The sequence below is a fragment of the Rhinolophus sinicus genome, linkage group LG17, assembly GCF_036562045.2.
Source record: "Rhinolophus sinicus isolate RSC01 linkage group LG17, ASM3656204v1, whole genome shotgun sequence".
NCBI lineage: Eukaryota > Metazoa > Chordata > Mammalia > Chiroptera > Rhinolophidae > Rhinolophus > Rhinolophus sinicus.
In genome coordinates, this window is record NC_133766.1 from 14691173 (window position 1) to 14979530 (window position 288358).

Consider the following 288358-nt stretch of genomic DNA (forward strand, 5'->3'; position numbering starts at 1 on the left):
TAGGACTTTCCCCAAGGTATTTTTCCACTGTCTTCCCAAAGCTCAAATCTGATCATTGATTTTGCTACCAAATCTCACATTATACCACTGTCCCACACAGCAGTGAGTGGAATAGTTGTCTTGGAAGCAAAAACAAATGTCATCAATTAAAGATAGAGAATTGTTAGGAGGCGGCGTAGGGTGGTGGTAATAATTGTGAGCTCTAAAATCAGATGCCTAGGCCCAAGTCTAAGCTTCCTAAGTTTTTAGCTGTGGGACTTGAGGCAGGCTAATTTATCCACAAGCACAAATATAATAATTGTACCTACTTCAGAGTTTCAAACTTTGTTGGCAGGATTAGGTTAGGTAATGGATGAAAAGTATTTGGTTCAAATATATGGTGATGGAAGGAGAACTGACTCTGGGTGGGGAACACACAATGTGATATATAGATGATGTATTACAGAATTGTACACCTGAAATCTATGTAATTTTACTAACAGTTGTCACCCCAATAAATAAATTTAAAAAAGTATTTGGTACAGTGTATATGTACACAGTGCCGATTGGAGAGGCCATATGGGGCATTGGTACAGAGCTCAACTCTCAACCCGTGACACTAGGGTTCAAACCCCAGCTCTAACTTTTTCTGCCTGTGTGACCTTGGGCAAGTTACTCAAATTCTCTGTGCCTTAGTTTCCTCACATATTAAAAGTGGAGCCATGATCGTATCCATCTCATAGAATTATGCAGAATAAATGACCTAATGCCTGTAAAATGTGCAGTAAATTTCTTAAATGAATATTGTTTCCTGTTAGGGGAGACCCTTAAGAGTTTTTCCAGTATTGAATACTCAGTGTAGTTAAGCTTGAGTAATTTTGCTGTTGCTGTTTTCTTTGTAGTTGGCAAGTCGATACCTGTGTATTTAAATAAACTCCAGTGTTTCCAAATAAATTTATCATTTTTATTGTTGACATTTATTAAATTCCAATTAAAGGGGATTAAGCTTAGTCTAAGCAAAGAGAAGCAGCAGAAGGAAACCACCTAATGACTAAACTAGCGTTTCATATATAACTATTCACCCATTCACTCAAAAGTGAGTCTTTGTTTCTGGAGACTGATATTTCCCTATTCTTGAAATTAATATTTTGGTTGTTAGGGCATCAGATAGAAGTAAGTTGCTGCATCTCAGTTTCATTCAAACGGCTCCAAATCTGGTGCTTTTGTCCTTTTACACTCTCCTGCAATATGCCTGGTAAGTGTTCCCTTGAGGGATTCATTGTAGATAGATAGATAGATAGATAGATAGATAGATAGATAGATAGATTTCACCTCTGTTATCGAACTAAGCTATTTATGACAGGTAAATGCACTTCCCTTCCCCCGTTCCCAAATAGCATTTTTTTACATTAAAATATAAATCTAAAATTCCTAGTTGAGCCAATGTTACATTTATGGGGACTTCTAGAATACAGTAGTACATATTTATTTATGTACAACTGTTGCTTGGGGGAAGTGATTCTCCCAGAGAGTTAGGCCAATGTAAATTACATTTTCAGTTATAGAACTTACTTTTTTGTTTTGCTTTGTTTTGGTTTTTGAATAGATTTTATTTTTAGAGCAGTTTTAGTTTCACAACAAAATTGAGTAGAAGGTACCAAGCTATGCCCCCAGCCCCACACATGCATAACCTCTCCATTATTAATATCCCCCGCCAGGTGGTACATTTGTTACAATTGATGAACTTTCATTGACACATCATTAGCACCCAAAGTCCCTAGTTTACATGGGGTTTACTCTTGGTGTTGTACCTTGTACGGGTTTGGACAAATGTATGACATATATTCACCATTACAGTATAATACAGAATTGTTTCACTGCCCTAAAGACTCTCTGCGCTCTGCCTATTTAACTTTTGAAAAACAAAACAAAATTTCACCTCTGTTATTCTCTGTCCCTTCTTCCCTCCCTCTTTCCTCCCCTTTTTTTCTACTCCCCTCACTCTGGCCTCCTTTCTATCCCTGGAACACGTGACACCTACCCCTTAGATGTTTGTTTGGCTAACTCCCTGGCTTCTTCTAAACCTTCACTCAATCTTTATGATTAAGTTAACTGGAGATGATGCTGAGCCTGCTTTTATAAATTACAACCACCTCCCCCATGTCACACTCTAGATCACCTTTATTCCACTCAGTTTTAAACTTTTTTCATAGTACGAATTATCGTCTAACATGAATAATAAATTATGTCTATGGTTATTGTGTATCTTCCCTCCTCCCCAAATGAAAGCTCCATAAGAACATCAGTCTTTGTCTGTTTTGCTCACTGCTGTATCCCAAGCAACTAAAACAGTGCCTGGCACATAGTAACCACTCTAAATACTTGTAGGATAAATGGGTAGAATAAAACATGTAAAGAACAGGCAGTGTCTTGTTAGTCTAAGTTGATCAAATATATATTTATATGTATATATAAATTATAAATATATATTATATATAATTTATATGTATAATTTATATATAATATATATAATATATTATATATGTTATATATAAAATATATATTTATGTAATAAATATATATATATTTATATATTATATATAAATATATATATATATTTATATATATATATGAATTATGTGAAATTCCTGTGCTTTCTTGTAAAGCATTTAAGTAGAATATAGGTATTTATTTTTCTCTATTCTAAAATATTATCATTTCCTTTCAGATCAGGTGAAGCTAAAATCTATTAGGATACTGTTGCCTCTGTAAAAAATTTATGACATTCTTAGTTATACTAATAAAACAGTTACCTGCAAAAGTAAAAAAATATATATTTATAAACCAGGTGAAAACTTTGTGAGTTTTTTTTTTTTTTTAAAGAATACTAGAGATGGAATCTGGGCAAAGGTATTTCTTGTGCCACTTAATTTCTTGGTAACTTGCTCTAACTTCCTGTGCCTCAGTTATAATTTCTTTGTTTTTGGATTCCCAGGCTTCCACCCCACAGAGCTGAAGCCGTGTCAACCCTCAATTTCATCCTCTTTGTAGACTAGGGACTGTCTCAGACTCTGCAGCACGTCACCCTTTCTGCTGGCGTTACTGTCACCTGTCATTTCCCATTCTCTGTAACAAGCTGTACATACGGCCTGTGAGCTCACCCCACTCTACTTCCCAATTCTGACACCTTCCCAAGTATCGGAATTACTTTGTGGCCAAAAACCTCCTTTGGCCTTAACAGTTCTCTCTGGACCGGTGCCTTTCACCTGAACCTGATGAAATAAATGCAGTGCCATTTTGTCCCTCAATGAACTTCCAAGTTGCACCTCATCCTGTAGATATCCAGCTCTGCCAGATATTGGAACAGCAGCCTTTTCTCCCATAATTGGTGCTCTATTCTGTCCTCCTAATGCTTGCGTTTCAACTACCTCCTCTTTTCTCTTACCTTATATTTTAGTATTATTTTCTGCCTGTGTAGGTGGCCTTTCTACCTGCTGCCTGCCTCACGCTATGGTGTGGGTAGAACCACAGCTGGCAGCCATTCAAAGAATGCTGCATCTGCCACAGTTATCTGTACTATGCCTGGCTACATTTCAAGATGTGAGTTACACTATTATATATATATATATATATCATCAGAATAGAAGAGATAATTTGCAGTCTTTTTCTGTTCTATCAGTGTTTATTATATGAATTTGTAACAATTCATGTAAAAAAAAAATCAGCCAAGCATTTCATGAACTTCTTTACCAAATACAGTCCTTTAGTAGCAACTAGGCCAAGCTCAAGAATGAGCCAAAGATGTGACTGGCATTGGCATGATTTGAGTGATATGGGGATTAGAAACAGCTGCCATCCACAAGATTTCTTTTATTTGAAAACTCTTTATTGTATTGTCAATGTTTTTTTTTTAATTAAAATGTATTGATGTGACAATGGTTAGTAAAATTACATAGGTTTCAAGTGTACAATTCTGTAATACATCATTTATATATCACATTGTGTGTTTACCATCCAGAGTCAGTTTTCTTTCCATCACCATATATTTGATCCCCTTTACCCTCATCTCCCACCCCCCTCCCCCTTACCTTCTAGTAACCACTAAACTATTGTCTGTGTCTATGAGTTTTTGTTTTATTGTTTGTCTTCTTCCTTTGTCGCTTTCAGTTTTATATCCCACATATCAGTGAAGTCATGTGGTTCTCGACTTTTTCTGTCTGACTTATTTTGCTTGGTGTAATAATCTCAAGATCCATCCATGTTGTCACAAATAACACCATTTCATCTTTTCTTATGTCAGATAGTATTCCATTGTGTATATCTACCACATCTTCTTTGTCCAATCATTTATCAAAGGACACTTTGGTTGTTTCCATATCTTGGCCACCATAAATAAAGCTGCAATGAATGTCAGAACACATATATCTTTACAGATAAATGTTTTCAGATTTTTGGGTTATATACCCAGGAGAGGGATTGCTGGGTCATATGGCAATTCTATTATAATTTTTTTTATTGGGGAACAGTGTGTTTTTCCAGGACCCATCAGCTCCATGTCAAGTTGTTGTTTTCAGTGCGGTTGTGGGGGACGCAGCTCAGCTCCAAGTCAAGTCGTTGTTTTCAATCTCGTTGTGGAGGGCGCAGCTCACTGGCCCATGTGGAACTCGAATCTGTGACCTTGGTGTTATGAGCACCAGGCTCTAACCAATGAACCAACCGGTCGCCCTATTCTTAATTTTTTGAGGAACCTCCACACTGCCTTCGGTAACGGCTTCACCAATCTGCATTCCCACCAACAGTGTATGAGAGTTTCTTTTTCTCCACAGCCTCTCCAACACTTGTTATTATTTGTCTTGTTGATAGCCATTCTAACAGGTATGAGGTGATACCTCATTGTGATTTTTATTTGTATTTCTCTGATGATTAGTGCTGTTGTGCATCTTTTCATATGTCTATTTGCTACTTGTATGTCCTCTTTGGAAAAATGTCTATCCAGGTCCTCTGCCCATTTTTTAATTGGATTGTTTGTCTTTTTGGTGTTGAGTTGTATAAGTTCCTTATGTATTTTGGATTTTAGCCCCTTATTCGAGGCGTTGTTTGCAAATATCATCTCCCATTCAATTGGTTGCCTCTTTGTTTTGTTGATGGTTTCTTTTTGCTGTGCAGAAGCTTTTTAGTTTGATATAGTCCCATTCATTTATTTTAGCTTTTACTTCACTTGCTTTTAAGGTCAAAATCATAAAATCCTCTCTGAACCCAAGGTCCATAAGTTTAATACCTATGTTTTCTTCTATGCATTTGATTGTTTCAGGTCTTACGTTTAGGTCTTTGATCCATTTTGAGTTAATTTTGGTACATGGTGACACATAGCAGTCTACTTTCCTTCTTTTGCACGTGGCTTTCCAATTCTTCCAGCACTATTTATTGAAGAGGCTTTCTTTTCTCCATCGTATGTTTTTGGCTCCTTTGTCAGATATTATAGTATAAAACATAGCAGTTGAAAATTATTATTGGAATACATAGAAATTTGAAATAAAAATTTCTAGGAAAAACCAGGTACTTTGGGAAGCATCTTGGAAGGAGATGTTTCACCTTTGCAAAACCAAAGCAGTGACAATGTCTCTTTATTGGGAGTTGATTCTGCTCTCACAATGTCCTGTGCACTTTGGAAATTCTTTAGACCCACTGTCCACTGGGAGAAAGGAGGATGTCCTTACACCCCTTGGTCTTTTGTGTAATCCCTCCCTCCTTTCTCTGTGCTGCAGTGGCAGGTCCCTGCAAATAGTCACAGGCAGAGTTTCTGGGAGAAGTCTTCTTGCATTGCAAGTCATCCGGACGTACACTGAAGACCTCACTTGACCTATGAACTAGATGATACATTGTCATTTCCGGTTATAATGATCTCTGGTTCAATGTATGTATATATGCTCATCTTAAGTCCACAATATGTGCTTTCTTTAAAATTTCTTAATGTGTTTTAGAACACATCATTTGCTTTAATATATATTTTATAACTGCCTTGTGAATTTAAAAATCTGTTATTTACATTATAACCTCATAAGTGGGTTGCTAGAAAACACACAATGAAAAATAGGACTATGCAGTGAAAGTCCCTTTATACGAAAAAGGAAGTCTGTGTTAACAAACGCAATGCGTGACTTGGAGCGGCAGCCAGCAGCAGGTATTTCTTGCTGATGACTTCAGGCTGGTTGCAGCCAGAACTGTTACGTGACAGACCACATCTTGTCCTGTCTTGTCCGTGCGCTGTGGGTAAGGCCTCTTTATCCTGAGGAATCTAGGAACTACAGAAAGTGCTAGAAAACATGCTGAACCTTCAATGCAGCGAGAAGGTGCAGAGAGGTCCTATATTTGGAGCTAGAAAGGAATCTTAAAGCTCATTTAGCAAACGTGTCCCATTTTCCAGATAAGAAACTGAGATCCAGAGAAAGTAATGCATTGCCCAAAGCCACACAGCAGGAGTGTGGCAATTTGAGATTAGAGGCCTGCTTTCTGCACCGGAAGCTAGTACTTCTTTCACTTTCCATTTTTCTTCATCAGTTTTCTATGAAGATGCATCAGAAAACTCTTCCTGTTTTCTTGGCTGGCTTTGCAATTCCCGGAGACTGAGCTCTAGGATCAGCAATCATTGTTTTCTCCAATGGAAATTCAGATTTGTAGTGAGGCTGGCATAGTAGAAACTGCATGAATTCTAGAATAAAATCCCAGCGCCGCTACTTCTTACCCGGATGAGCTTTGGTCAATAACTTGATCACTTTAGGTTCAGCTTCATCGTATATAAAATACAAACATCAGAGTCACTGTATCGCACCCAGTACTGAATACTCAATATCTTTCCATTCTTTCCCTCCCCTTGTTTCTTTCCTTGGGGTTGCATGTCTTTTGTCACAGCTTCTTGAAACAAAGTAAAACAAGATCAGCTCAATATTATGAATACATGGTTTTAAATGGCTACCCTTGGGTGTAAATCTAAGGAGAGTTGTTTAGAATAATCATTTAATAATTAATGCCTATTTCCATTTTAGGCTGGGCTGAAAGAAAGCATCCATGCTTTATCTTTTACTAGTGATTACCATAGAAGTGACCCTGAGTCCAGTTATAAGATGGCAACTGGAATGGTGCAATGATTCAGATAAGAAAACAAAATATAACTAATAATTTTTTTTTTTTTTTTTTTTTTTTAAACAAGCTCCTGATTTGGAAAGATCCTATCCCTGTTCTTAGGAGAAAAGCAAAAGTTTAAACAAGTTGAAACTAGTCTTGCCTCCCTTTCACCTGCAAACATAGATTCCTGGGCTTCATATTTCTTGGTGTGTAAGGAACTCCCAAAATGCAGCCCTTACCTTTTTCTGCCCAGTGTCTGCTTCTTAGAAGACCAGCCTGCTGCCTATGCTCCTGAGCCCTTCCTCTCTCTTGCTCAAAGAACTGAGCTTTCTGTTTTCATCTTCTTTCTTCTCCTTTGTCTATAAATGTTAATGTTTCTCCCAATCTAAGCAATAAAATCAAACCCTGCTTTTCATTCCCACATCTCTCATACATCTGTTTCATGTCCTTCACAGCCAATTAAAAAAATATTTCTTTCTCCTACTCTGAAGTCCACTATAATCTAACCTCAGCCTCAAACTCTCTACTGAAACTATTCTTGGTAAAGACATTGGAGATATTACTGTTGCGAAAGTCAACAGGTCTCTTCAGTCCAAATTTAGCTTGTTTTCTCTTTATGCATTTGACATGACACTGTTTCCATTTTCTTGATGTTGTTTTTTAAATCTTTTTTTAAAAAAAACAAAAACAAAACTAGAATCTCATTTTAGAAAGTACAGAGAAGCAAAAAGAGAGAATAATCACCAACATTTTATTACTGAGAACAAACTACCCCAAACAGTTGGGAGTGTTGCTTTACCCTAATACGTATACTTACTATGAGCACTGATATTCGCACTCCCTCCACACACACATGAGAGGGTGTTATTTATTGTATTTAATATTCTGTTAGTTCATTAATGTATTGTGAACTTTGTTCTGTCAAAAAGCATAATTGTATTTTTGCCAATGTTCTGGAAGGTATTTTTAAATTAACAAAACAACTCTTAGATGTTGCTCTTACAAATCTCTAACCAATTAATTGTACATCATGCAAACAACAATCAAAATAAAGCACTTACAGCAATGTGAATATGACATCAGATAAAAATTGTAAGTGAAAACATCACTAGAGATTAAAGAAGTTCACTTTATAATGACTACAATGAATTTCCTGGTCTAATTCACCGGAAAAGCTTAACAATTTTTAATTGACGTGCAAATAAAATTATAACCTCAAAATAGATAAAGCAAACATGATCATTACTACCAGGAGTAACAGAAAAATCCACAATGATAGTGGGAGATTTTAATACACTTCTCTCAGTAATTTATAGAGCAAACAGGCACATATAAAAATAAATAAGGAAACAGAAGTTTTGAATAATAATGTTAAAAATCATCCAATGAAAAAATATGGAAAACTGCACACAATTGCAGAATAACAGATGCTTTTTAAGTGCACGTCAAACATTTATAAACTATTTACTATATTCTATGCCATAAAAAATCAATTTTTTGAATTGAATTATCAAAAAATTCAATTACTAAAATAAATCCTTTGACCTCATATTAAGATATCGATATAGTTAATGATAATGATTTTGTAATCCCCATATATTTGGACATTAACTACCAAATAAACCATGTATCAAAGGAGAAGTAATAATGGAAATTAGGGGAAATATTAAACTGAATTATAATAAAAATATAAATCAACACCTCTGGAATACAGCTAAAGTAATACTGTGAGGAAAATTTACATCTTTAAAGCAAATAGTAGGGAAAAAGACAATGATAAATATATTTTGTACGCATCTCAATAAGTAAAAAAAGCAAAACAAAATAAAGGAAATAATACAGATAAGATTTGGAATTAACAAAAGAAAATGTAAATATAAATAAAAAGGATCAAGGCAGCCAGAATTGGTTTTATGAAAGTACTAGTAAATTGACAAATTCTGGAAAATTGACCAAGAAAAAAGAGTTAAATAGCAAATATAAAAATGAGAAGATGCTGCAGATATTTTAAACAAATAAGATATTTTAAACAACTTAAAGATTTAGATGTAATAGAAACATTCCTAAAAAAACTATATTTTATCCAAGTTGACTCATGAAGAAATAGAAACCCAATAAAAAACAGAAACAGTAGTTAAAATCTTCTAAAAAGGAAATTTTAGATCCAGTTTGCTTCTCAGGAAATTTATATGAAGCGGTCAGGTTTTCATGTAGACATAAGTTTTCAACCCATTTTGGTAAATACCAAGGAGTGTGATTGCTGGATCATATTATTTTTAAGACCTGCCAAACTGTCTTCCAAAATGGCTGTACCATTTTGCATTCCCACCAGCAGTGAATGAGAGTTCCTATTGCTCCACGTCCTCGTCAGCATTTGGAATTGTCAGTGTTTTGGATTTTGACTATTTTAATAGGTGTCTAGCGCTATCTCATTGTGTTAATTTGCAATTTCCTAAGGATATTTGATGTTGAGCATCTTTTCATATACTTATTTTCCATCTGTATATCTTCTTTGGTCAGGTGTCTATTTAGATTTTTTTTACCCATTTTTAAATCAAGTTGTTCACTTTTTATTATTGAATTTTAAGAGCCTTTCTATATTTTGGACAACAATCTTTTATCAGATATGTCTTTTGCAAATATTTACTCCCAGTCTGTGGCTTGTCTTATTCTTTTGTTGGATGTCCACTTTCACAATTTTTATTCAAAATTGTGCTAAAAGTCCTGTATAGCATAATACAGCGAGGAAAAGAAATAAGAGACACAGATAAAAAGTGAACAATAAAGCTGTCTTTATTGCAGATGACATAATTGTATTTGTAGAAATTCCTATAATCTGTATAAAATGTACTAGAACATATAAGTGAATTTAGCAATGTTTTCGTATCAAAGTATACAGTATACAAAAATAAATTATATTTTTATATTCCCAAAATTTGAAAATAAGATTAAATACAGTATTTAAACCCCCAAAATAAAACACGTAGGAATAAACTTAACAGCATTTGTTTAAAAACTCTACATTAAAAAACCATTAAATATTGATGAGAGAAATTAAAAAATACCTTAAATATATTGAGAGACATAACATGTTCATGAATTGTAAGACTCAACATTATTAAATGTTCAGTTGTCCCCAGACTGGTCTATTGATTTTTTGCAATTACAGTCTTAGACTTTTCAAAAGTAGAAGTTAACAAGATAATTATAAAATTTGTATAGAAGTTCAAAGAACCTAAAGAAGCAAAACAATTATTTTAAGTAAAGCATTTCTTTTTTCCCAATAAATGATGCTGGAACTAGTGGACAACTAGTGGAAAAAAATAAAAGAAACTGTCCTCAACTTTAAGTCATATGCAAATATTAATCAGAGATGAATTCATAGGCCTTAATGCAAAAGCCAAAACTATAAACCACCTAGAAGAAAACATAGGAGAATATATCTACAAGTTTGTGCAGGGAAAGTATTTCTTAGAAATGACACAGAAATAACACAAAACTTAAAAGAAAAATATGATTGACTGAATGTTAAAATGTCTCATCAAGAGACATTACTAAGAAAATGAACACCCAAGCCATAGACAAGGAGAAAATTATTTGCAACACATACAGTTGAAGAAAGGATTGGTAATCAAAATATACAAAGAATTTCACACTTCAATATGCAATAACCAACCCAAGGTAAAAATGGATAAAAGACTTGAACAGGTATTTCACACTTCACAGATATAGTATATGCATAAGTCCTGCAAAGAAAGATATACGAATGGCCAATAACAAGCACATGAAAATGTGTTCAACATCCTTAATCATTAGAAAAATGCAAATTAAAACTACTATGTGAAATCACTGCATAGCCATGAGAAAGACTCAAATTAAAAGACTAATTATCAAATGTTGATGAAGGTATAATGCAAATAGAACTCTCATACATTGTTGGTAGGAGTGTAAAATGCTATGATCAGTTTGGAAAACTGTTCGATAGTTTTTGAAAGATTTAAACATACTTCTACCCTATGACCTATCAAGTCCATTTTAAGTTTAGTATTCAAGAGAAATAACAATATATATCTAAAAAAACTTGTACGAGAACATTCATTGTAGCTTTATTCATAATAGACCAAACCTAGAAACAGTCTAGATTTCTATTAACGGAATAATACTCAGCTATAAAAAGGAATAAATTATAGATGCATACAACAGTATTATACAGACTGAAGAAATCTGGACATACAGAAATACATATGGATATGAAGTCGTAAAATAGGAAAAATTACCTTTATGATTGTGATGGAATCAGAGCAAAGCTATTCCTGGGCAGGATTAAAGATTGACTAGAAAGAGGCATACGGGAATTTTCTGGGGCCATAAAAATGTCCTATATTTTGATAGGATGTAGGTTATGTGAGTTTATCCATTTATCAAAACTGATGATACTGTACCATCAAGGCCTATCTAATTCACTGCAGTAAAATGTACCTCAATAAAAAAATTTTAAACGTCACAAAGCAAATACTCATGGGAAATTAGTATTCACAATATAAGATACTTTAATTTTGTTTAGATATTCTGCTAGTCAGGTAGACTGTTGTAAAGTCCTTCTCTTGCTCCTCACCATCCCAAATCCTTCAAGATAATACGTTTTTCCCTCTTCATATCCAGTAGGAGATCAATGCAAAACAGAGAATGACTGACACCCAAGCTGGAGGTTAACACATAGCTTTCCCTAGTGAGTCAATGGGAATGTGGGGATCACCCACTTTGTGTAGACTGCCTTCCGTTTTTACTAGTGTATCATTAATAGACTAGCCTCAACTATCACTTAGTATGCTTCTATTGCATTACAATTGATTTCCCAATATTATCCAGGGATTCGTCACTGAATCCACTAAGACACATTTTTCCCTGATTTGTAGATTACTATTCTTTTGTGGTCACAGTGGTCTTTGATGTCACATTTCTTCTGGCAGAAATTTTAAAGTCGTAAGATTTATGTATAATTTGTGATGCAGGTTTTTGGTACAAGTCATTCTCGTCACTTTCTCTTTGATCTAGAGGTGCACAAGGAGAAATGATTGGTAGCTTTTAGTTTCCTAGGTTACAATAAACATTTTACTTCAGTATCCTATTGTGTTTTGCATTATGGTTTCCATGTTATTATTTACTCACTGTAAGAGATTGACGAACAGTACTAATAAGTAACCAGTAGTACCATAAAAACTGTGCCGTAGGTTAATGGTATATATGAACTCTGGGATGTACAGTCTAAAACATTTTCTGTTTTGTTTTACACAGACGTAGTCTATAGAGAGAAGCTAAGGAATTTGAAAAAAATTGCTATAAATTCTGAGTATATGCATTGATAAAAGAGACATTGTTTCTTACTGGGGAAGCTTGAATATGGTATCAAATTGCTGAGTATTACAACAGTTTCTAGGAGGCACTTCCTGTCTGGAGTTCACTGCTTAATATTATTTAGGTTTTGAGTGTGTGAGTAAACATTTGGAGACCTGAATTGTTTTGGTTACGCAGTTAACAAACAGATAAGTAAAGTGGGTTCTAATATCTACTCATTCAACATCCTGTGAGAATAAAACATTTGAGGGTTCTTGTCTCCTGGCAATTCTTGTCTTTATGAGTCTTTGAAGAGAAAAAAATACGTCATTGGATAAACTCAGGTGTAGCTGAACTGCAGTAATGACCTCTATTAGAGATCTGGCTGTGGAGATTGGATTTGCCTGAAGCTTAATCTCTGGGATTTGTATGCTTGAGAGAATGGAACATGTTTTCCGTTCAGAACTAAATACAATTGTTATTCTTTAATATTTATGTATCTGGGCAGCCAAAGCCTGATGGAACTGACTCCCAATGTGTTGGCGGGTAAGGTTGGGTGAAAGATAAGTAATTCACAGATTTAACATTATCTCTCCCACAAATTCTCCTCTGTCTCACTATGTGCCCCAGTTTATACTACCCCTATATTTTGTACATATTATTAGATTTGCCCTTATTAACATACTGTATTTATTTTTATAGTAGTTTTCTGAGATATAATTCACATACCATAAAATGTATCCCTTTAAAGCATACACATCTGTGGTTTTTAATACTGTCCCAGAGATGGGCAACAAGTACTGTGGTCTGATTTTAGAACATTTTAAGCACTTCTGAACGAAACCCCGTATCCATTAGTAGTAACTCTTCACTTTCTTCCTCTACCCAGCCTCTGGAACCACTAATCTAATTTTCTCCAGTATACCTTTTGGCCATTTCATATAAGTGGAATCATACTACAGGGGTGTTTTGTGACCAGCTTCTTTCATGAATGTAATATTTTCACAACTCATCTAAGTTGTATGTAGCACGTAATCCTTCATGCCCTTTTATTGACAAATAATATTCCATTGGATCCATATACAACATTTTGTTTACCCATTTATCAGTTGATGGGTATTTGGGTCATCTTCCCTTTTTGCTATAACGAATACAACTGCTAAGATTGTATTTATGTACCAGTCGTTTTGTGAACATGCTTTTTTATTTCTCTTGGATAGGCACCTATGATTGAAGTTGCTGGGGAATATGATAACACTATGTTTAATGTTTTGAGGAACTGCCAGACTGTCTTCCAAACTGATGGCACCACTTTACATTTCTACCAGCAGTGTATATGAGAGGACCAGTTTCTCCGCATACTTGCAACTCATTATTGCCTGTCATTTTGATTAGAGCCATCCTAGTGTGTGTGAAGTGGCCTCTGGTTGTCATTGTGTCTTGTGTTTCCCTAACGACCAATGATTTTGAGCATTTTTCATGAATTTATTGATCATTTGTATATCTTCTCTACATAAAGGTCTATTCAAATCCTTTGCCCATTTTTAAATTGAGTTAATTGGCTTTTTATTATTGAATTGTATGAGTTCTTAAATTATATTTTGGATGAAAGTCCCTTATCAGATATTGGATTTATAAACAAACAAATCTCATTTAAAATATGTCTCCATTCACAATTATGGCCTCCTGCAAGATAAGAGTGACTTCTTGTTTCTCCACATTCTCCATATTTATGCACTGAACAACTGCTAGGAAATACGTATAATTAATTAAAAAGGGAGTTGCTGTAGACACAATTGAAAAGTTGAAGTAAATTATGTACATTTTCACTTTATCTTCCACTGAGCTTATATCTTTCTGCTTTTCAAAACATTACTATTTCCTGAATAACAACTTCAATACCTCTCCGGCAATGGTTATAGTTCCTTCCCTATCACTCTTTTACCGTGCTCTTATCTCTAGACGGCAGATATCTTCAGGTATTTGTCTCCCTTTAAAAACTATCAATCAAGAATAGGAATCATGTTTTGTTCATCTTCATAGCCTCAACAACGAATGTTTGTTAAATGCCTTCAAATTCTTTCCCAGACTTCCAGAGCATCCTGGAGCATTGCCCCTTCCTGTCAACATCAGAGTTCTTGCTTTCAAGAAACAGAAACAGATTCTGGTTAAATTAAGCAAGGAAAAAATTATTTTAAAAATAGACAACACTCCCAGAATCAATCAGAGATGGACAATCAGCCTCCCAGCTATATATTTCCACAAAACCACACACAGTGGAGGAAAGATAAATTCCCCAAGTAAGAGGATACTTTTAGGAAAAAGTTGAATAAATTCTGAATAACAAAGGTAACTGTAAATATTCTCTGCATTATTCATTTTCTATTCTTCTCTATACCATTAGGAACAGTTAAAACTCTACAACAGATTGCTTTAATGACTAGGAATTTGACGTCTGAAGACAGTGATCTTTCAACCATCCATCCATCCATCCATCCATCCATCCATCCATCCATCTATCCCACAATACACATGAAAACCCAGCACTTGCTAATCACTGGGTTGAGCGCTCAAAAAAGGGCCAGCAAAACTAGACATGGTCCCTGCCTGAAACTTATTGTGTGGAAGGTAGACAGTGAATATAAAAGTATACAAATTAAAAATAGTGATAAGTGCCATGAAAGATGTAAGGATTCAATCCAGTCTGTTAATTCAAAGTAAGAATTCCTAAGGAAGAGATATTTGGATAATTAGGAGGAAAAGGAAAAGGGCATGTTAGAGATGTTCTAGACAGAGGGAACAGTACATGGAATGGTCCTATTGTGTAAGAATGATGGCATATTCAGAATGGGAGAGAAGCCAGTAAGCTTGAATAAAGACTGTTGAGGAAGAAAGTAGCCAGCAAGGAGGCTGGGGCTGAGGTGACCTGGAGTTAGGTCCATCAGAGTTTCATGACATGTTAAGGAGTCTCTTCTTTATCTTAGAGAAATGTGTTACCTTTGCAATGTTTTAAGAAAAGAGATAACATGATGAGATTTGTATTTTAGTCAGCTCACACAGATTTCTGTGTGGGAGAATCTATTATAAGGAGCAGGGGTTATGCAGGAAGACCAGATCAGAGGCTACTGTAGGAGACCCTATTGTTTATATTAGGGGTGGTGAAAATGTGCAGGAAAAGGGAGAAGGTGTGTAGATTTAAAGGATATTTAAAAGGCATTATCAATGGACCTGAGGATGGAGGTGTCAAGGGATAAGATTTCAAGGATGACAATCAGATGTATGTGTCATTCACTGAGATAGGGGTCATGAGGAGAGGATCAGGAATGAGGTAAAAGTTATGGTTTTAAGTGTTGGTCACATTGAATTTGAGGTACCTTTAAGACGTAGAAGTGGAAATGTCAAGTAAAGAGTTAGATACATAGGTCTGGAGGTTGGTGTTTTAGATAACTTGGAAAGTTAATGAGTAGAAAGAATTTTAGCCCACTAAATCTTATAAAAAGAAGAAAAAAAACCTGCTTATTACAATGAATAGTTTATTAAAGTTCAATACAATATTAACCTATATTCATTTACAAAGTTGTAGTACATTTCCTGGACTTTCCTGGGAGGATGTAAGAATGAAATAAGGACATCCCAAATTAATAGCCCACTCTTTCATAAAGCCTGATCCGACTTGTCCCTCTTTGCTCTGTCCTACAGAAGACAATTCCTTCAGCTTCTGTTCCCAACCTGCCAATTCTTTCCTTTTCTAATCTTCAAGCATTTTTATGATGCATTCCAGAGCTTTGGCCATTTATGAGTCTGTGCTTGGGTCAAGTGTGTTTCTATGTACCTGTGTTTTTATATACTTTTTCCTTATATTATAAACTTTTTATGGAGTAGAAAAGGTTGTTGTTATTTACTAAAGAACTTATATAATTATGAAGAGGCAGTAGACCCCTGAGTGAAAAATTAGAACCCCTCGAATAAAGTAAAACAAACAGAAAATCCGATAGGCCATGCATCTCAAAAACCTTGATAGTCATAGTACTGTTATGCTCGTGCTAAGTCTGCCCACTCACTGGCTTCAGTTTCCTTTCTGGTTTCTAAAACATCAGTCAGTATTTACTTATGTTATTCACTTTTGCTAGGTTCGAAATCTCTTAGAAAGAGGAACAGTCCCTTTCAAATAATTCTTTAACGGCCCAGAGACTCTGTGGGAGTTTGAACAGGAAATCATAACTCGTTTTAAAGGACAACGTTTGGATTTGAAAATGGAGCCCTTGACTGTGTCCGACAGTAGGAGATTTTACAGGGTCAGTCTCAGAAGCCAACATTTTAATTCAGGCAAGAGGCGCTAGTATAGTGTTCTGTTAAACTTTGAAGGGGTTTGGAGCAGGCCTCTCCAAGATGGGCCACTTTGGTATGTGAATTATCTTGAGCTAAAGGCAATCAAGACCCTGTGGTCTCAGGAGACACTTTCACCACTTCCTTAAAAAAATTTAAATTGGGAGCCTTGTTCATAATAAATTTAATCTCCAGAAATAACTTTTTATAACTTATCTCTAGGGCAGAGCAAACACTTAATTACTGAATGTCTGTTCTTCTCATTGTCCTGCAACTGACCTTCCTCCCTTCTGAAGTCCTAGGGTGTCTTACCTCATCCTCGGCTCAGAATGTCCTATATGCCTCATTTACCCTTTCTATCTCTGAACCTCTCATGTATATGGGGGGGGGGGGTCCCATATGTACATATGTAACTAAATGTGGCTATTTTCTCTCATTAATCTAATCTGTCTCCTGTAGATTCAAGTATTAGACCAGCTGGAAGAACCTAGAAGGGTAAAGGAAAGTTTTTTTCTCCCCCACAGCTTTAATATTTGCTATTGTGGAATGATCCTGTTACACTGTATACACTAGATTTTTTTTTTAACAGCTAAAAGACCCCAAAGGTACTATGGGATTGAAGTAGTGAATAATTTGGCCTGAATCATATAAATGGGGTGAAACAGAACTAGAAGTATACACCACTCTTCACATTTAACCCAAAGCTCTTTCATAATATCATACACCTAGTTTTTTGATATTAGGAAGACTGTGATATAAAGAATAGGGGCTATGAATACATATGTTAATAGTCATCTTTATGCAATGCACCAAGAGCTACTACTTAGGATTTTTTCTGTGCTGCCACGGCTTTACCAGTACCCAAACCCTTTCACCTAAATACCACTTGAAATGTCCCCATCAGGATTTCATTTCTTTATATTAAAGTTTATATTTTTTTGATTCAAATACTTCTAGGAATGGTAATTAATATAACCTAATCTTTCAAATATATTTTAGTGTGATTATATGAGTCAGATAATTTCCTAGTAAGGGTGTTTGACCACTACGTGGTAAAAAAGGAAACTACTTGGTTATTGAGGAAGCCAGCTCAGAGAAGTCACCAAGAATGAGGAAAAGTAAGAAAAGGCTCAGGTGATAGACACAAGCTTTCCCATTAATTTTTCCTAAAGCCAGGAATATACCTTTTTTTATAGAACACTACTTTCAAGTCTTTCAATTGTTTTTTTTTTTTTAATTTATTTACAGACTTCAGTATTCTAGGAGCTCCAGTTTAAGATCAGTCTCACCAGTAACTCAATTGATAAAACAAAGGCAGTTACACTCTGTATAAATATCTCTCAAGTATGACTTTGTAGATAATTTGGGATGAAATATGTGTCCCATTTAAAAAATATGGGACATTATGAGAAAATTGTTTATTGTGAGGGAAAATCACAGTCAGAGAATCAAAGTTCTTCCGCTTTTATTCTGTTTTCAAAACTGATTTGATAAGGGTGGAGATGTATTTTAAGTTAATGAAATTTCGTATACTTTGGCTGTGATTTACCTCTGCATCAGTGACATGAGAAACATTTTCAACTGTCAGAAGAAGGATGAAATGCAATAGAACATGGAGTAAATTAAAAATATTAATCTGGAATCATCAATTTTATTACAATTACATAATTAAAATAATGTCAATTCATACCAGTAATTACTGAGCTGAAAGATTCAGAATTTGCCTAACCCCTTTTCAACTCTCAAAGCTATTACTTTAGCCATTGAGTAAATAATACATTTTAAGTTATTCATATTATTATAAGGTTAATAATACTATAATGTATCATGTTATAAAGTTACTGCCCTGTTTTAAAAGAGATCCTTGTTGGTTGTTTCTGGATTGTCTTATTCCTCTTTTCTTTACTCCTCTTCCCTTTCCTACCCTTCCTTTTCCATTTTTTTTTGCTCCTCTCTCCTTCCTTTCCTCCCTTCCTGAATGATTTATAATCACAATATGAGTTATTTGTTTACTCATAGACTCTCATTCACTTTCTGCCTATATTTCCCCTTCTCATACTTAGAAAATATCTTATGTGAAAGATAGTAAAATAAAGATAGCACTTTTTATTTATGTTCCAGCTTTTCCCTTTGTAAAAAAATCATGACTATTCTTATCTCTTCATGTTATAGTGCAAGCAAGGATGTTATCACCTAATGAGTGTGTAACACTTTAGCATAATCCACTCATGTGTAGCTTTTCTATAAATGGTATGTGATTGATGAAGAATATTATTTTTAATTACAGGACAATTGTGATTGCAATGTTATGTATATTGCATAGTATTCAAAGCATAGCAAAGTATATCATCACGCTAGACTTTGATTAACATACCTGCAAATCTTTGTCATGTAGCAAAGCATGACAAAAGCTGATTTACTGCAGTTGTGCCATTGTTACCAAGTTATTGCTTTGAGGACAATTAGACTGAAGGAGATGGGTAGAGATTTATTGTGCATGTAAGATGCCATCGTGTGTTCCCCTAATCCTCATTCATATTCTCCAGCACTCTTCCACATTGGTTTTAGGATTACAGACGTCAACATTACTGGATTCACATCATTGGCTCCAAGCTGACCAGTCTGAAAATGTTATCGCACTTACCATGTGCAATTAGAAAAATACTTTAAAAACAATATCTCTCATGTTTTTCTTGCTCCTGCCGGAGAAGATTTTATCTACTCAGTGACTTTTAACTAGCACTTGTTTGACTTGTGGTATTTTGATTGGAGATATCTAGGTTCACAGCTTTGATGTGGTGACTTTCCACAAGATGTTATATCTTATCTTCCTCTACCTTACAAACCCCTTTCATCCTTAACTCTGGACTAAAACAGACATTATCTGGTTTCTAGGTAAGATTAGAAACAGCAAAAATTGAACTTCTAAGAGTGCTATTGCATTGACTTTGGTCTTTTAGAGATATGGATAGGTATTTGATTCTTGAAGTACTTTCCTGAACATTCAAGACCTTGAAGATTATCAAATTAATTTTATTAGTGTTTTTAAATTTATTACTTTTATAAGATGTAATATAATTTTTATTACTCTACAAATACATAAGTATGTATGTATTACTGTGTATAAAGACATAAAAACATGTATATTATACGTATATATTAGATAATTGCATTTGAGATAACCAAAGCAAATTTGGGGGTAAAAAATCCCAAATGTTATAGCTTAATATAAAAATTACTACACTATAAAATATTAAAATTATTACAACTTGTTGATTGGTTGCCTTTCTGGAGTCTGATGAGCCCATTATTGAACAATGATATAAAATAAAAAGGAATATAAATAAATGAGAAAACATTATGAAACATGGCTGTTGCAACAAAAGAAAAAAATTTAAATCTCCAAAGTTAAAGTTAATTAAAAACATATCAGTGACCAATGAGCTTGGATCTACATAGTCAATCAATTTGTTTTCTTCCTTTTATTGTGCTGCTAGTATAATTTAAAAAATGGTTGGAGAGGAAGTTACAACAGCCCAAAATAGAGAACATACACAAGAAATATCTAAATAAAATACCTACATGAACTTGATTGCAAAATGCCAGAAGATGCCAATGGTGGATTTTCTTTTGATTCTTTATTTGGCCGAGTAGACCAAAAGAAAACTTGTGATACATTCTAAATCTGTGTTTTAATAGACTATTTGGCTAAAGGTTAGGAAGGCCTCCCTTCTCTTTATTGAACTCAAAGGGAACTTATTTGCTTTTTTTTTAAAGATAACAAAATATTAATACGTCTAAGAAAAGGGTATCAAACAAAAATATTTTTCACCATTGTCTCTTTTATATTTTACCCAAGATAAAATGAAGAACAGTCATCAAACATCAACCCCCTGGTTCCTTAGCTCTCTGTTGTGAGGTTGCTTTCTTTGTTGGAAAGGATCTTTCTTTTCCAACCAGGTATAACTTTTCTTTCTTATTTGGGGTTCTGAGAGGCAGGCTTCTTTTCTTCTTTAATAGAAATATTAGAGCAGTGGCAATTTGAAATGCTCTTCTTCCATGTGAAAGAACTGTCATGTAGCAAATGGCTGAGACCATTCATATTGACCTACTAGATAGAATTGTTTCAGGGTCTTTAGGAATATCTCCCAATTTGGAAATATCTCCCAATTCAGATATATCTCCCAATTCAGAAATCTCCCAATCTGTAATGCTGGGGAATGTCTCTTTTCTGAGGTTTCAGCTTCTGGTCACATTGGCTTGGGCTGCCCTCACTGAGGGAAGTCTTGAAAGTCAATTTCTATCCCTCTGTACTAAATCCCTTCACCCTTACAGAGAAGCTGCTACTTTGAGTGCCTCACATGTACTGGTTGGAAGGGGGACAACATTTTTCCAGTTTATGGGATTAAACTGTTAAAGGCAGGTACCGTGTTTTGGCTATTTGTGTATTTCTATTGCTACCACCAGGTCCAGCTCCTAACTACTTTTCACATGAAATACTGTGATATTCTGTAAATCAGACAATATGATATTTCAAGGATGCATAGATCAGGAATGGGAGTGTTTGGAAATGAGAGTAGATTTTGGATTCTTGGAGTCTGAAGTCCTTGGGGCCGATGGAATAGCAGGGGCAGATGGAATAGAGGAAGCCATTCACCGAGACGAAGCTTTTGTGCAATCTTTGACTTTTTTCCTCATTTCCCTGCATTCTGCTTGTTATTGCCTACAATTAATTTTCAAAGAAGGGGCCACCTATATATTAAATTGGTTATTCATAGAGGTTAAGAGGTTGATATAAATGACTGTGTAGGGGTTCAGAACAGGTCACCGGAAGATATGCCTCTGTGGTATGCAGATTATTTTGAGCTAAAAGCAAGTGAGACCCTGCAGGATCAAGAGAATCTTCTACCCTCTTCCATTAACTATATAGAGGAACTTGAATTAGAGGCCTCGCCCAATATAAGACATTATCAGAGATAACCATTTTTGGGGGGGTGTATCTATATATATCAAGACAAACTGCTACTTACTGAACATCTGCTCTTCTTAGCATCCTGTGGATGACCTTCCTCCCCTCTGAAGACCCAAGGCACCTTACCTCATCCCTAGCTCAGAATGTCATATATACCTCATTTCCCCTTTCTGTCTCTGAACCTCTCATGTATGTGGGGTCTCTGACTCTCTCATGTCTGTGATGTTCCAACATGCACAAAATTAAATTTGGTTTTCTCTTGTCAATCTGTCTCATGTCAATTTGATTATTGACAAGAACAAGAGGAGGGAAGAAGGAGTTTTTCCCTTTCCCCTCAAGTCCTTATTCTTATTTAGTTATTTTCAGATCTATTCATTCCTCTTTTTTTATTGAGAGATGGGATTAGAAAGTGTGGTCCCCATGGGCACCAGAGGGAAGAATGGATGCTACTGAAGGAAAGAGGATAATAATAAAGGGGACATTGGAGAGCCTCAAAACAAACACCTGAGCTTCAAATTTGACAATTTTTGTTGTTGTTGCTGTTTGTTATTATTTCCTGGAGAAAAAGAAAAGTTTGTGTCTTGGTTCTTCTGAGACCATATTGCTTAAACCATGGTATGAACTATCAATATCAAAACTCACTGATATCTTAGTGAATTATAAAATGTACTGGAATCTAATGTGGGGAAGGAACAAACTTTCCTCTATGCTCAAGGTTCTTCTGGCTGGTCTAATAATCAGACATGAGACAGATTAGTAAAAGAAAGTAACCAAATTTAATACACACATATGTATGGGAACCCCACATACATGAGCAAGTCAGAGACCCCATATGCATGAGAGGTTCAGAGATAGAAAGAGGACATGCGTATATAAGACATCCTGAGCTAGGGATGAGGTAAGGTACCTTGGACAATCCAAGCAGGATGATAGTAAGAGCAGATGCTTAGCAAATAGAAGTTTGTTCTGCCCTACAGGCAGGTCAAAACAAGTTACCTCTGATAATCTCCCATTATGGGCAAGTCCCCTATCCGAGTTCTTCCAGGGGCAGAAGTTTCTCTTGAGCCTGTGGCTGGAATTACCCTTAGCTCAAAACAATCCTCATACCACAGAAACACATCTTGGGGTGATTCTCTCTGAACCCCACACTAACAAGCCACAGTTTTGCAAAAGAGTCTGTAATTTGAAGTACTTATGAAAGCATACCAGAGACCCCATTTGAGACAACGAAGCCTCATGCACCACAATTACGTATTCTGAGTGAGCAAGGTTGTATTATTCAGTATGTGTGTCAGAGGCCTGGATCCCCACAACAGGATATTACAATTTGATAATTCCCTTGGGGAAAGGGAAATGAGGGGAAATATTGTTACTCTTTAACCATGGACAAACTTTGAAATGACCAAGTAGCGTATTCATAAACCTAATGAACTATGCTATTGCAAGGCAGGACACCATTATTACGTAGTCCTTTTCTGAAGGACACACAAGGTTATTCACAGCTCTGCCTCTTCATTACCTACTCCCCTCAACACCCAGTTGTGTTTTTATTAACCACTGTTCACACTGAAGACACATAACAGTGGAGATTTTTAGTGCAATATAAATGTTTTGAAATAACTATGTTGCAGCAATATGAACATAAATTTCTCACTATGTTAGCCTTTGACAATGCATAATGAATCAACTTGTCATTGAAACATTAACAAGCACCTAATATTTGTACTTCCACAGTCTTTCAGGTCTTGTCATCTATGTTGAATAGATAGAAAAATATATAATACTGATGTTGGCTGTGTTTATGTTGGTGAATTATTGGATGTAAAGTTAGGTTGAAAAGAAAAACAAAACTTTATTCCATATTTATAGATTCCTTTCGTTTGGAGAACTTAACCTTTCTGCAAAAGATCATGAATTGTCCTAATCTGTCTCTTGTGAACTTCCCTGTACCCTCCTAAATTCTTTCAGCTGGTCTAAGAATTAAATCAACATGAGACAAATTAACAAGAGAAAAATAACCAAATTTAATTACATACATATTCATGGGAACTCCACATCCATGAGAAAGTCCTAGACCCCACATATGCGAGAGGTTCAGAGACAGAAAGGGGAAATGAGGTATATATAATATTCTGAGCTAAGGATGAGGTAAGGCACCTTAGGGCGTCAAGGGTCATTGCAGGATGATAAGAAGAGCAGATGTGCAGCAATTAGTAGTTTGTCCTGCCATATAGATAGGTCAAAAGGTTATCTCTGATCATCTCTTATTATGGGCAAGGTCCCTAATTCAAAATCTCCTAGGCAGTTAAGTGAGGGGAAGAAGTTTCTCTGGAGCTCACCGTGTGTTGGTTGTCTTTAGGACTAAATAATCTGCACACCACAGAGGCACATTTTGGGGTGTCTCATTCTGAACCCTTTTCCCTGGGCACATTTGAGGAGTAAAATAACCAAGCTGACAAAAGTTGTTTCCATAGTCAAAAATAAGTCACGAATGGGTCAGAGCTATTATATGTTTACCTATTAATGCAAAAGACATTATGCAATTCACTTGCTTTCTCCATTCTCTTAAACACAAGAGTTGCTAAATTCCACTGAGTTGCTATCATCGGGCATCATAGATAGTAGGTGAGAACTTGTGTCCGGATCCTGAGTGTGACAACACAGAATGAGTAAGCCCAGCTCCCTAGTTCCCACTGGTATACAAAAAGTCTGGGATGAGTATAAGCTTTCTCCCCACTATTGTCTCTCAAATAGTACTTTTTTTCTTTGCTAATTATTTTAGGTTAAAAATAATTGTAATTTGTTTCCTCTTATATCTGTCTCCAGCTAAGCATTTTAAATTGGTTCTTAATGTGTCTTTTTTTTTTTTTTTAACAATTAAAATGGAAAAATCTACAGCTTTGATCCTCACTCCTTACCTCACTATCACTGCTGTTGGTCCCAGTGCACCTGGAGGATCATGGTATACTTTCCCCGATTGTATGAGCCTTTACCATCTTTCCATATGTCATGCAAAAATGCAACTGTATAATATAAACTATATCTCTTAATACTTGATTTAAATTTTATAGAGGAAAATCTTGCCTATTTGTTGGTAACATACCCACTTTTCTTAAAGTTCCTATATCACTTCACTCTGTGTATGAGAACTTCTGTAGTTTTTCTGAGCTGACTTTTTTGTTTCTTTTGAATAGATGAGAAACTTGATTCAATCATAGTTTTAAATGAGTTAACTTTTGTGACAGTGATAAATAAATAAAGACATGTTTGTAAAATATATACTAAGAATTTTAAATAATTTATTGCAATATTGTGATTTATTATATCTAGATAGATAGATAGATAGATAGATAGATAGATAGATAGATAGATAGATAGATAGATAGATGAGATGATATACAGATATATGGATGGGTAGATAGATAACGGATGGACAGATAGATGAGAGAGAGATGTTCCACGGTTCCTGGCTTGGAGCTTCCAAATCCTTGCAATTTTCTGAGTAATAGAGTCATTGGAGCTTCTTTTTTTATAATATTTTGTCTCTTGTCCTTAGTTCCTGAAAACTTTCAGAGTCATAAAGGTGCAATGGGTGTCTTGCTACTCATCACAAGCCCTTTCCACTACAACTGGGCTTCTATTAATGTAATTTTTGCAAAGCACCTAAGGATGTGGGCTGGTTGGCTCGGGAACCAACCATGAATAGCAGGTTAAAATCTTCAGTCTTATTCCCGGATTTCCAGGAAGGGGAGAAGAGTTAGATGTCGGCTCACTCACCACTAGCCAATGAGTTAATCAGTCATGCCTGTGTGATGAAGCCTCCATAAAAACCTGAAAGGAGGGGTTTGGGAGAAGAGGGGCTTCCAGGTTAGGGAACACTTCCAGGTTCCACTGTGCCGGACCCCAAACTCCACAAGACTCCTTTGTTTGGGACCTTTCCCTATGTATTTCTTCATCTGGCTGTTGGTTGGTCTCTTTTAAATCCTTTCTAATGAATCAGTAATCTAGTGAGTAAATGGGGTTCTTGCGTTCTGTGAGCCACTCTAGCAAATTATTTGAATCCAAGGAGGGGGGCCGTGGGAACTTTCAGTTTGTAGCCCGTTGGTCAGAAGCGCAGGTGTCTGAAGTAGAGGGCAGTCTTGTGGGACTGAGCTCTTTACTAGTGGAATCTAATTCTGTCTCAAGGGAGATAGTGTCAGAATTGAGCTGAATTTTCCCACACCCTCCTAGTTCCAAGAACTGCCTGTGGGTGTGGGGAAGCCTACAAACACACACGCGCGCACACACACACACGCACGCACACACACACACATATTGGAATTGGGTCCAGGAACCTAACTTATTTATGTGGCAATATATTCATTTTCTACAGATGTCTAGGGAGGTAGTTCTAAAACTCACAACAAAACATTGAATGAATGGAAGGAAATGAAGTAAAAAGAGTCACAGCTGTCATTTAAAAATCTCTTGTGTAACTCTAACTTATTGAATGGCATGGAGAAGACTGGTGATGTGACACCCCCTGCTGACCTGTGAGAGAATGCTATGTCATTACCCCACAGATTTACTCTGATTGGCCTTTTTCCATCAGTCATCGTGAGGACTGATGACATATTTTGTTTCATCTTCTCAGAGTACAACGAATATTGGTAATTGCAGACAAGCTTAGAAGTTGCTTCGAGATCCTTGCACATTCTTCCCCTTTACTCTTAGACTCTATGACACAAAAATGACCTGAAATTCAACCAGTTCTAGCCAAGAAGGTGCTGTCTTCGAATCATATTATATTGCCGAATCTGGATATTCCTAAATTATTTAGGTCAATTTTATTAGACCAATTTTACAGATACAGAAACTAAATTGAGTAAACAAGATAGATAAGATAATAAAGGGCTAAGTCTACAGAAACTAGTTTTCCATTTGTTGATTTTTTTGTTTATAGGTAAGACCGTCTAGATTAGTGTGATTTGTACACGCTGATGTCTCCACAGGATCTAAAAGTCTTCTCTATTTTCAATGCTCAAAAGTACCAAAGGCTCACTTGCTAGCTACTTCTATAGGGGAACTTCTGACCCAACAGCTCTTCTGAAAAACTCTTGGGTTAGAATTTGAGCCAGCTCTGGGTTTTCTTTTAATGGACACAGACCTGAGATCATTTTATGCACTTTAAAATTCTTCCCTTAATGCTCTAAAGCCCCCCAAAGTTAGTGATTTGCATTATGCAATACTTAAAGAAAATAGTGAAACTGGAATTTGATTCTATGCTTATATAAACATCTTGAAAATAGGAAATGGATCTTTCTAAAATTGCTATACCACCAAATAGGTATAATTTTTCTCTAAACTCTTTGGTTAATTCCTTTGCCGATGGGAGGAATTAGTGTTAAGAACTGGGGAAATTTCATTCTTATCACAGTCCCACAAAAACATTGACTTTATTATAGTTTACCAGTGCATATCATTTAAAAATGTATAGGTTAGATCTCAAGCTACTGAGAGAGAGCATTTACTCAGTGTATTCTGTTGAAAAGTATTTTCACGACATTATAATCTATGCTCTCCTTCAACTTTGACACATTTACGTTTGTCATTGAGGTAGAAAAGATGTTAAATTCAGATTTAAATTCAGTGTGTAGAGTGAGACCCAGCACACAGGAGGAGCCCATAAATATTAGCCGTTATCATAGTGGTCTGGAGCCACAGTACTTAGAATGCGACACATGGATACCTGCGTGTCCCCAAAATCCTATCAGGAGGTCACCAGCACGAAAGATTTTCATAACACTTACGTATTATTTGCCTATTATTTATTTATCAATCACTAGAAGTCATTGAACTCTTCACTGTTAGCAGTGATGCTAATATTACAGTTGCTGAGTCCTTTACCACCACGCAATCTCAGTTTTAAAAAAGGCAATGACACTTAAGAATACCCTTTATGAAGTAGTAAAAATTAGTAATTTTATTAAATCTCAACGCTCGAATATATCTTTTTAATATTCTGTGAGATGCAAATAGAACATAAAACACTTCTGATACACCCTACAGTATGATGGTGTCACGCATACAATTGCACGAGCTGTGAACGAAACTACATATGTTTTTCATGAAATACCATTTTTAATTGAAAGATCAACTGACAGGTAAATTTTTGTTATTTAGACTTTGATACTTGTCATTCATTTTCTCAAAAATGAATGGAGTGAGACTGTCACTTCAAGGAAAGTGTTGGCTGCCAATAATAATAATTAAGGTTTTAAATGCAAATTAGAATTGTAGAAAACATATACACCACTCTGTCAGCTGGTCATCTTTCAAATACTTAAAGACTTCTCTGATGAGATTGGTAGTAATATTAATAAATGTGATATTTCATTTCTGTAATAATATGTGTGAACATTTTAAAGAGCGGCATAGCTCAATGAACAAATATTTCCCAAATGACAAACATATTCTATAAAATCATGCATAGATAAAAGATCTATTCAAGTGTAAGACAGACAAGTGGATTCAAAAATAAAAGAGTACAAAAAGTTTGTTGATATTTGGTTTCATATCCACATTTCAACTCATACTTAAGGAACTACCACTTGTTAAGTTTTGTTTGGTATAAAAGGCAATTTTTTAAAAGGCTATTAAAATATTCCTTTTTTCCAATGGTATGTCTGTATGAGGTTGGATTTTCTTCATATGCCTTAACTGAGATAGTCTATGTCAATAGACTGTAGAAGCAATATGAGAATGCAGCTAACTTTTCTTCAGACATTAAAGAAATTGGCAAATATTTCCAATAATGCCACTCTTCTCACTACATTTTTTTTTGGTTGGGAAATGTGATTTTCATTATAATATTTATTTATGTTAACATATAATGGATTTATTGTTATTTTAAAATAAATGTATAATTATTTTAAATATTCTGTTTTGATATCAAATCAATAGATAACAGTAGATATAAGCCATGTAATCAAAAGCTCACTTGGGTCCTCAATAATTTTACAGAGCATATAGGCTTCCTGAGACCAAAATATTTAAAACCACTGGTGTAGAATGAATGTCTATTGTGTCGCTCCTTCACACCACGTGATCTCTTTAGTCTAGGACTCTGAAAGACAAGAGGACTATAATTATGTGCATAAAATAAACTGGAATATAATAATAATACAGAAATCTGACAGGGTTCTAGACATTGCCTGCTTTGACATAAGGAGAAAGGGACAATTTCTTGCGACTCAAGTTATATACTGATTGATGGATAAAATATTTTTGAGAGGTTATTTATGATTTGGTTTCAACTAGAAAGTTGTCAAGCTTCTGTTTACTGTTCTTGTCAATATAAGGAAGTCACAATATTAAAAAAAGTGACCAAATATGATATAATTACCTTTTAAGTTGGGGAGATAATAGATCTCAGTGAGTTCCAAAAAAAAAAAAATTGTTTTCATGTGCCGAAGACCATACCCATTACCGCTAGCATCATAATAGCCATTTCTTAAATTTGCTTCTCTACAAACCAGAGTAGCTTCACTACAGTCTTTCTTTGTTCTAATTAGTGCCTTTATCCAGGTTTGAAACCTCAGTGTGGTCTTTGACTCTTTTTGTCTACTTTATTTCTAGTCAGCTGCCAAATTGCACTCTCTCTTCTTTTTAAACTTGTTTCACATTTGCTCCTTTCTTCTTCATCCCCATGGCCCTGCTCTAGTCCAGGTGGTCACCTGCTGCTTGGATTTCTATACCAGCTTCATACGTAGCTGATCTCTCTGCTTCTAAGCACATTAAAAATCTGACTACAACAGTGACTTGATCTTCCACTTCTGAGCATAAAACCCTCCAGAGGCTCATGGTTACCTAAAATAAAGTTCCTCAGCCCAGCATTTTCAGGACCATTCAACACTGTTATTTGTCCCCAGGCTATGTATTCAGAACACCTTTCTCTCCAGTTCATCATGAGCCCTGTACTTTAGCTAAGGAAGAATTCCCACTGGCCTGCATAAGACAGGACTTATTGAAACTGGAGCTAACTTTGTTACCCTACACACAGGACTGTCTCCACCCTCTTCCAGTTATAGGTTCCCATTCTCATTCCTTGTCGAAAGTTTGAGTCCCAAGTTTTCTTTGAAATATACTTCTCCCTTTCTTATAGCATTGAGAAATAAAAATATTAGTAAGTTTTATAGTCAGACTGACTCTTCTGTGCCTCAAATTTTAATGCTAGGTAATGTGGTAACTTGGGGCAGAGAATAATGTACTATTCTTTTTCTTGAGAGGCAATATGGTAAGCATTGGGCTTTGGAATTAGGAGATTGATTCCAAACTCCAGTTATGGTTAAAGGAATTTGGACAAGTCAGTTCAACTTTTTGTTTGGTTTTCTCATGTGTTAAATGGAAATGATCATGACATCCTACTCACAGGATCATTATAGTATCAATAAGAGAATATCCCTTGAAAATGGTAAAGTTTCATAAGAATGTATATTATTATTACTATTATAATTATTGTTATTGTCATTATTATTGCTTTTGTTTCATGTGTGTATGTATTTTTATACCACCAATTAAGGTACAAATTTGGTGTCATTCTTTACTTTTGAATTTCTCCTTTGCAACTAGTATAATAAAGATTTGAATAAGGCTTATTAACAGTATAAATATTTACAAAAAGAGAAATTAGGGAGGCTGTGGTAACCTACAAATAAGTTTTGTTTTTTTAATAAATTTTATTGGGGAATATTGGGGAACAGTGTGTTTCTCCCAGGCCCACCAGTTCTAAGTCGTTGTCCTTCATTTTGGTTGTGGAGGGCGCAGCTCAACTCCAAGTCCAGTCGCCATTTTCAATCTTAGTTGCAGGGGGCACAGCCCACCATCCTATGTGGGAATTGAACTGGCAACCCTGTTGTTAAGAGCTCGTACTCTAACCAACTGAGCCATCTGGCCGCCCCTCCAGAAACTCAGCAGCAGCTCGTTGACTTCAATCTAGTTGGGGAGGGCGCAGCTCGCTGGCCCATGTGGGAATCGTACTGGCAACTCTGTTGTTCAGAGCTCGCATTCTAACCAACTGACCCATCCAGCCGCCCCAAATAAGTTTTTATTTTGTTAAGAAAAAAATACAGTGTGGGAAGTTGGCAGTGTGAAGATTAAACACAATTGTATAATTGCTGCTTTCGTTGAAGAATTGTTTTGTAGTGACAAAAAATAGTCTTACTACTAAAATCTTTTGAACCACAAGAATTTTAAAAAGGTTCCAAGATAAATAATTTATAGCTCATCAAAATTCTGCAGGGAAAGAATGAACCAGAAAATAGCAGACAAGTATGAATCAACATGAAAAATTGAACTATAATAGAAAATACGTTTAGCTAAATTCTGGAAGACAGCTTACCTCTTACACAAAATAACTTACTGCAGAGATTAAAGCTGAAGTCATCTACATACTTAAGCTCCTAATACTCAGTCAACTGAAGGATTGACAGCTTATATGAATGATTGTGGTACTATCAGAAAACCAGCATAAGATTAATACATTTTTAATGCTTCCAGAATTATAAGAAATGCTACAAAATTTTTAATAGCAAAGTACTGTCCTGAGTTATTATATACTATAACTAAAATTAAATTTGATCCAACGAGAACGTTCAAAGTTATGAATAGACTGGTAAGAAAAGGAATAGAGTACCATGCATGTGCACGTTAAGCGGGAAGAGAGAAATAGCGCGAATGAGCCTCAGAAACAGAGGAAGCAAATGCATATGAAGGAAGCAGAGGGTGCACCTACGAGGCTAATATCCTACCTGTTTCCTTTTTCACTGCCTTTCTCCAACCTTTATATCTGGACTGACTTGGCCCCCATGTGCTGTGCTCAGCTCTGCTTCAGACTCTGGAACCAAATCAAGAAAAACATACTGAGCCCTAAGTCAAGTTTGCTGACTGAGTCTCAAGTGAAAGATGCTATTCATCCCTCTCTGACTTTGAGTCTGATCTCATTCTCATCTTCTGCTTCTCATATGATCGAAGTGGGTCCCTCCTGTGTTTCCTTATTCCTTTGTCTCTAAGCCTTAACTGATCTGGCAACCTGTCCAGTAACATATTACTTTTCACTACTTCTCTTAGCCACAAACTGATTCTTCTAAGTCTGGGCTCCGTTTTGCCTTGCAACCCAACATAGGGAAAAAAATGACAAAGTTATCACCCAGATCCATTTAAAAAGCGTCCCGAATATTATACATTTAATTTCTTTTCCCACTGAGGAAAGAATGGACACTCCGTAATAACAAGTGATAGGAAGTTTACGAGGAATGGTGGACCCCTTTTATATTTTGGCACTGAAGCACTGGGCCCCCAGCACAGCCACCGCAGCCAACCCACTGAGCGAGTGCAGCAGAACTTCGTGACACCTTGACGGAAGCCAATGCTGTAGAACCAGCACCTCAGGGTTACATTCTAAGCTGCTGGTATAGTAAAAGGTCTGAACGTGCTCCATCACACCTTTGCATAGTCAGCTCATTTGCTTTGGTCTTCAATGAGGTTTTCTTGAACACTTGCTATGTGCCAAGCAATGTGCCAGCTATTAGGGATTCACAGGTGAATGAGACTGGGTTTGGGTCCTCAAGGAGCTTACTGTCTTGGTGGGTGAGGAAGGAAGAGGAGTTGCGGGGGTGATACATGAAGAAATGATTGAGGTGAAGAGATTTGGGATTTAGTGAAATTCAGCCACTCTGAATAATCATAACAACAAACACAATTGTATAATGTCAGTAATAACTGGGACACAGTTTATTTGAAAGTTTTTACTTTTTATCTCCTGAGGAGAAATCATCAAACTGTGATAAATATAAAGATAAAAAAGGAGACATGTGATATGTGATAATAACTAGCTTCAAACACTTGCATTGTAGCAAGGGAAAATACATACATATATTCAATGATATAAACAATTAAAATGAACATTACAAATTGCAATATGATGCAGCTTGAATAAACTAAGAGAAGACATGATTACAGAAGACTCTCATCTGAAAGTGAGTGGAGAAGACTGAGAGTAGTTTCACCAGAACTTTAAGGTGATGATGAAAATGAATTCCTTTCCTATAGCTAAGTCTAGGTAACGACTTATGTTAAGGCACAAGGAAAACCATTAGTCATTTTGATTGAAAGATGACAATTGAATGTTGTTGGCTAAAGCAGAGAAGTCCCATTGCTAATTAATAAAATACGAGTTAAGGGTTGAAATGGGGAAAATAATGGATGACCTTGAATTATAGGCTCATGTGGATCTAAGGATCTGTGTGGCAACCAGTGGGACAGATTATAAGACTTCAGAACTAGGAGTCTGCTGAAAATGGAGGAATCTAGTGGCTCTGAGTCTGGGAAGCAGGAATTTATGGTCAGGGGCCAGCTGGCAGAGTAGAGATATTCATTCATTTATTTACTCATTCATCAATCTAATGTTTACTGATAATTTACTGTGCTCCAAGAAATGTTCTAAGCATTGTGGATGAGATAGGGAATAAAACAGCTGAGGCCTCAAAATTATGGAACTTATATCCTAGTGGAAGGTGTCAGAAACACACAGACTGTCATGCAGGGTGTCATTTGGGGTCTCTGGTCCCACTCCCCACATAAGAACGCAGGACATGGTGAGGCCAAAAAGGAACACCTATGGAGCCATAGATAGGGGAGTCCTACCACTATATTCTCGCTGGCGGCTGGGTGAGACACTCAAAGTAGGATCCACACGATCCGCAGACTGCCATTCACTTTTCTGCTTGCCAACCAACCAACCAATCAACTGCAGTCCCGGCAGTTACGTCAGTAGCCAATTGGCTAACAGGTTAGAGCTGACAGCCAACCAGTCACAGTTGATGGTCATTCACTACCTGTGCCAGCACCTCCCCACGCCAGGCGGAGAGCCTGGAAACTGCTCTCTGGAGCTCTGTCCCCACACAGATGAACAAACAAATGAGAACTTTAGCAATGTTTTATGGTATAGGTATTTATAATAATAATAACCACAATTACTGTTATGGTATCTACCCATCTACCTGTGACAGCCTTCTGTTTCTTTGCGTTCATGACTGTTACTCATCTTTGACTGCTGGTTGAAATCAGGTGTCCCACCTTCCTTGATCCAACTCCCAAATCTTGGTAGAATTTAGGCATCCTTACTCAGGGACCCCCTAATCCAGTGTACTGTTATTCTCACATAGTCGCATTGCTTTATATTTGCATTTTTATATTTTGTTCCACTGTGAGGTTTCTTCAGGGTGAGGGGTTATGTCTTCATCTTCTTTATAACCCGAGTAACTAATACAGTGTTTGGCACTAGGAAGTATTCAGTATATGATTTTTTTTTACCGAATCAATGAAGGGAGGACTGACTAGATGATGGCTCACTCAAATCCTTTGTGAAATCAGGTAGGACAAATACATAAAATAATAGCAGAGTATGTCTAATACATGCCAGGTGCTTTACTTTCAGTATGTCTGTGAAGTCTCACAGCAAGTCAATGTGTTGGAGAGTAAAAGCATTTATTTTTTAGACAGGAAGAAACTGCAGCTCAGAATCGATAAAGAGCAGCAACAAGGTCACATGCCTAAGGACAGGCGAGCTGAGGAGGCCAGGCTGGATTCTTCCCGCCCCTGCACATATCCCACCCAGTTTCCCCAGGGCACAGCATGGACGGTATAGAACTCACCAATATGTGTGGAACAAGGAAAACTCCCTGCCAGGGAGTCGACTGTTCCTGAATGCCCTGAACGTTGTTGATTTATTAGGCAATGAGGCACCATTGAAGTTTTTGAGCGATAAGGTAAAATGTAATACGCTATGATGGAAATGAACTGTGGGATAATTATTCTCTGGCTACTCTGTACAGGCTGAATTACAAAGAGAGCAGTTAGGAGTTTATCAGAGCTGCCCAGCTGTGGAGTTACGAAGAATTAGACTTGTGGCCCTAGCACTAGATAAGAAAGAAAAGATAGGTTAGGAGATATTGAGTAGGAAAAAAAATGACAGAACTTAAAGTCTCATTAGATGTGAGGTAACAAGGAGAGAGTTCATTGAAGTACAACTCTAGGGTTTTGAGAGCATTTGGGAGTTTGGGGTGGCACCTAATTTGAGAAATGTGCTAAATTCTGCTTTAAATTCATCACATTGTTTCGATATCCTAATGGTCACTAATAAAAATCATAAAATGGGTGAATGCAAATCAGTGCATAATTCATGTCTCAGTTCCTCAACTTTAAAATGGGTAAGAGCTTTCATAAGTGATTTTGAGGGTCATTGTCCTCTCAACATATATGATTCTTGTGAATCGGAGGAGTCTCCTACCCTCACATGCCCCTGCCTTTCCTTCCCTCTTTTTAATGAAAAATGAAAGTCATCATTATCTGGATGAACAAATACGTTTAAAAACAAGTTTATGATTAGAAATCTTTCCCAGGTTTTGTACACACAACCACCTGTTTCTCTCTCTCTCTCTCTCTCTCTCTCTCTCCTTGGGATGGGGCTGCTTGTATTGTGGTGTCCTCCACAGTAATCATTTGCTAAAACTCTTCTCTTTGCCCTGCTGCCAATCAATTCGGGGTAGCACACCCTCAGAAATGGCTCCGAGACCCTGCTGTTACCCATTATCTGGCTGAGATATGTGACAGTCTCTAAGGTTCATTATGGGAAACCTCAATGTGGGAAAGAGCAGCATACCAGTTTGTGTTAATTATGCCCCAGAATTCATTGTGTCTCATCTTAGAAAGTTCAATCAGGATTTGGGAAGTATGATTTGGTAGCACGAAGGAAAAACATTATAGGAAAACACATTATTATCAAGTTTTACGTACAGCGCGTGGAGCCTTGGGATTTGAGATACTGATTCGTAATGTTGTCTTTTGAGTCAATGAAGAGGAGTTGTTGAAACCAATAGGCAGAATAAAAAAAGAAAGTTACAAGAGAAAAGGGCTTAAAGCCTAAGCAGAGGGGATTCATTCGTTTGAAAATATTTGTTGAATTACTAACATTTGTAGGCATCGTGTTAGACACTAGTTATATAGCAGGACAAAAAATAGGCAGTCCCTGATCTCTCAGAACTTACAGTCTAGAGTTACAGCAAATGTAGGCATTCCATAAATTATTAGAAGTTTCAAAACTGGAGAATTGCAGGTGAAAGGGAAGGAAAAGGAGAGAAGCCAGACTTTGGGCAGAGGAAGGGGGATGTTGGTTTGCTAAGATGTTTTAGGAGAAAGTAATCTTTAATTGAAAATTGAAGGTTAAGTAGGTGTTAAGGAGGTGTTGGGAAGGGAGTGGGATATGTGTGAAGGTGCTTAGTCAAGAGTATGAGATATTGTTGGAATGGAAAGAAGCTCATTTAGCTTTGGAATAAAGAGAAACAGAGGAGACTTACTTGAATCAAGATATTGTGAGACCATGTCAAACAGAATGGGTAGCATCCAAAGGAAGTGGGGAACCATTGGAAGGGAAGTGAGAAAAGATTTGTGTAGTGAGCTGATCACCATCATGCTGGCCGATGTTGGAAGGGACATGAGTGAAAGTGGGAAACGTGTATCTGTATATGTATACGTGCCTCATGGAAAATGGGTCTACTTGCTCTAAATCTGGTGGTAAGAAAATGCTATTAAGTCGATTATGTTAACTGAAGAAAGAGCAAGGGGATGTTTAGGATAATGATTTATCACATTATTATGCAGCCTGGTGAAGACTTCCTTCTTGACAAAAACACTCGCTGTGAGACTGCAAACATTTGTACTGCTGGAAAGGTTTGGGAACTTAACCTTCCTGAAAAGTGTTCTAAACCATGGTTCCCAGACTTGGATATCAGAGATCAGGAAATCACTTTCCTCTCTCCTACTCATCCCTACCTCCCACAAAAAAAATTTGAAATGCCATTTTAACACCATAACTTAAGAAGGATATAATCTCAGAATAAATAGTAACCCTTCTAATTCCTTTGAAAGGACAGTTAATAACATTTTTGTGCATATGATTTTCCTCATTTTTCTAGCTTGTCTACAAAGCTATAACGTCTTGTCACATCCACAATGGCCCAGAGACAGAATTTTGGAAACCTTGTCTCAAAGAATAGTACTGCCTTTACTTGTGAACCAAATATATCCAAGGTCATTTAAGAGTTGAAATACAACATGATTCCACAGCTGTGCCTTTTAGGATAGACTAGAAGGAGACTTAATGTCTCTTCCTGAGAAAGTAGGTTTTGTTGCTTATTCATTGGAGAACGGCAAATGTTTCTGAGACTATTCCTTTGCTTGATGGCAACTAAATTTGTAAATATACCCCTAGAAGTAACAACACAATTCTGATGAGTCATCACGTTTTCACATAAGGATGTTGAAAAGTAACCTCAGAATAAGAACAGAAACTGAAAATCTATTTTAAGACTTCCCTGATTCGTGGTATTTTTCTAAGGAACATACACACAAAATAAAATAGCTGCATGTATATTAATTCAGATTGCAGATATTTAGAAAAGATCTAGTGAGCATCTCTGAAAATGTTTGTTTCATATAGTAAAAATTACACTTTTGTTTTTTGCAAATAAGAGGGTGAAGAGAAGTAATAAGCAATGAGAAAATTTTGATAATGACTTCTTTTTCACTTTATTCATAATTATAACATTTTATCTGATAGAAGAGAGCTTTGATAACAGGAAGATGTGATTTCCATCCTTATATAAAGTAGGCTTTTGGGTTTAGTCTTAACGTGGAGAGGAATAACACTCGCTCACCTCCCACTAGCATACCAAGAAGAGTTTTTCTAAAATGAAAAAAATGGGACTATATCAAACTGAAAAAACTTATGCACAGCAAAACAAATGATCAACAAAAATGAAAGGACAACCTATGGAATGGGGAGAATATTTGCAAGTCATATATCTCATAAGGGGTTAACATCCAAAGTGTATAAAGAACTCATATAACTCAACAGCCAACATAATAATACTAATACTGCTAGTACTACTACTACTACTAATAATAATCCAATTAAAAATAGGCGAAGGACCTGAGTAGACATTTTTCCAAACAAGATACACTAATGGCCAACAGATACATGAAAATCTCCTCAGCATCACTACTTATTAGGGAAATGCTGGTTTTGGTATATTCTGGTTACTGGTGATAAGCCCATGCCTGAGCCACGTCATGCCTTGAAATTTAAGAGCTGTTCTCCTGCCTCTGTGCCAAGCTGGAGTCCAAAGAACTCCTGAAGATACGGTCCAAGGTCACCAGGGGCACCATGCGTTTTGTCAAAACAAATCTCTTCAATCTTCCTCAAATTGCTTTTCGTATTTTCACATAGCAAAACTATGTCCCACTAAGAAAAAACTGGCTTTCTTGTTCAGGTATTAATTCATGAAGTAAGTGTAGTAATTTGAAGATTAAATCTTAATAAATATTATCATATGCTTAATATGTATCACTATGTATTACTATGTAATAATATATGTTGCTTCCTATGTATAAGGTACAAAGGTCCTTAATTTTAAACGGAGTCTCTGAATCATCAATCTCACAGAAATTATCTTCTCCTACCATGTGGCCAGCTCGCCATTCCTCAGAAGTCTTGCTACCTGCTTTTATCTGAGGGATGGGGGTTATCAATACTTAGTAAATACACAAATCACCTGTCCTTTCTACCTTGTCTCCCTGTTTGCTTTCTCTCATACTTCTCTATAAGTATTTGGGCTTTGCAAACACAATTGGGAGTAAGGATGATGGGAAGTGGGGAGTCAAAGGCAATGCTCTTCTCCATGCTTTGAACTGCTTTAGTAGTCACACAACTTAAAAGATTCTTTGTCAGTGGAACACAAAGTCATGCTTTGGAATAGAAATGAAAAAAAAAAAACCCATGGCCAGGAGAACTAACCTCAAAAGGATGGCACATACATTTTCAAAATGTTTAAGAATAAGCTTGTTAAAAAAAAAAAAAAAAAAAAAAAAAGAATAAGCTTGTTACCTATGTAATATAAATTAAAAAAAAAAACCAATAAGTTACCAGGGAATAAAACAAAGCATGTGTATATAAAAACTCTAAATTTCCCATTTTCTATTTCCTGGGGAACTTTTTCTTTGACTTCTAAGGCTCAATTCAGTTATCTGTGAATGCTCAATGGGAAATGATTACGGAACGAGATAACGTGTTTCCTAGAAAATAAGACCTAACCGTACAATCAGCTCTAATGTGTCTTTTGGAGCAAAAATTAATACAAGACCCGGTCTTATTTTACTATAAAGCCCGGTCTTATATAATTAATATAATATAATATAATATAATATAATATAATATAATATAATATAATATAATATAATATAATATAAAAGACTGGGTCTTACACTAAATTTTGCTCCAAAAGACACATTAGAGCTGATTGTCTGGCTAGGTGTTATTTTCGGAGAAACATGGTACATAATTTGAGGTGAAAGGTTTGGTTTAAATCTGACTCTGATGTTCAAACTGGGGTAAATCACCTGCTCTCTGAGTGTCTGGTTTCCTATCCTTCCAGTGAGATGACAACAGTGTAGGCGGGGGCAATGCTGTCAGGACCCCCAGTTCATCCCAGAGGTCACACGCAGCTCCAGTGTATGACTCCCATGCACTGGGAAGACTTTCTTCCCTAAGCACTCATGTCTTCCTCTCAGAGAACATACTTTTGTAATCCCAAATCTCCTCTTTTTTTCCTAAGTTGTTTGCACAGCTTTCAGGTGGCAAAAGTGATTCCAACTAAGAATAAACTGACTTGCTTCTTCAGATGTAAATTCACGAAGTAAGCAGCAATTTGAAGGTTAAATTTTGAATCTTAATGAAACATTATTAAATACATACTTCGTATAAGACATGAAGTCCCTAATTCTAAACTGAATCTCTGAATCATCTGTCTTATCCAGATTATCTTCTCCTGCTGTGTGGTGTGGTCGATTCCTGTATTGACTTTTGTCAAGTTGTTTCAACCTTCTGTTTCCCTCTTTTCTATCTCGGTAGACCTCCCCCTGTTCAGGAAGTTCATCATCTTCTTGACACAGGAATCAATTTGGTTTTCTCCCTCCACAGGTCACTATCTCCATTCTTCAACCTATCCTGCTGTTTTCCTGAACACCAGTTTAATAATGTCATTCCCCTGCTAAGATCCAAGAAACCAACACCCATCTCCAACAATCAACCATCAAAATAAAAACAAAACAGTACAACTAACTATGACCATCCTTGATGCCTGGGAAATTTCTTATTTACTACAGGAAAGTGTTTAAATTCCTTGGCCTATTCCTTAAGAATTTTAAAGTCTCACACCCATTTCTAAACTTACCTCCTACTGCTTTCGCCATACACTCTCCTTTTCTCCCAAAATTGCTTTGCACTTCCTCCCAGCCTTTAATTCCTGCCTTTGTCTTTGCTGCTTACATTACGGTAGCTACCCACCAAATTTCTTTTCTTTTTTTTTTTTTATTAAATTTATTGAGGTGACAATTGTTAGTAAAATTACATAGATTTCAGGTGTACAATTCTGTATTACATCATCTATAAATCCCATTGTGTGTTCTTCACCCAGAGTCAGTTCTCCTTCCATCACCATATATTCGATCCCCCTTACCCTCATCTCCCGCCCCCCACCCCCCACCCCCCTTACCCTCTGGCAACCACCAAACCATTGTCTGTGTTTATGAGTTTCTGTTTCTCATTTGTCTGTCTTGTTCTTTTGTTGCTTTTGGTTTATATACCACATATCAGTGAAATCACATGGTTCTCTGCTTTTTCTGTCTCACTTATTTCGCTCAGCATTACACTCTCAAGATCCATCCATGTCATATATTGGGACATAAAATCAGTCTCAACAAATTTAAAAAGATTGAAATCATACCATGCATATTCTCTGATCACAAGGCTTTGAAATTGGATATCAACTGTAAAAAGAAAGCGGGAAAAAACACAAATACATGGAGACTAAACAACATACTTTTAAAGAAGGACTGGGTCAAAGAAGAAATTAGAGGAGAGATCAAAAGATACATAGAAACAAATGACAATGAAAATACATCCTACCAAAATTTTTGGGATGCAGCGAAAGCAGTTTTAAGAGGGAAATTTATCTCATTACAGGCCTATCTCAAGAAACAAGAAAACTCCCAAATAAATAACCTCATGTTACACCTTAAAGAACTAGAAAAAGAAGAACAAGTAAAACCCAAGGTCAGCAGAAGAAAGGAAATAACAAAAATCAGAGCAGAACTAAACCAAATTTCAATCCTAGTTTCATGGCCCAATTAAGGTTTCAGATTTAAATCAGTGCTCCCTTATCTCTCTTTCCTCCCTCTAGCAGTTCCTATTCAGGACACTTACACTGGCTTTCAGTCATACGCATTTTTCACAAGTTTCTGTGCTGGTACTTGCTGGTTCTTCTGTTTGCCACATTCCTCTCACACTCAGTTTCATAAGTGGTTGGCTTATTCTCATCTTTCAAGTCTGAATGGAAACATGTTCTCGAGAGGCCTTTCCTGGGCATGTTTTTTAAATTCATTATCTTGTTCCTTGTCTCCCCTGTCCACTAAGATATAAGTCCATCAAAACACGACCTTGTTTATTCAGTTTGTTCTCTTTCCAGTGTCTAATAATATGCTAGGCACATGATAATTAGACAAGATTTGGAAATGGCTACATGGAGATCTTGTTAAATTGGATTATGTTTTGAGGCATTTCCAAGAACCAATCTTGGCACAGACACTGCAGAAAATTGAAGGGATGAAGCGACTTGGCACGTAGACCTACTGGTAGTTATGTGTGCTTACTGACTTTAATTTTTGCCTCCCCAAGTAAATTACAAATTTTTAGGAGGATTCCTAGCACAGGCATTTAAAAAAATTCATTGTGTATGAGTGATCAAATGAATGAATCATATTTATTAGATGATTGGATGTAATTATTAAGTACATATTATATCCAAAGAGAATGATGTTTAAGGGTTGGTGGAACATTTCAAAACAAGTAACCATATATAACTTGAACCATGCGTTTATTATACATATCAGAATGGGTGTTAAGGAAAATAGAAATATCAAGAGAACCAAATGAAAGGGAGATTGTTTTTCTAGAAGTATTCAAGATAGCAAAATAGTCATACCATCTTTTTACTTTTTATTTTAGTGATAAATCAAAATATTGTCTGATATTGCAGTGCTGTCTCTAACTGTAGCAAATTCTGAGCAAGAATGGACATACCACTCTTTCGGATATTAATCTTTTATTTTTAATTCAGTTCTTGGACCAGTCTGCTATTTTCAGGAAAGTAAAAATATCTCAGTAGAGTATTAACTAAAAAATACTATATAAATATGTTGTGTCAGCATGTTTTCCTTAATGGTCCTATCTGTATGAGTGAAACAGTTGGATCATTTTGCTAATTTGGAATGAATTTGACAAGGGTGAATGCTTTTGTTTTCTTTTTGTCGTAGCAGTTTTTGGAATTTTGGTGTAGTTATAAATTATCTCAAATTTTCCTTCACCCTAAAAAATAAAATTAAGATTCAAAGCTAGATCATAAATGTAATGAAATTAAGTTCTAGTATGTCACTGTTTTTGTTATTTGGGTGAAGATTAAGAGTTAGTTGTTTTTCTTTGTTGTGCTTCCAATCATATATATATATATATATATATATATATATATATATGATACATATATCATACACGTAGCATATATGATACACATATACATACACACACATATATATATATGATGAAGGATATATATATGTGTGTATATATATATATAATATATATATATGATGAAGGAAGAGAGGTTTTCCGGAAAGAAATTGTTGGGCTTGACAACATATTGAAAAATCAAATAGCAAAGTACTTCTGTAAATGCTTAGTCATTGATTTTATAACCACAAGTATGCAAATACTAGTATTACTTTAGTCCCCGTATGAAAACCTTCTACTGACATCTACCAGAGCTGTTACTTGAAGAACTGTGGACACTCACTCAGCAGTATTTCTCCCTACTCAGAATTACCTTAGAAGCAAAGGATATGGGCCCAGCCTCTCTCATGCTCATTAGTACGTTTAAATTCCAGAGCACAAGTATTTTAAAAGCCTATAAAATGCCTGCGAGTTAGTTTCTGAGCTGTGTAATTGGGCTTGTGCCCATTCTGACATAATTGCTGAAATTAGACAGGCACTGGCTTTACCAAATTTAGAGGGATTTTGAAAAGCAGAAAACAACTTGCTAAATTATTGCCATAAGTAGGTGAAATGAGTGAGGATAACTTGGCTTTGTCAAAAAGTCCTGAACATGGTTTGTCTGTAGGCAACATTTTCTACTGTGTATGAAGACATATTAATTGTTGACTACATGACACTTTCCAGTTGTACAATATAAATTTGTAATTTGGGTTAACATCTCCAGGGATCCTGAAGGAATTTTCACCTTTACTATTTGCAAAAGAAAAAGAACTATGCTTTAAGGTATAGTAGTAGAAGTTAGTAGGCAGTAGAGAAAACATCATGATATTGAGTATTACAGTGGAAGCATCTGACTTGTAGGAAAGTTTATTTGGTACTGAAGCCTAGGATGATTTTAAGAGGGGAAAAGAGGATACTGGAGTGAAGGCCCTATGATGGTATATGTAAGTAATAGTAACATATGAGTATAAGTTAATGTTTTCACAGGAAATTGTAAAGGCAAATATAGATGTAAACAAATTTGAAAATAGAAACCCAAAGATGAATGAAGGAATTAGGGTGGTTCGAAGGGGCAGGACAATGACCATTGCTGATGAGAAAGAGAACAGTGGAAGCTTCCCCGCCCGGATGTTGAGGGGAGTTTATTTCCTACCAGTGGCACCACTACCATTGATGTATAACAATCAGGGGTTTGGCTGACTTGGGACAAAGCTGAAATGATCAAATAAAACTTGCTATAAGAGATGGCGTGATATACTGGAAAAATTGTGGGTTTTGGAGTCAGACTTGGATTGAAATCCTGGCTTCACCGCTCTTTTGTGCACTCGTGTAACATTGGGATTCTAAATAAAGATGATAATGCCTAGTTTCATGAATACAGTGGTTAATGATACTGCAAATGTAGTGATAATAAAATACTTGGCTCTATAGAAGGAGGAAGAATGATCTTACTAGTACTTCCTTTGTTACAGTTCTCTTAATGTATTTAAAAAAAAAAAAAACAATGAAAAGGGAAAAGTTTAATTAAGTAGTAATAATCTGCCCAAGAAATTCAATTTAAAAAGAAGAATTAAGAGAAAATTATTGTTTCTATTTATCAGGTCAAAATATTAACGCAACTGTATAAATATAGTAATGTGCTTGGAAAGTACAAGTGATAACTACTAGTAGATATTTAACTATTAAAATATAGTTCTTATTGTTTGTAGATGCTCTCTCCCTAGTTCTGTGCTTTCATCATGACATCTAATATTTAAATTCATTGTAAATATGTTTTAATTAGGGTCCATTTCACCCTTCTCTCTGATTAGCTTCATATTTCCAGGAGTTTTACTAGTGTGTTTGTGGGAGGTATGAAAAAATAAACTTTCTCTTCTTTAGTTATGATGAAAATGGCAGTGTCAAGTAGAATGCTGGTTGGGTGTCAAGTTTAAGATATCTTTGAACCCATGATATGTATGACAAATTCAACAAACATCCCTTGAGCTCCTAATGTGTTATGGACTTGGGGTGATTGGTGGGGAGGTTTTACTAAAAAAAAGGTTTGTCTCCTGCCATCATGGAACATAAAATACTTTTTTCTCATATAGCCAAGTATAACACAAATTGAACAGTGCTCTAATAAGTGTACTTGCTCAAGTGGAAAGATAAATTATGCTGGAAAGGGGAATGGGTGCAGAAATTTCCCATACAAGGTAGTAACTGAATTAAGCCTTACAGAATGAGTAGGATTATTTCAGTGGAATTTAAGGGAAAGGTGTACAAGGAGAGTAGTCTCTGTGTTGAAAGAAAGCAGAGGCTCAATTAGCTGGATGCCAAAAATATTCATAGGTGAGAATTCAACTTTCTTTGATTCTGGTGTCTTAAAAAACTTGATCTTGCTAATACATAAAGAGAGGAATGACTCATATTAATGATATTCACAGACAAATAGTAAGAACTTACTATTTTACCTCAAATATACTTACATTATGGACCAGAATACTCAAGTAGAGCAGTGGACAAGAAGGACATATTATTATAAGCAAATTGGTTAATTGGTGGCCATTGAGAATCTTCTCTGTTTGTGTCCACAATCTGTATTAGATTTCCCTTTTCAACTATCTCTTAGCACTCTAAGAGAATGCTGATTAGCATGCTGGCTAATCATTCTCATTGGATGTATGGATTGAACTATCAAATTGTATCTCATTCCTCACGTCCAAGTTCATGGGAGACAAATCACTTTCGTGTAGTTAGAGTACAGGATAGGTGCAGTGGAAGATGTGAAAAAGAGAATAGAAAGCAACTGCATATAAAGGAAGAAAAAAAATCAGTCATGAAAACGTCACGTTCTTCTTTTCTGCTTTTTGAGCCCTGGGTTTTGACATGTAATAGTACTTCCTTGTTAGTTAGTTCAGCCAGTTTTGAGGCTGTTCCTTGTGCTTACTTGTCCAATGCTAAAGTTAGCTTTTTATTCTCAGTGTAAAATTTAAGATGGTGATAATTAACAACAAACAATATGACCCTCATTGTCTGGCAAAAATGCAAAAGGTGGAATTGAATTGAAAGAAGCTTCTAGAATATTGCTCAGTTTCAGCTGGGTTCCACGTGTAGTCCTTCTCCTAGCTGGTCTTCACTGATGGACAGGCTCAGGGAAGGGGGCTCTTCAGACCTGACTGATCCCACCGCCTAAGGTAGGCTGTGAGGGCAAGGCTCTCTTACCAATAAAGTGGAGGCAGAAGTCTAATGCTGGAAATATTTGGGGGAAAGTGAACTTGTGCCATCCATCTAGGGGTCTACGCGAACAACGAGATCACAGGCAGGGAACCAAAATGGTTGTAGGGATAAAGGACACAGAACCACAGAATGGGGAAATGGGAGATGGTCCACATCAGCAACAAAGAGGGAGACATACTTGCAGAAGCTTTTATTCACTTCAGGCAAGGAACTAAGTCAGCTTGACTAAGTGAAGTTGGAAAGCGGAAGATATCTCCCCATGTGTTTTAACCTTAGCCATTTTAGAAATGTTCTTGAAAAGCATTTAATCAAAATTTTTCCTTATCTTTAACACATGACACACTACTGGATATCCTCTTCAAATAGCGAGAGCTACAACCTTTGATTATCAAACTGATGGAAACATGTGAAGCTGTTTTTCAAGGAAGTCTTTCTTTGTCAGAATCTTAGGCTGAACGTGCCCTGAAAAACTTGTTCTTTCACCAATTGTACCTGAAAGAAAAGGTGAAAAAGAACCATGTACTCTCTGCTTCTCTATTTACCAGACAACACCTTTTAAAAAATCAGGGGTCTTCTTTGGAAAGAGAAAGACCTTGATCCCTGTGAGACATCACTGGCCTTTATTAAGAAAGAGAGATTTATAATATATCAGGTTGAATATATGGGAGAATAGAAACAAAAAAGATTTGAATTTGGTTATCTGAATTATCTGCTACAGAAAGCAGATAATCCAGAAGATTTAATGGGGTCTGCAGAAATTACAGTCCTTGAAAATGTTATAAGAAAACTAGGAAAGTGTGCTCAGCATTTGATTAAAAGCCAAAATAGAAGATGCTGTGCTTGAAAACAAGATATGCTAAGTGAATCATTCTTGTGAAATTTGGATAAATTTAAACTGTATACCTTTATTAAAGTGATATCAGGTATTTGAAATTACATTGCAAATTTGTAATTCAACCTAATTTGATTTTTTCCCCCCTAAATCTCAACATATGTATTACAGTATTTGGTATGCCTTTAATCTTAAGTTTACAAACAAACGATTATCAACTCAGGTGTTTTCAGTTTGTGGGAGTAATATTTGAACAGAATTGATTTTTAAAGTGGTCTTACATGGTTCATCTTCACCATGTGCTCATTTTATATTTTTCAAGAATGAAAAAATGCTCTAGGTTAGTCATCTTTTCTATTTAGTTCTTGTTTGGGAAAAAAAGAGGAAGCATAACTACTTAAGGACAAGAAGTACACACACACACACAGACACACACATACACACCCCAACATCCATGTAATATAGGACCGGTTAAATCCCATATTATTCAAGCATGTTTTCTGACTCCAAACTTTTGGTTCTCATAAGTGAACATTTACATTTAGCGTATTAGCCTCTGCAAGAACAATTGCTTTCCCTCTCTTCCTCTTTAATTCCACCTTAAAACATCTGCGAAGACTAAAGGAAACCAGCCCACATTTTAGCTCCTCCTACCAAGGATAACACTTGAACTCCGTTGTGGTCCCCGCTGAAAAAGGATCCTGACGGAAAACTAGAGGCAAAAAGCAGCTGGAAGAAGCTCATGTAACTCTGGGAACTGTAAGCAATGTATTTACTCCCCCCCCCCCCTCCCTGCTCCACTTCTCTCTCCCACCCTCCTTAGGTTAAAGTTTGTATTTTACTTGGAAGGAAGAAAGGACAGAAGGAAATCTAGTACGTATTCCCTGCTTTAAAAAGTCTGCACGTCCTCTGCCTTTTGGAATGAGACACAGATCAGGGCACTTAATATTCTTCTAAGAAATGCCAGCCTGATTTCTGGAGTCTAAATGCACCGTGGAGTCAGAGTGAGAAGGTGTTTCCTTCACTTACAGCCGCGAGAGAAAGCCAACATTCAAACAGCAGTGAGGTGGCGCTTTATTAGAGCTCCACGTGATGCCAGCAGGGTTACAGAGCCCCGTACTGGAGCAGCGTGCGTTTGACAGCTTTAATGATGTTTAGCGACGGGATTTGTGGGCTCATTTAAGTTTTAATTTAAAACTAGTCTTTTCGGTTATTATGCAAAGCATCCCTGGGTATTTAATGTGTTACAGTGTTATGCGCAAAGGAAGACAATATTGGAAAATTAATTATAAAACAACTGGTATTCTGATTCGCCCTTCCCCTGAGTTCTTGAACATGCCAGCACAGAGTTCAAAAGTAGATGCTGGAAAAGATTTGATCAAATAATAAAGTTAAGTTTTGAGTGTGAATGCTATTTTAGTTATTCTGTTTTCGAAGAAGCAGCAAAAAAGGCATTGGCTATGAAATAATAGTGGCTTAACATATCTAAATAATTTGTCTTAATGACTAAATCTTAGAATCATGTTAGTCTTAAAAATAAGGATTTTCACCTCAAAAAATAGAACACGAATGCTCTTAATACTGGTTGATGATGTAAGCATTCATTCAGCTAATGCAGATGGAGAGTACGTTTGGATGGGTGATAATTCTGAATTATGATATTTGCATATTTAGCCCTTTCAAGGAGAATTTGTGTTGTGCTTTGTTTCTGTTTGTTGTGTAAATGTGAAATTGTAGCCCAAGAGATATTTACAGGGAGTAGTGGTGAAACAAACCTCTTTAAGAATTTTAAATTATATTCCAGAAGTTCCTAGAACTTGCCAATCAAGTTTGATGTTGGCATTAGAAATAGTTATTTGCTTCTTTCATTGAGCGGGGGAAGAGATAAATTTTTAAATTAAGCAATAATTGTGAAATGCATAGAGAAGTGTTTAATCTGCATTGCTCACAGCAACTTTACAAACTTCCTGTAAGGGAAAGCACATTTTATGGGACAAGAAACTGAAAAATCGATTCAAAAATTTTCCTTTTCCTAACTAAACATAAATGCAAAATATTTCAAAATAACTTCTTTTTATTCATTTATATGTTTAACATTGTGAGTCACTTTTGAAGTACTTTGCATTTATGTTTAATTAAGAAAAGGAAAATTATTGAATCGATTTCTTAGTATCTGATGAAGTTCACAACAGAGAGATAATTTGGCCTGTGTTTTTAACCCATCAGTATCATTCCTAGTGTCACTGCTTAGAAAGCAAAGTCATGAAACCGAATCATTTGCACATTAAAAATATGTTCCAGCAATCAAAAAGAGGAAGACAGAATTAGCTGTGGTGCCTTTGCCTCTCATATGCCTTTTATTTACCATCAGTTTTTTCCTCCTCTTGCTTGCAGATTTTAGAGCTTTCATTACTCTCAACCTTTTTTTTTTTTTTAATCACAGACCCTTGTACAAGTCTTATGAAAACTGTAGGCTCTTCTCTATAATAATGTACACATGCTCCTGCAATTTACACAACTTCGGAAACAGCTTTAGGAAATTCATAAATCCCCCCAAAACAATCCATCTCACACGAAAATGCAGTGTTTCTTAGAAGTTTGGAGTTTTCTGGTAATATCAAATAATTAGCAAATCATTTTACTTACAAGTAAAGAACGGTCTAACAGTGACTATTGCAATGCCCATATTGTCATTTATTTATTAGTGTTCTGGAACGCTAAGAAATTTGGTGTGATGGAAAAATCTACTTGCCTAGAAACCAAGTGACCTAGATTTTAGATTCAACCCTAATAATAGCTAGATGTACAATATTTAGCTTGCCATTTTTCTATAATATATGATATTTTTTTTACCGCTGAATGCAACAAGTGAAACATAATAGGAAAATAAGATGCAAGTTTTTTTTTTTCAACTGTATTGTGAGATGTCAGTATTTGCTGCCTTTACTCCAAAATTCCTATCAATATTTCCCAGCATTATTGTTTTATTATATTCTTACTTATTACAAAGATAATTCATGCTCACTGTTTAAATTTTATTAAATACAGAAAATTCCAAAGAAGGAAAGGAGAAAAATTACCCATAATCCCTCTAAGGGGTACTACTTTTAAAACATCATTTAGTCAACAAATATTTATTGAGTAACTAGAGTGCATCAGCACGGAGACAAAGAGACAGGAATTCATGTATATACATCTGTTTATACTTCTATACATTTTTCTATAATTGCATTTACATATAGATGTTATAAAATGGTGATCATACTTGTTAAAAGATAAACTGAGGCATTTATTTGTACAAAAATCTATTGCAATGAGGCAGTGCCAAACTGGAAGTGGTTAGGAGCTTCACGAACAGGATCTCAGGGATAGACTTTTATAGAGAAAAAGTGGAAGCAAAGTAAGGAAATTATTAATTGGCTGTAGCTTAAGCTTTCGTTGGCTGTAATTGGTTGTCCTTAGGTTTCAATTTTGTAACTTTGAGGCATTTACAGGTTTAGATTTTGGTTTACTTATGTAGGCTGCCATGGCATTGGAGTTACCTCAGTCTAATGGCTTCTTTGTTAAATTAATTTAATACACTGTTCATGCTGTTTTATAACATGCTTCCTCCTCAATCATGGAGTTTTCTGTAAATATGATTTTTTTGGACTCATGCATTATTTATATCTTAACTCATATTCATTTATATCTTAAACAAATATTATTGAGTCCCTTATATGTGTCAGGCACTGCAAGCAATGACAATCTATCCATGAACAAGAGATTATGGTTCTCACCGTGATGTAATTTTTAGTCTGTGGAAATGTTGGCGAATCATAAATTTTTGGATATTTAGGTGGATTATAGTTTTCACTATTATAAACAATGTTTTAGCTAGGACCTCTTATATAAATGTTTATACACATCTTTGTTTACTTTCTTTGGATAGATTCTTATAATGTATGTTCCAGGCTCTAACAAAAGTTCTGCTGCTTACAGGTTGTGAGATCATAAGCCAATAATTGCTTTACCAAAATGTACTTTTCTCAACTGTAAAATAGGAATAATAATAATAATAATAATAATAATAATTGAGTATTTGGACGATTCTTAAAAATATTTAGCAATATGTCATGGAATGCTAGATATTATTTTTGCCATTTTATTCTTAAGAAAGATTGTATCCATTTATAAGCAGTAGAAGAGAGTAGAATTTCCCTAAGCCAACATTGTGTTATCAAATACAAACAACAAACCCAAAAACTTAGACAATTGTTATATGAAAATAGTATCTTGTTTGCATTTGAATTTCTTCCAGAAACAAGGTTGAACAATTTTCAGTGTCCTCTTAGATGTCTGTGTTTATGAATTGCCTCTTTCAATGTGATTTTAAAATCTCTTTTTAGTTTAAATTTTTAATTTGATAAATATCAATGGATATAATTCCCATAATCAAAGGCCCTTTGGAGTCCTCAATTTTGAAGAGTGTAAGGGGTCTTAACCTTAAAGGCCAAATTTTGAACTGGAAACAAATGCTGGACTGGAAACAGAAATTCTGGAAACATGGCTTTTCTCAGTTTTGGAGGATTAATCTTATTGTTTCCTCAAACCCTTTTTAAAAAAAATGGGTGAGATGCATAGAACAAGGAAAGCAAGTCATTTGCATTCTCATAGACTATCATATTCTACAAAATTAGGGAAATTGAAGAAGGCTCTGAGAAGAGGGCCAAAACATTGTAGAATCTCCCACAGCTCCTGGAACATCCAGACTTCAAAATCTAGAGGAGATGGAATAGAACTAAGGGTTGCATGATGATTCCTTATAAAGGTTTTGTAAGAAAAATAGTGCCCATGTTGGTCAAGAATCAACTTAGAAAAAAATGAATTTAAATTTTTGTCAATGCTTCATCTTCTACTCCTTGACCATTTGGGCAGTGACAGTTAGGGGAACCAAAAGCTTGGTTCTTGAGTTCTTTTCAAAGAAGATCGTAGATAGCAGACAGTGGTCTGGTCTTTTGACACCATCACCTGCCTGAGAAAAGAGAGATGCACCACATTTTTGCTATGCTTGCTGTGTGATTCTGTTCTTTGAGTCTCTCTGATTCTTATAACATTCTTTGAAAATACAGTTTTTCTCCCCTTTGTACAAATAGGAAATAAGCTTAAATAATTCAGTGCTTACTGTAAGCAGATTTTTCATGTAACACTACCAGCCTAATCACTTATTTAATGAATTCAAAGGACTTTAGAGAAACTCAGCAAACACTTGTAAAGTGATTCTTATCCGAGTTTAACAATCTCTGAGTTAGAGATAATAGGCTGACAGGCCCTTTTAAGCACATGCAGTTGTAAATCACCTGCTCCCTTTTCCTTAATCTTTTTCTCCTCATTCCCTTGACTTCTGGGGTCCTTTGGGAAATTTAGGTGTTTTTAGGTAACGATATGTTTTGAATTAGAAAACAGATGTCCATAATATGTGTAATTTCAGTGTTCTATAGTACAGAAAGTCATGTATTTATAATACTCAGCTTATACTTGCTTGGGTTTTCATTTTATTATTAATTTACAATTTATTTTCTGATTATCTAGTTTCAAGCAATACCAGTATACCTTACATTTGCATAGCATTTTGTGATTTATGTAGAAGACTGCTTCAGAATTTCATTCCCACAATAACCTTGTAAGTTAGGAGAGCAGGTAGTCACATTCTACAGATGTGAAAAGAGAAACGTTGAAACGTCAAATTGCTTTTTTAATGTCCAAATCTTAAGATTTCCATTTTGATGCATTTTCTATGTTTCAACTGCATAATTGATTCGTTGATCAGTTTTGATCCATGCTATTTAAGGCTCTTAACCTCTTCCTATGTATGTTAACATCAGAAAAATTATAAGGGGAGATCCAGAAAGTACACATCCCAATGCATGTTTCCATATTAACTGAATTGTTCTGCTCCTTTAACTGGATTACTGATTGACCTGATAGAGGAAGTAGCACGAACATCTAGGAATGATTGAAAAAGTAGTGTATGATTTAGAATTTCATATTTTGGAACTATTTAGCATTTTATATAGATATATGCCACTTTAAGATGATGAAGTATAGGAAATTTTATCTAAAAATACAAAGTAGACATATTATGAGTTATACAAGAAGTGCTAATATTACCAAAGTTTTTACTTCCGTTTGGTAATCGAGCATTCTCTTAGAATAGTCTATGTATAACCCGTGGAGCTTATGGCTCTTTTTGCCTTTTTTAACCCTGGCAGTTGGCATAAAGTATTTGTATCAAAATGGCTACTCTGACCTTGGATTAACCATTTATAGAAAAAAAAAATATCATTTTACCTTTCCAAATAATCCAGTAGTTTATGGTAAACGAGACACTCTTTTTCAGGGGTGAAAACTTACATTAGTTGTAAAATGGTTTATTATACATATGTTAACATCATAATAAATAATACATAGTAGGTCAAGTTTGACTGCTGGATGCAACTGTGCCGCTAGAAATATTAGGTCAGCAATTGGGTTCTGAATTTCAGTCAGTAAATTGACACACTTCCTATTTGCCTCATACTTTGATGCCCACAGTTTTAACAAGATAAGCAAGTTAAACGCAGTTCACAGGCGATCGGCTGGGGTGTTAGGCCCCTTAATGGAAGGAGGTATTCTTGCCAAGTTCTTGGATCTGTAGTTGTAGAAGATTCAATGTCCGCTCAGGATAGTCTGGGGGCAGATAAATGGTGTCTTTAAGTTTTCTTCAGGCTCTAATTTTTTTATTTATGGAAACAAAAGGGAAGTCTATTTTGTGGGCTTTTTACATGTAGTATTTTCTGTCATGTTCTGAAAGTATTGAGAAAAGTAATTTCGAGCACTTAGGTAAGAATTTATAGAAAAGCAATCAGGAGAAAAGTGCCTAGAGATGCACGCAGTTATGGGGACATACTGTATAGACCCCTGCGTCTATGATTAAGGTTTTGTAATAGCCATCAATCCCTTGTGAGATCTACCACAAACCTCAAACAGGTATTGACTTTTTTTTCCATTCAACTGTCATGAAGAAGAGGCAAGTTAATTTTTTTTTTTTAAAGATTTTATTGGGGAAGGGGAACAGGACTTTATTGGGAAACAGTGTTTACTTCCAGGCCTTTTTTCCAAGTCAAGTTGTTGTCCTTTCAATCTTAGTTGTGGAGGGTGCCGTTCAGCTTCAAGTTGTTGTCCTTTCAGTCTTAGTTGTGGAGGGCGCAGCTCAGCTCCAGGTCCAGTTCCCATTTCTAGTTGTAGGGGGCACAGTCCACCATCCCTGCGGGACTCGAACCGGCAACCTTATGGTTGAGAGGATGCGCTCCAACCAATTGAGCCATCTGGGAGGCAGCTCAGCTCAAGGTGCTGTGTTCAATCTTAGTTGCAGGGGATGGAGCCCACCATCCCTTGCAGGACTCGAGGAGTTGAACCGGCAATCTTGTGGTTGAGAGCCCGCTGGCCCATGTGGGAATCGAACCGGCAGCCTTGGGAGTTAGGAGCATGGAGCTCTAAACCCCTGAGCCACTGGGCCGGCCCTGCAAATTAATTTAAAATTGGTTGAGATCATGAACTTAGATCTCAAAGAGATATACACTAGGGCATTTCCACAGTTCATGGCAGAGTCTTTTTTTTTTTTTTTTTTTTTTTTTTTAGTTTCAGGTGTACAAAACAATGTAAATAGTTGGACATTTACACCTAGTGATACTACCTCTCTGACATCGTATATACCTATTATAATTCCATTGACTCTATTCCCTATGTGACATTCAATGTTACTCAGCTTCAGCTTCAGGTGTACAGTGCAGTGGTCAGGCATCTACACTGTCCATTGCACAGTCTTTTAAATCACTACTTATAATGTTTAATGAGAATTCACATTCAGATAATAACTTCAAAGTATTGTTATATCCTAGATTATTAGAAGGTGCTACTAACATATTTAAGGAGGATTTTTTTCATAGCAAAAATTCTAATTTAAAGAGGTTTCTTGGTTAATAAAAAGATTAATCGTAAACTATTAAGACGGTTACTTACAATCTGCTACTTGATCCTTATTTTTTGAGGTGGCAATAACCAGGGATTTATATTTAAACTATATAAAAGTTCACAATATTTACATGGAATTTTTTTTATCCTTATCACTAATGGTGCCTCTGTTGTCAATGAAAAGCAGTAAAAGAATTTTGTGAGACTCATTCAATGTTTACAGAAATCCCTACCATCTACTTAAATCATGTTGTAAATTGACAAATTGACTTGATTGATGAGCTATGTGCTAGTATCACAATGAAAAGAACGCTCTTGTATAAATTATATTTTCTGTGAGGAAAATAATTTCTAGGTACTATTTTATGAATGTGTATAGTATACCTAGGAAAATAATAGAAAAATGTGTCTTTTGGGTACTTTGATAAAGAATAGGTATCATAAAAAGAAATTTAGATATTCTGTTCTCTCATTTTCACTTAAGAATTTTACCAATTGGGTCAAAAAAAAAATGCAAATGCTAATATCAACCAGGAATTGTTGATCATTGGCCTGTGTGCATTTATTCCTTCACCAATTTGGTAAGTTTTAACTAATACTGACTACATCCCAGACACTGTGCTAATACCTGGGTGAATAAAGCAGGTACAGTTAATTCCCTCTTGGAGGAGAGAGACAATAATTAAGACAAGCAATAAACAGATAATAAAGAGAATAAATGGAGTTCCATAGTAGAGAATAACCCGGGAGGTGAAAGATAGAAAGATTTTGCTGAGAGGTGAAATTTAAGCCAAGATGTGAGCGATGAGAAGCCATGTCGGGGAGGTGAATGGAATGAGACTAGTGTGGCTCAAGATGGGGGCTCCAGGCAGAGAGCAGCAGTTGTAAATAAGCCTTCAAAGAAGCAACCAAGAAATTAGATGGAAAACCAGGGATGAGGGTGATGTCATGGGAACAAAGGAGGGAAAGTAGTTCCAAAGAAATGGAAGATAGACAAGTGATGACTACATTTGAAAACTTGGGGGTCCTTAATGATCTTGATAAAGAGCAGTTTCAATCGAGTGACAAAGAAGTGGAAATGAGATGGCAAGTGGATGGAAGTGAGGACTCTTAGAACCTGGATACAGTGAGAAAATGGCCCGTTAGAGAAATCTGCCCGTGATACACACATAAAAATGGGGACACGGAGGGAAAAGGAATATGTAGTAGAGGGAGACTGTAATAGGTTTGCCATCAGATTATGCAGTAGGAAGTACAGTTTGCTGATTCAGAAAAGAAAGTCATGGCGTTCAGAGTGAAGTACTTGAGGAGGAAAGTGTGGTTTTTACATCCAGAGAGACACATGTGGGGCCACGTCTGTAACAGGAGGAGGAAGTCTGCCTCCTTTGTGTACAGGCAGAAGAGTTTGTAGATTCGCTGGTGGGGAGATGAGAAACTTCCCTCTTTTGCTTCCGTTTTCTCAGTGATGAGACATGAGGTCGTCAGCTAACAGTGGGGTGACGGTGGGAGTGGGGTGAGAGACTTGATTGAGGAGAAGAAGCAAGTCATTTTCGAGGGTGAGAATGCAAGTTCACTAGAGAAACTTGGAAAGATGTTGTGCAGTGTTGAGAGCTCTTTGAGTTTCGAGAATGGGAACATAAAGTGAAACCAGTCTCCCAGGTTATATGGTTTTTTTCTCCAGCTGTGTTAAAATACTGGGAGCAAACCCAGAGAAGCTAGCATGGCTGAGTTCTTCTAGAGTAGGAGTTTGTAAAGAAAGAAAGAAAGACAATCTGGAAATCCTTAAAACAAAGGATCACTACACTAAGCAAAAACACAAAACAGAAACAAAAGACATAAATGCATAAAACAAAAATGCATAGACATTCATGAGCTTGTAGAATACAGGTCCTTTTATCTAAGGTAATTATTAACTAGTAGGAAGTAGTAACAAATTGGCTTGAGTTCCAGCATTTAGGAGGCAGGAATTGAGTCTTTGTTCCTTCCAAACTCTTGTTGGCATCCTTACCTAGCCAGTTGCTAAGGCCCAGTTTAGGTCTTCAGCAAATCTCAATGCCTTACCTGTTCCAGGAACCATCATGCTGGATTCCTTTTTCTTCTAGGCTGCCTTGCTAGATTTGTTGTTGTTGTCCTCGTTTTAAGCTCTGATTATTTCACAGTTACCATGCCTGCCTTTACTGGTTGCCTAGCTAAATTCTTGTGTCTGGTTTATATCACACCTCTCAGTTTGATTAGCTTTTGCCTCCTTCTCTAGGTTTCTGAAGGCATGTTAGTGCCTCCGCCATCAAGACAATGCTCTATATAATTAGAACAATTACAGCTTTACAGTGTAAAGATGGCTGAAACAATAATAATGATCATCCAAAAATAGGATCTTTCTTTTATAGCCCTGCTAACAGGATATACTTTCTACAACTTGACCTAAATCCTTCATTTTTAAACTAAAAGTCATTTCCTTTTCTTTTTCAAGCCTTAAAGCTTTAGAGAACAGCTGGTGTTGAAAAGCAAAATTCAACTGAGTAAATTTGGAGATCTAATTGGCTTTATTCAATGATTCATGAATTGGGCAGCATCCCACCTAACAGGTAGAAAGGAGTGCCAAAGAGCTGTACAAAATAAAGGTTTTCATAGGCAAAAATGGTTGGAAATGGAACTTTCTAATAAAGAGTGGGTTCTTTCAGGCAGTCACTTTCCTTTGGGGGAAAGGGTGAGGGTCTATCACAGATTACCTCACTAATGCTGACCAGGTAATTCCACATTGACTACTTAAAGGTCACATGCCTGTGAGATGTTGAAACTGCAATTCAGTCTTGGTTTGCTGATGTGGGGTTTAGCACAAGTAACTCCATTTTGGACCTGTCCTTTCTTTTTTTAACACTGGTTGCCATAATTAAAATGATAAGGTTTTAAGAGCCAAGATAATGATATGAAGTATTGACTCGTATTTCCTCAATAAAATAAAAAAAAACCCTCATTTTCTTTTTTTGCTAAATTCATTAGCCATTTTTCATAAATCCTCTTAACATTAAAATGCTTTAGTTTTACACTAATGATGGGTGAGTGCTTTCATGAATGAAAACCATGAGTCTGTGTGGATAAGCTGGCCACGTGGTGAGAAGGGGAAGCTCTTTGTGGTCAGATGCGCTGGAATTTGCTTCTGGCTCCATCGTTTCCTAGATGCACTGCCTGGCACTCACCAGATTCTTCTTTGTCTTCCTTTCCTCCTGTCTTGATGAGACATGTTGTAAATTAGAAAGTCCTTCTGTACTTTATTCCTGGCTCTACTATTTGTTAGGCTGTGGTTTGGATACAGTTATCTAACTGCTTCCTGTCCAAAATGAAGGGGGCATCTGCCAAATGAGAAGGAGAGTATAACATTGTTTTTATTAACTTCATATTTTTCACAAAACCCACTGAGGCATTATAGCTCACCAGCAGAAGCTCAACTGACACTTATAAGATTTTATTCATGTCCTTGGCAGTCTTCTCTAGCTTGCTGATCGGAGGTAGAGGAAATGCAAATTTCATATTTTGGAGCAAATGACAATGTTTCTAGTTCATTTCAACCTGTTTATTGTATGTAACACCGAAATATTTTTGATTACATGTTCATTACGGTGCTAGCAGATGTTAATGGTACAAAAAAGAACTTAGTTTTGTTTATTTGTTTGCTTCATCATTTTCCTCTTTATTGTGCTATAAGTTCTTCTGTCCTCAAAAATTTTACATTGAACTTTATATAGGTGTACTCTGCAGAGTGCCGCCAGGCTCTAAAGCATACGCAATTAACATTTAAGGAACCTCCTAGACTGCAAGTGCTCCATGCAATTTGATATAATTGGTTTCTTTTTGTTTTGTTTCCAGTGTTTTATTTCATGGATTTTATAGTGTCATCCTGTATCCAGGGGTCCCTGGGCTTCAACCAGACTACCAAAGTGGTCCATGGTACAAAAAAGATTAAGAACTCCTGAGGGTACTCCCCTGAAATGCATACTTTCTATTTACAGAGCTCTTGTCCTGCAAAACCTTGGCTTTCCTGGTCATTTCAGAAGTGAACTGTCACTCACAGTATCTGTTAGGTTGGTGTAAAAGTAATTGCGGTTTTTGTGATCATTTTTAACCTTCTAAACCGCAATTACTTTTGCACCAACCTAATAGAAGCACATTTCAAAATTTCTTACAACCTGACAAAGGAATGATGAACTTGAATACCTATTACATGTTTCCCAATCCAGGACTTGTAGAATGCTTGGCTAGGGTTTAGTGATGTGAGTGCACAATGGCACCTAAAATGGGGTGGTATATTTTCTGTCCATTTTTTTCCACTTCAAGGTCATAGTCAACATTCATACTTTAACTGCAAGATCAGCCTCACACTCATGAAACATTACAACTACTATGACGGTTTTCCTGGGGGTTTTCCCAGGACTGTTTACTTTAGAAAAATATGCATGGCTTTCTGTGCTGTGGCAATCTTGAGTAAGTCATATAATAAGGCAGCAATTAAGGAGGGAGTGGAACCCTCAACAAAACACAAATGCTCCCTAGGGGAGCGTATTTGCATACCATCTGCTCTGGAGAGAGCTGTAGCAGTAAATACACTTCTCAAACCATTCGCCTTTTCCTAGCATTTTGTGCTACATTCTTAGGTATACTTAAAAAGTGTTAACACTCAGTGCATCACCAGTCTCAATTTCTTTTCAGTAGAAAGTAAAATTTTATCCTACGTTTTCTGAAAATGAGCGTAACATAATTCTTACTTGTCAATGGAATATTATTCCATAATAGTGTGGGAAGAGGAATTTTTTAAACAATCCATTCACTATTTGTAAGTAAGCTTCTTGTGACTAAGTCTCCAACCTAGAAAAGTATAAAAGATGAAAATGACTAAGCTGTATTTGACCAATCATAGAGACAAATTCCATTATTTATTTCCCTCAAATTCGTATCTTGAGCCTACCAACAACCAATAAGTTGGCAACTTAAAATTTTGGTCAAACTAAAATTTACCTGTATGTCCTGTTTTATTTTGGCTATATTTCCTTTTTGACCTGAGCATGCAGGAAGGGTTGGGTTGCAGGGTGCTGGTAGAGTGTGAAGAAAGAGACCTGGTTGAGGGTGATGAGATGTGTTCAGCTGTTTGCCTAACTGGGTGAATTTGGATGAGTTTGTTTTCATCATTAGGCCTCAGCTTACACATTTGCACATTGAAGTTCTAGGCGGTGGTGATGAATGTTTCCTTCTAATTCCAAAATTGTGTGACCTAAGATATAGCCAGAATGAGTGCTTATTTTTGGCCACCAAGAGGTGAAATCATGGAAAAATAACAGGAAGCCAGATGATGAAAGAAAGAAAACCAGAAAACTGGCTTGGGGGTGAGAAGACATTCTTGCATTGTTCATAATGCCATGTGAGACTGGGCCAGCCCATGTCCTAGCCCTTAAGGTAGGCTCACCTTTATTAGTCTTTGGCAACTGTCAAGTGGTAAAAAAAAATTATGTACTGTGTTTCATTTCTATAGAACGAGTGTGTGTGTGTGTGTTTGCGCGCGCCTGCGCTTTTTAAATAACCAAATGAGGGAGGCTGGCCCATTTAAAGATGCTATGCTCTCTCCTGTTTTTTTAATACCTCCAAAATCCTAGTTTAGGTGCGTATCACATCACATCTGGGCCTCTCTGGCTGGTTGTATCCCCCGCTCCTCAAGTACAACATTTCTCCGTTAACAATTGTATGCTTCTTTGTTTAACTGCGATGTTTATATTATGGATGGTTATAGACTGAATGGTGCCCCATCCCCCAGTTCATACTTTGAAGCCTAACTCTCCCACTAGCAGTGACCGCATTTGGAGATAGAGCCTTAAAAGTGATGATAGAGTTAAAATGAAGTCCTTAGAATAGGCCCTAATGCAATCTGCTTGGTGTCCTTGAAGGAAGAGGACATTTGGATATACAAAGAGACAGCAGTGATGTGTTGGCACAGAGGAAAGACCATGTGAGGACACAGGGAGAAGGTGGCCATCTGCAAACCAATGAAAGAGGCCTCAGAGGAAACCAAACCTGCTGACACTTTGATCTTAGACTTCTAGCTCCTAGAACTGTGGGAAAATAAGTTTCTGTTGTTTAAGCCACCTAGTCTGTGGTATTTTATTATGATGGCCCTAGCAAACTAATACAAAGCATCACTTCCATTATGCCAGCTTTCTGGTAAGACTCTCTCGTAATGCTATTGCCTATAGTATAATGTCTCAGAATCCCTTAAGGATCTTTTGTCGAGGGGCAGAATGACATAGAAAGAATTGGGTATGAGGCAGTGTCAGGATTCCAGGGCCAGTTTAGCCCCTGGTAACTTAGATGACCTGGGAAAAGTTTCTTAGTCTTTCTGGGAAATAGTCTTCTTTTGTAGAGTGTGGTTAAAGGAGACTCTGCCTCAGTCTGAGTTGTCAATTAGACAAATCATTTAACCTTTCTAAAGGTTAAGTTTTTTGTGTTTTTTTTTTAAATCTCTAAAGTGGCTGTCGTAATCCCTCTCTTGTTATAAAGATGAAACGAGATGGTGTATATAAATCACTTGGCACAGTACCTGGCACCTGGGAAGTGCTCAGTAAATGTGAACTTTTAAAATTAAGCAAGGAAAGTAGCAATTGCTAAGATATCTTCTAGTTTGTCATTCTAGATTCTATAAATAGACGATACTTCCCCTGATTGTTTCTCAACACAAGACTGCATCTACGGCCTGGCCAGTTTCCCGCAATACACCAGACAAATTCCCAAATTTGTGTGTTCGTCCTTCAGTCAGCAGTAATTAAGTGATCATTTCAGGGCTGAGCAGGAACACAGGAAGATAGAGACAGATCTTCCTCACGTTGCTCACAGCGAGGGGAGACGTACACTCCATATAATGGTATATAGTATATAATGTGGTAAGAGACATCAGGGAGAAATACAAGGGTCCTAGCCTAGTAGATAGATTAAGAGATGGTTTATTAGGTTGGTGCAAAAGTAATAGTGGTTTAAAAGGTTAAAAATAATTGCAAACACCACAGTTACTTTTGCACCAACCTAATACTTCAGAGTGAGTTTACACAGAACCGTGATGAATGAGTATGGACTATCCTGTAGAGAAGGTGTGGGAGAGGGGGTGGCACCGGTGAGAGCCTGAGGTTGGATGGAGCCTCTCCAAGGTGGCTACCACTTCCTGTTCATGGCCTTTCCTAGAGGAAATGTTTCCATTCCCCCTTTCCAGACATCTAAGCCCATTCATGGTTTCAAATATCATCTTAGTTATTTACCTTTTCTATCAAACCTGTTCTATTTTAAACCACCTGAATCTTTTCCTTCTCTGAAACTCTGGTAGATATTCCATATTCACCTGTCTGTTTAAGTAATGAGCGCTCAGTAATATAAATCTGAGAGATAAAGAAGTACAGTCAGACACCCACTAATGAAAATAGAGTGGGAAGTTCCAGTCAATTCACGAGGAATAGCGTGAACACCAGGCGTCTGTGGGACATAGGAGGCAAGTTCCACACTGTTGGGTTCCTGGCTTAAGAAACAGAACTAATTAATTAATCGGTGCCTTTGTATCCAGCAATATGCTTTTAGAATTCATTGGGAAAATCTTAACAGATTTTCTGTACTAAATTCAGTGTGGCATGAGAGACGTTTCTAATATTAAGCGTCTCATTCACCTATCTTAATTCCTGTTGTTTCCTCATTTTTCTGTGCTTGTTGGTGATAGCAAACGCTTTACTTAGTCTAGGTTTTAAAAAAGCACAAGCAAAATAATTTAAGAATTTACAACTTTAGTAATGCCATAGTAACTGTTTATCTGTGGGGACAGAGTCCCAGAGAGCAGTTTCCAGGCTCTCGGCCTCACGTAGAAAGGTGTTGGCTCAGGTAGTAGATGGCTGTCAGATGTAGCTGGTTGGCCAGTTGGCTACTGGTGTGGCTGCAGGGCTGCATTGATTGGTTAGTTGGTTGGCAGGCAGAGAAGTAAATGGCAGACTGCGGATCGTGTGGCTACTACTGTGTGTGTCTCGCCCGGCAGCCAGAGAGAATATAGTGGTATGACTCCACTGTCTATGGCTCCGTGGGTGTTCCATTTTGGCCTAGCCACATCCTGTGTTCTTATGTGGGGAGTGGGACCAGAGGCCCCGCAGGCTGCCCTGCACGACAATATCTATATGTGATAATTGTAGAAACAGTAGTGCAATGCCCTTTTTGCTCTTACGATGTCTTTCTATATCCAGCACAATGAAGAGAGCTTTGAATTTCGAAGCAGACAAGTCAATGTCCTAATACTTTTAGTTAGAAAAAAAAAAAAAATTAACAAATCAGAAACAGCGGCATTTCTTAATCTCTATTAAAATTCATTGTTGTATATGAAAAAGTCCATAGTCTGTATAAAAGGTGTTTAGCAAATTTGCCTATTTGAATTTCTTAGAAATCTCCAGTGCCAAATAAGTCTCCGGAAATTGAGGCACTTTGGGGAAAAGCATCAGTTTCCTAAACAACAGTAATAATAACAAATGATAATTTTGTATATTTATGACCTGCTTAGGAACTGTCATTGATGATTGATATACATTTTCTCATTTTATCTTCCCACTGCCTCTGTGAGGGGAGTGTGTGTGTGTGTGCGTGTAGGTGTGTAGGGGAGGTGGGGTTCCTATCCCCATTTTACAGGTAAGGACACTGAGGATCAGGATCACTCAATCAGAGGAAGGAGGAGACAAGCTTGAATTTAGCTCAATCAGGCTCCAGTAGAGAAGCCTGCCACTACCTTCCATGTTTCCCCGAAAATAAGACCTCACTGGACCATCAGCTCTAATGCGTCTTTTGGAGCAAAAATTAATATAAGACCCGGTATTATATTATATTATATTATATTATATTATATTATATTATATTATATTATATTATATTATATTATATTATGACTGGTCTTATAGTAAAATAAGACCGGGTCTTATATTATTCAGAGATCTGTTTGAGACTCTTATTACCTCTTGCTCTGTTACACGGTGAAATGGAGGGAGAGAGAAAAGGATCCTTTGCATTCCCACCCTTCTTTCCTCCAGATACCACAAACCTAATAATAGCGCCTTCTTTTCCTGTTGTCATATCACTTTATGCAGGGAGAGAGAACTGACAAAGCACTGTAGTCTGTGTTTCTGGTTCTTGTTCACTTTTCCCAGAAAAGTCCATCTTGCCCTGACAATGGGATTAACTGGGTTTTGGAAAGACCACACACTTTTGAGCATTCATTGAAAGCCAATAGTTGCATCGCATAGACGAGTGTGTGCTGAAAAGTGTGTCTAAATGTCCCTCTCATTAGTGTTCAGGAAGTTTATAGATACAGGGCAGCCAATTAAAAAAGAAGAAGAAGAAGTAAAGAAAGAAAGAAAGGAAAGAAAGAAACCATGAGGTCCATAGATCTTTCTTCAGATTTCAAAGGCTGTGTACACTCACCGAGACTACTGGTTACTCAGCTTAGTTATAAAAAAAACAACAACAACCAACAACAACAACAAAACTGCTGTTTTATGAGCATTCATGACAGTCATTGTGCAACCTGGTTTCAATAAGGTTTCCAGGACAGAGTTCATTGTGGAGAGAAACACATTTTCCTGGTTAAATGTGGCTAGCTTGACAGAAATGCCGTAATTCCACAGAAACCTGAAATATCTATGTTTACTGTTAACAATTTAGGGCGGGAAAAGGATGAAAGGGTGCCTGTTTGTAACGAGAATTGAAAATGCCGTCACTGTCGGACAGTAATGACCAGTGATTATCCTGAAGACAGTGAACCTTATCCACTGATTTTCCCTTATGACTACTTTCTTACTTCTTTCAAACATAACTTTGGAAAGAAGATTGTACATATAAATTAGATCTATCCACATGTATTGGACTTTTTAAACAACTTATTTATTTTGAAATAATTTAAAATAAAAAATTACAAAAATATTATAGAGTGTTCCTATATAACTTTACCCAGACTTTCCCAATGTAATACCTTACATACCCATAGTATATTACTAAAACCAGGAAACTGACATTGGTATAATAAATGCTATTAACTAAACTACAGACCTTACTTGGATTTCATTAGTCTTTTGTATGTATAGATTTTATCTAGTCTAACAACCTCTTGTCTTTTGATTGGAGTATTGAATCTGATCACGTTTAAGGTTATTATAGTTATGGTTAGATTTCCATCTGCCATTTTACTTTCTTTTTTCTATATGTCTCATTTCTTTTTTGTTCCTCTTTTCCTTGTTTTAAGTAGATATTTTCTAGTGGACCATTTTCATTCCTTTGTTGTTTTAACTATATGTTTCAGTGATTTTCTTAGTGTTTGCTCTAAGAATTATTTCTAGATGAACCTTAATTTTTATAATTTACTTTATATCAATAAATATAGAAATGGTGCTCTAATACAGTTCCAGTCCATCCACATTCCTTTATGTTGTTGTCATATACGAGGTTGGACAATTAAGTTCACAAACTCATCCTAGAAAAAGTACCTCATTGCTGAATATCACTATGGTCAACTTTGAAGTACTCCCCTTGGGAAGCTATCTATGAACCGAAGCCAGTGCCTAATCCACCCTTCAAAGCAATTTTGGAACTCTTTTTCTGGAATGGACATCAGAGCTGTCATCCTATTACCCTTGATGTCCTGAATGTCATCAAATTGTCTTCCTTTCAATATTTCCTTTATCTTCGCATAAAGAAAGAAGTCACTGGGAGCCAGATCAGGTGAGTAGGGAGGATGTTCCAATACAGTTATTTGTTTACTGGCTAAAAACTTCCTCACAGACAATGCCTGTGAGCTGGTGCATTGTTGTGATGCAAGAGCCATGAATTGTTGGTAAAAAGTTCAGGTTGTCTAACTTTTTCACGCAGCCTTTTCAGAACTTCCTAATAGTAAACTTGGTTAACTGTTTGTCCAGATGGTGCAAATTCATAATAAATAATCCCTTTGATATCGAAAAAAGGTTAGCAACATCATTGCAACAAGTTGGCAAACTTAATTGTCACACCTTGTATATTGTCTATAGGGTATAAATCACAATACCGTATTGTAATTTATTGATTTATACATCTTTCTAAAAGAAGCTTAGAGAAGAAAAAGGAAAAACTGTATTTATAGATTCCTTTATTTTGATCTGCATATTCACTGTTTCTGGTACTGTTTATTTCTTTCTGTGGATTCAATTACCATCTGATGTTATTTCCTTATTTCATTTTAGCTCCATTCCCTCCCCCCTCTGTTGGACTATTATTTTCACATATTTTACATCTTTAAATAAGCCCATTGATACAATTTTATAATTATTATTTTACATTGTTGACTTTTAAATCAGTTAAGAGAAGAAAAGAGAAAAAATATATATTTATGCCATCTTTTAAAATTGTCTATTTACTTACTTTTTAAAGTACTATTTCCTTATGTGGATTTGAGTTACTGTCTTGGTATAACTTCCTTTCAGCCTGAACATTCTTCATTATTTCTTCTAATGCTTGTCACCTAGCAAAAAATTTTGTCAGTTTTTATTGATGTGAAAATATGTTTATTTTCCCTTGTTTTTTGAAGGATAGTTTTTTTGTTTTGTTTTGTTTTGTTTTGTTTTGTTTGGTATAGTATTCTCAGTTGGTAGTTTTGTTCTTTCAGCACTTTAAATATGTGATCCCACTGCCTTCAAGTCTCCATTTTTCTGATGAAAAATCATCCATTGATCTTATTTTGGTTACTTTTCACGTGATGAACCTTTTTTTTTTCTTGCTACTACCAGGATTTTGTTTTTTATTGGATCCTCAAGAAAATGTGTCTAGGCTTGAATCTCTTTGTATTTATCTCGCTTGGAATTGATTGAGCTTTCTGCAGGTTTTTAATCACATTTGGGAAAATTTTACCCACTATTTCTTCAAATATTTTTTCTTTCCTTTTTTCTCTCTCCTCTGAGATTCCCATTACATGTACATTAGTATAGTCAATTAGTCAATATTGTCCCCCAGTCTTTGAAGCTGTTCATGTTTTTTCATTATTTTTATTTTTATTTCTGTTCTTCAGGTAATCTCTATTGATGCAACTTTAAATTTACTGATGCTTCTGCCAGCTCAAATCTACCATTGATTCTCTCTCATGAATTTTTCGTTTCAATTATGTTTCAACTCCAGAATTCCCATTTGGTTATATTTTTCTAATGTCTATAATCTCTTCATTGCTATTCTCTATTTGATATGTTATTGTATCATGCTTTCCTTTCATTCTTTAAGCATCATTTCCTTTTGTTCTATGAACATATGTATAACAGATTTTTTGAAATATTTGTCTGCCAGATTTATAATCTGAAGTCCCTCCAAGATAGTCATTATTGACTGTTTTTTTTTCTTTCTTGTGTATGACTCACATTTTCCTGGTTTCTTTTTGTTGTTCTCATTGTTTTGGGTTTGCTTGTTTGTTTTTTTACTGCTGAAAATTGTAAACTTTAGATTATATATTGTAGCAACTCTGGATTCTGACCCTCCCCCTAGGGAGGTTACCATTGCTTTTTGTTTGTTTTAATGACTTTCCTCACCTCATTCAATGGAGTCTTTCCCTATAATGTTCAGCCTCTGATGTGCCATCTCAGTTTTCACTTTTCATTGTGGTTTTATTTTTAAGCCTGGTTAAATGGTTGCCCCTGGGTTAGCATAGCTTATCTGCCAGCCAGTGATTAGCCAAAGGTTTGCTTGAACACTTGAGCAAGTAAATCTTCAACCTTTGTTGATTAATCTGCATGTGGCCTGGAGAATGCTTTCAAAGTACAGGGGATTTACAAGTCCTCCCTGGCTTTCATTTTCTGCATTCACAAAGCCACATTTTGTGAGTATCTTGCTAAAGTCCTCTGAGCTTTCTTTTTATGGTACAGTCTTGCATATACACAAAGTCTTCCACACCACCAAGAATAAGTTGGTCTCAGCAAGGCTCTCCATGCTAGTCTCCTTCTCCAGATCTCCTTATTAAATTTCTGGCTGGTCTGCTGTTTTCTTGCTTGCCCCAACCAGCATGGATCCCATGCTAGCATTAAATTTTCCTAATAGTTGGCTACTACATCTCTATTGTTTTTGACAATACCCCTGGGCGTAGAATTGTCCATGCTTTCTTCCAAATACAGTTATCTGCCCTCCCCTCTGTCTCCCCCGCCTCCATGCTCACGTGCTTCTCAGGGCTACTCTCTGCCTTTCCAGATAGAACTTCCATGCTGTGGAACAGGGGTTGTGGTGTATAGGAGCAGCCCCTTGCTAAAATGTCACAGACTCCCACTGTTCTTATTGAGATTTAGCAGATTTAAAAAAAACATGCTTTTCATGTATTTCATGTCTTTTGGTCAGTTTCCAGAGTGGTTGTTTGTGATAACTCTAACCACTTTTGTCAGTGCTTTTTGGGGAGAGGATTTCCCAAGTTTCTCATTCTGTCATTTTGGAAGTTGATTTATGTATCTATTGAACTTTAAAGTGGAAGCCTTGGTCAAGATCCTAAGATATAAGACCTAAGATACCAAATACTAAAATGAGTTGTGATACAGCCTACTCCTTTACATTTTGAAGAAAGCAGGTGGATGAGAACATTATTTTACTCTAAAACCCTATCCATACTTCACAAGTATTAAATGATTGGAATAGTAGCAATGTGGGAAGGACTTTGAAAGTGGTTTTGTCGTTGTTGTTGTTTGTTTACTTGTTTTAGGGACACTGCTTGGGGTAGAAATTTTCTTCCCTCGGTGAAGAGATCTGGGAGGAATATACCTCTTAACAACCAATCAAGAGAGAGACCTTTACAGAGACCAATCAGAAAGTTTATCAGAGGGTTAAATATATGTGTCCTGCAGTAGGTTTGTGTCTAGCCATGGTTGAGAAATATACCAGGATACAGGTAGCAGAACAGAGTGTTTCATTTAGGAAGTAATTGCATTCTCAGAATTTGTTGGAAAAAAGGATACACTTATGAGTATTCTCCATGGACTAAAGAGAACCCTTTAGTCTTAAATCCTGTAGAAGGTGTTTGCTTGGTAGAGTGAAAAAAACCTCAGAATAAGACCCGTGGAAGTGGATTGCAGGATGCATTGCGGCTGTAAAAGAAAGCACAAGACCCCAGCTAAAAGAGAGATGTGTTGATACACTTCAGAGGATACAGGGACGAGATCTCAGAAGAATCCACAAAAGCATCCATGAGAGAAAGAATCAGCTTTAATATGTCCCAGGTCCAGAGATGACAAGGCCAGCTTATAATGGTACCATGAAGTAATAACTTTTCCCGCCTTTATCTCTCCCCCTTCAACCTTCTCCAACCATGTGGGATTAAGAATCAAGCTATAAAGTTTGGAAGGCGGCAGGGGAGGAGAGGAGATATCAATGACCTCACCCTTCCCTATAGGTTAAGCTTGGGGAGCAGAAAAACTTCAACTCTAAATCAAGTTCAATTTTGGGTGAACACATGGGCCCAGCATTTTAATTTCTGAATTCATTTAATATATATTCATATATTCTATTAATATTATATATACATACATATACATGTGTATATATATAATTGTTAACAGAAGAGTTCTGAGGCTGACTAGGTTTCATCAAGGTAGGAAATGAACCAGCCCTGAATGGATTTAAAAAACAAAAGAGAGTTCCAGTAGGATTCAATGCCATGAGCCATGTTTATTTTTAACCTAATGTAGTTTCTAACCTAATAGACCTGGGCAATTAGCTATCTTAAGTGTATTTCCTGCTTTGGGCTTTAATATTGGGGGAGCATCTATCCAGCTCTAGCTGCAAGATACAGTAATTACAATAGTTAGGTGGTGAAGACACTGGTTATGAATGGAGTTGCTGGAAATGAGAAGAGGAAATAAAGTTGCTGACACAAACTTTGGGTGCCAGCAACATATCTCCTCTAAATATTTTGAGTACTAGTCTCACTCTTTTTGGAATTTCACTTTTTCTGCTTTTTTATATTTTTAATTAGAGATCGGTATTTAATATGCGTTGACATTCAGAATAGTTAGGAATGAATAAGAGGGACATCACAATGCCATGCCAGTACTATTCCTTCATACATAAACCTGACATTGAATAATATTTATCCATCTATCCATCCATCCAACAAATATCTGTCCTGAAGCTACTATATTTTAGGCACTGTGCTAGGCACTAAGGATAACTCTATGAACAAGATAAATATGGTCTTGTTCATCCTTATGCATCCTTAGTTCTCTCAGGAGAGGAAGATAATGTATACGTGGAATGGAAGGCTTGAAGGAGAATTGCAAGGTTCACATGAAACCATTAACAGGCAGACCATGCATACTCTGAAGTCATGGAAGGATTCTCTGTGGAAGTGACATTGAAGCTGAGTCCTGAACCATGGATGAGCTTCATCTAGGTGAACAGTAGTTGCCTACAAGGCTCTATATGATCTGCCTCCACCTGTATTTCCAATGGCATCATAAGCCACTTTTGCTTTTGCTGACCATTTGCCAGTCACTCCTCTGCTCTCAATTCCTCAAAAGGCCTGTCTAGAACACTATATTCTAAGCCCACTCCCTCCCCACCCTCTATGGTTAGCTCCTTTCCAGACCTCCAGCCTCAGGTTATTCTCCTGTTCTGCTTTTTGCTTGTTTCCATCATTTTATACATCTTTATTTCTGATAGTTTCATTCATTGGTGGTTTCTTATAAAACTAAGCAGTCTTATCATATAATCTAATAGCAATTGTGCTTCTTGATATTTATCTAAAGGAGTTGAATACTATTTCCACACACAAAGTTGCACACAGGTGTCTATAGCAGCTTCATTCACAATTGCCAACATTTTGTAGCAACCAAGATGTCCTTTAGTAGGTGAAAGGATAAATAAACTGTGGTCCATCCAGACAATGGAATATATTACTCACTGATAAAAAGAAATGAGCTATCAAGCCATGACAGGACATAGAGATAACTTAAATGCATATTACTAAGGGAAAGGAGACAATCTGAAAAGGCCACATACATATAGTATGATTCCAACTATGACATTCTGGAAAAGACGAAACTACAGACACAGTAGAGGATAGGTGGCTGTCAGAAATGGGAGGGCAGAGAGGGATGAATAGGCAGAACACAGAGGATATTTAGGGCAGTGAAAATACTTTTATGCTGCTATAATTATGGATACATGCCATTATAAATTTGTCAAAACTCATAGAATGTACACCATCAAGTATGAACCCTAATGTAAACTATGGACTTCAAATGATTATGTGTACATATAGATTCATCAATTGTAACCAATGCACCACTCTGGTGGAGGTTTTGATAGTGGGGGAGGGTGTGCACGTGTGGGGGCAGGGGGTCTATGGGAAATCTCTGTACCTTCCTCTCAATTTTGCTGTGAACCTAAAACTGCTGTAAAAAATAAACTCTTTAAATATAATAAATAAATACTACTTTTTTTGCTTGAAAAATAATATGAAGGAAGTGAGTTTTAAAAACCAAGGGCATGAGATCCCATTTACGTAAAAAAATTCAAGTTCTCGCTTTTCCTTTACACTCTAAACGTATGGACATGCACTAAAATAGTCTGTAAGGATACACATCAAAATAAAAAATGTGATTACACTTTATTCTTCACCCACTTCAATAGTTCATGTTTGTGACAATGAGCATGTGATGTCTAAAAAGAAAGAACAGTTTAAAACTTAAAAGCAAATTTTATTTATTTTGAAATTAAAACGTGTCTTAGAATTTACATATTAAACGTAAATAATAAAGGTATTTGAAAAGATGTTCCTAATTAGTTGTGACTTATAGAATGCTAAAATATAAGTATGTGTTGTTTTATAAAGTTGCAAGGAAAAAGTCTATGATGGAAGAGGAAGGATGTTCACTGAATAGTTTTTTATTTGATATTAATAATTTAAAATAATTGTAGAAGAAAAAAGCAAAGTATAGAGAGTATTTTTCCATTAAAACATTTCTTATTTAACTGCATCTAAATTAAACTGGTACGTTAGAATGAACAAACATTTCTTTTAAAACGTCGGCACTAAAGTTGAAATGCAACGTGAATATCTTTTTAAAATTTTCAACAAATAACTACAGTGAAAAATATTCCTTTCTTGTGAATTTGTTTAATACTGACCCAACTGAGACAACAAACAGTGGCTTGTGGCTTTGTCATTATAAACGGTACAAAAATAATTTTAATTTTCCGTAATTTCAATGACTTTCTCATAAAACACTTGGCAAATGCAAAAATAATTTCTGGAGTTTCTTAATAATTATTCACAGAATAAATTTGAACAAATAAATATGGAAATTAAACAGTACTATCAAAATATGTTTATCATTTCTCTTCTTTCTATGTGGAAACCCACTCATATAAACAGTTAGGGAATTCAGTCTATTTGGTCTCCTTGGGTAAACTCTTACTTCCTAAGGTTCATACCCATCATCATTGAAATCTTGGAACTACATAAAGAGGAAGTTTAACAATAATGATTGTTTATTTTGTAGGTTTGAAAGAAGATCCAGTGCCAGAAAAGACCTTTGAAGTGTGAAGAGATTTCCTGTAATAGAAACCAAAATGTCATTTATAGATCCTTATCAGCACATTATAGTAAGTCATTTGCTGTTTATATATCTTTTCTGGGAGGGAAGCTGGTATGAGTATACTTCTGGGCCTGAATATTGCTGGTTTTGTTTGTAAAGTAAAACTTTATGACATACCCTGGATTTTTTCTGAAACTTGTGTGAACTTAATGTGGTATAAATAGACTACTATACATAATAAAATTGACTCATTTCTTCTTTCTATCACTGTAAGTTTCCAGAAAAAGAGGTACCTAGAAGGGGAGAAAAAAGTACCAAAACATCTATTAACAGCAATGAACTTTCAAGGAACAATAAAAAATGTAGTTATCACTTAGCAATTATCAGACTGCGTAAATTATACATTTCACATGAACTGGTAGAGAGAAGACAAAAGAACTGTTGAATTGAGGGTTATGTTTTGGTATGCATTTCCAGGATAATTAATTCTGTAAACTTTCCCTTAGTTAGATGCATTTAAACATACTTTTCTATGGGTGGTTAATTTTTACTAAAGAGTTGAGTAATTCAAATTTTAGTGTGTAATTTTCCAAACTCCACTGGAAATATACATTCTCTCTTCTGATCAAAACAAAACAAAAAGAAGAAATTTCTTTGCTGAATTTAACACTTGAGACTCAGTTAGGTTTATATGGACTAGAAATAGTTTTTATGGATATTAAGGAATAATCCACAATCTCATTTTTACTTAAAATGAAACAGTGTTCTTTAACCCCACAACCCTCTCTGGCTGCTTCCTCTTTCTTTCCCTGCCTCCATAGCAAGGATTAATGAGTTACAATTCTTTGTAGCGCCTTCTTTCCCTCCATTCACAACTTGAATCACTGAAAACTGGATTCCATTCTTCTACCTCATGGAAAAGTCTCATTAAGGGCTTCTTTGGTGTTGAACCCAGTGGACACTTTAGTTCCCCCACCCCACCTTTGCTGGTCATCCCTCTCTTGAAACTCCCCTCAATTTTCTCTGGTTCTGTTTCAGATTTCTCTGGTTTAATTTCTTGTTTTCTTGATGTTGATTCCTTCTCAGTTTTCTTTGAAAGCTTTTCTTTCTGTTTGACTTTTTAAAACTGAGGTATTACATATATAAAGTGAATAAATCTTAACTGGTGCAGCTTGATGGATTTTAACATATGTATTCCACACATGAAGCCATCATCCAGGTAAACATATACAACATTATAAGTACCCCAGAAGAGTTTCTCATGTCCCTTTCCATCAGTAAACTCCACAAAGGTAACCAATATTTGACTTCTATTACTATAGAGAAGTTTTGCCTGTTCTTGACCTTCACATTGATGTCTGCATTCAACTTTATATCTGTGAGGTTCATTCATGTCGTGAGTAGCAGAATTTCACACTTCTACATTGCCATGTAGTATTTCATTACCTGGATATACCACAAACTATCTGGTCCACCGATAGCCATCAGCTCCTCAGTGAATGGCAATGGTACCTTTGCTGTAAATGAGGTAGCCAAACATGTGTGGCTTGATTTCTATTCTGTTCTATTAGTCTATCAGTCTTTGTTTGCCCCGGTACCAATCTATCTTAATTTCTGTAACTTTGGAATGTGTCTTTACATATGGTAATATAAATCCTCCAACTTTTTCCTCTGTAAGATTGTCTTGGCTATTTTCAGTCTTCTACATTTCCATATAAATTTTGGAATCAATTTTTCAATTTGCATGTACACACACACAGACACACACACACACACACACAAAACTACTATGGATTAATTAGAAAAGAGATGGCATGATAATAATATTGAATCTTGCAATCCATTAGCAACCTATAAATCTAATCCACAAAAACTCTTATTTAGAATATCTTTTACTCTTTCAGTAGTGTATTGTTTTCAGTAAGAAATATTTTTTTTAGATGTATTTCTTGATAGTTGATGTTTTAGTGTCATTGTAAAGGTAATTATAAATTTCATTTTCCAATCAGTTATTGCATTTCATTGGAAAATATAATTGATTTTTTTGGAGATCCAATGAACTTATTAAATTTCTTTGTAATTCTAGTTTTTGTGGATTCTTTTGGATTTTCAACTTACACATTCCTGTTATCTACGAATAATTCCAGTTTTACTTTTTCCTTTTTAATCTTTAAATCTTCATTTATGTTTGTAAGCTTTACTGATCACTGACCACCTACTTTAGGTATAGGCCATAAGTTTAGAAATGTCATTTTTTCATAACTGTTCGATTAAACATATTTTCTAACTTATATGATGATTTAATCTTTCTTTGACACATGAGTTACTTAGATTTGTGTTTCTTAATTTTCTGACATTGGGTCATTTTTAAAGTTTTTTTTATTGATTTCTAATTTAATAACGCTATTCAGAGAACATACTCTGTGTGATATTTTTGTTGTTTGTAATATGTTTACACATGATTAGGGCCTACCACATTGTATATTCTGGGAAATGTTTGATAGACAACAATATATTCCATATTCAATTTTTTAACGAACTTTGAAGATATGTTATTAGTGCACATAATTTCTGAAATGTATACATTTATGTTGAATTGATGTTTTATTGTTATGATAGGTCCTTTTTTAAATCTGTAACAATGACTTTGCTTTACATTTTACCTTGTCTTTTATTAACATAACCCCTTCTAATTTCTTTGAATTCTGTATGTATGCTTTTATTTTCAATTTATATTTTCCTTTATATTTAAAGTGTTATTCTTATAAAAAGCATATAATCAGGGTTTAAAATAAGAAAAATTTGTTTTTTGAAATAATATCTTACTTTTCTTTCACATGTATGGTTTTCTTTAAATAAATTTAAATAATGGAGGTAGGTTCTTTTTCGTTGTTTATATATATATGTATATATGTGTGTGTATATATATATATATAAAGTTTCTATATCTTATGTGCAGATTAATTTTTCTCATCCTACTACCTCAAGAGACATATGCAACAACCACATATCTGTATCACATTTTTTTTTAACCTTCACCAGCATCAGAGTTGGATACTCAACTAGTGTTTCAATTTATAGCCCTGTTGAATGAAGAGGTCCTTAGAGCTTTATATGTTTGTTCATTCTTCTTGTTCTTGCTGTGTGTGTATGGAACTAAATGTGTAAATTGTTTTACTGACAAAATTCCCTGCTCTAGTTTTCATAAAAAAATATTTTTCAAAATATGTAAGTGAGCACACTCAATTTTAGCAAAAAGAAAAGGTGGGGAAATTAAGCCAGCTAATTAGTAATGAACAGTGCCAGACAGGCCAACACAGTTTCAGCTGCCTCGAGGCACAGAAAATTGGACTCATTCGCAAACCCGTGATGCAGTGACATGTTGGAGAATCCTGTGGGCTAATATAACATACAGCCAGCATGTTCTCTTGTTTCCAATGGTGCTGGCTTTTCAGAATGTGATAGAAAATGGAGTGACAAATATATGGCAGAATTCAGTTTCCATACATCTAGAGTTCTCTTGAGGTACCTTCCAACATGAAGGATGTTTGTGTTTCCAGAGTTTACTAAAGTTCTTTTGGACCAGGTAGACATGAATTTTACAAGGATAGATCAAGTATAAAATATTTATAAAAATTTCCATGTTTTACTCTGAAAATATGAATCACTTTCCTGGAGTTAAAAAAAATCCACACCTCTTCCTACCACCTATTAGCAACAGAAGGTCACTACCCCACTTCCACAGAAAGTAAAAGTGTCTTCACATTAGAGACAGTCAACCACGTAGATATGCCAGCATGTCTGCCTCCTTTGAAAAATGTCATTGTAGGGTGACTGGAAATTTTACCAAAACAGTAAAAAAGATATTATTATAGTAACATAGGAGGAACAAAAACACTCGGTAAGTAATCAAAGAACTAGTGTTCGCGTGGCAGTTCCCGTCTCCAGTTACATGCTCATGAGCACGTAAAAGCTGAGTTTTAACTGCTTTGTATGGAAAACAGGGTATGACTAGTCCCTGCTGTGTCTGCTTTGATGAATAATAAATGGCTTTGTGTATAAAAGTATGTTTTAGAAACATAGTAAGGTAAGGTATTTCCAGGGAGCTTCAGAAGATGAGACACTGCTACTAGGAAATCAAAAAGAGAAAGGTAACAAAACAACGATTACAAACACACAGCACTGTGCACAAACTCAGTTTTATGGCAAATAGTGAATCTTGATGTGAGCACTAACAGATTCCAGAAAAGGAGGAAGAGAATGGTGAAGGGATAAGATTCGAACCGTCCTCTGACTCTAGCTGTTCCCTGCAACAGCCTCGAACTTGAGGCAAAAGTACACACATTTAAAGTCATGTCCACATTTCTGCTTCTTGACCACAGAACCTAGATCAGGCATCCCTAGAAGGTGTCACCAAGCATACCTTTCAGTTCTTGAATTTCTGTTTGGTTTTTTTAAAAATCTTCTCCCCCACTCTTTAAAAATAGTTTCCAGTTCCATGTAGTCATACTTAGGTTTGACTTCATTTTCCTAGAATGTTGTAACCGTAGGGTGGCTGTTTCATGGGTAGATCTGTTTTTGTGCCTGTTGATTAATTGTGCTGCTTTGTAGTCTTGTCATACCTCCTCATGTTCCTTATTATCTTTGATCTTGTTTCGTTTTGCTGAACATGATCATGAAAAATTATCTGTAGAAATAATTCTTCAGAGTGAATTTTATTTGCTTCCACCAGGCTTCCAGGGAAGCTAGCATTCTGGGACAAATGTAATCCCAGCTTTAGATTAGTTGTTTTCTGGGACCCTTGGATGACACTAAAATGAGCTGCCAGTATATGGAAGGGCTGTTCCTACTTATTTCTATGGTGCAGTCTATGCAGTTTTCACCTTAAAACAAGGGGGTGGTTTACTAGAGTCCTTATCTTTAGAAGGCTTGTCCTTACTCTGCAAGGCAGCTCAGTTTGTCAGCCTCCACCTCTTTGAATTAGCCAATGGCCCTGTGGCAAAACTGACTCACCTCTATGGGTTTCAGTGTTCTCACTGATCTCCGATCTCTGACCTGGTAGTTAAGGCCTTCCTATCTTGTTAGCTCTTTGTTGCTGTGTTAGTCAGGGTTCTCCTGACAGAATCAATAAAAGATGATAGATAGATAGATAGATAGATAGATAGATAGATAGATAGATAGATAGATACATACATACATGCATACACACATACACGCATGCATGCATACATATATGCATGTCTTAATTCATTAGGGCTGCAGACTGAGTAGCTTATGAACAACAGAAATTTATTGCTCACAGTTCTGGAGGCTTGGAAGTCCAAGATCAAGGCCTTAGCATTTGGTAAGGGTCCTCATAGCATGGTTGCATTTGGTAAGGGCCCTTATCTTGGTTCATAGCCACTGCGTCCTCACGAGGTGGAAGGATCAAGACATCTCTCTGGATTCTCTTTAATAAAGCACTAATCCATTCATGAAGGTTCCTTCCACCTCCCAAAGTTCCCATCTCCTAATGCCATCATCTCTGAGGGGTTAAGATTTCAACATATGAATTTGGGTGGGGGTGGGACACAAACCTTTCAGACCATAGCAGATAGATAGATCTAGATATGGAGATTTGTTATGAATAATTGTCTCACACAGCTATGAATGCTGAGAAGTCTCACCATCTTCCATTTGCATACTGGAGACCCAGGAAAGATGGGTGTAATTCAGTCCAACTCTGAAGTTTCTAGAACCTGTGGAGCTAACGGTGGAAATAGCAGTACAAGGTCAAGAGAAGATGAAATAAGATGCCTCGACTCAAACAGTGAGACAGGGAAAAAGGGGCAAATTCCTACTTTGTTCTATTCAAGTACTCAACAGATAGAATGATGCCAACCCACATTGGAGAGGGCAACTTATTTTCCTGAGTTCACGAATTCAAATGCTCATCTCATCTGGTAACAGTCTCACAGACACACCCAGAAATAATGTTTAATCAGGGCACCACATGGCCAGTCAAATTGACAAATGAAATTTAAAAATCTCAGCTACTTTTAAGAAAATGCTGACTTATTTTGTAAAACCTTGTTTAGTTTTTATTTTGTGTGGGAAGTTTTAACCCAGATTACTTAATCTGTCATTACCACAAGTGGAATTTCCCAACTACTTTTTTTACTCTAAATCAGTAGTGCCTCTAGATAATCCCAAGAAGAGATAATCATCTCATCTTAAGTGATTTCCCCAGAAATTATCTTCAAAACTTGATATTCAGTATTGTCCTATGTGAAATTCTAATATTGGAGTCTGGGTATGTACCAGGGAACCCTTGCGAAATCCTATATAGTTGGCGATATTATAACTGCCATCTTACAAATGAGGAAACCAAGGCAGAAAACTGAGATTGAAAATATAAAGCACTTTATTGTCAATACCCTCTGACTTTGTCTGTCTTTTAGTTATGAATCTTTCACTTACCGCTTAAAGAAGTTTTTAAGAAGCCCCTTAAAACAAGGGTAAATTATCGAAAATGACATTTGTAATTATATCTATATTTCTAAGTATGTTGGATCTGCAAGACTTCACGTTCTCATCTGAACATCATCAGTGCAAAGACATCTTAGATTTGGATGAACATGCCATATCACGTAGGTCAGTATTCTAAACCAAATAAATATTTCTGACCCCGAAGGGTCTTTGAGAATGTGTGAGGAAAACTTTTTAAGTATACGGGCTACTTCATGTGTCCTCATAAGCCCCTCCAGGAGGGTGAAGGTGTACCTTACATGTCATACATAGTCTTTAACTCAGCTGTAATTAGTCCTAGGAGAGTGTAGATTTCTTCAGTGGTATTGAGGTAGGAAAAATGCTGATATTCAAGTTTTTTGTGTGTGGTACTATGGCTACTTAATTACTGTTGGACTAGAATCTGTATCAGTTAAAATCTAGGTGCTAAAATTTTGCGTTATTTTTTTATTTTAGGTATATTAAAGATAAACTGATGGTGAACATGTCATGAAATGAGTAATTTAGACCCACACTGTCATCATCACATATTGTTATATTGGTTTCACTGCTAGAGTGAATCCTGATTAAAATAGGACTTAAAATCTTCTAACTTCATGAAAATTATCTTTAATTTTTAAGATACAGATATATCTATTGTAATATAATATGTCATTACCATATTTGATATAAATGCTTATTATGTAAGTGGAAAGTGTTTTGTTCATGAAGGAGAAGAAACTCAAATCATAGTTCTGGTTACTATTTCTTTTAGTGATGTCTGCTAGAGCTAACAAGTTCTGTTGCCAAAGTAGGTATTTCAGACATTAGGATTATTTGCATATAGCCAATTCATGACTGAAAATTCTTAAAGCAGGTTAGATAGCGTTGTAAATTGTAAATATACTATAAACTGATCACTTAAAAAAATGTGGGAGAATAGTAATACAATGCTGGTGCCTCTTATATGTATTAATATTAGAATGAAACTCCACACCAGGAACTGAAACCAAAAATAAGTATCTTATTTTAAAAAGTATCATGACTCTTGGATATCAATGCAGCAATTCTTTTTAAAACATTTCAGAGATCTGTTTGAAGTTTCCTGTTGCTGACTGATGATTACAATCTCTGGATTCAGTACTGAGATTCTGCTTTCTTCATCATACTAATAATCTTAAATTTTAATCTGAGTTCAAATTAGGTAATGGAAGTTCAATAGAGGAAAAAAAAACATATTTGTGGGTAGAATCTACCTTTTCCTCCATCAAATTTGTTCTGTGATTGTTACTTTGGTTCTTTGTAACAGTAGAATTTTTAACAGATTAGGACAATCATCAAATTCATTTTGTACAAATTGACTGGTAATTTTTTTCCAGCATCCAATCATTTTAGTTACAGATGTCAATAGAATTCTCCAGAATGAATTTAGTATATGTGCTGCCTAAGCGAGCACTAGAATGAATTTAATATAGTAGTTTTCATAATTACTGGGTTATTGTAATTGTGAAAAAGAAAAAAGGTTATGATTTTTCACTATGGAAAAGATTATAGATGAAGAAAGACACTCAAAGTAAGGTAATCCAAGACCTGAAGGCAAGGCTTAATCTTGGTGACTAAGTCAGTATATTGAGCTTATATTTGACATCTAATTGAAATATGGCATCTCTTTTTGCCAAAGACCAAGTAATAGCATTGTGCTGAGTCATTCGTTTCCACGGGGAACACGGTTGTGGATTCAATAATATCATTTCCTTTGACAACACCCCGAGACATAACCAAAATTCTCCTATTTAAGTTGGAAGCTAGCCCTGTCTATACTAGTTTGCAATTTTATATGATATTGGCCCAGTAACATGGCACGGGATTATTAAAAAAAACTTTGGATAATCATTGATTGAAACTGAGCACATTTCTCCAAGAATTTGTACTTACTTTATAGATACTATCTTATTAATCTTTACAGCTCTTAGATCAAGTAATTTATAGGTGATCTGAAGATTTATGACGTTTCCAAAATTAACTTGTAAAAACCAAGAAAGTGGTTGATTTGCTCCTTATTTCCTGTATGCAAGTATTTCAATCACTATAGTTAAGGACACAGAATTGAGGCTGATGGGAATAAAAGCAGATTAAAATAGAGAGCTGAATGATGGAGGAAATAACCCAATTCATAGACGGAGTATAGATCAATTATAGATATAATAGACTAGATTGTAACTTTCTATACAACTTGAATAAATGGAAACAGCCTTTTTCTAATATTAAAGGTATTATTACTCTCTGTGCAAGTAAAGGAATGTACAAAGAGTACAGACATTGGAGACAGCCAGACTGTATTCCAATTTAAGTTTAACTTTTACTATTTATGAGATACTGGGAAATTAACCTCTTAGAATCTCACTTTAATTATGTAAAAATATAAATAGTTACACCTACATTATAAGGTTTTGGGGAAAATTAAATAAGAATTTGTATCTAGTAGAATGTCCAACATGTGGTTAACACTCAATAAATTCTTATAACAATATCTCTCTGTGTACATTATTAATAAACATTTGACATATGAATATGTTTGCAGCAATTTCAAAACTATATTAAGTCATAGATAAGAATATTGCTAATAATTTTTATGTTACAAGGGAGTTTTTTGGTTTTTTGGGGGAATATTGGGGAACAGTGTATTTTTCCAGGATCCATCAGCTCCATGTCAAGTCGTTGTTCTCAATCAAGTTTTGGGGGGTGCAGCTCAGCTTCAAGTCAAGCCGCTGTTTTCAGTCTAGTTGTGGAGGACGCAGCTCACTGGCCCATGTGGGAATTGAACCGGGGACCTTGGTGTTGTGAACACTGTGCTCTAACCACTGAGCAAACTGGCCGCTGCAAGGGAGTTTTTTGATACTTGAAAACCCATGTGGTATTAGAAGTTCTAGGCTATGGAAAACCCCATAAATGATTTGGGATGGTGTGCTATTATATATAATAATTATTATTGAGTTCTCTTTAGTGGAGAACACTAATCCCTAACGTGGGTTTCAAGAGCATCAACTGTCTTTTTTTTTTCTTTCATGTGAATGTTTAGCTGTTCCAGCACCATCTGTTGAGAAGACTATCTTTTCTCCAATGTATTGCCTTTGCTCCTTTGTCAATAATAAGTTGATTATATTTGTGCCAGTCTATTTCAGGCTCTATTGCATTCAATTGATCTATTTGTCTATTCTTTAGTTTTGGCAGATTGTGTCTTTCAACAAATTGGTCCATTTAATCTACGTTATCAAATTGTGAGCTTAGAGTTGTTCATAATATTCCTTTATTATCCTTTTAAATGTCCATAGGATCTGTAGTGAACTTCCCTCATTCATTTATAATATTTATAATTTGTATTCTCTCTCTTTTTTTCTTATTTAGCCTGTCTAGAGGATTACCGATTTTATTGATCTGTTCAAAGAACCAACTTTTGATTTTATTGATTTTTCTCTATTGATTTCTCATTTTCAATTTTATTCATTTCAGCTCTAATTTTTACTATCATTCTTCTGCTTACTTTGGGCTTAATTTGTCTTTTTTCTAATTTCCTGAAGTAGACACTTAGATGATTGATTTCAGGTCTTTCTTCTTTTCATTATTTGTGTTATATGCTATAAATTTTCCTTTAAGCATTACATGCATTCACTGCATCCACCAAATTTTGATAAGTTGTTTCATTTTTATTTGGATCCACATATTTTAAAATTTCTCCTGAGATTTCTTTTTTGACATGTGTGTTATTTACAAGTATATTATTTAATCTGTAAGTACTTTGTGATTTTCCAGCTATCATTCTGTTACTGATGTCTTGTTTATTTCAGTCCTAGAGTAGACATTGTATGCTTGTTCCACGTGAGCTTGAGAAGAATGTGTATTCTGCCATTGTTGGACAAAGTAGTGTATAGATGGCAATTACATTTAGTTGATTGATAGTGTTGTTGAATTCATCTATATCCTTACTGATCTTCTGCCTGCTGGATCTGTCCATTTCTGATCGAGGGGTGTTGAAGTCTCCAACTATGATACTAGATTCACTTTATTTTTTGGTGGGGGGAGTACATATGATTTTCAGCTTTAGTATAAAGCCACACACATTTTTTTTTTAAGCATTCATGTTGTCTTCATGATTGATAATTTCATTTATGTAGAATAAAACTTTGGCTACTTATAGCTCTTTTAAATATAGATGGCAATTCTTTTTGACAATGAACTTGAATAAGATGTTATCTTGAAAGATTTTACATGCTTCTCTGCTTTTTTAAGTAATGTATGCTTGTCATTCGTGACTTCACCTCTTCTTGATGGCGTATTATGAATCCGGACATTAATTACGCTGTTAATAGAATGATAGCTTCAGAAAGTATCGAAGGCTGTGTAACTTTTGACCCCACTAATGCTGGTCTCTATAAATCTATGTTTTTACATTTTTTTCTGCCTCTTTGCTTTTAGACTGTCTTACTCACTTCTCAGCATTTTCAATATCTTAGTTTCTTTTTAATCAAGTGTGGAGTTTTTAACCAGTTAAGTAAGTCTATTAAATTAAAGTTAAGAAAGGTAGTCAAGTAAGTCTATTAAAGTTAAGAGAGGTAGGAGTACCTTATAAACGTGGGCCTCTTCTAAGATTAAACAAAAATGTTTGAGCTTTAGATAAAGACTTGTAATCTTTTCAGTTGCTCAGAGAGCTATGTGAGTTCCTGGTTCCCCATTCTATTTTTTTGTTTGCTTTTTTTTTTAATTTTTTAATATTGCAATTACATTTGACATTCAGTAGTATATTAGTTTCAGCTATACAGCATTGTGGTTAGACATTTATTTAATTTATGAAGTGATTTCCCCCCCATAAGTCATAACCTGGCACCATGCATAGTTATAACAGTATTTTTGACTACTCATTTATGTTTTTGTCATTATTTTTTACTTCTTTTGTGTGTGTGTATACTTTAATTTACTGTTGTAATTACACATGATTTTCCTACTTTTGCCTTTTAACCTTTTTACTAGCTTCAGTGTTGGTTGATCTGCTATTTTTATTATCATGTGTTTGCCTTTGTCAGTGAAAATATTTTTTCTTCGTAATACTCTCTTATTTATATTATTTCTGTTCTTAAAGAAGTCCCTTTGACATTTCTCGTAATACTGATGAATCTCTTTAGCTTTTTCTGGTCTGGGATTCCCCATTCTGTTTTGTTGGATAGAGTTATTTGGAAACTAATTTCTAATTAGGTGAAGTGTTTAATAAAGTCTGTTAACATATATGATGGGCATGAAGCTGTTAGGCTAATTGAAACTTTTAACACTATTGCATATGGTTTATAACAAATGCATTAAAATTAATGTAAGTAGTTTACCTCTTATTGCCTTGGGTCCAAAGGTTTTTGAAAATTGCTCTGGAAATGTCATGCCAAAAAAGACTTTCATTGAACAGTAACAATAAAACAAACAAACCTAAATAATTCAAACATCTTGCTCTGACCTCGCTTTTCTGTCAGGGCTTCTTAGTCATCCAGTACAAAGACTGATTGTGTTCCTAGGACTGCAGTCCTGATTTACATTATTTCCCCAGCGCGTGGTAAACCTGACAGCAAAGAAGTCCTAATAGTCAAGCTGTAGTAACATTTTAAAGCATGATCTAAACTTCTCAATAATTCTGTGATGGGAGAGAGGAGAGCAGCAAGGAAGGAACAGCCTTAGGATCAAAGGATGTTTCTGGTATGCACGTTACTTCCTTACAACTAGAATATTTTTAGTCTCAAGGAAACAATGAGAACAATTTACTTGGATTTTATATTGGAAGTTTATTTTTATTTTCATTTTCTTTCCAGGTGGAGCACCAGTATTCCCACAAGTTCACGGTAGTGGTGTTACGTGCAACCAAAGTGACAAAGGGGGCCTTCGGTGACATGCGTAAGTGCCCTTATTGCTTTTCTGTTGCTAATGTGTAATTATGGTTCACCCTTCAGTTGCTTGAGCTCCTTGATAAGCCAGGGGCAGTCTCTTCTTCAAAAGTGGTTATCTTTGTTTAAATCTCTGAATGATAACGTTTTGAACAATTCTCTGATGCTCTTTATCTGTGGAAATAGCATTTTACCTTGACTTTCCGTTAACTGAGAGTACTTGAATTCAGACAAAATGACTGACTGTCTTATGACATACGGATCTTTGGAATTCAAAGGAATTCTATTTAACACTGTTTTGAAAAAAGTGCTGAGTTGACTTCAAACAAGCCGCTCCTGTGAGGTATTGGGACTATAAGATTAAAAAAAAATGCAGTTCTCTAGTTTTTTATTCCTTTGAATGTGTTTATTATATGTGGAAATAACTACTGTAATTGGTTTTAGGGCAGTTTGAAATGATGTGAACCAGTATCTGAGAATAATGTTGAATTAACTTATTTGTATCCTTTTCCATGCTTTGAAAAACAGTTTTCCTGGTTAATCTTAACAAGTGGCTGGGGGTCATGGAGGTGGGAAGACAGAGAAAGATTGATCAGTGTAATGATAACGAATTTGGTAAAGTTGTAGGTGATTACTAAAATATCGGAGTGGCAATTTACTTCTCAGAACAGGTTTTGGAGAAAGCACAGAGGTTGCAGTTTATCCATCTGAGAAACAGAGAAGGCTCTCCTATCGAAATGACCTTCAAACTGGTACTGGAAAGATGAGCTTGTTGATGGTGAGAGCAGGGAGAAGTCCTAGGCAGTGAAAATAGCACGCGTCCAAGACGAGAGACAAACTGAGTGCTTCTAAGGAACTAGAACAGGGTGTTGTTAGAGAACAGACAGTAAGGAGAAGGAACATGTGGACTAATATGACTAAGATTGAGATTTTATCAGAAATGCTCTGGGAAGTATCTGATGGCTTTTGAGTCAGGAGTCACGTGATTGGGTCTTTATTTAAAAGAATGTTTGTTCTAGCCATGGTATGTTCAATGTACTGGAGGTAAACGTGGAACATAACTTTTTATTTTTAAAAATAAGAGGAACTTGAACTGGTTGAAATCACGAAGAACGTGGGCCAATAGAAAGAAGTTAAATAGTAAAAAAAAAAGAAGAATGCGAGCTCTGTGCTCAAGATGTCAGTGAATGAAGAAGGGTAGAGAAAGTTGGTAAACATCAGAAATAAAGAGGGGAACAGGAGGTAGGATCCAATGGCAAGAGTTTGGGATGCACCGTGATTTTCATGAGAGGCAAGGACAGTTTTTTCAAATGTAGTCTGAACGAAGGGTTTATATTCTAAATTTTATCTCACACTTCAGTCTAACCCATTTAATCACTCCACTGCCAATGCTTCTCTTAAGTTATTCTTATTTTGCTTTTTTTAATCCTTTGCATTTTCATCATTAAAGTGAGAGCTCACTGGAAGAAAGGCTTCTGTGAAAGAGAAGCCATGTCAGAAGCCATATTTAAAAACTGGTATCTTTCATGACCTTGAGAAAGGCACAAGTCTTACAACTCAAGAGGTCATACTGTTAGTTAGAAAGCCATTCTTCCCCCTGCCCCCTTTCTTTCTGGGGCTGCCGGTTAGCTCAGTTGATTAGAGCGTGATGCTGGTAGCACCAACGTTGCCAGTTCAATCCCCGCTGGGGCCACTTTGAGTTGTGCCCTCCTTAAAAAAAAAACATAGAAAGCCATTCTTAATTCAACTAAAGACTGTGCCAATAACTTGCCAGGCATATAAGTTACTTGACCTAATTTGACTTAAAAAATATGTAGTTATCTCTTGTAAAAAGTAGCAGCAACCCTTTTCTATCAGTACAAAGCTCTGTCATATAGAGACAGTGGCTGTTGCTTGAGAACAGTTACTATTCTCAAGATGAGTCCAACAGCAGTTCAAGTTCTATACTCTGAGTCTCCTTCAACTGGTGTGCATCTGATTTTTTAACTACTTTCCCCATAGGCTCCAGACACCATGGCCCTGTTACTTATAATTAGGAGAGGGAGGAGAATCATGCTGCAAGTGTCATTTTAAACCTATTTGAGATGACATTGAAAATAATACTTCAAAGCGAGCATGAGATATTAATTCATCTCATCAAACAGGGAACCTTTTGGATCTCCACAGTGTCCACAACACAGGTTTGACCCTTGATTTCTAGAAGCTTCCTTTTTAAAGTGAGGGACCCGTGGAAGGAATAGCCACTGGAGATGAATTGCTATAGGAGAAAGGAGAGTGCTTTGACATTCCATTAAAACTTCAGCATTTGTAGTTTGATTTTATTTTGTTTGAGTTACAACTTTTTTTTTTTCTTTTGGCGAGGGGCAGGAACTGTTGGTAACACTTTACATTCACATTAATGAGTTTGTAGGAAGTTAGGGAGAGATAAGAATAAAGAACACAGTCTAAGAGAAATGAATTCAATAAGATTAGTACGAAAAAGTGAGGGGACAATATACAGTGCAAAGACTTTGTTTTGAGAAGTTGTAGGAGGTTATAATGAGAAAAGGTGTGGGCATCAGCTGACACTTTTCTAGGAGGAAGTATGATGATATTGCTGGGTGAGCTTGATCTACACAAATTACCAAGTAAGCTGGATATGGGATGTTTATGTATAGAAGTTCTTTAAAGACAGACAAGGATAGAACTGTAAAAAATGTTCTAAGATCTGCCAAGACCAAGATAACAGAAAACTACAGTCTCTTCTGTTGTTAATAGTGTCTGCATTTATTTAAAAAGGTGAATTTCCATCAGGCTTCACATGTTGGTAGAGAAGAATGGCAAATTACTATTTGGTTTTCCAGCGTTGCCTGTGGGGGCTTTCTCACGGGCACTCCACAGATCAAATTGTTGATTCCTGGTAAAATACCTGGGTTTGCTTATTTTTGAGATAATACTAAGATTAAATCTATTTTTCGTTTTGTCCCTTGATAAATCATCCTAACTGGCTTCATTGAGAAATACCATATTGCATTGCTAAAGCATCATAATGAAATCTGCAGGATCCATGAACTCTTTTCATGGGTCAGAACTGACATTTTAATCAAAACATTTCCCTCATTTCCCTGAGGGTACTGGGTCAGCCAAGCACAAGAGAGCATCTTCACAGACATAGCAGCTACTCTCAAATGTGTCATTTATTCCCAGTGCCTCAGTGCCAACCCTTCCCTTCATTCTTATGCTCATGTCTCATGAAAATGTAGTTTGAAGTTCAAATTTGCACCTGACTCACTGATAGTCTTGTTTTTAAAACAGGTGGTTTGCATTAATTTGGCTGTATTAACATAACTCACTTCTAAAGCTACAGGAAGTTGTAGTAGATATAGCATGTAACTGACAGCTCGTGCCCATGGCTAAGTGTTGGGTGGATGCTTATTAAACTCTGTATTCTATATTGTTGCTTTCCTCTTCTAATAGAAGATGTATGTTTGCAGAATGACCCCAGTGGCAGTAACACTTCAGTTGATACTAAAATTTTCTGAGAGCCTGTATGAAATGAAATGCACGTCCCTGGCTACAAACCTCATTTTATAACCAAATGAAATGGCTGGCACAGGTGTGGTAGCTTCCTCACTGAATTTCTGCTCCTGTTAAAAAGTGTTGGGGAAAATACAGATCATGGAATGATGATGGAAGCCAGTCTCAGAATTCATAACTAGGCAGAGTCATGTTTTATTCCCTAAGATGAAATCAGATCATGGATACCGTAGCAATTTTGAAATGATAAAATACCATACCAATGTTAGATATGGTCAATATCCTAATTATGCCTATTTGCTGAGGATTCTGGTCTGGTCTCGCTGGACACTGACCTCTTTCTCTTTACAGAATGAACATGGTAAATGTTAGGGCTTCCAAGGACAGTTGTAGGATTGCTAATGGATCTACTTCCCTTAAGTATTCAGGAGACAGCTGAGCTGAATGCCAACATTTAAACTTTAAGAAAGAATAAATACACTTGGGAGAACTATGAATTCATTGTATTTAAACTAGATTGTATACGATTACATTGCTTAATATCCCAAGGTATAGTTTTAAGCTTTTCTTGAGAATCTCAAGCTTCTGTTTTTTCATAATGTCTGTGTCTCTGGGGAAATGATTTTCTTTTTCAGACAAACTCATAGCAAGCTCTGTATCAAGTCCCTACTTTTCAAATGCTGTGCCTTTTGCAGGTCTGCTTCTCAAACCTCAGTGTCCATAGAAATTATCAGGGTATCTTATTTAAAATGCAGATTGTGACTCAGTGTGTCTGGGGAATGGATGTTGCATTTCTAACATACAAGGGATGCAGACACTGCCGATTCATTTTGGGAGACATTGTCTAGGTGATTTCTTCTGTTTTATATTTTCTTAGCCTGACTCTAAAGAGCTTCTGAGCAGAAAAGACTTGAAATATTCCAAAATGGAACCAAGATCCTAAGGTTTTTGTTCTTTGCTGATTTTACTGTTTTTAAAATGAAATAACCACAAACACCTTAATACGTTTTTTATTTTTTAAATTCCTATAGAGGATTATTTACCTTATGTGATACATTATCACTGAGAAGAATGCTAGAAATAAACACAAATGCCTTAAAGCTATACCACAATTACATTATGACATTTTAAAATTCTTTTATATTATAATCATGACTACATCAGGTTGCAAGCAATAAAAAAGTAGAGCATATCTTTTTATTGTCTGGAAGGTCACAGTACATACTTCAAGTTAAATGATCAAATGTATGGAATGTACTATGAATGCACACACGTTCACCAATATGTTCTTTCCCTCACAAACATAAAAACATCCTCTATAAATATTTTAATATGGCTTAATGCTCCTTCAACGTACTAATTTGTGATTTTGTGATATTTGGGGCATAACTAAGAAGCCAGGCAGGGTCATTCCAGGCAAAAGCATTCTGCTTTTAATCTAACTGCAACATTGTGAAATATGATTTTCCTCTCTGCACAGAGTTTTGGTTGAGATGTGGCACACCTGCCCTGTCATGGGTGTGTTAACTTTCTAAAGTTTAGATAAATGCTCATTGTTATGAAAAACAGGGCTAGTCTCCAAAAAGGAAGTTTTAAATTGTCACCTTTCACGTATTGTCAGAGAACATAAGTATGAAAACAGGGTGATTCCAACAGAATGGAAGACTTTTTAAATGTGCTAGGCTACCTGACTTCTTGCGGGGATTCACGAAGGACCTTGACTTGGTACCACCTTGGGGTCTCCAGGAAAGAAGCAACACCCTGTGGCTTCACTTCTCCTTCGGTGGAGCAGTGTTGTCTAGCGTGATACAGGAACAGTACTGACCTGGGACTTGCGATGCAAGGGATGCATATGGAGTGTCTGTAAGATGCTCTGAAAAAACCTGAACGTTCCTTTGCAAATTGATGCATGCTACATATTCATATTCAAACCACGTATCAAGGACGAAATACAGAGGATGCCAAAAAAAATACATACACATGTTAAGAAAGGAAAAATCTGTATTAAAATTGTAATACAATGAATGATGCCCGCATTCATTTGATTAACGCCGTCTTTTGAGCGAACGCCATACTACACATTGCTACCATAATTCAATGCAACTCCAAAAAGTAATACACAGTAATACATCTCTTAAATACATACTAATACATCTCTTAAAATGTGTACATTTTTTTGGCACCCCGGGATTTGCAAGTATTCAGTTTCTTTTATCCCACGGTATTACTTTTTATGTCTTTGCGGTCCTGTGGACCATGTACTCTAAGTTAACATATCAGAATATAGTGAGGTGGATAGTCTTCTCATTGCTCAGGTCAATGAAATCTCACCTGACATGATTTTCCTAAGTCTCATTAATTTTGAGTCTGAGCCCCACTCGCTAGAATAGGTAGAAGAGCATGGATTATCTCTCCCTTTTCAAGGTCCTATAGGTATTCTAGGCACATAGAGGTGCCTGTACATTAGGAGTAGGGCGTGTCATAAGCGTTGGTGGTTGTCATCATTGACATCTGACCTTCTGCTAAATGTTGTCATGGATCCTGGCTTCCACTTTTGGCAGGCACTGAAATGCCTCTTAGAATAGTCTTCTCAGGGACCACATGTCACACCAGAGAGACCCCACTGTCCTCAAAGTGACAGAGCTTAGAGTCTAGATCCATGGCCGTCCTGTTGTTACCATGCCACGCACAAGGAGCATGGCTTTCTAACACTGATAGAAACTTAAGAAAATCTAAACCCATATGAGTTTTAGGAAAGGTGGCCCTCTTTCCTCTAGTCTTGTCCGTCCAATGCAGCAATCTCAATCCCCTCACCTCAAGGACCTCCCAGAGGATTAAGCCCCTTCAAAGGACGTGGCTCTCAACACCAAATGTGAATAATTCCTTGGAAAGAAGCTTAGAACTCAAACTTCCTAGTATTTCTACATGTTGGATGAGAGGTAGGGTGTTGGATATGTGTGTAGAAAAACAGTATCTATTTAATCTCTTGAGAATCTTCATCAGCAGCAAGAACAATGTAGAAATTAGCATGAAAATGTTACCCTCCCCAGTAGCCATTCTTGAATTCCACGGGGATCAGAATCTCCAGGGAGGAGGCAGAGTATATTTATAAAAAATCATGGTCTCCACTACTCACTAGTCTTGTGTTCTTGGGCAAGTTTCCTCTCTCTGCCTTCTTTTTCTCATCTAAGACAGGTTGTGAAAATTGAATGAGTTGACATACGTGAAGCACTGATATGCCTGATGCATAGTACGCACTCAATAAATATTACCTCTTGTTATTAAAATATTTCAGATGTCAACATAAGACATTTATTTCTTAAACACAGTCTTTATATGAGCCAAAATATTCTTTTTGGGTGGTCTGTGCATGGAGGTAATTTTCAACTTTTCATGTTGGAGACAAGAAATTTCCACCCTGAATTTCCATGTTGAGCAAATTAGTGGATCCGTCTTTTTTCAGCTGGAGAGAAACAAATAGTAGGATGGTACTTCCATTGTCTTTTCTGATGCTCTTGGTCACAGTTCACTCCTGTGCTGCCCTGACAGCTGTCCAGGCTTCTGTTTAACTCTTGTCACATGGAGTCGAATCATATCCTTGTGAGACTGGGACCTGTGTCTTACTCACTTTTTAGAAAATAGGTGCTTCACCTGGAATCTGGCATAGTAGTGAGATCTCAGAGAATTTTGGATGAACAAAAGGACTACATAAATATGTATAATTATCTTTCTTCTTCAATATTACTTCCTTTTTTGCCTCAATAAAGAATTTGAAAAAATGATTTTATGCTCCCTTTCTTGTATATAATAAATATCTCTGGTTATTTTTATCCATAACTATCTAGAATTTTCCTTGATTTCATCGCATAGAAACTTTCTAACACTTTTGGATCAATCTAATTAATCCCTTGTTTTGATCAGTTATGGAGTATCAAATATTATTTTTTATACTGGTACTGCTGTTGGCCTATAGCCACCTGCTACCCTTAAATATATCTTTTCTGAATCAAATATTCCCCTAGCATCAGCCCTTAGGTTATGACTGAACCTGAGTTTCGGTTTGCTATTAGTTTTGGAATGTTTTTGAGTATCCACCCAAGATTTTTAAAGTTCTAAGTATAATGAAATAATTTCCCAATGGGCTTTTTATAAGAGATAATTTTAAAATGAGGAGCACACATCTATGTCTCAGCTCTTATCTTGTATTTTCTATGTAATAGGGGAATATGTTAGGAAGACACTATAGTTCCTCATCAATTAAAAGGTCATGTAATTTATATGAAGTTGCCAAGTGGCTTCACGAGTACAGTTAATCCTTTTCCTCTCTCTTTACATTTAACCAGATTTCTATTTTTTTGGTTTATATGTATGTATTTGTGTATTTCAGGTCTGATGAACACAGTGAATAACGCTGACCTGTGATATTTTGATAACATCAATTGATCATTGGTTGGTTTTCACCACATTTATTCAATAAGATGAACAGAGCTAGATTCTAGTAGTAGATTTGTGCACAATGTTTTCACGAGATAATAAAAGCAAGTTCCTGTCAAAATGAAGAGTACATCACCAGTACTAACACAGAAACAATCTGTATGTTCTCTTTTTTTTAAAGACCTGTTAGTGATGGATCCTACTCATTTAGTTCTTTACATATATGTCTTATACTTGAGCTTCTTTATCTTAAAATACTTTTTCACATATACGCTTTAACACATTAATGGTCTACCAAGTGAAGGAAAATCTTCATTTCAAAAACTTTTAAAAATCTGAGTGATATGCAGCCTTCTTTTCATATGCTAAGTAAATTCTCTTTGCCCAAAATCATATACCACTTTTATATTGAAAAGGTATGATTAATATCTAATGAAATTAAATTTAAAAACAGGTTAAATTCTTAAAGAAAAGTACACTCTTTAAGTTTTTATGTCAAAGAGAATATCTCTGCTACTCTAAAAGTTTAAGCATTTATGTGAAAACATTTATAATATGTTATTTTAACATATTTTCATATTTTAAAATGTTCTTAAAAAGAAAAATTATGTGACATAGGGATTGAAATGACTAGTTACTTAGCTGAGGTATAGTATGAAGGTTTTTGTAAATTTTCCTGAGTCTTTAGAAGCACTCTTCCATTCTCACCTCTCCCTTGACATATCAGTATAATTTTTAATGAAATATTTTGGATAAAATTCTAGACAAAATGATTTGAAGTTATGTACAAGGGTAATCCAAATCTCCAGATGCAAAATGAAATAACAATTTTGAAATTTTAACTTTGGAAAAGAAATGTTAAAGAAATATAATCCAGTGCTTATGACAGCCAGGCTGTATTATTCACATCCTCATCAATAAACACTGAGCATCTCCTATGTACTTGGTACTCACTCAGTGCCTTGCAGAAGTACAAAAGAAATACCCATAATGCCTATGGTAGATAACTTCACTGAGTGCCTGCTTCCTATGAAGGGGAAAGTGTTGTTTAGTGGTTAGAGCAAGGACTTCGGAGCTGGTTTGCTTGTGTTCAAATCTCCCTTCCACTACTTATTAACCATGTGACTTTAGGAAAATTACGTATCTTTCCTATGTCTCGATTTCTTCAGCAGTTAAATGGGGGTAATAATTATACCTTCTTCATGGGTTATTTTTTTTTTAATGAAGATTAAATGAGATCATGAAGTGCTTAGAAAAGTGCTTGATATACAATGTACACAATATTAAGTGTTCAATAAAAATGCTAAGGAGAGTTCTAAGGACTTTATATTTCATTTATTCACTTCAGTAACACTATGAGATATGTGCCATTTTAATTTTAATTTTACAGATGTAGAAATTTATTTGAAGACGTCAAGTAAATAATCCAAAATCACATAGCTGTTATGTTTTAGGGCTAGAACTCGAATGTACCTCACTCTCCTGTCTACTTATACAGCAGCTTTGAGCTAGTTATGGTCTAGCTGGAAAGATGAAATGGGTCTAAACAGCTCTTTGGAAAACCAACCCAAGAGAGTATATACTCAGTAATTGTGTGTTTAGACTATACAGTGCTTTTGAAAAATGTTGGCAATAAGCCTCCAAGAAGACTTTACAGCTTGACTAGAGATGAGATGGGTTTTATAACTTAAGTAGACTTTTAATATGTAGAGTGGATATGGGATATTTCGATTTGGGGGAAAAAATCATAAGAAAAGGCTTTAAAAATGGGATTGACATAGTATGTCTAATACATATTACTTAGGGAACTTGGCTATTTTTTAATGGCTTATCCTGGTGAATAAATGTCAGGTAGCAAGGAAAATGCCTTACTTTCATGCAATGGTTCTAAACTGTGGGTCAGTTTTTCCCCTGGACATGTTTGGCAATATCTGGAGACATTTCCAGTTGTCATAATTGGGGAATCCTAGTGGATGGCGGCCAAGGACAGTGCCCTGGAGCAAAGAATTATTCTGTCCAAATGTCAGTAATGTCAAGGCTGAGAACTCCTGTTTTAATGAGAAAGTAGAGTTATTCTTGCAGAGAGTGGAATGCAATCCATCTACGTAGTTAAGTCCACATAGGTAAAATTAATAATAGAAGAAGTATGTTTTATAATACTACATAAGAACTTCTGGAAAATTACTCTTCCTCTCCAACCTAAACAGATTCCAAGCAACATCCCTAGATTATAGACCTTTAAAATATTCCAAGCATAGATACTGATAACCAAAGGTATTTTTGTTTTCTTCTGAAAAAGTATCATAGAGATTTGAGGAAAACGGCAATGCAGGCAACAACAAAAAATTCAGTTCTGTTTCAGATCTCCATTTAGCTTTCTTTGTTTTGTTTTGCATGTGACTTTGTCTGTTTTCTCATGAGTATCAACGTTTTGTACAATAAGTCATTTTTACTCTACGCTGGATGGTAGCCCACCTCATTAATATACTAAGTCAATTGTTAGTCCAAAATGTACTCAGTCAATTGCGAGTAGATGATATTGGGCTTTCTTCCTGATGTCCATTTGGCTGATGGTACATTCTGATAGTTTCATGTCCCTTTGCAAAAGGAAACATGTGACCCGAGAAAGCCCTACTACAGATCTGAGACTGTGAGAAAATGGAAAACGAAACATAGAGTTCAAATTGGAGACTCTGCCTGATAAAGGGATTTCAAAATAGTGTTAATAAAATTGCTTTGTTATTTCAAATGAGAAAGGTATGCTATGATTATTTGAGTTCCAAGACAACGCTGCTAGTGTTGGAAGGGCTTTGCTCGTCTCTCTTCAGTGTACACAGAATCACTGCCAAAGTCTGCTTTATTAAACCACACTGAATTCTTCAGTAACTTTTCCAGCTTCTGTATTTACAGCAATTTTCAGGGACTGTCCTTCAGCATCTGTAGCCAAAACAATTCCAATTTTTGAGCCTGTTCTGGAAGGAGCAGGGGCTGCTACTTATAAACAAGTGCCCTGGTACTCTACCCACTTCCTTAGACTTATTAAGGGAGGAAGCTGGGATTAGATGATTTATTTACTTATTTATTCATTCATCCATTCATTTATTTTGCATTTATTATTTGGAAATAAAGATTAAATACAAATGCACTTGGAAGAAATGACTGACATTGATTTATATTAAAATATAAATAAATAGGGTGGGACAAAGCCCCAGGAAGGTTGAAACGTACTACCTAAGAGTAAAAAGGAGTTAGGGAGGGGAGATTGTTGTGTCTATAATACTTCTACAGTACTGTCCAGGGCTAGTCTATCTATTATTTCAGTAATATTTATTATGTTCCTATAATGTTTCAGACTTAGTGCTGGACTCTTGGACACAGTAGTGAATAAGAAAGATGTGTCTCCTGCCATCATAGAGTTTGCAGTGTAATAGAGGCAAAAATAAGTAAGAGTTATTAGTGTTGGTACCGTGTTTCCCCAAAAATAAGACCGGGTCATATGTTAATTTTTGCCCCAAAAGACACATTAGGGCTTATGTTCAGGGGATGTCATCCTGAAAAATCATGCTAGGGCTTGTTTTCCAGTTAGGTCTTATTTTCAGGGAAACACGGTATATATGAAAGAGCAAGGAATTTGGCTTCAGAAAGACTAGGTGAAAACCCTATCTCTAAATGATCTTATTCAACTTGTTAAATACCTCTGAGTCTCAGTTTCTACATCTATGTGATGGGAATAATAATTCCTATATCAGCAAGTTAAAGCTTTAAGTAGAATTAATTTTACTTCTTACAGATGTAGATAGATGAGCTCTCTAGCGAACTTGATTTATAGTGGCCAACTTTACCCGCTAGGAAAACAGAACAACTAGTTGACTAGGGAAGTATAAACTAGATAAAGAAAACAGAGATAACATCTCATTCCATTCATCCTTTAATTGTACAGCTGTTGGACCCTTATCTTGGATATTCTTAGAACAAGGACGAGGACTTGAAGAACACTTAGTTATCAGCTGAACCGTCAAAAGAAAACAGAACAATGTGCACAAGTAAAGGGAAGCAATGTTCTCTGAGAACAAATGCTTCTGCCTTGAGTGTAACTTTGTGGAATGTTTGAAATGTGTGGATTTCCGAGATGCTTCATGGCCTAAATGTTGAGTGAGAGTGATGTTCTAGTGCATCATGGGGGAGGATCACTGACCGGAAGAAAACCCAGGGTCCAGTGGTGGGAGCTCCTGTAGGCCTTTCTCACCATGTTTAGGCGTGCTCTTCAAAGGCACTGAAGGCCAAAAATGTGTTTGACAAAGACTATTGTGCTGGCACAATGGAAAGTGGCTTGACTGTAAGAAAAGAAGCAACTATGAGATCAGGTTAATAGTCCAGGTGAGAGGTGATACTTAGTTGAACTTGGACAATGGTAATTTGAAAGGAATTGAGGAGCCAGATGTGAGAGGCATGTGAGAGGTAAAATAGGCAAAACTTGGAGACAGATTGACTATTGGAGCTATGAGGAAAAGAGAATGACTCTCATGTTTCTAGCTCTGACAGCCAGAAATGATGGTCCCACTAAATAAAACAGGAACTTTCCTGTCAAGAAAAATATCTGAGTTTTTACTTTAGGTTTTTGGTTTGTTTTGCTTCCCTTTTCTATTGTTGTGCATTTAGGGAGAGGAAGATGGAAAGAAAATAAATTTGTACATATTGAGAGTGAGGTATTTTCAAGGTATTTACGAGGTACATAAATGAGACATTTTTTAAGTCATTCAAGAGAAGATTGAAGATCTCAGAGTAGAGTTCAGAGAAGAGCATATGGATTAATACTTTTTCTTCTAGGATGTGAGGGAAGAAGTTAAGTATGAATAAATAAATGTTTAAATTATAAATATATTTTTCAAGTTGTAAGGTATATGGAAAGGAAATTGAAAGAGTACATCCAATTCTCTCCTTCCGTTCTCCCAGTGAAGTGGGGGTGAGTTGTGTCCTCAGATGAGGAATAGCGATTAAGATGGGGGACTTGAGAAAAGCAGAAAATGTTAGAGCAGCCATGTGAAGAATGAAATAAAAAAGAATAGGGACTAATATGTATTTGAACAAGTTAATAACTAAATGGTCATTGGACTATGCTGAAGTAACTAATCGCAGAGTATTCATTTCCCCGAGGAGTGATTTAGAAAACACATATTAAATTAATTTTTAGAAATGTCTGAAGGATTGAAAAGCTACTAAGTCAACTGGGATTTGAGGGAGCAAGATCTCAGGGAGGAGAGATGCCATTCAAGTAAGCCCAATATTTTGCAGGCCAGTCCCCGCTCTATGCGCTGGCGAGTTTAGGTAGGTTTGGGAGGTGAGAGGAATGTGGGAAGTAGCCAAGCAGTGGAAAGGCAGAACATTTTTGCAACCTCAGAGGAGCTGGGGACATAAAAACTGGGTTTCAGGACCAAGTCAGTTAGAATTTGAGGGGCAAGCTCCCTAAGAGTAAGGGAAGCTTGGAGAAGCCTGAAGGTAAGTGCCTTCACCATGTAAAGCCAAAGTTTTAATCTGTGCAGAGCAATAGGCTAAGAAGCAAACACAAAACACCTGAGAAACAAAGCAGAGATATTGGCAGTCTCATACTACAAAGACAAAAAGTAAAAAATAAAAAATTTAAAAAGTGGATATCAGAACCGCCAAATGAAACAGTCCTATTAAGCACCCTGAGATCTCAATTGAGATGCTTCGAACAGGAGTGAATGAGAGATAGACTGAAACTTACAAAGACTTTAGTGAGTTAAATTTCTGATTCAATTGAGGCGATCCATCCTTCTCTCAACTGCCTGCCAGAAAATAAGACAGGTCTTCTATTGAGTAGATGTAGCTTTCCCACAGGTTTTCATAAAAAAAAGTCTGGCATTCCATCCAGAATTGCCAAGTATACCAAAAACCAAGATCTGAAAAAAGAAATAGATCCACAGCTGTTGATGGACTTTGAAATAACTAAGATCGATATGTTCAAGAACTAGATGGCAAGATGGAGGATTTTACCAGGGAACCAGATGTATAGAAAAGAATCAAACAAAAAATTTAGAACTAAAAACACAGTAAATGAAATTTAAAACTCAGCAGATGGCTTTACTGTAGTTTGAACACAGGTATAAAGAGGGAATTAGTGAACTGAATAGAACAGTAGAAAATACCCAGACTGAATCACAGAGAACCAAATGAAAATAAAGTGTAGAATAAAAGCATAAGGAATATCCAGGGTATGATGGAAGGAAGGAAGGAAGGAAGGAAAGAAAACATTGGGGGAAAAAAAGAAAAATAATATTTGAAGATATAAAGGCTGAGAATTTTTTGTAACTGATAAAATATATTCAACTATATACATAGATGTGCTATGAACCCAAGGAAAAACATAAAGAATACTTACCTTATACACGTTGTGGTACAACTGCTGAAAACTAAAGACAAAAAACATCCTAAAAGCATCGGGGGGTGGGCAGGGAGGGGGGGGACCACATTTAGAAAAGCAAAAAATTGAGAGTTGGATTCCTTAACAAAACTCGTCTTTGAAGTGCTAAAATAAATAACTGCTAAAATAATCCTGCAGCAGGTGAACAAAGTTAGAGGACTTACACTACCTGGTATCAAGATTTATCATAAAACTATGATAATTAAAACAGTGTGGTATTGGTGCAAGCTTAATTAATAGACTAATGGACTAGTAGACTAAATGGAAGGTCCAGAAATAACTTGCATTTATATGACCACTTGATTAATGCAAAGTTTATATTTCAATGCCAGGGTTAAAAGCAGTATTTCCAGTAATGCTGGAGTCTATTGGTTATACATATGGAAAAAAAAAGAAGTTTAACACCAACCTCATACTATATACACAGAACTTAATTCAATATGGGATTTAGATCTAAAGGGAAAAGGTAAAGCAAATGAGATTTTTGAAGATATCAATAAAAACTATCTGATAAGCTAAAATTTTCTTAAACAAATGACAAAAAGCATGGATCATAAGGAAGCAAATGGATACATTGGACTATATTAAAGTTAGGCCTTTCTTTTTATCAAAAGACATCATTAAAGTAGTAAAAAGATAAATCCCAGATTGGGAAAATATATTTGCAATATAAGTGTGTCTGTCAAAGGACTCATATCCAGGATATGTAAAGTACTCTATACATCAATATAAAAAAGATAACCAATAGGGAAAAAAAGGACAAAAGACTTGAATATGGCTTTCACTCAAGGGAATGTCCAACTGACCATTAAAAATACATGAAGTACTGAACCTTATATAGCCATCAGGATGTGTGAATTAAATTACACAGTGATCAGATGTTTAAAATTACAAGACTGACAATATTACATGTTGGGAAAGATGTGCTGCCCTGTGACTATTAACCTCAGGGTGTACGATGGCATAACAATCCCATGTCCAAGTAATCCCATTCTTAGGAATTTCACAACAGAGACATACATATGTGTGCACCAAAAGCCACGTGTAAGAAGGTTCATAGCAGCACCATTGATAATGGCCCAAACTGGAAACAATCCAAATGTTTATTAGTCGTGGAATGGACAAACATTGTATGGAATATACACACATGGAGCAGTTTACATCAATAATAGTGAATATTTTATTCTACACATGGTAATGTGGATGAATCTCACAAATTTAATTATGAGCAAAAGAAGCCAGACCCAGGAGTATGTATTGATTCTATTTATATAAAGATAAGAAACAGATAAAAATAGTCTATGGTGATGGAAGGGTAGTGGTCACCCTTCTGGAGGCAGGTGACAGAGGCTTCTGAGTTGCTGGTAATATTCTGTATCTTGACCTGGGTGGTGGTATCCTGGGTGAGTTCAGTTTATGAACATTTTTAAAAAACTGGAGTTACAGTCTTCCAACTTCTCTGCATGTATCTTACCTTTCAAGAAAAATTTTACAAAAAAGAAAGAACTAAACTATTCTTGAAAGCCATACATTTATAGTAGGGCTAACCATCACTTTCCTAGGATGTATACCAACAATTCAGCCAGCATCGTACAGGAATGGTGCAAAGATTGGCAATCATAAAAACTCTTACGTTTAAAAGCTTTAAGTTCTCCATGTAATTACCATTATCACTAAATCATAAATATTTCAAAGCAGTGACCACATTTGAGAATAGTATTCAGAGGCATTTCTCTCAAAAAATGATTCTTTAAGTTTTGGTCTTACTGTGGCTTTCCTGCTTTGACGGTAACTAAAGCAGAACGCTTGAATATCAGCCCATCTCCTTAAACAGACTGCCAACTAACACACCCACATGAACTTTATTTTTGGACTTGTTTTCATGTGGCTACTTGAAAATGTACCTAATGGTTAGAGAGAAGCAGAAATGAATTACTGGATTGTGCTTAGTAAAAATCGACGAGCAGAATAACTCCATGACAGAAGACCAGTAAGCATGTTGACTTTTCAATATCAAAATGGTTCTGTTTTTCTGTGGGTGTTATTATACCATTGTTCTTTCATCAAATCTAATTCTATACTTTAAATCCCATTTTTCACACTTGTGTGCGTGAGAATCACCTGATCGAGTTGTTAAAAATGCATTTCCAAACCCATGCTGAAGCCTCTGACTGAAGCTGCAAGGTGTCTACATTTTTAACACCTCAGCTAATTCTGTGAAGATATTTTAGTGAACTACATTTTGAAAAGCACTGCCTTAAGTTCACCATCAGTCGATCATAGCTATTCAGAATCTGATATTTTGACTGTGAATTTGGGGGGATTTTTACTTTTGGGATTTTTTTGCTGCTTGTCGCAAGACTTGTAACAGGTTGCGGGTCATCTTTATTTGAAGAAAAGGGTTTAAGTTGCTACAGAGTGAAGTGGATATGAGAAAGCAACTGGTGAATATGTAAAATAGAAGCTGGAGTTTAGAAGCTACCCTCAGGTCCTAATCATATAACATATTGCTCAAAGTCAAAATGACAGATGGACCTGTTATCAATTTAGGCAGACACTCCTTAAACTACCGAAGTTGATGAGCCAGTTTACAATCCTGGCATTCTGAAGCTATTTCTGGTGCGTGTAGCTTCATGTCATCTTTATGGGAGCAACAAAAATCTGTATCCCACACCCCCGACATTTTTTGTTTTGTTAAGATTTAGGTAAAAGGATGAGATGTAAGAAAGTCTTTGCTCATACATTTCATCTTTGCTTTACCACCTTTGGCTCAAGCTAATCAACACCCAATTACCAAGAGGCATTAATTCACAAAGCCATAAGTACACAGGAGGAAAACCAAATCATTTATTTTCCTACATTTGACTTTTTTTTCTCTCACTTGATTTCTAGGGACTTCTCTAAAGCATTGGGCTAAATTTTGCTGTCCAAATGGACTGCTTTCCCTTTTCAAAGCTTTCATGTGTTACCATGCCAATGAAGATTACAGATTATGTAAAGAAAGTGAGCTGAGATGTGCAATGATCATAATGCAATTTTAAACTAGCCTCTTAAACTTCTTTTCATCCCGCACTGTCTGTCACAACTACAGATGTTTCTTAGAGTTCAAAGATTAGCAATGATGCAGAATTGCAATATCAAAGTTTGCCACTGTCAGTGGTTTTCCACTGCCCAACATCCTTTGACATCTTGACGTTGAATTCTCTTGCTAATGAAGCAAGAGGAGAAAACTAGAAAAACTATCACTCTTGACAAAAATTTTAGAATATTGACTTTATTTCAAAGTAAAAGTGATAAGAATCCAGAGTGACAGCTTTGAAATGGATTTCAATTAAAAAAAAAAAAAAAAGGTTGTTGATGTTCTGACCTAGAAATGTTGTGTTGGCATCTCATTGTATGGTCTTTTCTGGATCATTTTGTCAGAGTTATAATTTGTTAAAGCATGTGACCTAATGAGAGTCCAAGTTGGCTGAGAAGGTAGTTATATCCCTGGTTGACTTGTGCCACTTCAGTTTGTGCTTTCTTTTCTTTTCTGGTTCCTCCAATGGAACTTCACTTTTTGCTTTCTGTTTCTTGTTTGGCCCAAGAAAATCTCTCCACTTCTTGCATGATTCAAATGAAGATAAAGCATCTAAAGGCGATCCCCCCACCTACAGTTTGACTGTATTTGTGTTTAATAATCTGGGTGACTGAGTCACTGGCTTAGTGTGTGTATCTGCGTGTCTCTCATTTACCCCTTGTCTCTAAAATTAGGCTATTAGCATTTGACTCATCCATAACTCAAATCTACAGTTTTGTGTTTGGCTCCGTCTCAAAGCCAAACTGCTTCTTGATGGGCAGTGCCTAGTGTATAACAGGCACTCAAATATTTGTTGAATGAATGAATGATGTTTACCATCTTTATGCTGCCCCTTCCCACACACTTTCTGTTTTCTAATTTTTTTTCTTGGTTTTGTTTTCTCTAACATTTTGGGGAAAACATATGGAGCATTAACCCCATGAGAAAGAATCATGGGCTACATTTTTTATACATTTAAGGTGAAGTGCCAATTGAATATTCTTAAAATTACATACTGATTTCTACTCAAAAAGAGGAAAAATATTTTTCTTTATAATCTTCTACAACCTGCTATTCTAAACATGTAGTTTTAGTTTTGGTTTGCGACCCTGAACATTGGCAGCATGACAGAAACATGGTTAAGGAGAAGGAACAATCATCTCTTTTGGTTGAGGAAGTGGGTAGAGTCCTCTTATTGCATTTTCGTCTCTTCTTTGGTTGATTACCCTTGCCGTCCTTCCCACCCAGTCTTTTTGTTTCCTAATTTCTTTCATTGTCCTGTTGAGAGATCCAGGAGTCCTCCTTTGTCTAAGGGAGATATGTTCCAAGACCCCCAGTGGATGCCTGAAACCATGGATTGTACTCAACCCTATATATACTGTTTTTTCCTATTCATACACAGCTTTTTATTTAAAGGAAGCACTTTAGGGCGTCTCTTGGCATATCCGAATTGCCACCATCACTACTCTTGCACATTGGGGCCATTATTAAGTAAAATTAGGGTTCCTTGAACTCAAGCACGGCAATACCATTACAATCAATCTGATAACCAAGATGGCTGCTATGTGACTCATGGGCAGGCAGCATCTACGTTGTGGAGACGCTGGACAAAAAAGTGATTTACATCCTGCGCGTGATGGAGTGGGACACTGTGAGATTTCATTACGCTACTCAGAATGGTGCGCGATTTAAAACTTATGAGTTGTTTATTTCTGGAATTTTCCATCTACAATTTTTGGACCACAGTTGACCACAGGTAACTGAAATTGTAGAAAGTAAAACTCCAGGTAAGGGATACTACTATCTAATCACTAAATTTGAAATTGCAATATATAAATATATACAACCAACGCATTGCATACCTTACACTTCCACAATTTTATATGTCAATTATATCTCAATAAAAATACATACAATTGCAAAACTATTTCCTTTCTTCCAAATAGGATATCAAAAGTGTGAACAGAAGATGGCCTAAATCAATGTCAGCTAGAATATTTGTTTTAAAAGGCAGAGTCCTAGGCACACTACAGATCTACTGATTTTGGGGTCTTAGGGGATGAGAGTCAGAGGTCTGTGCTAACCATCACCTAGGCATTTACATTACACTCGCACTTTTGATACTCAGCTTTCCTTGACCACTGATGCATAAGCTCCAAGGGAGAAAATTAAATACATCCCCAAATGCGTATACCTCATTTTTAGATCTTCCCATTTAACAGTGAACAAGCACACTTAAAAAAAAAAAAATCTGATGAACACATATAAGAACTAAGCAGTGTTTAAAAATTATGTGAAGGGCATTGATTGATTACATTATTTGATAACCATAACTATAGTTAAAGGACAACATATATTTATTTTAAACTTTTGGGAAAAGAATCATTTCAGAATTATTATTTTTGCTTTTCTTTTGTTTTCCATATTTGTATCTTTTTGTGTGGACCTCTGCCCCACTTTCTCTCTCTCTCTCATCCTCTCTCCCTACTCCTGTCCCCTCTCTCCCTTTCTCTTCTTCTCCAAAACTCTAAGTCCAGATCCCCTTTCCATAGCAATCCATACCTCATGATCTCATCTTTAGCACTTTGGAGCATGATGTCATTAAAAGAATGATTATTGCAGTCAGATCTTGCTCTGATACTTACTAGTTATGTGATATTCGACAGATTGCTTAACATCTCTCAGTTTCTGTTGCCTCAACACCTGTAGTGCTCTAGTGAGATTTAAATGAGACTAATTTGTGTAAAGTGCTTAACAGAGGTCCTAGCAGTCATTATTCAATTATTGGGTTTTGTGGTTATGAATTATAATGGCCACCTGGGAAAGGATGTATTAAAGGGAAAAGTTGAGTCCTTAAGTTAGGAGACCTTAAATATTGTGATACTTTCTAGGTTATGAAGATATAAAGATAAGCAAGACTTGGTACCCTGCCCTCAATTGTTGACAGTCTTGTGGGAAGAGACAAATCGATTATAATTTTATCCATAAAATACACTGTGCACTATGATATAAGATGATGAAGGATTCTGTGGAACCATGAAAGAGAGAGTGATAAATATTTCGCTGTTTAGGGTCAGTTGCCTTCTTGTTAAGTGTATATATAGAGGGAGGAAATTTAAGTAGTTCCTTTATTTGCAGTTGTTTCTTTTTATTCAAAATGGCATACATATCATACCCTGACTCAAGTAGACCTTTCTAGAAAAGCTGTCACTTCCTTGAGACACCCACTTCCATTTGATTGAATACCACCATAATAAATGCAGAAATAGATGTTGACTACTAATGTAAATGCAACCTCTTAGAGTTGTTCAGTGCACAACCTGTACTACCACACAAGGCAGCAAACAATATTTATAACTGCAAACAATGTGTATCTCACACCAACTTTCATTATTTTCTTTCTTGCAAATAAAGTAATTAGATCATTTTTGTAATGTGAACAAGCATCATGGTTCTGAACCCATAATATTGTCACCATCATAGACCTGGGGTGAGGGTTATGCTGCAATTAGCTGGGTGAAATTGCTATCATTGTTTAGTAATTGGACTGAGGTGTTCACTTCAGTGAACATGGTGGACAGAGGATTCTGAATAAATCACCTACTAAATGATTCCCTCTCATATTAAGACTCGTATTAAGATCAGGGACATAATATATAAAAAGTATATAACCTACCATGGTCTTCTATTATACGTATATCATCTTGTCTCAGATATTTTGAATACGTTACTGCAGATTCATGGAAAATAATCCGACAACACATGCTAATAAAAACAAATTGGAACTATGAATCACATTTGCCTCCTTCCCACTTGTGTTTAATGTCTATAGTTGACACTCCAGACCCCTACGTGGAGCTCTTCATCTCCTCAACCCCTGACAGCAGGAAGAGAACAAGACACTTCAATAATGACATCAACCCAGTGTGGAATGAGACCTTTGAATTTATTTTGGATCCCAATCAGGAAAATGTTTTGGAGGTAAGTGAATCATCTGGGGACTGTTGGATGGTCATCATTTGAGGTTGATGCTTCAGTTTGTCCCCGTACCTCCTTCCTTCTCCTCAGTAGTGGACTCAGCCGGGCAGCAGAGTAGACCAGCTTTTAGATGGTGCACATCAAATTATGTGGGTGTCCAGTGGTCAATGCAGGACTTAGGTAGGGCTGGGAAGACTCTTTTATCCTCTCCATAGGCTTTGGAGAAAACATATTTTCTGTTATAAAAAGGAGGATTCAAGTACAACAGAATAAAAATGTTTTCAATTGTCTTTAAAATAGGTTAAAGTTAATCTTTGCCAAAAGAGTTGCATGGATGTTCTATATTAACTTCTTTCACATATTCCAAAATAGCATTTCCCTTGAGAGGGGCTAAACTTCCATATATTATTATTTTTTTATTAAATTCATTGGGGGTGATATTGGTTAGTAAAATTATACAGGTTTCAAGTATACAATTCTCTAATACATCATCTACATATTGCATTGTGTGTTCAAATGTCCGTTTTTGAACACATAATAATGAGTAGGTCAATTAGGAAAATGAAAAAATTAACTATTATTTTAGTTGGAAATATAGCATTCAGAAAGAAAAAACAAAGTATTTTGATTGATTGAATATTGAGGGTCTCAAATGACCGTCACATATCATTTGAGAACTTGAATTTTGAAAATGTGGTGGAGATTTTAGATATAATTTACAAAGACCCAAGGGAAAATTTATACTTTCTGTAGATCACATTGATGGATGCCAATTACGTTATGGATGAAACTCTGGGGACAGCAACATTTCCCATATCTTCTATGAAAGTGGGAGAGAAGAAAGAGGTTCCTTTTATCTTCAACCAAGTAAGTAATACAACAGATTTTTTTTCAACTTTATATTATGCAAAATCTATTTATTCTGGAAAATTGAATTTGACACTTGGAAATTTTATTTTTTTATGTATTTATGCTTTTATTTATGAGAATTTTGTTCTTTAAAGAGAAAATTTTGTTTTCCCTTTTACTTCTTGCCCTAATCTTTTATTATTCTGATGTCTACAAACTATGGTTGAGGTATTACACCAAATACAGCAGAGGCATTAATCTGAGAAAAATGGTACAGGGAGAGAGAATATGTGAATGAACTCAAACTGTTAGGATATCCAAACTATTCCAAAATTACATGTTTAGTAATAAATTAAGCCTGTGGGAAGGAGGCTGAAACCATTTACCCATTTCTCACGCAGTTTTCTATGCACATCATTTCTTAAACACTCTCGTAAGCCCTTATCATATTCAGAATTTGCCATAGTGTTCCACAGGTACCAACTCAGCTCACACAATTCCATCAAGGTCAAAAAACACAATTAACATCACCTTTCCGTTGGCTAGCACTTGGCAGCAGCATTCACTGTATGTTTTGTTCACACCTTGTAGTGTGTAATATCTACAAATATATTTAAAGAATACATATTTAGTTATAATTTCATACAATTTATTACATAAAATGTAGATTATATGTTACTTAGTTATATATTTATTAAGTATGCCATTTATTTTATATTAAATACCCAGTGATAATGATTATAGAAATATATATGACTATTGTATACACATAGATGTATGCATACATATGTGCAGTGCTTACAACAGTTCCTGGTAGATATTAAACACTGTATAAATGTTGTTTTTGTTGTTGCCGTTATTATACCTTGAGAAAAGAGTAGAACTTCAGCAGGCAGAGAAGCAGTTATGAGCATTCTAGGCAGAAGACACTGCAACAGCATGGAGCCTTGAAAGAAAAAAGCAAGTTGGGGCGTGCTGAGTTGCAGGGCTTGGCAGGTACATGTCCTGAGTAGTGGGATAGTTTAGAGGTGGTCAAAGCCTACCATTCACAGATCTTATTTATGACGTGTTGCTAGGATCAGTTTTCAATAAACATTTGTTGAGGGCTTAATAAACAGGGATTAGCCTTTCCAAAGAATAATGTTTTTTGCTGCCCTTCAGTCTATGAGACAAAGACCGATTGTAAGAGAAGAGATTGTAAGAAAACATGAATTTCCTCTCCTGTCATTTCCTATGGTTAGGTGTGTAACCCCAGGCTTTCTACATTGCTGAATTTAAAGTAGCTTACGTAATTATTTTCCTTAGTGTGCCTGAGAAAACAGTAAGCCAGCTTTTTTTTCCCATTCCTCTTCAGCTCTCAAGAGCCCTTTGCAGTTTTCATCTGAATGGCAGTTCTTTGAGGTCATGTCCTGTGATGGTAGTGGGGAGAAAGCTGAATGTGTGATGGCTGGTTGGAAAGCCCCATCCTTCCCCAGATCATGTGTTGTGCCCTATGCAAGCCATCCAGCCTCTCCTCATCTCTGAATCGCCATCTTTCAGAGGAGGATGGCTTCTTTCTACAATGGTCACAGAGGATGGAAGAGAGAACAGGTTGTGAGGGTATCGTGGGGGAGAAGGGGAGAAGAGATTTTTAAACAGTTGTTGATGGTTATGACAATCTGGGCTAGTAAAAAGCACTTGGATTTGGCAAAGGGAGAACACATGCTTCAAACCAAGACATTATTAGCAAAAATTCCTTCAAAATTTTGTCATCCACATGTTACTACTGGGTCAGCGCAGAGTGATTTCTGTGGCAGGAACCAGTTCCTAGAAGAATAAGAGCCTCCAAATGGAGATTCCCAGATGCCCAAGGGCCTGCTCTGCCCATTCGGGGTAGGAACTGGACACTAGGAGACCAAGACTCTCATTTTGTCTCTGTCATTAGCTTCCCTCTGGGATGTCTGAGTTATTCTTTCTCTCTGAGTCTTATTTTTCACAATTCTACAATGAATTTGTAGAATTCTTCCCTTGACATGTTTGTAAGATCCTTTCTCATTTATACAATTCTGTGACCTAGGAAGACTACCTTACTTTTCATTTAAACATTTTCACTCCAAAGTGTTCAATTCTTCCCATTTTATAGACATGGAAACAAATTCATCATGATGCAGGAATAAAAATATTATATAATTTTAAAATACTGACCTGTCAATGGATTATTTTTTAATATGAGAATTTGAGCTTTTGTTGTGCGACTAAAACTTGGCTAAATATTATGGAAGCTAGAAAAAGTTTCATTTTCAAGGAATTAATTATCTGTTTGGTAAGGAGTAGACATATATAAACAGATAGTTAATACAGAAGTTGCCAAAACAATGTATACACATTTTAAGAAAGGGAAAAAAATATTAAAATTGTAATACTTAGTATATACTGATAACAAAAGATGAATACAAGTCATGCATATGTATATTTTTTGGCACCCCCAGTATAATGAGCAGTATCATGGGACATCTATTCGTTGATTTACTTACTTAGGAATTAGCATTAAACACTTGTAATTTTCCCAAACAGTTTTCTAGGTGATGGGCAAGTAGCTGGGGACATGATAGATATCTTCATTCTCTGGGAGCTTACTTTTTAATGGAGAAGACAAATAGGCAACAGAAAGCAAAAGGATAACCAACACATCAGCCAGTGATAAATACTGTGGAGAAAATGAAATAGAGGGATGCAATAGAGAACAGTTGGTGGACAACTAAAGTTTATATAGTCAGGAAAGGGAGTCTAAAACATTTATATTTCCACCAAATTTAATTATAACGATGTTTGAGCATATACTATGCTGAAAAATGTGTGCATTGAATATCCATATAACTGCTACCTAGATTCTACAGTTAACATTGTACCATATTTGCTTTGCCACATATTTCTCTATCTATCCATCCATCCATCAAACCATCTTACTTTTGGGATGCATTTAAAAACAAATTGCAGACAACAGTATGCTTCACCCCTAAACACTTCAGCCTATTAACTAGAGTTCAGTATTTACACATTATAATTTTAAATGCCAAATAAACAGTGTAAATAATATGTGCAATGAGAGTTATAAAGAGGAATTATGCATTCATTTATTCATTCATTCATCTCATAAATAACTATTGAGTACCTACTGTGTAGCAGACAGTCTGTAGGCACTGCCTATTGAGCTATGGACAAACAAACCAGAATTCCTGCCTTCATGGAACTTTTGTTCTGCTTAGTAAGATAGACAAGAAGCAAGATAAATAAGTAAAAAATACTTGTGTTAGATAGTAATAGCGATACGTGCTAAATAAACCAGGGAAGGAAGAGAGGAGGGTATATATACGAGTATGTGTGTGTGAAGGGGGCTGCAAGTTCAGTTTAAAAGCTATGGCTAAGAAGACCATTTCTAATGATGTCTGAGGGCAGAAGGTTAGACAGGTCCTGAAGGAAAAGTGTGCCTGGCATGTTCAGTAGCAGTGAAGAGTAGTGTATGGGCGGAACATAAAGAATTGTAAGGAGAATGGTAAGAGATGAGGGCAGAGAGGCCAAAGAGGATGCGGGCAGAGGACCATTGTGGGTTACAATGAATAGCAATGGCTTAGGCTCAGCCTTAAAGGAAGGCTGTGGTTGGATCACTAACGGGGTTGGAAGGCCATTCGGGTGAAGAGAACAGCCTGGGCCTTTGCTTACAGTCATGGGACTAGACAGGGTAGTGTGTTCAGGAAACAGTGTCTAGACCAGTGCGACAGGAGCAGAGCATTCATGCCTGAAGGAAGAACAGGTACATTGCGATCAGACCATAGCAGAGCTCAAATTCAACATGTTGGAATTTGGATGTTATCTTACTGACAACCATGATTCATGAAAGGTTTTGGTCCAAGTAATGGGGAATTTAGAGTAAACAGCATTGGGCTTTTTCCTCAGACATGTTAGTAAGCAAAAAGTTAGTGGGTAAAACAATACAGGGAATGTTTCATATTGAAAACAAAAAAGTTGACGCAGCTTTAGCAGACTATTTCTGTGGAAAGCGGTGAGTCTGAGGAGTGAGTAATGGGTGACTTGAGAAAATAAGTGTAGCAACAGTGCTAATATGTCACTAAGAGTGAATGGAACGATTTTCTTAGTGGCAGTAGGGATCAGCTGAAGTTGGAAAGCAGAAACTTACAGTGGATCCAGCTCTTCCTGAGACTATGATTTATTACTCAACCCAATTTTATACCGTTTTTTTTTTTTTTTTTTTGAGGAGAATAGCAATTTTAGGGCTGGCTTCACCGTTTTTACTTTCCAGCTAGCATGTATAAAATCGAGTTAGGTTGTATTTGTTGGAGTCATAAGTTTAGAAAGCATTTTATATATATATATATAATATATATATATATTATATATATACATATATATGTATATGTATATATAAATAATATATATATATATTATATATATAAATATATAATATATATATTTTTATATATATATATAACCTTTGTGGTTATGGCCACATGAGTTACTACATGGAAAGTTTAAGAACAGTGCCCAGTAAGCACTAAATAAATATTAGATAGATAATCTCATAATTGTAACTGGCCATATTTAACTACTTGTCATGTGCTTCAGGAAACCGACAAATGACTATTAAACTTACTTATTTACTTGAACTCACTCACCAAAATCAACTTACATATAGGCAGGGCCTATAAATTTAGTAATCATTTGTTTCAAAACAGTTCAAAAATGCTTTAGTCACCCATTACTGAATATATCAAATGTGGCTTTGGGTTACAGTATCCTCTTTTAAAATAGAAAGCTATAGTATTTTCAGAATTTAGTTTGTTTCGTGTAGACAAAGTAGTCTACTTCAAGAGAACCATGAAAATGTTAAGGTTTTGAAGTAGGACAGAGACATATTATACTTCTTTATTTTCTGGATGAAATTTGTTTTGGACAATACTTGGAGGAAGGTAACCGTAGGTTTCCACTACAGTGTTTTAATTTGCCATCTTTACTTAGAAGTTAGTGGTATTGTTTAAAAATAGCCAACTCTTATGGCTTCTGTGGTATCTAATTTTGGCTGGTTGCTTTCTTTGATTATTACTTGTTCATGATTGCCACTTGAAAATGAATGAGGTAGTTCCAGAGAAGACACAGTGGCAAAGCTTAAAAAAATGTGAATTCAGGATGTTATGATAGTGTTAGGATAATTTCATTGGAAAACTAGTATGTGTGAAGACAAAAACTACAATTTACCTCAGTGAATGAGACAAAGCAGGGTTTGGAGGGAAAACAAGAGAATGGTGTAATTTTGTGAGAAATTTAGGAGATCTTTGGCTAAGATGTGAATGCCATCAGACGAATGCAGAGCAGAATTCAAACACAGGTCAAACAATTCCTGGCTTAAAGAGAGACTGCATTTTTATTTGGAGATACTAGCAATGGAAACTTAAGTGGGTCTTTTCTGACACTTGTGCAACTTGTGAGTTTTAAATTATAGGGCATTTTAGAATGCACTCGTGCCTTTAGGGTCCTCTACTTGAGCTAAATTCCTTCAGGGAGTAGAACACCTTCAGTTTGTTTACCGTTGCATACGCACCTGACACACACCCAGGCACTTGAGTCATTTTTGAATGAATAGATAATGCACTTTTGGGAAATACAGAAAACCTGAGAAGTGCTCAGACAGGTGTAATAAAAGTAAATGAAGCTTAAAAAGGAGAAGAAGTAGAGAGTCTGAGAGATTCCCTTTGGAGTACAAGAGCATTTTGGTTTGGTGGTAGTGCTCTAGGAAATCTGATTACACAGCTCTTTCAGAATTTCTAATGTCCACCTAAGGAAAAGGGACCTTAAATTAAGGAAAGAGAGATCATCATTAAGTGTAAGGAGGAGAACTCTGAGATACAATGGACATGACTGTAGGGGAAATCTTTTTAATCTTTCATATCTTTTAATACTGTCTCGGATATTTTGGGGGGCACAATTATTCTGAATTCTTGGTTGATGGATTAGATGATTCCTGGTAGTAAATGCTAGTTTTATTTTATTAAAGAATCATCTATGTTAACTAGACTTAACTATGGTGATCATTTTGCAATATATGCAAATATCAAATCATTATGTTATATACCTGCAATTAATATAACATTATATGTCAATAATATCTCAATAATAGATACTAAATAAATGTTAGTTTTTACTGTTATCAAAAAGGAGAAAAGCATATATTTAACAAATGATTTTAGCAGTGTCTCATTCAATTTTAAACGTGCGAAATGTATTTCAGTGTGACGTAGCTTGCATTGATGGGGTCGTCATTTCTGTCTGTACTTGAATTGCCTCCTTGTTAGATCCACATCTGGTTCCATTTTCATAAGATGGAGTTATAGTGTGCGGAAATGGGATTCTTAGTAAAAATGACCCTTTTTTTAAATATAATTTTAGTTTTTATCTTGCACAGGTCAGGTAAATACAGATAAAGCAGAAACTATTATATAATTCTCTTGAAAGATGTAAGTGATTATTGAGTCAACAGGATGATTAGTTGCTCTTTATTTCTACCAAAAAAATAAAAAATAAAAATACTAAATGGACTTAGGAGGGATCAGAATTCAAAGTGATGTTGTATTGAATGTAAAGGTTGTAAATACCGGAGTATATTAGTAAGAGAAAGCATGGGATATTTGAAGAGCTCTTTAATAATAGTATAGATTCTCAAGTTTTAAAATTGCTTGACTGCGTGCATCTTTTTTTAATTAAAATTTATTTTGTAATAATAATTTTAAAGGACCTCCTTAATACCAGGCATTATGCTTGTTGCTTTATCTCTATTATTTCAAAATGACCCTAGAAAGTTTGCAAACGAATTAGTAGGTTAGATACTTTTTAAGTTATTTTAAAGTCTGAAATGGCTCTTTTTTTATATATATATATATAGTTTCTCTCCTCTACTTCTCCCTGTCCCCCAAATAAACACCTCCCATTGTAAGCATCTAAAATTGCTTTCCACTGTGCAATTCAACGAAGAGACTGTTGTTTCCCAAAAGAATATACAATGAGTACAGCCTGATTTCTACATTTATAATTCCCAGAAGAGGTGTAATTCTCTTCATTCGCTCTGGTTTCTAACTAAGTATTATGGGTTAGGGAGCTCCCCCGTGATTTAATCACCTTTTCTTCTTACTGCCTTGATAACGCAACCAGGAAGACTTCCTGCAGAAGATGCTTTTTACAGTGTGTGGGTCGGAGTTTACAATAATTGTTTAATGTCTCACAGGAAGTACATATTTTTGTGGCTATTTTATCTGAATGACATGTTCCAGGTAAAAGGTGCGGAGAGATTGTGAATATGACTCGTCATAGCATGTATGAACACGTGTCTGAATCTACACACATCACATGCGCGAGTTTACAATTTCCTCTTGATTGTGGACGATCCACTTGGGCAACGGGTAGACGTGCAGATACCAACCCACGTGACCAGAACCTTGGCCACACATTCTGCAATGCTCCAAATGGCAGAAAAAAATCCCGTGTCTTCTCTTTTCTCACCCTGCCTTCATTTAGAGTCTTATCAGTCTGTCTAGGACTATGAATAGTCCACAAATGTTGTGGATGGATGTAGAAGGGATATTCTTATGGAAAAGACAAATATGACTGGAAACGTAGCACGGCTGATTTTGCTTTTATTTATTAAGTTGTCAGGATAAGTAGATATTAGACATATTCAGGCATTGAAGAATTTAATACATAAATGCCTTAGGGACCTGCCAGTTGGGAAGTAAGCTTTCTCCTGAACACTGGTGTGAAGTGGCACACTAGAATAGGAAGCCCATTCCAGCTTTGAATCTTTCCACTTATTAGAAAAATCCACATTGGGTTGTAATATTGGTTTTTTTTCTTTTTCTTTTTTTTTTCTTTTTATTTATTTCCATTTTGCCATGGTGCTTCTGCTATCTGGAGATAAAAATAGTAAATTTAGTCTTATTTTAATATCAGCTTTCCTGTGTTTTTTTGAAAAACAAACATAAAAAAGGACTATGTTTTACCCATGTCTTGTTTTTCTTACTAAATATCCAAAGTAATCTCATTCAATATAAAATTTTTTCCCAAGCCCTCTTTGGGAAAGACTCCATTTGAAATTTGGAAATGGGGATTAGACATAACGTACTCTGGGATGTGGGCTATCTAGAATAGATAGCAATTACATTAATTGCTCAGAAGCCAATCACTTTTTTGACTTATAACTGAAATATGATTCATCTGGGCATATTAAAAAATAAATAAATACCATTTGTACTGTGACTCTTGATTATTTATTAAGTTCAAAGTAATATTTATATGCTGTTTTGATGAATGAAGGGTCATAGAATTCCATACATGAGAAATTCTGTCTGGGTTGGACTAGCCCATGATTTTATCTCAAGTAGAAATGAGATGTTCTTGATAAGGAAAGATTGCCTGATGTGCTCCCTCTCACATACACGTACACATTTGCTTAACAAATATTTATTGATGATACGTTTTATGCTAGATACTATGCAATGAACTACCGTGTTTCCCCCAAAATAAGACCTAGCCGGACAATCAGCTCTAATGCGTCTTTTGGAGCAAAAATTAATATAAGACCCGGTCTTATTTTACTATAAGACCGGGTCTTATGTAAGACCAGGTATAATATAATATAATAACATAATATAATATAATATAATATAATATAATATAATATAATATAATATAATAATACTGGGTCTTATATTAATTTTTGCTCCAAAAGATGCATTAGAGCTGATTGTCCAGCTAGGTCTTATTTTCTGGAAAACACGGTAGCAATAGACACCTATTTAAGAGAGAGTTTAGAGTTTAATGGGAGAGGCAAATTTTTGTACAGATGATTTCAATACCTTTTTCTTACTCGTAAAATTCAGTGCTGAGAATTATCCATGAACTTATTTTAACCTTTTGAAAAGCTCCTTCTGGTTTGTTTTTTTCCATTTCCTGAAACCAAAAAGAAAACAAAACCAATTATCTATAGCATTTTATGTTGGTTCTAAAAATATCCTCTCCAGGTTTTAAGAGGCATTTCCTAGTTCTGTTCTATAATATTTGAAGGTATTTTGAACAGGTTCACTGTAACTATATTCTTATAGTAACTGATATAATAAAAACAATAGCACCATCTTACAATTGTGCAGTGACCTTCAAAACATTTTCTCGTTTGGTTCTCATTAACAACCTACAGTTACGTTATTCATTATTAATGACAGGGAGAGTATTGAGAAGTTCTTCCTTCCTTTTCTTTTTTTTTCTCTTTAAATTAAAGTTTATTGGGGCGATAATTGCTAGTAAAGTTACACAGATTTCAGGTGCACAATTCTATAATACATTATCTATGTCTCACATTGTGTGTTCACCACCCAGAGTCAGTTCTCTTTCCGTCACCATATATTAGAGAAGTTCTTTCTATACAGCAGAGTCATGTCTTGGAAAGACACCTTTTAATATCCCTTCTGCTTTGTGAATATTAGTCACTCTCTTTTCTATTAACCCAGAATTGGCCCGTTGGCAGAATGAGGTCCTCTCATAAGTTTGGTTGGCTCAGATAGTGTGGAAACAATAAAAACCTGAGCCCCACATCACATTTGCAGATGTTTCTTGAGTTGATCACAGTTGACTGGTCCCTGGGTCCCACTGCCCACCTTGGATAGGTGTTCTGTCTCCAATTACTACAGCCCACACACGTCACAGATGCACACGTTTGAATTTTCACCCAGGCTTTCTTTAACCTCCCAGACAGTTTAGCCTCTGATAGTGAGGCCCAGGGACAGCTACTGAATAATAGACACACATCTTTATAGGTTTTAGATCTCAGGCAATTTTTGTTTTGTGACTAATAATTGTGGAACTGAACTACTTCATTTCAGGGAAAGGAGAAGACAACCATGCGGACACAATTCTAATATGTGCTAAAGTGATGTATTAAGTAATCATATCATAATAAATAGCAAAAAAATTATGGAAATACACCTGTAATTTAAGGTCTTCATGGACCTATGTTACTTTTATTTTTAGGGTTTTTTTTTAGGTTGACTATAATCTGGAACTCAAAACTTATTTTGATTTTGTTTGCATTATATACAACACGCATTCCTTTCTGACCTAATCTGTCTAATCTGTCTGTTTTAGGTCACTGAAATGATTCTGGAAATGTCCCTGGAGGTTTGGTAAGTGCATTTATTTCAGTGTATGGAAAATATTGTGAGTGTTCCACTGACTTATTTTAATTGTTAAAGATTATACTTTTAATATATGAAATAATTCTATCAGCTTTGAATATAAAAATGTATTAAATGCATTTTGTTTTTCTTTAGCTCTCTCCTAACTATAACATTAAAAAATAAATCTAATATTCTATGCTTAATTTTCCTGTAGTTTGCTGGTTAAATAATAGATGTCAGCATAAGGCCTTTTAGAAAGCCCTCCCACCCCCGTTTTGTATTTATTCCCATAGATACAAACCATAAATGACTAGGGTTATTTAAGCCTATTTTCTACTGCTATTTTAGATAAATATTTGAAAACATGAAAGTGAACTTAGACAGGAAACTATAAAGCCGAAAAACTGAAAATTTAGACTGATTTTGTTCATAGTGGATAGCAGGACTACAAATGGTACAGTTCCATGAAGGCTCTTGTTCTTTCAAAGTGGCCTCCAGAAATGAAAGGTGGAAAATCATTGATTTATTTTCAAATGGTGAATTTTAGGGGAGTCAGGCCTGATCACTGATCTAATGCAGAGTTCAGTAGATCCCACCTCCCTCAACCTCTGTGTCTCTGAATTTCCCTGTTGAAGTGGGTTTTACCAAAATTACTAGCTCATATTTTATTTACACAAATGCCACATAAATTAGTGTCACATTCTCTTATCTTGTGATTTGACATTGGGTTTTGACATTTCTTTCTCTTATGTTGATCTCTAGGGCATGTTGATTCAACTTAGTAAATTATTGGCATAAATAACCACAGTCCCTCAATATATGTCAGGAAGAATCAAAGGACAGTCCAAATTACTATGTTGCATTATTTTGCATTATGTTGTCTCTTCCTGAAAGTGGTTTACTTTGGCATGAAGTTAGAAATATTTTTGTTATTTAACTATGAAAATAATGTTATTTGTTTTCATGGGAAATGGTCTTCACTGATGTAATTAGGACCATATTGTGTAAAAGAAATGGTCTTTAACAACAGTAAAAAAAAAAAAGTTATCAAAAACTGTAGAAAAAAAAGTCACTAAATGTCGTATAGCCCCAAAAATAAGACCTAACCAGAAAATAAGCCCTAGTATGATTTTTCAGCATGACATCCCCTGAAAAATGCGTCTTTTTGAGCAACAATTAATATAAAACCCGGTCTTATTTTAGGGAAAACACGGTAATACACAAATGTCCAGAAGCAATTTACTATATATTTATAATGACCCTTAATCAAACTCTATTTTTATATGCTAACTTATATCTTTACTCTATAATGAGAATGTTTTATTTAAAAGCAAAATCCAATTTTCCATGGAATGTCTTCCATTATACCCAAAATAAGTGAAAAAAAAAGAAAATTAGCTGGTCAAAGATAATACATGAGAAATAAATGAAACACACTTCTGTTACCATATTGATGAAATTATTCAGCATTTAAAATTTTTCTTCCAGATATTTTTGTATTGCGATCTTTTAAAGATCTATGTTCATTGCTGTTTGTAGATTCTGTAAAAATCATGCTTCTTGTGGTTAATGTAAGATAATGATCAGGATAGTAATTATGGGAAATGGGAGTCCCAGAATGAGAAGTTCTGAATTTAAATCTATTATTTGCTAATTATGTTAATGATTGAATGATCTCTAATCACTTTGTTACTCATTTGTAAAATAAGAAAAGAATATTTTACAAGCATATCTATTGTGATAATTTATGAGACGTTCTTTCTAAAGAGCATGTATTAAAGGAAACTCTTCTACATACATACTGTGCTTATGGTGGTATTCTTTGTAATAGTTGAAAATAAGCTGGAAGCAACCTCAGTGTTCATGGATAAACAAATTATGCTGTGTTCATATATTGAAAATACTCCACAATAGTAAAAATGTCTGAATCAGTTTGATTTATATAAACAGAGATGCATCTCAAAAACAAAATGGTCAATGGAAAAAACAATTGCAGGATACATGTAGTTGATAGCATTTATACAGAAATTGTAAACCTGCAAAATGACCCTATATGTTTGTAGGGGCATAAATATATGCTGTAAAATTATAAAAAAAAAAATAAATTGAAATAATAAAGAGCAAATGTAAGGTAGTAGTCATCTCTGAGGAGCAGAAAAGAAAATAAATTGAAGGGGACACACAGAGACAACTGTGCAGGTGAGGTTTTTATTTCTTAAACTGGTTAGAAGATACGCAACTTAATGTATTATTATAAATAATAATAATGAAAGAGTTTACCCAAAGACTTGACTTTAAAAATGCTAATTCACTCTTATTCTTTCTCCCTTTCTTACATAATCTTCTTAATAATCAAATTTAATAACTGTGTAATCCAATGATTTGATATACTATAATTTAATGACCATTTCCTTATTGTATGATGGTACAGTTAAATGATCTTTTCAAAATTTACAGTTACTTCCCTTAAGGTAGATAACCAGAAATAGAATTACTAGAGCAATGGAAATGCACATTTAAATTACTTTTGGTGCTCATTTTCAAAAGTGTTTTGCAAATTTATATTTCCAAAATGCATGTATGAATGTTATTTTCCCTGTTCCAGCACTCTAAATAGATATTTAAAATATATTTTAACATGATTAATTTGCTAATAACTGTATTTTAAAAATTTGCTGGTGAAATTAATTATTTATCCTATTTTATTAACTATTCTTCTATAAATTGTTAATCATTGATCTGTGTGAGTTATCTGTATTTGTCCTTTGGGAAGTAGTAATTAAAATATTGCTTGTAATGATCAACTATCACTACTGTTTGTTTGCTTGTTTGTTTTTCCTAAAACATCTCATATTCCTTGTTTTCTGAAAACATGGCTTGGAACATGCAGCTTTAAGACAGCTATCATGTTATACTCTTGTTTCAGGTTCCCTCCTAGGGAATGGCTTGAAGGAAGCAGTGAGCATATATCAGGGTAGCTAGTGGGGACTTGCAGGGACTGGATGATGTATAACAAGGCTACTGGGGACCTTGGCTTATGACTGTCTGTTTTATGTATACAGTTCATCCCCAGACCTTCGATTTAGTATGGCTCTGTGTGATGAGGAGAAAATTTTCAGACACCGGAGAAAAGAAAACATAAAGGAAAACATGAAGAAACTCCTGGGTCCAAAGAACAGTGAAGGCTTGTGTTCTACACGTGATGTGAGTTGGAAATTTTTCAAATGTTATTGCAATTTAATAATAATTTTGTTTGTACTTTCTCCCCAAAATATGAAAACATTGAGATTGAGCATTATGTCTTCGTCTTGTTAAGATAATGTAAGGTCAGTGTTTCATAAGTGGAAATTCTTTGAGGGACGTCATCACAAATGCTGCCCATATTTGGAAATATTTATCAGCTATAGTTTTTAAAAGAGGTATAGACTTCTTATGCACAGACAAGACCTTCATTTCATTAGTAGGAAAAATTTAGTGTCAGATACAAAAGGATCATTGAATTCATTTTAACATAGACTAAGATTAAACTACTGTGGAATTATCATTACTGAACAAGAAGAAAATGTTAAATCTTATTAATGATAACATAATTAACCAAAATAGGTAGATGTGAATAGGGGAGATAAAAGGAAATATTCCCAATTCTTAATATTTAATAGCAGGAAGTTAAAAGGTATCATCTGAAACTGACCAAGTAGCTAAAAATAATGACCTCCACATTTTAATGTTTTTTAGAATACTAATTATCAAGAGATCTTAAAATTAAAATATTTTTGTGAACAAATATTGAAAATACAATCCTTAAATTGTACTTTAAGTTCTTTTTCTTTCCTTAAATTCCAGTAAAATAAATAGCATTTATTATTCAATAAATACAATTGAATTATATAATCCAGTTTTGAGCTATTACACAAATATAATCCAGTTTTATATAATCCAGTTTTGGGCTGTTTATTCATTCACTATCCCTTCACTGATCTATCTGTCATCTGTCTATCTATCTATCAATCATCCATTCATCCATCTATCTTTCTATCTGAAATCTACAAAAAATTGTTTCTATAGTTAATAATATTTATTGCATATTTGAAAATTTCCAATAGAGTAGATCTTAAAAGTCCTTATCACAAGAAAAATATTTTTATAACTGTGTATGGAGATGAATGTTAACTAGATTTGTTGTTGTGATCAATTCACAATATATACAAATATTGAATCATTATGCTATATACCTGAAATTAATATTGTGTTTCCCCGAAAATAAGACCTAGATGGTCAATCAGCTCTAATGCATCTTTTGGAGCAAAAATTAATATAAGACCTGGTCTTATTTTACTATAAGACCGAGTCTTATATAATATAATATAATATAACATAACATAACATAACATAAGGCTGGGTAATATAATATAATATAATAACAGGTCTTATATTAATTTTTGCTCCAAAAGACACATTAGAGCTGATTGTCTGGGTAGGTCTTATTTTCAGGGAAACACTGTATAATTTCATATTTCATATAATGTTATATGTCAATTATACTTTAATTAAATTTTTTAAATTACTGCAATGATACTCATCAAATCATAATGATGAAATTCCTTCTTAGTGGCATATCAAGTAGTTTTTTTTTAAGATTTTTTTTATTGGGGAGGGGAACAAGACTTTTTCTGGGGGGGAGCCGTGTGTACTTCCAGGACTTTTTTTTTTTTTCCCCAAGTCAAGTTGTTGTCCTTTCAATCTTAGTTGTGGAGGGTGCAGCTCAGCTCCAAATCCAGTTGCCGTTGCTAGTTGCAGGGTGCACAGTCCACCATCCCTTGTGGGAGTCGAACCAGACAACCTTGTGGTTGAGAGGATGCACTACAACCAACTGAGCCATCCAGGAGGCAGCTCAGCTCAAGGTGCCGTGTTCAATCTTAGTTGCAGGGGGCGGAGCCCACCATCCCTTGCGGGACTCGAGGAATTGAACTGGCAACCTTGTGGTTGAGAGCCCACTGGCCCATGTGGGAATTGAACCGGCAGCCTTCAGAGTTAGGAGCATAGAGCTCTAACTGCCTGAGCCACCAGGCCGGCCCTCAAGTAATTTTTAAATTATTTCTTTGAGCTTTTCTGTTAGTTGAATATTCTAAATGAACATAATATAATTTTAGAAAGATAATATTTTTATTAAATGCATAAGTGAAAAGTACATACACACACACACACACACTCACTCACACACACTCCCATATATACCCACAGACTCAGGATTCAAGATTATTATAAATTAAGTGCAAAATACAATGGGAAATGAGGCATAAATTCTGAGTAAGGTAGCCAGATGGACACCCCGTCCCATATGTGATTGCAGGTATCCAAATGTGTTTTCAGGTGGGCATAGGGGTGGAAAGGCGATCTCTGGGGCTGGAATGGCTGTTGTTAGGGGAGCAGACTCTAAGATCAGATGTTGCTTTTGGAGAATTTTTGCTAATAGGAAGCTAGGAGGAGAAGCAAAACTTCCATTTAAGTTTCTATTTAAAAAAAAAGACAGACTTCTCTTCAATCCTGTGTCTTGCTGTCACCACATAGGTCCCTAGCAGCACTTGTGGTTGATTATGTTCACAGATTAATTAGCCCTTGAGAACACTTCCTTCTCTGCATATTACTCAGAAGTTTCTAGCTCCCTGGGAAATTTTTTTGTTTTTGTTTTTTAGCTATATTAAAATTTTCAGCAGCAATGCTACAGCCTGCTTTTGTCCCCAGCCTTGTTTGGTATTGTTATACCCTTGGAACGGAAAAATGATGTTTCAAGTTTGTTTTTTGCTTTTTCTTTTCTTTTTTTCATTTCTGCCATTTGTCATTTGTTGAGACTCTGCACTAGGAACTGGAGATGAATAAAACTGAGGTGGTTAATACTGAACACTCACTTTCCTTGGTGAGGTTAAAGCTTAATTGGGGAGAAAGACTTTTAAGCAGATAAAACAGTGATGTGTTACATTCTTTTAAGTGGAGGTGCGAATGGAAGGGTGTAAGAGCTTGCAACAGGGTGACCCACTCTTTCTCTCTGTAGCAGAGGTGACGGTGATAGCATGACAGTGTCCAGGACACACCAAACCAAGATATGTCACCTTGGCATACTAAATATATTATTTTTAATTTTAAATTACATTTATTGGGGTGATAATGGTTAATAAAATCATATAGGTTTCAAGTGTACGATTCTGTAATATTGACTACTTTCATTGAAAGGTGCTTGAGGAAGCAGCAGAAGCAGAAAGGTCTCTCTGACCTTTCCCCACCTGTCTCCCCTGACACAGGTCATGAGACCTGTCCCAGGTGCCCTCTCTATACCCAGAAGAAAGGAGAATTCTTATTTCCAAAGACAAAGGGATACCCTAATGAATACGAACCAACACGCCTTGCTAAATTTCCTCCAGTTTCCTATGCTTACCTCATGCTTTCTGACCTGTATTTTTACACGACTGCTCACTCCTCATCAAACCTAGCATACTCGTGCAAATACTCAGGTCTACCTGTCTCTTCAGGTCTTCATTTCCTTACGAGGGCTCCCGTGTTGTGTGAAACGTAATATTACATCCATTTGTAGGCTGTTCTCCTGTTTCTCTCTCTTTGTCAGTTTATTTTTCAGACCCAGCCAGGGGCCTTAAGAGGGTTGATAAAAACTTTCTCCCCTTGAAAAGACTGTCTTCCCAGAGTGGAAGCGTGGCCACGCCTTGAGGAATGAGTTTGCCGGAGGGAACAGTAGGAAACAGACACCTCTGTTCCTTCCTGGTCATCGTCTTCATTTGGGAGACCTTGTTTTATAATCTCAGTGTTTCCCTGCCTAGTTGCGTTCTGGTTATTTGCAGCAATTATTTCCTTCACTCCCCGCTGCTCATCCACTCTCCACTCCCCTCACAACTGATAGACTTTGTTCCTAACTAAAGAGAAATGGAAAGTCATCAGTTGACAAATCCTTCCGGTCTTGTCAATGGGATTGACATACTCCGTATCTGATGCTTATCCTTTGCCACTTCCCTCTCAGTGCAGGGGAGGAAAGAGCCCCTTTTATTTCAAGTGCGGATCCACGTCAGATATGGGTTGCAAACCCCAGTTGGGACCCTCAGTGTATCAGTTGTCCGGTCCTCCCAGGGCCACTGACACCTATATTGCCTGCCTCTAACTCTGTACGATTTTTCCCTATAAACATATGAACTCGTTTTAAACTCCCATAGAAAGAGAAAACAAGGAGCCACAACAGCAATAAAATGTCCGGATTGCACATTCCCTTCTCCTTTCTGTTCTACTTCTCCCCTTACTTTCACAGACTAACTTCTTCAAAAGTTTCTACATAATCTCATTCGACTTCCTTACTTTGCTCAGGCTCCTGCTCTTGTTTCTCTACTGCTGCGGATCCGCTGGTCACCAGTACTGAGAAATGCACAGGGTCTTTTTCTGGCCCTGTCTTACCCAACCCTGCAGCTGCAAATGACACACTTCTCCCTGCTTTTGGAAACGTTCTCCACCCTTCACTCACTACCTATTTTTTGTTTTCATTATGCCTCGTTGGGTCCCTTTACCAGATCATTTTCCTCTGCAAGTTATGTAAATATAACAGTTCTTCAAGACTCAGTCCTAGGTTCCCTTTCTCCTCATTCTGCGTGCTTCTTAAGAATTTTCAATCCCTCCATGATGTCACTCAACGTCTGTGTGCTGAGGAGTTTCACAGGTTTATCAACAACTTAGAACCTCTCTTCTGAGCTTCAGACCAGGATATCTATACACCTCCTTGGTTTTGTCACTTGTATTCCTCACGTCTCAAACTCAGCTTGTCTAAACCTGAACATAAAACCCTCTCTCTTCTCTGTAGTTTTACTATGCCTGTCCTCTCCCCACTTTCTGTTCATACTGAATTCAGAGTAGCCTTTTAAAAACACAAATCTGATTCTGTCAAACCCAAGCTTAAAATCCTTCCACTGCTCTTAGGATTGACCTCACAGCATCTCTCCAGCTTCATTTTTTCCCATCTCATCCCTAATTCACTCCCCCCCCCCCCATTAGTTCCATGTCTCCACGGAACCCTTTCCCAATGGACGCTCTTGCGTACATTGTTTCTTCTCACTGCAGAATGCTTCCCCTGGGCCACCCCTCTCTCTACCCCACCTGCTTTTCGGATAACTAACACCCTTCCATCCAGTAATCAGTGCATAAATCACTCCTTCTGAGAATCTCTCCCTCATCAACTCCTCCCAAGTCCAAGTTAGTTCTTTCAGTTATATTCTCTTACGGCATAAATATGCACTTTATCTTCTCAGCACTTAGCACAGTTATATTTAAAATACTTGTATAAATTATTCATTTCAAGTCTGTTTTCTCCATTAGAATATAAGTGTGACGAGGACTGGGATATGTCTATATTATTCAGCTTTATATTCCCAGCACCTGGCGTAGGTACCACTCCATGGTTGATGTTTTGTTGGATGAGTCAGGACACAGATTTAGGCAGTGGCTTGGCACTGCGTTGCAGGGGATAAATTACCTAAAAGAGAGATTAGGGGCTCAAAGCTGAGGAACATCAGTGTCAGGTGTTAGGAGGAAGTACGGGTTGAGGAGAAGGTTTGGAAGAAAAGATTCCAGTTTGAACTGTTCGATTAGAAATGTGTGTGGGACGCACTGGTGCAGAAGTCCAGCTGGCCTTTGTCCTTAGCTATTCCTTTTCAAAAGGAAAGTTGCTGTCACAACCCCTCGTGACTCCATGTTTTGTGGAAAGGAGTCTTCCTGGGAAGATACAATTTGGCCTAATATTTATAGAAATTGGCTCTTTTGCAACAGATGGTGAATGAGGTAATTATGCTTTTCTCTGGCATGTTCTTCAAACGTATTAAATTCATGTTTTTGGAAGTCATTCCTAGAATTAAAACTTTCGTTGTTATTGTTTTGGTTTGGGTCTAGACTGTTTTCTCTTGGTAGAAAAAAAACAGTTTAGATATATTCAGCACCACCCATTCCCATAACACATTCCTTGGCCAGGAGTGTGTTAAGCTCCTAGTCCCCTTGCTCCCTGCCAAGACCTTCACTTTCTATTCAGTACTGGCTGAACAGCCTCTTTAAGGTAGAGTGGGCAGTTGTGGTAGCTTGTCAAGCAAAGAACAGCACTATTCAATTTTCACTGTAGGCACCGTGACTGTCTTCTTCCCAGTGTTCAATAGACAGCATCCAATTTAGGACCTGAAGCTTTCTCAGACCTAGAATTTAGAATCCTGAAATTTATATGGAACCACAAAAGACACCGAATAGCCAAGGCAATCTTGAGAAAGAAAAAGTTGGAGGTATCACACTCCCTAATGTCACATTATACTGTGAAGCTATGGTAATCAAAACAGTATGGTACTAGCACAAAAACAGACACAAAGATCAATGGAACAGAATAGAGAACTCAGAAATAAATCCATGGCTATATGGTCAATTAATATGTGACAAAGGAGGCAAGAATATGCAGTGGAGTAAAGGCAGTCTGTTCAATAAATTGTGTTGGGAAAACTGGAAAGATACATGCAAAAAAAAAAAAAAAAACTGGACCATGTTCTTACCCTATATACAGAAATGAACTCTAAATGTATTAAAGGCTTAAATGTAAGACCTGAAACCATAAAATTCCAGAAGAAAAAAAAGGGAAGTATACTCTTTGACAGGTCTTAACAATATTTTTTGGATATGTCTCCTTGGTCAAGGGCAACAAAAACAAAAATAAATGACTGGAACTACTTCAAACTAATGAGTTTTTCCATAGTGAAGTAAATCATCAAAACAAACAGGTAGTTTATTAAATGGAAGAAGACATTTGAAATTATATATCAGAGATGAGATTAATATCAACAACAAAAAAAACTCATACAACTCAACCTCAAAAAGACAAATAATCCAATAAAAAAAAATGAGCAGAGGACATGAATACACATGTCTCCAAAGAAGACATACAAATGGCCAATAGACACACGAAGAGATGCTCAACATCACTAATCATTAGGGAAACGGAAATCAAAACCACAATAAGATATCACCTCATATATGTCAGAATGGCTATTATCAAAAAGACAAAAAAATAACAAGTGTTGGCAGGATGTGAAGAAAAGGGAATCCTCATGCACTGTTGGTACTACTGTAAATTGGTTCAACCACTTCGGAAAATAGTATGGCAGTCCCTCAAACAATTAAAACTCAAACTACCATACAATTTAGCAATTCTACTTCTGGGTATTTAGCTGAAGAAAATGAAAACACTGATGTGAAAAAGATATATGCACCCCTATGTTCATTGCAGCATTATTTACAATCGCCAAGACATGTGTCCATTGATAGATGAATGAATAAAGAAGATATTATATATAAAGAAGATATTATATGTATATATATATACATATATTGCATATATATAATATTGCATTATATGTATAATATTATATATATATATATATATATATATATATATATATATATATATATATATAAAATGCAATATTACTTAACCATAAAAAAGAATCAAATCTTGCCATTTGTGACAACACAGATGGACCTAGAAGGTATTATGCTTAGTGAAATAAGTCAGAGAAAGACAAATACCATATGATTTCACTTATATGTGGAATCTAAAACAAACAAACAAAACAAAACAGAAACAGACTCATAGATACAGAGAACAAACTGACGCTTGCCAGAGAGGAGGGGTTGACGAGAGGGGGCAAAAATGTTGAAGGAGATTAAGAGGTACAAACTTCCAGTTATAAAACAAAGTCATGGGATGTAATAATGCACAAGATAGGAAATATAGTGAGTGATATTGCAATAACTTTGTATGGTGAAAGATGGTTATTAGACTTGTGGTGATCACTTTGTAAGGTATTGGTGAGACTGTGAAGATGCACTGGCAAAATATTAGACTCAATAATTTCCATCTTTGTTTTTATTCTCTAATCAAAATAATATGTAAAGTCCTAAGATGTACAAACAAGCAGTCTAAATCCTAAACAGTTTTAATGCAATCACTATGATATTTAATAGTTAAAAAAATCAATGCTACTTTTTTTATGCTCTTTTACATTTAGAGAATTTAATTTTCAACTCAGCATCTCCAACCCCTTTTATAAGTGGGTGAAATGTGGTTAGTTGAGGGTTGCCAATCTAGGTCTTGGCCATCTCCTTGCAGATACGTTCAGATGTTCTAGCTCTGTGCTTTGGAATGTGGCAGTAGTTGGCACTTCGGAAAACTGACTCTCAGCAGAAACATAGGAAGAAATGGTTCTAGTTTTACATTTGTACCAGGTTTTTCTCCAAACTGGCAGGGATATGTTGATGATTTGGAGCAAATTAGAAAGAGGACATAGAAGTATATTCCAATAATGTGGGCTTCGTGATATCGTCATTCTTTATTTGCCTGATCTTATCAATGAGAAGAGATAAAAGAATAATTTATTAGTGATAATTCCTAAAAGCAACAACAAAAGCCAAACACATAACAATTCAAATGATTATAACCACCTACCTATGATACTAATGAGGAACTGGCATAGAAAATGTTAATGCTTCTCAACTTGTTTGACTCACTGTCCCCTTTCGTGCTAATCAATAAAATGACAAACTCTCTTAGAAATTTAAAACATCATTTGATCAACTTGACTAGGTATATTAGAAAGTATTGTAAGTAAATATTTTAGGTCAATATTTTACTGAATACTTCATTTTGAAATGAATTTTTATATAATATCATTAGTGTTATATATTGAGAATCTCCTTTTTCCCACTTATCAAGTGAAAAGTTTTTGTTAAATGAATAATTTACCAGGCAAAAATTTGCTCTGTATTTTTCATAATTTTTGAGCATCGTTTTAAGACTTGTTAGTGGTAGCATAGACGTGGTTGTATAGTTTTCTCTTGCCTCTTTAAAACATGAAATGGGGCACTTATGGCTAATTTTATGTGTCAATTTGGAGAGTGATTTTAGATGTGATTAACATTCAAATCCTTGAATTTGGAATAAACAGATTGCCTTCCGTAACATGGGTGGGCCCTATCTAATCAGTTGAAGGCCTGAATAGGACAAAAAGGTCAGCTTCCCTGAGCGAGGGAATTCTCAGCAGAATTAGACTTTGTCTGTACCATCATTTCTCCTGGGTCTCTGTCTGCTGGCCTTCAGGTTAGACCTGCATTATTAACTCTCCTGGGTCTGGAGACTGCTACCCTGTACTGCAGATTTGGATGTGTTGGTCTCCATAATCCTGTGAGCCAATGTCTGATAATATATATATATAATTTGTAAAAAAGAGAGAGATAAAGAGAGACATGACCCCTCAATTCCCAGACTTGAGCCAGATTACAGATGCAGAACCCCTGGAATGAAGAGGAGGTTGGGTCCCCTTGAGGAAGGACCCGGTATACTGCCAAAAATTTATGCTGGTAATCTTTCTCCCAGCTTTTCTAAAAGGTACTTACAGCATTTGACCAGGATAACTGTACACTGGGGAAAAGGAAATCATGAGACCTTTTGGGAACTACTGGACACTGGCTCTGAACCAATATCCATTTAGGAGATCTAAAATGACTCTGTGGGCCACATGTCAGAGAAGGGGCTCCTGAAGGTCAGGTGATAAATGGGGTTTCAGCCCCGTCCCTGCCACAGTAGGCCTAATGAGTCTCTGGACCCATCCTTTGTTATTTTCCCAATTCCAGAATGCATAATTGAGATAGATATATTCAGCAGCTGGCAGATTCCCCACATTGGTTCCATGAGCTATGGAATGAGGGCTAATAAGGTGGGAAAAGCCAAGCGGAAGCCACTAGCTCTACCTCTATGTAGGAAAATAACAAACTGAAACCCTCCCAGCCTCCCAGGAGAGGTTATAGAAATGTGTGGCACCATTAAGGACTTGAAAGATGCCAGAATGGTAATTCCACTCACATCCCTATCCAACCTGCCTAGTTGGCCTGTGCAGAAGACAAATGGATCTTGTAGAATGACAGTGGGTCATCATAAATTTAATCAGGCAGTGACTCCCATTGCAGCTGCTGTGTCAGACGTAGTTCGTTGCTTGAGCAAATTACCACATTCCCATGGTTCCTGGTATACAGCTATTGATCTGGCAAATGCTTTTGTCTTCATCCCTGTTAATAAAGACCACCAGAAGTAATTTGCTTTCAGTTTCACTCCCTACCTCAGGAATATATAAACTCTCCAGCCCATGTCATAATTCAGTTTGTAGGGATCTTGATTGATTTTTCCGTTCACAAGATATCACACTACCCCATTATGTGAATAACATTCTGCTGATTGGATCTAGCCAGCGAGAAGTAGGTAGACTTATTGGTAAGACATTTGCATGTCAGACAGTGGACAATAAATCCAGCAAAACTCAGTGAAATGTCTAGGGATCTAGTGGTGTGGGGTATGTCAAGATATCACTACTGGAAGAAAGGAAATGTTGTTGCATCTGTACTCTCCTACAAACCAAAAAAACAAGAGGCACAGTGCCTGGTGTGCTGCTCTGTTCCATTTCCCAAGTGACCCCAAAATCTGCCAGTTTTAAATGGGGCCCAGAACAAGAGAAGGCTCTGCAGCAGGTGCCACTTACTATGCAGGGGGCTCTGCCACTTGGGCCTTATGACCACTCAGCTCCATCGGTGCGTGGAGTGCCAGCGGCAGACAGGGAAGCTGTCTGCAGTCTGTGGTAGGCTCTCACAGGTGAACTGCAGCAAAGGCTCTTAGGACTGTGATGCAAGGTCCTGCCATCCTCTGTGGATAACTACGGCCCTTTTGTAAAACAGCTTCTGGTCTGCTACTGGGCCTTGGTAGAGACTGAAGACTTAACCATTGGAGACCTGTCATCATGTGACTTGAGCTGATCCTCATGAACTGGGTCTTGTTTGGCCTGCCAAGCCATAAGTTGGGTGTGCACGGATGCAGGCCATCCTCAAATGGAAGTGGTGTACTATGTGAGATTGGTCCGAACAGGTCCTGAGGACTCAAGTGAGTTCTGTGAGGAAGTGGCCCACGGTGCCCACTGCTGTTACGCTACCTTCTTTCTGCCAGCCTGACTTATAGCCTCATGGGAGAGACCCCGGGGGTCAGTTGACAGTGGAGAGAAAACTTGGGCCTTGGTTACAGATGGTTCTACACAATATTCAGGCACCATCTGCAAATGGACAGCTGCAGGACTGCAGCCCTATCTGGGACATCCTTGAAGGACAGTGGTGAAGACAAATCTTACCAGGGGGCAAAAGTTCAAGGAGTTTATCCTGGTTCTTCATGTCGCTGGAATGGAGAAATGGTCAGATGTATAATTACATACAGAGTCATGGTCTGTGGCCAATGGTTTGGCCGTATGGTTAGGGACCTTGAAGAAATGCGATTAGAAAATTGTCCTCTCTGAATGGAGGACAAATGTGAATATATTTGTGTCCTATGTCAATGTCCACCAGAGGGTGGCCTCAGCAGAGAAGGATTATAATAATCAAGTGGACAGGATGACCCATTTTGTGGATACCCATGAGTTTCTTTCACCAGCTCACCATCATTGCCGAATAGGGTCATAGAAAAAGTGACCACCATGGCAGGGCTGGAAGTTATGTTTAGGTTCAGCAACACGGACTTCCACTCACCAAGGCTGACGTGGCTACAGCCGCTGCTGAGCGCCCAGTTTGCCAGCAGCAAATGCCAACACTGATTCCCCAATAGGTCACTATTCCCTGGGGCATTCAGCCAGCTTACCTGGTGGCAGACTGAATGTTTTTTGTTTGTTTGTTTTACCTGAATGGCTAGTTATTCTGGATACAGTTTGCTTTCCCTGCACTCAAAGCTTCTGCCAAACTATTATCTGTGGACTTATAAAATGCCTTATAGTCTGTCACAATATTCCACACAGCATTGCTTCTAATCAAGCAACTAACCTCACAGCAAGTGAATTATAGCGATGGGCCCATGTGATAGAATTCACCAGTCTTGCCATGTTCTCTTGATAGAACCGTGGAATAGTCTTTTGAAGACTCAGTTATAGTGCTAGCTAGGTAGCAGTACCTTCCAAGGTTGGGGCAAGGTTCTCCAGGAGGCTGCATATGCTCTGAGTCAGCACCCTAGGATTTATGGGTCCAGGATCAAGGAGTGGAAGTGGCAGTGGCACCACTTACTATTACCCCTAGTGACCCACTAGCAAAGCGGTTGTTCCCTGTCTGCAGGACTGTATACTCTGCTGGCTTAGAGGTTGTAGTTCCAAAGGGAGGATGCTCCCACCTGCAATGGAACAGTGATTCTATTGAACTGGCAGTTAAGGCTGCTACCTGGCCACTTTGGGCTCCTCATGCCTCCGAATCAAGGCAAAGAAGGGGGCTGCCTTGCTGGCTGGGGTGACTGATCTTGACTACCAAAGAAAAGTTGGACTATTACTCCGTGATGGAGGTAAGGAGGAGAATGTCTGAAATACAAGAGATCCCCTATGGTGTCTCTTAGTATTATCAGGCCCTCTGAGCAAAGTCAGTTGGAAACTACGAGAGCCCAGTCCAGGAAGGACTACCCTTTGGTGGACATTGACATAGGACGCAAATATATTCACATTTGTCCTCCATTCAGAGAGACATCTTTCTCACTAATTTTCTAATCATGTTCCATAAAGGTCCCTAACCATTTGGCCAAACCATTGGCCACAGACCACGTGTCTCTGTGTAATTACACATCTGGCCTTTTCTCCATTCCAGACCTTTCAGAAATGAAGGTTAGGTTACCCACTAGGCAAATGACCATGACCAGCTGAGGTGCTTTTTGAAGGCACAGGGAACACAGAATGAATAGTGGAAGAAGGTAGTTATACATACCAGCTACGACCAGGTGACCATGTACTGAAATGAGAACTATGGTTGTCATGAGTATGTCTTCCCTAGTTCGTTATGAATATGTTTATGTGTGTGTACGTGCATGTATATGTGTGTGTACCCACTCAGAAACACAAAAATAGAGTCATATTTAAAGTATGAGATATTGAGGAGAATAAAATCATTCAAGGAATTTGCATCCTCCTCTGGGGACAGGATTAGTGTATTTCCAGTTATACACAAACTAGTTGTATCATGTAGACTGGAAATATGAATTTGTTACTGTCTTTATTTGGAGATTATGGATTAAAGAGATATACATGGGTGCCAAATTAAGAAGGGGTAGACTTGTAATGATTAATTTTATATATCAACTTGGAAGATGTTTTTTGATGAGTAAACAGTGACATTTGAGTAAGCAGATTGCCATCACTAATGTGCATGGGCCCCATCCACAGTGAAGGCCTAAATGGAACAAAATGGCCAATCTTCCAAGCAAGAGGGAAATCTGCAACAGGCTGCGTTTGGATCTCATCTGCACCATTGGCTCTCCTGGGCCTCTGCCTGCTAGCCTTTGAACTAGAACTGCCTGATGGACTCTCCTGGGTCTAGAGCCTACTGGCCCATATGCAGGTTTGGACTTGCCAACAATAATCACACGAGCCAATTTCTTATAATAAATCAATCTCTCTCTCTCTCTCTCTCTCCCCCCACCCCCATTGGTTCTGTTTCTCTGGAAAACTTTGACTAATATATAAGCCAAGGAGACAAAAGTTTGTATCTATGAAAATCTTATGAAATCTTACAAAAGCTTATAAAATCTATGAAAATGTAAAAAAAAATTTTAGCATTTCAGAATTTTCTTTTGCAAGGGGAGGAGGTGGGAATTAATAATCTCCGTAAGTCCATGTTCCAAAATAATCAAAGCTAGAAGGGTTATTCGTAAATGCAAATTCATTTCCTGTGATCATGTGAGAGAAGTATGAGAAACAGTCACTAATATCATCTATACACAAATACTGGTGCTATTAAGTCTAAATATAACCTAAAATTTCTCAATGTTTATTTGTTTGATTCTTTTAGGTTTAGAGCCAGGATGAACAGCTGCACCTTATAACTCCCCACTTACATTTTTGATAGGTATATCAGAATGACCAAGACTATTAAGACATTCAGATTTAGCCTTCCTTTATTGTGTAATGCTGTACTGATATCATCTGAAGTGATACATGAATCTGAAACAAAATTTAGCAAAATACCAAGTATTTCTCTCAATAAAGATTACTGCTTTTGTTCTGAAAAAAAAGAAAGGAAAGCACAAATTATGGTGTCAGCGACACGTCACTTCACATTTGGTTCTGCTACTTATTAGTTATCTCTATGTGGGCAAGTATTATGTGTGTGCTGAATACTTTCTCATCTGAAAAATGGAAATAATAATGATCTCCTTTTGAGGGCTGTGAAGATGAACAAATTGAGTGAAAGAGCCTACGCTAGTGCCAGGCACACAGCATTTTCTAGATCAGTCTAATTCCCCTTTCCTTTTTTTATAGTTAATAAAAATTTGCAATTCTGTAGTTTTATAACTCACATTCTGTATGAGTTTTAGAATTTAGAATGTTATTAGTAGCAAACAAACTTCTAGTTCATTAATTCTACCCAATATTTTACATGTAAGTAAACTGAGTCCAGAGAGGATTTTCTCTGCCTCAAGTCACAAAGTTAGTTGTAAGGAAAGCTTTCAGAGACAGAGTGGAGCATAGTGAATTAAAAGCTTTGGAGACTTACATCTTCTTTATCCAGTTTGAATCCACTGAATACCACTTTCTAGCTTTGCAACAATGGAAAAAGGGTCTTCTTTGTGTTTAATTACTTTTTCCTTAAAATGGAGGTAATAATATTTATCTCATACAGTTGTGAAAATTAAATGATATGGTACATACAGATTACTTTGTGTGCAATAAATGAAGGTGGTAATTATTTGATTATTCAATTTTTAATGTACAAATGCATGACATTTTCTTTTACCTGCGAGCAACCCAAAATATCGGACTTAAAAATCTTACCTGAAAGCCCTAAGAATTACTGCAAAGCAATAATGAAAGCAATGGGATATATGTAACACATGAATTCCAGTTTTACTAGTAAGTGGCTATTTTCAGAAAATTCCTAACACATTAAATGATCATCCATAAGTACATGTTGGTGGGGCCGGCCCGGTGGCTCAGGTGGTTGGAGCTCCGTGCTCCTAAATCTGAATGCTGCCGGTTCAATTCCCACATGGGCCAGTGGGCTCTCAACCACAAGGTTGCCAGTTCAACTCCTCGAGTCCCGCAAGGGATGGTGGGCTCCGCCCCATGCAACTAAGATTGAACACGGCACCTGGAGCTGAGCTGCCTCCTGGATGGCTCAGTTGGTTGGAGAGCGTCCTCTCAACAAGGTTGCCAGTTTGACTCCCACAAGGGATGGTGGGCTGCGCCCCCTGCAACTGGCAATGGCAAGTGGACCTGGAGCTGACCTGCACCTTCCACAACTAAGACTGAAAGGACAGTAACTTGACTTGGAAAAAAGTCCTGGAAGTACAAACTGTTCCCCAATAAAAATCCTATTTCCCTTCCCCAATAAAATCTTAAAAAAAAATAAAATAAGTATATGTTGGGCTACTGGCATATAGAAAGGACATCTGGGAATTGTTTTCTCAGATTTAGAAAAGGTCTCATATTAAATTTTCCAACTTCTCTTATTAATCTTCCTTTGAACAACAATGCAGGTTATACATTGTGTGTTGAAACGGACAGTGTAATCTGTTACTAAGAATTTTTTCACTCTGTCTGATTTATGTTGGGTTTAATGTTATTTTCAATAATGTAATGTTGCAAATAACCAAATCAACAGACTCAAATGCCACTAATTGATTTTTTAGTATAAACAATGTTCTTCCTACAATATCAACCCTGATATTTTTTTCCTCTTAAAAGCCCTTCATACTTTTATTTTTCCCAACTCCCAAGTATACTCCTGCTACAATAAGAAGCCTGGTTGTTTGCTCCCCAAATCACATACCCTTTCCTGCTTATGCCTGTGCTGGCCTGACTGGAGGCCCAATGCTTGGCACATAGCAACGATAAATGGTTATTATTATTACTATTACTCTTGTTGTTGTTACATTGCCTATAAATTTAACTCTTCTTTCAAGGCCTAATTCAAATCCCTCCTTTTTCTAATTTATTTGGCTTCCATGCAACTATTCTTGCAATTAATACTAAACTGTCCTCCATTCACTTTATAACCCAACTTTAGCTTCCTATCTTTTTCTGCCCCTTCTAGACAAGTTTGTAGGAGCTTATATATTTTATTTTATTTACAATTTTAAACCTGTTTTAGAGCTTTCTGTCCATATATATATTTATATATATTCAAAGCCATTTAAATTATTCCATTGCACAGAACTGGTAGAGTGTGTTTTCATGAGTAAGGTCTCCAATTCACATCGAATTTGATGGCGAGTGTCCTTTAATTTGAGGGCACTTCATGTTAGAGAAGAGCCCTGGTTTAGCAAATTAGTTCTAGGTGTCCTGCCATTCACTGTCTTACTTCCAATAAGACCTCACCTCTACAGATTCCCTTTCCGTGTATTAAGAGCTCTATACGCATTTTGGTTCTTCGAGTTCTAAAGTAATGATTTCATAAATAGAGGTATTTATCACATTGGTGAGTGGACACCCAGGGTCAAGGGGCAAGTGCTTAGAACACGGTGCATTCGTGTTGTGTATTCTGCATTTCTGACCCTGAGTGCAGCCTTTCCCCCTCAGCCTGGTTTCGTGCTGTAGGATCCTTCTCCTGGGTAATGATGACATCATCTGCTATGAGCAAAGCTAGAAACCCCAACAGTCTGACCACACTCTTTCCTCTTTTACTCCTAGCATCTGATTGGTCACCACATGTTAGCGATTCTCCCTGTAAATGTACCTTGATTCTATGTACCTTGATCTCTTTCTAAGCTGTACTGGGTTTATTAGAGCTAGAATAGAACTGTCAAAAGTATTTTAACTCATCTACGCACGTGCACTCTGCGGTTTGCATGTGTGTTCTGAAAATTCGATTTGTTTTTCACTAGTATAGAAAATAAAATCTGATAACGATATGACTATTTTGATATAACTCAAAGCTGATACTCCAGTCACAGCATCCCCTCAGTTCAGCTGCTGCTCTTCCAACCATGTGGATTTCTTTGTTTGCTTCATCTGCTATAAAGTTTTGAATGGCTTCATGATCTAATCTCTTTTGCTCCATAAATTGTTCAGTCTTCCCTGTATAATTTCTTCCTTGAGAATTGTTACTATTGGAAAACAATGTCAAACAAATCATACCCTACTCCCCAGCAATATGACATACAATATGTCTGTCCAGTAAATATTCCCATCCACCTGCTCCCTCTTTCCTATTCCCGTCCTTATCTCCCCACTGCTTTGTCCTCAACAGGCTCAGGATTTTCCTGACAGATGTTCAATTGCACTCACCATGTCTCTGATATACTAGGGCAGTGGTCACCAAATGTTTTGCTCTCAGAAATCCTTTACACGCTTAAAAAATATCAAACACTTCTAAGAAATTATGCTTATATGGGTTATATCTATAAATATTTACTGCATTAAAAACTAAAATGGAGAAAATATATTAAAATATATATTTGTTTTAAATAAGTTGATTTCAGATTAATATAAATAATATTTTATGAAAATAACTATTTTCCAAAGCAAAGATAAGGTGAGAAGAGCAGTAATGCTTTACATTTTTACAAGTATATGAAGTGTGTGACTTAGTGTTATTATGAAAATAGTTTTGACTTTGGGGACCCCTTGAAAGCTATGCACACTTTCAGAACTGCTGCCCTAGAATAGAGAATAGCAACCAGGTCTCTTCAACAATAATGGTTCAGGGCCACAAAGAAACTGGCAATCTCTCCCTCTCCAAACACTCTTGTGTTTTAGTTATGTTGCAGTAGCTTATGCTTCTCCATTTTGCTGTGAAAACCTTACGGCCGTGCTGCTACCGTTTCCAAAACAGCCTCCTTCCCTGCCCTCATCCCTTCCTATTGAAACACTGTGCATCTTTAAAAGTAAGCTCAGGTTTCTTCTTTGTCTGTGAAGCTTTCTCTACCACTCTAATTCCTCTAATTGGAATTGACGACACCTCTGCAGCCCAGGTACTCCTAGCCTGTAGCACTTTATTTCAGTAAGGCATACAAGCTTGAGCCTGGACACAGGAGCCTGGAGTTTGACTTCCGACTCTTCTACTTATTAGTTGCATCACCCTGAACAAGTTCCCAAGGTCTTGGTTCCAAGTGCTTTGGTTTCCTCATCCGTAAAATGGAAAACTCATAGGGATTTTGTGAAGATTAAATGAGACAGTTTTGGTAACATACTAAGAACAGTTCCTATCAGGTAGTAAGAGCTCAACAAATATCCATCCCTATTTTTATTGTTGTTGTAATTATTATATTTCTGCCTCACTTAAATAAACTAGATTGTCCAGATCCACCCATGATGCCAGAAATATAGAGACCACTTGATTAGATTTATTGACTGAATTAAAGAATAAAAAAATAAATTTTGTAGGTCCTGTTAAGTCCGTTACGTTCTTTTTTATGGCTTGAATAATAGCATATATTTTGAACTGAGTCAACATAAAGGAGCAATAAGAATTCTGGGCCAAGAAAAAAAGGTACTTAACTACGGATTACCAGCTAATGGATCATTTGCAAGTAATGTTATCATTTCAGAACTTGCATCTAAAAAATGGACAAAAATTTTTGCTCAGGATTTTTGAATGGATCGAATTTAAAAAAAAAAAGGGCACCTGCAAGCAAGCTAAAAACTGCAAAGAGTAGAATAAATATAGAGGGTTGTTTTTGTTGTTCTTGTTATTATTATCAAATATAACTATTTGGTCATTTTTATAATGCCTGCTTTCTAATAGATGTTAATTCTTGATTTTCTTATATGAAATACTATTTTCTTCTTTTTAAAAGACATTGTCGAGGTAGGAGTGAACTTAATTCTTTATTACCAAATGGTGAACATACAACATAAAAATTGTAACTAAGGGAAAATATATTTTGTGATTTTACTTTACAAATGATCTCTGTGTTTCATCATTCCAGGTGCCTGTGGTGGCCATACTGGGCTCAGGTGGGGGTTTCCGAGCCATGGTTGGATTCTCCGGTGTGATGAAGGCCCTGTACGAATTGGGGATTTTAGATTGTGCCACCTACATTGCTGGTCTTTCTGGCTCCACATGGTTAGTATACATTTTAAATCATAGTTTTGTCATACTAAATGTTTAACATTTATTTACCTGGAACATTAGGGAGGGAAGGGGTGAGGTTTGAAAACTTGAACATTAAATTACTGAAATGTACCAGCTTGATGCAATAATTTGCTTCTTAAACATGTTTTTTTTAAGGCAAATTCATACCTAATGATGACCCTTGTTATACATTTACTGTCTTTAAGCCCATTGGCAACTTAAAATATAGTTAAATATTAAATTAAAAATAGATTAATTGAAATCTGTATAAATATTACAGAAATGGAATAAACTACTCCACCTATAATTATTTTAATCTTCCTATAATTTGTTGATTTGCAATCTTTCACTGATCATGTCTAAGTCTACATGATTCACTAGGTATTCATAGTGTTTTTTAGGGCAAATAGAATGAAATGCAAGGTACCCTAGTATATATAAGAGGGAAAACAACTATTGAATGCAGAAATGCAATACATTTCACTCATTTGTATCTAGCTAATTGTGAAATTAATCCTTTGAATGTATTTAAGCTCAGCTAAACTTGGATAGAGAGTAAAAACATCTGAATGTATAATATTTGTACACTGTAGATTTGTCTTTTCACAAATATACTTAGAAAACATTTTCAATGAAGATACTACAGTCTTTTGGGTTTGCCTACCTCACATAAGCACATCGAACATCAAACATTAGTCCTTGCTTAGATGTCTCGAATAAGAGTATCACCTCATTACAATATGTCTGACTTTGGCTTAAAAGGCTTTTTAGTCACTCAGCCATGTTAAAGTTCATCCATCACAATATTGTACTATATATGTCTAGCATATTAATATTTCTGTGCCTTCTGATCCTGTGAGATGGACATTAGCTTTTTTCATTTTTCAACGAAAGAACATTTGACTCAGAAGCAAGTGATTTGTCCAAGGTTACTAGCAGAACCGGCACATAAATCCAGGATTTTTAAAAAAAAATTTTATTAAAGCTTATGGGGGTGACAATTGTTAGTAAAGTTACACTGGTTTCAGATGTACAATTCTGTAACACATCATCTATATATCACTGAAAACAACAAAAGAACAAGGCAAACAAATGAAGAAACAAAACTCATAGACACAAGCAATAGTTCAGTGGTTACCAAAGAGTAAGTGGGGAGGGGAGTGGTAGATGAGGGTGAAAGGGATCAAATATATGGTGCTGGAAATCCAGGATTTTGATCTCCTGTCCTAGGACTCTTTCAACTAAACCATAACCTTCTCCTGAACAGCTATTTATTCTATATAGAGCTTTACATTTAACAAATACATAGTTTCTTAAATATTTTGAACCAGATTCTTTAGCTAAAAACAAAAACCTAGAACCATGGTTGTCACTTTTTTGGTATGTATCCTCAAAATGATTTATCTCTTTTGAAAGAAGGAGGTAGCCCAATATTATTATTTTGCTTGACGGAAGAGCAAGCACTTGTCTGTTTAATGAGTAATATCAGGGGGAAAACTGGACCCTTAGATTAATTCGCCTACTCAAGCATTTTGTTATTCTTCAGGTGGCTTTCTTTCTCTGTGTTCACTATTTGCTAGATCCCTGTGGTCCATCACTGACTAATATGTTGCAAGGAGCTTAGTGTCTTAAACTCATCTAATAAACAGACCAAGCCTTCAGTGCTGATTTAGAGGTAGAAGAGTGTGTGTTTGGGCTTAGAGATTTAGTCATTGCTTTGGTTATAAATTTAGGGCAACGTCTTACATTCTCCTATCAGGGTTCTGAAAACAAGTCCTGCGAAATGTAATTAAGAGAATTTTAAATATTACACGCCACACATTCATAGATACATAAACTTCTGCTCTATCCTTCCATATGTAATTTCCTCAAAGATTAGTCTTGTTTTATTTATTCCATTTCCTTAAAAGTCACTCACTCCTAAAATCCTTACAATCGATCTGTGTTCATACACAGACCACCTAACTTCCAAATATAAGTTCAAAAGGAAGGTCTTATTCTTCTTGACTGTTGTGGGGCGTCAGGAAGGATGAGGTTGGGGATTGAGACATGTCATCCATTGGCTTGTCCCGCTTTCAAATCCCTTCACTTTGCCTTTTGATTGCTATCTCCTCCATATTGTCTTCACTACTTCCATTACTTTTCTCCTCAATGTAGACTTTCTTCTAGGACCTCCCTTTTGTTCTATTACATGTATGCATCCTCACTTCTTAATTTCACAAACTTGTACCACTTCAGTTATTACCACCAATACTTTAATTCATGAAACTCTAGAATATTCCAAAAGTTAATGGGAAGATAACCTTAACAGACAACACAAAGTAGCCATCAGAGAAGAGAGGCAACTGAAATATGTGTTCCAGAGGTCAAGGATGAATAGTGCTTGAAGAACTAGTGGGTATTTTAATAGAGTAAAAATCTATGATAAGCTCAACTTAGAACTGGATTTGGAGCTCTTTAGTGGTTTTAGCAAGAATCGTTAGATGTAGTAAATAAATGGTACTTTTGATCATGAAACTGTGAATGAAAAGTAAGTAGAAGGTGAAAGGAAGAAAGGTGGGGAAATACACTGAGTAGAGCGGAGCAATTTGAAACCAGGGAAGGGATTTTGTTTTGTTTTCAGAACTTAAGATACTTGAGCATTTTTGTATAAGTCTGAGGTGGGGAAAATAGTGTAAACAGATAGATGGAAGATAAAGGAATAGATGTATCATGGATAGAAAAAGATTCAGGCAAAGATAGGACAGGACAAGATAAAAAGCACAAGTGACGTTGTTAACCATGGAAAGATGAGACACTTCCTGAGACGGAAGAAAAGGTGGTCAGGATGATTCACATTAACAATTCTCTCTTGAAAACTATGAGTGAGGAGGTAAAAAGTTCAAAGAAAGGAATTCGGAAAGACTTGGAAAAACAAATTACACTCTGTGTTGTGTAAGTTTTCTGTTGTGCTGATACATGACCATTACTTGGCACAAATGAGGTAATGCGGAGCTATCTGGAGAAGCCCTGGACCTCCCAAAAAGTTTTCTGCAATCACAAAACAGAATTTTATGTAGAGCAAAAGCTTCCCTTGTAACTGCTGCTACCTTTGTGATAATTACTTCTGAAATTATTTTTGGATGATACTTGTTATGCATTAAATATATGTATTAGCCAACAAGGGGAACTGACGTGAGTGAACTAAGAGAATCATGTCAGTAATCCTTTGTTCTCTTACTCAGCTCAGCTCTTTTCCTCAGTAGCTATTCATTTATAGTATCATAAGAGGCTATGGGATGTTGATTGAATGCCGTGTTGGTATGGTATTCACATCTAAAGAGAAATGAGGGCGGTTCCACATCTATAGACATTTGGGCCCGATTCATTAAACTGACAAAAATGAAATTCAAGAATGAGAACTTTCAGTTTCAGTCTGAAGAATTCCTGGAATATTGAGAAAAGAAACAATTTTAACAGAAATTGTCACGTAAGAGGTTACAGGCTAAAGGAACAAGATGTATGTTAGAGAAAATATCTTGTTTGAGGTGGGGACTACACGTGTCTTTTCACTAATGAATCTTTCGCACTTATTACTTTTTTAATGACTAAAGGCAGACTTGCATAAATAACTGCATTTTGAGGGGAACAATTCATCTAGGGATTTCTTTAGGGTTTCAGGATTCGTATAATTGGAAGTCACTTATTGGAAAGAGGTGAAAATTAAGACCTAATTCTAGAATTGCAAATTGGGGTAATGTTTGTGTGCTTTAGATGGTAGTGTGTCCATAGAAGCCAGTAATACTTAATTCTGCCTTGGCGCAACCAAGGAAAGAAAGCAAGCAAGGAAAGCTATTTAAGGAAAACTGGCCTATTGCCTGCTAGTTCATTTTTAGCTATCAACAAAGTCAAAACCTAAGCTTTGGATGTCACCACAAGGATATCATGAAAAATCTGTCCAACTCACACTAGTGAATTCTAAGGAATATGGGTTCATAAAGTTGAACGAGCATAGAGCACTACACCAATGCCGGTGGTTGAGGTATTTAGGTCTTTTTCTCAGTAGGGCTGGTTTCCTCAAGCTAGCTGCTCTGTAAGAGGGGAAGAAAGAGATAGAGAAAGGGGAAAGAGTAAATGAGTGAGTTTATGAGTTTACTTCAACTTTTAGAGAGCAGAAATGGACTGCAATCATTTTCCATGGAACAAAAAGAGAGAATTGGGCTGACATCCAAACACATTTTGGCCTCTTAAAAAGATCTACCTCTGAAACTGTGGCACAGAGTCCTAGTTTTTGAACAATCTGCCCAACCCAGAGAAAGGATTTTCTTAATCTAGACCTAGTGGCTAACTAACATTAGGAGGAAGGAAGGAGAAGAACCTTCCGATCTTGCTGGAGGCAATCCATGGGGCACACGTACTTGATAGAATCATAAGTTGATTCATTTAAAGACTTCCTAAACATAGAAGGGAAGTCTTAAAAAATGTACATGAGGTTTGAGTAATTACGTCATCCTGCTGACAGTTAGCTAGAAATGACAACTTCCAATAGCAACACGATCATATCATTTCCTTTTCACCTACCTTTTTAAAAAAATCATTCTGTGGCTAAATTGAATTTCTATTGACATTAAGCGTTCATTTGGTTCTTTTCCTTATTTTCACCCCGCTTCATTAAGGAAAGGATTTAATGTGTCTCGTTATAAAGCAAAATTGGATTGCATACCATAAAGATAGAAGTGAAAAAAAGTAAAAAATGTATGTGTAACTAGACATTAGATTAAAAATTTGTGCTTTGGGAAGCATGAGACGCAGGCTTGGGTTTCAGCATTCTAGAATTCAAGGCAAAATCCAAACTATGTAGAATTCCCTAATACCAGGGGTGCCAAAAAAATATAACTGGACTCTTTGGTCAACATTGCTCAAGCGTATGTTTGGTTCAGCGTAATCAGAAGTGTCTGGACTCTGACGGTAACTACTTTGAGCACCTCTTGTAATTGCAGAATTACATTCATCTTTTGTTATTGGTATATATTGAGTATTACAATTTTAATACAGTTTTTCCTTTTAAAATGTGTATTCATTTTTTGTCACCCTCTGTATACATTTTTAATACATTAACGGCAAGTCAATGGTCCAAGGCAGTAGAAATTATTCTTGGTACTAAGATCAGTAAAGAACTTAGTGTTCTCATAAGGAATGAAACATTCTCATAAAGAACGAAGAGTTCCAGAACTGACCAGTTAGAGGGTCAAAATGATGTTTTATTTTCCTATTTTCATTATGTCCTTAAATATAAACCAATATCATTACACCAATGTGTGCTTTTATTGAAAAGTATGATGAAGTCCAGAAAAATCAGATCTTTGTTGATTTGGATGAATCATGTGGTAGACTTTGGAATAGATGAACTCTAAACAATCTAAGATATGTTTTTTATAGCTATTTGGTGAAAATACCAGGCTGGACTTTAGAGTAAGTGCATTTGATTTATCATTGGCACATGTTTGTGGGAAATGTTAGGAATCCAACTTGTGTAATAAAGATCTTTTAAGAATTTAAAAAAAAAATTGCTGAGCATGTGTTCCATTTTAAGTCTACCATCACTCTCTGTTTGTTAACTTAGAATTATTCTCAATTTGTCTCCAAAAAGCTCTGAATTCAATAAGCATCCTAATTTAATGTGAAGTGGGAATAGTTTGGTCTCTAAGAACTGAAATCTTATATAAAAGATTTTTTAAAAGGGGATAAAATACATGGTGATGGAAGGAGAACTGACTCTGGGTGGTGAACACACAATGTGATTTATAGATGATGTAATACAGAATTGTACACCTGACGTCTATGTAACTTTACTAACAATTGTCACCCCAATAAACTCGAATTAAAAAAAAAAAACTTTTTAAAATGAAGCCTATTAGGAGAGAGGACAAAATTTTAAATTCTAGTTCTTCTGTTATTGGGGAACTGTGAACATATTTAAATTCAGCAACTTCTCTTTCCCCATCTTTAAAATGGAAGAGTTAAAAGCTGTTGCAAGTCTTCAAGACAACTGCTTATAAACAATTAACCAACACAGTCCTAGAACACAGCAGAGACACAACAGGAGTTAGTTTTCTCCCCTCCCTGAAAGGCAGATAAACCATTATGTCCAGCATCTTGATTTGAATGTCAAAGAAACAGGAGATTAAAATATGTGCTCTTTTCTCTTTGGTTGGATGAAGTGTCGGAGCATGTGTTGCTTTCCTTATTTTGTCCTCTCAGTTCAACAGTTCAAAAAACTGTCCTGCCATATACCACGAATTTGCTAGTCATTGAAGCTAAAAAAGATGAACAAAGTTTGCCCTGTAGGAGGCCACGACTTAAGGGAGACACATAAGTAAACTAATAATTAATATTCAGTATGAGAGCTATCATTCTAGGGACATTGGTTCACAGGAAGGAGGGTGGTAACTGAATGTTTATTGTCTAGATATCAAGTGCCAAGGCACAGAGTGATTTCTAGTATCCCTGCAAGTGGCCAGATGGCTGATGGCCGAGAATCTTCACCAGAAAGAATTTACATTAAAGTCCTGTTCCTTTCCAGGATTTCACCATCAGATTTGTATGCTCAGAAATTCTGAGACTTATAGTTCATAAGGCTTGGGAGTCTGTCTAGTCGAAAACCACATTTGTCAGTATTCACAATAATTCATACAGCACATTTTCTAGCTATAGGTAATCATCATCAAAAGTCAAATGATCAGATTGCTTGACTAGCATTATATCCAGATAAGTCAGTTTACTTACATGGCTTAAATGCGTTGTGTCATTAGTCTCTGAGACTCTGACAAGATACCTATTCCTGGAGAATAGAAAGTGGACCATAGGCCCAGTAGAGCATTGTCTCCTCTGGACTGCGTGGAAAGTCCAGTGGATCCTTTGAGACCTCTCCTTTACTTAGCTTCCTTTGTGGACCAGCTCCTTTCTGCTCAGTGCATTCTTTCCTTAAATGGGTTAGTATCATCAAGCGGAAATTAAGTTAACCAACTGTTTCTACCACTTTTTATTTTTCTTATGACAGAGAGTGCCTGCTTCCTTTGGAGACTATGTAATGTCCTTTATCTTTATGAATTAATTATCTTGTGTTTTCTTTACAGGTACATGTCAACCTTATACTCTCACCCTGATTTTCCAGAGAAAGGGCCAGAAGAGATTAATGAGGAGCTAATGAAAAATGTTAGCTATAACCCCCTTTTACTTCTCACACCACAGAAAATTAAAAGATATGTTGAGTCTTTATGGAAGAAGAAAAGGTCTGGACAACCTGTCACCTTTACTGATATATTTGGGATGTTAATAGGAGAAACACTAATTCACAATGTAAGCTATGGCTCAATCTACAATCCTTTTAATACAAGTAAACCAATGATTATCATAAGGGTTTAAATAAAACAAAATATGAATTATGTTGTAAAAGTCACTTGATTCAACTTATCCCATCAAACTGAGCACATAGTCCATGCCAGACACAGCTCTGCTACATTTCAAACTAGTGCTTACTAATTCATTCTAACTGTGTATCAGTTTTAATGTGTAGGGAAGTGTTTCGTATTCTTTTTCTTTGGAAAAAAAAAAATACACATTTTAACCCTTAACTGCCCATTCCCCCAAATGACAATCTTTTTAGATTAGGAGACAAATACAAGTAATATTTTAAGGGTAGAGGAAAAATAGAGGTTGCCCGGAAAGAGTCAGACAATCTTGAATCACGTGGAACACACCCATCTGACACATGATCATGGTGTGACATCTCATCTGAAGATAAAGCAGGGGAGATAGAGTCTGTGCCAGGAAATCTAGGGGCTAAATTCTTTCAGGGCTCTGTCGTTGCCAAATCGTTCTCTACTTCAAATGTAGACACAGTCCCCAAGGATATGGTTGTTTTTAGAGTGAAGGCAATTACTTCCAGAGAGCTTACTTCTTGTTGTTTATTCAGGACCCAGAGTTTTCTAGAATAAGATGTACTTTTATTTAAAAAAATTGAAGTGTCTTGATTGGAAGTACTGTTTAAAATAGTTTTCTATCAATATCTGTTTGTAGATTTAAAACCATTTCTTTCTTTCTTCTGTGGACAGAGAATGAACACTACCTTAAGTAGTTTGAAGGAAAAAGTCAATACTGCTCAATGCCCTTTACCTCTTTTCACCTGTCTGCATGTCAAACCCGATGTTTCAGAACTGATGTTTGCAGGTATGTGACTTCCTTTTCTGAACACTTTCTGGAACCTGTGACCTGCGGTTTCTAATTATTTTCTTTAAAGGAAGCAATTTCAATGCCTTATTTTAATATATTCATGTAAACATAAAATCATTTGAAAATATAAGAAAATATTAAGCGAGATGATTTTCTGGTTATAGAAAATGTTCCATAAAATTAATGACTAATATATTTTCATTGAAATTAGGGAAATAAAAAAATAAATCATGAATTTAATCAATAACTCAATTTTAATTCCTCATTTCTCGGAGACTTTTAACAACATAGTATGCCTAGTGCTTCCAGGAAACACATATTCTTTTGCTTGCTGCTTATATTTGTATTAAATTGGGTAACATGATATATGTTTATCCTTCAAAGCAGTATTCTGATTTTTATAATTCAGCACCTAAATAGCACTAGTCTATACTTGTGGCAGCTGGTGAATAAAATGCCTCATTTTGTTAAATGTCAGATGTAAACACTTGTTTCTTCTGTAGCTTCACTTCTCATTCTGTGCTCTAAAAGTAAGTCTCAGAGATAACATATAGAGAAAAAACTGATGGTTGTTAGATGGGAGGCAGGTGAGAATGGGGGAGATGATGAGGGGATTAGAAAGTACAAATTGGTAGTTGGCCACAATATTGCCACAGGGATATGAAAGCCAGTTTGGGGAATATAATCAATAATGTTGTAAAGATTTTGTAGGGTGTCTTATTAGGGAGACCACTTCATGGATAGTGTGGATGCCTGACCACTGTGCTGTACCCCTGAAGCTGACTCTGAATAATATTGAATGTCAATTATAATTTTATTTATATGGTCACGGGATGTGAAGTACAACATAGGGAATAGAGTTAATGGAACTGAAACAGCTATTTATGATGTCAGAGGAGTAGTAGATTGGGGGAAGGGGACCATCACTTTGTGAGTGGTATAAATGTCTATTACATTATTTTGTATCCCTGAAACTAAAAAAAGGTATGTGACATACTTCTGGGGGCCTCTGCCCATTCTACTCTGCAATGTGCAGTAGCATTTCTGACTGTGGCTGGTAAGGTTCATTGTTTTCTCAGGAAAAGTATCTCAGAGACATCAGTCACACCATGAACTTAAAACATCACGAATGGCATGCAGTTAGCAAATGTATCCAGAATCCTTTTGCGTTTTACCAAGTCTCACTTTTTTCCTCAACGGACTACTCTCAGGCAATAATTTTGAATAGTTTGTAAAATGTGGTGTGCCTGGAATTTATTTATTCAAGAAGTGTCAATTATATTGACAACCCAAGCAGGGAGAGGTTTTCAGCTCTGCTTGAAAAAAGAAAAACACAAAACCTCAGAAAGGTTAAATGATTTGCATATAGCCACATAGAAATAGGTAGCAAAACTGAGAATGGTCTCAAAAATTCTTTGTTCTTTTTATAAAAATAAAAATTGCCTACTTTGATTACTGAATGTAACATGCCAGGGCTAAGTGTGAACTCCCTTCTCCCACCACAGTCCATTGTCCCTCTTCTGTAAGACGTTATAATCTGTTTGGAAAATTTGCAATAATTCTTAAAAATACACAAGAAAGAACAGAATGTTGCTATGTACTTTAGTCTCAGTTTCCTCATCTGTTAAATAAGGATGAGACTCTTCTCAGAGTGTTTTGCTAAATAAAGGAGATTGGCAGGCCCAAATGAAGTTTCAATAGATCTTAGCAAATTATAGTGTTCTTTGAAAGTTGTATGAGAAAAGTTAGAGGTCTGGATCTTAAAAATGAATAAGATGTGTATATGCCTCATTTGGGCCATCTGTGTAACTGCGATATTGTTACTGAGATGAGAGATGCTCTATTACCCTTTGGTTTTAAGCTTCTGTGATAAGGAGCTTCAAGCAGTTTCTTTCAACAGAGTTGGACAAATCCATCAAACATTAGTTATGTGGATCTTGTACCCAGATAAAATATTCAAAGAAGCGTGTTATGAAGATTCAAGTAGTTTGAGTTATTGAGGAAAAAAAGGGGTGGAGATATGCCTGTACTTTATGCCTTTGAAATTTATTTAGATTAAAATGCATATTCAAAGGGAAAAATTTGAAATATTTGAATTAATATTTTTAAAAGGCAAAGAACCATACTAGCTTATAGAAATTTTGTCGACTTTACTTCGACAATATCAGAGAACGTTTTTTCTTCCCTCTTAGAATAATTTTAAACATTTTCCTCTTTTGGAGATACTAAACAAATAAACTTTAGTTATTTAAACTGTTCAATATTTTTGATGCCTCCACTTCACTACATTGCTGATAAGATTTAAAACTTTCATTTAAAACTTTCCATTTTTTAGGAAATTGCATTTACTGAGCACAACTTATGGATTCACCATCACGTTAAGTTCTTTGACAGACACTAACGGAGTAAAACTACTGTACTCTTCCTCAAGAAAGTTGCAATCCCATTAACAAGACAAAAATAAAATATGAAAAATTAATGAGTTGTGCACGTAGAGTATTACTGTTTTAGTGTGTAAAACTAACATAAGTGTAAGATATCAAAGCTATGTGGTATAGTCATAAAAATGACTTCATGAGGGTGATGGAACATGGATTCAGGTTGAACTTAGAAATATCTGTCAAGTGTAGGTGAAAAGTCACATCTTTGTGTAAAACGGTATGAGAAAATGTGCAGAAGGGAAGCCAAAGGTATGATTTGGAGATAGTGGGAAAAAAACACTAGCCGTGGTATGAACTGGTGACGAGTAGGTGGTATATTTGGGAAAACCATTAGTGCCAAGCTATAGAAAGATTTGAATTCCAGACAGAAATGCTTTTATTCAATGATAATGATAATGGGAAATAGTGAATGCTTTGGGGTAGGGGAATACAATTATTTAAGGAGTGTTTTTGGTGATTCAAAGGAAAGAAACTGGAAGCAGTAATATCACTGTATTTTTGTAATCAGGTCCTGGAACTAGGGAGATACTGATAAGGAAAGAGAGGAGGGGAAAAACATAAAAAGCTTAAAGGTTACTGGTGAAATGTGCTGATGACTTGATATGCATGCTTTCAGCTCAAATAATTTGTATTTATTTATTTATTTTTCTGGGTTGTGATAACCGTTGTTTATAGAAACGGGTAGCTAGACTGGGAGGAGAAGTGATGAATTCCTTTCCAGGCAAATATAGTGGGATGTGATGGCAGCACATCTAAAGGGCAACAGGAAGTTGGAAATGGGTAGTGGGAGTGCAGGAGAGAGGTTCAAGTTTGAAATGACACATCAACAGCAGAGGAAGAAGAGTCAAATACTACCATGGCGAGTTCTTCAATAAGGATTAGACAGCCAATCTTACCTCTTGAGAATGTCTGTAATTATTGTGTGCATAAGCCACAGCATTAATAAAGAAAAGATCGCTAGAGAAGCAGGAACCAGGATATTATTATGTCTCAGTACCCAAGATAGGGGTGTGAAATTCAGAGATAGGAAATAACTCCCAGTGATATAAAATTTTTCCTAACAGCCTCTAATTCATCATTAGTCATGTCTCACTAACTCCATGTAAATCACTACAAAATACAGCATTTTCAGATGAAGGGTATATGTGTCACTGGCTTTGATCTAAAATTTATGATAAATGTGTTTTCATCACAATTGTGATTTCATCACGTCCTTCATGAAACTTGAATGTTCTGATATACCACTGAAGAAACAATAAATATACATCCACAATTCCTTTTCCAAAACTTAGGGGACAGATATGTTGGAATTCAAAATATTTTAGATTTTAAAGTAAAAAAAAAATACATAGATTGTATATTACCTAATATCCCCACTGGAGTCTTGTAATCAAATAGAGTGATTTCTTCAGTAGAATGTATCAATATTATGATTGTGTGGGATAAATAAAAATTCAACCTTACATCATTTCAAGACTGGTTTCTCTGCTAAATGAATTCAGGTCAGGTTTTACCACCAAATGAGTAGCAAAAAACTCTTGTGGATTTTGGAGTTATTTAAATTTGGGGTTGTTGGGTAAAACATATAGACATATTATCATTTCAGAAAGGGAAAAAGTGAAAAAAGTAAAAATGAAGGAGGGCAAAGGGTTATTGGAGGGTAGAAGGCTGAATGGTGTTGGGACTTTGTGGAGGATGGTCAACAAAGACCTTGAACTAAAGGTTAAGAAGAAAGATCCTTATACTTGCAGAAGGGAAAGCAAGCATGAAGGCACCACGGTAGGAATGAGCTTGGCCTCTACAAGGAACATTAAGAAGGCTCGTATGGCTGAAGTGGACTAAACAGGACAAAATGTGATGGGGGATTGGTTAGGGCATGTGGGCAGGCAGGGAGTGTGAGCTAGACCATCACGAGGGTTTGTCAGCCGTGTCTTTATTTTCAGTGTAATGGGAAGCCATTTGAAAGCTTTCAGCTGGCATTAGTGTGCTGTGACTTGTTTCTAAAAACTCATTCTGGCTACTGGGTATCAAAAAGATATTAGGGGAATAGAGAAGAGACATTTTAGAAGGCTATTGTGGAGATCCAAGGCAAAGAATATGGTAGCTTGTACCAGTATGGTCATGGTGTACGCATGGATAAGTAGTCAGTTTCTAACCATATCTGATGATAGAGCCTGCAGAACTTGATACTCGTGCGTGAAATAGAGGGGAAAGAGAACCATTAAGGATAATTCTGAAGCATGAATAGTGATACGAATATATGAAAAGTAGTACCATTTACCAAGAAGGGGAAGACTGTAGCAAGTATAGGAAGTGGGAGTCTGAAACCTGGAATTTGTTTTGGATACATTAAGATTCAGATAATTCTTAGACATATTATAGCCGTGGACATACATGAAACATAATAGTAGCTACCGTTTGCTGAGTGATTAAAATGTGCCATGCCCTCTTCTAAGCTCTTTACATTTCTTAATTCATTAGATCCTCATAAGGATTCTACTTTCTACTGATTTTATTCACATTTTATACATTAAGGAACTAAGACAAAGAAAACACAAGTCATCTACCCAAGGTTGCACAGTTAGTAAACATCAGAATGGGATTTGGACCCAGGGTCCTGGCTCCAGAGCTTCTTCTCTTAGAAAGCACACACTATTGACCCTATTACTATATATTTCTTAAGATATTCATTATGAAAACTTGGCCTTGTACTCTTGTAAATTAGAAGAACGGTTAACAAGCCAAGTTGAGGCAAGATGAAAAAAAGGTAAATGTTAGAAACACGTTCTTCCGTTTTGATAGTCTGCCTGCATTATCAGAATGAGTTTAACTTGGATTTTAAATCTGAGTCAACAGTTTTCAGTTTTCCATTCTTTAATTTTAAGATGGATTTATAAAAGATGCCTGAGTTTTTAAATGCAAAGAGGTATTTAATTTGTTCATATTCGAAGGGATCCTGTTGTGTTCTCATCTTATTCATCTATAAGCTGTTTCCCCCAACTTCTCTATAATGCCATATACATATGCATAAGCATGTGGTTAATCTAAATTTTTTAAAATAAATGAATGAGAATAATTATGGCATTATTGAAGTGATCTTTAACAGTGCTCATCTCTGTGGCATTTTCCTATTTGTGGATCGAATTTTTTTAATGTTTTCAGATTGGGTTGAATTTAGTCCATATGAGATCGGCATGGCTAAGTATGGTACATTCATGACGCCTGACTTATTTGGCAGCAAATTTTTTATGGGAAACGTTGTGAAGAAGTATGACGAAAACCCCTTGCATTTTTTAATGGGTAAGTGATACAACATCTACCATTAGTTTGTCTGACTGTTTTAAAGCTTGCTGCATTCTGTTATTTTCTGGTTTTGCTTTATTTTAGGTGTCTGGGGCAGTGCCTTTTCTATATTGTTCAACAGAGTGTTGGGAGTTTCCAGCTCACAGAATAAAGGTTCTACAATGGAGGAAGAACTAGGTATTGTCAAAACATGCTTATGTTCATAATAATTATGCAGCATTGATAAATTTCATTAACGTGTATATACATAGAAAATTAAATCATCTTAAAATTGTAATTGTCATAAAGTTATCAGTAATTTGGTTGAATCAATCTAAATATTTCCTAGGAACTAATATATACATCACTTCTTAGCTATAGAGCAACATTGTCTTAAGGGTAACTACAAAGCAAAGTTATATTTGCTGAAATACTCTGACTTAATTTATTTCAATGAGCATGATGATTCAGATATAATGTTCTCAACTCTGATTTTGTGGAAATAACTAAGTCGTTTCTAAGTTATGTGAAGATTTCAGAAAAAAGAAAAAAGAAAAGAATAAAAGTACCACATGAGATGTGGCTCGATTCTCTGTGCTCCTTCTCTGTTGCATAATACAGAGAAAACTAGGGTTTGTTATTTTTTCCTCCTAAGGCAGGAAGAAAATAGAACTGAAATAACATTTGAAGGTGGGTGAGACAATGTCTGAAGACCTAGGAAAAGGAGAATGTTTATACTAAATAGTCTTGAGACTATTCTTTGTTGTGAGACCTCCCCTTTAACGCCAATGGTTTGGCAGCTTTGGAGGAATATTGTGAACTTGAGAACCCCGGTCAGCAGGATGTGTGTTATCTCAGATTAGGGAAAGGTTTCCAGAAATGAGACCAGAGAGGTGACTGAGGGGAATCTGAAGACTCCTGGTGATTCTTTCATCTGTTGGCCAACTAAAGCCTTCCTCTTAAAGGGCTGTTCAAAGATGGTTTGGAGTTTTCTTTCCCCTCCTTTTTGAAGAAAGATTGAAGGGTAAATTGGACCATAATCAGATAACTAGAAATGAAATTTTTTGCATTCTCAAGGAGTTTTGATTGTGAACAATCTAAGCTTTTGAAAAGACGATGCTATACATTATACCATAGTGATGGCAAATGGATAAATTCAGAATATGTAGCTATTTGTATCATAAAAACTTCCTGATGAAGAAAGTACTTTGGTGAACCATCTTAAATGACCACAAAAAATACTTAACAAAAGAAAATTTGTCCTGCTAAAATACATGTAGGTCCAGAGACACACATGACACCTGAAGTGGACCATTTTTTCACATGCCCCCTCCTCTATAGGACAAAATTACTTTCTGTATGAGTCATGAAAAGAAATGAATAACATTAGCCTGTGAACATTTTCTTTTATTGGATTTCATATGTGTCATATACCAGTAAAATTAAAACTAAAAGTTTAAAAAGTCAATCGATGCCTCAAGCATGTATTAAAACTTCCATCATATATTCTTGATCATTTACGTACATGACATTTATGTAGGTATAATGAACATACACAGAGTAGTATGGGGAAACCAAAATTTATACCTGTATTGTCTGAGTTTAAAGCCCCCAAATGATTCCATCACTGAAAATGAAAAATTTGGAGTCAGTTTCTTAAAATTGAAAGTAAAATCTATTCACTACTAGAAGAAAAAAGTGATTTGCAGAAAATGATTGTATATGTGTACAAAAGAAGTTTGATTTTCCTATAAATGATGATTATAAGAATAATCTGTGTATTCCATAATTTAGGTACTTTTTACTTGAAAAAAGATGACCAATTGTTATGCTAGATTTTACTCCTATAGTTATTTGAAAGATTTATGGCTTCTATTTTAGTATTTATAACTGCTCTCTTAATATGTTCTGAGAAACAAAAAATTCTGACACCAGCTTTTGGCGGCCGTAAAGCTTGAGAGATCTGGGCCGACCGAAGATTTAGGATCTCATCGTCCTCCGAGCCTTCCGACCCTCCCCCGAAGGTTCTCAATAAAATGGTTTGATAAAAAAAAAAAAAAAATTCTGACACCAGAAAAAGGGACATTTCAACAGATGATTTTCAGTATTATTGAAAATTAGAAGATACCTTGTATTAGTAGCTTTCATTTATTTTAATGAAACTGCTCTGTAGCCCTTGTACGTTTTGGTTTTACCCTACATTTACCTTTATAAACACCACTTAAACATATTTAATCAAAGAAAAAATGCCTTTTTGGTATAACAAGGAGATTCCTGTAATCAAGTTATTCTTCCTGTCAGATTAAGATAAACAAAAATTCTTCCCTTTAAATCACGAAAGGGAAAAAATTGTCCCTTTAAATTTTAAACTAGATTTTCATGTCCTAGGACACATTGGTTTGCAATGAGAAATTTGAAAATACTAGTAAATACAGTAAGTTGAGATTTACTAAATTGATCTAAACTTACATTAGTAAATCTAGTAGATCTCACTCTGGTTTTGCAGAGATTACTTCCTTATAGTAAACTTAATTGTGAGTCTTGACACCTGAGGTCCTTCAGTTGTTTTGTTTTCTTTCCACAGAAAATATTACAGCAAAGCATATTGTGAGTAATGATAGCTCGGATAGCGACGATGAATCACAGGAACCCAAAGGTAAGAGAGTTGGGACCGTCTGTGGCAGAAGTCCATTAGGAAAGGATTATGACTGTTCGTTCTGATTCCCTCGCTCAGGATGGTAATGGGAATCTCTGCTTACCGCACTGAGTAATAAAACTGTATCTGTCAATTCAGAGAGAGAATCAGTGCTGTATGTGTAATAAAATATGCAACACATGAGTAGTCCTTATTTCTTTTCTTCTTAATACCGCAAAAATAATATCACTTGAATAAATGGAGAACAAACTGAGATCCTAGAAATACCAAATTTTGTTTAAGTCTGATTAGAGCACTTGACTTTCAGCCTGGAAACTGTGCTCTGGGAGCATTTTTACATATGTTAAAAAATTAAAATTTTATCTTTAAAAATTTTATTATTAAGTAACATGTGAAAAATTATACTCTCACTCCGTTCCTGAGCCTTTTCCCATTGCCAGTATTCCCTCTGTTAGGTAGGGAGCAGTGGTGAAGAGGGGTGAAATTATGGAGAACTTTTTGTTACATACATTACTTTGTCATATAAATGAGTTCCTTTACATTTTGACAAGACAGCTTTCAGCTTGGTGTGGATCAGGATAGTCAGTGATGGAGTTGGGACAGGGATAACGGAAGGATCAGGTGTATTTGTTGTAAATGTGGTAAAGTGGAGTGAGTTTACATTTAGACACAGTGTTTTGACACCACCATTTGTACAAACATTCCCCATAGTACAAACACAGAAAACAACCAACAGACAAAAATCAAAGAGAAGATTTTAAACCGAGTGAACACGTTTTATTACAGTTTGAATAGACATTTTAGAAGATATCAAGTACTTTCTTGACCAAAAACCAGTGAATCCCACTGCCATGGTAATATACTGGGAGAAACTGTTTTATTCTTGCTTAATGAACACTAAAATTAAAATTCTCTTTTCATGGCAGTGCTGTGACTGCCTCAGCAGATGAGTCTGTAAATTAGAGATGCCTTTTCTGGGAAATCAGTTCCATAGGCCCACATCTTAGTCAGGGTGCAGCTTCTTGTAAACATTTGAAAAGGGTACCTTCCTTGGGCAGATGAAGCTCTCAGTCAGGCACAAGCCTTGGCCGGTGGTGCCCAATCTGAGCTTTAGTCCCTATTTGCCTATTACCCTGCTGCCTGAGCCAACCAGCAATTTTCCTAATTACATGTGGTAACCCAAGTCAGTAGGCAGGCGCTCCGAAAGAACACTGTCCTGGAAGGAACTGAGCCTGAATTCTGGATCCTTCATATTTTTAAATTTAATTCTTTTTGTTCTTCAGGTCTTTTTTTTTTTTTGAATTTTGAATTTCCTTTTAATGAAGGGAGCTAGCCAGTACAAAGAGTATAGACCGCATATGCCTAGCATTCCTAGAATTACTTCTGTATTGATTTAGGGACTATCAAGTAGATGTAATAATGGTTTGGCACTTACTAAGTAAATCGCGACAGAGGATCAGTACATTTGATTACCTCTGCAGTACTATCTGGTTACGTAAAAGCTGAGTTCTAGGACCCTTTGAATATGGCTGCTTTGGTTTTAGTTCTAGGCTTCCAGCCTAGATTGGAGAATGATATTTAGAATGTTTTCAAGGATTTCTTACTAGTTGTTAATACTCATTTTTTTTCCTTTTAAATAGACTTTATTTTTTAGAGTAGTTTTAGATTCACAGCAAAATTGAGCAAAAAGTACAGAGAGTTCCCATATATGCCCTGCACACACACACACACACACACACACACACACACACACACAGAGACACACATATATACACAGCTCCCCCACTATCAACATTGTATCCCAGAGTGCTACATTTGTTACAATCAATGATTCTATGTTTACACATCTTTATTACCCAAAGTGCAAACATTAGGGTTCACTCTTGGTATTGTATATCCTATACATTTTCACTAATGTAGGACATGTATCCACCATTACAGTATCATACAGAGTAGTTTCACTTCCCCAAAAATCCTCTATTCCCTAAGAGTCTATTACCTAAGAATCTATTCATCTCTTAGCCCTCCACCCCCCAACCCCTGGCAACCCCTGGCAACAGTTGCCATAGTTTTGTCTTTTCCAGAATGTCACATAGTTGGCACCATACAGTATGTAACCATTTCAGATTGACTTCTTTCATTTAATAATATGCACTTAAGGTTTCTTCGTGTCTTTTTGTGGCTAGATAGCTTTTTTTTTTTTTTTGTACTGAATAATATTACATTGTCTGGATTTATCATAGTTTATTTGTGCATTTACCTACTGAATGGACAAAAAACTTGGTTGCTTCCAAGTTTTGGCATTTATGAATAAAGTTGCTCTAAACATGCATGTTCAGATTTTTGTGTGCATATAAGTTTTCAACTTCTTTGGGTAAAAACCAAGAAGTATAATTGCTGGATCATATGATAAGAGTATAATTTAGTTTTGTAAGAAACTTTCAAACTCTTTTCCAAAGTCTCTGTACCATTTTGCATTCCCACCAGCAATATATGAGTGTTTCTGCTTCTCAACATTCTCACCAGAATTTGGTGGTGTCAGTGTTTTGGATTTGGGCCTTTTCAATAGGTGTGTGGTGTTATCTCATTGTTGTTTTAATTTGCATTTCTCTGATGACATATGATGTGGAGCATTTCTTCATATTCTTACTTTCTATCTGCATATTTTCTCTGGTGAGATGTCTGTCTCTGGTGAGGTCTTCTGTCCAGTTTTTAATTGGGATCTTTGTTTTCTTATTGTTGAGTTTTAAGAATTCTTTCTACATTTTGGATAACAGTCCTTTATCAGATGTGTCTTTTACAAGTATTTTCTCCCAATGACTCATATTTTCATTCTCTTGAGGCGCCTCCATTTTGAGTCATATTGTTTTGTGCAAGATCTTTAGTCTTTTTCAACTTTAGTTTCTTCAAATCTATAGTGGCATCATTTTACCTGCTTTCACAGAATTGTTGTAATCATCAAATTAGCAAATGTATACAAAGGGCTTTGAGTTGAAAAAGGCTGTAAAATAGAAATTTACTATTAGTTTTATAGCTAATAAGCAATGGATATCATTTATCTGTTGACTGCTGTGTTTGTTCCACAAATGATGCCATTTATTAGGTTGGTGCAAAGTAATTGCAGTTTAAAAGGTTAGAAATAATTGCAAAAACCACAATTACTTTTGCACCAACCTACTACAACTATATCACAGAGAAAGGAGATCCTCTGCTATTACATAAGTTGGGTTTATTTAATAAATATGATGATGATGAGGATGATGATGATAAGGAGGATGAAGATGATGATGGTGATGATGATGATAATGGAGCAGCTGCTCCAAATATTTGGATAATAATTGAATATCTTATTCATATCCTGTGTAAATAGAGACATAAATCATTAACCTTAAAGCCTGATTTGTTCTAGCAAAAGATTTTCTTTGTCATAGTTGGCATTAGAAAAGTGTGGGAGTAGATAAGAATATGTCTTTTTTGTATGTGTGTGAATATGTAGCCATTTGGGTTTGTTCCTGAAAGAAAGATCACTGATTTACTCAGTTAAAGTAATCTTTGTGAATATTTATGTGGTATTATGTGTATTTAGTTAACATTTATTGGAAATTATGAAGTTTGAACATAGATTCTCCTTTCTCTCATCACACACACACACACACACACACACACACACACAAGTTTTATATATATTTATATACAGAGTTTCCAGAAATCTGAACAGAAGTGATTTAAGCAGGTGGGATCACACCGTCCCATATAGTGTTCTCAGATTTGGATTATGAGTGGATAACATTGGTGATGAACATAATTATGACTCTACAGCTGCTACTATAACTACGAGTATTTCTGCACCTAACTAGTGTTTATCAAGAATTTAATATGGGCCAGGCACTTTCCTAAGAAAGGTACATGAATGCCCTAACTCAGTTAATCGTCGCAACAACCCTATGAAGTTTACCGATGAGGAAATGAAGGCTGACAAGGGTTAACTAACTGGTAATCAGGGGAGAGAGGATGAGAATCTAGGCAATCTGATTGTGGAGCCAATGCTCTAAATAACTACACAACATGGATTCCGGGTAGTAGTGATGTGTGTATAGATTTTAAGGTAAAAGTCATTTGAACTGGGTAGTGGTGATGTGTGTATAGGTTTCAAGGAAAAGGTCACTTAAAGCTGCTTCTTTGGGAAAGTTGCTAAATTTTAAAACATTTTAAAGTGTGTGTTTAAATTATAGGGTTTTAAACCCCAAACTTTATAAGCAGGGAAGAAATGACAGTTCCTAGGGTATGTACTGAGCAGAAAATATATGTTGAATCCTTCAGTTGTCTGTTCTGAGTTTGCAAAATTTCTGGAAGTTGACTGAACAGGATAAGGAAGGAAATTTAAGAAATGAAGAGGCTAGGATTGCATACGGTGGATTTTGCCTGTGTGACTGTGTGAGTGTTTGTATGTGTGTGTAGACAGGGAAAGGAAGAAAAGAATTGAGGGAGGGGAGAAAGGGGAAAATAAAAGTTTGCCTGGAAATCTAGGAATTCACCAAGTGACGCTGTCGAGAAGAATACAACCTTTAGACTACCCTTAGGTATAGGGTAAAGTAAGAACAATTTAAGGACACAAATGACTAACTGAAATATGTACTATATTCATTTACGCAGATAAACATTTCTTAAGTCAACAGCCATAGAGTTTCATTGTTAATTTGAACATTCAAGTGCCCAAAGAAGATCTTTTGTTAAATAAATTGTGGAATCTGTACGGTCATCTTTTCTTTTGCCTTAGGCACTGAAAATGAAGATGCTCAAAGGGACCATCAAAATGATAATCAAGAAAGTTGGGTGCATCGTATGATAATGGCCTTGATGAGTGATTCAACTTTGTTCAATACCAGAGAAGGACGTGCTGGAAAGGTGCACAACTTCATGTTGGGTTTGAATCTCAATACGTCCTATCCACTGTCTCCTTTTAGAGACTTGACCACACAGGAATCCCTGGATGAAGATGAATTGGATGCTGCGGTGGCAGGTAAGTACACAAAATGTAACCCATGGAAGCGAATTCAGGAGATCTTTAGTCCTTCTCTGGAGAGAAAGAGTTTAGTTATTATTAATTCTTATTCATTTATACTCAGCTACAAAAACATGAATTTAATATGTGTAAGGGCTTCACATTACTGTCTTTTGAGGGGGAAAAAATACATTGGACAGGAAATGGCAGTCATATCAGCCTAAAAAGTTTTCGTTGAAATATTGAGTGGGACCTTAGATCCTCTCTGTACTCATCAAGTTTCACTCACAGAAAACAGGAACCCTACTGAAACAAGTTTGAATTAGGCCTTTACAAAATTGTTCCAAGTCTTGGAAGAGCAGGCTGGAGGATGAGCTTCCAGAAATGATTTCAAAAACACTTCAGAATCACTCTCACAAACACCCCCACAACTGTGCTTGGCAGTAGAAATAGCAGAGACATAGCTCTGCCTCATTTCCTGTTTCAAGTCTCCCGTGGGTGTTTCTCCTTGGCAAAGGACAGGTCTCCGGCTGGCCGCAGAGCTGTAAGGGAATCTGGTAACTGTAGTCCTTAGCCTGACGCTCTACTGCAGGGCGGTGACGTGTGCAAACTAGGCGTGGGGGGGAGTGGAGAAGAGCTCACCTGTCTGCAGTATCCATCGGACTATTGAATCTGTCCTTCCAGTTCTCAGAAACACTAGTTAACTTTCTTAAGGCCACTGGCAAGACCTCATTCACTTTCAGGTTTGTCACGTAGCCAAATTCCAAAGAATAATTTCTGTATTCTTCAGTTCATGCATGTTTCAAATTAAAAGTTAAATTTATCTTGGTGACTAATCAAGACAAAATAATCTTTCTCATAATGATCCTGTCATTGTAAATTTTTCTACTTTATCATACCATCGTTTTTCCTTAGCTGCCCAAATGTCATTTCTCAGTCATTTCTGCCTCAGAACATTGTCAGGATACTATAAAAACTTACATTGGTTTTCTACTACTCTTTGTTTAAGCATCGTACCTATATAACATTTGTGAAAATTAGGACATGGCTTTAGATTTCAGTTGTTTTGTTAGTGTTGCTTCTGTGTGTTGCTTGAGCTTAAGGGAATTTGCAAAAGCAAAAGTTATTTAAACAAGAGGAGTAGAAACTCACTATACCTTGCCTTATGTTTATGGTATCAAAGGCTAGGATATGGGGTTATGTCTGGTTATATACCTTCAATCTAAACCCTTCCATATGAACAATAAATGAAAGTCTATTTGTGACAAAGTCAACGTCTATTTTTAAATTCATCCAAAATTTAACAACAACAAACTTGGCCTTACCTTCAGTGACATTGGTTTTCTTGTATTGTGGCACAAGATTCTACTTATTTCCATGACAATACCAATTAAAAGTGTCTTCTTTAGAAACATAGGCTTTATGGATGAATGATGGTGGGCTTTTAAAAAACAACTTAGTCTCCAAGAGCATTTAGAGCTAAAAAATCTCTTTAGTTATATTACTTTCTTGAAAAGGAAGATCATAGAAGATAGTTATCATCTTTACCTAAAATTACTCAGCTGAGCTAGAATTGAGATAGTTCTCCTGACATTGCTCAGAAATCTTTCCCTTCTGCTGCACTTACTCCTAGTCCTCCATTTTATTAGTCATTGCCTTGCTAATGTAAAAATGGAAGCTTCCTTTGTGTGTACTTTATTATATCTGTTTGACGTTCTTGCTTGGATCACATCACTCAGCCTAGCTCCTTCTGTGGTTTGCACAGCGTGCATTCTGCACTTCACATTTTAACAACTTCCTGGAGTTTTTCAATATCTTATGCAGATTTGAAAGTGGTAGGGTTGCTAGATAAAATACATTTCCAGTTAAATCTGAATTTCAAATTTGTTGAGATTTTTGAAATGTTTTAACCTAAATTTTTTTTTAATTAACGATTTTTGGAAAGAACTTCACATTTTACATTTTAGTGTGTATCTCATTAAAATTCAATGTCACTTATTTTGTATTTGTCCAACTGAAAAAACTGTATATAGCATATTGATTTTAATCAAAAAATCCAGTTTGATCAGTGTTGAGTTTATTCAGCTTAATTATTTACAGACCAACATTGCTAAAATTGACTTCATTTTGGGGCCGGCCCCGTGGCTCAGGCAGTTGGAGCTCCGTGCTCCTAACTCCGAAGGCTGCCAGTTTGATTCCCACAGGGGCCAGTGGGCTCTCAACCACAAGGTTGCCGGTTCGACTCCCGCAAGGGATGGTGGGCTGTGTCCACTGCAACTAGCAACAGCAACTGGACCTGGAGCCGAGCTGTGCCCTCCACAGTTAAGATTGAGAGGACAACAACTTGACTTGGAAAAAAGGCCTGGAAGTACACACTGTTCCCCAATAAAGTCCTGTTCCCCTTCCCCAATAAAATCTTAAAAAAAAAAAAAAAATGACTTCATTTTGGACTGAATTCACTACATTGATGTGTTTTCTCAGACAATGCCCTTACTAAGATAAACTCTTTTTATTTCCCTCTGGTTGTTTCCAAGTTTTAGGATTATGACATGTGTGGAATGAAAAGTTAAAATGTTCATCAGAAAGTGTGTTCATATTGGTTCACAAAGTCTTTATTGAAACTCCTATTATACAGTTTAAATACCATAATTTAAATACAACATTAATTAAGATTATTTCTCTTTTATTTTTGTGCTCCCATATAAAAAGACAATTGAGATTTTTATCTATTGTAGATATGATGTTGGGAAAATCTTAAATTTCAGTTTATCTTATGATGATGTTGTTTATACCAATTAAAATATGAGCATCTTTTAAAACAACTTCTCAACCTAAACTGAGAAAAAATGAGTGCACTATTTTTGTGCCTCTTTCTACACCTTGCAGATAATCTTTTGAAAACAAGAGAAATAATAAGATGACAAAATTCCCCTCATGTGTTTACTTCAGAATAGTTCTGTACCTGTAGAAACTAATTTTGGAGAAGCTATCCATTGGTTACATGACTTGTTTCCTGTTTACTTTTGTGTTTATGCTATTTACTGAGACATACACCATCTGGAATAAGGAATTGAGACATGCGTCCATTCAGGCCAGAGTTCAAAACACAACCATCCAAATATTTGTGCATCGTAAATTGAATCTGTGTGATGTATTTATAAAATGACCGTCACAAACATGCACAGTGGAACTGCTTTAAGGAAATGGTCATAACTATAAAACATATCATGTTTCCATACCTATGAAAAAAATCAGATTAACTCATTCACAGGTTTGAGAACCATGTATGCTTTAATTTATGGGAAGATATTCTTTCACAATGGTATTTTCAAACTCTATGACATTTCAGTAGATGATGTACAGTAAATCAGGTTCAAGTTCAAATAAATTTGAAAACACTAACAATTCCATCCCCCTCTTCAAAATGTAATGGGATACTCTAGTGAGTTGGAGAAGTCCTACTTCAAGGGGCCTCAAGTGTAGTAGTTTAAAAGTAAACTGGCTTACGTTGGAATCCTGGCTCCGCAATTTATTGACTGGAAAATCTTTTGCAGTTACTTAGCATAAGCTTCAGTTAACAATGATAGAAAAGTAGAGTTACAACTAAAAACCAGCAACCCTGGTCGTGATGCAACCGTAGGTTCTTGAGGATGTGATGGTCTTCACTGTTTTCAAGTTCACTTATAAAATGGAAATAATAGTGATACCTATTAAGGATTCTGTAGCATCTTCATTAGAAAGTGTTGTTAGTCCAAAGCACAGTTAGCATAGGGAACACACAATACGTTTGCCGGGTGAGTCTTATAGATCTCAAACCTAATTGATGTTGAATCGTATATGTCGCACACCTATTTCCTCATGGAACTCTTGTGTATAGGACATCTGTTAATATCTTGTAAAATTATGTGCTTTGAAACACAATTAAGAAACACTACTTCCTGTCAGTTTATCTGGAAAGTTGGAACTGTGGTGTTTAGCTATATGCCAGAGCTGGGAATTGGTCCACATAACAACTTTTCTCTCAAATGTAATCTTGGATTTAAAGGAGGGTAAATGAAATTATAGTTTCATGAGAAGGGACAAATCAAACAAAATATGAGAAAACTGGTCTGTTTGTGGTTAATCCTTTAGAAAAATTTAAAAAGCACTAAGTTTATGAAGCCAAATAAAAATTTGTGAATTATCATTATTACATAATGATGATCATTTTTATGTTCACTGTATTATTTCATTAATGTGTGTTTATTTTTTTCTTAATTTTGATAAGATACATATGTGTATTAATGTGGTTTTAATGGTTGACAGATGCATGTGTAGATAACCTCTGTATATTATAGTTATTGCTTTTTAAGTTATCCATGTTAAACCCTTTTAGTTTTATGGTTGTGCCACTTTCTTTAGAAACATTGTCACACTGTGCACAGGGCTTAAACTTTGTGGAAATGGTTAGAATCTTCACTCTTACTATCTATGTGAAACTGGATCTCTCTGGACCCCAGTTTCCTTACCTTTAAAATGACAGTAATAATACCTCCTTTGTAAGAGTCTTAAGAGGATTATAAATCTTATAAATGAAATTTCTAATACATTATAGATGCTCAATGTAAATGAAGCTGCTTTTATGAAAAATAAAAGTACCCAAATAATGAATTTTCAGCTTCATAGTAAAACATGTAAAAACTAATATAAGAAAAAGGCTCATGATTTTTCACTTTTAAAAAGTTCACATATGTAGTTTTTAAACAATACAAATTTCAAGGGAATAAATATTACAGTTGGGTTTGATCATATATATATTTTTTTCAATTTTATTATTCTGAAGTTCCAGATTCTGTGATAGAAATTTAGAAGCTTGGCGTTTGGCAAAGTACACTGTCACTATAATCCATAGATACTTGATAAGAAAAGAGAACTAACCTGAAGATAATTATTGAAAGAATGATTTCTCATATCTCTCCTTGTCAGCCTAGGCATACACCTTGAACTTTTTGCTTGGACTTGTTGTTTTGTTTTTTTAACTGGCCTGTTTTTCATTCAGTTATATGATCTTATTCTTGTCTAAACCTAGTCCCCCATAGCATTTTGTGTGTGCATGTGTGTTTTTTCAGCATATTTGTTTTTCACTTAAGATCATTTATTCACACCTTCCCTCTTTCCTTCAGCTATTCTGGGCAGTACAAATCACCTCAAGTGTAAGCTCTTTCTCTCTTTATTCATAAACATCACTACTATATATTTATAGCATTCATTTGTTACTAAGTATTTTAGAGATGAGAAATTTTAATAGATATGAGAAAAGAAAACACATGACTTAACTGTGGAAACAGGATATTAATGGTTTCTTAAGTAACTAAAGCAAAGTCTAATTTAGAACCATTTCGAATCACATTGAATAAACTTCATGGCTAATTGTCTAATAGGTGTTTTAATTTTAGTTTTAGTCATGATAAGTATCGTGGTTTTAATTGGACAATAGAAATTTAAAGATTTGCCTTCCTTTTTTTATCTCTAGCTCTTAAAATGCAATGATAAAATTGACTGAAAGAATTATAGTCAGTGTCATTCTTATTTAGAAATATACAGAGGAAACTAACATGCAGTGAATGGTTTCCATCTATGTGCTGAACTTTTTTTTTTTTTTTTCTTGGATAATAGGTATTAACAAGATTTTACAGGTGGTTCTATAAACATGGGTGACCCTGTAGTTTTTGTTGTTTTCTCTATGAAAGTGCTTCCCAATGGAATTGAAAAGCTTGCTCAGAGAGCATAATGCATGTCTAATACGAACACCTTCACTCTAGTCCACTGTAATAGATCTCCCACTTGAATGTTGCCCGCCTTCTTTCTAACAGAACAAGTGGGGACAAAGGGACAGAACAAAACAATTGCATGTCATTTCCTTCAGGTCAAATGAATTCAGTTGTGATCACATTTCTTTCTCCTGGGAAGTGAATCAGGATTACCACATATAAATGAGAAGAGCAGCCTGTTGTGAATATTACTTTTTCATAAAACTAATGATTTCTAGGCCCTGCTTTCTTTTAGATGTCTTGTCATCTTTATTTCTCTCTCCTTCTATGCTGTGGCCACACGGGGCTTCTTGCTGTTCCCAGATATACCAAGCAAGTTCTTCTGCCTTAGGGCTTTTGCTCTAGCTCTTCCCTCTCCCTGGAAAAAATGTCCCCCAATCTTTAGATGGCCAATTCTGTTGTACGAATCTGGTCTCAGCTCACGGTCTCCTTCTCAGAGAGGTCGCTCCGGACTATCCAACTGAAGTGACTCCCTGTTACAGTACCCTCTTATTTTCTTCAATGCATTAATCACTGTCTGAACTATCTTTTAATATTTATTGACTAATTTGTCATCAATGTACTCAGAATATAAGCTCTGTTAGAGAAGACTTTGCATCAACCTTGTGTAGCACCTAGAAGGATGCCTGAACAGTAGCAGACGATCCATGTTTGCTGAATGTGTTGGCTAGATTATATTTTTGGACTCCCATCACCTAGAGAGATGCAATGTGGGACCCATTCCGACTCTGCCACTCCCCAGTTGTGTCACTTTAGAGCTGAATTTCATTTATTACATCCTCCATTTGTAAATCTCCCCGACCTTACATGTCTGTTATCAGACTGAAACCAAATAACGTATGAGGAAATGTTTTTAAATCAGTAAAGACCTATAAAGGGATCTTTCTGCATAGCTTAGAGTTAATACCAGGGCTGGACTGAGTGCTTCCCATGTATTGTTTTACTTAATCCTTGCAGCAATTTTATTTGCTTGAGTCTTTTACCCCGGTGTTACAGATGAACAAACTAAGAGTTAAAGACAATAATTAATTTACGGTTGCTAAAGCTTGGACTCATGCCCAGCTCTCTTTGTCTCCAAAGCCTGTGGGCCTAGCCACATGGAATTCTATCTCACAGATTTACTAACAAATATGTTTATACTCTAAATCATGTTAAATGGTTGTTTAATTCATTCTCTCTCTCTTTTTTCCTTTTTAAAGATCCTGACGAATTTGAGCGAATCTATGAGCCTCTGGATGTCAAAAGTAAAAAGATTCACGTAGTGGACAGTGGCCTCACATTTAACCTCCCTTACCCCTTGATCCTGAGACCACAGAGGGGAGTCGATCTCATCATCTCCTTTGACTTTTCTGCAAGGCCAAGTGATTCTAGTCCTCCATTCAAGGTAAGGACTAGAATATTGATGTCACATTCCTTTATCTATCACATTGCTTTGCATGCCTTGTAGGGATCTTACTTCGTCCTCTTGACCCCAACTTCTTATCCCTTTAACCTGGTATCTACATGATTATGGGGAATATTTCTTAAAACACAGATATGATCCAATTACTCCCCTGCTTAAAGAATTACTCCCCAATTTAAATTGCTCTCCATGACCCACGGTAAAGCTCAGAGTCCGAGCAGGACAAGAACGATGCAATGTATGTGAAGTTCTGGAAGGAAATTAGGATGAGATGTGGGAGTTAGTAGGTAAAAGTGAATGAAAACCATGCATGGGGAATATAGACTGTGAGAAGAAAAGAGAACATAACATAGTATCTTGAAGATTCAAGAACAATATCAGTGGAAAAGGATGAAACCAAGCAAGTATGCAGGGTTATGAAAACCAATTGAAGATATTTCAGAAGGGAGTCTTTCGTGAACTGGACAAGAGCAGTTTCCGTAGGGTTTAAGGGCAGAAATTACACTGTAGTGATATGAGGGATGAATGGAAGTTAAAAAAAAAAATGCAGAGAGTTCTATCAACTGTCCAGGGAAGAAGGAGATGGACTACATTTGCAAGCGGATATGGGGAACAGAAAATTGTGTGTGTGTGGAGGGGTATTTTACCACTTGTATCTTGAAACCTATAGACATGTCCAGTTGTGCATTTTCATAGATGTGCTTCTCTCTCCCCCATATGTGTATATCTCTCTTACAGCATTTCATTCATTCACCCACAAAAAAGTGTCCTACATACATTTTGGCCAGCACTTATAAGGCAATTAGAGCCAAATGATTAAAACAACACACACACACACACACACACACACACACACACACACACACACACAGTGCTCTAGTCCCCACGGAGTTCACAGACGGTGGAAATAATATGTATGTAAATAAATGCAGACAACATACCTTGAAAATTGCTGCATTAGTAGAATTTACTAAGTCCTTCATACTGAAACTATGACAGTGGAGGTCAAAAACGATAACATTTGAGGTGCATCTGAAGAAAGTTTGAGGTGTTCCAGGTGGAGGGAACAATAACAGTCATGGTTTTACTTGGGTGAGGCCATAGTACAGCTCATCGATCTTTCTATATTTCCTATTCAGAACTTTTTCTCATTTCTTCACTTTTATTCTCCCTGTGCCCCTGGCTCTGCTACCTCCATCCTCTTACTCTCAAAACATAGTGTTGACTCCTAATTTCTATAAAAGTTTAATGTCCTCAGATGAGCACTTTCTTAACTTCCCTGCCTAACGATGAAACTCTTTCCACAGCCATTATTTCCCTCCTTCCCTCTTGCCCCAATATAGATGTTTCTACGTATTTTTATATCTCCTTTCCACTGCTCACCCCTTAACCTTCCCAAGGATGTGATTCTACCATATATGTCATCTCTCCACTCTCCAGTAACATCTTCATTAATGACTCCTAGCCATCAGCATTTAAACATGCTCGAATCTTTTCTGTTAACAACCTACCTCTCTCCCTGATATGTACAGAGGGTGCCAAAAAAAAAAAAAAAATGTATACAAATTTTAAGAAAGGAAAAAACTGTATTAAAATTGAAATACTCAATATATGCTGACAAAAGATGAATACAAGTCATGCGTATACATTTTTTTTGACACCCCCTCTGTGTATCTCCTTTTATTATTAGTTTCATATAGCATGAAACTTACTACTCTGAAATAGTACATTGTCTTTTCAGAGATTAAATATAAAGAAAATTGCAGTGTTATATATAATACATTTTTTCTCCAAAAAATGAACTTCAGAAATTTCAAAGTCAAAATGGACTTTTCAGAATCACTTGGAATATTGAAAGTGATTTTTCTAAACTTATGATTGTTGTTATGATTGTCATTATAAAAATATCCATTTGTATATAGATCTAAAAATTACTCAAATATAATGAGTAAATTGATAAAAATATTGTACTATTGATGTTAAAGTAGGTTCCTTATCTTAGATACAACATAATAAGGTTTAAAAATTGGTAAGAAATCTACATAAAGTCTTTTGGTAGGAGGAGAGAAAATCCAATATAAGAATGGGATATATACAATATGAGTTTGTTAAGGTGATTAAAGAGGAAATAATTTCCTATATTTAAGGCTGAAATATGAGGTGACACTTGTAATAAAAGAGTATAAATGCTGGGCAAAATATTAGAACCACTAACTTTATTTCAGTTGTTGATATAAGCATTTCATACATATAGTTAAATGTCAGATTTTGTCAGGGAATCATAGAATGAGAGATAGCATAGCTTTTGATAAAGGCAACCACTCTATTATATCTGCATTGTAACTGGCCTTGAAAGTTGATGACATCAATATCAGTGACACTGGAATTTGTTTTGCTTTGTTGTGTTTTGTTTTAGATTCGTAGGCACACACCCTGATTAATAGTTCAGATATAAAGAGCCTCATGATTTTAAATAGGATTCTTGTAAATTGGTTTAATAAAAGCAGCTCTGTGTTTCATTTTGTCTTTTTGTTGTTGTTGTTAACCATTTAATAACTTAGATACATGCCATGCAAATTTAGTTTACATTAGGGTCCACTCAATGAGAATTCTAATAAGATTTGTCTTTGATGTGGTCATGAAAATAAGCCAGAGTCTTCATATTCAAGTGTGCAAAAGAAACAGATTGTGAATTTAGGGGGTGAAGGAAGCTTTGTATCTTTTGAGAAGCAAGCAAGGAATATAGGAAAATTCAGAGTTTATACCTGTAATTTTTTTTTCTTTATCTTACTAAATTTTATGGGGAGTAATAGAGTAATTGTGCCATAAGTTATGTAATTTTATATTATGTTGCCATATATTGGACATAAATCTAGCTCAGTTTTTCAGTGCTCTTTGAAATGCTTAATGACCAGAAGCCAGAACAATGGGTTCATTTTCTTAACAATTAAAGGAAAGAAGTTTGAAGGAGAAAAGGAGAGAAGGGGGCAATGAGGGAAGGAGACAAGGAAGAGAGAAGGAAGGAAAATTTGAAATGAGCTGGACTTCACAAAGGATAGAAGTAATGTGTCTAAATTAATTTCATCCCCCTGTATTTTCTCAAGGTCAAAATCACATTTAAACCCACAAATAATGGGGAAAAAAGCATCTGTGTTTTTCCACATTAACCTAATTTATTTGTTGACATTAGGGCTTGATCATTGTTTTAGAATCTCTGCATATGATTTACTTAACGATTTTTAGGTTGGGTCACACCCTCATGGCCAAACCAGTCCAAGCGATAGCTATGTGGACATCAATCCATCACGGCTGAGGAAGGGAACTGCATGTTATTAAATGTAACATTTATAGATTTACTTCTCATATTTGTTTCCTGGCACCAGTGTAACAAATTGCCACAAACATGGTGGCCTAAAGCAACAGAAAGTATTCTTTCACAGTTCTGGAGGGCAGAAATCGAAATCAAAGTGTCCTCAGGGCCACACTCCCTCCAAAGCCTCTGTGGGAGAATTCTTCCTTGCTTTTTCGAGCTTCTGGTAGATCCAGGCTTTCCCTGGCTTGTAGCTGCATAAGTCCCTTCTCAGACTTCATATGGCCTTCTCTCTGTGTGTCTTCTTATAAGGACATCTGTGTCTTTTAAAGATATTTGTCATTGGATTTATAACTCATCAAGATTATCCATGATGATCTGAACTTAATTACATTTGCAAAAACACCTTTTCCAATTAAGGTTATATTCACAGGTCGTGAGGGGTTGTTAGAGCATGAATTAAACTATTGGAGGGCCACCATTCAACCTACTTCACCCATATTGGTTACTGAGAATCAGCTGTCTTGTGACGAGTAGATATACCCAACATTAATTTCTCCTTACGTATTTTTGTGAATTTATAGTAACCTCTTATTGAAGAAGCGCTAACACAAACTGCAAAATTGTATGTAAATTCTACACACTATTAGATATAGAAAATTATTTTCATGCCTATTGCATTATAAAGCTCTTGGATCCTAATACCAGCATGCTTTTTATTGGAAGTAAGAATGACCAAGACCACAAAATAATGAATTATACATTATAATTTCTAGCCACTGTATTTTATCTTAGTTGCTTCAATAATTTTTTAAGAGTCTGTAAATTTACTTATATCTTTTACGCCATATCTCCCTCTAATCTAAAAATAGGTTTTAAATAATGAGAAGTATCTTAGAAAGCACATATCCTAGTTTGTACAGAAAAAAGATCTCATTTTCTATAAAGAAAAGCTAATTTATTATAGATATAAATATATTATGTATTTATAAATATATATATATTTATCTACATATATGAATAAATAAATATGGCATATACATGTCATTCGCACTATAGTTTGAATAACATTCTATGTCATTTAGGTTGTTTTTCCTGTCTTTCTAGATGTTTTAGTACTCAAAAAAAAACCGAGCACAAACATTTTGCAAATGATCATTTGGAAGGATACTATCAAATTTTTATCTCCACAGAAAACAATTTAAGTTATTACTATGTAAATTTACCATTAATTAGTCTATGGAAATCTGTTTGCTAGTTTGGAAACATTAGCAAGCTCTTTTTTTTTTTCTCCTTATTCTCATGCAATTGATTCACAGTGTGAACTTTTGGTTTTGTTTTGTTTGATGTTGCATAGTCTGGAATGAATAATTGTGAACAGCACTAGACAAGAAATAACAGGTATCAAGTAACAACCAAAATGGAAGGTTAGAATAGAATAGAGTTCTGGCATATCGCTGTAATTTGTGGAGCAGCAATTATTTTGCTCACTGCATTCTTTTCAAGGACTCTTTTCAAACTTGTCTGTGTCATTGTTTCTGACTTTACAAGCAGAGAAATGAGACATCAGGGCAGAGATGGTTTTCCATTCTGTAATCACTGTATCGTCATCGGTTTTTGATCTTTCCACATCAGGATCATGTAAGGAAAGGGAAAGTTTCCATCTCTTCCTGATTCCAGCATAAAATAGTTTGGTCTATCTAAAAATAGTTTGGTCTTTTACCTCATGAAATTCCCTTTTCCTCTTTCTTCGTATTCCACACATCGTTGGTCATACCCTTGAGTCATGTTTGTAAACACTAGCAAGCTCTTTTTTCTCTGTATTCTCACGCAATTCATTCTCACTGTGAACTTTTGGTTTTACTTAGATGTTGAATAGTCTGGAATGAATAATTACGAACCATGCTAGACAAGAAATACCGAGCTGAATAATTCAACTGAACCAGATGGAGGGGAAGAGTGATAAAAGTTTTCTGAAGTTTCAAACAAGAAAATAGTCATATATATGGGATTTTCCGTAAACTACAATCATATTTAGCTTAATAGTATAGGAAAGAAATGCTTTAATAGACATTAAACCTTTTGTTGTCTCGTATTTTTATTTCTTTGTAAATGGCTTCTAGAGAGTTGATCAACTTAAAATTCACAACATTCCAGAAGCATCAAGAGCAGTGAAAGTTCAATGAAAAGTATATTTTTCTCTAAATTTAAGGTGCTATCTTAAAGTGCTTGATTCCTGGCATATAAATTACTGAGTTTTTAAAAATACATGCTCTCATTTAATCCTCACAGCAATCCTAAGGAAGGTAATAGTGTTAACTTGTTTTTTTACAGTGATAGAAAATGAGATGCTGAGAATTAAGAAACAGGTGAAATGTAAGTGAAATAGACTTGGGAGCCTACGATTTCAGGGATAGTGAACAACCTGCTCCCTGTTTGTTTGTTGGTCGGTCGGTTGTTGTTACTTATGATCCCCATGGTGCCATTAGGGAAATACTTCAGCCCCCAAAATAGTTCTAATAGCAATCTTATGGGCTATGTATTATTATTACCTTCCTTATTTTATACTTGAGGATATTGAGTGTGGAAACATTAAGAAATGTGCCCAAGGTCCCATAGCTCACACTTGAACTCAGGCAATCTGACCCCCCAGCATCAGTTTCTTATGTGCCCCGCTTCCCCTTAAGCTGCACATAAATAGAAATAAGCTCTATTCTCCACATTGATTTATATTGATGTAAAATTTAATATTGTGTGTGTGTGTGTGTGTTTACTCACTTCCTTAGTCAGCCTTGATGCAGAAACAAACCTAAAATCTTAGTGGCTGACTATAAACACGTATTTTTTGGTCAACTTACTTGTCAGCAGCTGCAGATCAGCTGCTGTGGCTGCATTGTGAGTCTTTTCACTCCGGTGGGGAAGTTAATCATCTTACCAGGAAGGGAGCTAATCTGTGGAAACAAACACACAATCTGCCACACCCGTTAACTAAACTCTTGGTACCTCTGCATGGCCCCCGCTTGGCCACTACACGTATGATAAAAACATGCTGAGGCCAGACGCTCAACTTCTTTCTGTAAACAGAAGAAAAAAAGAAGCTGATTCAAAGTAACTTAAATATTTTTGTATACATAAAATTTATTAATTGTACTTAGTTATGTGGACATGATATAGGTAAAAATACAGTAACAGAGTGTTCCTCATTCTGATTCATCACATTCTTTGACTCCTAAGGGTTAAAAAACATTCACAGGGCTTATAAATGCCCAGAATCTGTAATATTTTTTTTTCCTATAGCAATTACCTCCATATCATTTCATTCAGTTCAGTTCATCAATAATTTTCCAATGGACCTAGCCCCGTGCCAAAAATTAACATAACAATACTGAGTTTGTTCATAGAGTCCTTTTATATTTTTTTTTGAGATTAATGAACTTCTTGAGAATGGGGTCATTATTTGTCTTAGCAAGGAGTACACTGCAGGCACATAGTAAACACCTAATGAATATTGAAGGATGGCAGAACCGACTGAACAAGTGAAAACTGACAATTCCCAAATGCATCTTTCCTTCTTCCATAGGAGCTTCTCCTTGCAGAAAAGTGGGCTAAAATGAACAAGCTCCCCTTTCCAAAGATTGACCCAAATGTGTTTGATCGAGAAGGGCTAAAGGAGTGCTACGTCTTTAAACCCAAGAATCCTGATGTGGACACAGATTGCCCGACTATCATCCACTTTGTGTTGGCCAACATCAACTTCAGAGAGTACAAGGCTCCAGGTACGTTGGGAATCAGTTGTTTTCTGTAAAGTAGAAATCTGGTAAAGGAGCAAGACTGACAGTAATTAGGTTCACACTGGCCCTGGCCATACCAGCTATTATTACAATTTTGAATGCTTTCCTTACCTTGATAATTAACTACTCTCTGAGACCCCCAAGTACTCCCCACCTTTCTCACTCCAAGATCCCCTGGGTTCTTCACAATCCAGAAACTAGAGGGTTAACAACTAGCTCAGTAAAAACAGATGTGGGGTGTTACTCCAAAACACCAGATTATTTTTTCTCTGATTAGTTGGCGCTCTTATCATCAGGGCTGTTAAATATTTTGAATATCACTGTTGTGAAGGGAGCCCTTGTTTCAGAACAAATCATGGGAAAGTTTTGGGAATGTTCGCTGACCACAAGATTAATGTAATCTAGCATTACAACATGGCTGATAGTTTCATGTTGCCATGTTATATTTTATACAAAAAGAGAATCAAATTCAAAGCACAGTCACCCTGCTGTACCACATTCAGAGCAGCCTATAAACTAAACTCTTCAGTAGCCGGAAAGATCTAGAGATTGACAGGCAAGATGGTGAAGAACTAAAAATCAAATTATTTTAGGACCAAAAATGTAAAGGGGAAGACACAAGAAATAGTCCTGGAAGATTTGACAGGAAACCATGGAGAAGAAAGTGATTTTTCTAGATGATAGAGGAAGACAGAGAAAGGATCAATAAGGTTGGAAGTTATGAGTCAAAATTCAAAACAAGAGAAGGAAGAATGGACTGTTATTTTTAGTTATTGAACAGTGGAGTACTGGAAACCTAGGGAATTTTCTATTACTGTTAATTCTCAAGGCAAGATTGTATAGGGGAATTCTGTAGCATGAAGACTGTTAGACAATGTTTGGTTTGGGTTCCCCCAGAAGCAGATGCTGAGCGAAGGATTCAAGTACTAATAGTTTATTTGGGTGAACTAGGGAACTTTAGTAAGGAAGGGGAAGGTGATAAAAGGAAGGCAGACAGGAAAAGATGTGTTAGTGAGTCAGCTGAACTTGATCCTGCTGGGAAACTCTCAAAAATGAAATAGAACCTGTACCAGAATCATCCTTTCCACCCACATAGTGAGAGACAAGAGAACTGGGGTACTTATATCCTAATTCACCAAAGTCTTTGGTTGACTGCTGCCTGGGGCAGAGTATTATTTACCAGGACGTCCAGCCTGCTGCTAGTGAACAAAGCCACCTTGCACAGTTGCAGGGAGGGGTAGAAAGCCCTTAGGCACAGAGATGCAGATACTGGCAATCGGAAGTTGTCCAGTCAAAACACACAGAAATTCTCACCCAGGGAATATGGGTGGAGGCACAGCCGTGCATACCGTGACCTCAGTAGGGACTCCCAGTGTTATGTTTATGACTATTTGTAAATTTTATTCCCTGGGTTTTAGAGATATTTTGTAGTTTTCCAAATAACACCATTTGAGACTCTTCTGATATTTAGGTGTTCCAAGAGAAACTAAGGAAGAGAAAGAGATAGCTGATTTTGACATTTTTGATGACCCTGAATCACCCTTTTCAACCTTCAACTTTCAATATCCAAATAAAGCATTCAAAAGGCTGCATGATCTGATGTACTTCAATACCCTGAACAACATAGATGTAAGTATCGCCTACGGTCACTGACAATGTCAAATATTTCGTATCGCGTAAACATAGCAATACCTCTTTTTAATTAATTAAAAATAAGGTTTATGAATGACACCACCCAAGTGATATGATTTTATTTTTTATGAAATATTTTATTACTCTCCAGAGGAACCTTATAAAATTCACAAATAAGAAAATGAATGCCTCCAAGTTGGCAAAGCCTACCTTTTATACTATTATTTGATTGACAGATTGGTCAATACTCAGCTTCTTTGCCCAAGTTTCTAATGTATTCGTCATATGGTAAAATAAATTAGAAGTAGGGAGAAAAATGATAAAAAGGAAATATAAAATTAGGAAAGTGAATGTAACCAGAAGTGTAGTTAATCTGCAAAAATATCATGTGTTTTAATGGGTATACTCATGCTTTTAAATGTCTTTATTTTGGGGGATCTTAGTAATAATTATAAAAGTAGTAGCCTCCCCATTTTAGTCCTTGATATATCAAGTATGTTTTGCTTTAGAAACTTTCAAAACAAGCCATTCTCTTCAGTATAATCATTCTTATCACTGGTATATCTGCTGCTAAGATTCTTTGTCCATGTCAAATCTTTAGTCTCTAACTCACCATTTGAGAACACTGTTGTGTAATTGGAACCATGTTGGTTTATAGTGCCAAATCCCAGTGTCTTGACAAGTCATTATTAGTTGTGAAAGCCCAAGTTCATTAGCCTAATTGGGTTTTGCACCTTAGAAAAATAGAATAACAGAAAAAGAAAAAAAAAGAAAGAAAGAAATTAAATGGAGAGGGAAAGGTATCATATATGATTTGCCAGCCTTTTCGAGACTGTGTGAATGGCTCAAAAGAACACACTGTATGTGTATGAGTGCTCTTTGTATATGAGATTTAATTAGATTTTGTGAGCTAATAGGATTGTGGCACATCTAGTTTGCTTGTTTGTTTAGTTAGGCCGGAGACTAGTAATAATTAATTGTGTGCAATTATAGCAGTTACACTGTAATATGTTTGTTAATCAATATCTTTAAAGTTTTGTAAACATAGGAATTTTCCCCCAATAAGCTTCATTTCTTGCAACTCTAAAATGCTTTCTTCTTAGGCTTCATGGATGAATAATATGCGATAATTCATGCTTAATGCATTTTATGGCATATATCACTTTCTATATATTTTTATTCCCTTTTTCTTTTGTCTCACAAGCAGTGGACATCTGAGATCCATATGCTACATTGTTTCTGTTGTGATGGTGAAAATTTAAAGAATATTAAGAGAAAATCAGTATTTTAAGCTGTGATTTATATGGAGTGAACATTCTCAAAATAGAGTTATGTTTTATAAAAAACCTGCTGCTAAAGATAAGTGAACTGAGGGGCAATATCAGAGTAAACTATTTTCCCAGCATGAAGCCAGTAAACTCAAAAGTATTATATATATTGGGATAAAATGTATTATACTTGATCAGTCATCCTCAAATGGAAAGAAAATTAGATTGTAAGAATATATTAATAACTTATTGGACTTGAGAGAATAAAAGATACACACACACACATCTGTGTGTATGTGTATACACATATATATATATATATATGCGTGTCTACATCTATGTGTATTGAGTATATATATACGTATGTACGTGCGTGTATACATATGTAACTTAATCAGCTGCATTTCTCTCATTGTTTTCAGTTTTGGTTTATATAAAACCTGCTAAGCTATTCGCTATAAAAAATGATATACCGTGTTTCCCCCAAAATAAGAACTAACTGGAAAATAAACCTTAGCATGATTTTTCCGGATGACATCCCCTGAACATAAGCCCTAATGCGTCTTTTGGAGCAAAAATTAATATAAGAGCCGGTCTTATTTTCGGGGAAGCACAGTAGTTCTAGTTACATATTTTACAAACATTCTTCAAAGTAGTTTGTTTGACACATAGGTGAAAAAGTTAAAGGCTGAACAAAAATAAAGTGAATGCCAAAATAACTGTCCTGACTTATAGTTCATCAAATGTTCATCTTTCACGAACCACTTAATTAAGCAGGTTTTAATCGCTTCCAAGAACTTTTCTGGCGCAGCATGTAGAAGCGACATCTTTGGCTTTATATCATGTATAGATCCCAGATGGGCCAGTTGTGTGACTTTAAATACGCTACTTACATGTTTGGGGCCTCAGTTTGCTCATCTCTAAAACAGGTGTAGCAGTATCTATCATAATGGCAGTAGGGAATCTTTAATCAGGTGATGTGTGAACAGTGGCCCTGCAAACATAAGCTGCCCAATAAACAGGAACCTTAACTATGCGTGTCTGTATATATGATGGATATACCCCAAGACCTTTGCAAATGCCCAGAATTAAAAATATAGACAAGTCTGAACAAGTAATAGCAGCCTAAGCAGTAAATAAATATTTTTCAAATGAATAAATATAGGTTTCCTCTTAAATTATATGACCATTGAGACTTGTGTTCATGTGATTCTTGGGGGTGTGTGTGTGTGTGTGTGTGTGTGTGCAACTCATACCCAGGTAAGACTTCTAGTTTTCACCGACATTTTCTTTTTCTCTCTTGGGATTACTCCCACATCTCCCATGTCCCATGTCTCTACCAAGAAGACATATTTTATGATAACTAAAGTGTCTTGATAAGTGGTGATAAATAAAGAGCAACAAATTGCTGAGGTAGGAGCTGGGGAATTCGTGCACCCCATTTAAATAGGTTATTAATTCACCCTTCAACAACACAACACACATTTACTTGTGGTAGACTGCCAGGATTGCTTGCAAATTGTGGACATTGTGAATATAAACTCTTCTAATGCAAAGACACTTGACTGCCAAGTCCATAGGAGACAGTTTTCAAGTTCGTGGCTATGACGCCTGTGGCATAAAATACAATTTTCATCTTCAATTCTCATCCTGCCATCAATTTGTACTCTGGAAAGGCCACCCTGTCTCCGACAGCCGTATGCTTCTGTTGCTTTCTTTTCCCCAGTGATCCTCACTGGCCTGAGTTGCTGAAGCTAAATTCCAGTTCATCTTTAGAAAACTTCTGCTCTGTTTGTTCTCACTTCCTGACAGCAGCCTGGGTTTGTCATTAGCATCAGGTTTCTGCACTTACTCAATCCTCCCAAATTCCTTTTCGCTGAACGTTGTTGCCTCAGTGCTTTTATAATGGCAGTATGTCATGTTTGCTTGTTCTTTCAGAAGCCTCACATATAGTGACTTATATTGGTAGACATGTGGTATGTGGGAAATGCAGAGGCTTTGGAGTCAGACCAAATTGGGTGTTCAAATCTTCTCTTGCTGTCTCTCGGTTGCATTATCTTGGATGTGTTGGTTAACCTTTCCAAATGTAGCTTTCCCCATTTTAAGGGGAACCAATGCTACATGCCTTGTACTTCAGGGTGAGGATTAAATAAAATAATATGATTTAAGGGCTTAGCATCTAAGAGACACACAATAAATTGAGTCAACTAATATGATAATGATAACAATGATTATCTGTGTTCATAGTAACTTCTGCTTTTAATCACAAATTTAAACCCATGAAAAACAATGACTTGCCTTATTTCCCTTGTATCTTCCAGAGACATTGATCATAATGCCTGGCATCTAAAATAAATACGCAATAACATTTTCATGAATGCTTTTTAAAATGTCACTGACTTACTGGCAGAAACTGTTGAAGAATTTAATGTGATAGGAGGAGGGGAAAGCAAGGGTCAGGATACAACACCTGGAGGCAGGGATGTTGACCGTGGAGAATCTGTTCTCCAGGTAGTGTGGCTCCCTGCTCTACTCACAAACTGCTCCTTCGATCTGGAAGGGACATGCCTTCTGAGATTTCCTTTCTAAGACCTAGTCAATTCAGCCATCCCAGGAAAATGTACTGTTATGCAGTCTCACTCATTCAAGCTAGTAATTCAGTAGGCGTATTCTAAGAACCTGTTGTATGTCAGTTTATTCAGTGTATATCGCTGATGTATAATAATAAGCTTTTAAAATTTATTCTCAATTCTATAAAGTGTTAAATATTAGATGTTAATTAAAATGAGGAAAAGCATGTATCCAGAAGTACGGGGACTTCATTTTAAATGTCTGTATATTTCATCATCGTGATCAGAGTGTCTAGGGACAAGTTAAAGTCTTTATCTTTTTAAAGATAATTTAGAAGTGTGTTAGGTATCATGGCCTAATATATTAGGCCCCAATTTATCTTCTTTTAATGCTGCCTGTACTCTCTTTCCATCTTATTTCTTCATTAATTCAACACATATTTCTCGAGTACCTACTGTAATAGGAAGTAGGAATACAACCATTCACAAAACAAAAAGCACAAGGAAAAGTTTGGAGTGCTTAATATAAGCTAAATAGTTTCCCCTCAAATATTTAATACTCATAACTAGCCGATGAAGTAGGTCTTTTTATTTATATGTGAGGAAACTGAGTCATGGATCATTTAGGGAGGTCACTGGAAGTCACACAGTATGTGAGGAGCTGAGATGCTACCACAGGTTTTTTTCCACTCTTTCCTAACTTTTGAACCATCTATCTCTCAAGCAGGCATATTTCCAAATGTTCCCCAGAAACAGCCTCCTTTCCAGCCAGGCCAATTTCCAGATGTTTCTTATACATGCCATGACCTTCCTTCCACCTTCAGCCTTTTTATATGTTTATCCCTCTACTGAGAATGCCCAGTCTTTCCATCTATTTATAGCATCCTGCCTGTCCTTCAACTCAAATCAAGTCTCATTAGTCTCATGAGTTGAACTTTATCCTGTTTCATTCAACCTTCAATGATAACCTTCTGTGCATTCATTAATTTTACAAATATTTATTGTTCCCCTACTGTGCTCTAAGTGCTGGGATCAAAAATGACAACTTTTCAAAGGTCGCTGTGTTCATGACACTTTGGTTTTTATTGGGAAGGCAGTCATTAGCCAGCAAATTCACAGTCATTTAGGCCACTATATCTTCTTATATTTTTCTATATTTCTAATTTTTATTTCTCTCTCAAACTATACTGTAACTTCCCCTTTGAGCTCATTTTAAATGTTCTATTGTGGGAATTCAGTATTTGCTTGTGGATTGCTTCTAATCTCACATTTCTTAAATGTGTTCCTTTTTGGGAGAAGACCACATTTTATGTGTTTTATTTTCTTATTCTTTTCCTTTATTATCAAAGATTTAAAGGTTCTGGATCAATAATTAGGAGGCTCTCGAATGGCACAAGTGAAAGAGGACATGGGTCATATTTAGGGATGCAGAAGGTTGAGATATAAGGGCTGTTGCTAGGATAACACTGATGGGAAGGATTTGGAATCTCAGTGAATTTCAGGGCATTGAAAGGTATAAACACTACTTAAGATTACTCTTAATTAAAAAAAAAAACCCGGGAAAATTCAAATATGACACATTGCCTTTTTGGATACATCTAGTTGTATCATGTATTATGCTGGAAGGTTTGAATTTGGCATCTGATGTAGTAATGAGTTGAGCCTCTTCGGCTTATATCACAGAATTATAAATCACAGCAAATCGGTCTTTTTTGCAGTAATCTGAAAAAAAAAAAAACACCTGGTTAATAGTTTCATAGTGTTGAAGTGCCACCTAGTGGTCAAACTTGCACATTCTAATTGGGTATGATTTGGGTATTTCAGAGTTATAAGTGTAAATATTCCTTTTCCTTCCTAAGAATGGCCTGTTTACTGGAAACAACTGCCACAGTCCAATCGTGGTAAACTTACCAGTTGTTGATATTGATATTATTTTTTGTGCTCATGAATTCATTATAAAGTAATCGACGGCAGTCATTACCAGTATCATTTTTCCCTGCAGTCTTTTACATTTTAAAGCCTTTTAGGTGTTTGGAAAGTAAGTAGTTGATATTTTACTTGGGTACTTCTCTGTAATGGGGGTTGATGTGTCTCATGCTGCTCTGGTAAAGGAGAAACTAACTGAAATCCTGCTGGCAAGATCTTTATAAAGGTGGGGAAATTTATATTAAAAGATGATGTACTAGGACACGCTTGCTCACAGAATTGATTTTCTGATTTTTACCAAATAATAACCCCACTATTGGTTGCTATACATGGTGTTTTATTTCTAATAAACTTTATAGCCTCACATCTAATTTAAAGCCCCTAAATTTCCTCACAGATGGTCAGTTTAAAAATAACAATAAATAGATGCTACTTGTGGAATGTTTCCTATGGGGCAGGCATTATGCAAAGTACTTTTTATAAATGATCTTCAATCCCTACAAAATCCAAGATAAGTATTATCATTCTCATTTTAAAGAAGAGGAAGCATGCTCAAGGATTTACGTTAATTCCCCTTGATCTCACACAGCCAAGACACTGTGTCTGGAGGCCCTTGGTCAGGGTCTCCTTCCTAGACCTGACAACCTCTTCTGTAACCATCCATATAATTAAATTTCCCTTACTCATGGGGAAAATGGAGTCAACAAATATCTGCTTTACTTAAAAGACTCAGGAACATTTGAGCCCATTTTCCCAGAAGACAATTTTATATATATAAAAGTATATATATATAATTTAAAAATCATAAAGCCAATAAAGGTATCACATTCCATTATGGGAACTAAATCCCCGTTCCCATAATACAACTGCTTGTTGTTTAAAGTTACTATTAGAGAATAGAGGGGTCTGCATGTTGGGCCTGACATAAAGTCACAGAATATTGCAGGCATGTTAGCACCACCCAGATCACACATCTCTATCCTTCAGGCATTGGACCCAGCTCGCCCAGCGAGATTGGATATGGAAATGGAGAAAGCCCCTCGGTGCACACATCTCCAGAGCATCTCAGAGATTTATTTCTCTATTTCAAAAAAAAAAAAACTATAATGAAAAGATTAATTCGATTTTTGTCTTGACCAAACAAATGTATAAGGGAGTTCAGAGCTGCATGAATTATACATCTTTTGCCTCTGTTTGCAGGTGATAAAGAATGCCATCGTTGAAAGCATTGAATATAGAAGGCAGAATCCATCTCGTTGTTCTGTTTCCCTCAGCAATGTCGAGGCAAGAAGATTCTTCAACAAGGAGTTTCTAAGCAAACCCACAGCATAGTTTGTGTACTGGAAAGGGCAGCCATTTCTGCTGCTAAGGCAGGTTGAAATTCCATGACAACTGGACTTAAAAGCAAAGGATAGACGTTAGTACTGATCACAAGAGACTGGCTGATACTCCAAGTTGCAGTTATTTAGCTGCATGAGAATAATACCCTTATTTTGTTAGGTTAACTGATAATGCTGATTATATAAAAATATACTCAGCTACATTTTCTATCAGTATGAATTTCCTGATGCAACTGTAGGGACATATACTGTATTTTTAGTCATTCCTCACCAACTATCTTATGTGTTCTCTTTTTTAAAATGTGGCTACTTTTTAGAATGTTTAACATTTCAATCTCATTAAGTAAGATTTTGTATTGTGTGTGAATATTGTTCACTGACTGGATTTATTCATACCAAGAGACAACACTATTTTTATTTATATATACATTTCTACATATACAAAATAAATACATCTATATGCAAAGTAGCATGAGATCACTGAGTTTTATTATTTTAAAAGAGATATTGCCCTGTTCCTGTGAGAGAGTCTCAACTTCATGGCTTTCAAACACAAAAGTTGTTCATCCTAAAACTCACATGTGAAATTTATCAATTTAAATCATGGTTATTTTTCTTAAAAGAGAAAGTGTGTATTAATTGTTAAGAAAATGGTATATATTTATTCAGCAAGTAGATTAAAAAAGTAACCACTTCCAGTTTAACATTTTACTTTGCTGATATTATCTGGACTGTGTATCCACCAGCGAGCACCAGAGAAAAATCCAGAAGAATGGTCAAGGGCTGAGTATGCAAGACTTGTCTTAGGGATAGTCTCTATTGCAAGGCTGACATTTCAGTTACTGTTGATCTACTAAGGTTTAGGGTTGTTATTCCAAACATAAGGGCTTCCTCATTCTTCTTCCTTGAATTACCTTTCTTTAAGGTCTCTATTTGTCTTCTTTTATCTCACCTTTCATTTGTGGGTGAGGAACAAACTTTCCTCTACCCTCAAGGTTCTTCTGGCGGGTCTATTCATCAGACTTGAGACAGATTAGCAAGAGAAAATAACCAAATTTAATGCATACAGATGTATGGGAACCCCACATACGTGAGAGAGTCAGAAATCCCACATGCACAAGAGGTTCAGAGATAGAAAGAAAACATGAGTAGATAAGACATCCTGAGCTAGGGAGGAGGTAAAGCGCCTTGGGGGCTTCTTATCATTGCAGGATGATAAGAACAGAAGTTCTTAGTAAATATAAATTTGCCCTGCCCTACGGATAGACCAAAAGGAGTTATCTCTGATTTCTTACAGGCAAGGCTTCTGATTCAAAATTTTCGGTAGTTAAGGGGCAGGGAGGGAGGGCAAGCAGAATTTTCTCTTGAGCCTGTGGCTAAAGTTACCTTTAGCTCAAAACAATTTGCATACCACAGAGGCACATCTAAGGGTGCATCGCTCTAGAACCCCACACATTCACATTTCTATTTGTGAGGAAAGACCGAAAACAGAAATAAAGTAGTTCATTCTTTCATTGGTTGATTTATGCATATGACAAGTGAGTGCCCCCTACAGGCCATCTGACGTTGCAGGATCTGGGGATACAGCAGTAGACAAAATTGACAAAAGGGTTCGTCCTTAAGGACCTTACATTCTAATGGAGGTGACCAATGATAAACAAGACAAATACTAGAATGTTAGTGATAAGTGCTAAGGAGAAAACTAAGAAGGGAAGGGAGGACATGGGAAGTGTTGGGAATATATCATTTTAAATGAGGTCCTGGGGAAGATCACAATGAGACGGTGACATCAGAGTAAAGATGTGAAGAAGCTCAGAGGGCAGGACCTGTAGATCTTCAAGGGAAGAACATTCCTGGTGGGGGAATCATGAGTGCAAGTGCTCTGAGGTGGCGTGCCGAGCATGTTCCAGGAACAGAGAGTAGACCAGTGTGCCCAGAGCAGAGTGAATGATCATTCTCTTTGAGTTAATGATATGAGAGAAGAGTTTGAAAGAGTATATTAAATTAGTGGCATGCTTTGGGGAAAAAAAAAAAAAAAAAGAAGAGGATACCAACCTCAATCTGTTGCCATAATCTTAAGTATGTGGAAAGAGCAAATGAATAAACCTGTAGTCCTATCATGGGCTCTTGGGGGAAAGCAGACATCTGCCAATATCCAAGACTGCACCTACATAGAGGACCCTATCCCTCTGAAGCCAGATACGTGTATCAGGACTCAAAAGCTTGGTTTGGTGGGATGCGGTGAATGCAACGAGAGACACCTGAGAGCACCCCGGTCCATGGAAAGTTAGGGTGCCCATCACAGTAAGTCCAAATGGGGCTTACTATGCAATTTGCAGCGAGGCCTCAGGTGATTTACTTTGGGTCCCCTCCACACTGGACTCTGCAGGTTTTGGAGCCTGGCCCCAGTTCCACCCATCCAGAGAGTCCTGGCTGCCCCAGGCCAGCTGAAAAAGTGGGAATTGCACAAGCACATGAAAACGCAGTTCAGTGTAGTCAGGAACTTGGAATGGGTCACCAGTCCAGTCCGGAGAGGCCAGGTCACAGAAGCAGGATTTTGGGGACACAAGGCATTTGCCTCATTCCAAGCCCTACCCTACACAACTGTGCATTGTGTGGAAGCAGAGCTGGAGGATACTGGCCTGCTTTACAAGGGCAGGGCCAGGCAGGCTGGAGGGAAATACTGTAAGAGATACTCAGGACCCCATAGGCAGCAAATTTAAATGGGATGGTCCTTAATTTTCAGCTTCCTTATAGCACAACTGTCAGCGTGTCTTCAGAGAATGAATCCCCTCCACAGTGCAGGCTATGGAGGAGGTTGGGGATAAACTCCAGCTCCACAGGCTGGGAGGGCCCAGCCTGTTCATTACTGGTGGCAGGAATGCCAACTGCACCTGCAAACTGCGCATGTGCAAGCGACTCATTTTTAAGGTACTAGTAGCAGAATTGGAACAGGGCATGGGTCCGGACAGGAGTACAGGAGCAGGAACCAGAGATACAAGCATTTGCCTGCTTCCAGGACCTAAACTACACAAATGCACAAATTCCCTCTGAACAGAGCAGGAGGATACTGGCCTGCCTTGCCAAAGCAAGGCTGACTTAGTGTCATCTAATAAAAGACACCTAAGAGCCCTGGTTCCTGGAGAAGCCAGGGACCCGCTAGCAGCATGTCCACATGGAAACTGACTGTCGCCAATTTGTAGTTGCCACCTGTCATGCAGGGTCTCAGCTCCCGTTCCCCGCACAAGAACGCAGGATATGGTGAGGCCAAAAAGGAACACCAGTGGAGTCATGGATGGGGGGTTCATACCACTATTTCTCACCGGTGGCTGGGTTGGAGACACAGGAAGCAGAGCCACACAATCTGCGATCTGCCGTCCGCTTCTCTGCCAACCAACCAACCTGCTGGCGTAGCCACGGCAGTTATATTAGTGGCTAAATGGCTAACCGCTAACAGCTGACAGCCACCCAGACACAGATGATGGCCACTTGATTACAGCTGATGGCCATCCAATAACCAAGCCAGCACCTTTGCTTGTGAGGCCGAGAGCCTGGAAACTGCTCTCCTGGCTCTGTCCCCCACACCACTGCAGGATAATTTTCGGTTGGGCCTTGTTTCCACTGGAGGCTATACAGGTGTTAAAGCCCACCCTCAGCTCCACAGGCTTAGAACGCCCAGACTGACACAGGACAAATAACGGAGTACTGAGCATGCGCGTGCCGAGTGGTTCAGGTTAGCTAAGGATCTGGAACCCAGAAATGGTTCTGCACAGGAAGGCTCTTAGGGAACAAGAGCTAGGGCAGGGCCAGAAGGGCGGCAGTGGCGGCTTGTTATGTTACACATGAGAAATTTGGTAGCTGGAGAAGCCTGGACCCATCAGACAGTGTGACCGTCGCCAATTTGCAGGTAAGCTTGAGGATGATTTGGGGGGAGGGGGACGTCCTCTCACACTGGAGAGCACAGGGGCAGGTGGTTGGCAGGTAGGCCAGCAGGGCCAGCACCACAAGCCTGGAGGGCCCAGGCTGCACAAAGCTGGCTGAAGAAGTGCAAACTGCGCAGGCACAGGTAGCCTAGGTGGGAGTGGGAGGGGAGGGCGTACCATGGCTCAAAAGAGCTCAGGTCTAGAGTATGGGATTGGGCGGCACAAGGCATCCACCTACCGCTAAGCTCTAACATAAATGTGCATATTCGCCCAGAAGGCCGAGCCAGAGGATACTGGCTAGCCTTGGCAGACTGGAGCAGGGCTGGTGGGTGAGCTACCATCTAATAAGAGAGCTGGGAGCTCTAGTTTCTGGAACAGTTCAGGATCCCTTAGGCTGCAAGTCCACAGGAGGACTGAGTCTCACATTTTGTAGCTGCCGCCCCAGAGTGATTTTCAGGAATGGCCACCTCCTTACTGGGGACTTAAGAAGTGTGAGCTGTGTATGCAGGAACAGAGCTGTTAGAGGTAGCCAGGGAACTGAAAGAGGACATGGGACCTGAAACTAGGCAAGGGTCTGAAGAGGCCAGTGCACGTGACCCGCAGCCTGAAACCCTCCAGGCAGTGCTCTGGAACAATCACAGGATCACTTTGTTTATTTCCCTTCCATCAGTGATCTCCGTCCTGTGCTGTCTATTGCCCAATATCCGATACCTACTGTTTCTTTTCTTTCTTTTTTCTTTTCAGTTTTCTAGTTGTTGGGGACAGGAGGGTAAGAAGGACAGTCTGTATTAGTCCGTAATGTGTAAAAGCAAGGACTTGAAGAGGGCACAAGTCTTGAAGTCCATCAGATCAGTTCTGTTACCCTGTAGCTGTGTGGGGACAGAGCCCCAGAGAGCAGTTTACAGGCTCTCGGCCTCACGTGGAAAGGTGCTGGCTCCGGTAGTAGATGGCCATGGGCTGTGGCTAGTTGGCTGTCAGCTGTAGCCGGTTAGCCAATTGGCCACTGATATAACTGCGGCAGCTGCACTGGGGAGTGGGAGTCGGTCGGTTGGCAGAAAAGCGGGCAGCAGGTCGCACGTCCGGTGAATCCAACCTCCAGCGAGACTATAGTGGTATGACTCCCCTACCTATGGCTCCATGGGTGTTCCTTTTTGGCCTCACCACATCCTGCGTTCTTATGTGAGGAGCGGGAGCTGAGACCCCGCAGGCCGCCCCGCACGACAAGCTGTATGACCTTGGGGAAGTACTTCACTTCTCTAAGCCTGAGTCCCTTACCTGTGCGTGCAGCCTGGGTCAGTCTCACCTGTGCTGCACTGACTGCATGCTTAGTTCCAGAGCTACAGATCCTTGGTCAATGCTATGGGGCTTATTAAGTTAAGAGAGATGCTATTCTGTATGGGTCTGGGTGTTGTTTCAGAGCAGGATGTATCCGCCTGTCAGCATTGTTTAGTAATAACAACTGGATTTATGAGTCACATTTGAGTTTGGTGGAAGTTGATGGAGGGCAATGTTTCAAACAGTTGGGTCTAGTCACATAGCTGTGATGTGCCTAGTGACCAGTTCATGGAAAGAGATACCCCACCAAGAACAGTCTTTGGGCTTCAGGGTATGAAGCGTACGCAGGTGCTTTGCATGAATGCTGATGGTTTTTTGAAACCTGGAAACAAGTGTATCCTTTGTGATTCCACTCAGTGGTGGGAGGAAAAGGAAACCCACACCTGAGACTCAGGGACCCCTTTGAATGAGTACCTTTTCCTGCTTTTGCTGTGCTGTGTCCTTTGCTTGAGGATAAACTGAGTCTTGTGAGCCCTTTCAGGGATCAAACACTTAAGATGATTAATGTGTAATTAATGCACTGAAAAACAGTAATGACAATAATCCTCACATTATAATGTGTTGAGGATTATACAGAACAATCTATGTAAAGTGCTTGGGTCCATGCCAGGCATGGTGTAGGTGATTAATGACTGATAGTTATGTGATATTTTCCAATACATTGATTGGGAAAAAACAGGTTTTAAATATTGAGAAGCAACAAGGAATCCTATAATTATAATGGTAATGGAAAATTTTACAAAGAAGGTGAAACTTCACTTTGGTCTTGGATGATGTATAGAATTAGGAATACAGAAAGAAGGGTAGAGATATAATGACAGAAAATACCATGTTTCCCCGAAAATAAGACCTAGCCAGACAATCAGCTGTAAGGCGTCTTTTGGAGCAAAAATTAATATAAGACACGGTCTTATTTTACTATAGGATTGGGGCTTTAACATAATATAACATATTGGGTCTTATATTAATTTTTGCTCCAAAAGATGCATTCGAGCTAATTGTCTGGCTAGGTCTTATTTTGAGGGAAACACGGTAGGATAAGGGTTAGGAAATAGAATGGTATTTTCAAGAGACCAAGTAAGGATGTAAGCTTGACCAGAAAAAAAATTATTGAGAAATGAAGCCCCCTAGGTATATGGGAAGCTGTTTACAATAGCAAAAATTGGGAAAATCACAAATGCACATCCCTGAGGAGAGTGAATGAATAGATTGGGATATACTCAAACAAAAGACTATTATACAACACTCAGTAAATGAACTAAGATGACGTGCAGCAATGTAGATAGATGTTAACAAAATATATTAAGAAACAACTGAAATAAAATATATGCCTTCAAGATAAGAAAACAATGAAAATAAAACATATATAATATATATGTATCTCAGCTAAAACTATATTAAAAGAATAGTGAGAGAAAAAGCTCCTAGTAGTGAGGAAGATGGTCACCTAAGGAAGGGGGCAGCTGATGGGTGGGGTAGGGAACCATACAGCTAAATGTAATTTATTGACAAAGTCAGACCTTCCATATTAGCTGTTAGGTCCACAGGTGCTTTTTACATTATTAAAACACACGCATACAGACGTGTATGTATACGTACATACAAGAGAGCCATTCATGGACCGTCCAATAAGTGTGCCCGAGCCAAGGATTAGGATTAATCCACTTCTGTGATCTGGAGATCATTTATAGAAAAACAAAACAAAACAAAACACACAAATAAAAGCAAAAGCAATATTTTGCAAACCCATGTGATCTAAAAGCCTTACTTTACATATTCATTAATAAAAGAATATATAGAATATTTCTTCCGTGGCGGTTAGTAATGCTCTTCAAACCTTCAATTTGCTCCCCTTCAGTTTCCATTCCCTTGTAACTAGCCCAGTGAAACGCAAGCAGATACATGTGAGTTACTGTTGAGCCAACGTGAGAAATGCAATTTTACTGTGTGAAACCATTGGGATTTAGGAGTTGTTATCCCAACATTAAGTAGTCTATCCTGACTCCTACATCGACATTTTGGAAACCTCACACATTCTAAATTCCAAACCTACAAAACAGATATTATTCACATGACACAAAGGCATTCTAATGTTAGCAAGAAAATTAATGGCAAGACAAGTTTCTAGTGCATCAAGAAAAAAGACTAGAACTGAAGTTGTCCTGACTTGAGTCAATTCTTTGCGTGTTGGCCTAAGGTGAATTTCTCACCCTGTTATGCTTCTTTCTTTTCTTTTCTTTTTTTTTTAAATTTATTGGGGTGACAATTGTTAGTAAAATTACATAGATTTCAGGTGTACAATTCTGTATTACATCATCTATAAATCCCATTGTGTGTTTATCTATCAAAAAAGGATAACGCTAAATGTGTTTATCTTCTTATAAAATGGCTATGAATGTCAAATGATACAGGGTGTAAATAAGCTTTAACAAATATAAGGCTGTTTTGGAGGTCTTATTTTTCTTTACAGAAGTTACTTCCTTGAGAATCAAGAGGCTAGATAAAAGATTTGTTAAAAGATAAACGGAGGCATATTAAAATTTTAAGTTTATTGGATCAAAAATTGATTTGAATCAGGCAATGCCCAACAGCAGAAAGAAAAAAGCTCTGAGGAGTTGTACAAAGTGGACGACTTTTATAAGCAAAAGGGAGCAGGAGCAAGAAAGTGATACTAGGCAAAAATGCGGGTTGATTATTGTAACGTTACTGCCCTTCAGGGGCTGTCAGGGGTTTATCAGGCAGATTACCTAGCTAGTACTGGTCAGGTGACTCATTATTGACTGGTTTAAGATGCTATTTCCTGGAGAGCGGAGTCTGTGATTAAGTCTTGGTTTGGTGATATAGGATTTAACATAAGTGACTCCATTTTGGGCCTGCTATCTTGTTTTTAACAGATTGAATTAATGGAGCCACCAGTAATTGAAGGTAAATAAGAAATTATTAACTGTTAGTGAATAGGAAGATATTTATTCAATGTATAAAACTCAACTCAAATTTTTAAGAAATACATTGATAAATACACGTAAGTAAATTTTGCAGTTTGACCACTAGATGGAAGCATGCTTCCAAAAATTGTACTATGGCCACAGTCTTATTTTTTATTAGTTTCAGGTGTACAAAACAACATAACAATTAGACATTTATACCCCTCATAAAATGATAACCGCCCAATCTAATACCCTTTTGACATTGTATATGGCTGTTACAATACAATGGGCTGTTATTCCCTATGTTTTATTTTATATCCCAGGACTATATACCAGGGGTGCCAAAGAAATATATACACATTTTAAGAGATGTTATCTATACTCAAGCAGTAGCTCATCATAATCGGAAGTGTCTGGACGCTGATGGTAACCACTTTGAGCACCTCTTGTAATTGCAGAAGTCAAACGTGACTTGTATTCATCTTTTGTTATCGGTATATACTGAGTATTACATTTTTTTCCTTTCTTAAAATGTGTATACATTTTTTGGCACCCTCTGTGTGTGTGTATATGTGTGTGTGTGTGTGTGTGTGTGTGTGTGCGTGCGCGTGTGTGTGTGTGTGTATAATTATAGTTGATGTTCAATATTATTCCACTTCAGCTTCAGGTGTATAGCAGAGGTCAGGCATCTACACAGTCTACGAAGGGATCCCCCTGAGAAGTCCAATGCAAATACAGTTATGTCACCAATGAGATAGCTTCATGACATGTCTTACACTTAGCAACACATCTACAATGCTACGTAATTGGATTACAATAATGTAAGATCTTTTTTAAAAAGTGATTTAAGCATTTCATTATTTTCATTTTGTTTTCTGATGTTGAACCATTTAAATATATACAGAAAATAAATGAAGTCATGAGAAAAATATAATGAAAACCTAGAAGTGAAGAATGGCCTCAATGCACTAGAGGAAATCACCCAATTTCTATCATTTTTCTCAACCATACCTTTACACATGTTGTCCTGGAGCCTGGAATTTCTTCACAATCTTAGTTTTCCTAAGTGTTACCGGCTCTCACACTTTCATCCTCCCCTTCATGGTAAGGGCAAAGAAGACTGTTTCTCCTCTGTGTTCTTTCTTGCATCCCAGGTGCATAGCTCCATTGTTGCATCATCCCCTTGTCCAGTGGTTTATTTCTTTATCTGTCTCCCCACCTTGCTGTGAGCTTCTGAGCACGGGGAGTGGGGTGTTAACGTACCAGAGGTACCTGTTACATGCAGGGCACCAATGCTTCTTTGCCGAAAGAACCCTAAACTTACTTATGTGTGAACTCTGCTACCCCTTGTAACAAGAGATTATTTGGCCCAAAATTCATCCACTCAAATTGTCTTTTGGATCCTCGCCACACATTTCCAGTGGTGGCCACACCCATCCAGATTCAAATGCTGAAACAAAAACATAGTCACAGAATTTTAAACTCCCAGAGTGTTTCATATTTTTTTGTGAACATGGGAGAGCTCTTTAGGTTAAAGTCATTATGTGGATTTCATGGCAGTGATGTCATATAAAAGATGTAGATAAATCTTATATTGAGAACTTTGCGGGACACATTTTATGATTAATAACATGATATGAATAATACCAAATACTGAGACTTATGGAATTTGAAGAGGGTCTGAACAATATCTATGGAATATACTTCTTGTAAGAACCTTTTATGGAATTAATGTTGTCACCTGCTTCTCAAAGAGATAGGCTTCTCTTCTAGCTAATTTTAAAAAGCAAACTAATCCAAACTGATTATAATGTTAGGTCCTGTGAGAGAAATGAGCTGTCTTGATTTTGTTTGTGTACAGCATTGGGATTTTTTAAAGGTTTATCCAATTACAAAATTACTATAAAATTGTATTTAAAACTCACCTCTTGTAACTACAGATTCTGTTTTCACGCATGTAATACATCATTGCATGTAGTGGAGAGTCTTTACAGTACCAAGAATATTACATGCCTACGTGAGATGATACCAGAAAGGATTTGATGATTACATATTTTTTCAGACTGGCATAACAACCCTAAATCTGAATGAATAATTTAAGTAGACATTTTAGCTTAGGTTACAATTGCAGTGTTTGTTGAACTTTTAAAAACAATTACTAAGCTTTACTATATTATCAGAGTGTTTTCATATTGTGGTGGGAGTCAGAAAATAATAAAAGTAGCTAACATTTATAATACTTACAGTTTCCAAAAAGCTCTTTTAGGTACTGTATTTTATTCGATTGATACAACCGTCTCCAAGACAGGCATGGTGAGGATAATTCATTTATGTACAGAAAAGAAACTTGAAACTCATGGATTTACGTGACTGGCTTAACATTATGCACCTAATCACGTGACAGAACTTAGCTCGCAGCCCTGGTCTCCTGACCTCTGACCCCACATCTTCTCATAATTACCCAGATGTACCGACCTGGACAGAAGCTGAGGGGTTCGCTCTTATTTCTGTCACTTAAGTGCCATATATACATTAGCACCTAAATATTTTGAGTTTCGTTTTTCTTGCTTGAAAAATGAGGATATTAATATCTATCTCTTCTATTTGACAAGATTGCTGTGAAGTACATCAAAACTGATAACTCTCAAAAATATATATGTGTAGTATAATTTATCCTATAGAGCTGTGAAGCCAGGATCATTAATTATTGGGGTGCAGGTGTATTTTTTAGTTATAGAGGCCTTAGCTTACATTATAGATTAGGACCTGAAATCAGATAAAAAGAAATTTTAATATTGCTCAGCCATTTACCAATGTGTGACTTTTGGCCTATTTTTAATAACATTACCATATGTGTCTGTTTTAGGGGAGCCTTTAAGTAAAACAACTGACAGCTTTTAAAAAATGTACTTTAATTTGCAATATAGAAAAGAAACCTTAATAGCAACAAACTAATCAATCCTATATTCGCTTTGAGACAAGTCTTTGGACAAAGGTTTGTATGAAATTAGCTACTACAACCATACTGTGGCACTCCTTACTTACTTCAGACTTTCAGTTCAAATTTTCTTAGTAAACTGTGCTTTATAAAATGCAATACCATGTTAGTCCTGGGGAATCCATTGTGTTTTCTTACATATTCCTAAGGATCTTAATCATTTACTACAAACTTTCACAAAGATTAACGTAGGAATCCCAAATAATTGAAAAGTAAAAAATCATCATCTTGCCAATACCAAATTCAGAAAATACTGTAGCTTCTTGCTTTTGATGGTGCAAAAATATGTGTGTATGTAGGTGTGCACAAAGCAACTTAGTAATGAACGTGCAGAATCATGAAGATTCCAGCCAACAAATTAAATAACACTCCCCCCTAAACCTAGCATAAACCAGCTGAGTTGGTTCCCAGAGGTGCATGGCTCTAATATGCCGTAACTCTAGATGTTGAATACATGACTTATCAGGAACAGAAACAAAATAATAGTGTTTAACTGGGAAGAGATAAACCCAAGCAACAAATAATGTTTACTGAGGATCTTACTATATTTATATTGCTGGAATCCATTATTCCAGATGTGACCCCATCAATACAAGTCCCCATGAATGAGATGTTGCTTAGAAATACTTGAAGATTTTTCCCCACCAGAGACTCTCGATGAATTACATGGAAGAAGACTAGACAGTTGTACTGGGAACACCTAACACATTCTGGACGGGGAGATATAAGGCCTTGCTAGAGGGTGAAGGAGCTAGATGACTGACTGTCCCGGGAAGTGTAACCTGGAGATGCCCCAGGAGGATAGAGAAATGTGAAGCAGCCCAGTGCCTCCTACTTTGCTTCGTTAAGTCAAGGAAAGGTTAGTGGAGGGCCACTGATTTATCCGGCTCTGGAAAAACCTGCAGAAATCTGTGACACCCAGTTGCTCACGCTTTCAACACACATTTATTGAGCACCTACCTTTTCAGACACAGGGTTGGATCAACACAGGGTTGGATGCTGAGTATAAAAATTAGATGCTTGTAGTTCTAATCTCAAGGAATACACATACTAGTGTGACAATAGATATTGGCACAAATAACCATAATGTAAACCCAACTGTGGACAGTCCTTTGGCAGAGCATAGTAAATACCTGTGCATTGTGAAGTAATTTTTTCAGAAGCTCAGGCCTATTTTATGCTCAAGCAAATTTAAAAGCCGTAGTATTTGCTAATGTATCAAGAATGTTTTGATACATTCTTTATACAAATAATCCTAATGGCCTACAAAACCCCTGGAGGGTAGATATTTTTATCCCTGTTTTACAAATTAAAAGGGAAGATTGATTGATCTGTCACAAACTGAGGTCTGTCTGATTCCAAAACTCATGCTTCAAAACTACAGTTCCAGGCATTTTGAGTCCAACTCCAATGATATATTTACTACCCAAAGGACAGAAGGAACACTGAGTAAAATTGATTACTTCTGTCTCCTGTGGTAGGAGAAAGGGACACAGATGGGGGGAGGGGAGCGCATTCCGACGGAAGGAGCAATGTGCGCAATGGCATGATGAATAGTTCATCAGTCTTTCTTCTAATCATTCGTATTAATTAAGAACAGACTAGGGTTGACCCCTGCCTCGTATGTTGGGCCACACTCAAGAATTCATTCATGCCCTAAGTATTTTAATGGTTATTAATGGCTCTATGCTTGGCTAGGATGATGGCGTCCACACATGACCTTCAGGGTCAGGCAACAAAGCCGGCAGAGCTTCAGTAAGGCAAGAAGTCAATACAGGATAGGTGAAACGAACTTCAGCAGAAAGGATTCACCCCAAAAGATGCTCCTCCAATGGTTTCCATTGCATTCTGAATACCCGATGACTTAAATGCCCATCGCATGCCTGGGTACTTCTTTAACCTCGTTTCCTACCATATTGCCCCTTGAATATTCTGTTGCAGCCACACAGTCTAGAAATCCTCTGGCATCTCAGGACCATTGCACATGCTTTTCTCTCTGCCTAGAATGTTCCTCACTCACATAGATGATTGGTTAGTCTCCCCGCTCCCTTCAAGTCTCTCTGTTCGGTTGACACTCATCATTGAATATGGCCACCCTATGGAAAGTAACAACGATGTGCCACTGCCTGCCCTCTTAGACTACTTTATTTTTCTCCCCAAAACGTATCGCCATTGAACACCATATATTATATCTCTGTGTATTTGCTTGATTGTTGGTATAGTCTGAGGTGGCAGAGTTTGCCTTGTCAACTTATGTAACCTCAGTGCCTAGAATAATAAGTATTTATTGATGGAATGATTGTAATTATTTTGTTAATAGTGTGGATAAGTTTTTTTCCCCCACATTTCTATGAAAGGCCCATGATGTATTCAGTTAAACAAATAAGTTTTGACCGTTTATATTATGTGCTAGTCACAGTAGTAGGTGCTGGTGCAGCAGCGGTGATCAAGACATATTTTATTCATGTTCGCAATGTTCTTCCTTCTCCTCTTTGCTTCGTCTCATTCTCCTCCCCCTCCCCCTTCTTCCTCCTTCCCATTCAGGCTCCCGACATTTGGTCTGTTCTCCTGTCCTGCTCTTGATCTCCACTGCGCACGTCTCTCTCTTTTCATCAAGAGATGATGAAATTCCCTCTCTTGCCCCTTATCATTGGCTACTGAAAATTCCAAATCTTATATGATATTACCCCAAGACCTGTAAAACCAATTCATTAATCAAATAAATTCCATTTTATAATCTGCTAGTAGTGGTTTAGCTATCTGATCACTCCATATGCACCTTGTCTGCCTAGTTCATTAATAAATAAGTGTATAAGACCATAACAAGCTGAGAGGGGGGGTGTTACATCATCTGTAGGTTTCTGTTCTTCCTCAGTGTCACCAATTTCACTTTCAAGTAAGGCCCACCAAGTTCACTGTCTTGATGCTCTAATGCTAGAGGTCTGAGTTCTAATATTAAGAATATTTTGCTTATTCTAACATGCATTAGTCACGAAATGGTTTATTACACATGACAGGCTCCTCTGAAGTTTTTGTTTTTCTAGCACCTGCAGGAGAGAATCAATATGGTAATTACAATGGACTGTTTTTGCCTCTGAGTACAACTTAGAATTTTGAATGATGATTGTTTTTCTGCTTTTGAAATATGTATCTACTGCTTTCTATATGCCAATTTTGGTTTTAAGCATTAAGTCATTGGAAACTCAAAACAATTCTATGAGATAGACATTAGTATTGTGCTCACTTTACAGATGAGGACACAGAAACTTTTCTGATCAACAGGAAAAGTAAGTAACTTGCTCTACGTCCCTTGGGTAGTAAGTGGCAGAGTTGGGCTGTGAGCCCAGGAGACATTAATCCAGAGTCCACGCTCTAACGCTGTGTTGTGCAGCTCTTAGAAGGAAGTGAAGATTCTGTTGTCCTCAAGACGATGCCTGGAAATGCATTGTGTTTGAAGGATTCTTTTTCCTCCCTCCCCAAATCTTTCTCTTCTGATATTAAATAGGGTTTTTATATTAACAAAAGAATGATACGGGGCAGTTTCAACAGAAAAGGAATTAGTTGAGAGGATGTTGTGTATCTCAAAGAATCATCAAGAATTCTAAAGGATTGAACTTGGAAATGGGGCGGGAAGGAGAGAGGCTAAGCAGCAAAATCACCTCAGAATCAGTCCAGTGGAAACATTCCTGCGGCCACTGCTGCTGCTAGATCCAGGAAGCCAAAGCTTTCCGTGCTAGGCACACTGCGACACCATCATCATTGTTGCCAAGGAAACTTGTTGCTGCTGTTGTTACCACCACTAACTAAGTGGATTCTCTACTGTTCCTGCTTCTTCTGATTCAAGGTCTGGGCCAGTTCATCTAATTGGTCAATCTTAGGTCACAAGTCCATCCTACGTCATATAGAATCTACTCAGGAGGCTGGGAAAGCAATATCTTGCTTCTAGGGTTGCAGAGTAAACTACAGGACGCTCAATATTTGCAAAATTCGGGGGACATACATATTGGGAATATATTTATACCAAACATTTAGTCACTGTTTATGTGAAATTTAAGTTTAGCTGGATACCCTATAGTATTTTTATTTGTTAAATCTAGGACCCTATTGCCTTCTTAATTTCTATGTTAGTAGAAAACAAAAAGTCACATGATGGACAGTTTTTAAAACATAAGATGACGTTCTCTATTGAGAAGAAACAAAAAGACTAATATTCACTACACTTCCTTCTAAACATTTTTTCCATATAGTTACAGCATAATAATTTTTCATTGGGTGAAAAGTACTTTCCGGCATCAAACCAACACTCAATCTATAATTAGATTTCTTTTTTTACCCCAATGTTTTATCTCAGCCAATTTAATTTGCTACTAATTTGAGGTGATGTTTTGGATAACATGCTTTTATTTCTAACTTAGTTTCAGCTTTTATTTTTAACATAAGCCTCCTTTTTAAATTATAAATGGAGCCTTCGTTTCCAATCCAGAGGAAGGAATTTCATTGTTGTTCCCTACTGAAGCAATACACAAATATATAAACACATTATATCGCAAAATACACTATAAGTCTAGAAATCTATGTCATAAAATGTTCACTATATATCTTTACTACTCTATAATTTAATGTCTTAGCTTTACTTTCTGACTGAGAATATTTATGAAGCTCTTCTGGTACTTCTACAGAAAAAGCTGATTTTGAATGTACAAAATATTAGCAGTTTAGAACAAAATAATTTACCTCAATTCTCTTTAAACAGAATGTTTCTGACAAATTCACCCTAGAGTCAAAGAGCATAAAGTAATTGGCAAAATTATTTGCTTTTGTTTATACAAGTCTTATACATTTTCAGTTTATATATCATATTATTCAACGTTAAACCCTTAAGAAGGAAAGTTGGAAAAAAGGCAATATTCTAATAATTAAACATCTTCAGCTAAAGCTGCAATCCAAAAGATAAATTTATTTTTTATTACAACACCACCACATCATTTACCCTTCTTGTACTGATTTTATATGAAAATATAGACTCTACTAATATTGATGCTTTCCATAATTATTGTAGGAAGAATAGTTATCACTGCTACCCTATTTGATAAATAGTGCAAAAGGCAAATCATTTGGACTTCAGCAGAGGAAAAACTTCTAATCTCTTAAAAGGTAATTTTTTTTTAACTTGAAATAATTATAACTTATTAGAGAATTTATGCATGTAAATTTTATTATGATTTTTTGGTTATAGACACTATTTTTAATTGTTTTTTTTTATATCTCAAAGCAAAACACTTTAGTTTTTGTAAACAGAGCTTTCATGCGAAAAGGAGAGTGGTGGACGTGCAAAGAGTAGAGTAACATTTAATTATTCTAGTTCATTCCCCGGAGTCTCTAGATTGTAGCAAAGATCCAGAAAATGCTCTTGACACTTAGCAAGCGAGGATTCTGATTCTCAGTTATATGGTTTATACTCTCATATTCCTCTGAATCTTACATATAACCTTATGACATATATATGAATTTTTACTTTAATTTATAGGAATAAAGTATTTTACTCATAGAAAAGACATTCAGCTAATGACATTTCAAGTCACATTATCTTGAAAATTGGCTCTTCACATGATTTAAAATACAGTTTTAAAAAGGCAAATATCCTTTTAAATATTTGATTATTCCCAGCTTATTGTTTGTTTTATACTAAATAAAATACATATGTAATTATTAAAAATCCATGCAATACCAATATTATATATTGAAAAGGGAACAGCCCTCTCCTTACACCCACTACCAATCCCATTGATAACAGTTTGGTATGTAATGGCCCAGGTTTAGAGCAGGGTCACATTAATAAAGCAACCGCCTTTATTGCTTTACGTCTTTGATACAAAAGACCAATTTATAAAAGACACGAATACGTCTTCAGCTCTTCTTTCTCCATTCCTCTTACTCTCATAGCTCTCAGACCTTGGCGCTTCGTTCCACATTTGCCTCCCAAACTCCTCCTTAACGCTTGGCTGCCCAGTATCTTATTTTTATCTTTCCTCCGCTTTGTTTTCCATACTCGTATGTCACTTTTTCTAAGAATAAATCTCCGCTTTTCTGCTGCAAATCCTCACCACTTCGCCTGCCCCCTTCTCACATTACCCTGATTTTACAAATAAGACTAAGATTGTCCTAAGAGCTTAATTTGCTTAATCCTCGTAACAAATTTATGAGGTGAGAACTATTATTATTTTTACCAATGAAGGTACAGAGAAGTTAAGTAACTCCTCCGAAGTCACACAGCTAATAAGTGATAAATCTGGAATTTAAATCCAGGCAATCTGCTTATAAGAGTATAAGCTATTAACCAATTTATTCTGATTTTTTTGTATATGCAAAAAAACACACATCATTCATTTAGGTCTAGCGCCATCTGCCCTCCCGCCACTTGGTGTATCAGTTAGTTCTCTTTGAGCTGCACATAAAAGAAAAATACAATTCAAACTACACAAGGATGAAGAAAAGAAATTTACTGGCTCATGAGCCTGACAGGTGATCTGGGGGGAGAGCTGGTTTCAGGCGCAGCTTAATTTGAGGCTCAGACAGTTTCATCAGAACTCTGCCTTCCTGTCTCTGCTACATTATGCTGTCCTCGGAGTGCTGGTTTTATTCTCAGCCTTCACACGATGGCTAATGGACTTCAGGAGCTCCAGCTGAAATTCAGTTGGAAAGAAACCATCTCTTTTTAGGTAGCTCTTGCCCAAGGTCTCTTATGTACTGAATTTGGACCAACTTTGGACACAGAGCAGTGGAGGGGTGAACCCCCAAAGGGAAATCAGAGTTGTTGCCAGAGAAAGAAAAATGATAGTTCCTATTATAATTCTCACTAATAGTTTGACCGTAACTCTTAGGTTTGTTCACCTCATACTTGTACCTCTTGATGACCTCATTTTCAAATTCACCAATATAATAATGTAGGATTTTGACAAAGGAATCACTGGTTTTTATTCCTCCACCCAAACTCTGGCAGTCTTCCAGAGGATTTCAGTGTTCGTATAGATGACCATCCAATAGTATGGTTTTATATTGCCTGGACTCGAATGAACCTTTATCTACCTCTACTGAATGAAAACTGTTTAACATTTATTGTGCTTAACTATTTGTATGCCATTTTCCTCCAGACCATGTGTTTCTTGATTTGGGGATTGTATATCTTCACCCTAACATATTAATTGCTACATAGTGCTAAATTAATTAATACCCCTTTCAGCAATGTTTGTTACCGTGGAACTGGCATGTAGAAAAGGGACAGTTGAGTTCACATTGGCAAATTACTTGTGGCAAGTGAAAGAGGGGAACCACTGAAAATAGAGTTGGGTTATTTTGGCAGTGAGAAAGGAATTGGAGGAAAATTGAAAAAAATGGCATTGTCAAGAAATTAGAAGATGTGAGCTTAAAGGGAGGTTTAGTCAGAATGAGTGACAGATGGAAAGAAAGCAGTTGGTAGTTATGACAAGAAATTGTACATTTCAGCCTGTCAAAAATGAATCAGATTGGATGATGATGAAATTCATTCTACAAAGACTTGGAAATAAAAAAAACAAATTCAAATTGAGGTAAAGATTATTAGGAGGTAGCATAGCTTAGTTATCAATAACTCCTCTTTTGAAATCTGACTCGGGTGTAATATCTCAGCTCCTTTATTTAGCACTTGTGCAAATTCAAAAATTAAAAAAAAAAGAAAAAAAACCATCACAGTTTTTCATCTATATATGGGGGATAATAATATCTACTTCAGAGTTCTTGTACGGATTTGTACTGGGCCATAATTAGTTAAAAATTGATTGATTATTACTATCATTATAGTAAGTAGAGTGGATTGAAGAGCTATCATTATAGTATGAGGGTGGAGACCTTGAGCCAGAGTCAGATCTCCTTGGATGACAGGAGAAGCCAATCTAGAGAGAAAACAGTGAGCCAGGTGCTAAAATCCTCAGTAAACGGGGAAATGGCCTAGAACAGTGGACAGGGGCGCTAAGCTGGTGTCCGTTGGAGGCATGGGATTCAAAGAAGGCGCTTTTGTTGAGTGAAGACAGTAACCAGAGCTGGAAGCCACGGTGGGGAGTCAGGAGAATGTGGGTCTTTCCTCACGGCCCCAAGGTGACTAGCATAAATACAACTAGTCGTTGGTGTAACCAAAGGTCATGAACATCAAAGGACGAGGAAGGGTGGAAATGAAGATGGAAATGAAATAGAAACAGTAACAGTGGGATAGTTAGCCGTGCTCCTCATGCATTGGGGCCCTGCTGTACATGGGACATGAGAGAATGAAGAGCTTCCCATTGAGAGGGTTGCAGGAAAAGCAATACCCTTAAAGGGTCCAGATTCAGTTAAAGAAAGGACATGGGGTAAAAATCCAACAGAGATTCACGCCATTACACATCCATAATTTCTACCCCTTTAAAATGTTGTCTAGTTATCATTTTCTCTGTCCCCATTTCCCTTTTTTCCTCCTCATTCGTCTTAGGGCCTCCCTTACCTTGATACTGCTCCAGAGGGATTTTTTTGAAGGAAGTGTGAGGGCATCGTGGTATCTTATATATCCTATTCAGACCTTGAACCTGCCTTAGTCCAAACAAATACTGATCTGACTGTTTTTGGCCACAGGCTAACTATATTCCAGAAATCTAATCCAAACATACTGGGCGAAATTGATACACCAAATTATTGATGGGCATTTCCTCAGATTACTCTGAATTGATTCATGACTCCCAGCTATTACGTTGAATGAAAAGTTCTCGTCAGTCGTTGTACCAGAAAGAACTTAGCCTCAAGAGCCTCAGAATCATGAGAAGCTACTTACAGGAAAATAGGGTGTGACTATTCACGCTCTTCTGCCCCTCTTGAATATTATTTGAGCAAAGAGCAAATTGAAAACATGTAATTTTTTCCTTGATGGAAGACCTAGGAATCATAGTTGTCTTGTATTAAATGGGCTTCTGTCTTGTATTAAATGGGCTTCTGCAGATGAAGCCCCTTCTTTTCACATTTAAATCTTCCTTCCTCCCCTCAAAAGGAGGGATTATCTTTAGAACAAAGAACTAGTAATTTTCCAACAACATTTTGAAATAATTACAGTCAGGAGTTATATGTTGGTATCAAAAACATCTGAACGTGGATATATTCACAGATAGAGCAATGGTTAACAGAGCTTTGGGTTTTGGATTTATAAGCTAAAAACAACAGCAAGAAATTTCAGTGGCTTCTGTGTGTCACTGGAAGAACAAACCTTTGGAGATTTTATGGGTAGAATATGGTTATTTTAATTCTTATGTGACCCATGGTGGGGTACCACACTAATATCTAGTATTAATAGTTATAATTTTGAGTACTGCTATGTACTATACTATGCTGATTTGATAGGTGACAAAATTGAAACTCAAACAGGCTAATTTACCCAAAGTCACTCATCTAGTGAGTTGTAGATTCAGAATATCTAACCCAGACTTCTTTTCTCAGCAGTGTGCTGCCTATAACTAAAATATTAATGCTTCATGCCAGAAACAAAATTGCTAACATTATTCTATTAAAAACAGTAATGGGAAGACCAAACAAGATTTAATGGTATTTATTTAAATGATACTAGTAGATTGGAAAGATTTTAGACCAGAGATTTACATGTAGATGATGATCTCCCCATTATTTTGAAATAATCAGGGGAAAATGCACTATGATTTAATTTCCAAATAGTTCCTCTCCAAGCTGATAGTGAATGAGACTGATGCATTGGAAAATTCATAACATCAGTTAATACTTTGCATCAATTTAGAAAGCAGAACAATTGGCTTTAAGACAAAATTTTTCAAACTATTTTCCTATATCTTCAAGTGTTGGAGCAGAATTACTGTGGGTTTACAGACCAGACATATCCAGGCCATGTTTTCTCACTCAGCCTCTTGATTGTTAGGGGTCCATAAATTCCAGCCTACTCTCTCTGCTCCAGAGCTTTCACTGGCCCCAGGCATTAAGTCAGCTGCTGCAGTATAATGTCCCAAGCGATCTCCCCAGAGGTTTGTCACCATTATCACCATCCCCATCAACTGTGACTTCCTCTCAGCCACCTGTCACTCTGAGTTGTGAACTTAACTTTTAATGTAGTAGTTAGAATGGACAGTTTGCAGAAATTCTTTTGGAGGATCACAATTTTGAGTGATTATTCTTCAAAAAACTAAACTCTGATGATTTCAAGTACAATTCAAATAACACCAATTACTGAGAAGTGGATCAATTCTAATAAATTTAAAGATGCTGTTTTGTACTCCTAAATTAATAGTTATTCAAGTTCTTTCAAGACCTATATAACTAGTTGTGAGAATCAAAGTTTGCCCTAAAGCAATTCAAAATGAGTTTCAACTCTAATGCATTACTGTGTTATTTCTGTGATCTTTTCTGAGCAAGGTGACATATACCACCTTCAGAAATCTCTCTCGTCCAAGTGCATCTTTAAAGCACAGTGATGTTACAATTTATGTAGTCTCTCTAGGTATCATTTTCAGCTCTGTTTTTGAATGCATCATTAAATTTGATGGTTTGGATGCACGGGAAAACTGAAATGATTCTCATGTTGGTAATTCCTTAGGTGTAAAGACAAAAGTTGCTACAGGTTATGGGAAATGCATGTTGAGTCAAGTTTCACATCTATTTGGGTTTCATATCTTTTCAAGGGAAGGAAAACATTCTCAATCCATTATTCTGTTCTTTGGTTATACAAGAATCTAAGCACTTTAACTTTCATTATCAGGGTATTTATTATAAAACATTTCCCGACTTAAATTTTCTGTGTTTTGAGATGTATAGGCAAATTTAGCGAGTATCAAAAATGAACTGCAGAGAGAGAAGATTGATGTAAGGGTGACACTTGAGAAAAAATGGCAGGAATTCAGAAGAGAGAAACTGAGTGGTGGAATTCAGTCTGGGACACTAGGTATAGAGCTAATTAGTACCGTATATTTTGGATAACAGTTTGGGCTAGTAGTATTGTGTGGCTTTTTTTTTTTTTAAATAACTATAATACTTAGATTTTTGAAAATCTATTAATAATTCCATTTTAACTCATTTGGGAAGAATGAGAAAGTTACAAGATATAAATTTGATTCAAGAAAAATGTGCAACTCATGCAGTCTATTTCAGAAATATCTGCCTTTTCGAGTTACTCTTTTCCTTTTTTCTCTTTCATCTCTTGGCTATCCTTTGGGCATAGTGTGTTTTCTGTTGATGGCCATGAAAATATCTCTCAGTTCACACGTTCCTCTTACAACGTAACCTTGTCACTCCCCATCAGGAGGTGGTGTCTATGTCCCTTCCCTTTGAGATTGGGCAGATTCCTGTGTCTGTCACCATTCAGTATAAACGTAATGCTATGTGACTTCCAAGACTAGGCCATGAATGGAGGGAGAGGCAGCTTCCTCCTGGCTCTTGGATCCCAGATTTCATGCTATGAGGAAGTCCACGCCGTATGCAGAGGCCTTGCGTAGAGAGTTCTGGCTGAAAAGCCCAGCTGAGGTTCTGGACAGCAGTCAGCAATGACCAGCAGTCACGTGAGAAGGGAAGCCTTTGACATGACACAGACCGGACACTATCTGAATGCAACTTCAAGGAAGTCTACAGAGTAAGAAGTTAGCTACGCCCAGTCAGCTCCCAGAACCCAGAGAGATAGGAAATGATTGCTGCTGTTTTTGCTACTATGTTTGGGGTCGTTGGTTATGCAAGAGGTTAGAACTGGACCCACCCAAATCAAAGCTCTTAAACTTAAATGCCTTAATTGTAGAAAAGGAATGCATTCTTGAAATTAAAATTGAAGAATACTGTATGACATTATAGTATCCAGTCAAAACAGAGAAGGGGTCAGAGAGCATAAGAACAATGATGGATGCACTTGTTCTGTGTCTTCCCACTTAGCAGTTTTCTTCTTCAGTAAATAACTAGGAATGACGGACATCTCCAACATCATGCATCCACCAGTAGTAGCCTTCCTCGTCTGGTATTGCACCAGGGCTTGAGTTCAAAGTCAGGCAACGTTTCTCCCCAGTCTCCCTGGGATAGTCTCTGTCTATATCTGTGTGGGCCCAGTGTTATTACTAATGATGCTTCCATCCTCTGTTTTACTCTCTAAAAAGGGTCTTCATTTGGACAATAAATTATATAGTCATTGTGGTCGAAGGGAATGGACCAAACATGCAGCCACGTAACTCATTATTCTCTAAATATTTTCTCACCTACATGGAAATGATGGCTAATGTGTGAAAACTGTCTTGTGTTGATTAACCTGGTGAGACCACATCAACAGATCAGGTCCCTGTGGAGAGCAAAATGGCTAGCTTCACCGCACCATGATCCAGGGACCCATGAACATTCGGGTTTCATGGTCGTCCATCACAGTCATACTGAATTTACACAGGCCCTGTATCCACCGCGATGTTGTGCTCTGATGAAGCATGATTTGAGATGTGGGCGATAATCAGGGGAGTACCAAAGACAGCGTGCAAGATTGATCGGTTCTAGAAATTCCATGTGCAGCTCACAGCTTCCTTTCTATGAGGCATTGCTAGGGAACTTACAATACACAGCAAAGAAATAGGAGAAAATCTTGAAGTACTAAAGCCCTAAAGACATCATTTGCTCCCTGGATTGGATTCTGCCTTGCTAAAGAAAATGGAAATAAAAGTCAAGAGAGCGTGCTGAATGCCAGTATTACTCTTGTAGCCTTAGACAATTCGATACAGTAGCAAAATGAAAAGCAACCTCCATAATTGTACAGCGTAATAACCTCTGTTCAGGAAGGGGTCTGAACAACTCTTTCTTCAGCTTTAAAAAGTACGTAGGGAGTGCTTGCTTTGGCAGCACATATACTAAAATAGGAACAATACAGAGAAGTTTAGCACGGCCCCTGCGCAAGGACGACATGCAAATTCGTGAAGCATTTCATATTTTATTTTAAAAAAAAGTATATAGGTAAGGATATCCACTGTTTTTTATCTTGGTTTCCTGTTACAAGTTCTAAAAGTTTATACAATCAGAAAAGTTCTGTTTAGATACACTTATACATTTTTCAAAATGCCTTCCTGTATATCATCTCTGGCATTGCATAAACAAAACACACAACCAATTGAATTTTTTACTGAAACTGTAGAGTTAAAGTCTATAACAGTTCTATTATAATTAATTTTCAAGCTTTGTCATGACATTCAAATCTGACACATTCCTCCTTCTATTTTATGTTTAGACTACTTTGGATGAATTTTCAAATCAGATACTTAACTCTCTGCTTCCTTCTGGCAAAATACACAGAGACTATGCTTTTTCAAACATTTTAACTCAATATTTTAATTAACGTAATTGCCCATAATAATAAGTATATAAATGCAGTTTAGGGTATTTTATCTCCAATACAAATGCTTTTATCAACAGGGTATTCTGATCATAGGGAAGGACTTGAATTCATGAGTATTCACACAAAATAATGTGCATTTGAAATACCTTTAGCGTTTTGCGGCTCTCAAAGACCAGTTCCCTCAGTTCAAATATTTAATGACATTTTAATAGTGTCCAATATAGTTTTAAGCTGTTTTAAGCACTAACATTTCTATAAATGTTCTAAAATAACAAATATCCTATAGTCATATCTGTAAAATTTATATATATACTAAATAAACATGTGCAGTTAAGAATCATACATATAAATAGCATATATATGTTATATATATATATATATATATATATATATATATATATATATATATATATATATATATATATAGTATAACACAGAACATATGAAATTGAAAGAACCTGGATGTTATAAAAAGAAAAGTGAGATTTAACCAGTTTTCTGTATTTGTGATTCTTAAAAATAACAACATCGATTGCCGTAGAAAAGCTTCTATGAATAAACATTGGTCCATATCTATCAGGATTCATAAATACAAAATATAGAATCAGAAGCATCTGATTTAATCCTTATTTTAGAAAAGCAATTTCTTGTTTTTAGTGTTTTGCTCCATTTTTCTAATAATATTGAATAAGCTACACTTTTTCTAATGTAGTTCATAAGCCAACATATCAATCTACTTTTACTTCTTTATTTATAATAGGAGATGATAATAAATAATAGAACTAAGAAAGTAAGGAGGGAGCGTGATTTATTTCTCATTGTTAAACATCACTGTTGAAATCTGTCAACCAGCTTGAAGGTCAACTATAAAAGTGTCGCTAAATATGAAACCCAGACTTCATGCTGGAGAACAGTAGAGAATAATCAGAAAACATTCATTTCCTTGGCTGAGATAATGAGGCATGCACAGAGACATAATGGTTTCACCTGATTTTCTTTTATGCAGCTCCAAGTTCAAGGATAACACTCCTCTCGCACTGTGGGAATAATACAAGCTTTGTAATAACTTTGGCCTAGGACTGCTTAATAGGATTAAAATGGTATCAAATTTGTTTAGTTGAACAGCATGTACCAAGCTTGCACTGTGAATTGAGACATTGACATGAGGCTGGAAGAATCTCCTTAAGAACAAAGTGGGGAAAGATGAAGAAGGAGGGATGGAATCAACCAGGAGAGGGTAGAGATCAGGGAAAGTCATAAGGGAGGAACTGAACTTAGAGCCAGAGGATTCAGAGAAATACTTGTTCATCTAGCAAAACGATCCCGTGTGTCTAAGACCTACCTCTTATCCTGCTCGTTGTCCTGGCTTTTTTCCATCTAAACTTCAGAGAAATCTTGATTTCTTGACTTTCTGCTGTTTCCTCTTTTCTTAGCCTTTATAGAAAATTGAAATCAGAATGAGGCATACAAAGATAATTTGAAGCTATATATGTGTGTGTACACAGAGGGCGCCAAAGAATGTATACACATTTTAAGAAAGGAAAACTGTACTAAAATTGTAATAATAGAAACCAGTAACAAAAGATGAGTACAAGTCACGTGTGACTTCTGCAATTACAAGAGGTGCTCGAAGTGGTTACCATCAGCGTCCAGACACTTCTGATTATGGCAAACTACTGCTTGAGCAATGCTGACCAAAGTGTCCATTTATATACATTTTTTTGGCACCACGGTATATATACACACATATATATATACATATACAAGCGTATGTGTGTATACATAAATATATATATATATCAATCTATAATGTCTCCTCTTTACCTATCAACAATATCACACACAAACAAATATTAAAAGTGTAATTTAATGTGGTTTCATTTTTAGAGTTTTTAGAGCTTTTAGCATAATAAATTTACAAATCAAAATTATTGATTTTACTTTTTTAGGCTTTATGTCCCAAATTTTGGGTGTAGAATTTATGATCACCACTTTTTTTTTTTAAAAAGGATTTGTTAAATATGTAACTCTATTTGACTTTATGTTTATACCAATATGAAACTTTATATAAGCACAAGTCAGAAAAATATAGACTCTAGGCATTAGTCAATTGTTTAGAAAGTATACCTAATAATGTAATTGGTTGCACAGAATAATAGTCTAGAAAGTGTGGTTGCCACACATTCAATCTATTCCCACTCCTGGAAATTCACAACACAGGGACTGTGGCTGAAGTGGTTCTGATGGCCTGAACTTGATAGAAAAAAAAAGAAACAGGAGGGCAGGGCTTCCTATGTAGCAGAGCTGGAGGTCCCCTCTGAGATCAGTTTCTAGAATTCCATCAAGTTCCCCTCTGGTTTAATACAATTTCTAATTCCTTTCTAAGAAGAGAAACTTCAATCTCATGGTTAGGAGTCAGGCTTTCAGGGCCGATGCACCGTGAGTTGTGAACATACTGACATTATAAAAGATACACATATTTTGAGGTCAAATGTTAGAGTTGGAACATCTAGTCCCCCTTGCTGCTCAGCCTAGGAATCCCTCATTTCTTCCAGCATCAGAACTCATTTCATAGACCCTTTTGAGAATCTAATGAAAAGCAGGGACTCTTGACCCAGACCCATACACGTACAATATAAAACTTTCCATTCAAACAATATATTTGAATCCACATTGCCATTTATTCATTTATTAAACAAATATTTATTGTGCATCTATTCTGTGTGTACCAGGTACTGTCCTAGACATTTGGAAGACATGAGTGAATCCCTGATGGAATCATCAAACTATGTTCTGTTGTCCACATTGCTGGATTTTCCCTGGTCTAAATTTAATGTTTTGAACATTAGTGCTTAAATTATATATTTCCAGAGGAAGCCAAGAAAATAATTAACTGCTGAAACATGCCAAGTTGTGAAGTGTAAAAATAAGAGCTATGTAGTAGGGGTTCTTTGCTGGTCATAAGAGACCATCTGTATAGTCTCACACGCCTTGTCACACTCGTTATTAATCATGCTGTTGAAGTCAGGCATATTTTTGCTGAATAACCCATCTGATGGGACTGGTATAGTCAGGTCATATAGGGTTATTGTGAGGATTCAATGAGATGCTCTAGATAAATCCCTCTGCACTACTAACCTGGGAGGACCCTAATCTTCCCAAGGTATGGAGTCACTTTAAATATGGGCTAGCATTTTTGAAATTGAAAGCTATCATTTAAGATAATGGATTGAATAAATTTAAAAACACAATGTGTATGAGTGTGTTTGTATTTTTTAAATTCACTTTTCCTCCTGTGTCAAAAAAAAATCTAGTTTAGAAGTATGTTTTCTCAAGTTTCATATTTATTTATTACCCCATCCTGTGGGGCTTACCCACACTAGATTTTATTTAAGAGGTTTTACAATACTGAGATTCTCAATGCATTAAAAAAGAAATTTGTTCTGAAATAGATTGAGCAGACATGTATTAATGGTCAATTAATCCTTCAGGTGCAATGATAGCTTGACTTTAACAATCTGAGGTGTTCTGTAATTGATCACTCAAACATGCCCCATCCTGTTTGCTTCAGAAGCTCAGATTCTCTTAAGTTTGAAGGGAAATCTTAGTATTTTAAGATCACTAATTTCTTTCAAGTCTTTCAAGTTGTCAGTAGTTGATGAAATGTGCTCTGCCCAATCTTTCTGCCATTTCCCCATCTATTTCAGGGCTTTGCAAACCTAGAGCAATTTGTGGGAACTGTCATTTCAAACACAATGTTGAGGTCTGTAATACATAAATTGCATTTGAAGAGTACTTTAGTGAAAACGTTTCTTCATCATTTAATGTAATATGGCTATGAAATTTGATAGAGTACAATCTGAAATTAGTAATTGTCTTACATTTTCACAATGTTTGCTAGGGTCCTTATTCTGTTGATCTGTCCCTTTATCTTCAATTTGGCATCCTTATTATAGTCTAACTTGTAATATGGCCTAGTTTTTTTTTGTTGTTGCTTTTTTTTTTTTTAAGATTTTATTGGGGGAAGGGGAACAGGACTTTATTGGGGAACAGTGTGTACTTCCAGGAGTTTTTTCCAAGTCAAGTTGTTGTTCTTTCAATCTTAGTTGCAGGGGGCGCTGCGCACCATCCCTTGCGGGACTCGAGGAATTGAACTGGCAACCTTGTGGTTGAGAGCCCACTGGCCCATGTGGGAATCGAACTGGCAGCCTTCGGAGTTAGGAGCATGGAGCTCTAACCACCTGAGCCACCGGGCCGTCCCGGCCTAGTTTTTTTAAGGTAAGATTTTCTAACCTTACATTTAGAATGTTGCTGACAAGCAGGAATCTATTCAACTATTTAAATCAACATAATCAACCTAAGGTAAGGAACTTCTCTCTCTCTCTCTCTCTCTCTCTCTCTCTCTCTCTCTCTCTCTCTCTCTCTACCTAGCACAGGGCCTGGCTTATGGTGCTACTTTTAAAATTTAACATGTGACTTGTCATGTACAAATTGCCTCATAACTTCTGCCTTTCAGCAACTGGTAACCCAAAGCAACTGATATTAGTCCCCTGGTTTGAATCAGTCCAGACAACCTGCCTGAGCAGCCCATGATTCTATGGTACCGAATAGGAAGAGAGCAGACAAAGAGGCAAAACATTTTATTAGTCCTAGAAGAAAAAAGAAAAATTAAGAATCAGAAAGTCAAAACTTCTCTAGTCTGGACATGTGCAAGTTTCACAAGCATATTATTAAATTTTGCATTGGCAGATGGCTTGAGGTGGAGTTACCTGATCAGCATGTGTCAGATAGATTGGCAGCCACCAGCATTCCTTTGAAAATACAACCCATAAAATTATGAGATCTAAGCCTGGGGCTAAACTGACAGGTCTTTCTAAAGCCAAATGATGGCAGAGACTATGAAGACATTGTTTTTATGATTGAAAACAAGTCTCACCATCACAAAACTGGATGATGATTAAGATTAATTGTTCCTCCTACCTTAAATGTTTCATATTATGCAGCTACTTACACATTGAGAATTGAATGTCAATCATGTGTGTGACCAAGATGTATGAAATGGAATAAACTTGGTGTTTGCTTGGGCATTTTGAAAGGGCATTTTTGTGTTTCACTATAGTCTTTTTAGAAGATGCTGCTGTTTGTGTGGCCATGGCTTTTCTAATTGAATATGTGTTAGGTCTATTGTTTGATGAATGATTATGGCTCTTGTCCAAAGTTGTTGAGACTCAAGATTTTTCCCTTTTGGCTGGCCTGAAGATTTTTCTCTAGTGGAAAAATGTCATCCCTCAAGCCTGGTACCAAATGTCCGGTCCCCATTGAGTTTACCATCCATCCACACACCATTGTAAGGCATTTTCCTGTTTCCCAGTTTGGAGTCATCTCCCTTCGGTCCATCATAAAACAGCTCATTGGGCATTGCTCTGCCGTGCAGATGGGCTTTTCCAGAAAGTACTGGGAAATTATTCACATTCTAAGATTCCATTCTTGGTGATTTGGTTCCATCATTGAATTGTAAAGTTGGAAGTATTTTTTTAAGGTCATGAATTATGTAAATTCAGAATATTGTTTTACATTTTCAAGATGATTTTTCCTTAAAGATGAATCACTGTCATTAAGCTACTAAAGATAGTGTGCGTGGTCAGTCCAAGAATTCTAGCCAGAAACGCCCTGTCTCTAGATACCTGCCTAGCACACTGCTTCAGGTCTCTGCTCAGTTATCATCTTTTCAGAGAGGCCTTCTCTGACTCTCCCATCCGCACTCCCAAGCTGGCACTCCTTACCAATCCCATCTTGCATTTCTTCTGACAGTAGTATATACTAGAATATAGCCTGTGTGTTTATTTGCTTGTTTGTTGATAGCCTGTCTCTAGTGTGTTTATGGGAAGGACTTTGTTGCATTCTCTGCTCTATTCCAGCTCCTAGGACTACCCCTGACAAGCAGTAGACGCTCCAAAAATACTTATTAAATGAATGATTAATGAAAGAGACTGATTATTCACAGACTCATACTTCAGTCTGGAGCCTGCTACCATGCTACCCCTTTTGGTTCATTCCCTCCATTGGGAAAAAATGCCTCAGTGAACAGAGGGTAGCTTAAAATACCAATGGTAACAGAATTTAATGTGGCTTCTCAATCTGTAGCCTTGACAGAAATTCAGTTTGGGTGTTCCATTACTGGAGAAATGTGATAGAGAACGGGGATCTTTTTCAGATTTATCATCTAATCCAAAATAGCTGTTTGTGTGTCAGTAAATTCCATCAATAAATAGATCTGACTGGCCTTCTGGATTAAATTACTTTTTTGCCTAATTAACATAATTAAGTAGGTGTCATGGTTGTGTATTCAGTAGGACTGAAGAGATTTAAGAATAAATTGGGTTAAACTGAGTGAATGGATTTTATTAATCACAGCAATAAATTTTCCTGAGCATCCCGGTTATTTTAAAAATACAAACTGCATAGTAACAATTGTCATCCAAGTGAGTCCTTAGTATGTGGGTTGTAAAATTCACGACAGACAAACGAAGGAGATATTCTTATTCCCATTTAACAGATGAGAAAACAAAGCCTCAAAGAGTGATATGAAAACTTTCTAAGGTCATTAGCTAGGGCTTAGCAGAGATGCTTTTGACTCCAAATTCTGACTTCCTGGCCTATACACTCTTCATTTCTGCTGATGCCGAGATAACAGAGAAAGAGCAAAACCCCGTCTGTTTGAGGGAGCTCAACAAAATGGTTAACTTGAATTGTCTGGAAAATAGAAAGTCATATGGCTTGTTTGAAAATTTTAAAACTAATATTCCTTCCTCGAGACTTGGTTTATACAAACGGCTACTCTGTGTTCTGTTCTCATCACTTCCCCTCCATGTGCTTGGTGCAATTTCTGCCTGAGAGACTGTCAGCAGAGAAGTTTTCTCCATCCTAAGACACTCTAAATGGAAAAAAATGACATTAATAGCAGAAGTGGAAAAGAGGGCAATTCGTCTTGTTTCAATTTCATGATAATAGACTTATCCCATCGATAGAAAAGTGTATCTTACACCTCTCCTCATCAAATTCCTCTCACAAAAATAGCATCCCTCACTCCAGACTTTCCAAAATATTCTATAAAAAGTAGACTCTCTGAAATTCTTGGATGTGGAGATAGTGTTTGATTTTTTTTTTTTTTAAAGCAGGCTATAAAACCTGACCCATTAGTAGCCAATCAGCAGCTTTCATCCATGAACTTGTATAGAGTGGGTCATTGGTATTGTAAGTGCTTTCTGATGATGGAAAATAAATTAGGAGACAACAATATGGAAAAATATTGTCAGTGGAAAAAAGTTCAATGGGTGAATTTGGTTCATCAGTCTGATTTTACAGAAGCTAAAATCAAATAGGATTTTAAAGGTACTCTTCATTAATTTTTTTTTTTTAAAGTACACTTGGCAAAATTGTGGAGACAGTAAAAAGATCAGTGGTTGCCAGGGCCTGGAGGGGAGGGGCGAATGAATAGGCAGAGCACAGAGGATTTTTAGGGCAGTGAAAATGCTATATGTATGACACTACAGTGATAGATACGTGTCATTATATATTTGTCCAAGCCCATAGAATTTCAAACATTAGGAATGAACCCTAATGTAAACTATGGACTTTGGGTGCTAATGACATGTCAGTGAAGGTTCATCAATTGTAACTAATGAACCACTCTGCTGGGAGAGATTGATAATGGAGGAAGGTGTGCATGTATGTTGACGGGGGTCTATGGGAAAGCTCCATTAATTCTGCTGTAAACTTTAAACTGCTCTAAAAAATAAAGTCTTTTTCAAAAATTATGCTTTCCTTTTTCTGTTGTTATTTAAGAAGGGAAAGCAGCTGAGAGTGACCTGCAAAGTTTGCTTAGGACTTTTCCCCCTGCCATGTAGATGTAGTCTGTAGCCCTGTGTATCCGTAGCCTGCCTAGAAAGCAAAAATACCGCTTTGTGGAAGAGGAGTAAAATGTTTGCTTTAAATCTCAGGTAAAACCAATATCTGATGAAAAAAGATGAACAAGCTGGCAAGTAAGATACATATTTGTTGGAACTGATGGATAGTACTATTTGACCAGGAGCAAGATGACATCACTGGAAGTTTTCCTGACAGGAATTATTAAAATGTGACATAGGATAAATTTTAATGGAAATAATTGTGGGTGTTAATAATTTAGATTCACTTTTATTCTGTATTTTCATGTACTGTCTCTGTATATAGAGACTTTTATTAACTGTATCTTGACAGTAATACCTTTTTGTGTGAGATAGAGTAGCAGCTATTTAATAATTACAGCAAACTGTCTTATTTTTTGATGTCTGCTTATTTATAACTAGTTGCATTGGTTTCCTGTTGCTGTTGTAACAAATTACCACAATTTTAGGGGCTTAAAACAAATACAGATTTAGGAGATTGTAATTCTGAAGGTCAGAAATTCAAAATGTGCCAGGATATTTTTAAGTTTCATTTTATTACACAACTAATAATACATGAATTTTTTTCTCATTGTAAAATATGCAAACATTATGATGAAACCAAGTCTTACTTCATCATCACGTTCAGCTGCCAGCCCATTCCGTCCAGGTAACCATTACTATCGATGAGTACTGTGTATGCTCTGAGGCTTTTCTGCGTATTTATATTAATAAATATCTCCTTACAAAAGTGTACATAGTGTTGATTTTTTAAAGGTATAAATGATAACACACTGTGCATTTTTATGTTCAAATAACTTTTCCCACAATGTACTAGAAGTTTATAGAATAGATATATTGGTATAATTACCATTCCTTGGTTAATATATGCTTCTTATTTCCTTTTTAAAAAATAAGCTATTTCAATTGATGCTACAGTATCTCACACATGCTTCTTTGCACACTTATTGGAGTGGTTCTCTAGACAATTTTGGAGAGCTGTTTTGGTTTTGTTTGTTTGTTTGTTTTTCCATTTAGGGTCAGCAGCATTTGATATCACATTTTTTCCCCTGATTGAGTTGTATTAAAAAATAGTATTCCATTCTTGCTTTAATTTCCATTTCTTTCCTTGCCAGTGAGGCTAGGTGTCTTCTCACGGTTACTGGTTATTTGAGTTTCCTCTTTGGTAATTGCCTATTTACATTCTTTTCCCATTTTTGTGGACCTTTAAACTATAAATTTGTTAAGAGTTGTTATTATATGTTGGATACTAACTTTTTGCTTGTTATATAAATTTCAAATATATCTTTCATTTCTGTTTGGTTTAAAAGTTTGCTCATGGCATCTTTTAGCATAGGTAAGGTTTTAATTTTGATGTCAAATCTATTAATTCTTTAATATTTTGCTTTTATATCCTATTTAAGAGGACCTCTCTTATTCTAGGTTTATAGATATATATTTTATAATTCTATGAAAAATTGCTTTATATTTACATTTTTAATTAATTTGAAACTTGTTTTTGTGATTTCTGAGAGGTAAGGTCTTAACTCTATTTTTTTTAATTAATACCCAACTGCTCCAATCCCACTTATTGAATAATGGATCATTTCCTCAGGGCTTTGAAACACTCTTTTTTTTTTTTTTTTTTTACAAAATCTCCATATATACATGGATCTGTTTCTGGATTTTTTTTATTTATTGGCATGCTATTCTATTCTTATTTTGATACTAGCCAGATTTAATTTCCCTGTGTTGTTAATATGTTTAGATATGTTTTTGATAATCCCCTTTGTTCTTCTTTTTCAAAAATGTCCTTGATATTCTTATGGTTAAGGCCTCCTATATTAACTTTTGTATCGGCCTGTCAAATTTCTTTGAAAATCCTGCTGGACTTTGGATTTGCATTATGCTACATTTAAGACTATTGGAGAATTATAATAAATTTCTTCATTTCTTCAGATTATAATTTCTGTCATTCTGGATAATTTTATGGTTTCCTTAAAAAACAAGTCTTCCATATTTTCAGTTAATTTCTATTTTAGAGAGAATTAAAAGTAGTTTTCATTCGTTGTCTTATTGCGGTGACACACCACTCCATTACACTGTTTTAATTAAGAAGTGATAGCAAAGCAAAACATGTTTGCCTTGGTTCTGCTTTTCATCAAACATTAAGAATGTTGTTTACTTTGGGGATTTTGTCAATTCATGAAGTTTATATTTAATTTTCCTATAATATACATTGTTGACTTGGTTTGTAATAATTTGTTTAGGCTGAGTTCTTTTTTTTAATGTGTCATTGGCCTATTTTCACTTTAACTATAGTTGATTAATAAAATGAAAAATAAGAATATATGAATACAACCTATAGACATATATTTATTGCAAAGACTTAAAATTCTTATGTAAAATCATTTCTCTATATTTGTGAAAAAATACAACTTTTTAAATGGTGTTGACACCAACTTCTCTGTGTGTACCCTCAATTCCAATGTTAACAATTGCTTTTAAAAAGCAAAAGGCACATGCATTTAACATTTACCAAATCAGTCTATGCAAACCGTATAGCCAGAAGGAAAAAAAAAAAAAAGCTTGTGGTACATACGTCAGTTTTCTTTTAAAATAAAAAATAAACTCCACAACTATTCCCTTTATTGCATTTTTTTGGAAATACTCTGAGTGTCTTTAGAGTAACTTCCTTTGAAATCATGTGTACCTTAAGAATGAGGTCCTACACTGTGGCCTCAGTAAGAAACTTGAAGCTCTCGGCTGTGTGATCTTTTGAACTTGATGGATGTTGCCAGACATGGGGGGACCATCCTGCCTCTTTAAGCCATCTACCCACATTCTTGGTTCCACTTGGGGAAGACAGCTCTGTGGCTTGCTCTTTTTTCCATGATGGACATGATGGTAGAGAGTTGAACTGCTAGGCTATTTCTACTGAAGTACCCACGTTAATCACCAGAAAGCTCTCGAAACTAGCTCTTCCCTATGAGGGTTTCAATTTCTGGTCTTTCTTTAATTCTATCTCATCTGTCAAACAGGGCGTGCCTTTAAAAAATTACAAATGGATAAAAAAATCCTTTTTGTTTTATCCTGAGTGGTACGGATTTGTAAAATTTTTTTTTTTTTTTTTTTAGTCTCTTTCCTAGTAACAAATGGTGAGAAGAGGGATTAGCAGCGTATACTCCGTTTGTCCTCAAATAGGAATGTAGAGTTCAGGAGACCTGTGAAAGCGTGTCATGTTTATTTTTTCAATATGTGCACAGCACATGCCCTACAGTAGACCATGTGGCAAATGCCTAATTGCCCTCTGAGATAACTCTTAAGCATCATTGTTCTTTTAAGATCACATCAACCTCACTTCTGTTGTCATTCTGTTAGCTAGAACTCAGTCATATGTGACATGACTGTTAGAAAAGCTGGGAAGTGCAACCTAGCTGTGGGTCCAGGAAAAAAAAAAGAGACAGGATTTTGGTGGATAGCCAGCAGTTTTTGCCATAATTTGTGGGTAGCAGACCCAGAATTAAAACCCAAGTTTTCTGCCTATGAAGTCTGCTCTTGTTATTATGACCTAACACCCTTTATTATTTACCAAATAGAATCAGAAATGAATTTTGGTACAGAATGAGTGTTATCGACTGAATCTTAACGAGCTAAGTAACTGCCATGGAGAGATTGACTCAGGGCTCACTATGGGCTCCCTTTATTATTCTCCACCTTGCGTGTAATAGCCAGTCTCCTTTCCAACTGCCCAAATCCCCAGGCCTATACAATATTTCTTTTATTTTCAGTGCTCCCGCATCCAAGATCTAAATTGGAGCCCTGTCCTAGGCCAAGTTCACAAGAATAAGCTCTCCTTTCAGCCTCCAATGTAGGTTCCCCATTGCTATCCTCCGACAGAAGGGAAATGCTGCTACTTCCAAATGGACTGCTGGAGGGTCATTCTTTGCTCGCATTGTGATTGGAGGTTGCCAAGACCATATGGAAATACGCCTCCCCCACCAAGAGGTGGGCATGGCTCCTATCCCAATCCTTTCCTAGTGGACAGGTTTACAGTCCTTCCAGGTTTACAGTCCAGGTTTACAGGTTTACAGTCCTTACATGCCTTCTGCGTTGTGTTCTGAATAAACTGCTAGACCTTGCTGGGAAGTCCTAGTAATACAACAGAATTCTAACCCTGAAAATCTGACCTTACATAGAGTTTGAAAAAGCTATTCCATTTTAATTTTGTCAAAGTATAAATCATGCCAGCCCTTACACAGATCACTAAGTAAATGCTTTATTGCCCTCCAAGATAACCCCACCACGATCTTCACTAGCTTTCTGTTTAGTAAAAGGTATGTCACTGTCAGCTATGTTTATGAAGTAGCTAAGTAAAAAGTATTCTTAAATATTAATTTTTATTAACCAATGTGCTACAACACTAGCTACATTTTTTTTTAATCTTGACTGTCTTGTCAGGTGATTATTAATTTTTCATTTTAACTTTTTGAAATTGTAACAAGTATCCTCAGTTTCCTCTAGAATTCTTTTAGAATGACTATTTAAAAAATGAGATATATGAAATGCCCATAAGGTGTGAAAGTTTTCTTTGTTTTTTTTTTTTTTTTTTCATTTTTAAGTATCATAAAGAAACTCTCATTAGGTGAATTGAAACAGGGAGCAATGATTGATCCGAATTATTATCTCACACACTGTGAGATTGTGAACATAACAGGATTAATATTATAAACATGCCAGTTTCTTTGCAACTTCTAACATCTTACAGTGAGAGTAGTTTAGTAAAACACATCTCTGGGTTCTAGGGGCCACTACAAATCAAGATGCAAAGTCATGAACTGTATGTTGCTAAACAGGGAGCTAAAAGGATCTCAAGTAAAGTACTTATAGTGAAGACTCCTGTTGAACATGATTTGGTCTCAATACTTTATATATTTAGACATCTATTCAGGTACTCATCTGATGCAGCATTGCGTATATTTTTACTCTCAGCCAAGCCTATGCTACTATCTTTTTTTGTTTGTTTGTTTAACTTTTATTGAGGATTATTATGGAACAGTGTGTTTCCTCAGGGCCCATCAGCTCCAAGTTGCTCTCCTTCAATCTAGTTGTCGAGTGCACAGCTCATCTCCAGGTCCAGTTGCCATTTTCAATCTTTAGTTGCATGGGGCACAACCCACCATCCCATGTGGGAATTGAACCGGCAACCTTGTTGTTGAGAGTTCACGTTCTAACCAACTGAGCCATCCAGCCACCCCTAAGCCTATGCTACTACTAAAATGAGTAGCTGTGGCCCTAGTTCTTGCCTGATGGATTGGTAATACCCATTTGTCCTCTGCGTGCTTACTGTGTACCACGTAGCATTTTCCTGCTGTCACATGTCCCATCAATCTGTAAGCATTGCTCACTACGTAAGTGATATTTGGTTCAACTCATTTATGAGGTTGTCTTTGGTGTCATTTATTAAAGACATAGTTGGCTTTAATGTTTCTTAAAAAAATAAAAACAAGAAACCGCTGACACCTGGTTGTACATCGCAATTTACAAAGAAGGATTCAGGCATGAAATAATTTGGAGGTAATTTGCTTTAGGCAGAGAGACTAGTTGGTGCCAAGCCTCTGAGGTAAGAACAAACTTGATGCGTTCTATGAACAGAAAAAAAGATAATAAGGCTTGAGTTAATGAGTCAGAGTCAGAGAGAGAGATAAGGTTGGAGGGCTTGTCAGGGACCAGAACAGTTTAAGTCTTACAGACTGTGGTAAAGAAGGGGGATTTTCTTCTCAGTATAATGGGAAAGCACTGGAGAAATTGAAGTATGAGGGTGATATTATCTGTTTCAGTGCTGACAATATTTCTCAAATATTAACTCCTGATGAAATGGCTTTATACCATTAAGATGGTTTGGTAAGAAAAATATACAAAGCCCCGACAATTAAGTTCGCAAACTTTCCACCGTGTAAGTGCACAGTGGCAAGTTCAAGAACTTAATTGTCCGACCTTGGTATACTCCAGTAACAAACATTCATTTAATGGTCAACATTGGAAGCATTGATTGCTATTTTAGTCAGAGACAAGACAAGGATATTACCACTTTTATTTACTATTTTAGAAATTCTAGCTAATGTTATAAAGCAAATAAAATACGATTTATTTTAAATATATGTACACTTTTAAATATAATGTTTAAATACATATAAATAAAATTTTAAAATATTTATTTTATGAGAGGTGTAAATATTGGAGGGGGAAATGGAAATTATTATCACTCACAGATAACATGATTAAAAACTAGGATATGCAAAAAATCAAAAATTACAAAGTAAATGTACTGGCATAAAAACAATAGTTCCCTCCACAGCAGCAAAAACCAACTCCAGGGTGTAATAGAAAAAGAACCCCAAGTACAATAGAAGTAAGAAATCTACTTAGAAATACTTAAGAAAGCTAATGAGAAATTCTTGAATCGCATAAAAGAAAGTTTGAGAAGAGAGACATACCATATTCTCAGATGGGAAATCTAAATATGTTAAAGCTTACAGTTTTTTTCTGAGTAAATGGATAAATGTAAGGCAATCTCAGTTCAAGTCATATGGAACTGGTATATAGAGAACAGACTCTAAATATAAAGGAAGCCTAGCTTCTCTATCCAACAAAGAACTGTGCGCTTCTTTTGAGTACGGTATGTTGCCTAGTTGGCAAGGAGAGTAACGCCTCCGACTGATGTGGGAAGAGAAGGTCAATCCGAAGAACTCATTCTAGGGATAAGAGCTACTGGTTATTAGGTGATCAGTTAGAGAGACGAGTGCTATGCGTAAATCTGACTGTGGAGAAATATATAGAAACAGTGAAGAGGTCTAGAATTGGGAGAAAAGACATTATCCATAAACATTGAAAGTGTTGCTGTTGCACAAAACAATCTGTGTTGATCCTTGTAGAAAAGGTATTAAAGCAGCTCCTAATTTATCTAGTGATGGACAATAAAAACAAGATAATCTCGGGTTAATGAGAAAATAATAGTAACACATAACATTAAAAAAAACCACTTTACTGAGGTATAATTTGCATGCAATAAAATGCATCCATTTTAAGTGTACTACTAGATACATTTTGAGAAATATTAGCCACTCATATAAGACCATCCCAATCAAGAGAAACAGTACTTTCTTGACTCCAAAAAATTTCCTCATGCCCCTTTGCAGTCATTCTCTCACACCTGACTCCAGGCAACCATTAATAGGCCTTCTGTAATTATAGACCAGTTTTTTCTTTTCCAGAATTGCATATAAATGGGTTAATGAAAATATAAACTGGTCCCCTGATCTTCTTGGGCTTTTCCCTACTCTTCCCTGACAGTCTCCAGCTCCAGATTCAAAAATGCTCAGCTGATTTGGGGAGCATTTTGTCGGATAATGCCTACCTCTCTGGTATCCCTCTCTGCAAACTCAGTCACTTCCATCTTTTCAATTCATTGAGACAATTATTTTCTGTGTGGGGTCCCCCTCCTCGCACTGTAATCCAAAAACTGCCTCCCAGCCAAAAGCTGGGGTGACATACAGAGCTCACCTGCTTACTTCTCTTTTTTTGTCAGGGAATTTGGTCCTACGTTGTCTGTCCCGCACTGTCCATTGTAAGGAAAAAAAGTTGCTTAGCAAATTTTGTTACTTTTCAGGTATTTACATGGAGAGGGTAAGTTTCATTTTAATTACTCCATCATGGTCAGAATCAGAAATCAACACATAAGTTTTTAATGGAGGAATTAGTATTATTTTCCCTTCTGAGCACAGACCCTTTAGTGATTCTCAAGGTGTGGTCCACAAATGACCTACATCATTGTCTCCCAAATAGCCTATTAAATGCAGATTCCAGGCTCTGATCCAATCTTTGGGGGATGAGATCTAGAAATCTAATTTTAAAAGCATCCTAGGGGATTCTTAAGTCTGGAAATTTTGAGCACCGTGGCTGTGATCTGTCCTTTATTTTCCGCATAAAGACTTGTCCACGATTTGCCCATCTTGCTAAGACAAAGGGTGCAGAATAATAGAGCAGGGCTTTTACAGTGCTACCTCGGTTTTCGAACGTAATCTGCTACAGAAGACATTCGAGTTCTGAAATGTTCGAAAACAGCCGGCAGCTAGGCCTCAGGATCTTGCACTCACCAGAAGCCATGTGACATGTTCTACTTCGAAGGCATGTTCGAAAACCAAAGCATTTACTTCCAGGTTTATGGTGTTGTAAACCAAAATGTTTGTCAATGGGGACGTTCATAAACTGAGGTAGTACTGTATTTTTAAAAAGTTATATTTATTGTGACAACATTGGTTAATAACATTACATAAACTTCAGGTGTACAATCTTAGAATATATCATCTGTATATTCCATTGTGTGCTCACCACCCAAAGTCTAGTCTCTTTCCGTCAGCATATGTTTGACCCCCGTTACCCTCTGCATCCTTCCCCCACACTTTATCCCCTCTGGTAACCACCATACTGTTGTCTGTGTCTATGAGTTTGTTTGGTTTGTCTGTTTGTTGCTTTTTGTCTTATATCTCACATATGAGTGAAATCATATGGTCTTGTCCTTTTGCATTTGACTTATTTCACTTAGCATGATACTCTCAAGATCCACCCATTTTGTTGAAAATGGCACTATTTCATCTTTTTTATCGCTGGGTAGAATTCCATTGTATAGATGCACCACATCTTGTTTATCTACTTACCAATTAAAGGACACTTAGGTGGTTTTCATGTCTTGGCTATTGTGAATATTTCTGCCATGAACATAGGGGTATATAAATATCTTTATGAATAAATGTCTTCAAAATTTTCAGGTAGAGCTGGCCTTTTAAAACGCTCATTTACATAGAGAACCATGCTCTGGAAGTCAAGGCAATGGGTTTATTCCTTGGTACCTTTTATAGCTTCTTTCTGAACCATGGACACTCAGACAGTCTTTCAGGTGTATAGGTAGCATTTGTTTCATTTATGAAAGACAGTGCGTATTGACCAGACTTACTGGCTTACTGTGACACGAAAAAAAAAAAAATGTCCTCCAAGCAATATGGAGGTGGCATCAACTGCTCAGTGATGCACAAAGATGTTGTAGAAAGTGCCATCTGGTGTTTTAGAGATAATGATATGAAAGAGAAAATATAATGCCAGTGAAAAGAACCACTCAGAGAACAACTATAGTGGCACAGATTTCTCTTCTGCCCACTCCATTTTCCCTTTCTGCTCCTCTTTTCTCAATTTATCCAGGCACCAAGCCCTACGTGTTAGCCACTTTATTGTCTCAGGATATCTGCCTTTGAACAGAACATGTCTAGAAATAAGGCATTTTAATAACAAAGAAATAATGATAGAGTTTCCTCGCAGCAGTAACAGACTTATGGAGGATATTTTACCTTGAGTGACTGTGTGTGTGTGTGTGTGTGTGTGTGTGTGTGTGTGTGTGTGTGTCTGTGTGTCTGTTCCAAAGAAGCTTCACTTCCTAGGAGGCAAATCATGTGAATTATATGTAAATGGTGTAGTCACACAGCAGAATACTAAACACTCATTAAAAAACATGAGGTGCATTTATACCTGTATGCTTCTATATAAATAAATAATAGCAATAAAAGTTAGCGTATATGGAAAGATATGTTATATCCCATTAACAGTGGTCATATCTGGAAGGTAGATTTTTGGTAGGGAAGACTTTTCAAAGTTAACTACTTCAATTTGGGTAGTCAGAAAAATAAATAATAAAACTCAAGGGGACTGCTAACTTAGCCTAAGTGAAGGCTGTCTGGTAGATCGTAAAGCAAGAAACATAAAACACATCAGTTTAAGCGTTTAAGTGTATTTCCATATGTCCAATTAAGAGACAAGGTGCCTTTTATTTTTGGAATGCGAAGCTGAAGCATCCAAGTTATAGTTTCTGTTTCACAGACATTGATCATCTCACTTCCAATAAGTTCAGGCAGTTTCAGAGAGAAAGGGAACTTACAGAGTGATGGCTGTGAGAGGGAGAGGAAAAGAGTGTGCCAAGAAGCAAGGGTGTGTTCCAAGGGTGAGTATACAATTGGACTAAAGCAGTAAAAGGACAATTTTGAGAAGGGGATCAGTAATGATGATGACAACAGCAGCAATGACTGTTACTTAACATTAAGTGAGGCACTTCACATGGTCCATCTCATTCCTCACATCAGCTCTGTGAAGACCCTTAAGCTCTTTGAGCCTCACGTCCTTCTTTGTAAAATGGGTGATTTACCTGTTTAACACAGAGGCTTCTTGTGAGAACTGAATGACGTGATGGGTCTACAACACTGAGCATGGTGTTTGGGAGGCAGTAGGGCTTACTGTTTATTAGCTATGGTTTATTCTTATCCCCATATTACAGAGGTGGGAATCAAATCTGAAACTTGCCCAAGGTCCAAGAACTGATAAGTGACAGAGCTGATATCTGAATCGGGGCTTGTCTGTTTCCGAGTCTGTTTCCGTTTTCATGCGAAAAAGCTATATTTTGGGACTCCCGTATAAACTCCCTGAATATCCCACTGGTTTCGATGATCATTTTCAGGGTGGTGATGAACAAACATGCCTAATGGAGACCTACTGTTATAGTAGATAGGCAGAGGTGTTGGTGATGCACGCATTATTAGAGACACCCACAATCACAGAGCACACATTTTGCAAAGACAAGACCATGTTCTATACGTAGAATTTTGAGGTTGGAATGCATTTTTCTTAGAATAATACCCAAGCGTAGAGTGTGACCACCGTGTTTTCAAATGCAAGTAGGATTGAACAGCAGGTTGCCACTGCAGTGACTCTGGCACTAAAGTGACAGATGGTTCAGTGCAGGACTCCGACTTCTTGCCACAGTCACTTTGCCAATGTAACGGGAACTGCTCCAAGGAAAAGCCTATGAGGAGACGGAGCAGGGCAAGATGTTACCTTTGCTCCTGCTGCTGTGTAAGGATAAATCAAGACAAGTCACCTTCACCAGGAAATTTATTCTGGGGACTGAAGAAGACACCAAAGACACAGAAGCAATGAGGAAAGGGGTGAGTGTATTTGGTCAGAGGTCAGTGATGCTGAAAGCTGGGCTGCCTGGCCAGGAAGCATATTTGAACCAGGCAAAGCCTTTGTCACGTGTGCTTTGATGGAAAATGCAGAGCCACGCAGTAGCAGCGTAGGGTGGGGCTGACTCTGGTTCAGCTTGTCCTAAATGAAATGGATTTCCTGTCTTTGCATGCTGGAGAGAAACTCCTGGTTAAGTTATTCAAACTGAAAAAATGTCCCCTGAAGGAGTAGGGAGAGAGACATGAGGGTGTGTTGAAAGGGGAGTAAGAATGGGACTCACAAAGCAGATGTTTTAGAATCAGGCCCATGTACCTGGCATAGAGTGAGAATCATGATGGGAAGACAAGCTTCACCTGATTATAACCCAAAAGCCAGAGCAGGTTAGTTCTACCTATTCATCTCCCCTGTCTGACACCACCATCTGCTCTCAGCCAAACTCGCTGTGAGACACAGTGGTTGGTATATCACTTGGTATGTACCTGTCTGTCCATAGTTAACCGGAGGGAATTTGAGGCAGAAAGCAAATTCTGAAATTCCCATCACCCATATCAGGTAGGCTTCTGTTTTACCAAATCTCTGGAAACATAGAAATCTTGAACTTGTAAAAGCGACAAGAGAATGTCCATTCACTTAACCACGTAGGAAGAGCCTGGTTCTCTCATCTCTAGGTGGGGCCCATAATGACGGGCAGACTTCTGAGCCAATGGGGCTACAGCAAGAATGATCGTGAGAATGACTCTCCCTACATAGTGAGCAGGACAGTATTCCCTGGCATTAGGGAGTAGGGGTGGAGGAAAGACAAGGGGAAAGGAAAATCAGAGGAGCGTACACGTAGGGAGGTATGTTTGCAGGTGGGGCCAGGAATTTTCTAGAATATGCAGCTGTAGCCACTCCGTAACCATTTAAAGATCTGATTACTCTTTGCTATGGACTGAATGGGTCCCTCCAAAATTGGTAATTGAAGCCTAATCCCCAATGTGATGGTATTAGGGGGTGAGGCCTTTGGGGGGGTGATTAGGTGATGAGGGTGGAGCCCTCATGAATGGTATTAGTGTCCTTCTAAAAAGGGACCCCAGAGAGCTCCCTTGTTTCTTGGGCCTTGTGAGGATATGACAAAATGGCCATCTGTGCCCCAGAGGAGACCCCTCACCAGAACCCAACTATGCTGGCATCTTGACTTCAGTCTCCAGAGCTGTGAGAAATAAAATTCGGTTGTTTATAAGCCTCCCAGTCTATGGTATTCTGAAAGAACGGCCCAAATTGACTAGGATAGTCTTATTATAACAACATGTAATGGAATGGTGACAATCGATGCTGGTAGGATAATCAAATGATTTGGGGAGTGCCAGGTATTTTTGCTTTTCTCTATGTTCCAGTCATTCTATAGTAAATATTATCAGTGCTATTATATAAGTAAATAAGTGAAGACCTGAACATAACTTGTGTTGAGTGGTAACTATAAAGAACAAAAACAACCAGTAAGCAGTTGTCTGTGTCTTCTGGGCTTTAAGGATATCTGAGAAGACCTCATTGCCCTCATTCTCCCTCCCCATACTAACTCCCTCTTTCTAATCAGCTCTCAAAAATGACATTTATGCAAACAGGAGAGTGGAAAGGATAGTTCATACGAGGTCTGACGATTGAGTTCACGAACTTGGTGCAACAATGTTGCTAACCTTTTTTTGATATCAGAGGATTTGTTCATTATGAATTTGTACCAACTGGACAAACAATTAACCAAACAGTTAATGTTTGGAAGTGCTGAAAAGGCTGCGTGAAAGAGTTACACCACCTGAAACTTTTCGCCCACAATTCATGCTCTTCAGTCACAACAATGCACCAGCTCACACAGCACTGCCAGTGAAGGAGTTTTTAGCCAGTAAACAAATAACTGTATTGAACACCCTCCCTACTCACCTGATCTGGCCCCCAATGACTTCTTTCTTTACCTGAAGATAAAGGAAATATTGAAAGGAAGACATGTTGATGACATTCAGGAGATCAAGGGTAATACGACGACAGCTCTGATGGCCATTCCAGAAAGAGAGTTCCAAAATTGCTTTAAAGGTTGGACTAGGAGCTGGTGTCGGTGCACAGCTTCCCAAGGGGAGTACTTCGAAGGTGACCATAGTGATATTCAGCAATGAGATATGTAACACAATTTCTAGGATGAGTTCGTGAACTTAACTGTCAGACCTCATAGATTTCACTTTGATTTTATATGAGGTTCCTGTTTACCAAAGGCATTCGCAAACATGATTAAAATGATCTAACATACAGGAGGGTCTTAGGATCTGTCAATACCTGGCATTTTGTTCTGGTGAACAAAATCTTTGCGAGGGTGCAGGTGTGTCCCTGAGATGGTCATCCTTGAAGGGAACAAGCACTGTGCCAGAGGCCAGTGGAAGCATTTTGCCCAGACATCTTAACATAATTTTACAAGTAATTGCTGGGTAGCATCCTTGAATAACATAAAATATGATTGTCTTCCAGCATGAAGTAAGGATCTAGGGAGGCTTTTTGGCAGCCCGGTCCTAACGACACAATAAGAACATGAAAGAGACAGTTTGTGAAGGGTTCCCACTGTGGAAGATGACTATACTTATGTGTGCTGCATGTATGTTAGTTTTGACTTCATATTAATAGAGTAAATTCAGAGAAAAAAGCACTCTAGTTTGTCTTTATTGTTTATTATAAACTTCTTTTTCATTTTATGGTGCCTCCAAGCATCAAAAGATGTTGATAGAAACGTGATTTCTTATACCATCTAAGAAACCTAATCTGTGGAAAATTAAAGTAGCTGTTTCTTTCTGAGACTCTTTTTGGATGTTATAGATGTATAATTCTTATTCTAAATGAAAAGTGAAAATAGTTTTCTAGAACCTCCCCTCCCCCACCCCATTCTAGGTTTTATGGCTGCTTTGCTACAATTTTTTTTGGGGGAAAGCAACATGGCCATTAAAAAAAACCTCCCATTAAGCAGAGGGATATTGTTTCTCTGTTACAAACAACTAACTACATATAGCACAAATCACTGTGCTTTTTGTCTCACTCGCCAGGGGTTTAGAGAAAGCAACACTATCCCTTTTCCAATCTCTCAGATGGCAGCTTGAATCTTTCCATTCTTATTAAGACCACAGAGAAAGGCTTCACTCTGGAAGTTTCTGAGAGAATCAATGTTGCAGAACAGAGTTTGAAGAACTCTTTGGAGATCGAGGATTCGTCAATGTAAGCCAATGGAAAAACTCATCTGATCTTCTAGAAATGTGTATTTATTTTCTTTTCACTCTTTTGCTCCAGTGGGTAATTTGTAGCAAAAGACAAACTCGTGGGTGTCTAAGAACAAGGGATGGTACAAATCCATGCATTAATGCACTGCTTTCATCTGCTTTACAAACGATTTACCATTCCACTCGATTTGTCCTCTGGGAAATTGGGAAAGTGCTTCCACTGGCCTCTGGCACAGTACTTGTTCCCTTCAAGGATGACCGTCTCAGGGACACACCTGCACCCTCGCAAAGATTTTGTTCACTGGAACAAAGGGGAGGCGGAAAGACATTCTGAAGCATTCCAAACTGCTTGGAACATGCCAGGTATAAACAGACCCTCTTGTTTGTTAAATCATTCTAATCATGTCTGTTAATGCCTTTTGTGAACAGGAACCTTTGTAACTTTAGCAAAGGGAAGTAATGACATCAACAGCTTTTACTAGACCTCAAAAATATATAGTTGTCAGCAGCATGACCATTTTTTTGCATCAGTAACAAAATAGATTTTTTTCTTGGTAAATAAATACAGGAAACTGCTTTTACATTTATTTGTAAAACAAACAGAGATATGCAAAACATTTAGAGGGGAGTTGGATTTTTAGCTTTATGTACAAAGATTATGCAAAACAAAGCAAAGTGAACCTAATATAAAGCAACACAAATTTCTAGTGCGAGGAGTTGTCAAGAGTTGTGAAGGGTCTGAAGTTTTACCCTACTTACAAACTAGCAAGTTAGCCAGACACAGTTTCATGGATGCTGGCAGAAGACAGGAGACTCCTGGGTCAGAAATGAAGGCCCATTTATTACTCACAGGAACAGCAGTAGCCAGAAGATCTGCATTTTTGTGCTGGTTCCGAGGCTTTATTCCCACAAGGTGATTTGAAGCGAGGCAGATTACACCTGCACATACAGTGAGTTGCATTATAGAACAAGAGTTCTGAGCTTTGGGCCCCTGAATCTTTTATAAAGGGCAGTAAGCATGCTTTCCTTTTGCTCTTGAGTTAGATATTATACTGAATAGTAATCATGCCTGCCCTTTTCTTTAGAACATTGTTTCTATCTTACAAGGCTGTGAGCAAACCTTTGAGCTCTTGAGGGAGATATTATTTCTACCTTCCAAAGCTGTTTGCTAAGCGAGCATCCTTGAAATAATAGCCGAGAACAAAGGGTAACCACTTGCAAGATGTGTAGAAATGTGACAGACCCATGGAGAATTGTCTCCCAGTAGGAGTATATGTGATCCTGGATTCTAGCCTTAAGCATTTGCAGACGACTTCAGACAATCGACCATTCATTCTCAGTGAGGAATTCATTCATCCAGACAATGAGTCAGTCAGTCATTTAACAAACATTTACTGCATGCGTGCCACATCCTGGGTACCATGTAAGGAACGAGAGAAGCAAATATAAATAAATAAGTAGAGTACATATCCTTGAGGAGATTACACAGAAGTGAAAGAAACAGTGATGGAAAAGATATTAATATTCAGCATAAATAATGCTGTATTTCACTGTCGTTTTCCTGGGAACACATAAAAAACCGTATTTTCTGCCTTCCTTGTACTTCCCATTTGGTTTGGAACATGTGACTTAGTTCTGGTCAATTGGACATGGGTATAAGCAGTGTAAGCCAGTGACAGACGAGATGCTTCAAAACACCCATAGGACTCTGCAGCTCTCTCTTTCCTGGCCACGGCATTCGTGGAAGACTGCAAGAGCTGCATCAGATTTGCATGAGCAAGGAATAAAGCTTTATTATCTCCTGTTTACAAGTGAGGAAACACAATGTAATGTACTAAAGATGATACTAGAGGCATATTATTTCCAGTCCCGTGAACAAACTCAGGGTGGAATGCTGACTTACTTCATTTACAGCTCTGAGCATGGGATGTGGAAGAACGAATATGCTTGACTTTCAAGCCAAGAAGATCATTATGACCATTAGGGGCATAGAGTCCAGGAAAAAGCTTTTTATTTGTCTAGTTATTTTTTAAAGATAAGGAATGTTTGAGTATGTGTATAGGTGAAGGAGATAAATAAATGGAGAGGGAAAAGATAAAGTTATGGAAAGAAAGATCTTTAAAGAAGGGTAGAAAAATAAGGTCTGGAAGAGCTAGTAAGCAGATGGGGACACAGCCTTGTCTCCTCACCCATCCTAAGCATTTGAGCGATGGCTTTGGAGAGCTTATTTTATTTAAGGCAGGGAAGTGGAGAAAGCATTAAGAGCAGAGATTAGGATGTAGATTCCAGGCATCGACAGAAAAAATAGTGTGTATTGTCTTTGTCTTATGTACCAAACGCTTTATTGGCACATTCACCAATCTCTCACTTAACCCTCCCAGTATTATGTAAGGTAGTTGCCATGTCACTATTACTTTATAGTTCAAGTAGCTGAGACGCCTAGAGGTGAAGCCATTTACCAAGGTTGTATAACTAGCAAGTGGCAGAGCCAGGGTTCAGATCTAATCTGTCTGCCTCCATGCTGCTCCTACACTACAATAATCGGATAAGAGAGACCTAAGGAACGAGTCATGTTAGGACACTTGGAGAATCTGAATCAGTTGCCTGCCAGTGCCCTCCATGTCACAGTGCTTTTGTCTGGGGGACAGTCGCCTTCCATGGACGTGCACTCAGTACCTCCACGTAGATGCTAAAAGAGTATTAACAAGGTTTGAAAAATGAAACAAGTCAGTAAGCAGGTTGTTACAGAGAAGTCAACTCACCACTTTTTTTCACTAATTTGGCTTCCTGGTATTAAGTTACTTGAACGGTGGTTTGTTTAGGCGTCACTCAGTTACAGCCTCATCAATGTGAAAGCCAATAGAGAGGGAATTAAAAGGGGATAAGAAGTCTTTAATGTCTCAACAGTGACATTGCCTGTTTATCTCTTTAAGAACTATCCTGGTTCCTTTGAAGATGTAAGCATCTACTGCCTGACCGTGAGAGATTTATCAAGTCATCGTGTGAGGCTGACTTAAAATTTTGGAAAACATTTATTGTCTTGATTTACTAAAACAAACTTCAGTATCTGAATTGTAGATCCAAAATTATATTTGTTCAAATAGATAATACCCTCTAAACCTGAGGACTCCATTAGTTCATAGTAAATTACAGAAGTAACATTTAAGGTAAGCCTTTCCAATGGAATGAAATTAATATAGACAGAGACATTTGCACTCATGCTGGGAAGCTGGAAGGATGAGGATAGGAAAGGTTTGGTACAGATTTCCTAGAAAGTACCTGGAGCATCACAGTGAGAACTGGTTAGCAGTGGAACGGAGTAATACATGAAAAGGTAATATAAACGCACAGGATTTATAACATGGACGTGGCTGACTCTCCTTCCTCTGCCTTAGGAATGGTGTATCTCCCTTTCACAGACGCTGCTTGCTCACTCTGAGTTTTCAACCTTGATGAGATTCAGGTCAAAGTGACCCATCTAGTTCGGCATTATTCATCCCCACAGCTGTCCAGTGAAGGGACCATTTCTGCTCTCAGGAAGAGTTCTTCCCAGAAGAGTTCTCTGGGCTGGCAGCATGACTGAAAATGGCCCAAAAAAAGCCTTTGTACATTTTGTGGCTTAGAGATGGGATCTACATGTGAATGTGAGCCCTTGACTGAAAGAGGCCAGATTGTTTATTGAATCCTAAGCAGTCGCTCAGTTTACCTAGGCGTTAGGGGGATTGCGCACTTCACTATAAAGAGGCAGACAGTCTGAGATCCATCCTTGTTTCGTTTCAACATCTGCTGTCCTGTGTGGTCCAAGTATTCTAGTCTGTTCTTAATTTTTTTTCAGTTTCCATCTTGCTGCCTGGAATTTGAGTTCTGATACTTGCTTGGTTACCTTGCTGTTGACTGATTGAGACAGAGTTCTAGAAATGTGTTGCATGCTCCAACCTTACCTATAGTTCTGATACTGAAAATTAATTATCAATAATAATTAGAAATTAAGCAAATCTGCTTCGACAACTACACTCCTTTAATTCCATGTCATACACTTACTAGCATTTCTATAAATTCCTTATAATAATTGTTTTATTACGTCTATAGTATACACAAACAATACAGACTTGGAAATGCTAGCCCCCTTTGTAGCCACCAGACCCCGGCATTCTGCATCCCAGCCATGGTGGTCTCCTTTTCGCTCCTCACACAGGCCGTGCTTTCCAACCTCTAGGTTTTATTTCATCCATCTTAGAGGTTTCTTTCTCTGGAAAGACTTTCCTGACCATCTATCGGTCTTCCAGATCTGATTTTGGTCCTTCTCATTTTTCATATGACCCCACACTGCCCCCATCGTAGATTTTATCACTGTGTGTTGTGATCGCTTGATTTATTTTCTGCCTCCCTCACGATTCATAAACTCCATGAGAACAGTGGCCACTTCATTTTTATTCTTTGCGTTATGCCTCCTGTCTCAGCTGATTCCCATCATTGGTAAGTAGTCATTAAATATTGGGAAATAGGGTGAGAAGACCTGTGATGGAGCCTGGGTGTCCTTCCTTGGTCACTCCGTCAATGATAGTTTCCTCATCAGTTAATAGTGTTGAAGGTAATACCTTGCTCTGAGGGTTGTTGCCAGGATCAGATGAGACAGTATAGGTGCTAGTGCTTTGTAATCTATCAAGATGTTAATTATTACCTAGTCTTCTTAATTGTGTTTGCATTCCAATGTGATGATTTGTACTGCACTTTATGTTGTGCTTGTCTGAGATTCTTTCATGTGCAAGGTTTTTTTTCTTCTCCAAGGAAATTATAAGCAATAGAATATTTCATTTATTTATTTATTTTTCATTTGTGACAGTCACCCCAAGAAAGTTGTAGAAAATTGAAGGCAGAGATTTTAGGACCTATCAATTGTATCTTTTTGTGATTTCCACATCAGCAAATGTTCGACCAAACTGTATTTTCAGTCTAAGAAATTCTGTTTTTCTATTTGACATAGTTAATACCATAAACAAATAGAAAATTGTTATTTTCATTTGTATCAAAATTAGATACTATGATAACAGAGCCATTGATATTTCATCTCTACTATGCAATCCACTAAATAATCAGTTATGTAGATTACTTGATTATAACAATATTAGAGTTTTCATGTACGGTAACAAAATGTGTTATTTAAAAAGTAAATATGGAACTTATATCTTAACAACTATCTACTTATTACTATTAAAGGTGTTTTGGAAGAAAGAGCATATTGAATTAATTATAAGTGTTGAGCATGGAGAGTAGGTTCAATCAGACCAAATCTATTGCCACAGATAACTATAAAAGAGATAAAATTCAAAAAAGGAACACAAAATCCTAAACAAAATCTCAGCTGTTGAAGTGTATTATAGAACAGCTAAACAGAGAGAAGTTGTGCAATCAAGATTTTGGAGAGAAGGAAAACGCATTGAAGTAAGCCCTACAGACCTACTGCTTTCTCTCATCAGATTATTTGCCAGTTCATACTGCGGGATATAGAGGCTGAGCAGGAAATGCTGGCCTAGAGGTTGTGGCAAATTAATTGAGCTAGATAATCATTAGAGTTCAGGGCTATCAAGGCGACCAAGCCTTGAAGAAAGGGAACTGTAGAAAAGTCAACTCAATATTCTGCACAAAATCTCCCTTCTAGGAGTTTACCAATTCTTAAACTGTGCATGACTAGATGAGAGATCAAGAACAAGCAAAAATACTGTTAACTGGCTAAAATCTAAGCAGAGTTTTGTTGTGGTCATGGTGGGGTTGTTGGTGATGATTTTGTTTTTTACGTCTTATGGTGCTGAAGAGGTAACTTGACTTCAGGGTTGCCCAAGAAAGAAGACCCTCGTGGACACTCCAGTTGTTCAGTGGAGATGTCTGAAGGGCTGCTGCCTGAATGTAAGGGAAAATAGTCAATACAGTAACACTCACAAAAATCTGAAACACCACTTGAATTATCTCAATCTCTGATTGGATCAAAATAACATACCTGTGATCTACCTGATTGCTAGAAGAAAATGAAATGTTCTTTGGAGGAAGTAACGTAATCCACAGTATCTAAAGATTTTACACAAGGTGTCATCACCCAAAATGAATAGGCATGGCAGAAAAATGGGACCAAGTGAATGAAAGGCAAGTGATAAAGGCAGTAGGAATAGACTCATAAATGATCCAGATATTTGGATTACCAGATAGTTGTTAAAATAATGGTAATCAGTATATTCATAAAGATGGGAGAAATATTATGCAAATTTAAAGAGAAATAATATGAAAAATTAAAAAAAAGAACCAAATAAAAATTTTAAAACTTAAAATCGTAACTGAAATCAAAATTTTAGGGATTTAATAACTGACTAAACACAGCAAAAGAAATGATTAGTGAACTAGAGACTAGGCCTATAGAAAATAACCATATTGAAGCATCCAGGCAAAAACCAAGGGCAAATGGAATGTAGTGTGGTGAAAAAAATCTAACATAGCAGAGTCCCATAAAAGAAGAAAGAATGAGAAATGATCAAATTTGAAGAGATGATGGTTAAAAATATTCTAAACCTGACTGTAAATGTCAAGACAGATTAAAGAACTTTATAAATCCCATATGGAACAAAGTCAAAGGAAAGCACACATAAGCACATCAGAATACAGCTGCTTTTAAAAGAAGAAAAAGAAATTCTTAAAAGTCCAAAGACACATTATCAAAGGAATATAATAAGACTGAAAGAAGTCTCAGCAGAAATTATTAAAACTTGAAGACAGCAGACGTAATTTTTAAAGTCCTAAAAAAAATTATTGCTGACCCATAGTACATTAAAAAAAAAAATGAAGGTGAAATAAACCACAACAAATAATCCTGAGAGAACGTGTCATCAGCAGACACATACTAAAAGAAATACCAAAGGGAGTTCTTCATCAGGAGAAAAATGATCCCAGATGGAATCATGGCAATGCAGGAAAGAATGAAGAACATGGAAAATGTAAATATATGGGTAAATCTATATAAATATTAACTTTTTAAAGGTGGTTTCAATTATACGTAGAATTTAAATATATGAAAACTGTGACCCAATTTGAGAGTGGAGAAAATGGAGTTAAGAGAGTAGTAGACTAATACATAAAAGATGCCTGCGATAATCTCTAAGGTAAAAAGTAAAGAATAATATAAACGTGTATCATTATCAAGTTAACAAAAACTTAAAAATGAAAGAAATACTTCATTGATTTAAAAGATGTAAGATAAAAAAGTAGGAAACAAAGAACAGGTAGTAAGGCAAAATATAAGATTTAAACTCGAGTTAGCATTTGCAACATTAAAGGTGAATTGACGGAATAACGCAATGAAATATTGCAAAGCTCTTCAGGCTGCATTAAAAGACAAAACCCAACTCTTTTCTGCTTATAAGAGATGCAATTTATAAGAGATACAATTTCTTTGCTTTTGAAAGAAAAACAAGTAGAAATTACATACCACACAAACATGAGCAAAAAAAAAGTTTTTTGAAGTATAGTTGGTATGCAACTTAATATTGGTTATATTAGTTTCAGGTGTACAATATAATGATTCAACATTTTTACATCTTTTGGTTTAGTCATACTAAATGTTGATGAAGCAAATATTGAGGGTAAATAAGTATTACTCAGGGCAAAGAAAAACATTTGATAATGATAAAGTCTCGATTCATCAGGAAGACATAACAAACTTGTAAGTATAGCCAGACAAGATTGCCTTTCTCTCTCTCTCTCTCTCTCTCTCTCTCTCTCTCTCTCTCTCTCTCTCTCTCTTATTGATATAACAAATCAATAAGAGAAAGACCGGACAATTTAATTAATACAGCAGAGAAGTCTTGGACCAGAACTTACCAAAGGACTGTATCCAAATGATCAATAGGCATTAAAAAAATGCTCAAATTTTTAGTCTTCAGGGAACTATAAGTTAAAACATGATGAGGTACCACTATGTATCTACCAGAATGGTAAAAATTTTAAATCTGACAATGCCAAGAATCAGTGAGGATGTTGAACAGCTGGAACTTTTCTATACTGCTTGTGACCATTTAAATTTGCAAACCACTTTAGCAAATTGCTGGACAGCACACATAGTCTACAACACAGCAATTCCACTCCTAGGTTTATTCCCAAGATAATTGCTTATATATGTGCACCAGAAGACATGTACCAGAATGTTCAGAGAAGCATTGTTTGTAATCGCCCCAAATGCCCATCAATGGGATCGATAAATAAATTTGGATATATTTCCACAAGCCAGCTGTGGGACAATGAAAACTGATACCATGGTTAAATCTCACACCTATTGAGTGAAAGAAGTCAGACAAATCAGAGTACATATAAGTGCTCTTTGTAGATTCCACTTACTTAAAGTTCAAAACAGTGAAAACCAATCTGTGGGACAGAAGTTAGATGAGCAGCTTCTTTTTAAGTGGTAGTTACTGGGATGTGACACAAAGGAGATTCCTGGGATGTGAGTAGCATTCCAGATCTTGATTGGTGTGATGGTGGATGGGTGTGTTTCCTTCTGTAAAAATTCTTTGCGCTGTATATTCTTAACATTTGTGTATTTTCCTGTATGTATGTTACATTTTTTTTAAAAGTAGGCTATACTTTCTGCTATCTTGTGTTAGCTATGCCTGCAGAGGTCTCCTAATTTCTATTTGTAATGTAAAATGTTTTAGCATTTCTACAAATGAACAAATGGGCTTGGTGTATGTATGGTTGTAGAATTTGTGTCATATAGTAAGATAGGACTAAACCCATTTCATTAGAATGTTTATCAGAGAAATAAGCAGACATATTTAGTGCAATGCATATTATTTTCTCCAGTAATAAAGGGAGCAATTTGTTTGGTTTTTTTTTAGTACCTGAATTGTTCACTTGTTTCCCGTACTTCTGTCAAGAATAGATTACTTCCCGTTTAATTCTCTTCTAATGCCTACAGGAATGCAATAATCATGACTCAACTCTAAAATGATGGCTTTTGTCATGTGCAGTTTAGTGGCTGACCATCAAGTTGCCTCGATGTCACAGTTTGCATCCGTTCCTGCATCTGAGCTCTGTGTCACAGTGACCCAGAGGACCAGATGTCTCCACTCTTGCAGAAGCTGCACTCTGGCTGAGCACCTGCTACTGTCGTTTTGTTCAGGGAAGTTAACCATCCAAATAATTAAATAATTATGTAGTTGGTATTTGTGAGTACTGTTTTTTTTTTTATAGAAAATAATCAGAAGAAGTGAAAAGGGAGGGGAGAGAAGTTTCCGCTGACTTAAGGAAGAAACTCCCCATGTGCATTTTCCCCATCGAGTATAAATAATCTCCCACCTGTCATCTGCTTAATTACCTTCTCCTTTGATTCTAGAACCTCAGTCTAATGGAGACTTGATGGATTTTGTGAAAAGTCTCATCTAACAAGGATGATCTCTCTGACTTAAGGGGCCTTTCCTCCTGCAATTCAGCTGTTACAGACATTGCTTCAGAATCCCAGGATGGACCAAACTTGATGCATCAGAAAAAGCAGGGTGTGAGGAAGGCAATCTTTAATCCTTTTACACTCCATTGTAAGGAAAGGTTGAGCAGTCAAGGATTCACTCTCCAAGTTTATGTCCTGCTGATATGTTGGTGTGGGTCAATTCAGCAGACACTGTGCAGAATGCATTTGACACTAAAGCTTCTTTATACCACGATGCCGTAAAGTATATTTATTAAAAAATTCTAAGCTTTTTGTTTTCATAATTTTTTTTTCTAGATGAGTGGTAAAATAACATGCAATGGAGAATATCACAGACCAGCCATTCAGCGAATTCAGAATAAATGAGACGCTGTTCACAGTGCGCTATCTGGCCTCAGCCTTCCTTCAGAAAGCTACACAGAGCGCTGGCACAGGGAAATTATTTTCTCAGATGTGATGTTGTGGCCAGAAAACATCCTTTCACACCTCATTGCCTTTGTTAATGAAATTGAAACTGAGCTATAGGATAAAGATTTTTGTCTGTGGTTCTAAGGCTAAACCTGCTACACACTCTATCACCAAGAAGACTTATCAACAGGGCTGCCGTAAGCTTCCTTTTCTGTTCCGTTGGATGTAATTAGACACACAAATGGAGGAGGTTCCAGTTGAGCTTTATTGCATCAGAGGCAACCTTTAAAATCAGCTTCTCCTCCTTTTCCTCCAAGTGCTGATTTTCTATGATGGGGTAGAAATGCAGCTCCTGAGCAAGATAAGTTCACTTAGAATTTAAATAAAGAAACCGTTGCATTTTTGCATGTCTGTCTTGTGACTTTAAATTTCAGTCCTCTATACTTGGCCAGGAAGAGAGGCCACAGAAGAAAAGGGAAATATGGTTAATCTTTTTGAAAATAGAAAGAATTATAATAAGCTAATAACAATGTGGTCATCCACTCAGATTAATTGCGGGAGTTCCCACAGCTAATAGGTAGTGGAGCTGGGCTGTAAACCCAGGAAGGTGGGCAGAGGCCATCTACCCAGGACCTCTAAACTATACAGCTTCTGTAAAAGAACAAGGAGATGGGTAGGAAATAACTGGGTCAAGGGTAATTTTAAAAATAAAAGGAGATCTGACACTTTTTAAATAGAAGTTAGAGATGATGGAAAACTGAGAAGGGGCATGGGGAATGAATGAATGAGGTTCCCAGAAGGCAGGAAGGGAAACAATTAGAAGCAGGTGAGAAGCAAAAGCACCTCTTCCCCTGGCACGGAAATAAAAGAAGAAGAAAGAAAGAAAAGAAAAGAAACGTGTGAAGACAAAAGTGCTCAGAATGATGAGAAATCATCATGCAGGGATTTTTCTTAGAAGACCTCTACTTTTACAATAAGGAAGGAGCATGCAACCCTGTGAGAGTCAGGAAGACGGAGTGGGATTGAGTGTGACAGAGAGGTTGACCAGAGAAACATGTGGGTGTGGGTGAGGGAAGGGGCAGGAAGAATGAAGTCCTTGGGTGGGATATGGGTGGAGAACTGCATTTTTGTGGGTGTGTACTGTTATTTTTAAAACTCTGAAATTTTTGTAATTTACATCTTGAGAATAAGTTAAATGACTGGGTTATTAAGTGTGTGCAACAACAAAAACGGTAGGCAGTCTACACACAGATTCCAATATGTCCTCGTCTGTACGAATTTAAATACGCAGCCACACTTGGGTGCTTCCAAGCATCTGTTGAAAGAATAAATTTTATTTTACTTAGAAGACTTTTCCAACAAAGGAAATACGATAGTATCAAATTGATACAGGTAATTCTAAATCAGAATCTCCATCTATACATAAGAAAACTAAAAGAGGAAAACACTCTAGAAATTCTTTATGTAAATTAGAATGTCTCACTTGCAATATAAAGATTTCAGTCTCAGACCTCTCCTCCCACCCCATAGTAAGATTTCTTTAAAACTCTAAGGCAAGAAATAGAATTATTTGAAAATGAACAAGTTAGAGGAAAATGTTTAGACTGACATAATACTATCTCCTCAACATTCCACTTATAGGAACAGAATCAGAATTTTTAACTGAGCTTAAAATATTTGGCACAAGATATCTGACATGCCCAGGCATGCATGTTGTTGCCCCATTGTCTTTGAAGGTTACATTTTTAAAAAATCTGAAATAATGTTTTATTTTAAATTTTTCACTATTTATTATCTTTATTTTATATTAGTGTTTAGCTTACTATTTTTGATGATCCTTTGTATTTAATCATCTAATAGTTAAATCAAAATTAGAATGTGTTTAATATATGTGTGTTAATTTACATTTTTACTTAATCTTTTAACATTTAAAATGTATTACATTTTTAGTTCCATGGGTCTTACAAATATAAATTCTGAACCCTTTTGAAGTGAAATACTGGAATTAGTATAGTATTTCAAAATTATGATTAATAAATACTGAAATGCTAGCTTATCATTTTGCTGCAGTCATATAATCAAAGCAACTGAAGAAACTAGCACTAAAATGACTGATCATGACTTTCCATCTCTGCTTGGAGTTAATTAAAGCCAAAGGCATGTAATAAACTGGAGGCGGTGGGGGGTGGGGGCATTGAAGTTGGAATCTAGTTTTAAAACACTCTGTCATCCTTTCAGTTGGTGAATCAACCAAGAGCCAGCTGGAGGAATGAGGGACACTTCGATAATTTGAAGTGAAAAGTGGTTTGCTACAGAGAATTATTAATACTTAAAAAATTATGACAGAGTTTGAAGGCATGTACACTAGTCTCCGTCTCTATGAAAGATAACGTTTCTAAACTGGCCCCTGGAGAAACAGCGGTCCTCTGCCACAATCAGGAAGCAGATGGATCAGGAGGGCCTTTTAGAACTGGAAAGATTGAGAACAATGTGCTGAAGTTGCAAGGCAAGATCAGAAAGCTATTGTCCCCACTGCTCCAGCAAATGGCTTTTGACCACAGCAAAGGTGTCAAATGGATGCTGGACCACGGATTCCAGCTGCCACCAGTACTGCCACAATTGCCTTTTCAACACCAATATAGAAAATGACTGGACACAGCTTAGACCGTTGCAGAAAATCCTACATTTTCATACCTTTGCTTCCTAGAAGCACCAGGAACATGGCCTCTGTCTCACATCTGCTTCCAAATCTTCCATGAATGGATCTACGGGGCAGAACCAAAATCATATCCGGAACTCAGCTGCGACTGTGTAAATCTTACTTGTAGTTTTGCACTGTCTATGGTTCAACAAGACTCAACCTACAAGAAATACAGTTGAGCAAACCAGTCAGAACTGCTGTAACTGGGTAATGAAGCTACACCGTGCTGGGTACATGTTAAATACTGATTGTCATGACATAGTGGGAAATGACAAAAAGAGACCTATCTCCACGTATATGAGGTATCTAACGTAATCTAATTCATAGAAACAGATAGCAGAATGGTGGTTGCCAGGGTCTGGGCAGAGGGGAGGATTAGGGAGTTTTTGTCCAGTGGTAGAGAGTTTCAGTCATGCCAGATGAAAAAGTTCTGGAGATCTGTTGTACCACAATAGGCAGATAGTCAATGCTGTAATGTACACTTAAAAATTGAGAGTAAATTTGTGTCGTGTGTTTTTTACCACAATGAAAAAAATAACGAAAACTGAAAAAAGAAACCAATGTAGTTCAGGGACTTTGCAGTTGTATGCAAATGCCGGGCATTGATGGTCATTATTTACTGTGAACCATGCTTGCAGTTCTGTATCAGTTATCCTCACCTGAAACCCAACTGTTTCGGATTTATCTTGTAGTCATTTTTTGTAGCGTTAAGGATAAAATCACCTAAAAGCAAAAATCTACCTGCAGAAGGTAATATTTGATTATCACAAAAATTTAAAAGATAAGTAATCTCCATCAAATGAAATTAGAATCTTGCATAGAAGCTCTGGTTAGAAAAACATTCTGAGTGCTGTTATCATAAATATTTTACCTAAATAGTTCTGCTTATACAGAATTTAAAAGCTTGAGATGATAGTTCCAAAATAAATCACCCTACTAGAACAGATAGAGTACAGAGCCCTTTATTTAATAGGATCACTAATCCATTGTGAATTTTGTCATTCTCTTTGTGTTTTACAAACATGTTAGAAAATTTAAATTACACAAAGAATGGAGGATGGATACAGCAGAAGGGCCATATTTCATCTTTGTACTTAGATACTTATTTTATGCGTAAAAGGACCAAGCACATAAAGCATAAAATTAAAAACCTTCTCGAGATTGCAAAGGGCTATAATTCTTGCAGTCTGCAGCCAGCTCCAGTAAAACCAGAAATCCTTGTAAGTTTCATATCAATAATCGTTTTAGTGTTTTGTGGGTTTGTTGTTTATAGGCTTGTGGGTTAATTGATTTTTGAAGTGAGAATAGGGTAAAAAATTTTGTATGGTGGTGAACTTTAACAAATATCAAGGAACTGAATTAAGCCAATGTTCATAAAGCTTGCATACATTTCTTAGGATTATTTGTTTTCAATTTATGAATGACTATTTATAATTTCCAGGTAAAATTTTTCTAAAGTCTCATTTTCGGGGTCCAAATATTGTGTCAGCATCTTTGAAAAAGTCAAATGGAAATGACATGATCCAGTACCTATATTCAGAATCAGTATTTTCCCAGGTCATCAAAAAAATATGGAATTCGATTGCATTGTCTCATTCAGTCCAAGTTTCTGCTTTTTCCAGGGATATGTTTAATGGCTTTTAAAGAGGAAGTTTATCCTCCTACCCCTCTCTGGGATAGACGTTCTTAGCATATTACAAGGAGAAACAGTTTCCCAACTGGTCCCTGACCTCACCCCCTCACAGGTTGGGTTTCTAAACAAAAGGCGTTTTAGTATGAAGATACAGATTTTGCACATGTTTCTTATCTCAGTAAAACTAACTGCGAAGGTCAAGTTTAGGGTGATCTCTTTAAACCCACTGGATTCCCTCACCCTCAGGTCTGTTTCACTCTTCTTTATAGATAATTTGAAAATTTCCAGAGCTGAACCATACAATACAGGAACTCTGAATCCCAAGCCAACTCTTGGAAAGAAAATGAAAAATTCAGCTCATTGTATGGTATCCAGATATCCGGATGTTTGATACGGGAAAGACAACACATCTGGATGGTGCTCTGTGTGCCAGGACCGTGGGTGGCAGCAGACGTAGGGAGAAAGAGAAGAACCAGGAGTAAGAGAACTGAAGGGGATCCAGGGAAGGAGGAATAGGGACGGAGGAGCAGGCCAGACCACACACACACAGGAAGCTCCCAGGATACGGAGGTCGAGGGTGAAAGGTAGGGCATATGAAAGGGAGGAAGGTTTGAGCCAATTTATTCAGGCTAATATTAGCTTTTGGCTTTGCTGAAATGCAGGCGAGCTGCCTCTAATGTTATCAAAAAGGCACCAAGGAATTTCAAACCTTTTGAACAAAGGAAAAGTCAAGAAACTAGCTTCATTAGCTTTCTTCTGTATTTCTTGAGTCTTCATATTTTCCTAACCTTTGGTGCCAAGATCAGCCTTTTTCCCAGGGTCACCTCTGTGACATACTGATGAGAGTCCAAAGGCATTCAGGTACCAGAGAGGGATAGTCATACTAGTAGAGAACTGATCTTTATTTATTTATTTATTTATTTATTTATTTATTTATTTATTTATTTAGTAAACTTTTTTTTATTGGGGAATGTTGGGGAACAATGTTTCTCCGCGACCCATCAGCTCCAAGTCATTGTCCTTCAATCTAGTTGTGGAGGGCTCAGCTCAGCTCTAAGTCCAGTCGCCGTTTTCAATCTTTAGTTGCAGGGGGCACAGCCCACCATCCCATGTGGGAATTGAACCAGCAACCTTGTTGTTGAGACCTCGCGCTCTAACCAACTGAACCATCCAGCTGCCCGAGACCGAATCTTTATTTTCGAATTAAAAAATCTCCTTGGAAGCGTGGCAAATTAAATCACTAAGTTTAGTTTGATATTAGGATAATATTTGCCTCCTAGAATGAGTTAGGGAATATTCTCTTTGCTTCTATTTTATGGAAGAAATTGTGGAGAATTTGTATTATTTCTTCCTTAAATGGTTGGTAGAATTTAATCAGTGAAACTATCTGGGCCTGATGTTTCTTCCTTCCTTCTTTTTTTTTTTTTTTTTAAGATTATTAATTATTGATTCCATTTCTTTAACAGATACAGGCCTATTCAGATAGTCTATTTCTCCTTGCCTAAATTTTGGTAACTTTTGTCTTTCAAAGAGTTGGTCCACTTCATCTAAGTTACCAAATTTGTGGGCATGGAGTTCTTCATAGTATGCCTTTATTATCTTTTTTAAAATTTTACTGAGGAATAATTGATAAATGTAATTGTATATATTTCAAGTGTATATTATCCTTTTAATGTCCATAGAATCCATAATGATGACCCCTCTTTACTTTCTGACATTAGAAATTTGTATCTTTTCTCTTTTTTCTTGGTTAATCTGTCTATAGGTTTATCATTTTTATTGACTTTTTTCAAAGAACCAGCTTTTGGTTTTATTGATTTTCTCTGTTGTTTTCCTGTTTTGAATTTTATTGATTTCTGCTCTTATTTTTGTTATGTCTTTCATTCTGCTGCTTTAAGATTAAATTGTTCTTTTCTAGTTTCCTAAAGTGGAAACTTAGATTATTGATTTTATATCTTTCTTCTTTCCTACTGCGTATGTCCAATGTTATCAGTTTTCCTCTAAACACTGCTCTCACTGCAGCCCACCAATTTGGTAAGTTGTATTTTCATTTGGTTAAAATACTTTAAACTTTCTTTTGAGACTTCTTTGACCCACCCTAGGTAAAATTATAAACTTTCAAATTTGATACTCCTAATCTCTTTCCTGGCTTTATTTTTTTTCAACCCTCTCCATTACTTGTAACCTTCTAATATACCATATAATTTTTTTAGTATGCATTTTTGTTGTCTCTGTTTCTGTTAGGATATGAACTCCACAGGGCAGAATTCAAGAAGCTGTGACGGTTTTGTTTAATGATACAGTTCAAGTATCTAGACCTGTGCCAAGTATACAATAGGCACTTAATACATATTTGTGATTGAAGGAAGAGGAATTTTATAAAAATCTTGACACATAGAATGGGAAAGGGGAAGAAGCAGTGCCTTTGAACCAGGATTTTTCAGCTTTGGATATTGGAATTTTTTTTAATTAAAACAATTTTGCTTTTTAAATTCTACATGGATTTTTGATAAATTAAACTCTATTTGATGTCTGAGTAAAGATTTTGTGCCCATTTGATCTCATCTGGTCAGAACAGGACATGCTTTTAATATAGTGCACCAGACATATTTTTACATCTCTATAGTCTAACTGATTACAAATTCTGGCAACTCTGAGTCAGGGACTTATGATTTCCAGTTACACCATGAAAGTATTTACTCTGTGAATCAGAGCACAGAAATCATATTTTTATGTCTATAAAGAAAGGAAGAATTTATAGAATATGCTTGATCCAGGTAGTATTCATGTTTGGGCACACAAAAAAAAATGTGACATGAATTTTCTCACACATTGTGGTTGGCCAAATCAATTAGCATATGGGAAGTCTGACTGAAATCTTTAATGGCCAGATTTGAAGCAGAGGTTTATGCTTTATCACGTTAATATCTAGCACCCATTTTGCTTCATTTCTCTGTCACAGAACATCATTTAACAGAAGACTGTGCTTCAGTGGATAGCCAAAAACTAGTCATCATCATCAGTCATCACTAAAAGGTACTATCTAAGGCATTGCATTGATGCTATTGATAAAGAATATCCTGGCTATTTATGGGCATATATTTAAATAGCAATTTCATTACTTGAAAAGTACCAAAGAATCGTATACTTTCCTACAACTTGCTCAACTCTTCTATTCTGCCTTGCTCCAGGTGAAGAGAACGGTCAGAAAGTTGAAGATAAACCTATATAGCATGTCTACCATGGCTATCGTTAAGGGAAGGAAATGAGCTAAGACAGAGGAGTAGAATTCTTATACTACTGCTCATTATAGCTCTTGTAGAACAGCTCCATTTCTAACTGTCTTGCCTATGGATGGGTGTGGGGAGTGGTGTAGAAGACTGCACATTGCATAACTCTATTTCCAAGATGACTTTGCAAGCTAGCTGCTAACTGGGTCCTGCAAAAAGGGGGGACATTAGTGGAAAACTGGAAGATGGGAAGAAGGGAAAATGCTTCCCCTCGCCATAACCGGCCCCCTCTGGTGGTGCTCAGACAAGAGCTGGCGTAGTCTTGAGAGTGTTACTTTTCAACAGGAGTGTAGATTCCAGATTCCTCTTCAGCTGTAATTGTGTAGTTTGAACTAGCATGTCTGTGCCTCTGTTCATAACAGATTAGGGTTAGAAGCAATGATAGCATCCTGATTTTGAAGTGACTCCATTCTCCTTTTTGCTCTTCCATCCCCTCAAACACCTTTATAACCAACTTCCTTCACTAAATCATTTTCTTTTCGACAGGTTTATGTGAGTGAGTCTTATTTTCTGACTAGTCAAGATATAACACATAGTACAAATAGTGATCCTGGAAAACACACCCTCAAAGATGGAACTGGAATTTATTATTGACTAGATTGTGCTCGAACATGAAATAACCTCAAATGATAAAGGGAAATGAAATACTCAGGATCTATGGCCTATGGTGGCCTGGGACAAATAGCCTCTTAAAGGAAATACTTCAGGAGACCAGTTGTCTGCTGTCAGTAGACGTGATGATTGCGGGGACTCTAAGGTTTGTTGGCAGCTTCCAACTTCATTCGAGGGTTACAGAAAGAAAATAAAAAGCTCAATATTTTAAACCCTCAGCTCCAGGCTTAGACAACCAGAAATCTTATACTGAGGGCTCAGAAAGAATATCTTGCCTGCAGTAATCTGTAAACTTGGGACTGATGCATTCAAGAATCAGATCTAAAATTTATTCCTGTGGGTTGTAGACTTGCAATGTAATTAAAATTTACTACTTCACCAGGTCTCGTATATGTAACTTGGGGTGTTGATTGGTAAAAAATGGGACCTTGAGGTGTTGGAATGGGAATGGGGACATTTGAGAGTATTCATATGAGTCTAAGAAACTTGAATCCCTAAAACCACCTCGGGTGCTTTTTGCTTCCAGAAGCAGCTCCTCTGCCTCTTTCTGAAGACTCTGTCTTTCTCTTGCTTGAAAAGCAAGCAATTACCTTATATGACTCAGTTGCTCTTTCTTCTCCTTTTATCCTTCACACCCATCTTTGCCTCTAGGCCCATAATTAGAAGTAGATGCCAGAATGTTCCAAGGGCCTAACATTAAAAGAATGAAAATATTTTGCCAGCTGGTATTGGAAAAAACCTAGAAGATATGTGTGACAACGGTTTTTCAAGGGTAACCCAAAGGGGACTGAATATAATGGATCCTCTTGTTCAGTGGGGATCATGGGATTCCAAATGGCTGAGGCAGAGGCCGTAGAGCAGTGCTTAATTGCTAGGTATATTTGGGTGGGGGGGGACACAGTGACATTCAGTTTCAGCTTGCAGAGATTCGTGGAAATAGCTAATTTTTCAAAGTCCTGGAGCATAAAATATATTGGCAGCCTACCTTACAATTGGTAAACTCAAGGACTAGGGAGTAAAGACTGGTTTGAGTCTGCATGAAAGAGAATCATGTTTTATCATCCATTTCCAGACAGGCAGTTCAAAGACCCAGGCCCACCTAAATGAAGGGAAAGTTTGGTATCCTTGAGGAGGGTCTCTGGGACACTGTAATACATAAATGCAGTAAACCCTCTTCGGATTCTTCCCCAAAAGGATCTGAATCCATCTACCAGGATGAGTGTGGACCGAGAAAACGGAATTACACAGACCTGTAGAGCATTTTAAATCAATGGCTCTGAATTGCTAATTCCTAATGCTGTCAAGTACCATTGTAGTCAAAGTAAAAGTATATGAAGTTTTGGTCTGATTACATGGCATTGTGGGTCCTTTATGTCTATATTCTCATGCTATTGTGATTTTCATAGTTCTCCAATGCACAGTTGAAATGAATGACAATTTTGACAATAGATAGGATCCCTACCATGAATTTGTGAACTGTGGATTGAGGGCTATTGTTGTAGACAGGAACATGTGGAAACTCTTAAAACTTGCCATCCCTACCAAAATATAAAAGCAGTAGCTCATCCATGGGAGAATCACAGAGATTCATGTCACCGTCAGACATTTTAAAAATGTAGTTAATTCTTGTCACCAACCTAATTAATATTGCCTCGTGTGTAATAGGTGATAGATCTTGCAGAATTTGGGGTTTTGTCAATGTAATCAGATGATAAATAATTCTAATTATAAATGACAATTATAAATACAAGACGTGGAGCAAATCAATATAGCCTTTGGAACATGGTATATCGTTATTGATCTGGCAATATCTTTTCTACACTAATAAGAAATATTTTGCTCCTAGATGGCAAGGACAGAAATACACCTTCACTGAGGGCTTTGTTTATTCTCGTGTTCTCTTAATCATAATTGTATCTGGATGGACCTTGATTATCTCAACATTCTATGGAACATCATGAGGGTCCATTATTTAGATCATAGCCAGCTGATAGATTCTGGTAATGAGGCAAAGGCAACTACTCTTAACATCTTAGAACAGTGATTCACGAGGTGTGGTCTCTGGACTGACAGCACCTGGAAACATGTGAAAAATTCTCCAGCCTCAGCCCCACCCAAAACCTGGCAAATCAGAAATTTGGGTGGATCCATCTGTTTTACCAAGCCCTCAGGATAGTTCTAATGAGCACTAAAGTGTGAGAATCACTACCTTTAAAAGTCATATATATGTGAGAAGGTGGGAGATAAGCTTCTTAAAAATTCAGGGGTCTGGCACCTTGGTGGAGTTTTGGGAGTTGAATCTCCTGGGGTATGGCCTCCAAAATAATAAGACAAGTTGCTGGACCTTGCACTACTCACCACTATGAAAGAGATACAATGTTTTGTGTTTCTCTTTGCATTGTTGAGGTAAATAATACCCCATTTCAGTGTTCTGCTTTGAGTACTCACTAAGTAACTTGCAAGGCTACCAAAATAGTGGAGCTCAGGACTCTGCCATTTGGGTTTTCTGGCCAGCAGATTCAGGGATTGTCCAAGTGTCTATCACTGATTGGGATGCTCTCTGGTTTCTGACACACTCTAATGGGGACTTCTAGAACAGACAAGGGTCTGGGGAGGGCTATGCTCTCTTCTACAAACAACCACTGTCTCTCTAGAAATAGTTTCTGGCTTGCTTTTGGGCCCTGGAAAAAAAAAAGCCAATGCTTGATCATTTGTTATCTGAACTGCTCGTTATAAACAGGGTATTGTCTGATCCACCGAGCCCTGAACAGGGGTATGGGCAGCGGTATTCTATCATTAAGTGGAAGCAGGCTATATGAGATCAGACTTGATCAGATCCTGAAACTACAAGAAGGTTGCAGGACAAGTGGCTCCGACGTCCGTAACTCCCACTTCTGCTTTGCTGCTGGCATACTTCAATTCACACCTAGCATCTCATGGGTAGTTAGGAGAGAGCCATGGGCTCTTCTGCAAACAAGTGCTGTCCTTTTGACAAATAGCTCCAGACTTGCTTCTTCTGAGCAATTAGTAGAAAAAGAAAACTGACACCTGGTTCATGGATAGTTCTGCACGAAGCCTTGGTCGGAGATCGGGAGGTAGCACCAAGGAGGATGCCATTCATTCCCCACTGGTTTTGGAGGTACACCAGAAAGCAGCAGCAGCAGCAGCAGTGGGAAAACCGGGTCCTCTGGTGCCTGGATTCTCACTCAGTGGTGGCAGAGCACTCATAACTGCAGAAGTGTCAGTGGCTTTTGTAGCATCAGTGAGAATGTGTGTGAACCCCTCAGTGGGAGTGCAGGCTCCTGGATTCCTGTCCGCTGCACTGGAGCTGGCAGCAGTGAAGGTACCAGCTTTCAACCCCTCAGTCAACCCCTCTGCCTTTCACTCTTACAGGCCTTCTGATGTCGTTATAACCAACTCCCTGCATTGAAGCCTTCTCTGTTTGAAATCTCTAGAGTGGTTTCTGTTTTCCTGAATGGACATCAACATACTTACTGATGTCCTTTCATCTAATTCTTACAGCAATATTGAGCAAGACATTCGCATCCCCATTTTACAACAAGGAAGCAGAGACTCAATGCAGTCACTGGCCCCAAAGTAGAGACATTAGTGAGAGAATCCAGGATGAATCACTAATCCAAAGCCAGCTCTTTTATAGTTTTGTATAGAGTTGGAAGCCACAATGTAGCATGTTCTTTGTGTCCTGTAATACCTGGGGAAAGGAACTGCTGATGCTGTTGCAATAGTTTTCCTGTCATCGTGTGTATGCTGTAAAGCACACTACGTAAGCCTTTGTTACCATCGCTTTCTAAATATACCTCACAATGCAGCCTTACAGAGAAACAACCAGCTTTTATTACTTAGTAATACCCATGAGTACATGCCAAGAACTATATCCTTCACCTTGCCATATGGGATAGCTAGTCCTAGACTCCCAGACTTGGTTTTATAGCAAAGAGCTGACTCCTTCCAACTCACACTTTATTTTCTTTGTGTTGTGTGTGTGTGGTTCCAAGACTGAGGAATGGGGAGAATTACAGATGATCTTCAGCTCCTCAGATGTTAGATCTAAGAGTGAATATAAGAAAATAAATAAGGAAGGGTGGGTCAGACAGTAAACCAGCATTTCTGTTTTTCCTTTTCTCCTACTTCCATAAACAGCACTAAGCTTATGGTTTCTGTGATTACACAGTTGATGCTAAATACATGTTGACTAACTTATTGACTTGTGGGTTAGCATTTCAGCTCTGGAAAATTTCCACTATTCCTGTTGAGCTCTTTTTTGAGGGGGGGATGGGGAGGAGTACCCGCCAAGAAGTTGGGTTCCGCACAAATCATTTTGCTCCACCTACACGAGGGGCTACCTAGCACTGATTGTAACACTAACATTCGTGTTATTCTCTCTTTGAGAAGGCTCAGGCTCTAATATCATATAAAAATATATTCATATAAAAAGTCCTGGAAATTGGTAGGCAACGTAGATTTTTGTCGTTTCTCTATCAAAACCAGGATGAACAATCTTTCCTTGAATTCAAAGCTGGCATGGATTCAGTCTCTAAACACACACTCTCAAATACCTCCTCTATAATATTGACAGGATACATATCTGTTGAGTATAATTCTTCCAAAGTGTTAACAGCATGTCTAGGTAATGGCACTATGGGTATTTTTATTCCCTAGGAATTTCCAGTAAATATTCATTAGGTATAAAATGACTCTCAAAATAAAAAATAAAGAAATGTGAAAAAAAAAAAAAGTGTTCAGAGCAAAAGGTATTCGCAAACTACCAAAGCTTAGGACATTTCTCATCTGTCTGGTGGCTCCTAGTCCTCCCTTCAGAGACAGTAATATTCCAGGTGTTGAATAAGCTTATTGACTTGAAATAAAACATGATGTTGTCTTCCTGAATTATAGAAAAATGAATTAATGCAGACCATTGTGTATTTGGTCTTTGATTTTTCTTAAATCTTTGGGACTTGCTACCATTTGTCTGCTGCTAGCGAGGACAAAAGGAAGGACTAACAGACAAAAATATTACAGTAAAAACTTGAATATAAATAAATAAATAAATAAATAAATAAATAAATACCCTTGAAAATGTGATTCCTCCAAATATTACATTGTGTTCATCTGTTTGGACTGTCATAAGCAAATACCACAAACTGGGTGGTTTAAGCAACAGAAATTTATTTTCTCATGATTCTGGAGTCCAAGATCAAGGTTCCAGCAGGGTATGGTTTCTGAAAAGAGCTGTCTTCCTGCCTTGTCCTCACCTGGCCTTTCTTCTGAGCTCCCTGGTTCCTCTTCTTATGAGGACTCTAATCCTATTGGATCAGGGCCCCACCCTTATGATCTCATATAACCTCAGTGACTTCCTCAGAGGCGCCATCTTTAAATACAGCCACACTGGGGGTTAGGGTTTCAACATATGGATTTTGAGGGGACACAAAACATTCACCCCCCATCCTGTGTATCTCCTGTCAGTCCTACTGAGCAGTTCAGATATACACCCAGAGTGCAAGTATATTTTCTGAGAGTAGAATGTTGTCCTAGCTTACATGACGTCCTTCTCTACGTCACTGTGCCATGATGTTCTGAGACAAATGCCATCTTTTCCAAAGTTTGGATCTCCTGCACTGGCAGAGTAAATTTCAGATTCCTTGGTGGTTATGGCCAATACTGTTGTTGCTTCTTTGAAGGTGCTCAGAGCACTAATAAAATGTATTTGTCCTAATATTCATTTCACATGTTCCTTAGAAGTTCATACGAGGTCTGTATCTTTCCTATGTCTCCTGCAGAAGCAGCAAAGTGTTGAACAGAAAGTTGGATAAATTACTTAACAGTTCTGTGCCTTATGGGCAGAGCGGGGCTAATTATAGTCCCCACACAGGGTTGTTGTAAGGGTTGAAATAATCCACGTTCAACTCTTACTAAAGGACCTGGCGCTCTTTACCGCTAACATAAGGGGCACAGGCATAATTGAAACCATTTACACCAATTAAAATATTTTGTTTTAAATAAGAAAGCTTAAAAAATGGTAGCGGCTTAGTGAAGCCAAATTCCTAATCCAAATTCTGATGCCCAATGACTGCATTTCATTCCAGTCAGCTGCTTTTCTCCATTCATGGGTATTTCATAAACAGATCTGTATTTGTTCCTAAATCACTTAGCATTGACTTCTTACCTGGACCTTTGTCTGCACAGGCCAAGGAATAAGAAGGTCAAAATATTGTGGTCAATGTAGTTGTGACTCTGAACTCAGTGTCCACCAGGCCTCCTCCACCCTCCCCTCGTCATAGGGTTTCCTATTGTACGTGAAGTCACACCCTTTATCACACTCACCACTTATTTTTAGGACACGTCAGGTCTTTCTCACTAAATAATCTGGATTCGACTGCCAGAGTGTTGCTGCTTTTCAGCTGCTGGCCTGCTCCAACTTGGAACAACAGCTGTGTGAGCAGTTTTGACATTTTCTCCTCAACAAATTGATTCTTTTCTCCACTAGTAAAATTGAAAAATCGTAGCTACTAAAATAGCGTCCAGCCAAACTGCCTTCTGACAAGCACCCTGAATTTTAGCTTTGCTCTACTAATGAACGAGGTGAAAGGCAAGGTGTAATTAGCACTAATAGCATGCTTTTATGGTCCCATCCCACCTCACCCCGAGGTAGGAGTCAATGTATTCCACATTCTAATAACGAGCAATGAGTATGTAGGGTGTGCAGCTACATTTAGGGAGTCAGTGGTTTAACCCAGATCTCTCCTTTGAAGCGTTCGGGTCTTGCTTCTGGGAAAAGACTTAGAGCAGGCTAACTTTTGAAGCTGTTTTGAAAATGACCTTGTTTCTCTCTCCTTGCTCAGATCTCTCCAGGGAATATTTTGTTCTAGGACATCATACTCAAACCCATGGTGGGTACTCCAGAAAAAAAAAAAAAAAAAAAAAAAAAAGAAAAGAAAAGGAAAGGAATAAAAAAATTGATTCTCAGTTTCCTGGAAAAAAATGACTGAAGAGGAGTGCATAAAGCAAAACTTCTCAAAGGGGAAAAGATTCTTTCTAGCACTGGGATGTAGCTATGCTAAAAATCTCTCTTTAGCCCACCTTCATTCCCATCCCACTTCCCTAATGTTAAATCTATTAGAGAAGAATTCAGATCTGGTTGATGTTAGATCAGTGAACTCAGCTCCATCTGGGGGCTTCCGTGAACTCAATTTCACCTCTCAACTGGCTTCTGTGTATTACTATTACAGGGCTGCTTTATGTCCACAATATCTTTTTAGGCCAGTAAATCTCTTTTGAGTGCATATTAATAACCACTAAATACACTGTTAAGTGTGGCGGATAGAGATAATAAGTGTGACAGTTTCTTCTTTTAAGGAGCTCATGCCAGATGAAGGCAAATGGTTACATAAAGAAACAGTCACAAGGCTCTGAGGCCCCTGTCATCATAGGGGTCTGAACATGGTACAGGGAGAGTAAAATGGAGGAATTGGTTTGAGAGCCAGCGAAGGGTTAGATGGTAGTCGGGAAAGGCTTGCTCGTGGAGGTAAGAGAACCTGAACAGGTTTTTAAGGTTGAACAGTTTACTTGGTAGAAATGGGGAACATGTTAAGTGAAGGGAGAATAAAAAGGAACAGAATGAATTTGAGGGAGAAAGGCCAGTCGCTGTCCGAATGTTTGGAACAGCATAGGGTGGTGCTCTACTAAAAATTTAGGCAGATTTGTTTCTCCAGACAAACTGTAAAATGGACTTCAGCGTATACTCAGGAACATAACGACAAGAGTAAAATTCATTCAGATCGCAGAAGTTTAGTGAGAGGACCACAGAGATCTTCTAGACAGCTCTGTTCAGTAGACTGAGGAGCCCTGGGTTCCAAGAAAGGGCCCCACGGAGCACTGGTGGTGCTAGTGGGGAGGTCTGGGGGCAAGTAGGTCAAAAGAGTCAGGCTCTGCCCCTTACTTCAACCTGAGAAGAGCCTCAGTAGCTCTGGTGTTGGGCTTCTGGTTTTATAAATGAAGACTCTGGAGCTCAGAAAGGTTCAGTGATTCACTCAAGATCACGTAGCTAATTTATCACAGAGATGAACCAGAAAACCAGATTCCTGACGTCTAGTTCAGTTCTTTCCTTAAATCAGACTATACTGCCTCCTCCATATTCAAGTCATCAAAGAATTAAAATTTGTGTAACAATAGCAGTTTTAAAATGGAAAAAAAAAATGACTTGAGCATAATGTGTATAGGCCGTAGGTACATTTTCAGCAGACACATTCCGCTGGTAGCCATAGTAGGGAGCCCTGCTCTTCTTCCACCCAATAGGTCAGAGAAATGCTCATGATTCAATGCTTTTGCATAGATGCTGGGAGGGACCAAAGATGTTATACTGGTATCACTGCTAAACTTCCACAGACTGTCATAGTACTAGTGATGACTGTTGCTTGTATTTCTTTGGCATTCTTCCTATACCTACAATTCTGGCTGCCTTTTAGGACACTAAGAACTGTTTTTCACGTTTGATCCTTTCAATAGTCTTGGTTATCCAACCCATTACCGATAGGAGAGAAGTAATTGGGAGAAGTAGGTGAGAATTCATGAAGGTGTTCTTATTAATATTTTAAAAGTGCACTTCCTTCTGAGACATATTCTCTCATCTTTTTTCTCAATCTTCCCATAAAAATATCATTTTGGTGAAGTTATATTTGGTATTCCTAAGCTATGCAAATCAATTCAGTACCAGCTTTTGGATTTTTATGGTTTTCATTCGTTAATTAATCTATTTATTCATTTGAGTACCAACTATGAAGCAATCTTTGTTCAATGGAAAGAAACATGAAATCCTTGCTTTCCTAGAGGTCACATTCTATTAAATGAAAAATTCTTTATTTGGTCAGTTATTCATACTTCTATGGTTGTTTGGGGTCGATATAGATGCAGCTGTTAGATATTGATGGTCTATGAAAAATAGTAATAAATGCCTATGTTTTTATGACCCAAAACTGATAGATGAGTTAAATTGGCTTAGATATTCATGGAGTATCACCTCAAGAGGTTTACCTTTCTGCTTGGTCTTAAAGTAGGTGATAAAATAATGTACCTTAGGCCAGGTGAACTATTATGGACTGAGTTGTCTCACCCCAAAATTCATTATGTTCAAATCCTAACCCCAGTACCTCAGAATGTGACTGTATTTGGAGATAAAGTTTTTAAAGAAGTAATTAAATTAAAATGAGGTCATGCACGTGAACCCTAATCCAATATGACTTTATAAAAAGGAGATTTAAAAAAAAAGGGCAACAACCTCACCAAGGAATTTACCAGCCAAGTACTTTAATGTGAGCATAAATAAATAAATAAATAAATAAATAAATAAATAAATAAATGTATTGTGTTTGAGTCATGATGCATTTTTGGGTCTATTCATTATAGCAAATAGGTTACTGTAATTAACACAGACTAAAAGTGAACATTCTAGATAACTAGTTAAGGTAAAATCTGTGACTAGTCCTAAACTAGTCTGTGAGAAGAAGTCCTTGTTACCAGGAAACATAGTTTATCTTCATTGATTCTCTACTGATACCTTTCCTCAGGTTTTATCAGACCCTCTAGAGGCTTCTGTTACAGTATAGGTCAGTGATGGTAACACGATGATTAAATATTGAGTATGGGAATGGTATAATGGTTTCTCAAACAACCCAGCTCAACATGTCATGCTTGTGTTTGGCCAGATATGTCTCCTACGAGCAAGAAGAATGTGATTATTAGTTCTTAAGTATATTATTTGAAGGTCATGGAAAAAAGTTGAGAGTGATGGTTCAGCACTCAGTGTGCTTTCTTGCCCCATGAAGTGTTCTGCAGGCCAGCATGCTTTCCTGGTGATTTTGACAGTATTTACTTTTAAGAAATGAGGTCATTTCAAAAGTTTTTGCACAATAGAATCAACTTTCAGGATCATTAATAATAAAGAAATGAAATTTAGTGACTAGACTCAATTTCAATATTAAGGGCGTAAAATTGATCAAATTATGATTCCTGTTATAAAACATATACCACTTTTTAGATATTCCTGTTATAAAGCATATACCAGTTTTTAGATTTACAAAAACTCTTGATGATAATGAAATTCATTTATTATTTTTAATGAGAACATTTTATACCCTTCCTTTGAATAGTGGGTTATTACTGTCATCACACTTGGTCTTTACAATCTGTCTATAATACAGGGAGAGAAGTTGTTAAGTCAGTTTTACAGATGAAGAAACTAAACCCTAAAGAGGTAAAGAAATTCTCCCCAAGATCCCCCAGCTGGTAAGACATAGGGCTGAGTCTCAAACATTATTTATTTATTTTTTTTGCTTGTACCATTTGTTTATATGCTTGCTGCATTTTAAACCTTTTCAAACTATCTGCCAAACAAAATGAAGAATTAAGGAAGCTATAGATCCATTGTATTTGCAAACTTGAGATTGAAAGGATCCAGAGAGACCAATAAAGTATATTGAGAAGCAGAGCTCAATTACGGTTTTATAGTTCACTGAAATAAATGTGCAGAGTGTGTTCAGAAGCTAAGAAAGTAAAATGAGCTAATAGATATAAAAGCATCTAACACAGTACCTGGCATTTATTAGGTCCTCAGTAAAGATTTATAGGTGGAAACTAAAGAACAAAACAAAACAAAACAAATCAGAATCAGACTCATGGATACAGAGAATAAACTGATAGTTATAGTTTGGGGGGAAGGCTGAGTGAAAAAGATGAAGGGATTAAGAAGTACAAATTGGTAGTTACAAAGTACAGCATAAGGAATATAGTCAGTAAAATTAGAATCACTACGTATTGTGTCAGGGGGTATTAGGCTTATCGGGGGGATTACTTCATAAAGTATATAAATGTCTAACCACTACGTCTGAAACTATTATAAAATAATGCTGAATGTAAACTATAACTAATTTTTTTAAAAACTATATATATTGTTCATGTTAAATAAAGCCACCCCCCACATTCCCGACCCCCGAAAAAAAGACTAGCTGAAGCCAAGTCCTAAAGCATTGTGTGTAAAACCATTTTATCAAAACCTTCACTTTCTCCAGTAACTCATTTGCAGAAGACAGACTTTTGATTGTTTATTACTCAAGGGTCATTGATGAGTGTGAAGAAAAGTTAAAAAAGAGTAGTTTGAGGCAGAGCAAAGGAGGTGACCTCAACCAAGAGGGTTCCTTTTTATCTTCAGAAATATAATCAATGACTAGACAGCTTTTGCATTGTGAGAAACAAGGAAGAAAAAGGGTTTCTCTGAAAGCAGCAAAATGTTACGAGGCCCGATCATTAATTCATGATTGTGGCACACATACTTCTAATTGGATGATTCTATTGGAATTTGAAATATACTGTTTTTAAATAAACAAGAATATTAGTGGCTTCTTCATTCCTCAGTAACAATATTCTCCTTGAAACTAGTTTTTATTTTATCTGACTGTTAAAATGTTTAGTGGTATCATTACGTCACAGCTACTAAATACTCCCTAATCATTACAATTACAGTGGCATTGGAGCTAAATGTCCAGAGCATCTTTGGAGGGCTTTTTTTTTTAATTTTGGTAGCAAAATTTCTTAGCATCTTCTGCTTTTATCCTTTCATTTCTATTCCCCCTACTTAGGCTTTCCTAAATTCCCAGTCTTGGGAAGGGAAGAGGGGAATACAGCAGGGAACAAGGGTGCCCCCTGAATATCTATACAAATGAGGGCTTTGGGGAAATGCCACATGTGGAAATTCAAATGGTGTTATCTTACCCTTCTGTAACTCTAGATTCACAATCCAGTCTTCCTAGAAAATATAGCATGGAGGGCTAGTGCTATGATTCATAATTTATGGGTGAGATTTAACACATCACACTCAACTGCAGTAAAAAGGATCTCTTGACAGATTTCTCACTTTTTTTTTTGTAAGACAACAGTAGCTATCTGATCACTTACTACTCTTGAGTTGAAATTTAGTCTTGAAGCTATTTGGATTTAAGCTAGGACTCCTTCCTGTAAGTGAATAGGAGAAATAGAAAGGTCCAATTTCTTACATTTTTCAAGGATCTTCTTTTAGTGACTCTGTTTTCATTTCAGTGAGGCAGTAAGTTTGGTAAATACCTCCAAGATTATAGTTTCCATTCTAAATTTGTATGCTAGGTTAAGTGCTAGTCTCAAGTTTTCTGCTTGCTTGCTACAAAATACAACTCACTAAAGAGACATTGTTCACTTTCATTTTCTGAAAACGGAAAAACTTGATTCTCTCCCTTTCTCTTATCTGCCTCCCCACTTTTCTCTCACTTTCTTCCTCTTTTCCCTTCATGAGGAGGCTGTAGGCAGAAAAGGGATAATCAATTATTTTAAACAAGCATGTGCTTATTTGTTATTTATTAAATGATTATCTGAATGAATGAATTAGTAGATTTTACTGATTTAACTAATTTTCCTCACCTTGGGGATGGATTCTAGGTTGATCAAATTTTTTATCCAACACTTATTTTGCCTCATAAAAAATTATTCTAGCAGCTAAAATATGAGCAGAAAATCATCCCAGTAAATGATTAAAATACCATAGGCATGAGAAGAAAACTTACATGTAACCATCAATAAAACACCAGTATAGATAGAGAGCTGAAAATTAATAGAAAGGAAGTTAAATGAGTGTAGTGATTGAGGAGCTGTATACTGAGCTAGCTTACTTAACCGACAAAAAGAGAAAAGTCAAAAGTGGGTGATGTCAGTGATTTTCCTAACCCTTCACAAAATAAGCCAGTTGGGGATGTTCATGGGATTGTTTTAATGCAGTAATTAACTTGAGCAAGGGTAGACCACCCTCACCTCCTGCCCCAGGACAATTACGTTCTTTAGAACTTGCTTTACCAATTGAAAATCAGAGTCAACTACTTGTAGGTCCAACCAGGAAGTGTCCTGGTAATTAGAAATCAGTCTATTTTTTCTTAAAATACTACCCATTGTTTAGGATTAAATGTGAATCTCATTAGATATTGATCTCCTTCTGAACATCCATATGTTCTATCAATTATATTCTATTGCTTAGAACCACTTATGCGTTTGGCATAGCTATCGTTGTGATTATTGTTATCATTATGAATATTAATGATACCTGACATTTGTACAGTGGTTTATAGCAGCAAAAACAAATTGGGTCCCACTCACTGAACTTAGCATACAGACATGTTTTGTTGGCCCACACCATATATAATGATATTGAATTGATTGTCAACATTTTAAAATGGAATATTTTATATAAAAATCCAGATTTCTAGTTTTCTCAAGAAGTTGGATGATCTGGCAACACAGGGATCTCATCGTCAGTATGGGGATTGTTTCATGACAATCATTGGTCAAAGCCCAGCAATAGATACAATATTTTCCCCCATTTTAGATGGTGTATTTATAGGGTAAGTATTTGACAGATAAGAAAATTGAAGACCAAATGGTTAACTAAACTAAGGTCAAATGGTTAATCAACAATAGAGAATATTTTCTGACTTCGTCTTCTGGTCTTTCTATACTTTGGTGCGGTATCTAAGGAACAAAATAAAATTTCTAAAAGTCTTCAAATTTCAATTGAAATAAAAGTGATGTTTTTTCTTTCTTTTTTCTTTTTTTTAAAAAATAAATTTTACACAATCAGCTTTGTCAATTTCCATTAAAAAAATGCCTTCTGGAATTTTCATTGAGATGGCATTAAATCTATAGATCAGTACTCCACCGAAGACTTGAAAGAATCCTGCAGATAGCTGGAGTTTTCTTTATGCAGCTGGTCTCCAGTAGTGTGCTCCACAACTTCTATTAAACCCAGGCTCCCTGAATTCCAATTTCTATATCCTTAACTCAGCAGGACCTTCATAATCTGGGCCAGTCATAGGGCTGATCTCATTTGTTTTACTTTCCTCAGGGACCACACCCTGTGCTACCTATTGTCTAATGCATAAAATTGTTATTTATGTATTTTGTCCAGTTATCTAGTTCATGAAGGGAGGGTAAATCTAGTACCTATTACTCCAACATAGCCGGAAGAAATCATTTTGGATCAATTTCAGGGTAGAATAATAGCACTAGCTTAGAGACTGAGAATGCATGTTTACCATTTTCCTAATATTCTGTTTAAAAATACTTTAGTTTGGCTTGGGTCCTTACCAATATACTGACTTATTCTTTGTCTGTAAAAATTGATGAAAACTTTGAAAATGGATTGAGAAACGGTACTTTCTGCCTGCAATATCAGGGAGTGTGAAGTATTCCCCAAACCTAAAAAAGAAGTGACCACGTTCTTAGAGAACTATATCATCATAGTGAGGATCTATTGTCTAGTATACACCTAAGTTGTGCACTTACTTTGCACATTGGCCAGAATAGATATGGATTGAACTAAGTTTGAAGGTAACTGGAAGTTGGATGAGTTCCCATCTACAGAATTCTATTTTCTAGGGAAAGTGGGAGGTCAGTAATTGGGTATGAGTGAGGACACAAATTGTTGTATCTGGGACTTGAGTTAAATGGAGAAAATGGAAAATAATGAATAATGAGATTATTAAGAGCTAAAAAGATACACACAAAAGAATTTCCAGTATAGAGTGTATATCAACTTATAGTAACATTAGTTTGTTGTCTTCCATTTTATGTTTCTTAAAAAGAACATTCATCACATAGTTGTGAAAAGGCAGGTAATTTGATTCGTTTAGCCTTCAGAGTTTGATGAACAGAAGGAAAAGTTCAAGAGATTTGAAATATAGTACTAACAAAGGACTGATATAATGATGAACCAATAAGTAAAAACTAAATAGGAAAAAAAAAAAAGAGACAAGAGGAGAACATAGAAGGGCCAAATGACTGTTGCTCGCTGTGCAAAGAACCAACACTATATATGAGATGAAAGAAGCACGGAAGTGTGCTTAGAAAAGGAAAGGTCTGTCATGAAGACTTAGAAGTGGAGCCTTGTAGGATTAAGCTCCGAGCATGGCCAGTACACTTCTGTGGATGTTTAAAGTAGGTTAGAGATGAAGGTCCCTGGACATGGGACTGTGAATGAACTGAGAAGCCAGAGTATGCCTACATCAAGAGGAAGTTAAAATCATTGGAAATGAGGCAGGACTTATAGATGGAGAAGAAAACAAAGGTATTGTAGCCTTGATAGAAAGAAGAGACATGATAACACAAAAATCAGGGATTAAGGATTAGATAGACGAGTGACAGGAACTTCAAGGAAGCCTTAAGATGAAACAGTAATATTCTGAAAAGGACACTAGAGAAAGAGAAAAACATGGATATATATGGGTGTGAAAGAGCTTCTTACGATTTCTGGATAATAAGCTTACTTCATTGACATTGCACATGAAATTATTTCACTGCATTCTATTTTCCACTTTATTTATACACATATTAATTTATGTGGACACACACATATTATAGATCTAAGTGTTTGTATTGAGGATGTCATAATTATTTTACTTTTATGAGTGGAGTGCCATATATCAGTGATAGGGTGCCAAAATATATTTTCACCCATGACTCTTGAAGTTTAAATAATGTTTTCAGTTTCCTAGCTTCCCTATTAGCAATTGTAATTTTGTCATGGTCATAGACCAGTTCATATTGTCACCCTGGTGCTGGGAAGAAGATTAAAGCTAACAGTTTTGAAAAATTGTTTCAAATTAGATGGTGAGGCTTCAAAAATGTGGTATCATAATATTTATTATTGGAAATCATTTGAAGGGTTTTTCTGTCCTGTGTATTATGCTAAGTTAATTGTTTCTATGATCAAGAGAACTCCCAAAGGAAATATTTTCTTGTCTAAATAAATTTAGTGAAGCTCAAACTGTGCATTTTGGCTTTACTTCACAGATTTTAAATAACATCAAGTCTCAAAGCAAATTTTTATTCCAAAATAAGTGAGAGAAAGTCACAGATGACAGAGTCAGTTTCAACACCTGTAGGGTACGCTGGTTAAATAGATGTTCCTTCGTGAAATTTTAACCTTCTATAAATGATGTTGGATTAATTTGAATTTATCTAAGCAGATGATTTCATTGCTTGTGAGAAAACTATAGGGAAAAGGGAAGTAATCCTGCTCATTCCCCATGCTTTTCAATCCCTACTTTCTCCTTCCCTTCTATATAATTACTTGCCAATACACTTCATCTTTCTGAGCCAGCATCCTCTTTTAGTCACGAAATGGTGGGGGGATATGATCTCTAAGATTCTTACATCTTTGAAAAGCTGTGATGCTTTAAAGTGTTTTAGAAAAGTAGAGAGAAAGAAAAGCGTAGAGAGTTATATTTTATTGTTATGAGAGTTATATATTGTTATCGCAGTTATTGTTATTAGAATACAATAAACAAATGAAATCAGCTTTAGAAAGAAGAAAATGCATTGTTAATTATATAAAAGTCATTTTAATTATATAAAAGTTGGAAAGAGAACTGACTCTGGGTGGTGAACATGCAACGTGACATATAGATGATGTATTACAGAATTGTACACCTGAAATCTATGTAACTTTACTAATAATAGTCACCCCAATAAACTTTAATTTAAAAAAATTACATAAAAGTAATTATATAAAAGTCAGCTTCCAAAGTGCGTGGGAAACTGAACACTTGGTAAATGTCCACCAAATTTCATAAAAAGCCTCAGGATTTTACATTTGGAACTTATCTCAGGTTATCTATTAAATATTTAATTTCACAGATGAAGAAAGTGTGGTTAAATAAGTTAATTTACTTGCTGAAGGTCATACTCGGCAAGTAAACAGTGAAAATAAGGCCAGGATTTAGATTAGTGGTTAATGCCAATGTAACTGCTTATTCTACGTGGCCAGCCATTTGCATCAAAGAAAAAAAGTGAGGTTTGGGAGACATTAATAACAGCTAATATTCAGTGTGGTGGGAAAAAAAAAAACTACTTGTAACAAATATATTTGTTAATATTTTCTTATGTAGAGTTCTTATAAATCAATATAAAGTTAACCAAATAATTGAAAAATATGTAAAAGTAATGACCACACAAATCACAAAAAAAGATTGAAAATGTGATCAAGAGGTGATAACAGGAAGATGGGGGGCTAGCAGTGAGCTACTGGGATTTGAATGTAGTTATAGGTCGAGAAGTGGTAACAGGTAGTAGAGATGGACTCCCTACAAGGCATCTCTCTCAGGATAGGTCATTACAGGTTTTTCTTTTTTATTTAAAAAAAAAAAAAAATGTATAAGCCTAAGACAAGGAAGGGCTGTTTCTACCCTTCCCAATGGTGAGGGAGGCTCTACCCTATATTGAGGGGGTCTCACTATAATTTGGGGGTTAAAAATTCTCTGCACAATTAGAATTTACTCAAATGTCTCCATGTCAATTTTCAGGCTCCCACTCATTCTCAATCAGTACCAAAACTTTAACAAAGACTCTTCAAGGATTTGAATTTAAATTGTGTTATAATTCAACCAATGGTAGGATTAAATTTTGGGTTTGGTTTTCATAAATCTCAACCTGAAGATACACAATATAAAGGATTATTTCTGGGCATGTATAAAAATCTTGAAAGATCTGAGCTCATCCTTTTCTTTGTCTTTCTCTTTCATTTCTTTTTTTTTTCTTTTAGAGAATTTTTATAAGAATTTATTTGAGCCAAACTGATGACATGTTCCAGGGAGCAAGATCTCAGACGCTCCTGAGCTCATCCTTTTCACACCCCACAGCCTTATATCCTTTTTTTCCACTCTTACGTTTTATTGTACCAAGAACTTGGCCATTCAACACTAATGCCACCAATACATGTAACCCCAAGTGATTACAGGTCGTAATTTAAGTAACTGATTTGCCACTGCAGTGAATGGACACTGAGTGTCCCATTTATCATTACCAATGATAAGGTCTTTAAATGTGATCACAGTAGAAACAAAATCTAGATTCCCATTTTTAAGATTTTGTCTCTAAAAGCTGATACTGGTACTAAAGACAGTATCAGTCTAGCTTTGGCCAGGAAACAGTCATATTAGCAATAACGAGAAGCAATAATATAAGTATCACAAGCAGAAGGGGTTTAACTAAGAATTGGGATTTACACAGATGTGGGAGGAATTGAGAAATTAAAGATCTGGAAGGGTGAGTCAGAGGGTGAGAGAAAGCCATCAAGTGCTGCATCCTGAAGAACTGGAGCAGGTGAAATGCTAGAACATGTGGGGGAAGTCTGAGAAGTCATGAGTATTTGGTCGCCAAGGTGGGACCGCGAAGTAGGAATTGGAGGGGTGGGGAGTAGACAGGCCTGTAACGTTGCCACATCAGTGTATATGCTTCCCTATCTGGTGCCATCTTGAGAAACCACTACAGTGGCTTTCGCTTCCCTTCTGCATGTTAATCTTACGTGATTTTCTCTCATTGGTAAACTTTAAACTAAAACCATTCAAGGAAGGTGATTCTGGGAAACATAGGTACAAGACTTAGCTAGAAGTGGAGGTGTCACTCTCAACAGTCCCTTGTATGACCTTAGTAAGAGGTCCCACTTTTCCTTTGCAAAATCCAACCTGGGAGCTGGGACAAGAATCCTGAAAGTAGGAACGTAGTCGGGACTTTGATGATCATATCAACCATCTCTAAATTCTTGATTATACCCTTCAGGAATCCAGGTGGTCAGAGGAAAAAAAGTGCACTCTTCATAAGAAATTTTGTGTGAATATCTGCTCTCAGTGAACTAACTTACCCCTGTCATAGGGAAACATAATATAGCATCAAGAAGCAAGGATTCTGAAAACAAATGCAAATCAAGACAATTCACATTTTAGTCACGCAAAATCAACCATTCTGGAAGTGGTGTGCTGGGTTCATTTGTACCAGCTTATAAGAGACACTTATGAAATATTCAGGAATTCTGAAAACTGACATTACCAACTTGAAATTAGCCTCAATGGCAGTATTTGTGAAAATTGGGAAATACTATAAATCAGAACTATTGTTTTTAGAAGAGCCAGTTGTTAAATACTTACCTGCAAACCATTCCACACTTCATGTCCTAATTTACCCTTTTCCAGCTCCAAATTCTAGATAAGATCAAGGTACTTAAATGGTAAATTTTTATTATATTGACCTTTATTGTCTTTTGAAGTCAGTAAGGCTGATCTGATGTTGGAGCAATTAACAGTTAGAATTTATTAATATGGAAAGTTCATTTTAGAAAAGCAAATAAGCTTAAATTTCCTGCAGATAGCAGAGACAGGCTACACAAAAACAGGGAGTTAAAGTCATTCAAAAAGATAGGTAGGAACTATATATATATATATATTTATTTAAAAACTGTTTTATTTTATAAATCACATCATGGTTTCACATTATGATCCTTGCATAGATTTTGAATACACACCTGAAATAACTATACATTGTATATATGCAATGCAGAAATGAATTATAATTAGGAAATTTCATAAGTCAATTTGTCAGTGATGATGGATGTTTCAAAGAATGTTTTTGTCAATATAAAATCTAAGTCAAAAATGAATAATTAGTTAATTAGCCTTATGTTTTTCAGGCAAACTTTATTTTTTATAATTGAACTCCCTTACTAGTTTGTTGAAATTTAGGTACTTTTTTAATTAGCAATTTACAATTAAAACTAAAATGGAAGAAATACTGAATTGGATGAATATTTTTGCCTGTGTGTCTTAACAGCTTTATTGGAATATAATTTAAAAACCACAAAAGCTACCCATTGTAAGTATACAATTCAATGACATTTAGTAAACTTACAGAGTTATGCAATCATCACCATAATCCAATTTGATAACATTTTTATCATACAAAAAAATGTCTTTGAGCTTGTTTCTCATCAGTCCCTACTCCCACCCCAGGCAATCATTCATCTGTTTTCTGTATTTCTAAATTTGTATGTTCTGGACATTTATTGTAAATGGAATCATACAATATATGCCCATTTGCACTTAGCTTCTTACACTTAGTATGATGTTGTGGAAATTCATTCGTGTTAGTGTAATGTTGTGGAGGTTCATTCGTGTAGAGCTTATATCAGTAATTTGTTCCTTTTAATTGCTGAGTAGTATTCCATTGTGTATATCTACCACAGTGTATATATCTATTCACCAGTTGATGATTCAGCTTTAGTATTAGCTAATATCAATAATAGTGCTATGAATATACATATACAAGTCCTCATGTGTTTTATTTTTTATTGTTTAATAAAACATATGTTTTCATTTTTCCTGGGTAGATTGACAGAGAGTGGAGTTGTTGTGATATTTGGTAAACTTATGTTTAACATTTTCAGAAACTAACAAACTATTTTCCAAAGGGGCTATATTATTTTACATTCCCACCAACAATGTAACAGAATTCCAGTTATTCCATATCTACACCAACACTTAGTATTTTGTCTTATGAATCATAGTCATTTTAGTGAAATCACTTTAACAAAAATGTACAAGATTTGCACCCTGAAAACTATAAAATATATAGTTGATTCCCCCAAATTGTGGTATGTTGTGGTTTCATTTGAATTCAGTTTAAAATAATTTCTACGTTTTCTTTTTAATTTCTTCTTTGGCTCATTTTTAGTTGAGCAAAAAGAGCATCCTTTTTAGTTTTCATGTATTCTGGGGTATTCCTTGTATCTCTCTGGTATTGATTTCTAATTATATTCTGTTGTGGTCAGAAAACATACTTAGTGTATTTAGCACAGTTATCTTTTTTAATATATATATATGAGGAATACAAAAAGCGGAGTACAACATTAGGAATAGAAACAGTGGAAATGTAATGGCTGTGTGCGATGTCAGAGGGGTAGTGGATGAGGGGAGTGGGGTTGACACTGTGTGAGGGATGTAAATGATAAACGTCTAACTATTACATTGTTTTGTGCACCTGAAACTAATAAAAAATGTTAAAAAAAATTCATTGAGACTTGTTTTGTAGCCCTGTGTATGGTCTCTCCGGAGAACATTCCTTGTGCACTTGGAAAGACGGTGCATTCTGCAGTCCTTGTTTGGAGAGTCCTGGATGCATCTATTGGGCTGAATGGGTTGAAAGTGTTGTTCAAATCTTCTACACCCTGGCTGGATATTTTTTGTTGTTATTGACTTGTTCTATTGAACAACTCAAGTGAGATATTGGATTCTCCAACTATTACTTTTGAAATGTCTTATTTCTCCTTGCAATTCTGTCAGTATCTGCTTTATGGGGTTAGAGGTTCTGTTGTCAGGTGTATATACATTTACATACAGTAAGTCCTCACTTAAGTCATCAATATGTTCTTATAAACTGGGACTTTAGGAGAAACATCATGTAATAAGACCGATTTTACCACAGACTAAATGACATAAACAAGAGTTACAAGTTCTGACGGCATACTTCTGGTCATAAATATATCACCCAACTTCTAAGTAAAGATCCAAGACATTTCTAATATTAAACATTGAAATAAGTGTGCACCATGCATACATTTAAAACAAATGGTTGATAGAAACAAGGAAGATCATAATTTCCCAGCCTGCTTATTTCAGTTCAGAGTCACAAGTGGCCACAGCCTCTCGTGGCAGCTCAGAGTACAAGTTGGGACCCAACCCTGGATAGGGTGCCCTTCCATCACAGGGAGCTCACACACACACACACACTCCAAATGGACAATTTAGACATGCCAGTTCACCCAATGTTCACATCTTTGGGATGTGGGAAGAAACCAGAGTACCCAGAGAAAACCCATGTAGATGTGGGGAGAACATGCAAATTCCACACAATGGCCCTGGCCAGGAATTGATTTTTTTTCTCATCAATAATATAATGAAACGATGTTGAACAAAACGATGTTTCTTGAGGTCCTGCTGTATATCTAACCGTTGTATTGACCCTTTTTACCTTTAGTAATATACCTCATCTTAAAATTAATTTTTTATGATATTAATATAGCTACTCCATCTCTTATAGATATTGCTTGCATAATGTAATTTTTTCAACCTTTTACTTTTAACTTACTTATGTCTTTGAGTTGAATGAGTGTCTCTATATATAACATATAATTTGATCTTGCTCTGTATCCAGTTTTACAATCGCTGCCTTTTAAGTGAAGTGGTTAATTTATTCAAACTTAATGTAATTATTGATTTGGTTGGATTTATGTCTGCCATTTTGTTATTTGTTTTGTATTTGTCTTTTGTTGTTCTGTTCTTATCTGCATTCTTTGTGTTAAGCAAATATTTTTCAGTGTTTTCACTATTGAATTACTCTGTTGATTGTTTTACTATATTATTTGACTCATTTACTTACTAATTGCTCTAGGGATTACAGTATGCATCATAAGTTATCAACATATAATTCAGAATAATACTAATTTAGTTCTGATAAAAAATAGATTCCTTATTCCAAGGTATCTCCTTCCCCCAATTTTCAGTTATTATTATAAAATATATGTATGTATGTTAAAAATCTAATAATACAACATCACAATCATTAATTTGCATCTCTCTTTTAAAGAAGTTAAGAGAGAAGTACGAAAAATATATTTGTTGAGTCCTTTATTACAACCTACATATTTACCATTTCTAGTGCTTTGATTTCTTTGTTTATAAATTACCATCTGGTGTCACTTCTTTTCAGACTTAAGGATTTATTTAGTATTTCTTGTAAGCCAATATCTGCTAGCAATAAATTATCTTAGTTTGTTTATTTGGGAATATCTTTGTTTTGCTTTCACTTTTGAAGAGTAGTATTACTATATAGAATTCTTGTTTGGCAGTTTTACCCTTTTCAGCATTTTTAAATAACAATTTTATTGATCTATAATACACATACCATAACGTGAACCATCTTCAAAGTACAATTCAGTGGTTTTTTTCAGTTCATTCATTGTGGCTTGATCATCACTATCTTAATTTCAGAAAAATTTCAGCACCTGAATTTTTGCAATTGTGAACAATGCCACTTTGAATATTCTTTTTTGTGTGTCTCATTAGCATATGCACAATCATTTCTCTAAAGTATAAACCTAAATTACTGCTTAATCATTAGGTATGAAAAAGGGCAACTTTACCAGATAAAACTAACCTCACCCTCTTCCTGCAAAGTGTTTTTACCGATTTAATCTCCTATCAGTGGTTCCTGGGAATTCTAGGTATTCATATTCTTGCTTACACTTAGTACTATTGGTTTGTATTTCTAAGGCATGCTGAACTTTTCTCATAAATCCCCCTTCAGACTTTCAAGTCATATCATTGGTCAGCATTGTTTTATAACCATATGTATATAAACTCATCAGTCGCAAGGATTATAAGAAAATACCATTAATGCTTTTCAATGCTGTCCAATAAGGTAACCGGCCTCTATATGTGGCTATTTAGTTCCTCAGTTGTACTAGCCACATTTTAAATGCTCCAAAGTCACATGTTGCATGAGGCTACAATATTGGAAAACACAGATATAGAACATTTCCATTGTTACAGAATGTTCTATTGGCTAGAAGTGGTTCAAACCAATCAGCCTTCCCTGAAGCACATAGATGAGACTGGACACCTGAATAAAATCTGGTTTCTGAAAAGAGATGTGTTAGTGCTTGGTTTTCAAGGCAAATGGTGTCTGCTGTATGTGCTTACTTATGCAGTAATCAGTTTACAAAGTATTTGTATGTAGATTAACAAAGAGAGTACTTTGCTGTGCTCATCTCTTAAACTGTTATTACCTTTATTGCAGTTATTACAGTTATTACCTATATTGCAGGAGGCTAATTTATCATTTTATTGGTGTCATTTATAATTTTATTTTTTTAATTTTTAGTTTTATAATTTTATATCAACTTATAATTGGTATAATTTATAATTTTATTGGTGTTATTGTCGCAAAGATTTAGTGTAGTTGATTAATTTGAGAAATTGTATTTAATAATCTGAACAGAACTGGGAATAATAAGGTGCACAATGACTCTAGGTGGTTACCTGAAATGCACTGAAATTAGCCAGAGGAGTGAATTAGATGAAACTAGCACTCAACAGAACATTTTGTAGGCATAGAGTGCCACATGTAAGGAAAAATGCAGCTCTACACAAGCCTTCTGAGATTCTTTTACCGTTGACTTTCCATCATAGGAAACTTATTCATCAGAGGTCATTCTGAACAGGAAAAGATTTAATAAAACAAAACAAAACAAGACGAAAAAACCTTGATGGATCTGAGGCAAAATGGTGTTAGCGAAGAACCAAATCACAATTTCAAATAAGAAGAAGAATTGGTTACTCCAGGGTTACATTTGTGCTCACCCTCTCATTGACAGGAAAGCAGAGAAATGATATTGCCTTCCGGGTCTACTGCCCTGTTGTGTAATCTAAGAGGAATAGCATTTTCTGGTTCTTTTAGATATAAAAAAGGTCCTCAAAACTTAAATTCCAATGCAGGTAAGCATCGATTTAAGTCAAATGGAATATGTGAAACATGCTAAAATTAGAAAACATCAAATAATTAGAAGAAAAGTCTGAGTTATGTGGCACTGACAGTAAAAGAAACCAGATCATTAAAAGGTCAATGGAATTGCTGACAGCACAGTGATATAATACAGCCCGCCTACCAGCACCATTAAACACTCGGGGGAGCAAACCTCCTTTGAGGGAAGCACATGAAGACAATAGATCACAGCCAGCTCCTGAAGCCGCAGCTGTTTCCCGTCTTCTGGAAACTTTGAAGTTACCTTTGAGTTTCAAAAAACTCTTTTTATTTTCATATTTTTCCTTTTCATAATATCTCTAGTGTTCATCCTTTCTGTATTAGTCAGGGTTCCCCAGAGAATCAAAACTAATAGGATTCATATATATATATATATATATATATATATATATAGAGAGAGAGAGAGAGAGAGAGAGAGAGAGAGAGAGAGAGAGAGATTTTAAGAAATTGACAATGCAATGCTGGGGCCTGGCAAGCCCAAAATCTTCAGGGCCAGCCAGCAAGCTGGAAGTTGGGGTCCGAGTTGATGTTGCAGCCTTGAGTCTGCATTCCACAGGGCACCAGCCTAGAAATTCAGGCAGGGTTTCTATGTTTCATTCTTGAGGAAAACACCTTCTTTGGGAAATCTCAGTCTTTGCTACTAAGGCCTTCAACTGACTGGATGAGGCTCACCCACATTGTGTAGAGTAATCTGCTTTACTCAAAGCCTGTGAATGTTAATGTTTGAAATATTAATCACATCTGAAAAATGCCTTAACAGCAACATCTAGCTTGGTGTTTGACCAAAGAATTGGGTACCATAGCCTAACCAAGTAAACACACAAGATTAACCATCACACTTTACATTCCATTTATATATCTATCTTAAACCCATGCTTTCATCACCTCATGCTTGAAATGATTAAAAGAGACCCACACCCACTCCGGACAGTCTTCCTGCCCCCAGGGTCTCCATTCTTCCGATCACCTTACTTATGCTCTTGCCATTCTCTTACCCAGACTGCTATACTGATTTCCAGCTACTCTCTGACTCTCCCTTCATTCTATTCATGGTGATTCTTAGTCTTCTCCACGTGAGTGGCTCATCCTGTGCTTGTCATATCATAGTTGGGCTGTCTCGTTTCCTCCTGTCATTTATTTTTTAAATTAAAGTTTATTGGGGTGACAATGGTTAGTAAAGTTACATAGATTTCAGGTGTACAATTCTGTAATTCATCATCTATATATCGCATTGTGTGTTCACCACCCAGAGTCAATTCTTCCATCAACCTATACGACCCCATTTACCCTCATCTAGCATCCCCCTCCCCTCTTACCCTCTGGTAACCACTAAACAGTTGTTTATGAGTTTTTGTTTCTTTATTTGTTTATCTTGTTCCTTTGTTCTTTTCAGTTTTATATCCCATATATCAGTGAAATCATATGGTTCTCGACTTTTTCTGTGTGACTTATTTCACTTAGCTTAATAATCTGAAGATCCATCCATGTTGTTGCAAATAGCACTATTTCATCTTTTCTTATAGCAGAGTAGTATTCCATTGTGTATATGTACCACATCTTCTTTATCCATTCACCTATTGAAGGACAGTTTGGTTGTTTCCATGTCTTGGCCACCATAAATAAAGCTGCAGTGAACATTGGAGCACATATATCTTCACGGATAAAGTCCGAGCCACAGCAGTCAGGCAAGAGAAAGAAATAAAAGGCATCAAAATTGGGAATGAAGAAGTTAAATCGTCACATTTTTCAGATGACATGATGCTATATATATATAATCCTAAAGACTCCACCAAAAAGCTACTACAAACCATAATTTTCTAATTCTCTCCCTCTTATGGGTCCATTCAAATTCTGTCTGCTCTGAGTCCCATGATGATCTTATGTCTCTGGAGCATTTATACCATCTATCACCAGTAGCTTCTGGTTTGGCAGTTAGTTGTTCTCTGGTCGTTTAACGTATATTATCTTTGTCCTCTCAATGAAATTGTAAGGTACTTTAAATAGCAATTGGGTTTCATTTCTCTTGTATGCACACATCACTTAGGACAGTGCTAGCTAGTGGTTGTATGAAGTAGGTAATTTGGCCATGCATTAATTATGGCAAAAGAAATATAGAACATAGTGCGATTTAAACTTAAGTGATGCATAAAAGCTGTAGTTAGGAACTAAAACAATGTAGCATTCCTGTCTTCTTTTGAACTACTAAATTAGAACCTCTGAGATGAGCCCAGGAAACTATATGTTTGAAAAATTTCTCAAAGTGATTTTGAGTTTGCAAGTCTGATATTCAGGAATTACCATACAGACTTCTTCCTGTTTCTGAGTACCCCATTAATTTACAGAAGAGTCCTGAGAATTTTTCCTTTAAAAAGCTCTCAAATGTGTCTCTATTATTGCCTTGTGTAAGGCTCCCCTTACTTTCTTACTTGGATTTCATCCATATTCTCTTATTTGTTCTCCACGCTTCCCACCAGGCTCAGGTTCCTGTTCAGAACTGCCCGCCATATTGCCATCAGAGTTGGCTTAAAATTTGCAAATTTGACTGTGCTATGATGCACAAAAGGCTTTATGTTTTCCCCATTGAGGATACATTTCAACCTACTTTCCGTGCTTATAAAGCTGTTCAAGCAAGATATACCCACCTACCTTTATAGCCCAGGCTTCTTCCACTGTCTCCATTCACAATAAGCTACTACTCAAACAGTTTTCTCCTCTCATGAGTATTTACCATTCTTCAGACACACATAATTGATGTCATTTATCCAAGGAATTTTTATGAAATTGATCCCATCTAGTTCAGGCATCGGAAGACTCTAAGGTTCCTGATGGTAAAGACACAGCCCCCCTCAACTTCTGGACCCTACAGATCAGTGGGAAGACAGATAAGTAGAAACCTATTTAACAAAAGCTATTGTGGAATGAGAACATATTATCTACCAGGACTGGACTAAGAATTTTGCATGGATTATCACTCTCAATCTTCACAACCACACTACAGAAGCTGGGCTAGACTCCAGGTCTTTGGAATCTGAAGCCTACTTTCTTAACTGCTGCTGTATTCAAAGAATTAAGAGGAACCACAATCATATTATAGGAAACTTCTTAAATTACTCATAGCATAATCTCCTGGATTAACAGAAAAGACAATTACATAACATAAGACTAACACTTTCCTTTACTCCTTCCTTATATTGCACTGGGACTAATATTTTGCTTATTTTTATAGCACCAGAAATTAATGAAAAGTCTGTCATGTGGCAGGTACCAAATAAAAACCTGACAGTTCCAATTCTTTTCTTTCAGCTGTCTCAGATCACTTCAGCAGCCCTCCGCATGTGAGCGCTGAGAGAGCTGAGTTTGAGTTCTGGCTCTGGTCTTCTGCTAGTCATTTGCTCTTATGAAAGTTGCTTAACCTCTCGTTCTTGGTTTCCTCTTCTGTAAAATGAAAAAGGCAGTAGCTCGTAAACCATGCTAAGTTTTAACGAAAGGTTTAAGTAAGACAATTATGTAATCAGATTTGTGTTTTGGGATAAGTGATACAATTGGGTGAAATTGTCTAAATAAAAGATAGCAATGAGATACTCATAGACTATGATGTTAACAGAGGGTATGGAGAAAAGAAAACTCATGCGTATCTATAAACAGAAGTTTTCTCAACCAAGTTATGGAAGATGTAGGACTCACTTCACAACTTGCTTTTCACAACACAGACCTTGACCTAAACCCTTCATTTCAAACTTCTTCTCTGTTAAAATTCTCAATTAATTTGAATCACTGAGTCTCATCTCGTGAATGAAAGGCTTGTATAAGATAAGAGCTAAAATAATTTCTTACAGAAAATCCTATGATTCTGTAAGGGATGTGACTACTTAATGGAACAAAAAAATAGGTAAGTTAAAGGATAAAATGTATAATTCTAATATTGGGATTTTAAGTGGTCTAAATCTTTTCATTTAAAGTAGAGAGTTGAGAAATAATCTAAAATTAAATAAACAAGAAACAGCAATGAAAGCATTTTATTAAAAATCTGGAGGTTTTTAATCAAGAAATAAATAAAAATGCTTAAAACAAATAGAAATACTTTTTAAAGACTGGCCCCAGAAGGCAACCAGATCTATGAGATTGACGCTTCTGATACTGAGGAGTTGGGTCTCTATTCTCAAGCTTCCAGGCAGCTCAACCTGGTTCTAGTAGAGGGTTGCCTGGGACACACTAATCTACAAAGAGAAAACTAGCAAGCCAATAGGAAAAGCTTCCTTTCCAAAGTTCCTGAAGTATGCAGGATGTCCAAAGGGAAATACCCCATTCTGAGAGAGCTCGTATATCTCTAATTAGTCAACAACCCTTTAAACTTGTAAAGTTCTGCAACTGGGAAGCTCTGAGCACAAATTTAATGTCTATTAATTTTATCATTAAAATAGTCTGAACACTAGGCATTTCAAAAGTATGTCTGATTTAATATTCTTTGAAAATTAAATTTATTTGATATGAAAATTTTAAACTTTATTTAATGTCATTTTTGAGATGTGCTATTGAATAAATGAAAAATGGCATATGCTTTACCTTGAATATTGAGTTCTTTTAATCAATAAAATTATTTTTCTCAATTACTCTAGATTGAAAATCACATAGTATGTTAATTTATTAAACTAAAGGGAAGTCAATAAAAATGGGTTAATTAATGATATGTTAAACTATAAATGAGAAATTATTACTTCAAATGAGTGGAAGCTTATTCTGATTATAAACATAAGTAAGAGTGAGACCTAAAAATTAACTTGTCATATCTGTAGTGCAATATGATAAGCTTAATATTAATATGTTGAAATGTATTGGGGTTTATTATATTCATCAATAGTACATTTACATAATATAATTCATAGGAGACAGCTGGAGCAATGTTATTAAAATAGGAGAGGAAAATTAATATATATGTAAATGCCAGGATTAGAATTGAAGCTAATAATAGTACACACTTCTCCATAAGGGATTTTCATTGGCTAATGTTTTTAGAATAGCATTATTATATTTAGCTAATTACTGTTCACAACCATCTCTGTTGATCTTTTGGGCTAACATGCATAGCTTTCTTTTTATACTACTTCATTTCAGCCCTTTACAGAACAGGCATAGAAATTTTAATATTAGAAAGACATAGGCTTTCATTATAATAAATATACATTATTGGTAATGTTTAAAAAGACATATATTGTCTTTAATGGTTAAAAAGACATCTATCTATCTATCTATCTATCTATCTATCTATCTATCTATCTAGCTATCTATCTAGCTATCTATGTGTATCTATTCCCTACTAAATAGTAGTGGATACAGAGAATTTGAAGTGAGTCTGGTATTTTGGGATTGTGTCACGAGAGGAGGAATTGATATGCACTGGTGGTCACGATCATTATCTAGATGAAAAACTGTACTGTTAGGTGATCGACTACCCAGAAGTTTCAAGAGGAAATCTAACTGTGTATCCTCCATCGTCTAGGAGATGATGGTTCTGGGTGACCTTACCCCTTATGTTTGGGTATTATTGAAGCACACTAGTGAGAAAAGTCACTTGAGAGTAGACAAACAAAAATGGAGAGCTGTCAAAGGAAGAGTTAAAGGGAGGGGAAAAAAAAGCAGAGATAAGCAAACACATGTACACACACACACACCACACACACACACACACACACATAGTTAATCATGTGATAAATACTGTGAAGAAAATAAAACTCTAAAGAGGGTTAGGGAGCTCTCGATGTTGGCGTGTACATAATTTTATATAGGGTGTTAAGAGAAGACCTTCCTGGGAGGGTGACTTCAGAACAAAAACCTAAAGGAAGTGAGGGAAATAAGGCATGCAAACAGGATGAAGAGCTTACCTGGCAGAGGTAACAATAAATGCAAAGTCTCTGCTGCAGAAACCTACTCAACATATTCAAAGAATGAATCCAGGGGCCAGTGTGGCGACAGACAAGAGAACAAGGGGGAAAGTTGTAAAGGATGAAATCAGGGAGGCAGCACGAGACTAGATTGTGTAGGGCCTTGTGGGTCAGGACAATGAATTTAGCTTTCATTGTGGGTGCAATGGGAAGCCATTTAAAAGTACTGGAGGAGCAAGGTGAATATTATCGGACGTACAGGTTAATAGGATCACTCTGCTGCTGTATGGGGAATATATTATCATGAGGGGAAGGGCAGAGCAGAAGCAGAAAGATCAGTTAAAAAAAAAGTGTGCAATAATTTGGTGAGAGATGAGAATAGCTTATATTCTGGTGTTAGTGGAGGTGGTGAGAGGTGGTAGTTTCGAAGAGCTTACTATCTGATAGGATGCAGGGTGAGAAAGAGAATGATCCCAAGGTTTTGTCCTGAGCCATTGGAAAGACGTCATTGCCATTCACTGAAATGGAGAAGGCAAGAATAAAAAGTTATGAGGGGAGAACAGAACTCAACTTTTAGGATATGTTGCTTTTAAGATGCCTGTTAGGCATCCAAGTGAAGAGGTTTGAATGAAGAGTTGAACTTGAGACTACAGCATATGAGCAATCAGTAATAAATGCATGAGATGGGTTTACTTTAGTCAGGGTAGCAGATCTAGAAGCAACTTATGACTTTGAAAACATCTATTTAATTCTTCATTTGCTTTGGAAAACAAAGAACTCTCTTAGGGTATCAATTATCTATCTTATTTTATGTATTATTAGGGCCGAAATAGTCCACACTCTTCATTTTATAGATGTAAAAGGCAAGCCACAGAGAAGTCACATTATTTGTATAAAAGAAAACAATTTTTTAAATAGAACTACAGCTCTTCCTACTACTGATTGAATTAGGCTCCTAAAAAGCTTGGCTTTAGAACCTTTTTTGAGTCTACAGAGCTAATTTCTAAAAGAGGGGAACTGATGATATCTAAAAACAATAAAAAAAGAAATTGAAAAAAAGATGTTTGAAGATAAAGCTACGATTTCTCTTCTCTTCCAGATTTGCTAACATTCCAACTGAGTCACCTCAGCAGTGTTTATTGTTTAAAGGAGCTCTTGTTGTTGACATTTTTTCTTTGTTGAGATAGTCATTTTCTGAACCAAAATAGAATAAAATTGGATATCTACATTGCAAGTATTTATGTGTACAAGTAACATTTTAGAGTTCTTTTGAAAAGGCTGTTTTTAAATGTTTTGCAAGAAGTCAGAATGGTCATGAAGTCAGAAATCAGATGGTATATTCATGATTACCACTAAAGAATGCAGAAATTAACATAAAGTAAAGGGAAAGGGATAGATATACACAATTGTTGAGTTCAGAAAAAATGTTATATAGTCTCTGTGATAAAGTAGAAAAATACATCTCAGTCAAAATATGGGACAGGGCAAAAGTTTTCAGCCTTAGACACACATTGGAATCATCTGAGGAGCTTTTAAAAAATACCAATGCCTGGACCCCACCTCACTCAAATAAATCAAACTGGGGTGGGGTTGGGATCGGGGCACCTGGACATTGATATTTTTTTAAAATTCCACAGGTGATTCTGATGGGCCAGCAGGGCCGAGAGCTACTTGAATAGGACAATAAAAGAAACACAAAAATGTGAGGGTTTGGAATAAAAGAACAGCATCCCATTCCTCAAATGGAAAGATAAAAATGAGCCTGTCTTAATCTCAAGAGAAAGACTGAATTCTTCTCTTGATTTTATTGGATCTGTTATTTTTCCTCACAAAACTAGAAAGTTTTGAGCATCTGTACAGTTTATGTTGGACTACCAGCGGACAGTTAATTCTTTACCATTTTGAGGAGAAATCCACCCTATAGCCACTTAACACTCTTATTCACCATAGCATCATTTTTCTCTACCTTCCAGACACTTTTCCCCTTGAAAACCCTTAACACAGATTTAGGATTTTCACACAAGGAACCATCATTGCATTGCTTTGGTATTCAGTCTAGAACGTCATTCATAGATAATTTTTGCTTTATTTGGGCACATGTTGCCTTTAGCTTTGTTGACGAAAATGTTTTCGTTCATTCATCAAATATTTAATGAATGCTTACTATGTGCCAGGCACTGTTCTAGATGTGGGGATATGACAGTGAAGAAGAGAGACAAAAGTTATCTTGTAACACTTATCATTCTGTTTATTCTTTTCATTATTTGATTGACATATGCAATGCTTTTAAATAGGTTTGTACATTTTGTAGCAACCTCGAGAAAAATCTCTCAGTAGCTGCTCCCGAACATCTTATGCTTTTTTTTTTTTTTTAAATCAGAAAACTCTTCATTTTGTTCCTTAATCAAGAAAGACAGAGTTCCTTTGGTGCGGCTTGGGCAAGAGTCACACTCCAGTTGCCTTCCATCCATCCAGAGAGAATGAATCTACCGCAGAAAGGATCAGACTAGGTCGCTCAGGCTGCCTGAGGTAATTTCAAATTTTCAAATCTTTCAGGAAGAATGTTTCCAGAAGGGGATTTTTCTAGAAATGACATCACTTTCAATTATATTTACATTTCTTACACACCGTAGGCAAGAAAATGTTCAATGGCCAACAGACTTTTGCTTAAATTTCTGGAACCTTGCTCTTAAATGTGAACAGGCATCTTTTGAACAAGAGTCATGTGTTTTAGCTACAGGAGGGGAAAAGCTTTGCAATAGAAATGGGAAAAATTGAGCCCCTGAGATTCAGGGTGCTTAAATATGCTGCGAAGATAGTGGTTCTCCACTGGGAAGCTAGCCCAGCTCCACTCAAATCCATGGAAATAGATAAATAGTCACTTCCATTATGCAGAAGCCAAGGCAGAGAGCAGGTAACCTGTAAAGGCAAATTGAATTAATTGAGCAGCTTGACATCAGCAGTCCAGGTAGCTAGGATAACGACATGACTAGAAAGGAAGAAAGGAAGGAGATCACTGATCCTGCTGCCACGTGGTGGGCTCCTTATGATGGGGGAGGGGGAAGACATCTGTTAGAGGTCTGGGTGACCTGGACCTGTATTAGAAAGTATAAATTCAGTGCAGTGAAAATGGCAGCTCTGTGGCATAAGGGGGAGCAGAGCGCAGAATAATATAGTGAGATGTAAATTGTGAAAAGTTTAAAGAGATAAAAGAAAGCAAGAAAAAATAATCATGGTGAAAATAGTGCCTCTGGACTGTAAACACCTTGACCTCAGGGATTGTGTTTTATTTACCTTTGTGTTCTTGCACAGTGCACAAAGCAAAGAGGCTCAGTTAATATTTGCAGAATTAAAGCCAAGAAGAAGGCAACAGCTACAGCTATAGCAAAAGTAGCAAGAGCTAAAACAAACTGGACTGTGAAGACGGCATAGTATTTGTGCAGCTCAATATTTGGACACTAGAATAAATGGCAAGTCCTTGCAAAATATAGGAGGAGAGAAAGAGAGAGAGAGAGAAGCTGATGCAGTGAGAGGACAGCAATGAGCATAAAAGGTGACAAAAAGAAAGTGGAATTGCACACTGCTATAGTTAATTGAGAATTCAGCTACCTGCATTTATTTAATAAAAAAATTAGTGTGGTATTTCAGTCCTCCATTTGGCTCAAAAAGCAAAAGCCATACAGTAAGCCTGAAACAGAAAGCACGGTCTTGCTTCAGATCTGTTTTTCAGTCTCAGTAACTGACTGTTAGTGTAAGCATTTTCCAAGCTAGGGGTGATCGTACATTTTAATAAAACGATTTTTTTTTTCTTCATACAACATGGTTCCTACTTCATGCAAGCTTGAGGGAAACAAGTGTGTTGGGCCGGTCAAGAGAATGGTAGGGTGATCTCCATCATGACCTATCCTAACGACCCTTGAGGGTAATTTTGAATGTATGTACTTTCTATCTTACTCCCCAAACTAATAATGCAGCTCACCTATAGTGAAGAAAAGACACTGATTTAATCTCCATGGTTAGAGTTCTTCTACCAAAAGGTTATCTTCCGTGAGTCTCCAGAGAACCCTGAATATATCATCTGTTTGTCTCTCTTTCAAAACAGGTTCTAGGCTCCTTGAGTTGGGGGTCATATCTTATTTATCCTTACCCTCCTCCAAATGTGTAGAGCAGTTTTGAATACATGGCAGTTACTTAAGGTGTACTTGTTAAATGAATTAGTAAATAATGAATGATTGACTAAAACCAGAAGGATTTTATCTTTTAGTAAATTTTCACATTTACCCATGGTGTGGCTGATTTTTTTCCTAAACAAATCTTGTTACTAAAATTTCACATGAATAGTCCTATGGTATATTATTATAGTAGAATTAATTATCTGAATCCAGAAAGGCCTATGTAAGTAAGCATTTAGTCAAAATGCTGGTTTGCAATAAGTAGGCTAAAAAACAAAGCCCTGGAAGGAAAAACTACACAAATTTTTAACAAGAGGGACTCTGTCATATTAAAGGCACCAGAAGAACAGCTGGTTATTTAAAAAGTGCCTGAATGGGCTTTGCCTGCTTATTACCTACAGGTTAGAAATTTGGTGATGAGAGTTTCAACAGGAGTGAAAAGTCAGAATATCCCTTGCCAAAGGCCTAGGACAGAAAAAGAGTTCAATCTCCATTTCTGTCTTCCATGTCTCCAGCCTGGGAAAGTACAGGCCAGCTCAGAGGACACCAGACAAATGCTCTTGCCCTCCCAGGCAACATTTTCTCATCGTATCGTATCGTATCGTATCGTATCGTATCGTATCGTATCGTATCGTATCGTATCGTATCGTATCGTATCGTATCGTATCGTATCGTATCGTATCGTATAAAATAGGGTACTATAGCATAAAATAGTGTAAACCAGTATAAAATAGTATAGTATAATACAGTATAGAATAGTGTGGTATAGTATAATATAGCATCGAATAGCATAGAGTTTATAGTATAGAACAGTAACATATAGACTGATATGGTATAGTACAGTGTAGAATAGTGTAGTGTAGTATATCACAGTATACCACAATATACTATAGCATAGTGTAGTATAGAATAGTATTGTATGTTTTCTCTCTAAATTAAGTGGAGGCAGGTGATACTTAATTCTCTGTCATGGACAACACACTTATGAAGAGTTATGGTTTAACTTTTGAAATATTAATCAGATAAAGCATACGAGCTATTTTTGTCCTTAATTTGCCTTTCTTAACATGGTTCATCAGCATGCCTAGTGGTGAAAGAGTAAAAAAAAGGAGTGAAGTTAGAGAATTTGACTGATTTCCTTTGGGAGCAGTCAATAAAAACTAGCACTGGACACCCATTGCATGGAAAGCAATACACTGTTTTCGTCAGTAAAAGTGGAAAGCAAATAAAGAAAAACGTCAAGGAGGTTTTTGACTTCCTGATATAATATATCTAAAATCCATAGCAACAATTGAAATATTTTGCAAAAGAAAGTATTTAAAGGTCAAAAACAATGCATTACAATCCAAGTATGTGCCTATGCAGAGGTTTCACAGTAAATTCCCTAGTTGGGATAGGGAAGATTTAGCTAGGAAGAGACTCGCTGGTAGAGATCTGTGAATCTCCTTTTGGAGGGGTCAGGAGCATGATTTAGGGGAGACGAGGGACATTGTTTTGCTAGGTGGAGGCATTTCATGTACAAAGGCCCAGAGTCACATCACCTGTAAAGATAACTGGCAGAGGCGTGTCACTGGAACAGACCATGTTTGGGAACAATAAGAGATTGGGTTGTATAGACACTGTAACAGCAAAAACATTTCTCCTAAATGAGATCAATGATGGATACCACCTTGAGGTACCTTTCAGACATTGTTCGGTCATTGTGAAAAATATAAGAAACAGTCGAAGCCAGACAGGGCTCTCTCATGCCTTGTGTGTGGCACTGGCACTCGTAGCATTCCTGACTTTTGTGCAGCAGTTACAATGACATCAGCTCACAGCCGCCCCTCCTGATCAGCTTTGATTTCCTTGCCCTTTGCAAAACACCATAATGGTTTTCTCTTATTGCCGGCTTGAAGAGACTGCACCTATCATTATCAGGGCTCTGCCAGTTCTGCCTCACCTCACTGCTGCACACACTGTCTGCAAAATAAGCAAACAGATGTCCCCATTCTGTGGGAATGAATACATGTCAGAGACAGAACCATTATCAACTGCTCCAAAATTGCATTTTCACCTGCTTCTGTGGAGTGTGTTCCTCTTATTTAGGAGGAAATTATTATGAATATTGTTTAGGGGCTATGTGTCATCGGAACTAGTCTTTCCTTTCCTTCCTCCCCAATGATCTCATCTGCTATCCTACCAAAAAGTCACCTCTTATAATTGAAACAGTTACTGATCCAGTCCTGTGTGCTTTCCGTATGCGTGAGAAGAGTCATTGTTTCTCAGATATAAGGCCTCTGAAAAGAAGTGGCTCCAACTGTTTTGGTTTGCTTGTTCAGTGCATCAGAGTTGGCCCTCTCTAGTGTTGTCTGGACTCAGGGTCATCCTCCTCACCAGGGGATTCTGAGTCGCAGCATCCTACCTCATGACAGAATGTCTCGTTGTGGGAGGAAGGGGAGCAGTGGACAGAAAAGATATGGAGCCAGAGTCGGAGGACGGTGGAGGGAGCACTGAGCTGAAGCAGGGTACTCACAGTCCATTTCTAATAGTGCTGACCAGCCACCAGGCAAGTCTTTGCGCATCCCTGGATCTCATAGGAACTCTGTAAAACGAGAGATTTGGACTACATCATTTTGAAAGGATGTTCCAGCTCTAAAATATTGTGTCTTTATTTCTTTTTAGATAACAAGAAAGCCCCCAGAAAACAGACCCACTGAAAACACGTATTTTTTTTTCTGAAGACATTACTTACCGTGTTCCATTAGTGTCCTAGAGTTCCATGAAAGAGGAGAAGATCTGGAAAGAGGGAACCCAGGATCCCAAACAAAGGCCTTGCAATGTTCTCTAAATGGGTCCGATTTAACATGTTCTTGCTTTCTCCCCATAGAGGCAAAGTTGCACAGAGAACGCTCAAACAACATATAGTACAATTTTTTTAAAAACCTCTTTATTTTCTAACTGCTCTGTCGGAATGATATCCCTTACCTGGAAACTGACGTGCTGTTATCATTAAGAAGAATTGCAGCTTTTCTACTCTGTGACTAATATTTAAATAAAACAGTTGTTTACCCAAGCAGCAACTGAGTTCATTATAAAATGGCATTAATAATTATGGCAGGTTAGGATTCCTTCTCCCTTCCTTCCTTCTTTTCTTTCTTTCTTTCTTTCTTTCTTTCTTTCTTTCTTTCTTTCTTTCTTTCTTTCTTCCCTCCCTCCCTCCCTCCCTCCCTCCCTCCCTCCCTCCCTCCCTCCCTCCTTTCTTTCTTCCTTCCTTCCTTCCTTCCTTCCTTCCCTTCCTGCTGATAAACTGGTATAGAAAATGTGACACAGAACCAAAACAAACCAGTAGTGGGAAAGGAAAAAAATGTGTAGCTCTCTACGTTTACTGGGGGCCTCCCTGTTTTAGAAATAGGATAAAAAAAAATCAGTTAATAAAAATTTCTTTTTAAAGGTATTTGTTTTTCATGAGCTAACGCTAATGAAATATCAGGGAACAAAAACACTAACATCTTCATTGCATCCCTAAAATTAGTCTCAATTTGTCCAAGTAAAGTAAAATATTCTTAGGTTTCAGTACCATCTTTCTCTATAAAATGGGAACATGGAACTGAATGCTTCACGTGGTTGATACGAGAAGATGATTACAAAACATACTACTAACAATTCATGAAAAGAAATGCTGACAAATGAAATCATTTATAAACAAGAACAAACATCAATTCCCAAACAGGTTGCATTCCATCCAGTAATAAATTCCTTGATGTTTACTTGAGTAAAGCCAATTGCAGGTTATTAAAATCAACCATTCACAATAAAGTGAAGCCAGTTGGGTGGCTTTTCCAATGATACCCTGAGCCTTAGGTCTCTTAAGTAATGGCTGATGGTCCTAGCTACTGTTACTTGGTCTATGTCTTTGATTCTGCAGTTTGGAAAATTCAAAGAAAGTCTCAGATACGTTAAAATTGTCTACTTGATTAAATTTCAACCATTTGAAATACTTAATTATTTACTTAAATGAATGGTTAACATACGACATCTGACAATTAAGTTCGTGAACGTATCCTAGAAAAAGTGCTACATACCTCATTGCTGAATATTACTATGGTCACCTTGGAAGTACTCCCCTTGGGAAGTTATGCACCGAAGCAAACACCTAGTCCACTCTTCAAAGCAATTTTGGAACTCTTTTCTGGAATGGTCATCAGAGCTGTCGTCATATTACCCTTGATGTCCTGAATGTCATCAAAATATCTTCTTTTCAATATGTTCTTTATCTTCAGGTAAAGAAAGAAGTCATTGGGGGCTAGATCAGGTAAGTAGGGAGGGTGTTCCGATATAGTTATTTGTTTCCTGGCTAAAGATCTCCCTCACAGACAGTGCTGTATGAGCTGGTGCATTGTTGTGATGCAAGAGCCATGAATTGTTGGTAAAAAGTTCAGATCATCTAATTGTTTCACGTAGCCTTTTCAGCACTTCCAAATAGTACACTTGGTTAACTGTCTGTCCAGTTGGTACAAATTTATAATGAATAATCCCTCTGATATAAAAAAAAAAAGGTTAGCGGCATTGTTGCAACAAGTTCACGAACTTTATTGTCTGTTCTCATATATTCATTTCATGATAAGACCAAAAATGTGGAGTATAGAGTGAAACCCCTTACCCCATCTGACCAATTCCTAGCTCTGCCTTGTCCACAAGTAACTCCTGAAGCTTAACATTTTTAACTGAATTCAGACAAACCTGCTTGTATGCTTAGACAACTCATTTTGTCTTTTTTAATGCGTTTCATCAAGTTGTTGCTTTTTAATGAGTGTAGGAGAGAAAAAAATACTGCAGAAGTAGAAATTATCTTGTCCTGTTGGAGATAAAGAAAAGATTTTTCAAAAAATTTTATAAATAAAGGGATTAGATCTACATAAAAAACAGTGTCTAGTCAATGCAATCACATGGTTGGAAATAAAAGGCTTAATACGATAACAGAAAATTACCGAATATTGGCAGTAAATCAATTACTATAATTAATTTATTGTATGTCTGTTATGTTATGTTATAATATTTAATAATAATTATAAGTCAGCAGCACATAATTAAGTCAACTTTAGCTGGGAAACTGTATCAGACCTCAAGATAAGAACAGCTTTAACCATTTCTATTCTATGGTTTTAAAAATGCACAATGACAATTTTATTAGCCTTGATAAGGAATAGGTCTGCGTCTTTGTTTTCTAAGAACAAGCAGTGTAAAAGATTTAAGCTAAGCATTATTTTAAGGGTATGGTATGTT

At 36.6% G+C, this 288358-nt stretch overlaps 1 protein-coding gene and 1 non-coding gene across 2 annotated transcripts; both read left to right on the forward strand.

Moving 5' to 3' along the window:
* Positions 1-47114: 47114 nt before the first annotated feature.
* On the forward strand, positions 47115-184190 carry PLA2G4A (phospholipase A2 group IVA). Its single transcript, XM_019738116.2, has 18 exons — positions 47115-47241; positions 72012-72114; positions 84380-84461; positions 105734-105882; positions 106633-106746; positions 116908-116945; positions 120002-120143; positions 138934-139070; positions 146195-146417; positions 147173-147287; positions 152894-153031; positions 153119-153211; positions 155598-155669; positions 160447-160689; positions 167681-167865; positions 174774-174969; positions 176456-176613; positions 183581-184190. Exons 2-18 carry the CDS (start codon positions 72082-72084, stop codon positions 183710-183712), a joined length of 2250 nt encoding a protein of 749 aa, XP_019593675.2. The 5' UTR covers positions 47115-47241; positions 72012-72081; the 3' UTR covers positions 183713-184190.
* A 23567-nt stretch (positions 184191-207757) lies between these two features.
* Positions 207758-207864, forward strand: LOC141569404 (U6 spliceosomal RNA). The gene has a single exon (XR_012493016.1). It is a non-coding gene; the product is annotated as a U6 spliceosomal RNA (small nuclear RNA).
* Positions 207865-288358: the final 80494 nt, after the last annotated feature.

What these genes read in the sequence shown, in the direction of transcription:
- PLA2G4A (XM_019738116.2), top strand. Translation starts at nt 72,082, where the DNA reads ATGTCATTTATAGATCCTTATCAGCACATTATA. An exon ending in ATCAGGAAAATGTTTTGGAG is followed by an intron (nt 105,883 to 106,632) that starts GTAAGTGAATCA and finishes TACTTTCTGTAG; the next exon opens with ATCACATTGATGGATGCCAA. An exon ending in TTCAGAACTGATGTTTGCAG is followed by an intron (nt 147,288 to 152,893) that starts GTATGTGACTTC and finishes TAATGTTTTCAG; the next exon opens with ATTGGGTTGAATTTAGTCCA.